This window comes from Sorex fumeus, unplaced genomic scaffold, assembly GCF_029834395.1.
Source record: "Sorex fumeus unplaced genomic scaffold, SorFum_2.1 ptg000013l, whole genome shotgun sequence".
Taxonomy (NCBI): domain Eukaryota; kingdom Metazoa; phylum Chordata; class Mammalia; order Eulipotyphla; family Soricidae; genus Sorex; species Sorex fumeus.
In genome coordinates, this window is record NW_026606070.1 from 32,152,862 (window position 1) to 32,397,160 (window position 244,299).

The following is a 244,299-nucleotide window of genomic DNA, read 5'->3' on the forward strand; positions in this document are numbered from 1 at the left end:
GCAGGCCATTTCCTTTATAGAGGAGGGCAAGATAGAGAAAAAAGTGATTTAAGTTTTCATTAGAGTCTGGACTCTGGTTGGGGAGTTTAAGAGAAGCTCCTGGGAAAACATCACAATGAGGTTTTCTTCTTTGGACACTTCAAAAGCTCGCAGTGATACTAGACCGATGCAGAGAGAGAACCACTTGGAAATATAATGAGTTGAAAAGGCGATTGGGCAGGGCAGTGTCCTGGAGGAACCAGAGCTTCAGATAATGATTGTTCTGCTCAGGGATTTCTGGCCAGACCCAAATGCCACCTTGCACTGCCTGCATAGGTCTGTGGAAAAGTCCAGGAATTCCTCTTGCTCCCACAGATGGATTTGGAAGCCTGGGGGTCTGGGGGACTTCCCTGGTATCCTAAAATCAAGAGGGCTCTCTTCCTGAAAGCAGGGTTATACCGGCTATGTAGAAGACTTCCTGTGATGGTTAGATTCTTGCCCTCTCAGAATCTTGTAAATCTTTCCATGATAAAGAAGAGATCAAAGAAGACCTTGTCTGTGCCCTGAGACAGGCAGTGACAGTATTGAGAAAGGGTGGAGTGGGGCTTTGATCAGGTCTAGCAGAGCCCAGTCAGCCTTTGGCTGTGTGTCCTTGAGCAGGCTGCTTATGCCAGGTAACCTTACCTACTAACTGGAATGACATTTTCTTGGTAGCATTGCTTCAAGATGATTCCACATGTCAACACTTGGAACAGTCACTGCTACACGAGCCTTGGGTGTTTGATTTGAAGATCGGGGTATCAACCTTGAAGCATTACACCACAGAAAATGTTCTCAGAATTTGTATTTAGGTCTCCGGTCGTGCATGGTTCTGGGATGTGTTTCTCTGTACAGTGATGTACAATGGTTTGAGCCTTCATGGCACCCTGAGTGGCTGTACCTTTTCCTGTGTCGCCACCTCTCTTCCCTTGTGAGCTTCCACAGAACTTCTGGTGTGAGTCAGACAGAAGCTTGGAGAAGTGCAGCAATATTCTTTCCATAGTGCCTCCTGGTGGTTTTTAAAGTCCGCCTCACACTTTTTAGAGATGGCAATTTCATTTTGTGTTTCTTTCTGTTTGGGAGTCGTACCCAACAGTGCTTAGAGCTTACTCCTGGCTCTGTGCTCAAGGATCACTCCTGGTGGTGCTCGGGGGACCATATGGGCTGGTGGAGGGTCAAACCTCTGTCATCCATGCACAAGGCAAGCACCTTATTCACTATGTGATCTGTCTTACCCTGGAACATTAGTTGTCGCTGGTCTCTTCAGGTTGCCTGGATGTTTTTTTAAATTGGGACGGTTAGAAATGGTGAGCAAAATGAGTAAAGTTGTGTCTTTGGCATTTAGAAAGGACTTGCATAAAATGCTTAATGGAAATATGTGTCTGTGCCCCTTGTAAAGGGGCTGGAAAGCCTCCTCTCTATCGCACTTGTGCTTGCTTTGCTGCTTGCCAAGTGTGAGAGCTGGTGTTTAGCCAGCATATACTGCTATGGTCATATTGGTGGTTAAAAATGCCAATTATTCACACCAGTTGCTATTTCACTGCTGCTCCATCTCCTCCTCCAAGTTTTCCTCCCCTGCTCCAGTCCTCTTTTGGATCTCCTTCCTCTCCTCCATTCCCCCTGCAAGGTTTCCACCAAGGGCTGAGCTCTCGGCGTACCAGGGCCTCTGGGAGCCACCTACCTTCTCCCTGACACTGGAGTTACTACAGTTGTTCACTTGCCAGGACTTTCTGCTTACCCACTATTGTACTGGTCATCCCTGCTCCTTCTTCCTTGAGAAGCCAAAGGAAGGAGATAGGAGAAAAAACAGTTTAAGCAGAAGTAGGTAAGAAAATATATTATTAATGGCTAGGCAGAACATAATGATAAAAGCAGAGGGATCAAAGAGATAACTTAGAGCATTGAAAAATAAGTCCTGTAGCAGAAGATAACCAAGATAAGATGACTCAAACTATATACAAGTTTAAAATGTGAGTAAGACCAGGAAAGTGACCTGATGGTAGGAGCGTGTGTCTGTCGGCCATGAAGCCCTGGTTTATCCTTGGCACCTTGTGGCTGGGTGGCAAAATGTAACTAGAGTACCAGAAAACTAAAGTGTGCCATAAAGGGAATGGAGCGGTGACACTCAGGCCAAGGTTTAATTCCACCCAAGTACAAGTATTGGCCTTTGAGTTGAGGTAACTAGATAGGTCTAATCCATCAGTCCTGGTGGTGTGCTGGAATTGGAACTCTGCAGCCGGAACAGATGTCTCTGGATGCCTCTCCTTGGGATGGCGTAGTTCTTCACTCCAACCTCAGTTTCTTTTTTTTTTTTTTTTAAATTTATTTCTTTATTGAATCACTGTGGGAAAAGTTACAGAGCTTTCAGGTTTAGGTCTCAGTCATGTAAATATCAAACACATTTCCCTTTACCAATACTTATTTTTAACCGTGAACCCCAATAGAACCCCACCTCCCACCCCTCCCAATTCCTGTGAGGCAGATGAGTTCTAGTTAATACTCTATCTACTTTGACTAGATACATTGTTTCAATAGAAGATGCACAATTATTCTTTAGCGTTTACGACCCTCCCCCCCCCATCAGACATGCTGAAACAGCGTTGTGAAATGATTTGCTTTCTACAACTTGGTTTAAGAATAAAATGATGTTGCGCGGCTGCGATAGCGGTTTTGGATTTCTGCTATTTTACTTATTAACCCTGGAAGAATTTCTATTAAAAGTTAGATAGTTAAGAGATTGGTTTCTGTGCTCTGGAGTCGTGGCCGTGCCGGAGAGGCGCTCGTGGGGGGCAGCTGGCGACCTCGGTCGGGCGTGAAGGATGGCCCATTATGCCCCCCTTCCCATGAGGTCCCTGCCCCCCCCCCCCCCCCCCCCCGCGGCTCAAACCTGCTGTCCACAAGGCTCCCATGCGGCAGCCATCTTTCTTTCCAGAGAGGAGCAGGCGGGTGGGTCAACACTCTTTCCCCTCCGTGCAGGCATGCTGGCGCGGTTTAACACATAGTCCATTTGCTTTTCTGCTCCAAGCGGGTGGCTCTCTGTGCTAAGTCCTTGTGCCTCCGGTGCCGTGGCCGTGCTGGAGAGCCGCTCGTGGGGGGCAGCTGGCGACCTCGGTCGGGCGTGAAGGACGGCCCATTACGCCCCCCTTCCCATGAGCCAACCTCAGTTTCTTACTGTCAGCATTAGGATTCCCATGCATCATTGTTCACTTAGCTGAAGCCCACCAGTTTTTATGAATTCATGAATATGTAGCTGTTGGTTCTCTTGCCACCTCATGGTTCTTCTCAAGACTGAATGGGTCATTTTCGTGTTGATACCCCAGAATTTGGGCCAGGGGAGGCTAGAGGAAGCAGCCAGTGTTTGTTGACTGAGCCCTCTGTCCTATTGGTTGTCCTTGTTCTCTTCATGCCAGAGCAAGTTTCTACTTGTTACTGAAAAACCACCGTCTGTTGCCATGATTTAGCCCACTGACTTTTCCTTCAAACTCATGTAGTTCAGTGGCAGTAGATCTGAAGCGAAATCAGGCAGCTTTTCATTAGCTTCAAAAATTGAAAAACAGCAACAGCAACAACAACAACAAAATGGGGTGGAAGATGTTTGCCGTTGGTGGGGGTACATCAATAGAGCAAAAGATGACTTTGGAGAGAGTTCTCTGACTTTTCTCTCTAAAAGGGCCTGCTCGTAAAATAGACTTGCTTGCTACAAGTCTGCACTTGTCGGCTTTCACTGCATAGAGCATAGGAGCCTAGATAGTGAAGGAATAGATGTGGTTGTGTATGAACAGTACAGCTCATTTTTTTTTAAAGGGCGAAAAAGTTATTTTTATTGACAAACATGATTTCCATTCTGTAATAATTAGAAAACTAAAAAAGCCATTGATTTAATCATTCATTTCTTTGTTATCAGACTGCAGAAGTTTCCTTTTTGGCTGGTTTGCAGGTGTAAAGGTTTGAAAATCACTGTTGTAGATCAGCGGGGAAGGCATGCAGGAAAAGAAGAACCATATTTTCTTGTACCTTAATTATTCAGATTCCGACATCTCTTATGAATCCCATTGTTCAGCAGCATAATTTGCATCAATAGAATGCACAGAGTTTGCTGTCCTTAGGAGATTCTGACCCTGTAAACCTTTTCCAGAAACCTCAACTGGAGAAGAGTTACTTAGTGGTAAAGTGGAAGGTCTGAAGCCGTTTGGTTCATCTGCTGAGTTGTGCACATCATGCTTGAGAGAGGCCTTTAAGTCTGGGTCATTTTGTATTCCAACTCATTTCTGGATAGATGTGATTTTTTTAAAGTAAAGCCATAGGCTGTCTCATCACTGGTGACATAATGAAATAACCAAATGATGTTCTCCTCACATTGTACCCACCACCAAGACAACCAAGAGCTCCATATCTTTGAGCAAAGCACTCTCCTAAAGATAGACATAAATAACTGGCATCTTCATTGTCCATATCTGATGTGCTAAGTGATTTCCTTAATAGACTCTAATTGATTGAAGTTTCCCAGAACTTATCTCTTAGTACAAGTGATGTGTTCTGGGTATCTATATTTTCTACCTGCATAAATTGTTGTTCCAACACCATCCCACCACCAATATCTCCTTCTTTCCATCAATGTCCCCAGGTTCCCCCTACACCCCAAGTCTGCCCCCTTGGCAGACATATAACAAATCTATTTTATATTACTTGGTCCAATAAAACTTAAATGAGTGGCAAATAGAATTATAAGATCAATAAAAGTCATTTTGTGATGAATAACTATTTTTTTATTTTTACTTTTGGGGTCACACCTGGCAACGCACAGGGTTTACTCCTGGCTCGTGCACTCAGGAATTATTCCTGGCAGTGTCTGGGCGACCATATGGGATGCTGGGAATTGAACCTGGGTTGGCCGCATGCAAGGCAAACACCCTACCCACTGTGCTATTGCTCCAGCCCTGCTATATGTTGTTAACCTTTCTTAATCTAGTAGATGACAACCATAGGCCCCATTAGTGAGTGCCAAACTCAATACTCAATGATGGTAAGTTTTTCCTGTCCTTTAAAGGAGCTCTTTTAGCACTTCTTGCAAAACAGGTTTCAAGGCATTGAATTTCCTAAGCTGTTGCCTGTCAATAAAACTCTATAGTTCCTTCAAATCTGAATCCTAACCTAGCTGGCTAGAATATCTTTGGTGAGGTATTCATTTTGTTGAGTTTTTGTACTATATCCTTCTATATTCTTCTGTCATTTGATAGACTTGTATGTCTTACGTGCTTTCCTTTGTATATAAGTTTCTTTATATATATATCTATATATCTATATCTATATCTATATATATATCTCTTCCTGCATTCTATATTTTGTCCCTATCTTTGGATTTTGTCATGTTGAGTATAACATGTCTTGGAGTTTTTCTAATTTGGTCTGTTTCCACTGGAACCCCATTGGGCCCTTTGGATCTTGGTGCCTATAATCCTCAACTCTGGAAAGTTCCTATCATTGGCTTCTGTAATTATTTGTCTTCCTGTTCTTCAGGGACTCCGATGATTCTTACATTGTTCTCCTTGGATTCATCCCATAGTTCTGTGGTATGCTGTTCATTTGTTTTCAGACTATTTCCACCTTTTGTTGTTCCCTAGTAGTTTTCTCCTTTTCATCTTGGAGCTCCTTGATCTTTTGTTCAGCTTCTGTTATTCTGCTGTTCAAAGCTTCTATTGACTTATTTTTTAATATCACCTACCATTTCTTGACTGTAATAGTTTTTTTTTCATTTCAACTTTCATATTCTCTTGTGCTTTGCTGACTACCTGTGCTGTTGTTTCTTTGAATCCACTGAACATCCTCATCGTAGTGTCACTAAAGACATTGTCTGAGGATTTACTGGTGTTTCTTATGTTTTCCAGTGGTACTGTTTTTGCTCATTAAACTTGGTGGGTTGCTACATGTTTTCCCCATTGGTTTCCTACTGTTCTTGCTGTTCTGGGAGTCTGTCTTTGTAGTTAACCCCCCTGGAAGATGCTGAGGGATTAAGCTGGAAATTTCTCTGTCTTCTCTGCCCATCTGGGATGATGGAGCAGCTGGCAGAGGAGGTCAGTCAGGCCAGGCCTGACTTGTGATGTGGGCCCTTAATGTGACACAAGTCAGCTGTGGAGGTTGGTGGGACTTACCCAGTAAGCAGGGGTTCTTCCTCCCATTCCAGAATAAGTGCACTAGTATCAGCCAGTGAGACAAGCCTTACTTGGGATGGCGGAGCCGCAAGCAGAAAATCAGGTAGAAGAGAATATTTTCTGATATCACAGACCTACATGTAGGTAACTTTACCTGGGACTGAGAATGGACACTTTGAAGAAGAGTTCATTTTACATGTTACAGTGTAAATCCATATGACACTTACTTGTAAAGCTCTTGGAGTTGTGTTTAACTTGTAAGTGGCGTGATAAATCTTTGTGAATTTTTTTTTGGGATCCAACTATATAGCTGACTCACTTTGGGCTTCAGTTCTTTAAAATTCAAAGGATTTGTGCCAGAGATAGCTCAGAAGTCAGGACTGCATATTCAGGGACCCGGATTCAAAATCAGACACCACGTGGTCCCCAAATTGCCAGTCCTGGAAGGCCCCCAGCAGATCTGGGCCAGAGCAGGCATTCTCAGGCCCTGGTACTGAAACCAGCCAGCCTGGTTGTATCATTAGGAATGGCCCAAGATCTCCTGAGCATTGTTTGGGATTGCTCCCCTCCCCCTAAAATAAAAAAGTCAAGAGAGTATGTGTGTGGATTATGTTAGCATTATTCATTTTTTAAAAAAACTATGACTTTGTGACCGTTTATGGCCAGCCAGATGGTTTATTTGTTAAAGATAACAATTGTTGGCACATTACATTTCTTGTATGCCCTTGGTTCCTGAGGAGTTCTGAAATGATTGTTCTTATCAGTTTTTTTTTTTTTTTGGTTTGTTTTATGGACCTTTCCACAGTAGACTCCTATGTTCCTTGGGTTAACCGCTGCCTTCCACCCCTCTTTCACCCCATTCTGCCCCATATGTAGCAGAATATGTATTGTCTTTCTGGTGGGGGGGAGTGCAAGGTGGGGGACCACACTTGTCTGTGCTCAGGGCTTACTCCTGGCTCTGTGTTTAGGGATCACTCCTGGTGGACTTGAGGGAACCAAATGGGGTGCTGGGGACCAATGCTGGATTGGCTCTAAGTGGTGCCTTACCTGCTGGACTGTTGCTCCGGCCCCAATATCCTTTGCCTATTTTAACCATAAGTTTGTTAAACATAGTCACTTTTTGTTTAAGAATAAATCAGCTATAAAGGTGACCTTATTTAGGTAGTTCTTCACAGAATGACAGTGATCATCTTTATAGTTCTACATCCTCAAAATGAACATCCCATGATGAATTTAATCACTTAAGCTGTTCAACATAAGCAGTAATACAAATGAGTTTAAGTGTTAGAGAAGTACGTTATAGTCACCTTACCTAAATTCCAGATTTTTTTTTTACTGAGACTTTTAGTAGGTTTTCCTATTTCTCTGTGGTGATGTTTCATTTTTATTTATCAAATCACTGTGAGATACAGACTTACAAAGATGTTCATGATTGGATTTCAGTTATACAATGTTCCGACACCCGTCCCTTCACCAGTGTACATTTCCCACCAGGTGGTGATGTTTTAAATTAGACAAGCTATCTAGTGACTTTGTTCACTCTTCTAGAGAAAAAACAAAAACCCAACCCAACCCCCCCCCCACCAAAAAAAAACTAGAGTAGATTTCTAGTCTGCTTGATGAAAGTACTTTAAGAAACCTTGGAGAAGTTCATTATTGAGAACACAAAATTTATCTTTATAGTTTCATGTTTCTGAATTTTTCTCTTTAAAATAGGTATAGATACCTATCTATATGTGTGAAAATGTCATATACAAACACTTGGTCCCAAAATGTCATAAAAAACACTTGGCCCTTGGGGGCCCTATGGAGTACTCAGGGGAAGAGCCATACTGAAAAAAATAAAAGGAAAAATGAGCTATTAAGTCTTGTTTAAAAGAGGATTCTGATTTAGTAAGGTTTAGAGTGGGACTTTGAAGAATATGAAGATTAAGATGGTACGGGTCTAGAAAGAGAGTGCAGGGTTAGGCCATCTGCTTTGCACATGGCAGACCGGGTTCAATCTCAAGACGCCACATGGTCCCCTGAGCCCATGCGCAGCTGGGTGTGACCCCTAAACAAAAACAAACGAAAAAGGTAGGATCTTTAAATATTCTTTTGACACTGTTATGATAAACTTTCTCTGTGTTTTGAGCTTGCTGCCTCCTTTTTTTGTTTTAGCACCTGGTGGTGGTTGGAGACTACTCCGGTCTTTGTGCTCAGGGGTGCATGGGGATTATAGAGATTTGGGGATCGAACCTGGTTCTCCCACATGCATAGCATGCTTAGCAAGAGCCTAGCCCATTGAGTGCTCTCTCTGGCCCTTGCCTGTCTCCTCAGCTTTTCTCCTTGCCCTACTCTGCTTCTTAAGTATCATTTTTGTCTTTACATTTGGTGGCTTCTGCAGCTTAATGACATTTTCTTTTCTTTCCTCGCTTAGACTTCTCCTTCCAACCCTCTTATTTTAGAGCCTTGCTGACTCATGCCTTTGTTTTGAAGCTGAGTGTTATCAAAGGTGATTCTAATGATAACCTCCAGTTAACTGAAAATGGACTCTGCTACTGACAGAGAAGGTGGCTTCGGAAAGGCAGCTACTGCTGTAGTGTGGCGAGCCTTCCCTGGCTCCCGGGTACTTCCTGGCTGTGTCAGGCCAAAATGGGCATACCCACTTTGGCCTGTTAGTAGGTAGTGCCTACTTCCATGCTCTTTTCTGAGAGATTTATTTGTGAGTGTCTGGATCATGGCCGTTAAAGAGCTTATATGGCACCAGAGGCAGTTCCTGGTTGTGACTTCCAGGCTACTGGAAGCACAGGGAGACTGGGGGAGGTCACCCATTTCAGATTCCCTACGAGCCTTTAGATTTTGGTTGCAAGTCCTGCATATCTGGGTTTTTCAGCAGATTCACTCATGGATGAGGATCATCCAAACCCGTGGAAGTCATCTGTGAGTATGGTGGCAATTGAGTTCTGGCGGTTTTCGACTGCTGGGTTTCTGTTGGGGCAGGTGGGGGGGAACTCACTTGCGGCCCCCACTTCCCGGCTTGCCCCAAATGAGACAGCCTGGCGCAGGGTCCAGAGGCATCTCTGCAGTGAGTTCATGTTACTCTCTTCTGAGAGATTTCTTTCAGAGACTCTTTCTGCCTAAATAATGTTGTGGGTTTTTGTTGTTGTTACTGTTGTTTTGTAGTGCATGTCTGTTGTTAGCAAATACTTTTTTTCAGTCTTATAAAAATTTTCACTTGTATCTTTGCAAGATATTTTTATGTAATGTGGAATTATTGGGCATCGGTTTTACGCTTTATCTTTAATGATACCCTTCTAACTCTCCTTGTCATTTTGGATGAAACATCTGGGTTCATTTTTATCATTTTTCTTTGTATGTAATATATATTTCGACTGTTTTTAAGAAGATCTTTTAGTCATTGATTTTTAGCAGTTTGATTAGGGTGTTCCCTGGAAGGTAGTTTTTGGTATGGATATTCTTGCTTCATGTTTGATGAGATTTTTGGACTTGAGTTCACAGTTTTGTTTTATCAGTTGTAGAAATATTTTGATCATCATTTCTTCTGACAGTATTTCCTTTTCACTCATCTGAGATTCTAGTAAATCTCTTTCCTTGACTTTTGATGCTCCAAAGGTCACTGAAGTTTTGTTGATTTACTTTTTATTGTTTTGTAGCTGATCTTCACTTGGGGGAGCTGCTGTTTTGGTTTCTCTGTATTTACCAGGCTTTTCTTCTGTAGAATCTAATATTGGTCCCACCCGAAGAGTAGATTGATTTCTATATTGGTTTAGGCTCAGAAGTTCTGTTTGAGTTTTTGTTATTATTTATATTATTATTATTGTTGTTATTATTTCAGTTTGGGGGGACCACACTAGTGGTGCTTGGGGCTTACTCCTAGCTCTGTGTTCAGGGGTCACTCCTAGATATACCAGAGATCAAACTCTGTCTTTACCTGCTGTACTGTCTTTCCAGCACAGTAAAATTTTTTTATGCAAAGTAAAATTGTTTTACTGGGGGCCAGGGGGAGGGAAGAGGGAGAGAGAGAGAAACAAGAGAGAAAAAGGGTGAGGGTTCAAGAAAGAATGTGGATTTTTCCGAAGGGGAGAGTATTCAGGGTACCCGTAAAGTAAAAGAAAGAAATCCCATATTTCAGTTTGAGAGTTGAGTGACTCCCAGAATGGGAAGCACCTGTTTGAATCCTTTTAAATATGTACCTTCTATTTTGTCCTCAGTGTGCCATTTTTTCCCTTACATTCTTGAGCCTATTTATAATAGCTCTGTAGTGCCCATATGCTAATTCCATCATCGCTGTCATTTTTAGGTCTCTTCTGTTAATTTGTAGGTCACATTTTCCTATTTCTGCTGCATCCAATAATTTTGATTGCATACTAGATATTATTAAATGTGACATTGTTGAGTGCTGGATTTTGTTACTTTATTTTAAAGAATGTTTTTTGTAGGGAAGTTACTTGCAAGTAACTTAAAACTTTGAGTCTTATTTTGGAAAATTTGAAGCTATATAAAGGAAGGTTTTAGGCATCCTACTAAAACATAAACCTCTGGAGTATCTGTAGAATATTCTTGAGTTTTCAACTATAATTGTTTCTCAGATACAATGTTTGTATTGTTTCCTTGTTATTTATATATATGTATGTGGGTATGCATGCATAGATAGGTTTATATTTGTATATATATGTACGTGTGTGTATATATGTATTTATATATGTATATAGTATTTCATGCTTGGTGCCTGCAATACAGTGTAGGTCTCCCACATGAAAAACATGTGTTTGTCCCTGGCTCTTTCTTATTTTGAAAATGTTGCTTGAAAATGTTGAGGAACGTGTTTAGTATGCTATACTGTTCAGTTTTAATTTAGCTGGCATTTGTTCATGGATGTTCTGAGATAAAGTTTTAGGGAAAGAAAACGGAAGCAGCGTGCCATTTTTATCACATCAAGAATGAGTTTTCGTGGTTTTTCATGAATATAAAAGTCTTGACTTACTCGCTGAGGAAGTGTTTTGTCAAGTTTTTCCACCATAAAATAGCTCTTTTCTCCTTGCCTTATTTGCTAAGTCTTTTGGACCAACACATTGTGTATGTGTACTACACATTTTCACGGGCTGAGGAGTAATGCCCATTCTTGAAGGTGAAGTATCTATACAGATTATTTGGAATTCTTCTGAATGTGTGTCTGGGGTGCCTGCCACCATACCACTTTTAATTATCTTTTAGAAAGAGATAGGATAACAGCGTATAGTTGTACTCATGCTTATGATTTATTACAGAGAAAGGTTGCTAAGCAAAATCAGTGAAAAGATGCAGAGGGTGAAATCCAGAATGTTACCCAGTGACATCCTGGAGGAACCAGATGATTGCCCAACAGTGACCTTTAACTCTATGAATGAAATGCTCTTGACCAGGCTAGCTAATTGTCCACTCTTGGCTCAGGGTTTTGATTGGGGCTAATTAGATAGAGATGCCCTTAGTTCATATCCAAATATTAGACTCCTTGGAGGGAAGGAGACATGGAGCTTCAGGTAGATTGTACCTGAAAAGAGTTACAGTATGCCACTCCTGCCATTTCTGTGAATGGAGAGCCATTTTCAGATCTTAGTTCTTAGGTACTATGTCTTGACTCTGGATCTTTCAAAGGGTAGGGGCCAGGCCTGCTTGGTTAATCTTTTTCTATGCAATGTCAGATTGGCCTCCTCTTCAATTATTCAATTCATTTATGTTACTAAAGACTGAAAACTATTTGGTGTTTATTCTGGGTTGGATTATAAAAATGAAGCTCAGATTGCTGCTATTTTGGCCATTAACAGCTTTTTCAGCTGACTTTCCTGTCCTTTTGCTGTTTGACTTTAAGTGGATTTTCCTGCTTTCGGCGCCAGGCATTTTATCTTGTGTCTTCCATGCTCTAGTGTCAAATTCAGCCATTCCTCCAAGGAGTTAGTGTGGTTGAAACTTTGGGAAATGCCACAAGAAGTAGAAGTACGTACACTAGGGATAAAAAGTGTTAATTACTGATGTAATTACAGATGATTACTATTAATGGTTTATTTTGTTCAATGAGATTTCAAGAACAGTCTGAGGGTTTTTTTTTTGCTTTTGGGTTTTTTTTTTGTTGTTGTTGTTGTTTATTTTGTCAACTCCTTTTAAAAAGAGCCTCAAATCTGTGTGAGCTCTAGAAGTGACAAAGTTAATATTTCTATAGATAATTTTGCCAAATTTGCTTTTAGATTATAATTTCAGTAATTTCTGCACTACATAAAAGTATTAATATGATAAATAAACTGCATATGTAAACTAATTTCCTAAGACTGACTTAACAATGAAATAATTTTATTTACTTTTGGACAGCTAGAACATTAAATCCTAAAAAACTGTGTTGTCTGGAATTTTCAGTTAAGCCTGAACTGAATCTGTATTTCATTAAGTCTAAGCCTGATATATGTTCATTTTATGACAAATAATATTTTATACGCCTCTTCTATCTAGAGATTAACATTTTTATAGATTTGCTTAGAATTTTTGGTATATTGAAATGACATCCATCTACTTCTAACTTTGAAATGGAAAATAAGAAATAAGCTCCTTTAAAACCATAAAATGTCAATGCAAAGGGCGTAGAATTAAATGGAGATTGGTTAGAAGAAAGAGGGAAACCTACTTTCCGACACCTCAGGACAACAGAACTGCCAGGGTCATTTTTGTATCTCATTCTTTAAGTATCTGGCACATGTAAGAAAACTTTACCAAAGTTTGAGCCTGTATCTTATCATTTTAGAAATGGTTTTGCCCCTCACTGTGTTATAATCTAAAATGTGATGATTATCGTTGCAGAAAATTACCTAGAACATAGTTTTCTTCTTTGCCAGGTATATGCCACCAAAAAATTATTTTTTGTGTTTTGTTTTTGTAGTGAGGAGATTTAAAAAAAAACTTATATATGGATGATAAATTTAGAGAATTCTGAATTTATAGAGAGAATGAAATAGAAAACTCTGTCTTTGGCAAGCTTGTAGCAAGTTCTGTCTAGCTCTGTGTTTGCTTTTGTGATTGATGGGTTGCAGATAGAGTACACTTGAAAAATGGTAAGAGTATTATTTGCTTAACTTTAAAATAGGACTAGTAGCTCAGGATTGAGAAAGCATTTAGAATACAGTGGAACTCGGCCCTGATCCTGTCAAAGGATTGTTGGGTACATGTGTATTTCTCCTAGTTTATGCATTAGTGATTTGAGTGGCTAAAGTATGGCAAATGTTGGAAAGGAAATGCTTATTCCATTAACCTTAATTAGATTTGTGATTAAAAGTCGAAATAATGACACTACTTATTTTATTCTTTGTATTCCCGTAAGTTATCATACTTACTCTGGCATTCAGTATGACATTTTCCGTGACAGTTAATTTTGCTTATTATGTATAAATAAGTGCTTAACCATTTAAAGTTAGTGTGTATAATAACTTTGCTTATTTAATTTATACATCTTTACTAGCAACTATGCTTTGTTGAAGAATTATAGCAAATAGCTTTAGATTATTCTATTAGTTTGAGTTTAGCTGTGCCAGTGGTCCTGGGGTCCACCATAATCACGCTAGGCAGTGCTCAGGATGTCACTGAGTGCCAGGGATCAAACCCTGGTTCTGATCTATACCAGGCATGTGCTCCTGCTGGCTGAACTGTCTCTCTTCTCCTCAAGATGTTCTGAGCCTAGCAGGCTTCACCCAGTAGGGGTAGAACAAGTGCCTGATGGCTTCCTGAGTCCTGCCTCCTAACTCTTTGCTTGCTGTCCCAGCTCAGATCTGAGTCCTGACATGACATCTGATGGGTCGGGCTTCTTGGGTCTGGATCAGTATTTTCCTTGGATTCTTTTCACAGATATTTGATGAGAAGAGGTGTCTCATCTGTCGTCAGATCATTTTGGGGAATGCTTTAAAAAGAAAAAATGAACTGGATTGTCTGACACCCAGCCTTTTGTTGCCATCCATTGCTGATGTTAAAAAGTAGGGTGTAGGAGGTAGTGTTTATTTTTGAGTGCGAAATGCTCTTTATTCATGCCACAACTTGAGGGATTTATGCTCCTATGGGCCAGGGAAGACACCTGGGATTGCTCAAGGCTTACTCCTGGCCCTGTGCTCAGGGATCACTCTTGGCAGGGCTCAGAACACTGTATTGGGTGCTGGGGATTGAACCCGGGTTGGCTACATGCAAGGCAAGCACCCTACCTGCTGTATTACCGTTCCCCCTCCATAGCCCAGGGAAAACTGTGTAATGAATTCACTTCACCTTCCTGTGGATGCTGCACACATTTGGTTTCTGTGCTTGCACACTTGGTTGTGACACTGGCCACCAGTTGCACAGAGGGTTGGGATTGTTACACACATGCTCGCAGGGGGCTACACTCTGTTCTGGAGGGCTAAAGGGGCCACAGCCAGCAATGCTCAGGGGTTACTCCTGGCTCTGCACTCAGGTTCTGGTGGTGCTCTGGAAAGCGCATGAGGTAACAGGGATTGAACCTGTGTCAACTGCATGCAAGGCAAACACCTTACCCCCTGTGCTATGTCTCGGTTCCTCCCGAGGGCTGTACTCTTTTGTGCTTGGGAGGATTCCCAGAGCCGAGCCACTGAGATTTCCAGGCTTGTGGGTCAGTGCTGAGGCTCAAACTTGAAGCCCCACTGGCCATAGGCTGGCAAATTAGGCCCTTTTGCCATTGAGCCATCCCTCAGCCGCCCAAAATGCCTCGTAACTATTCCGGCACTCTCTGATTGAAGTATACCGGAATGATGGTATTTGGGAGTTTGTGTGGTTTGCTTTTGCAGTGCTGCTTAAAGTTAGGTCTTGGGACTCTTTAGGATCGGGAATGGCCCAGACTTTTCCCATATTTCTTTGACAACCCTGAAGAAACAAGTTTTAAATAATGTCTCAATTTTTATTGAGTGTGTTTCAATGAATGTGATTATCTTTTTCCCCTAAGTGCAGGATTAATTGTGCATAGAAAAATGTTTAGCTTTAAATATGATGCCTACTGTTGAGCTACAGCAATATTTTTTGTCAGATGCTTTTTGAGGACTGAAGTAATTTATCGTGGTATTTAAAGGGATCAGTAATCCAAAAAAAAATGAAACAAAACAAAAAACAATTAAAAAAAAGCATCTGGAGAGATGGTACGATGGGTGGGATTCTTTCCTTGTATATGGCTGATCCTGGTTCAGTTCCCAGCACCACATGTGTTCCTCCAAGCACTACCAGGAGTGATCCATGAGCACTACTGGGTGTGGCACAAAGACAAATTAAAGGAATCAGTAGTATAGATGGAAATTATGGTTTGCGTTGACTATCAGTTTCTCAGTAGAGGCCTGAGAGATAGTGCAGTTTGTAGGATATTTGCCTTGCTTGATTCACCCGGGTTTGATCTCTGGCACCCCATATTACCCCCTGATCCTGCAGGAGTAATCCTTGAGCACAGAGCCAATTGTTAGTCCTGAGCACTGCCTGTATCTCGCCCGCACGGCAGAGCCTGGCAAGCTCCTCGTGACGTATTCGATATGCCAGACACAGTAACAACAAAGTCTCCAATGGAGACGTTACTGGGCCCGCTCAAGCAAAAGCCAAACTAAAAACCGAAAAAGAACCCCAAAACCAGAAGATAAAATCTCAGCAGATTATGAGTTCAAGACCTGTGTTCTTGTGTTTGATTGTGATCAAAATTTTCAACTGTTTTGAAAAAAAAAAAAAGCAGTTCAGCTTTCAAAAGTGTTACTTTTCCGTTTTAAAATCATTCTGTAGAATCGTCCAGTTTTTATGAAGTTTAAAAGTTGTGCATTTTTATCAGACTAGAGGATTCCTTGCCACTGCCGGGTGTTTAGTCGGATATTTTCAGAGGAAGTAGGTGCCATATTAAGACTGGAAGGCCCTCCACTTTCGAAGGACCGTTCATCCAAGAGAACTCTCTTGAGTAATCGCATGAGCAGAGGAAACTCGGTCCTGAGCTGAGCCCGCTGGAGAGGCTGTTCCTCCCTTCCATCACATTCCTTTAGCCCAGCTTCTCTCGGCTGGGTGACGTAAAAGCGGGGTGACTCTGCATCTTCCCAACCAAGCATGCTGAGAGAAACGCCCGGCGAGGATCTAAATCACCTGGAGGAAACCCATGACGGGAGAGTGGACAAGCCCCCTCCACCTCGGGTCATTTCGTTTTGTGTTGTTAGCCAGAGAGGGAGAGATGTCAGGAGCTAGACGCTAAGCCAGCATTTCTTGCCGAGACCCTTGGCTGCTGAGCCAAGTTGGCAGCCAAGGGCAGAGCCGCCCCTGCCCCGTTTTGCCTCCCGGCGGGCGGGCGGCGGGCGGCGGCCGCACTGCCTGCAGCTGGAGCCTAAAGCCAGCAGCTAATTGCGGCCACGTGGACCGGCTCCCTAAAGAAAGGTGAGGCCGTCCTTCAGGGCACTTAGCCGAAACGTGGCAGCCTGGACTCCGCTGGCTGGCTCATCTGCATTCAGCAGCCTTTCCACTATAGTTGTGCGTCACTGCGAGACTGCATGGTAATGAAGCCAAGGCGCTGTGGGCCAAAACTCTGCTGCCGGCGAAGGGACAGCGGCTGGGAGGGAGCGAGGTCCGCACGCCCGCCGCCGCCGCCGCCGCCGCCGCTCCTGCAGCCGCTTGGGACGCAATGTTGAGCCTCCAGGATTCCGTGTTTTTTGAAATTAGCATCAAGTCCTTGTTAAAGTCCTGGAGCAGCAGCTGTAAGTATGTTCGCCTCCCGGGCGGGAGGAATGTGCAGGTTTTCTCCTGGCCGGTCCTTGCAGACGGAGCTGCCTTTGGAGCTGGGCGAACCGAATCCAGGCGGCCGGGAGTGACCACAGAAGAGTCTTGGCTGGAGCGGGACGATGGGGGGAGAGGGACAGGCACGGAGGCAACAGTGATTCGCATCAGCCCCTTTTTAAATGCGCTTGGGCCAAAAAGGACCAGCCTTGGGTTTTCTTGTTCATCGGTGTCATTCTGGCAAAGTTGCTCTCATTGGGTCCAAAACGGGAGGAAAGGCTAGCAAGTAGACTCGGGTCTCTGCAGGGTTATCGGATTCCAGTACTATTCCATAGTTCTCCTAGCACAGAATGTTTGTTTGAAGCAGCACCAGCTATTCTGAGGCGCCCAGTGTTTCAATCTAGTGATCATAAATTTCCCCTGTTTCTGTCATTGAAGTTGCCATCAGTGATTTTCGTTTGTAGTGAATTTTCTTACACAGAACACCCAGATGATGTGCTTCTGCTTCAGAGTTTGGTTAAGTTAATGAGACAGATGTCATCGAGCTACTATTTTAATTCCCTTTCTAATTTGTGACTTTGGCAGAAATAATAATTTGGCTCAGGATTTCCAGTTATTCCATGGCACTTTCCCCTGAAGAGCTACAAATACTTAATTATATATTGCTATCATTTGTGTTTATTTTGTTTCGTTTTGACAAAAAATTATACTAACAGTAATACTAAACTAATGGAGTTAGCCAGCAAAGTTTCTCTTTTCATGTCTGTTTTGCCCAGAGAGAATTGAAGTATTAAAAAAAAAGAGTATGACTTTTCCAAGGTCGTACAGTGGCAAAAAACTAGGATTAGAACCCAGTTGTTCTTACTTGCAACTGTGCTGTCTATATCAGAGTGAACTAATGAATAAAATATGAATGACTGGATTAATCTTTTCCCCAGTTGCTCCCTATATTTGTATTTATTAATATCATTTTGTTTTGTGAGCTGATCATATAAAAGATGTTGAGACAGGGAAAACATCTTAAGGTAAAGCTTTTTAGAATATAGTTTGAGGAGATTTGTGTTGTCCCAAACATACTGCATTTACAATCTCTATATTTCTTTTATTTCTGATCTGTAAGTAATTCCTCCATATGCAGAGATTGTTGTGCCAGATGGCAGAAAATTATCTCAGTTCTAGGAAAGTTTTGAAGTGAGTATACATAAATAAAATATTGGGAGAATTATAATTAGTGACTTGTTTAAATACTGCTTAAGTGTTACAGAATATTTTTTTTTTCTAAAATGAACTGTGGTTTAAATATATCTGTCATTCTCAGCTCTCCATTCTCCTCCCACGCATCCTTACCAAGGACTTTTTAAACAAAACTGTTAAGACAATTTTATAGTAAGCAGGAAATTATAATGAATGGGTTGTTAGAGAGGGTTCACATACTAGTTTGTCACTGTAGTTTGTCACTGTAAAAACTTACTTTGTTAGTTACTTGTGAATTACATAGTAAGTTTGGTGACCATTTAACCATTTCTATAGTCATTGCCCTAACCCTATTACCAGTGACAGTCAGATCTTCTGTAATCATATTCCCCGAGTCCACAACTGAACCCAAAACAGATGTTGACAGGCCTTTGTTGTTAGATGTCAGGAATTCAGTGGCTGTTTCTGGGCCCCCATTTGCCTTGGCACCCAGATTCTATAGATACTGGAAGGTGTTTTTCTATGTTCAAGAGGGGCCCAAGATTGTGTCTACTCTGAGGCTGCAAAGTAGGATAATATGCATGTTTTTCATCAGCACCTTGTGGGTTTTTTTCAGAAAGATCTTGGTTTAGTCTTATTTATGAGAGAGTGAGCGTTTGCAAAAGTGATAGAGAAAGAGGGAGGGGGAGAAATATATGTATTTTATTTTATTTCATTTTATTTTTGTGGCAACACCTGGATGTACTCAGGGCTTACTTTAGGCTCTGTGCTTAGGGATCATTTCTGGCAGGGCATAAGGGCCAGAGGGGGTGCTGGGGATCAAACCCAGGTCAGCCACGTGCAAAGCATGTGCCTTACCTACTATACTATCTGGCCTCAATACATGTATTTTTAAACCTTAGAAGGATAGCAGTCATCTCTTTGCCTAGGGATATTTACATAATCCTCCACACGTGAGTCACATAACACTTACAGTGCTTATACTGTGCTGTTGCAAACACATGCTAATAAGTTAGAAAGAGTTGAGAAAGACACGGGCAGATTGAACAGAAAGGAAGTCATGTGAGAGTTGTTTTGGGGTGACTTAACCAGATATACCCTTTTATACACAAAAAGAACAGGGGGTATAGAGATGGGAGAATTGGTCTTTAATCACAGGGAAGCAGAGAAGAAAATTGAGTTGTTTATTATAATTTTTATTGCTTTATCATTGATTTACAATTCTATAGCACTTCAGAGGTGTGACTTGATACCTTTCTGTATTCCAGTGCCACATCCTCAACCCATTCCTCACCACCCCTTCTCCCTTCCATAAACATCACAGCTATCACTGTATGCTTGATTTAGCACATTCAGGATGCTAGGATGTTCCCCTCTGGTGGTTGGCAGTTCTGCCCTCCACCGCCACCCCTCCCCCCCACACACACACACATCTAGCTGATTGTGATGGAGACCCAGATGTGAGCCAGCTCACCTCTCACCCACCTTCGCTTTTTGTTACTTCCCAGGACTTACCATTCTGCCCTCTGAGAGTTCCCTCCTCTCCCCTGCCCCTGGATTGCCTTCTTCCAGACCACTTTCTTCGTGATCTCTTGGATTATTGCCACTTTGCTTTTTGTCATGTTTGTATCTTCTCCATGTTCTAAAGCCTCCCTCTGCAGGGCTCTCCCTCCTTCAGGACACTTCCTTCTTGGGCAGGGCAGGGGGCGGTAGCCTTGCATCCTGAGTCTCTGCTCAGTTTGTCAGTGACCTTTCTAGGTGGGACTCACTGGGTTCCTAGTCCGTGCTCTGCCTTTGTGGCTCTTTTTGCCTGGATTGCACTCTTATCTCTGGTCTCTCTCTTAATCTGTTTTTTGTCTGGGTCATTATGCATTCTTTTGCCTCTTAGAAGACTTATACTCCTTGTGTTAGCGGGGTCCATATATATTTACTTGTTCTGTTCTTGGCTTTCAGCACCCATTTATCATCCTCCTCTCCCTCCCCGCTTTTCTCTGCCAAACTTGAGTATAAGCTGCTGGAGGACACAGATGACTTTTTTTTCCGTCCCTCTCTTTGTGCTTAATGTTTAGTTCTGCAAACGTGCAGTTAACTGAGATACAATTTCAGAAGCATTCATTTTTGTCGGAAAGAAAGTTGGAGGATAAATATGGTCCCCGATTCTATGCAATTATTATTATCTCTCAGGGAACATTTCCTGAAGCAGAAATGCATAAAATGATACCTCTGTGATTAATTTTTCTCTAAATTCTATTCAGCAAATTTCTAGGGAAGAATGGAAAAAAGTCTGATATATGAATCACCTTTGTTAAGAAAGGGAAAACAGTGTTTCGATGGAATATTTCAAATGTTGCCCCCTACCTTTCCAAAGGACAAGAGGAAAACAAAACTGTGATCTTTGCCATTGGTAATAATGAAATAGCAGTGTTGATTATAATTGTTATTACAAAGGAAAAGTTATAATGGTGCTTTAGGATTATAAGCCATGGTTCCCATGATCTGTAGTGATGTGAAATGCTCCCTTTTCTATTAATCACTTGAGGCCCTCTAGTTTCAAGGTCTGCTTAGCTGGCAGAATGTGGATGCAATACTGCTGAAGTTTGATTATAGCCGAGCTTATTTTTCAGCAACAACAATAAAGTGACATTCATCTGGCCTAAATTCAGGAGTTTGTTCGTGTGCCAATGATTTTAGGCATTATTTCTTAAAAAAACAGAATCAGGAACATTCTGTTAAACCAGCTGTGTAGTGACGATGTTATCATTGAAAAAGATTGGCTTAGTTTCCTAAAATTGGTAAGACAAGGCATAATTCAATACTGAGTTCCTTCCAGTTATGACTGCAATGTTAATTAAGGTCACGGATGCATTTCTATCCATCTGAAACCTTCTTAGAGACATATTAATTTATAGATATTATTTCGCATGCATTATCATAAGGCAGCTAGTGTTTCAAAAACTCCAGTTCTTGTCATTGACATAGAACAGATAAACTGGCTTATGTTACCCTCAGTTTTATGAATTAAGATGTGAATAAGACACATTATCTTAAGAAATGAAATTTGTTTTGAATTTTGCCTAAAGAAAGTTCATAAATTGTTTTTAGTGCTCAGATGTTTTCCTAGAAATGCTGTTTTCTACAAAATATAATAAGGAGGCTAAGGATATGCCTTAAGTGGGTTCAGTTCTTAGTTCTGCCACGTGGTCTCAATAATAATAATTAAAAAAAACAAATAAATAAATCATCCAGGGCAAGCCCTCCCTCCCCCAAGCTCAGCTCCCATTCTTCTAAATTTCAGGAAAAACATGATAAAAGGTATTAAAAATACATGGGGCTGTTTTGATGGTAAGTACATGTGAGCATGTATATGGCATATACATGTATATACATGTATCAGATGTCAGACAGTTACAATTACAAAAACCCGAGAAAAGCTGTCATTGCTATATTCTGAAACCACCTTATTATAATATAATTCACACACTATAAAAAGTGCAGTCATTTTCATAGGTTCAGAGCTGTATAATCATTACCACACTCTAATTGTAAATTTATACAGCACCCCAAAATGTAACCTCATATTCTGTTAAATTGATTTTTTGTCACAACAAATTCGCCAGTTTTGGTCATTTCATATAAATAGAGTTCTATTTATTACCCATTTTTTGGTGACAGTCTTCTTTCACTTATTATATAGCTAAGGCTCACCCATTTGTAATAGGTATCAGTACTGTTTTGGATGAATATAGATGCCACATTTTGTCTGTTAGTTTTTGTTTTTATAGTAACTTGGAGCTATATAAGTGAAAATGCACCAAGAAAACCTCAGTTCCTTCTGAATATACTCAGACTCTTTATCCTCCCTTTGGTGCCTTACAGGGTGGTACTCAGGAGGTGACTCCCAGCTTATTGCTTTCAGGGGTCATGGACCTCTCAGTGCAAAACATGCACACTAGTTTAGTGTTCTTCAACTTTATTCCACAAGCTGCCTCCTGTCTGCAGGCATAGGAAGGTTGGAAACCACTGCATTGCCACCTAGGTTCTAACTACTCATCCTCAGACTGGTATGCAGATAGGTAGCCCATCGGTATAAAAAGGCTGAAGAACCCTGTACTTGTCCTTGAGCTAGCTCCTTGACCCTGATAGAACCAAACTTCCATCTAACAGATCCTTCATGTTTCAACTTAAAAGCTCCCTGGTTCTCGTGATAATTTCAGTCAAATGTTAAGAAAGAAATAACAAACACTTCGGACATGAGGGCAGATATAACAAGCATATATGCCTGAGGCCATAGATATGTGCTCAGTTTGCTGGAATAGAGAGAATGGGTTGGGCTGGGGCCTTGACAGGAAGGTGCTGCGAGGGCTGGTGTGAAGTTTCTAACCGAACAGGGAACCATTGATAGGCTTTGTAACAGGGGCTGGAACAGTCTCATTAGTTTTCCATTTTGCCCGAGCCGGAAGCAGCACATGAGGAGGAGAAAAAATTAGTGTATGCCTGGGGATGAGTCAGGTTGCTGTGGGGTAGACCAGATGTGAGAGGAAGGTTGAGTCAATGAAGGGATGTTGATGCTTTATTTAGCACTCGTGTAAATAGTACCTGCCCCAATGGGTAGGCACTTTTCTAAATACTTCGGGGTGTGTGTGTGTGTGTGTGTGTGTGTGTGTGTGTGTGTGTGTCTGTTTAATCTGGATATGGGAAATAAAATATAAGAGTGAAAGCAGGACGTCCCAGGTTAGCTATGGAGGTGAACGAGATTGATCCAGGTTTCCATAAAATGAATTTGACAGGATGATTTATGTTCTCATGGGCACTGGCTTCAGGGTGTAGCTTCAGGGCACTATTCAGAGTTAGTGTTGGTCAGAGTTGGAAAGAATTACCTATTGCTTGCTGGCGAAATCACTCTTTCCACCCAGAGAGCTCTGTTGCATCAGGAAGTGGAGCTGAGACCAGGCACTGGCTCACGGAGAGGCACAGTCGTTGGGGTGAACGCTCTGAAGCTGGGGTTCTAGTTCCAGAAAGGATTGACTTCAGATGCCACGCTCCTTCTCTTAGCGGGAAAGTGGATTTTCCTGAGTTGGTGGGTTCTTGAGAATTGTATGAAAGACTTGCTGCATACAAAACTTGGCAGATGAAAAGTTAGAGTTTATTATACAGATTAAGGTGGAAAGGCTTGTGTTCCTCCCTAGATGTCCATGAATGACTTCCCTATCCTGTCCCATATAGTCTGTTTGTCTCCTGTGAATGAAGTCCCTGGTCCTGTCCCATGTTGCCCTGTCCCGTGAATGACTTCCCTGTGTGGACGGTCCCTGCTCCCCTCTCTCTAATCTGTGTGCTTTCTTTGTCTCTGGCCATGATCACGTGCAGGTGGGTGAGACTTCTGTGCTCAGTACCTTGCCACTACTTGGACATTCGAGCCCTGCCTGAGCCTGAGCTTTCCTGGGCATCTGAGCCCTGCCTCTACCTGCTTCTGAGTACCTGGTCTGTCCTGGGCCTCCTGTCTGGGTGTGCGGCCTGAGGAGAGAGGAGAGAGTCCAGAGAGTCTGTGGAGAAAGGGGATGGGGAGAGGGAGGGAGGAGTGAGGGAGGGAGAGGGACTGGGGGCTTCCTTTTATCTGTTGCCAAATCCTAGCCCCACCCATCCCATTGTCAGTTCTGATTGGCTCCCTGTTCCACAGGCAGAGATTTCAAGTGACCTGGCACTCCACACCTCACCTTCTGCCTTCTGTGCTGGTTTCAAAAAGATTCGAACTCTTGAAGCTGGTTTTTATCTCCAAGGAGACGTTTTGGCTTCAAGACCAAGCATCTTGTGTGGCGAAAAATAGTCCCAATGATTTAATTTATTTGGTATTTTATTTCGTGATTTGTTTTAAAACTTTTTCATGGATAAATCCTGAACCTTGAAGTTTGACGACAGGAGCCTGTAGAAATTTGAGCGCGAGACCTTAGAGCTCCCACCTGGGCAGGTTGGTGCCCATGTGTCCAGGCGTCATTCCTGCAGCTGTGTAGTTTGAGGACAGCTGTGCTGGCTGCAGTCACTGGTGCTGCCAGGGAGTTCTGGGTACACTGCAGCTTGTATGTGTGTGTGTGTGTTTGTGTGTGTGTGTGTGTGTTTGTGTGTACACAGAAAGCAATGTGACTCCTGGTTAGGGCCTCAACTGAAGAAGAGGCTGGTGCTACTTTAAAAGTTTGAATCTTGTTTGAAGTAAACACAGAAGGCAACTGAGGTGTGGAGCGCCAGGGCTCTTGAAATCTCTGCCCATGGAACAGGGAGCCATTCAGAATTGACAGTGGGATGGCTGGGAGAGGACGCTTGCAAGCACCATAGAAAGGAGTGAGCTGCTGAGAGAGGCCTGCAGGCAAGTGTGCAAGTACCACTCCCTGATGTCTGACACAACTGTGTGTGTGCAGTCCTCATCATCACAACAGCAGCAGTGAACAGTTGGGAATCAAAAGACCTATTAGAAAGATAAGCCCATTGGCATTCAGGAGAATCTTTTGTGGGTGGTTTCAGTCTTCGTGGGGCTGAGGGTATTCACGGCAGTCTGGCAGGTGGACGCACCGCCTTGATGCCATGCTCTTTCCCTGTTTGTATGTTTTGTTGTAGGCATGTTCTTTCCTCTGGTGAAATGAGGATTTTGGGGGATCCCTGGCTTGCCAGTCCAGGGGACTCAGCATTCGGCCCAACCTCATGACACATTTTGCCTGACTTGGTTCTTTGATTCTTGTGTCTGGTTTCCTATCCATTTTTGCATTGGAGCCTCCACCTCCAACCGTTGACATTTTTTTAACCTTGAGCCTGGCTTGTCACATGCCTTGGCACCCCATTTCCTGCTTTGCCATTCAAGAGAAGGAAGTGCCCATCTCCAAACAAAACTTGAGCAGAATCAAGTTCTGTTGAGACTTTCAAAGTGATTCAACCCAAGCTGTGTGTCCACGTTATTTCCTGTTCTTTGCCTTTACGCTATACATCTGTTTGCAAGCCTAACATCTGTTGTTCTCTTTCAGAGTCCCTGGTGCTTTGGACTGGCCATCATTTTCACTAATAGCATATTCTGCCTTCATTAGTAGGTTTCTCATTACCTCTAATGTGCTGATGTGCAGCCATTAAACAGCCTTATGACTCTACTGGTATTTCCTGCTTGAAGCTGTTCTGAATTGCCCCTCTGATCTGATTGCTACATAGTTTAAATATGAAACCCAACAGGTAGCTGGCCCTAGTGGTTCAGCCCCCAGGTCCTTGAGTCCTGACTTGTTCTCTGCTGGCCTATTCTTGGAGCTGTGGTGACCGCCTCACTGGCATGTTGGAAAGATACAGTTTGATAGCTGTTTGCAGGATGGAAGGAACTGTGTTCTCTTGACTCTCCCCCTTCCTAATCTGTATGCAATGTCACAGGATGTTGTTAAATAGAATTTCTGGCAATTTTGAGCCTATTAGTTGGTAGACTGATTTTGATTTTTTGTTTTAAGGAGGATGGGGAACATCTTTGGGAGCCCGGGGACTGCTTCTGGCTAGTTGTTCAGAGGTCCTCCCTGGTTTTGTGTGGAAGGACCTTGGTGGAGATAAATCGCACACAAAGTTCCGGCCCTCTGAACTATCTCCCTGGCCTACTAGTTGATTCTTATTAAGCATATTTTTCTATTTTGTTTTGTGCCACACCCACTGATGCTTAGTATTTACTCGTGGCTCAGGAATCACCCCTTATGATGCTCAGAGATCTACATGAGATGCCAGGGAGCAAACCTGGTTCAGCTGCATGCAAGGCAAGTGCCTTACCTGCTGTGTCTCTTTGGTCCCTAAGGGTCTTCATTTTATATCTTTGTTAAATGAGTAAACTTTTAAGGTTTATTTTTTAAAAACCAGAATTAAAGAGAAATCCATTTAATGGAGGAAGCTGTAGAAATCATATTTCAAATTATGAAATCTGTTATTTTTTAAGATAATAAACTTTCAACATGGCATTAGTTTATAGTAGAAAATCTTATGAGTTATTGATGCCCCAAAAGGAAAGAGAGAGAAGGAGAATGAGAAAGAGAGAGAAAAAAGATAAGTGCCTGTCACAGAGGCAGGTGGGGTTGGGGGGGTGTGGGAGGAGGGAAACTTGGGGACATTGGTGGTGGGAAATGTACTCTGGTGAAGGAGGGAAGGGTTTTGGAACATTGTGTGATTGAAACCCAATTGAGAATAACTTTGTAATTTTGTATCTCACTGTGCTTCAATAAAATTTTTTAAAAATATTATGAGTTGTTTAGAAGCTATACTTCTAGTAATTTATTGATATACATGATACAAAAGTAGCTAGTAAGTGCATTTAGTAAAAAATGAATAGATTAATAGCCATTATAATGTGACGTCAAGAAAGGGGCTCAGCAGGGTGATACCATTTCACCGAAACTCGTCAGTGCCACCCTGGAGAATGTCATGCGACAACTGGAATGGGAAGGAATGGGAGTGAAGATAGACAGTCAGCAACTACACCACCTCCGCTTCACTGATGACATCGTTCTAATAACACCAAACATCAGCCAAGTGGCACAAATGCTGGCTGACTTCGACCATGAGTGTGGAAAGGTCGGACTACAGCTGAATCTCACGAAGACAATGTTTATGAGAAACAGTCTCGTTCCTGACATTCTATTCGCTCTCAATGGGAGGAACATCTCCTAATGAAACAGTTATGTGTACCTAGGTTGAGAAGTCAACATGACGAATGACCTGGCACCTGAATTGCGCAGGAGGAAGAGAGCAACTTGGAATGCCTTCAAGAGAGTCAAAGAAATAGCTAAGAGAACGAAGAACCTCTGGCTCCGGGCACATCTCTTCGACTCCACTGTTCTTCCTGCACTAACATACGCCTCAGAGACCTGGGCCCTACTAAGACAGGATGAGAAAGCTATTCGGGTCTCCCAAAGAGGAATCGAAAGAACTATGCTTGGAGTATCACGTTTCACACAAATGAAAGAAAGAATCCGGAGTTCCAACCTCCAATGAAGAATCAGAGACACTGTCTCGTTTGCCAAGGTGTTGAAAATCAGATGTGCTGGACATGTAATGAGATTTGGAGACGACCGCTGGACTAGAGCCATTACCGACTGGATTCCACGGGACGTCAAAATTGTGTGGTCGCCCACCTACAAGACGGTCAGACTTCTTCATTAAGACCCTGAACGATTGGTCTGAGGCTGTTGGTGTTCCTAGAACGAGCAGACACCATTGGGCTACACTAGCACATGACAGGGATGAATGGAGACGTTAGTGGCGCCCGCTCCAGCAAATCGATGAGTAATGGGATGTCAGGTGATCAAGTGATAATGTGAGATGTACTAATTAAAATTGAATAATACATATTTATATTTGATGCATTCAGTGGATTTTTTTTGTTTACAATAATTTGTTCACTACATATTTTTAAATTTGTTGGTAGTAGTAGTATTCATCTTCACAAAACTTGTGAGCAACCAAGATGTCCTTTAAGCAGACAAATGAATAAGTAAACTGGTACACCCAGGCAATAAAACATTATTCAATGCTTAAATGAAGTGAACTATGGAGCCATGTAAAGACTTGTTGAAAACTAAAGTGGATTTTACTAAGTGAAAGAAGTTTGTCCAAAAAAGCCCTCAATGTTTTGATTCCAGCTATATGACATTCCAGAAAAGGTGAAACTAAGACAGAGAGTAAAATGATGAGCAATTGCCAAGTATTGGGGTGGAGCAGGAAGCGATTTGGGGGGAGTGAAAATATTCTCTTTGATACTGTAATGATGCATACATGTGTTAAAAACCCAAAAAATATGCAACAGTGAGTCAACACTCAGATACAATGTGAATTTTGGATGATAATGATATGACTGTAGTTTCCATTTGTGATAAAATGTATGGCTCTCTGGTTGACAAATATTGATAATGGAGGCTATGTATATTTTGGGGCAGGTGGCATATGGGATATTTTTGTTCCTTCATTTAAAAGAAATGAATAAAAGGATCAAGTAAAATTTTGCAGCAATATATGAATGAATTGTTCTTATAGGAAGACAAGAAGAATACTAATAAAACAGCCTTAGTAATATTCTTGAAAGTAGGGTTAGCTGGGCAATTTTGTGCAATACATACATTGAATTGCCATGGCTTGATGTATAGAGCTGGTACCATTCAGATAGAAAGTAGTCTCTTTAACTGATGGGTGAAGTTGTTATTTCACATGCTAAGAGGCAGTAGCAATGGAAAGAAGACTTCTCAGTGTTCTACATACAATAGTCTTAGGCTCTAAACTTGAAATTTATGCGAAACAAAAGAAAGGATTACTTTTAGTAAAGATGGGATTTGATGACTAGATACAGACTCCAACACACAAGAATAAGTCAATAATAGTTTTAAAGTTATATCATTGGAATCTCACCTTTTGAAATCATAAAAGTTGTAAAAAAAAAAGTATAGGCTTAATAAGGCATCCCAATACATACATTGAATTGAAGTGAGAACACTTGAGTAAAGTGAAATGATTCAAATCTGGAGGGAAAGTTCAGCTCATTGAGGTTTCTAGTATAATTGGGAACACCCAGCAGTGCTTAGCTTACTCCTGATTCTGTGCTCGGACCACTGCTGGTAGGGCTGTGGGAACCACTGGGGTAGGCTGTCCTGGGAATAAACTGAGATCAGCTGTGTGCAAGGCAAGTACCTTACCTGCTGCACTATATATGGGGTGCTAGTCTCATATATAGTGAATTTTTAAAATTAGGTGTTTGCATTATTTTATTGATCCTTTGATTTGCTTCCCACCCTTGTGTATTTATCTCTCTTTTAATTGCTTTTTGGATACTATTTGTGACATTATATAAGTAGGGTTTTTTTTTGTTTTTTTTTTCTTTTTGGGTCACACCTGGCAATGCACAGGGGTTACTCCTGGCTTTGCACTCAGGAATTACTCCTAGTGGTGCTCAGGGGACCATATGGGATGCTGGGAATTGAACCCAGGTGGGCTGTGTACAAGGCAAATGCCCTACCCGCTGTGCTATCGCTCCAGCCCCTACATAGGTTTTCTAACTTAGGATAGTGTTGTAACAAAGATCAAAATTAGTTTTCAGTAACATTATTATATGGTTGAGTCGCTCTACTTTAGAAGCAGAGTAGAAGGTTTTTCAATACTGGCTATCCATGATAGTCACCATGGAGAGTTTTCAGAACATACAGGTACTTGGGACCCACTCCAGAGATTCTGATTAAGATTTAAGGAATTGCAGGAGATAGCCAGCAAAGATCTGGATGAGGACAGAAAACTTGGCTTTGCCAGAATGCTGAGAGGGGGTGTGGAATCATTTTTTAGAAGTGGAATCGTAATAAACATGCTGAGACAAGTTTTAGTGTTTGCCAACTTACTAATATATAATGAGCATGATGCCAAGTTATCTTTAATGCTAGATCTGGCAGACTAACTTTTGCTCTTAGTGGATGAGATAGGTCATAAAAGGGTAAATTATAACGTTTTTTAAAGAAGAATTACACCTGATGATAAAAGAAAATTTCATCTGTGAATTTCTCTTATAAGACCAGATTGCTCCTTTTTTTTTTTCAGTCTATTGGATTGGACTTGGGTGGACTTTGCAGTTCCACCAGTGATGTGTTTAAGCATTCAGTTTCACTGTGCATCGCCAGCCAATCTGGTGACTATAAAATAAATGTTCATGTCTAGTTTAATCACAATTTCCTGCATTCTCTGAAGTTTGAAAATTTTTCTTGTATTTGTTATCTTCTTAGATTGGTTCTTACATGAAAGCATAATTGCATCTTTTGGCAGATTTTTTCTATAGGTTTTTTTTCCTTGTAACTTATAAAACTTATTTAATTTTTAAAATTTTTTTCTGCCGTATATGTTATATTTTTCAACTTATCCCTTATTGCTATTATTTGTCATAAAAGATTAATTTTTTGATTGAATTAATATTTTTTTGTTTGGCATTTTCTGTCTTCTCTCAAATGTCTCGTCACTCTAGGATTCTACATATATTCACTCACATTTTTCTAAAAAATCAAGAAAATTAACTTCCAACTTTGTGTCCATGTGGACATTGGTAGTTGGATGTTGCATATTTTTTCCAGTTGCATACCCAGATACTCCCATTATTACTAAGCAAGTCATCACTTTCCTCTTGATTTTGCCTATTATAAATTCTTATTTGGGGATTATTGGAGGATTTCCTAACCTTTTGCTGCGCTATGGGGGCAGTATTTGAGTCACACCTGGTTGTCCTCAGGGTTTACTCCTGGCTCTGCACTCAGGGATCATTCCTGGAAGGATTCAGGGGACCATACGTGATGCCAGGCCATGAACCTGGATTAGCGGCATGTAAAGCAAGCACCTTATCACTGTACTGTTCTTTCCCTACCCATTATTCCCTGACTTTTTGTTTGTTTGTTTGTTTTGGGACCACACCTGATAGTAGGCAGGGCTTATTCCTTGTGCTGCATTCACGGATCATTCCTGGTGGGGCTCAGGGGATTATACTGGGTTCCAGGGATTGAACCTAGATCAGCCATAAGCAAGGCAGTGAAAATATCTGCTGTATTTTCGCTTCAGTCCCTGGTTCCCTAGTCTTTAACATTATTAATCTTATTTATCTACACTTTTAGATTGCTGGAGCGATAGCACAGCGGGTAGGGCGTTCGCCTTACAAGCGGCCAACATGGCCGACCCGAGTTCGATTCCTCCGCCCCTCTCGGAGAGCCGGGCAAGCTACCGAGAGTATTCGATATGCCAGACACAGTAACAACAAAGTCTCCAATGGAGACGTTACTGGGCCCGCTCGAGCAAATCGACGATCAACGGGAGGGCCTTTACCTTTACCTTACCTTTAGATTGCTAAATTCATTTCTGTTATATTTTGATGCAGTCACTCTGTTTTGCGATTGTGTTTGATTATAGTTATGTGTTCTGATTATAGTTATTTTCTAATTTAGAAAACATTCTTTGTATTAAAATTTGTTTTAGCTTTTCTTGCACATTTATTCCTCCATTATACTCTGATAGCCATATCTAGTACAACCTAGACAATAATATTAACGCCTTGGTTGGAGCTGTAATGATTAATATATTTGTGAAAATTTACTTTGTAATATTATCTTCCCATATACAAATGTGTCTATTTGTTCAAGATCTTCTTTTATATCATTTAAAAATTTATTTTCTTAAATGTAAATGCTATACTTTCCTTATTGAGTTTATCCCCACCTCTTTGATGTTTGTAAATAGAAGAATTATGCCCATTTTTACTTCCAGGTAATCATCACTAGCTAATATATGTTTCATATCTTTTTCAACATTTGAAACAGTGATTGAATTTACTTATATTTCCCTAGATCTCCACACACTTGAGCTAAATAACAGGTAATAATGAGCATCATAATTCCCAAAGGGAGGGAGAGAAAGAAGGAGAGGAAGGGGAGGGGGGGAGAGAGAGAGAGAGAGAGAGAAGTGTCTGCCATAGACACAGGCTGGGTGGGGGTAGGGGGGTGGCAGGAGGGAAACTGAGGACATTGGTGGTGGTGGGAAAAGTGCACAGGTAGAAGGATGGGTGCTAGGACATTGTATGACTGAAACTCAGTCATGAACATCCTTGTAACTGCATATCTCACAGTGATTCCAATTTAAAAAAAGAAGAGCAAATCCTATCATATGGACCAAAATAACAAACCTATATCAATTCAAAGTAGAAACTTAACAAAGATGCTTTAAAAAAAAATTGAATCACTGTGAGATACTTGGATTTCTTTATTTCGACTCCTGATTACTAGTAAATGTGTGGTTATATATTTTTTGCAATTAAGTGTGGACTGTAGAGCTAAGTGTTTTAAGATGTAAAACTCACTGAGCTCCCAGTTAGGATCCTCAGAGAAGGCCCCTTTTCCCCATCCCATCTCCCATCCTCTTTGCATCAGGTAGAGACGGGACTTTGCCTTGCCCTGAGATTTAGGTTTTTTGTTCAGCTTCCTGGAAGTCAGAGGAAGTGGCCCTGCACCATCTGAAGACTGTCATCTCCCATGGCCGTGACTGCTAGAACATGGCCATTGGATTCTGGACTACAGGAGTGCATTGGCCTCAGTAGCTTTTTCACTGGCAGCACATATTTTTGTGGTTGAAAAATAGGGAGTAAATATGAAAACACGTTTTTTGTTGCTTTTGATAAATACCCATCGACTACAAATACTCTACTAAATCGTTTGGGGGAGGGGGCGGGGGGGCGGTATACAAAAGCTTAGATCATTTGACCAAGATTATAATGATACAAAGTAGCCAGGTTATGTCTACCGACCCTTGTTTTCTGACTCACAGATTTATGCATTTTTAAAAAATACCATATTATTTCTGGAATTTTAGAATAGTTTCTTGCGGAAATTCTGAAGGTTCAAAGGAATACAAGCACAAACCTCAGGGAGACTCTTAAGCTCAGTGAATAATGGGTTATTTAGTTGGTTTGTTATTTTTCTTGCATTTTATAATACGTGATATTTCTGTAATAGACTTCAAGCAAAAAAGATTGAAAATGTGCCAAAGATGTCATAGGACTTCTATGTTTAGAAACTGTTTTCAATGGGAATATTTGAGACTAGGATAAATAAACATTTTTAGGAACAGATGTCCAAAGAACAAGCAAAAGTCTTACTTTTTCTATTCATTGAAAATTCCACCAGAAGTTAAAATAAAAATATTGGGCTGAGTAGTTAGGGGAAATGATTTCACTTATAAAGAGGAGATGCTTAAAAGTACTTAGGAATAGAATCAGTAAGACTTAGAAAGAGCACTTGTAACATACACATTTTTTCCTTTGCCATATTCTCATCAACACACACAAGAAAGTAAGTTAATGAGAATATGGCAAGATACAGACAAGAAATCTTAATTAAGGTGTCAATTTTCTGGTTAGTTCATGGAGCTATGCATAAGCTTGAAAGTATAAGTGAATGACAGTAGCCTCAAAAATTGCTGAAAACATTGAGTCATAATTGATGGGTAATAATTGGTATTTTAATTAAAAAATTAAAGGTATGGTTATCAAATGCAAAAATTATTTTTGAGCAGAATAGTGAATCCAGAAAATGAATTTAGTTTATGGTAAGGGAATTATATAATTGACAAGATTTTATTTTGCTTTATTTTATTTGGTGGAGGGCCACACCTAGTGATGCTCAAGTGTTTAGTAAGGAATTCAGAAGACTAGATTGGAGGAAATCTAAAAGTTCATCTTTATTATCTATTTTCATAGATGAATTTTAGTAGGGTCTCGGCTTAAAAAAAACAAATAAAACTCGGAAAAAAGAGAGAGAAATGGGTAAATAGCTAAAGTGGAGAGAGAAAGCCTTTTATTTTTAATCCTTGTTGTGTAAATTTATTTGAAGATGCAACGAATATTTTTTTTTCTTTTTTTATTAGTGAAACACCATGAGGTACAGTTGTAGATTTACAATTTTTTGTGCTTGGGTTTGAAGCAACGAATATTTTGACCTTGGAAAATAGAAAGTTAATTTCTAGGCCTTCATAGAAGAAAAGGGGCTGCAGGGTTTTTTGGTGTTTTTTTTTTTAGGGTGCTCTGGGAGTAAATACAGCCACAGCTGTGTAGTTTTAAGAAACTTAGTATCTGAATTCACATTCAGCTGCCATATGACCAGTGAGTGACCGTGATTAGGAGTCAGTTTCCTCTTCATACATGAACGGTGACTGGAAGTATAGTTCTTGGCCCAGTTCCTGCCCAAATCTTTTATATATATATATATATATATATATATATATATATATATATATAAAGAGGAGATGCTTAAAAGTATTTAGGAATAGAATCAGTAAGACTTAGAAAGAGCACTTGTAACATACACATTTTATATATATATATACTTTTTTATTGAATCACTGTGAGATAGACCATTACAAAGCCATTCATGATTGGTTTTCAGTTATAAAGTGTTCTAACACCCATCCCTCCACCAGTGTACATTTCCCAGCACCAGTATCCCCAGTTCCCTTCCATCATCACCCCCACACCCCTGCCTGCCTCTTTGGGAGGCGCTTTTCTTCTCTCTCTCCCCCTCCCCCTTCCCTTTTCGCCTGCCCAAAATCTTACCCACAGATGTGTGCTATTGGTGACTTACTTTTGCCCCAACCAGTGCATTGACATGGCGACAGTTGGCAGATGCACTTGATCAGAGCACTTGGACAAAAAGCTGTTTCACCTGTATACTACTTTAACCAAACATGGGTTTGTTGGAGGTTTCTGGTGATCCGTGTGGTAGAACACATGTCTAAAGTGGGTGTGGCCCTGAGTTTGAGCTAGTCCCCGCTGGAGTGATAGCACAGCGGGTAGGGCGTTCGCCTTACAAGCGGCCAACATGGCCGACCCGAGTTCGATTCCTCCGCCCCTCTCGGAGAGCCTGGCAAGCTACCGAGAGTGTTCGATATGCCAGACACAGTAACAACAAAGTCTCCAATGGAGACGTTACTGGGACTGCTCGAGCAAATCGACGAACAACGGGAGGGCCTTTACCTTTTACCTTTACCTTTACCTGCTGCTGTGTGTAGCTAGTCCTGGTAGCCCGAGCCTCCCTGGGCCAGGGCACTGCCTGACCAAGCACACCATCCACCCCAAACCAAACCAAAGCTTTATTGTATAAAATGAAATATGCAAATTACTTAATTAAAGGGGCTGGGGCGATAGCACAGCAGGTAGGGCCATTTGCCTTGCGTGCAGCCAGCCTGGCCCAGCAGAGTTTGATTCCTCTGTCCCTCTCGGAGAGCCCGGCAAAGTACCGAGAGTATCTCGCCCGCTCAGCAAAGCCTGGCAAGCTCCCCGTGAGGTATTCAATATGCCAGACACAGTAACAACAAGTCTCAAAATGGAGACGTTATTGGGCCTGCTTGAGCAAATCGATGAGGAACGGGAGGACAGTGGACAGTGGATTTAATTAAAGATCGCATAGGGTCTCTTCTCTACCTGTAGTGTCTGGTGTGAGTTTCTTTCCTTTGACAAGGGTTTTAAGGCATCTCTCTTGCCTTGTAGCAGACTGCAGGCAAGTGGTGAGGTGATGCTCTGTGTTCCTGCTGTCAGTGTCCAGGGTGTGCCGGGACAGCTCCTCCTCCCCCACCACACAGCGCTTTCGCCCAGGCACTTTTCCTCCTGGGGCCGGCTGGAAGGTGCTCCAGAAGCTGAAATTCGCATCTGCCCCCACTGGTTGAGCCGCTTTGCGTTTGCTTGCAGTCTGTACACTGTATAACCTGATTTCTGTCATTCTGTCGCTAGTGGATATAGAAGCCGTTTCCTGTCTCGGAGTTCCAGTGAGGCACATTATTGTTTTAAACTTTTGCTCGCACAGTTGTTTGTCTGATTCTTGCCAGGCACCTTTGGTTCTGGCTGGCAGGGATGCCTTTTCTTTCTTCCCTTTTTTGTTTTTGTTCTTTTTTTGTGACTGATAGACCTTTATTTTTCAGAGCAAGTTCATTTCAGAGTTTAGGGAAACGGAGGCCAAAGTGCAGTGTTTGTGCATCAGCCCCCCTGCCCCCCACCCTTTTTTCCCATCACCGATGGTTTGCATTAGAGGGTTACCTTTATCACAGCCATGAGCCCAATTCTGATGTGTCAGCCAGTCACCTGGAGACTATAGTTCTGTTCTAGTTCGCCTTTGGTGGTGCACCCTCTGGCATATCATGACATGTGACTGTGAGCTCACAAGGCATATTTTTCTTGGCTCTACAAATGCCCTGTGTGGTCTTGGAGAGTTTGCTCGAGGGGCTGCAGTGTAGGCTTTGCATGCCAGAGGCCTGGGATTGGGCCCTCTATGCTGCCTGGCCCCCTGAGCTCTGTTGGGGAGTAGCTCCTGAAAACTGTTGAGCGTGCTTCCAAATTGAAAAGTTAAAAATCGTTGAGGCCAGAGAGATAGTACGGTGGGTAGGGATTTGCCAGCTGACTTGGGTTCAATCCCCAGCATCCCATAGGGTCCCAGCCACCAACAGTGATCTCTGAGTGCAGATCCAGGACCAACTCCTGAACACCTCTGGGTGTGGCTCCCAAAGCAACAAAATTAAATCCAAAAATAAAAACTCCCCCTTTCTCCTAGTTCACTTTTCCCTCTCCTGTCTGCTGGCAGCCACTTACTTGTCCTATCTCGTTAATTTTTGCCTTTTTCATAAGATTATTTCTTTGGATTCCACATCACATAGCCTTTCCAGACTGACTTTTTGTGCTCAGGAATATGTGTGTAAGTTTCCCTCAAGTCCTTACATGACTTGATTATTCCATTTCTTTTTAGCTCTGAATCACACTTAATAGGATGTGCCACTTCTTTTTTTTTTTTAATCCATTTATCTAGTGGAGGACACCTAGGTTGTTTCCAAGGTTTGGCAATTATGAACAAAGCTGCTATAAATATCTGTGACATAAGTTTTTAGTTCCTTTGGGTAAGTACCACAAATCACAGTTGCTGGATCATATGGTAAGAATGTGCATAATTTCTGGATCATATGGTAAGAATGTATGGAGATTTGTAAGAAATTCCCAAACTGTCCTTCAAAGTCATTGTATCACTCTGCCTTAAGACCAGCAATGGTGAATTCTTATTACTAGCTCTCCTGACCAATGTTTAGTGGTGTCAGTACCCTGAATTTTGGGCATTTTAATAGATATCTGAGTGTGTATATAATGCACACACACACATACACACACTTGCATAACAGCTGCTGTTTCATTGTTATTTAAAACTACTTTCTTGATGAGTTGTGGTGAATAGGAATGTCTTATCCTTACTTGCTATCTGTATATCTTTATTCATGAGGAGTCTGTTCATATGTTTTGCCTATTTTAGGCGTCTTTTTTGGTTTTGGGGCCACACCTGGTGATGCTTAAGGGTTATTACTGGCTCTGTACTCAGTAATTACTCAAGGCAGTGCTTGAGGGACCAGTGGGCTACCAAGAATCGAACCTGGGTCAGCTGTGTAGAAGGAAAGTGCCCTACCCTCCAGTACTCTCTCTCTAGCCCCCATTTTGCTTATTTTTAAACTGAATTAAGCCAACTGTATCTATTGGATAATATATTTCCCCTCCCTAGAAATAGTAACTCTTTAATTTTTCCTTGCCTACAAGAAAAAAACTATAGATTTAGGGATTTGCTCAATTTGCTCGAGCGGGCCCAGTAACATCTCCATTGGAGACTTTGTTGTTACTGTGTTTGGCATATGGAATACATCACGGGTGGCTTGCCAGGCTCTGCCATGTGGGCGAGATACTCTCAGTAGCTTGCTGGGCTCTCCGAGAGGGGCGGAGGAATCAAACTCGGGTCAGCCATGTTGGCTGCGTGCAAGGCAAACGCCCTACCGCTGTGCTATCGCTCCAGCCCAGATTTAGGGATGTACAATAAATATATTTTGGATGAATATTATTAAAAATTGAGTTAATTTTTTTTAGTGCTGAATATTAAAATTCTGTTTTGGCTGGGCCGGGGGGAGGGGGTGGCTGCAGGGGCAGGGTTGGGCCACACCGGCCTGTGCTCAGGACTTAATCTTGCCTCTGCAGTCAGGGACCACTCCTGGCAGGACTCAGGACCAAATGGGATATGGAATGGAACCTGTGTTGGCTGCTTGCAAGGTGTTACTAACTTAAAAATTCTTTATGTGTGTTGGATGCCATTCCTGTCAGGTATGTGCTTTGCACAGATTTTCATCTCATCTGTGTCTTGTCGTTTTCTTCTCCTTCTTCTTCTTTTTTTTGGAGGGGGAGGGGGTTTGGGTCACACCCGGTGACACACAGGGCTTACTCCTGGTTCTGCACTCGGGAATTGCCCCTGGCGGTTCTCAGGGGACCATATGGGATGCTGGGAATCGAACCCGGGTCAGCCGCAAGCAAGGCAAACGCCCTACCCGCTGTGCTATCACTCCAACCCTCGTTTTCTTCTTTTAAGAATCTTTCACAGACTTGAAGTTGTTAATGCCAGCTCATGAGTTGTAGTTTCGGTATTATATCTAAGAAGTCTTTGCCGGATTCAAGAAATCCTCCTGGATTCTCTCCTGTCCTTTACTCATGGAATTTCATACTTTTGCATTTTACTTTCAGTTGTACTGGATCTGTATTTAATCAACTTTTTGTGAAAGATTAAAGTCCTGTGTCTAGATTCTTAATATTTTCCCAGAGGTCCAGTTTTCAGCGCCTGTAATTGAAAGCGGGCATCACCCGAGGCCTCTCCCTCCCACTCCCCTCATTGAATTGTCTTTGCTTCTTTGCCAAAGATCAGGGAACTGTACTTGAGTCTCTTCCGGCCCATTCTTCTCTTCCCTGATCTTTATTCCTTCCTACCCAGTCTCTTGATGTAACTTTCAAGTAACTCTTGAAGTTGGAGTCAGCCGTCTAACTCTGCTCTTCTTCAATATTATATTATCTGTTGTAGGTCATTTGTCTTTTCATATTCAGAATTCATTTCTTTCAAGCTATTTGGGGTAGGCTTCTGTGTGAAACTAATAATTTTGTTTTTACTTTTTGAATTCAGGTATATTTTTAATTTTTTTTCTATCCCAGGGTGTATACCCTCTTTATTTTCCCTCATAAGTAGTTATTAAAAATTTTCTCACATTTTTATTATTCATACTCTGAGTGTTTATATTATATTATAATTATATGACATACTTATATATCAGTCTATGCAATGTATAGTACTTTGTAACTATACACACACAGTGTCTGCATGTGAGCAAATACGACTGTACTAGAGTAACTTTAATACTGTCCTTGGGGATATAGCAACTCTCGTAATCTCTACTGGGATCTGTTTAACCACATCTGTTCCCCTCACCCATCTAAAATACCCTAATTACTGACAATTGCTGTGATTTTGAGGAATTTTACTCTTTAAGGGTATTGCCCTTCAGAACATAGTGGAGAATACCTAATTACCATGATCCCTACATTATAGAACTGAGGTTAGGGGTGTAAGAGGCAGACAGGAAGTAACCCAGGTTCAGGGGTCAGGGGACTTGTATATACTGGGAATATAATATGTGTATGTATCTAACCTACAGAGCCAACAACACCGAAAGCATGAAGTCCGAACTATAACAGCCAAACTTAAAAATGTGCTGTCAAGGAAGTCGGGCTGGGGTTGGGTGGGAGCTGGAGGCTTTGGTGGAGGGAAGCTGAACCTGGTGGTGGTATTGGTGTTGAAACTTTGTATGCCTGAAACTCGGCTATGTATAACTTTGTAAATTACAGTGCCTGGATAAAATTTTTTTTAAAAAGACAAACATGGTGGAATCAGAAAAAGAAAAAAGTCAGGGAATTTGGTGGTATAAACAACTGAAACCAGACTTACGTTAACTTTTGGAGGTTTTGTGTGTCTTTCTGTTCTCTGCTCCTTGACTGAATTTAAGTTTTATAAGGACTTAGAAGCTTTATGATAGTGAAAAAAAAAAACTAATATTGTTTTAAACATGTTTTAAGCAGAATAGGTACATAAAATTCCATATTTATTTTTACATGCACTTCAAAAGAGTAGATGGTCTAGCTGTTAATTTCTCTATTTTAATTGTTCATTTCTTGCTTTTTCTTATTAGCATTTAGATGTCAGTGGAGTTATATTCCTAGGATGTTTACTGTGATACTGGAATTTTGCAGTTTGTAATTCAATGCCTGAATTCTGCTCTCTCTCTCTCTCTCTCTCTCTCTCTCTTTCTTTCTCTCTCTCTCTCTGTTTTTCTTAATATGCCATTATGTTTTCCAGGGATTATTTGCTTTTGCTTAATTTATGTAATGCTATTCTGTTTGTTTTGCTTTGGGAGCTCTACCCAGTGATGCTCAGGGGTTACTCCTGGCCCTGCACTCAGGAATCACTACGGACGGTGTTAGGGGGACCAAATGGGATGCTGGGAATCAAACCTGGGTCAGTCGTGTGCAAGGCATATGCCCAACCCACTGTGCTATTGCTCCATCCTTGCACGTGGCCAACCTGGGTTTGAGTCCCAGCATCCCATATGGTCCCCTGAGCACTGTCAGGAGTAATTCCTGAGTCCAAGCCAGGAGTAACCCCTGTCCATTGCCAGGTGTGACCCAAAAAGAAAAAAAAAGAGTTTTGAAGATTTGCAGATTTTAATTAAAAATATATATTTGTGTGTATTACCTTCAGCCAAAATCTTAAATATGTTCTATCCTTATTTTTATTTCTAAATTATGGACTAAAATTCCAAAAGCCAGTAGCCACTTTACTCTTCTTATGATGCCCTGAAGTTACCTAACATAATAGAGTATTCTTAATGATCCAAACAGTTTTTTTAAATTTTGGATCTCATTTTTTCCACAATGACATTTGTTAGCAGAGTCTCTCTTTATAATACACAGTGTTGGATCACGAAACAGTCAACAAACAGGGCATTGTTTAACATAAATGGTGTGCACTGTGCTCAAAAGACTGTGAATTTTTGTTTTGAATTGTTATATAATTTTAGTTCTAGAATATAATACATTTTGTATTTTAATTTGATGTGAGACCAAGATATTTATTTTAGGTGCAATATTAATAGTTTATACTCATTTGAGTTCTTTCTGTGAATTCGTATAATTTGACAGCGTGTGTGGTTGAATAGGTTTTTGTAAGGAAAAGAACAATTTCTTGTGAGCTTGGAAGTTTGTTTTTAGATACATATACACAGATCCACAGACAAAAGTTAAGTGTTGGCATAGCTGTGTCCTGCTGCCTTGTCAGAAAAGGGTAATTCTGGGATTGCATGTGAGGGTGCTGGGTAAGGCGGGAAGTGCACTCATTCCTCTAAGTTCTTACAGCATTTTGTAGGCTGCGGAGGGATGGGGGCATGGGGAGGTGGGCAGGGGTTGCTGAAGGTAGAAAATGGGAAGAACTCTGTATGATGCGCAACGTGGAAGATCAAGGTAAGTAACTAAACTGCAGGTAGATATGCGGGTAGTCTGCGAGCAGTCCGGAGAACAGAACAGGTGAAGTAGGTTAAAGAACTCAATGCCTCTTTTGCAAACCACAACACCCAAAAGGAGAGAGAACAGAGGGGAATGCCCTGCCACAGAGGCAGGGTGGGATGGGGGGGCTGGGGGGTGGGAGGGATACTGGGACCCGTGGTGGTGGAAAATGGGCACTGGTGGAGGGATGGGTATTTGATCATTGTATAATTGAAATCCAAGCACAAAAATTTGTACGTCTACAACTGTACCTCATGGTGAAAACTAATAAAAATTAAAAAAAAACCAGAATATTATGATTGGAAAAAAAAAGAACGTGAGGTGTGGAGGGTGGCTTGGGGGTGCTGTAGTCTGGTTTGCTATGCTGTGTGCTCTGCCCCCCCCAAGTCTTCATCGGAGCAAATGTGCCACTCACTCTTGGAGCACTTCATAAAAATCCTGAGTCACTATTTGCTCTTTCTATAGGAACATGCAAGAAACCTCACCTCAGCTCCTTTCTCTCCCCTCTTTTCCGTCGCCATCATCTCAGTCTAGGCTGTGAGCATCTCACTTGGATTCCCAAGATAGTCTTGATTCTACCTTTGCTCTCTCTGAAGTCACTCTCTGAAAAAGCTGGGTCAGCTTCAGACAGATCCAAGATCATCCTTTTCTCTGAATTTTAGTTGCATTTAGCATAAAATGTTGATTTACCGCAACCTCCCCCCCTCAAGCTTCTAACACCTGGGTGATTCTGACTCCCACAGTGCCCTCCACCGCTGCTTCCTCCCTGGAGCCCCCTTCACATCACATCGGTCTTCCTTTGTTTCTCAAATATGTTCCCTCAAACTTCATGCTCTCTGTCTCTGGAGCTCAGCCTCTCTGCCTCTTCATCGTCATTTTGATCTGAGTTCTGCTGTGTCTTCTTCTGAGCATTGCTCCCCATTTTTAAATACCCTGACCCATCCCTGTATTTTCTGTTTTATTATTTATTTCATGGCACATGACTTTAATTACAGTTCATTTTTTTCCCATTCTATGTACTTAATTATTGTCAGGTATTTTTCAAGGCTCTTGGAATTTGTTAATGAACAAGAAAGACAATGAATCTCTTTTCTTGTGGAATTCACATTAGTAGGGTAAAGAGAAAAGTAGCATGTAATAAGCTTATCGTGTAAGTAGCATGTAATAAGCTTATCGTGTAACTATATGCCGGGTAGTATAGCAAGTATTCTAGACAAAACTAGAGGATGGTATTGCATATTGAGAGATTTAAATGGAGCTTATGGGCAGGATACTTTTAAATAGAGTGGTTAATGGCAATACCCATTGAGTTATTAGAGTTCTTTTGTTTCTTTTATTTTTAGCTTCAGCACCGGTCAGCACAGTGACTAAGAACTGCTCCTCTTCTAACTTTCATTCCTCTTTGGGAAAAAAGAGTATCATCATGTCAAGCATTACGATTGACCCGGATGTCAAACCTGGTGAATATGTCATCAAGAGCCTCTTTGCAGAATTTGCTGTTCAAGCTGAAAAGAAAATTGAAGTTGTAATGGCTGAACCCTTGGTGAGTAGAACTGACCTATAAATCATGAAATATTTTCCTGGCTTTTGTATTACCCGTTCTCATAAAAAATTTTAAAGGAAATAATATACTTGAGAAAAGCCAATCTGAAAAGACTATTTGTGCTGTATAATTTTGACCATATTGGCATTTTAGAAAAGGCAAAACTATGGAGGCAGTAAGGGGATAGTGGTTGTCTGGGGTTGGTTGGAGGTGAGAAAGAGTTAAGCTAAGAAAAGATCAGAGGATTTTCAGGGCAGTGAAAATATTGTGTATGATATGTAATGGACCATACATGCCATTGTGCCTTTTCCAAGTACTGTATCAAGAGTGACTGCAGTGTGGTCTGTGGATTGGGGATGAGCTTGTTGTGTCAGTGTAATTTCGTTACACTTACATGTGCCACCCTGGTGAAAAATTATTTTTTTCTTTTTTTTTTTTTTTTTTTGCTTTTTTCGGTCACACTCGGTGATGCACAGGGGTTACTCCTGGCTCATGCACTCAGAAATTACTCCTGGTGGTGCTCGGGGGACCGACCATATGGGATGCTGGGAATCAAACCTGGGTCGGCCACGTGCAAGGCAAACTTCGTACCCACTGTGCTATCGCTCCAGCCCCGAAAAATGAGGAACAGGATAATAGTACAAGGATGTAAAAAGCTATAATGACTTTAGAACCTGCTTTTCTAAGTTTACTGCAGGTCACAAATGAATAAAAATGGGTATCAGCAATGGTAATTGTTGGACAGTAAAGCTTAAGAGAAAATGAAGGAAAAGTATATAATATTGTCTAGTTCTGAGGGTGGACGGTGGGAGCAGACCCGGCAGTGCTTGGGGCTTGCTTCTGGCTCTCTGCTCAGGAGTCACTCCTGCTGGGGCTCATGGGGCCACATGAATTGCCGGGGATGGAATTATGGTGGGCCATGTCTAAGGCAAGTGCCTTACCCACTGGTCTATCACTCCAGTCCCTCTGCATTTTGATGATAGAACAGTAGCTGGATTTATAAAAATCAAGAAATGAAAACTTATAGGCCATGAGGCATACTTTTAAGAATGTGAGACCCACTGTCTGAATAGAGGAAGGGGAAGGGGGGGTTCACAAATGTTTGGTTCATATTCTGAAGAATTGTGAAATTTATTTTGATAGATATTGAAGCAATTAGTAAGAGCAAGGAGAAATTAAAGGCGGAAACATTTTAGCTGTTGTATATTGTTTAGACTACAATGAAGAGTCTTGAATTAAAGACATCAATAGAGACAATAGGTACTAACAGAAGTAGAACTTATTAACAAATACAGGTACTAATAGAAGTAGAAATTAAATAAATGGGAGTAGGTTGTGAATGAACATGAAAAGTTAAAGTTCTTTGAAGTTTTAAAATTATGGCAATGTATTTACTTAGAGAGTACAGGAATATTATTGGAATAGGAAATGTGAAAGGGATCATTTTCCCTTTGTGTCTGTTTGTTAAACTTTTCAGACACTAGTTATCTAAAACCACCTAGGTTTAATAGTTGGATTATTTTTTGGACACTCACAAGATGATGACCATCTATAGGAGGGTAATAATTAAATTTTGAAAGAACAGGTGATGATCTCAAGGGAAAGAGCAAAGGATAGTATATCGTTAAGTAGGACAAGAGCAGCCAAGAACAGTGACAATTGAGATAATTGGTTGGATTTAGAAAGGAAATAGCCTGAGACAGTTGTAGTAGGAAGGTATGACTTCAGGAGGAAATTCTCAGTTTGAAAGGGATATGTAACAATAGACCAGGATCAAGTGTAGGTTAGTAACAGGATGGGTGTAAGGAAGATGGAGGTAACCGTTAAAAGATTTTTGTTTTTTACACCACTGCATTAGGCATACGCTTTCATCTGGGACTTGGTGAGTTTGTAGCTTGTTGAAAGTCCTAGCAAAGTGGCAGAATGAAAAGTTAGACATATTTATAGTTTTAAGCCTTTCTGCTCTGTAGAACCTGAACCTCCTCAGAAAGGAGGGATGGAGTGGCTGAAGTGATACCACAGTGGGGAGGGAGTTTGTCTTGCACACGGCTAACCAGGGTTTGATTCCCAGCATCCCCCGAGCACTGCCAGGATTAATTCCTGAGTGCATGAGCCAGGAGCAACCCCTGTGTATCGCCGGGCATGACCCAAAAAGTGCCCGGCCCCCCCAAAAAAGGAGGAATGGCGTCATACTTCCTCAGAAGGAAGGGAGGAATGGAGCAAAGAGGCAGTTAAATGATATCGTAAAAAAGGAGGGCAGTTGAAGGAGGTAAGGAAGGCATTATTATTTGTTCTTAGTGAGGTAGGATCAAATACTGCTAATGACAAATGTATGGAAAATAGGTTCATGCATGCTTGTGAGCATCTCTCTGTTCATGAGTGGAGACTCTTCTGAGGGATGCATTAGTGGTGAAGTGTAGACAGGATTGCTGTTAGCCAGGAAAACAAATCTCTGCATTGTGCAGCTCGCAGTTCAAGACGTTCTATGATTGTTTTCTATATAACAAATTAGTGATTATATTAGGTTTTTATATAAGGGTATATGTATTTTATAGCATGCGTATACTATAAGCTATAGTGTGGACGTAAAATTACAGATTAGGTTTCATGACGATAGGGTTTGATTGTAAGTATGTTTAACATATAGAATGTTAATTTTCTTCATCAGTGGTCTATGACTATATGATAGATGGATGTATTAATCTGCTTAGACAGAGTACAATAAGAAAGGGAGCCTCTTTTGAAAACTCCATTAAAATATGAAATATGTTGACTTTAGTCATCATGATAAATATCATATGTATACTAAGATTTATACTTGAAGTTTGCCAACGGTAGAAATTAAATGTTCTTACAGAAAAAGTTCAAAGGTAAATATGTGTGGCAGTGAATAAGGTGTTGCTTGTTGTTGTTTTTGTTGTTAATTTGGGGGCCATGCCTAGCAGTGCTCAGGCTTATTCTTTGATCTTTACTCAGGCATCATTCCTGGCCGGCTCACAGTCCTCTATTTAGACATTACATTTGTGTGTGTGTGTGTGAATTGTGTCACAACAAAGCTGAAAAGGAAAAAGCATTTCTCTACAATTTCACATTTCTAGAAGCATACAGATAAGACTATAATGAATGTCAGGATCCCTCACCCAGCTGTAAATAAGTTCCTTGTGCACGGCATGGTTCTAAAGTACTTTGTGGATGTTAGGAAACATTTGATGAATGGCACTATGTGATCTGGTCCTGCTAACTTTTACAAGTATTGCATATTTCTAAAATTTTTCATTTTGAACCCTGAAGGGCCCCTTCCCCAGCTATCAGCATTCTACCCACTCAGGGCCTCAAATTTATAGGACAAATACAAAATCCTGGCCTTTTAAACATTTTTTTAAATGTAAAGGTCTTGAAAGTTAAAAAAGAAAAGAAAAAATAAAAGAAAAGTGTGGGTGACATGACTTATTTTGAGTGAGTCTTCATAGTGGCAGTTTTTCTTTCTCCCTTTTCTTCTGATCATCATCACCTTCTCCACCCAGGGCCTGCTGTCACCAGGCCACTACAGCCCAGTCCATTTTCTTCTCTTCTACCAGATTTTCCTTCACTTTCCTGCTGTAAATGTCCTGTCTTCTTCTCACTGTCATGGAATGAACTAAAGTTGTGGGTGAGTCATTCCGGCCTCCTTCCATTCCAGCCTCCTCCCATTAAAGTTGGTGTTAGGCCTCGCAGTTCTTGGGCAGGGTTTGTGCCAGGTTGCAATGTTGCCTCTCTGTGCTCCTGTTCTACTGTTTGTTTTTACGTTTCAATTAGTCTGGCCTGGATTTGAGTTCTGGGTTTTTATTTATTTATTTATTTTAAAATTTTTATTAGTGAAACACCATGAGGTACAGTTGTAGACTTATGAATTTTTGTGCTTGGGTTTCAGTTATACAATGATCCAGTACCCATCCCTCCACCAGTGTCCATTCTCCACCCCCAATGATCCCAGTATCCCTCCCACCCCCCATCCCACCATCCCACCCTGCCTCTGTAGCTGGGCACTCCCTTTTGTTCTCTTTCTCCTTTTGGGTGCTGTGGTTTGCGAAAGAGGCACTGAGTGGTATTCATGTTTGGTCTATAGTCTACTTTCAGCATGCATCTCCCATCCTGGGCAGATCTTCCCAACACCCTTTATTTGATGCTCCCTTCTCTATCTGAGCTGCCTTTACCCCTAAAGTATGTGGCTACCTTTACCCCTAGAGTGTGTGGCTGGCCTCCAAGCCATGGAGTAAACCTCCTGGTATTTGGCTAATGGTATCCTCAAAGATGTCACACCACTGGCCAAGCAATCAAAAACAGAGATAGACAAATGGGACAATCTTAAACTGAGTTCTGGGTTTTTAAAACCTCAGCTCGTTCATCCAGACTTTCCTTCTCTCACAGTGATCTTCCTCCTCTAAACCAAAGCAAAATAAAACAGAACAAAAGCCCCAAAACTTTCCTCCCTCAAACAAACAAAAAAACATTTGTCTGTTGCCACCATTCTCTGTTCTCTCTTAGCTATCCCAGTCAGCTCCTGTATCCATCGCATGAAGGTGTCTAATGTGTGCTTCCTGCATTTTGGGTCTCGGTCTCTCCTGCCTCTCTGTGTACGCTGGTCGTGGCAGCATCTGCATAGTAGACGGTGCTTCGTGCTCAGAGCCTGGCTGGGGCAGTTGCTCTTTGCAACAAAACACAGTATAGGGGCTATAGCGAAATGGCCTCATCGTTCCTTTAGAGGAGCCTATGCTAGAAATGGGCAGTTTTATTCGTTCATTTCAGAGACATCTGCTATGTAATCTGAGATGATAAAAATCATCATAGCAATGGGGCTGGAGCAATAGCACACTGGGTTCAATTCCCAGCATTCCATATGGTCCCCTGAGCTACCGCCAGGACTAATTCCTGAGTGCAGAGCCAGGAGTAACCCCTATGCATTGCTGGGTGTGACCTAAAAAAAAAGAAAAAATATCATCATAGCAAGCAAGGCTTCCTTCAGACAGTAGATATTTCTCTCCATCATCCCAAGAGAACTATGCTTACTCTTCCTGACACACCCATTGAGGGGATTAAAAAATAAATAACCCAGTGCTGTTTCTGCAGCAGCCAAGGATGGATGTCCCTTAGCAAATCTTCGTTGTAGTTTTCTGATTTTGTCCACTATATGCCACTATAGCAACCTAATTTCTTTGTTTCTGGAACAGAGGTCTCTGCCTGCTCTCTTTTCCAGTCTGGGGCAGGGTGTATCCATCTACCCAGTGTCAAAGTTAGGTAAAGAGGGGCTGGGAATGTGGTACAGGGGTTTGGCGCACCCAGCCCATGTTTGATCCCTGCAGCCATCATTTCCCTCCCCCCCCCCCGCCCACACACACACACACACACACACACACACACTCACACACTGCTGCCTCTGCCAGTAACATAGGATGTGTCCCTTGTGGTTCCCAGAAGTGCAGGGCCAAGCTTTGCTGTATCGCTGTGCCCTAACAGTCAGTAGTCAACGGTCCAGCGTGATTGGCAAGAATCACTTGGGTATCACCGTGCCCCCCCAACCCTCCGGAAAAAAATTACATAATGAAAGTTAATGTAAGCTGATACTGGCACAAAGTTCACATTTTAGCTTACAGTGGATTCGTTGTGACTTCATTTTGAAATGTATCCCATACCTTGATCATTTTAAAATAATAATCATCCAAGAGGACTGTCAAGTTCTTGAATGAAACTATTGAAAACAGCTTCCTGGCACGTCAGAAAAAGGACCTGGTCCCGTGGTCAGTCAGACTGTAGGTGACCGAACATGTTAGAAGGACAAATGCCTATGACTTTGGCTGAAATAATTTGATCTGACGTTAAAATGATAGAACTGGGTTCTTTTCTTTTCATTCTAGAAGTCATAATAAAAGAAGGTTAAAGAGGCCACAGGCTCATAAAGATGAGCCGAGCCCGAGTTTTAGCCACCATTTCATTTTCATTTTAGAAGCGAGAAAGTCTAATCAGGAAGGAAGGATCGTCCTTGACTGAAAGTGCAGTTTGCAAGCCTTATAACTCAGTACCTTAGGTTTTCTTTTACAGGAGCTAGATTCATCCAGCGTAATGATCAGGGTGCATCCAGACTTAGTTGTTCATCTTTCATCTTGTCAGTGACTAGAATAGAAGATCAGAACAAAGGTGTTAACTTGCTGGCTTAGGCTCTGTGTGTTTGATCTGGACTCAGCACTTCTACAACACTGCGATTTCTGCCATTCTTTAAATATTTATTTTATATATATTTTATATGCATGCATACACACACTTATAAAGTTGCTTCTTTACCTGAACTCTCACTTCTAAGGACTTTCTTTTTCCTTACACGCTCCTTGTAACAGTCATTGTTTTATAGTTGAGACATTCAGTGGCTGATTGCAGCCCAGTGTCCCAAGCGGGGATTTTTGGACTGTGGTTGTACGTGGGTCACCATCCGAATGAGGTGATGCATCAGATCTTTGCTTAGGATTTGTCAGAGTTACTAGAGAAGGGTTTTCAGTCCCCTCACAGAGCTTGGGCCTGTGTGCATGCACACAGGGGGTCTTGAGGCAGAAGCGTATGGGGTTTTCAGTCTCTGGTATATAAGCCCCCATCTCTGCAGTATTTGTCTTCAGCAGTAGTATTGCACACACCTCTTCAGTTTGGTCCTTGCATAAGGCGACAGTTCATCTGCAGGTGTAACCTTGAGAGCCACCCTAGTAGACCAGTGAGCAAAGGACATTCAGTGGCTGATTGCAGCCCAGTGTCCCAAGCGGGGATTTTTGGACTGTGGTTGTACGTGGGTCACCATCCGAATGAGGTGATGCATCAGATCTTTGCTCAGGATTTGTCAGAGTTCCTAGAGAAGGGTTTTCAGTCCCCTCACAGAGCTTGGGCCTGTGTGCATGCACACAGGGGGTCTTGAGGCAGAAGTGTATGGGGTTTTCAGTCTCTGGTGTATAAGCCCCCATCTCTCCAGTATTTGTCTTCAGCAGTAGTATTGCACACACCTCTTCAGTTTGGTCCTTGCATAAGGCGACAGTTCATCTGCAGGTGTAACCTTGAGAGCCACCCTAGTAGACCCAGTGAGCAAAGGAGAAAATAAGAGGGAGAAGTTAATTTTTCTTCACCCGTCATTCACCGGCCTTCAAAGATCATCTTCACCTTCATCCTGCTTCCAAGTGCTTCAGTTCACCAATTCCCAGGCCTTTGGGGAGTGCCAGGCTGCCAGTTGGGTTTCCCCAGCCTTCTCTCTGCATGGCCAGGTCACTCCCTTCTCTGCTGGACCGCTCAGACAAAATCTCCTCCCTCATGATTCTGAAATCTCCATCCCAGCTCATTCCAGCTTTCTAAACCTGTTCCAGAAAGAAATATCGTTTTCTCTGCTCTGTCATTGGATTTTTAGCTCCATGAGGGTAGAGTTATTGATCAAGTGCTACCTTTTAATCACAAATTATTGAGGGACTATTAACCATGTCAGAGTCATTGTTAGCCTGCCAATCTTTATGGTGCGTTCTCCTCTACTCTCCTGCTTTCCCTGGGAGCTGTATGATATTCAAGCTGCTCCATGTATACACTAAAAAATCAGATGGGGTTATGAAGGATTGTGGACCCTAGAATCATTATTGCGAAATAAAATAAAAAGTAGGAATAGTTCTGAAAGCTGGACAATAAAAAATTAAGACTCTTTCAGATTTAAGATAATCACTGTCCATAGTTGTTAGTCAGCCGTTTTCCATCCCTGTGTATTATTTATTCACCTCTGGTATTTGCCTCCTTCAATCTCTCTGTCTTTCTGTCTCTCTCACACACACAAATGGGAGAGATGTGTGTGTATATTATATCTGTATTGTAATTAATATCATTTTGTTGATGTGGCTACACTTCTAAGATACCTGTGAGTAGAATTTTTTGCTGAGTAGAGATGTGTACCTTTACAGACTTTGACAGATATTGCCAAGTAATGTTCTACAGATGTTGTTGGCTGTTCACTATCCCACTGTTTCAAAGTTCTCATGTGGTACCCTCACTAGCACATGGTACTGTCAGACTTTTTTGAGCTTCACAAGTGTGAAAGGTATAATTTGTGTTTTTAACCTGCATTTCTCTTTGAGTAAGGCTAAGTGCATGAACATATATTTATTAGCTGAAATTGTGTGTGTGTGTGAACTATTGATTCTTTGTTCTTTATTTGCTCATTGACCCCCCCTCAGCCAAGCTGTAGAAGCTCTTTATTATGTAAATGAGACTTTTGTCATAATATCTGTTACAAATTTTTAAACTGTTTATCATTTTATTTTTATTCTAAATGTTGCACTTTTCTAAAACTATGTATATACTTTTATATATGCTTGAGTGTCTTTTTGTTTATCTTGTTATTCATTTTATTATCATATTTAGAAAGATCTGAGCTTGTTTTATTAATTAATTAATTAATTATTGGTTATTGGGCCAAACCTGGCAATGCTTAAGGGTTACTCCTAGATCTGTGCTCAGGAATCACTCCTGGTGGGCTTGAAGTACCATTTAGGGTGCCCGGTATCAAATCTGGTTGGCCACGTGCAAGGCAAACACCCTACCCGCTGAACTATTGCTCCAGCATCAGATCTGAGCTTATTTTCACAAAGTACAAAACTCTTCAAGGAATTCTGTTTTTCCTTGGAATTTTTATGATTTCATTTTCCTATTTAAATAATTGGGCTGGAGTGATAGCACAGCGGGTAGGGCGCTTGCCTTGCACGCAGCCAACCCCGCGGACCCTGGTTCATCTTCTACGCCCTCTCGGAGAGCCTGGCAAGCTACCGGATATCTTACCCACAAGGCAAAGCCTGGCAAGGTACCTGTGATGTATTCAGTATGCCAAACACAGTAACAAGTCTCAAAATGGAGACGTTACTGGGCCTATTCGAGCAAATTGATGAACAATGGGAAGACAGGGACATTGACAGTTATTTAAATAATTAAAACATGAATAGTTTGAGAGAATATTCACCATTGAATTTTTGTCCACAATCTGTTGTCACTATGCTAAATTTTACATCTTTTCCCCAGTATTTGAAGTTCAACCTTTACTATTTTCTCATATATATTTGGACCTATTTCTGTATTTTCATTTGTTATTAAGTCATCTTTTTCTTATTTTGGTTTTTAGGCCACACCCAGAAGTGTTCAGGGGTCTGTGCATTGTTGGGGATTGAACCAAGGGCTTCCACATGCCAAGTCTGCACTCCAGTGCTTTGAATTTCCTGGTCCCTGAGTCCTCTGATTTATGAGAGCTCCAAATTATGAATTTCTTATTTGTAATTTTTTTCTAAACATTGTATTAGTTTGTTGAATTAATTATATAAAACATGTGCCTGGTTTCTGATTTTCAGAAGGAGACCGTTTTTAATTTGTAGGCTTTTAGGGATTATTGATACAATTTATTTCATTTTGCTTTGTTTTGTGCCATCTGGATATATACTAGGCTGCTCCCATTTGTGCTTGGACATTATGCCTCATGGTGCTCAGGAGGAAATGTGGTGAAGAGAGTCAAATTCTGGCCTCTCACATGTAAAACATGTGCTTAGCCCATTGAACTACTTATAGTTACAGTTTATAGACTTTCACTATTAGTTTCTCCTCCCAAACTTCTTTTTGTTCAGAAAATGGTAGGACCATCCCACCATCTTTCCCTCCCAACATCCACACACCCAACCACCCACCCACCCATCTCCCCAGCCCTCCATCCACTCACTCAACCCTTCTTCCTTCCATCCTGCCGTCCACTCACCCTTCCATCCATGCACTGTCATAAAATGGAATCCTAGGAGCCATCCTTGATCTCTGTTCTTCTCCTTCTGTGGGCTACTCCTTGCAGCCCCTCCCTGATGTTTCTCACTGTACTTTCTTGGACTATGTCATGGGGAGAGCGCTGGCTCTCAGCTACACTGCTGCTGCAACTTGATTCCTAATTGTGTGTCCCTGAGCAAAGGGAGACTTAACCTCACATTAACACAGTCTGCTTGCAGACTGGGGAGAGGTTTCAAAGGTCTAGAGTGAATGCATGGGCCCTGACTTTGATTCTTGGCACCAAATGGCAACTGAGCACTGCTGGGGTGACCCTGGTGGCCTCCAAGTACAGCTTACCTTGTCCTGGTGTCTTTCCCATAGGGCTGGTCGCCAGCAGTACTACGCTATTGGGCTGAACTTGGAAGTGTTAGACTGATCAGCCAGGTTGACTGTCACTGGGAATGACCCTTGTGTCCTTGAACATTTCTTGAGTGGTCTCTCAGGGGTGGGAAAATTAAGACAGAAACCTCTCATGACTTAACTACTTATCATAGATGCTTCCAAACATTTTATAAAAGTATTCTTTTTGTTTTCATTACAGGAGAAGCCGTTGTCTAGATCTCTTCAGAGAGGTGAAGATCTTCAGTTTGATCAGGTATGTCAATTTGGGGAGATATTTTTCCCTAAAAAGAAAATGTTTTGGCCTAAGAGTCTGTTCCGGATATTAAGAAATTTCCGTTCAAGGTATTTTTTTATTTGTTTTGATTTTTGGCCACACCCAGCAGTGCACTGGGCTTACTCCTGGTGGGGCTCAAGGGGGGTCATATGGGGTCCCCAAGGATCAAACTTGGGTACCAGGCAAATACCTTGTCCATTGTACTAATTTTCCAGTCCCATTATTACTAATTTTTAGGGTTTTTTGCTTTTTTTTTTTTGGGTGGGGGCACATCCAGCAGTGCTCAGGGATCACTCCTGGTTGGCTCAAGGAGCCTTATGTGATGCTGGTGATTAAACCTGAGTTGACATATGCAAGGCAAGCGCTCTGCCCTCTCTACTATCATTCCAGCCCCCACTACATTTTAAAAACTATATAGAGTGAGTAAGCAACTATGAACTTTATAGCTTCATAAATGAACTATAAACTTTACTTTTGCTCATTTGCAATTTAATCATTTTAGTGTTATTTTTCTTTATTTTTGGGTTTGTGGCTACACTGGACAATGCTCAGGGGTTACTTCTGTCTCTGCACTTAGGAATTACCTCTGGCAGTGCTCGGGAGACCATATGGGTTGCTGGGAATGGAACCCAGGTCAGCTGCATGCAGAGCAAGGCAAGCATCCTACCCACTGTACACTTCAGTCCCTAGCATTTAATTGGAAAAAAACTTTTTTGGTTTCTATTTTGGTCCTTTTCCTGGTTTGGTGGCTACAGAGCCAGTGTTCAAGAGCTACTCTTGCTCGGAATAGTGCTGGGAGGACCATGCTGTGCCACGGAACCAATTCCGCACCTCCTGCATTCAATGCATGCACGCATTAGCTATTTGAGCTACCTTCTAGAATCTCTCTTTCCATTAAAATTTTTTCTTGGAACATTATCTAACTGAAACCCAATCATGAGCAACCTTGTAACTGTGTAGCTCACTGTGATACAATTAAAATATAAAAAGTAAAAAGGCCGGAGTGATAGCACAGCAGGGAGGGCGCTTGCCTTGCACGCGGCCGACCCAGGTTCGATTCTCAGCATCCCATACGGTCCCCCGAGCACCGCCAGGAGTAACTCCTGAGTGTAGAGCCAGGAGTAAGACCAGTAGATTAAGTTCAACAGGATGAATGACTTATTTAAGAAAACTGGCAGCAAACTGAAGCGCATACAATTAAAATATATATAATAAATTTTTTTCTTTCAAAAAAATTTTCACCCTTTCCCTTCCTTCCTTTTCTATTGTTACAGTGACTGGGGTTTGTACACTGGTTATGGTGTCTGCTCTCTTGCTTGCCAGGGTCATGCTTCGGTGGTGGTGGTGGTGGTGGTGCTTGTGCATATTATGGGGGCGACATCACCAGAAGTCGCTGCCCTGCTTACTCCCACCCTCAGAGGGGTCTCCCCACTCCCTGAAGACTCACACTCCCATCAGTGAATGGTCACACCTACACATCTTGTCAGAGCATCAGTGGGTGGCCCCGGCCCTAGACCACAAGTGCAGAGACTCCTCCTACCCTATCAAAACGTAAAAAAAAATTTTAAAAAAAGGATTTGCAGAAGGAATCACAAAACACCATCTGCTGCTATAAATCTATTAAACAGTTTATACCACACGGTAGATTTTTGTTGTGAAAAACAACTCAAGGATGCACCGTGGCCATTTATAGTCCTGTTTTCCATTTACATAAGAAAAAGGAGCCATTGTGGTGCTCTGGGTCTGTGCTTCAGATGCCCAGATGCCCGCCCTGCCCGCACCTGGCTATGCACAGAGCTGGCCCTCTCTGATCCCTGTCCCAGCCTGGGTCAGCAGAGCTGCCTGGATAAGGCCTATGGAGGTGGCAGCAGAGGTCAGACTCAGGGCTCTCTCCCGGACAGCCATTACTGTTGCCACAGTGCCAGTAGCTGCCTTCTACTTACAGTTTCTTTCTTTTTTCTTTTTTTTTATTTTTTATTTTTTTGCTTTTGGGGTCACACCCGGCGATGCACAGGAGTTACTCCTGGTTCATGCACTCAGGAATTACTCCTGGCAGTGCTCCGGGGACCATATGGGATGCTGGGAATCGAACCTAGTTTGGCTGCATGCAAGGCAAATGCCCTACCCGCTGTGCTATTGCTCCAGCCCCTAATTTTTTTTTCAATTGAATCACTGCAAGATCAGTTACAGGCTTTCATGTTTGAGTTTCAATCATGCAATGATCAAACTCCCGTCTCTCCACCAGTGCACAATCCCCACCACCAATGTCCCCAGTATACCCCCCCTTTCCAACCCTCTTTCTGCCTCCATGGCAGACAATTTCCCCTATACTCTGTCTTTAGTTTTAGACATTATGGTTTGCAATACAGACCCTGAGAGGTTATCATGTTTGGTCCTTTATCTACTTTCTGCACACATCTCCCATCCCGACCGGTTCCTGCAATCATCATTTTCTTAGTGATCCCTTCTCAATTCCAGCTGCCTTCTCCCCCAGCCCATGAAACAGGCTTCCAATTATGGAGCAGTTTTCCTGGCCCTTGTGTCTATTGTCTTTGGGTGTCAGTCTCATATTATGTTATTTTAGAATCCACAAATGAGTACAGTCATTCTATGTCTGTGCCTCTCTTTCTGATTCATTTCACTTAGCATGATACTCTTCATGTCCATACACTTATAAGCAAATTTCATAACTTCATCTCTCCTAATAGTTGCATAGTATTCCATTACATCTATACCAAAGTTTGTTTGTTTGTTTGTTTGTTTCTTTCTTTCTCTCTCTCTCTCTCTCTCTCTCTCTCTCTCTCTCTCCATTTGGAAGTCTTTATTCCCTTTAGACAGTCAAGTTTGACAGAATTCTTCCATAACTCATTTTGAGTGCAATAGGTCAGTCATGTTTATCTGGAGTTCTTTGTGGTATGAAACACTAGGAGAACTATGGACTTTTGAAATATGCTCAACATTAAATGCAGTTTTTTTTTAAACATACAAAAATACTGGTCTCATAATAAATATGACTTTAGCATTGGGGAAAAAACTGGATAATCACCCAAATGAAATGAAAGGGATGTAGACTTGGAAATTAAAGAAATAGCTTAATATTAAAAGATTTCCCTCAAACAACATTTGTAGTTACTATAAGTAAGCTTTATTTTTATTATGAAAGTCTCTAAAGTAGTCATTTTAATTAATACAATGGTAATGTTGACAATAAGCTAGACACAATCTCTTTTAAAACTCTCATAACGATAATGAACAGGAGTCATTTATATAAAATTATTTCACTTTCATGGTTTTCAAGCTTCAAAGATTTCTAAAAGATCCCTTAAACCTGTATAAAGAGGTATTAAAAAAAAAAAAACTCTACCAAAGTTTCTTTAACCAGTCATCTGTTCTCGGGCACTTGGGTTGTTTCCAGATTCTGGCTATTGTGAACAGTGCTGCAGTGAACATACAAGTGCAGATAATCATTTCTACTCAGTTTTTTTGCACCCTTGGGATATATTCCCACAAGTGGTATTGTGGGGTCATATGAAAGCTCAATTTCCAATTTCTTTCTTATACCCTGTGAAATTCTCTTAACCCATACCTCATCCTATTCCTCAATCTCACATGATGGTTCCCTTCAGTTTTTCATGCAATAATATTTCTACCATTTTTAATAAAAATGTATTTTTTTCTCAGTGGGGCTCACAGAACCTATATATCAAATAGCAATATCTACGAATGCATGAGGTATCCTTCTAGTGCACGTTTTTCTCCCCAGCTAAGATTGGCTTGTCTGATTGTTATTTATATGTTGAATGCAAAAAAAATCAGTAACTCAGATGAGCTTTTTTTAAATCATAGAGTATTCCTGGCTGCTTTTTGCATATTTGTCCATGTAGGAAATAGAGGCTTGTACTTATAATCATCTCCTTAATTAGGACAAGATGGTTGGTTAGAATTTCCTGGTGCAGGGGCTGGAGTGACAGTAGGACATTTGGCTTGCACACAGTCAACAGATTGATCCCCAGCATCCCATATGGTCCCTCAACCATGCCAGGAGTGATCCCTGAGTGCAGAGTCAGGAGTAACTCCTGAGCACTGCCAGGTGTGGCCCAAGAACAAACAAAACATTTCTTGGTGCAGTGAACTTTGATTTTGTGTTTCTGGATCTCACTGTAGTTCTCTGGAATCAGAATCACTGCTCGTGGCTTTCTGCCACCTGCACTGACCAGGCTTGCCCAGGGAATCTAATGTGCACTGTTAAGGTCATCATTCAGAGGAGCCAGGAATAGGAAGACTGGTCCTCGATTGCAGGATACTGAGATTACCTTCTATAATGCTATTCAAATTTTAATGTCATTGCAACCGTTATCATTGCTAATATTTCATTGTTATTATTAAGTGACTAAATGTTCCTAAAATACTCATTCATGTCATAAATTTGCTTTACTATTTTGAATGAATGAGTATAGAATTAGAGTTTAAAGTCCTGTTAAATAACACTTGGAGAAAACTTTTCATTATTCTTATGTAAATGATGAATAAAACTATAAATGATCATGCCTCATAACTTGGGTTGTTTTTCACAGTGAAAAACTATGTGTGTGAACTGTTTATATATATTTACAGTTGCAGATGGTGTTTTGTTGTTCCTTCTGCGAATTGCTTTCTCTTTTGGTAGTGTGGGAGGGCCTCTTTTCCAGTGCCCTGGGGCCCATAGCCAGGCAATGCTGTTCTGGCCGGGTGTGACAGTTTGATGCTTAAACAAGGAGGTGTTTGGAACCACCAGGGATATACCTGGCAGTGCTAGGGGATGGGAATAGGTAGTTCAGGGGATTAGACTTGGAGTCTTTCACATGCAAGACATGTACTCCAGCCCTTTGAGCAACCTCCCCAACCCCAATTCTTAAATTATAAATTTAAATTAAAAGAATACAGTTACAAAAAGCTAGAATCTTATTTTTACAGTAGTTTCCTATATTTGAAAACAATTATCTTTGAAACTATGATAATTTATAAATGAGATAGTTTTTTTCTTTTTGGGTCACATCAGAGATGCTCAGAGGTTACTCCTGGCTCTGCCCTCAGGAATTATTCTTGGCCGTGCTTGGAGGACCGTATGGGATTGCTGTTGATTGAACCCGGTCAGCTGCTTGCAAGGCAAATGCCCTACCCACTGTATTAATGCTCCAGCCCTGAGAGATAATTTTTTTTTAAAGGAACCTACAACAGTCACTTTGTTTCGATCATTTGTGTTTTCTCCTGGATGAAGACTATTTTGAACTTACATGCAGAATGTAAGATTAAAAATTGCTTCTTAGCAATAAGAACTTGGCAATAAGAGAATAGCTTCTTAGCAATAAGAACTTAGCAATAAGAACAGTAAGAACTTAGCTAAGAAGCAATAAGAACTCATCTTTAATGGTTGGTCCTTCTTATAACTATGGAACTGATTGTTCCTGTCAACTGCTGAATTTTGGTGAAGAAAAAGTTAAGCATTTGGTGAATTAAATATATTAAATATATTAATTTTATATCATATACTAGTAAATTGACTCAGGATTCTTTTATTATTTATTTATTTTTGCTTTTTGGGTCACACCCAATGTTACACAGGGGTTATTCCTGTTTCTGCACTCAGGAATTGCTCCTGGCGGAGCTTGGGGGACCATATGGGTTTCTGGGAATTGAACCCAGGTTGGCCGTGTGCAAGGCAAACACCCTACCTGCTGTGCTATCGCTCCGGCTCTTGACTCAAGGTTCTTAAGATGAAAAGTGTTTACGTTGGGACTAGGGAACTAGTGATGGTAGCTGGGGTATTGGGTTCTCTTCTCATTGCACCTGGTACTCACCTAAAATTCTCATAGTTTCAGGGATACTTCTACTTGAGTGCTAGTTCCTGTTATCACGTTTTTATATTCTAAGCTTTCAAGGCTTGCTTGCAACACCTATCTATTATGTTTATTTCTGGATATGACTGGAATTACATATTTAATTCCTCTTTCCTCTCTGCCTGCCAGTCCAGAGTAAATTGAAGCTTTCACTACAGTGTTTACACACTGTGCTTCCTCCACCTGCTTGAGGGTTGCTTGGTTGTGGTGTGATCACCAGGGGTCCTACCCATTTGTCGCAGTGCCAACTTGATTGGGAGGTGCTCACATTTCAGTTACTTTGCTCACTCACATTTCTCTGGGCACTAGAAATTACACATGCCTTTGTGGCAGGTAGGGAACCAGACTGCAGAGTGCTGTGATTATGGCTTGCAGTGGCACTGGGAATCGAACTCAAAGCCTCATCCTTACAAGGAAAAGATATACATAGCCACTGAATCAATCCCAAGGCCCCATAATGTACTCTTGGTTTCTCCATCTCTTCACCACTTTGAGTGGCAATCTCTGAGAACCTGATATTCAAAGGAGCAGAGAAGGACAAAGTGTGAGTAGTCTGTAGAGGCAAGGACAAAACTGGATGTGACCAAGGAGCTAGACTTTGAAGTACATCCACTGCATTAGAGTTAGGCTGTTTAATTTTTTTTATTCTCAAAATGCCATTGCTTTTGAAATTATTGCTAGCTGAGTTGGGAATACGGCACTTGGCTGTTGTGTTTCACCTTCTGGAATCTTCTTTCTTTCCAGTTGATAAGCTCTATGAGCTCAGTAGCAGAGCACTGCCTCCCTTCCCTCCTCCGCACCTTGTTTGACTGGTACCGACGCCAGAATGGAGCTGAAGATGAATCCTACGAGTACAGGCCTCGATCTAGCACAAAGTCTAAGGGGTGAGTGCTTTTTGGGCCACTTTTCTACCTGGAATCACATCTCTGTGCAGGGAGTGCTAGTGTGCCCCATTGATGGTTTTATTGCTTAGTTTCTAAGCAAAAACATGGGTGACTTATGCAGGTGCCTTAGTAAGAGAAGGGCAAGTCTGTACTTATGAAGGAGAAGAAAAGGAGAGGTGCCCGTTCAGTGAGGTAGCCCCACGTGACTCATCACCAGGGTTAATCATGCAAAACCCACCTTCAGCAATGCCCCTTCAGTAGCGGATTGAGGAGCACAAATTGCCAAAGGATAGGTTCTGACTATGAGATTTGTGAAGGAAGCCAGTTGTGGTTCAGGAAGCCACACAAACAACTCGGTACTTGCCATCTCCTTCCACTCCCTGGGGAGATCTTTGCTTTTTGTCACACACCTGGCAGTGCAGGTGTTGGCACATGGTTTAGACTTGGACTTTAGTAGATGCCACTTGTGATTTTCTTCAGCTTAGATTCCTGAAACAGCGGATAGTGCATACACATCAGAAAAGCTATACTTTTGCTCTAATTCTTAATAAAGCAAAGTAATATTAAACAGGGAGTGAGAGTTTCTAAAGGCAAATCCAAAAGTTTTTCTTTTTACTTCTATTGGCTTTACGTTTTATTAAACTATTCTTTTTTAGAAGCATTATTATTTATGGTGTTTCGACACTGACCCCTTCACTGACCCCTGCATCTACTTCTCTCCACCAGTGTCTTTGTCCCCAGTTTAGGCTTTATTTTTGACAGATACAGTAGTGTGTCTATAAATACCTCATTTACAAAAATAAGAAAGAATGTAGCACTGTCCTCCCATTGGTCGATTTGCTCAAGCGGGCACCAGTAACGTCTCCATTGTGAGACTTGTTGTTACTGTTTTTGGCATATAGAATACACCACGGGGAGCTTGCCAGGCTCTGCTGTGCAGGCAGGATACTCTCGGTAGCTTGCCGGGCTCTCTGAGAGGGACAGAGGAATCGGACCCGTGTTGGCCGCATGCAAGGCGAATGCCCTACCCGCTGTGCTGTTGCTCTCTGTGTGTTTAGTAAGTAAACACACTCAGTTGCGATAACATATTCTGTGTTATTAAGGAACTCAGTGAAGACTGTGAATTGCTAATCAATTGCTGTTTTAAATCATAGAGTCTTGATGCATTTCTAATTTGGCTTTTTTCAGGGATGAACAGCAACGTGAAAGAGATTATCTTCTCGAAAGAAGAGATTTAGCCGTAGATTTCATTTTTTGTTTAGTTTTAGTTGAAGTTCTAAAGCAGGTAAGCTTTCATTACTGTAAAATATCTATTTCTTATTTCGACTTGTTAGATCTTAATGTATCCATTATCATAAGATGTTCTGCCTAAAATTCTGTCCCATATGTACTAAGTCCCCATCATCTAGTTAAATTTCTTTTGGTTGCCTTTTGGGTTTTCCTGTCTTGTATCTCTCTCTCTCTCTCTCTCTCTCTCTCTCTCTCTCTCTCTCTCTCTCCCCCCCCCCCCATTCTTTCTACTTTACTGTGACATTCAAGATAGGAAATCTTGTTAGCAAAATGGAACTGAATATAAATTATGTTAAATGTAGGCTTTTCACTGCAGTCAAACTCAGTCTGTCTGTCATTTATCTACTCAATCCCCTTTTTACTTCCACTTTCAACGAATTTTTTTTTCTTAAGCCCTCAAGCCTATATTCTAACATGTAATGCAGTGGGATTTGACATATGGGGTTGGAATGGAATGATTATTTGACATGAGTAGGACTGACTCACTGAGTGCAGATCATTTTTCAGACAGTTGAAGCCTCCTCGGGGTAATATATAATAGATGTTTTTTCATTCATTCAGTATTAGGTTACCTGACATTGTTCTAGGCTCTGTGCTCAAGAGCTTAACATCTGAATGGTGTGGGCAGTAAAGACTTACATATATAATATATCAGGCGTCATATCTTTTCAGTGTGCAAAATCAGTACGAGTACATAGTATGTACTGACATTGAAGGTGTTTTTTTAGTAGTTTGTAGTCATTAAAAAGTTGCATAACCAAGACTGGAAAGTTAGTGCAGAGGTTAAGGCACTTGCATGCAACGGACCCTGTTTCAATCCCTGGCACTACATATAGTTCCCTGAGCAGTGCTAGAGGTGATTCCTGAGCACTAAGCCAGGAGTAAACCCTGTGCACAGCTGTGTGTGACACCCTTACCCTCTCCCACAAATTGCATATTCTTCAGAGCCACATATTTCTAGCCATGGAACTAGGGATGGGTGTTACTGAGGACCTGCTGTGGACATTGGCCGTGAGTGAACTTTGATGATGGATCATCGTGATGGATCCTCAGGGTCTCTTGTAGATCTTGTGTGCTAAATGGAAGTTCTTTGGGTGGTTTGGTAACCAGCTTTTGCCTGTCTTTGATGAAATGCAACAGGGTTTCTTTTTCCAGCAAGAGAAAGTACAAACTCCCTACCTGGATACTTAGGGCTTTTCCCTACCCAGACTTCACTCCTTTGCTTCCTATGACATTCTCCCGCCAGTGATCAATTTCACTTCTTATTTGAAAATGACTCATAATTCCACTGGCTGCAGAGCTCTAGTGCACTCTAGAATTCTAGTTCATGGCGCTTTTTCATTTCCTTCTAGTCCTATTCTTTCCTCCTCCCGCTGTCTTTGTCTTCATCCCCCCGCCTCATTCTCCTCTTTTCAGAAATAATACAGACAGCCATTCTAGACTGAAAAAAAACACCAGTATCTCTAGACTCAAGCACATTCTTTTGGTCCAGAGGGATAGTCCAGAGGGGTAGGGCTCTTGCCTCGCATGCAGTTCAGATCCCTCCCACCACATAGAAACTCCTGAGCGCTGCCAGGAGTAAGCCCTGAGCGCCACTGATTGTGGCCTTCCTAAACAACAACAAAAAAGAACATTCCTCCAGCAGGCGTATTTTTATGGCGCTCTGTATAAAATACACTCAAACATGGGCTCAAAGTGTGAGGAGGACAAGCATAGTGGTTCAGACTCCAGTAGCTACTCTTGGATTTTTGTTCTGTTGCAATTGTTCCAACCCAGTGTCTGCCCACTGACCCTTTTCTCTCTTTACCATTATCCTCATACTTTCATTCAAATACACCCACTGAAGAATAAAATAAGACCACTGAGCACCTAGATCTCCTTCATTTAATGTCCTCTGTAGGATGTTTCTTTGCTATGAGAAATAAGTCGGGCTGAGGAGAGATGACTCAAGGGTTGGAGTGAAGGCCTGGAATAGGGATTCCTTGAGTTTGATCCCCAGAACCACATGCTTCCCCAAGCACTACTTATAATCAAACCCCAATAAATAAATAAATATGCATATTATATCTAATAATAGCATAATAATGAGGAAGAAACATTAAAATGTCACAGTTTTGTAGCTGCTAATCGAGGGGTCCAGGTACAGATTGTCAATGGTATTAAGTTGACAAGAAAGATTAGAGGTAGCCGATATGTGACCTTGATGGAAGGACCAGATTCTATACCTAGAAGGTAATTTTGCCAGAAGGGGAAGAAAGGGCAAATCTCTTCAGCTTCTTCAAAGCTAATAAAATTATGGAAAAATGAAGTAAAGATCAATAGAACATTACAGACTATCATGACAAACTAACCCAATTTTCTTCCATGTCAAAATGATACAGAGTTTAGTAGATCTGGAGAGTAGTAAATATATCTTGAATGTAATAGGACCTTTACTTTTATTGTCTTTAATACATACATATTAAAATATGTTCCTATTTTATTTTGATAAATCAGCACTAGGATAGTCCTAGGAATATTGGTACATATTAAAGAAGAATAAATATTCTTGGTGGTGTTGGTCCTTGTTCTCACATACTATAAGTGATTTTTTTCTTAATTAATTGGTATGCCTTCAGTGATAATCATGAATGCTTCATAATACGTAAAGATCTCGTTCTTCTTTGTATGTCTGATCACTATAACAGAGTGAGGGAGATAGCTACTGGAAGTTTCGGCATCATGGCTGTTTTATTTACTTTCCTTGAAACCAATTTCAAGCTATTACCCACACATCCTTTCCTCCGCAAAATCTGGAAGATCATATCATTTTGCAAAATGATGAGATTACATAAAATAATGCTTCAGACATATAAAGTGCCTTCAAAATGTTATCTTTTTTAAAAAATTTATTTATTTATTGAATCACTGTGGGAAAGGTTACAAAGCTTTCAGGTTTATGTCTCAGTCATGCAAATATCAAACACATTTCCCTTTACCAATACTTATTTTTTACCATGAAGAACCCCAATAAAACCCCACCCCCACCCCTCCCAGTCCCTGTGAGGCAGATGAATTCTAGTTAACACTCTATCTGCTTTGATTAGATTCATTGTTTCAATAAAAGATTCACCACTATTATTTAGAGTTTACCCCCCCCCCCAAATCAGACATGCTGAAAAAGCATTGTGAAGTGATTTGCTTTCTACAGCTGGGTTCAAGAATTAATTGTTGGTTTTGGATTTCTGCTATTTTACTTATTGACCCTGGAAGTATTTCTACTGAAAGTCAGATAGTTAAGAAATTGGTTTCTGTGCTCTGGAGTCGTGGCCGTGCTGGAGAGCCGCTCGTGAGGGGCAACTGGTGGCCTCGGTAGGGCATGAAGGGCGGACCGAAACGCCCCCTTTCCCATGAGTTTTTAGTCGCCCCCACACCCCCCGGCTCATACCTGCTGTCCACAAGTCTCCCATGCGGCCGCCATCTTTCTTTCCAGAGAGGAGAGGGCAAATGGGGCAATACACTTTCCCCTCCGGACAGACATGATGGCCTGGATTAATGCATAGTCCGTTCACTTTTCTGCTCCAAGCTGCCGGGTTCTGCATTAAGTCCTTGTACTTCTGGGGCCGTGGCTGTGCTGGAGAGCTGCTCGCGGGGGGCAACTGGTGACCTCGGTAGGGCGTGAAGGACGGACTGGAATGCCCCCCTTCCCATGAGGTCAAAATGTTATCTTTAATTTTTATTTTGTGAGTGAAAAATATACTTAATTATAGTGACTTGCTGAAGATTGTAAACTAGTTCACATGGTTTGCCTGCAGGAGGCCAGGTTTGATTTTCAGCACTGTGGTTTCCTAAGCATTGCCAGGTGTGGCAAAAAAAAAAAGTAAAATTAGTTATTTTTTCACACTTAAGCCAGAGAGATGTAAAATAGCTGTGGCACTTGCCTTACATACAGCTGATCCAGGTTTGATCCCCATCACATATGGTTCTCAAGCCATGCCTAAGTGCAGAACCATGAGTAAGACCAAAACCAAAAAACAAAAACCAAAATGAATTGCTGACATATGCAATTAAATACAGACAGTTGTCAAAATAGTAATTATGACTTGGTATGCTAGATCGGTCTAGAAACTTATTTGAAATTAAATTCTTGTCCTCAATGCAATATATATTCTAAGTGAAGATTTTTTTAAAAAAGAAAACTGAACACTTTATTATGAAATATTCAAGAATATAATTCAGATTAATTTAGTACATAACCTGGAAGTGCTTTGTGTGATTTCAAAATTATGGGGTTTTTTTTAAAAAAAACTTTTTTATTGAATCACTGTGAGATGGACCATTACGAAGACGTTCATGATTGGATTTCAGTCATACAGTATTCTAATACCCATCCTTCTACCAGTGTATATTTCCCAGCACCAGTGTCCCCAGCTTCCCTCCCATCACCCTAATCCTCCTCCCCCTGCCTGCCTCTATGGCAGTCACTTTCCCTATCTCTCTTTCTCTCTCTCTCTTTCTCTATCTGTGTCTCTGTCTCTCTCCTTTCTCTTTCTTTCTCTTTCTCTCTCCCCCCCACATTGTGATTTGCAATATTGATACTGAAAGGTTATCAGTAATATCCTTTTACCTACTTTAAACACTCAGTTTTTGTCCATCATGATCATTCCCAGCTATTATTGTCACACCAGTCTCTTCTCTATCTTGTCTCATCCCCACCCCCCTTGTGATTAGATCCAACCATTGACCAGTCCTCCTAACCCCTGTTTTCCCTGGCCATGGATATTAGTCTTTTATTATATATATATATATATATATATATAGAGAGAGAGAGAGAGAGAGAGTAAATGAATGCAGTTATTCCATATCTGTCCCTTTCCTTCTGACTCATTTCACTCCTGGTGGGGCTCAGAAGACCATACAGGGTGCCAGGGACCAAACCAGGTCAGCCGCATGCAGGACAAGCCCCCCACCTGCTGTACTTTCTCACTAGCCTCTCCCTGGCCCCTCCTCTGTCAAGCCCCCGAGAAGCATTCTGACCATCTCTGGGTAATTATAATTCTCTCTTTCACCTGGTCTAGTTTGTGCTTGCTTACATTTATTATCTCCACGGCAATTTGTTCCTACTGAAGAGATGATGTGTATAGGTTATTTATAAAGGGAAAAAAAGTATAATTTCTGTGTGTTTTAATTGGACCCCAGGCCCACAGAGTTGGGCGAATTGTAATGCTGGTTCAAGACACACAGCTCTCACTGGTCTCCGCATGACAGCTTGCATGTTTGTGATGTTCCTTGTGAGCCCTCCATCTGAGGCAGAATCAAATTGTCACCTACCGTTTCAGCTCACCCAATGTGAGTCTGTCTTACTTGATTCCCCAGAAACACTCTTGCCATTCATACTCTTTCGTGTTCATTGTCTTTAAAACTATAAAAATATTTAAGTCCTTTTAAACTTTCTAACAGAATTGCCTGCTATTGTTTATTGTCCCCCAGGGCTTGCCCCCCTCCCCCAATACAGATAATCCCACTTAAGTAAGACAGCTATCTATCTATCTATCTATCTATCTATCATTGTTTTCTTAGTTCTTTAATTGCTAGTACTTTCTTGGGTGCAGTGCCTGGGGCTCTGCAAATCAAATGCACAAAAGGCAGATTAACCACAGAGAAACTTTATTATGTTTGTATGCTTCATATAAGTGCAAGAGCGATAGCACAGTGGGTAGTTCATTTGCCTTGCACACAGCCGACCCAGGTTCGATTCCTCCGCCCCTCTTGGAAAAACCCAGCAAGCTACTGAGAGTATCTCGCCCACACGGCGAAGCCTGGCAAGCTCCCCGTGACGTATTCGATAGGCCAAAAACAGTAACAACAAGTCTCACAGTGGAGACATTGCTGGTGCCCACTCGAGCAAATCGATGAACAATGGGAGGACAGTGCTACAGTGCTTCATATGAAAGAAGTGAAACGCTAAAGAAAGGTTAGACAATGTACTTTTAACAAAGAGCAGGACACATTAGAAGTGACAAGACAAAGGGAAAGAGTTTGAGCTTCTAGGACAAACTGCAGGACAATACAGGGGGAAACTTGTAGAAGAGAAAGGCTACTGAGAAAGGTGTATGTTCGCTTTTTAGTATCAACTATTTTCCATGATGGTGATTGTTACCTTCTTGGTATGGGAAAAAAGTAAAACTGCTTTTAGGCAGGAAGTGGAAGGTATGTTTTCCTGTATCTGCTATTTGTCAGTTGCATTTACCTCACAATAATTCTTATACTGAAAACAAAAAAAGAGAACTGATCTTCAGTAGGAAGCCTACCTAGGATAGAGGGGTGGGGAGATATTGAGTCAGTGCTGGAGGGGAGTGGGCACGTTGTGGGAAGGGGTCGTCCTGGATTGTGTAATAAATGCATGAAACCCTACCTTTACAGTATCGCACACCATTTTGCCTTTTTTTTTCTTTCTGGGTCACACCTGATGATGCACAGGGGTTACTCCTGGCTCTGCACTCAGGAATTATTCCTGGCGGTGCTCAGGGGACCATATGGGATGCTGGGAATCAAATCCGTTCTGCCATGTGCAAGGCAAATGCCCTACCCACTGTGCTATTGCTCCAGACCCGTTTGCCTAAATTTTTAAAAAATTATAAAAAAATTTTGTTTAATTACTCAGCCAAAGAGCAGTGTTTTTCTGGTGGCATATTTTGACAAGCTAAATTTATTTAAATTTCAATCAGCAGTGTCTATGAAACCTCATTTATGCATGTTTATCTCTACTATTTGATATTTTCAGACTCCATTTTCCTCTTACCAAGTATAAAACAGTAGCAGTATAGCACTATCCTCCTGTTGTTCATCGATTTGCTCAAGCGGGCACCAGTAACGTCTCCATTGTGAGACTTGTTACTGTTTTTGGCATATTGAATATGCCACGGGTAACTTGCCAGGCTTTGCCATGCGGGCAGGATACTCTTGGTAGCTTGCCGGGCTCTCCAAGAGAGAGGCAGAGAAATGAAACCTGGGTCGGCTGCATGTAAGGCAAACACCCTACCCACTGTGCCATCACTCCAGCCCAATTAATATAAGAGTACCTTGTATATTTTCATTCTTTGTATTAATCACATTAAATTTTTCTTCATAACAAAGGGGAATTTACAATACCAGGCATCAGAACTTACTGTTAAATTCTAGTAAGATGGAATGATACAGACTTTTACATGCAAAGAATTAAACAACAGACCGTTCAGTGAAGCCAACCATAATACATGTCCACGTTGAACTATACAACCCTCTCCTGATCAGTTCCTCCTTTGTACTTTATCCTGTGGATATATACAATGTATAATGTTGAATGCACATATAAGCATTAAGTTTTGAAAACTATGAATGTGTGTGTGTGTGTGCGTGTACATGAGTGTGTACATATATATGTGTATATGGACAGTGGGGACAGAGAGACCGTAGAGGGGTAGGAACTTGTCTTGCACATAGCCCACACCCACTTGGTTCCGCCACATATAATTTATTGAGCATCACCAGGACTGAGCCCTGAGCACAGAACAGGAGTAAGCCCTGAGCACTGCTAGATGTGTCTTCAAAACAAAAGAAGGAATAAGGTAGAGGACTAGCTCAAGGGACTAAGCACTTGCTTTTGTATGCTGGGGCCTGGGTTTGATCCCTGGCACCACACAGTCCCTGAGCACTGAGCCAGGATTTGCCCCCTGAGATCCATAGACTATGGCACAAAATCAAAGAATACAGAAGCACTGTGATCTTGGACGTGGAAAGAGGCATGATTAAGCCGAGAAAAAAATCAGAGTTGTGTATGTACATACGGAAGAGTCTAGTAGGATGTGAGCCAAGTAAAAGGATTTTACTCTTTGTTTAAATATTTTTATATATTAAAAACTAGTGTATAATTTTTAAAAACACTAAACAAACATATTTAAATGACGTTTTTGATGTTAATAAACCTGCAGGAAGTTTAAAATTCTATGAAGGGTTGGTGTACCTTTGACCCCTGTCCTTTAAAGGCAGTGGGAGTAGGTGGAGGGAAGGTAGCTGACTCAATGGGAAGGTCACTTTCCTGTAGGTGCTGTGAGTGAGCATCCTTTGAACTCGCTGGCCATAGTAATTACAGTCACAGCAGGATGACTAATGATTTGTGATGGTGAAGCTCACATTCTTAAATTTAGAGCTTGCTAAATTAGATGCGTACGCTGGAGCAGAAAAGAACATCCTGAGCAAGGGAAGATTTGCAGATTAGTGATCAATTATACCATGAAAAATAAAATTCAATTCATTGAAATGATGAGAAACTTGTAAATGACTCGTCACTTATTTTGCCCTTACCTGATTGACGCTTTCGTAATTTTAGATTCCTGTTCATCCTGTGCCTGATCCCTTAATCCATGAAGTTCTAAATTTAGCTTTTAAGCACTTTAAACATAAGGAAGGGTAAGTAGAATACTAACTTGTTATTCTTGCTTTTGTCTGCAGTTCAGATGCATATTGTCTAAATCTAATTTGAACTCTCATTGAATTCTCACTTTTAGAGTTTAAAATTAATCTCTTTTTATACCCATGAAAAATTGGCTTATTAGAATATTTATATATCCTTAATTTTTTAAAACCATTATAGAAAACTATTTAAAGACATTTTAAACAAAAAGAAATTACTATATCCATAAAAATTCTTTCTTAAAATTTAGTGGATTTATAAGATTGAATTTTGAAATTATTGGGTTTATTTGAACCAGGAGGCTAATCATGTCGATTAAAGCCTTCTTAGAGAAAAGCTTCATGAGCTCATATCTTTTATATGCCTATTCAGAGAAAAATACACTTTGATAAGGAATTTTTAGATTTTTTTGGTAAAAATGTATGAAATATTTAATGAAAAAATCTTTGTTCTCTTTTCATTTTAGATATTCAGGAACCAACACTGGGAATGTGCATATTATTGCAGATTTATATGCAGAGGTGATAGGGGTTCTTGCCCAATCAAAGTAAGTTTTAAGACACTGATTTTGATTTGCTTTGTATGTTAGAACACTCCCGTGCTGCTGTGAGGATGCACAGGAGAGATTGAGGTCACTTCTCTCCTAAAGTTACCGTAGAATCTGTCCTTTTTATTACTTTGTTGCTCTTTTTCTCTGAAAGAAAATCATAGAGGATTTTGAAGGAATACTCCTAAGTCAGTTTCACAACCTATTTTCGTTTATTGGATGTTTTCCATTAATATCCCAGTGGAGAATGTCAGAAATTGCCTTGGAGAGTCAGGGCATTATTTTCTATTTTTAACAATTCTTAGAGTATTTTTAAAACTCTTTCAAAACCCTTAGCAAAGCTAATAATTACTTTTAATACCTTCCAGCTGAGTGCTTTTATCATTGAGACAGAAATGCAACGTCTTCCTTATGTTCCTCTGCTTGTTTTAATTCTAAACAGAGTTTTGAATGGGTAAAAGTGTGCCAGAAAGGAAAGATAAAATGTGGTATATTAGTACTCCATAAAAATGTTACTCATTTGGAGTTACATTTATTCAGTCATACCGAAACCGTCTTTATAAAAAAAAAAAATCAGAATGAAAGTTTGTAATCGATTGTGGTTGTTCTAAAAATTGTGGGACATTTTGAATTTCCTTTGTTATTACTAGAAAATGTGAAGGAAAGTACCAATTCCAGTTTCCTTGGGTTTAATTAAAGAGTCTTTGATCCTAAAATCCTATAACAAAACTAAATTCTAAGAAGACAGGCACAATTATTTTTAGTGTTTAGGAATTCAGATTTTTGTATTAGATATTTTATTCTGTGAACTTCAGTGTTTCTTGATATTTTTCTGCCCATGACACCCTTCTGAGCTTCTTTCCTTCCTGTGGTCCCCATTTTTTACTACTTGTCCTGAGTTTCATGCCGTGGGTCGTCATTGACATGATTTTTTCCTGTAACCCCATTGGAATATCCTGGGTACCTACAGGGGCCATATGACTTCTGTCTATACTTTTCCTTGTTGCTAATATACTGGGGTCCCTTGTCCTCTAATGCTATGGAATTCAAAACGTAGTTTGATTATTTTAAATGATTTCTAATTAGTCTCTATTTTCTTACATGCTTACTTTTCCTTATTTAAAATTATGAATGTGTATTTAGGTTTTGTTGTTGTTGTTGTTATGGTGCCAGGATCAAATCCAGGCCCTCACCCATGTGAGTCATATACTCTCCCATTGACTTTCATTCTCAGCTCAGAAGATCTTTATAAGATCTTTATACCTGAAGCATAAAATAAGATCTTCATACCTCAAGCACAAAAACAAAGACTCCAGCGATGGGATATTTCTTTTAAAGGCATAATAGTTTTGATATTTATCAAAAATGAATTTCTGTAATATAGATCCTAAATCCACAATAACTACATGAGGTGCTTGCATCCAGGAGAAGACTGCATCCTTGTAAATTGAACTCTAGGATATTAAGATGGTAAATCCCTGTGAATGGGAAATACATGAAATGAAACTCAGGCTAAATTAGCCTAGCAATAGAGAAACACCACTTATGAGTGAGATGTTCTCCACCCGTATATATAATGAATCTGGGCAAAAGCATGACCAGATAGATGTCAGGAGAGGCTGACATTTGAGGGGCAAAAGGTAAGGAGGAGTGGGGATGAGAAGGGACTACGGAGAGAGAAGAAGGGGTATATTCAATTCTTGCATATGCATTTTTGTCACTTCTTTGTCATAAAGATAACTCATCACCTTATGAGAATTTAATAAAAGAGACTAGAATTCTAGTATTATTGCAATGAGAAAATTTTTTATTCACTGGTCAAAGACATTACAAAACAAGAAAGAAATGCTTTCATGGATAATGGCAATATATTCTCCAAGATTCAAATGGAACTAGATAAGTTGCTTTGGCTTTGATGTGCCATCTTTCATTAATGGGCAATTTTCTTTTTTCCCCCACTCTTGTCAGTGACCATTGTAAGGCACACTTCCAAGGGAAGAACGCAAAACTTTTCAGTGTAATTACTAGCCTTGATGGTTGTAGTTGTCTGAATCCAGAATGAGACCCATCCTTAAAGATTCATTCTTTAGCTTATTCATTCTGAGACTAGTGACTTTCCATGATTGAGAATTCCTTCAGTCATATGTCATTGTAATTATTAAAAAATATAGGGGCTGGACCGGTAGCACAGCAGATAGGGCATTTACCTTGCACGTGGCCGACCGGGGTTTGATTCCTCTACTCCTCTCGGAGAGCCCGGCAAGCTACCGGGAGTATCTCGCCTGCACGGTAAAGCCTGGCAAGCTACCTTTGACGTATTCAATATGCCAAACACAGTAACAACAAGTCTGACAATGGAGACGTTACTGGGCCCACTCGAGCAAATCGATGAACAATGGGAGGACAGTGCTGTGATTGATGCTGAATTTGTACTAAATAAATCCCATTATTTCTTCATAAGTAATTGGTAATGCTCAGGTAACTGGGGTCTGGTGAGGGAGCTCAGTGGGCTGAGCGCGTGCTTACATGCAGGAGACCAGGTTCAGTTCCTGACACCTCATGGTCCCCTGGGAAGTGAACTGGGTACAGCTCCCAGCACTGCCAGGTGAATCTCCGGCTTCCAGAAAAATAAAGAATGATAGATACCTTTTGATTTCTTAACTGTGTGGAAAATGAGTTTCTAATTCAGGCCATACTCTGTGTCTCTATGCATTAAAGATTTCAGGCTGTGAGAAAGAAGTTTGTGACAGAACTAAAAGAACTGAGACAAAAGGAACCGAGTCCACATGTGGTGCAAAGTGTCATCAGCTTAATAATGGGAATGAAGTTTTTCCGAGTAAAAATGTATCCTGTAGAAGATTTTGAAGCATCATTTCAGTTCATGCAGGTAGCAGACCATTTTGGTTACAGCCTTTGGAATGACCCTAAGTGCAGGTGGCTTTGCTTATCTGGGTTCTTTTTTAAAAGTAACATATTTAAGCTAATGACATTGTTACTTAAGACCTAATCCCAAGCGCTAAAGTGTCACAAGTATGAATTCATTTTCTTTTTCAACAAGGGCATAAAAAAAATTAAAAATTCCTCTTCTTTTCCCTTGTGGTGGTGGCGATGCACTCACAATGCTCGTACCTGTGGTTGTGTGCCAGATATCACACTCAGCAGTGTGGGGCGGTTTGTGGATCAGATCTGCTCCTTCACACCTTCACATGTGACAAGGCGCATCAGTGCCCTAACACTGAGCCACTAGGTCCTAGGGCCACTAGGAGCAGATTTTGTATCGGGGATAGGGAGAGGGGTGTAAAATTAGACTATTTACTGGAGCCATAGCACAGCGGTAGGGCGTTTGCCTTGCACGCAGCCAACGTGGCCGACCCGAGTTCGATTCCTCCGCCCCTCTCGGAGAGCCCGGCAAGCTACCGAGAGTATCTTGCCCGAACGGCAGAGCCTGGCAAGCTCCCCGTGACGTATTCGATATGCCAAACACAGTAACAACAAAGTCTCCAATGGACACGTTACTGGGCCTGCTTGAGCAAATCGATGATCAACGGGAGGGCCTTTACCTTTACCTTTACCAAATTACTGTGATTAAAAAAAAAATCTGCAGTTTTTGTTAATCTAACGTATTTTTTCCTTCCTCCCCCCCCCCCCCCAAGGAATGTGCTCAATATTTCTTAGAAGTAAAAGACAAAGATATAAAACATGCGCTGGCTGGTTTATTTGTGGAAATCCTTATTCCTGTAGCTGCTGTAAGTACATGATTGTGTTGCGATGGTATTTCAAAAGTTCCCTTCTGTGCAGAAAGTTGCCAGATGAAATATCCTACTTCCCTGTCATCTCACAGACAGTGGAATGAAGCGGAAAATCTGCGTGTGTCTTAATGGGAATGTGTTAATTAGGCAAATAGTAGAAGCACATATGCCAGTCTTTTCATTAAAAGATGATGCCCCCATCCTTGGACCCCTGGGCTGTGAAGAGAGCAGGGCTGTCACCTGGCGCTAACGGCCACCTGGCAGAGCTCGGTTTCCTCTCTGTGGCTTCTGCTCTGTGCTCATGGCTGCCACCTCAGGGAATTTGAAAGGGCTGTGACAAATACGGGAATTTACAGGGTTGTCTCAATTTTAAATTTTCCATTCTGTGGGTTGTTCTAAAGTTCATCACCCATGTCAAAATACACACTCCAAATTATTTAGAAAATATGATATCATAAAGATGATATTATCATAAGTTGCTTGTAGGTAGGTAGATTTATAGCCTCCCCCCCCTTGGTATAAATGCAGTGTGTTATTAAAAGTAATTTTGCAGTTGTTATAACATAGCATCATTTAAATAGCACTAGAGGATTTTAGAATCCTTAGATTCCTGGTAATTTTACTCCACACAGCTTTTCTCAGTGGTGTATGATATGCTACTTGCTTTCAGAATGCTACACATTGACCTCTAAACAATATTGTTTATAATATGTGGTATTTTATGAAAGACTTACGGAAATAAAAGCAGCGAAGTAGTACAATGCGTAGGGCATTTGCCTTCCCCATGGAACTCTGGCTATAAATAGGTCTTGCCTCTCTAATCCTTGCCCCCCCCCCCCCCCATCCTGGCCAGCCTTTCTGATGATTCATCACATGCCCTGAGTGTTTTCTCCCTCTTATGGACCCAAGGACAGCATGGTGGTCAGGGTAGGGAAGACTCCTGGCTTTCCCGAGCTGCTTCTGTGGGAAACGCAAGACGTAGTGTGTGGATAGGTAGTATGTCAGTATATGGTGGCTGGAAGGTACCTGAAAGTGAGTAGAGAAAAAGAAAGGATCCCTGAATGGGTGATGGAGGTTACATTTTAAATAGTGTCTCGGAAAGAACCCCACCTTGTATGAGATCTTGGCGTTTGAGCCAAAGCTAAAGAAAGTAAAGTAAAGTAAAGTAAAGTAAAGGCCCTCCCGTTGATCATCGATTTGCTCGAGCGGGCCCAGTAACGTCTCCATTGGAGACTTTGTTGTTACTGTGTTTGACATATCGAGAAATGAGCGTGAATAGGGGCCGGAGCGATAGCACAGTGGGGAGGGTGTTTGCCTTGCACGTGGCTTACCTGGATTCTATCCCTGGCATTCCATATGAGCCTCCAAGCACCGCCAGGAGTATTTCCTGAGTGCATGACCCAGGAGTAAACTCTGAGCATTGCCGGGTATGACCCAAAAAGCAATAAGAAAGAAAGAAAGAAAGAAAGAAAGAAAGAAAGAAAGAAAGAAAGAAAGAAAGAAAGAAAGAAAGGGAAGAAAGGGAAGGAAGGAAGGAAGGAAGGAAGGAAGGAAGGAAGGAAGGAAGGAATCATGCTGTTTGGGGGTGGGAGGGGGGAGAACCTGCCCCAGCAGAGCGAACAAGGTGCAGACCCCTCCCGAAGCAAGAGCACATTTGCTTCTCAAACAGCCAGAAGGAACACCGAGTCCCGGAAATAAGGCCAGAGAGGCCCACTAGGAAAGCATTGCTCCATGTCAGGTAGAGAAATGCCAGATTCAGCATGGATGTTACTTCTGTGTGAAGCTTTTGCAAGGGTCCCCTTCTGAGGCTCTCAGGAGTGCAGAGGATTTCCTCAAAAGTCCTTTGTTGTCCCACATACCAAGAGTCTCTTGTCGCTGGCTTACCATCTCCACCCTGCGCTCAGGGCAGGGACCCTGTTTCTCCCCCGTTACTTCATCTTTGACCCGTCAGGGTGCTTCTCCATGAGACGGCTGGTCTCAGACCTCCCCGAGAGCATCTGTGGTCGTTGTACAGCTTTAGCTTAATGTCTGTAACCCTTTTCTTTGTGCTTATCTTTTATACCTAGGCTGTTAAAAATGAAGTGAATGTTCCCTGTTTGAAGAATTTTGTGGAGATGCTTTATCAGACTACTTTTGAACTGAGCTCCAGAAAGAAGCACTCATTGGTACCGAGAAATACTTCAAGCCTTTACACATTTAAGTTGCAGTTTTAGTTGTTGTTTTAAAAAGGAATGTGATAGTCTTAAGAGAATTGTAAACATTGAAATGCTATAAAGTGCCCAAATATAACAAAGGACAAATTTTTCATATCTATAGTTTCCTGCTTTAAACAAAAAAAAATGCTGTTCATGCTTCTACTAGCTCTGTATTTGATAAATTATTTATTCTAGGTACATACCTATTTTATAGGTGCTTTAACTTACTGTCATAAGGTGAAAGTTGGATATGTTCTTACATTAATTAAATTATAAGTTCCTATATTTTACATTATAGTAAAATGTATTTGTAAGTACCAGATTACTTAGGAACCAATTACATCTCAACCAATCACATTCAGTTACATCTCTTCAGTCATAGTTGTTTTGGGTGTATTTTTATTTGTGGTACCAGGTCTCATACCCAGAGTGCACTGTCCTTGTGCTATGACCTCCAGCCTTCTAGCCATAGGTTGTAGCCTCCAATTTACAAAAACCCCTTTCTCCCAGAGGGATTTCTGCAAATCTTCTCTAAGTTTGTACGCAGATAGGTGAGTTGGACAATTGACCACTTGAGATAAAAACATAACAACGACAAATTCTGTGCCTTACATTGAGCTAAGCTCTTTGTATTCCTTGTCTGGAAATCTCTCAACCCTCTAGTGTGTGTGTGTGAAATCATTTTCCACTTTTCATGTTTGGAAAGAGAGGCCGAGAGCATTAAATGTCACTCCTTAAGTCGCACACTTGGCAGATGGAAAGCTGAAACCTTTCTGCCTAGCTGGGCTCTGGGGTCCCAACCTGTGTGCTGGGTATAGCCAGTCGGCTGATCTCTTGTGGTCAGAAGATAGTACAGCAGGGAAGGAGCTTGTCTAGCACGTGGCAGAGTATGACCTCTGCACCACAGTGTGGACTCATGAGACCCACCAGGAATGATCCCTGGGTGCAGGCCAGGATTAAGTCCTAAGCATCACCAAGTGTTGCCCCAAATGCCTCCCCCTGCACCAAAAAAAATCTTTAAAGAAAACTTTTACTTCATCACGCTTGGTTGATTATTAAGAGGTTCTGTTTCTTATCACAAATGGAAAACTACAGAAGCTTTTTGTTGGTTTGTTTCTGTGTTTTATGAGACTAAATGAAATTTAACTTATGCCCGTATTTTTATGAGAGAAGTGTTAATTTTCTCTTTTTTCTTGTCTTTTCTAGGCTCTGTACCCCCTAATTACCTGCCTTTTATGTGTCAGTCAGAAACAATTTTTTTTAAATAACTGGCATATTTTCCTACAGAACTGTTTATCCCATCTGAAGGTAAGATGTGATCTCCTTTCTGACCTAAACTAATGGCTGTCTCTCAAATGTTCATTTAAGCAGATACACTGAACAGCAACCATGATCTAATACAGTTTCTTTGCTCTTGGTACATTCCATTAGTACTCTGCTACGTACTTGGTTCCTTGTAATGGAATCACATCTAGACGTATATACATTTCTGATTGAAAATTTAGTTTGTCTTAGTGCAAAATGATACATTTTGTTATGCAAAATGATATATTTTGTTATGCAAAATGATACATTTTAATGATCATTATTTGTATTACGATGATCGTTATTTCTTATTTTTTTTTATTTAGAAACACTTGTCAATTAACCTCTTTCAGAATTGTAGTCTTCATTTCAGACCACTCTCCAGATACTTATTTTGTGTTTGTTTGAGAAAATTCAGTATTGGCTCAAGTTTAAGCACAATGGAAAAAAACCTTGGTAATATGATATCACTAAAAGCAAATTTAATGTAAGTATGCCTAGCCAAATAGGAAAGTGTAGGGCCAGATCTCCATGGCTATCAAAACTCCTAAAATGATTGTGACTCGAATTAAGGAATAATTGTTTCTAATGCTCCTTGGCATATCCAGCATCTTTAATATCGAAAACGGCTGAATGGAAAGGATCATTTTCTTTCAGAGTTGCTCCACCGCTGGATCTTTTTTCTTTGGGGGATCGGGACATAGTGTACTTTTTCACATATTGACAATAAATATGCTTAATTCATTGTTTATGGCTTACAGAAATATGGCAAGCCTGAGATTTTGTTTCTTATTCCTCCTCTAAGATGGAGTTAAGACTAAAAACGATGCACTTTGAAGACATTGAAATTAAGGCAGCAGTAGATGAGAAAGCTGGTTTCTCACGAAGCTGCTCGCTGTAATTCTGTGAGAAGCAGCGTGGGTTCTTCTTTCTCACTTCAGGGATGGCCTGGCTGACACTGTGATGCTTGCCATCGCTTTCAGGATTATAGATCTCATTTTCAAAAATGCCTTGTTTTTCTGTCAGTTGGACAGAAAATATGTCTTTGAAAAGGATTTTTTTCCTGTCTTCCTCTGAGTTAGATTTTGACATAATATTCCTGTTTGGATAAGAATTGAGATGCTCTATTAGCTGTATTTATGAAATTTCCCAGAACCAAATCAAACTGGTCAAGTACTTTGTCATGCAGCCAGAAAATGTTTCATTTAATTAATTGCACTAGACTATCATCTGTCCCTTATTTCAATTATTCATACAGATACTGAAAGAGAATTGATTATTTGGGGGCAGTATGATTTTTCATACACTGAAGAAGATATTAAAACATTGACTTGTTTATGGAAGGTTGCTTTGTTTCACAACAGTTCATACTTTTCTTTTGCTTGTTGGAATTTTTTTATATGTATACGTTTTCACCTAACATATTTGCAGTTCTTTCGCAGTACCTTAACTTTTTTTTAATTTTTTTTTTATTTTTGTCTTGAGGCTTTCATTTAAAATGCTCTATTTTCTTTAAACCCTTACCTCCTGTTAAATATTTCTGGCATATTGTCCATTTTCATTAATGGTTATGTCAATCTGCCAGGCTTATAGGAGATAAGAGCCACTTAGCATGAATATTTGGAATTTAGTTGTCTTGGCCATTAACCCTTACATTAAGGCTCTATTCAGCAGAAATTTTATGAGTTTATCTCTGCTCATTAGGTTTTAGATACTGCAGCTGAGCTACATCGTTGAGTTATAGATTTGAGTAGTCAGGGGGAAAAGTCACGCTTGTTCTCTATTGCACAGATATAATTTACTTGTTTTTAATACAGTAAGAAAATGATTTAAGACCTTAAAGTTGAATTTCTTTTGAGATTCAAGTAGTCTCTAAACACTGCGGCTCAGTTCATGGTTTGGGTAACAGGCTGGAAGATCAGCCTCCCCTAATTAAATGGGAGCCAAACAGTGATCAGGGATGGAATTTCCTTCTGAAACCACCTTGTTTCATAACATTTGTTCTTTCTGGTACAGTTTGCCTTTCACTGTCCTCTAAGAAATGTGGCTCTTCTAAATAATATGGGGACAGTAGAAAGCATTATTCTGGGGCAAAGTGCAGGCTTTGCGGCAGACCGCCGGCCTCCATCCCTCAGCACTGCAGGGAGTGACCTCCAAACACCAAGTCAGGGGGTAGTCGCTGAGCACTCCTGGAGATTGCTACCCACCCACCAAAGCTCTCTGCTTTCAAGTCTTAAGAACAAACACACTTGAGGAAACCAGTTTTGAGAATGGCCCCAGGGGCAGGGTTGGTGGCTCTGGGAGCTGGCGTGCATGCCTGATACACACGGATCAGATGTTTTGTACCCTGGCACCTCATAGCCTCCCAGCACCACCAGGTGGGACTCCCGTAGTCCCCCAAATATTTTGGGGAAATCAACCCCTCTCCCGACCAAAAAAAAATATATTGAACAGTAGTAACCGAAATTGTTTTATTCATCTTTGAAGTTGGTAGCTGTGAAATATGGGTGTTGGGTCTTTGGGCCCATAAAGTAGCAGTCTTATTTTAACTTGAGTTTAGTCTGGTTTAACTGAATGTTAAATCTATTGCTTTTTGCACTTGAGGTCATTATGTGAATAATTATTTCACATTTCCTCAAGAATTCTTGAGGGAGCAAAAGATGACTAGGGACATCATAAAAAGAAAAAAGAAAACACTTTTTGCCTAGTGCACACTTATTTTCCTCTAGCAATTTAAGCTTGTTCAAAATCAAAATGTAGTATTTTGTGAGGAAAACTTAGGTAGTTAAATATTCACCTCTTTTCTCTCTGTTTTGAATATTATAGATGGATCCCATGATACCCAAATTACAGGATTTTTTTTTTCCTCTTAGTGGTTACTGCCACTATCTTGGCAATTTCAAATTTCTTCTAAATAGAGACCTTGGTGAAGAGCTGTCTTGTTTTGTGCTTATTTTCATCTAACATGCATGTGCTGCATCTCATGTTTATGTTTGCTGTCTCACGTTGCTTTATTTAGATGCCATCTAACAACAGTATCAGAAAACAAATAGAAACCCTCCAGGTGAGTCTTGCTGTGTTCCAAAGTAAAATGTTGCTTTATCCCCTTTCAGTGTGGCTTCCCCCTCCCAGCTCACCCCCAGCCATTGTTGCATTGCATGTCCAATTTATTTGTGCCAACCTGCCTCTCCTATTGTAAAAGAAGTACAGCGCCCTGGAGGAACCTTCTGCGGAAGGTGTCATGTTAGTACGACCCCAGGAAGACAATGAAGAGACAGAAGTGATGCTCAGTGTCTATTTCTTAATTGGAAATCTCAGTTTTAAGATACTCTATTAAGTTCACATTAACGATTATGAGAGAAACCTCCAAAAAAAAGTTTTTCCCAAAATGAAAGAAGTGGGTGGCTTAGAATTTTTAGTATGATTTTGGTGCATATTGGTTCAGGTTCTAAACAGATGCTTTGCTTCGCATGTACAAGAAAACACGAGGGAAGACATTAAAGTGATAGCTGCTACGTTTTCTGACATGCCAAAATTTTGTTCATAGTAAGAACATTGGATTTTTATCTATGTAGTTTTTATTATTCAAATCAGACTTGTAAGTGTGGATAATTGTATATTTTTATGACCCAGATTACTTTAGGATGCTTTTATTATTATGTACACATGGGCAGCAGCTTTGAAGTGGCCTAATAAATAATTAATAATGGAATTTTAACACTCATCACCTTGCTTTGACATTGTTCAGTATCTGGAGAGTCTGCTTTGTAAATAGTGTCCATTTTAGAACGTTTGAAGTCAAGGTGTTGCTTTTTTCATGACTGATTCCTTAGCACTTATGGATAATCCAAATATCTCATTAAACTATATGAGAACAATTTTATATATGAAATTGGATATAACTATTTTAATATTCAATTTCTATAATCAAAGTGAAAGTATTTAGTTTTGTCAGAAAGCTAATTGAACTCATCTTGGTATCTGATATCTTGGGCTTTCTATGGTAGAAAGTACTGTGATGATTGTTTTACTAGTGGTATTATATAGGTTACTTTAGTCTCATTAAAGGTAAAGGTAAAGGCCCTCCCGTTGATCGTCGATTTGCTCGAGCGGGCCCAGTAACGTCTCCATTGGAGACTTTGTTGTTACTGTGTCTGGCATATCAAATACTCTCGGTAGCTTGCCGGGCTCTCCGAGAGGGGCGGAGGAATCGAACTCGGGTCGGCCATGTTGGCTGCTTGTAAGGCAAACGCCCTACCGCTGTGTAAAAAGTTAATGAGCAACTACGTGGGGGAAATGTATTTGAATTGGTATCATTGCAGATGAGGCCTTGGAAGGGATTAATGTAGAACAATTGATCATCTATTCTTAATCTTATTTCACATAGATGTGCAAACTATATTTTCTAATGGTCATCTTTAAAAACATCCTTAGTTGTTGGCTTTTTTGTATTGCACATAATCATACATAGGTGAAGTCCATAATTCAGTATCATAAAAGATAAAATACAGTGACTGAACTACCTGCTAATTAAAAGTTCACTTTCGTTCACAACTATATATATAAAAGAATTTCTCAATAGTAAGCACTACTCAAATCAAATTAAATACTTATTCATGGTAAACAAGAACTACTGCGAATTAGAAGTTGTTATAGAAATCATCTTCTGCCAAAGGTACATTAATACATTTTCAAAGGTATGTAAAGATACATTCGGTGTGTTTTCAGATTATACCATTAAATCTCAAATGACTGTTCATTTGAGAACTTTACCTGTAATAGTACTGAATCTGAAGAACAGCTTGCCGATCAGATTGTGTTTCACAATCAAATACTTTTGATTTGAAAATCAAATACTTTTCTGATTTTAAATATAATCTAAATATTGATGCTCTGATTCTAAGTAAAAATCAAAGGTAATGAATGCTTGACTTTCATTGACTTTAACACATGCCAGATAGTTTTCCTAGTGCATTTTCACTTAATAGTGTCTTTATTTGTGAACTAGATACTACCATGTTATCCCAAGTTCAGGGATGAGGAAGTTGTGGCAGCCAATGTAGTGCAGTGCCCCAGCCTGGGAATGAATTTGATGCTGCTCTTCTTCTGTTTTTCCATATCACACTTACACAATTATGAGCACCTCAGTAATATTTTATACTATTTCATAAATATGTATACTGACATTTGAATCCTAAATTTTAACAATATGTGGGCTACAGTGATTGCTGCTAAGATGAGTAATCCTTCCATCATTGTATCAATAATGTGGGCCAAAATGTCATGTTAATTAAAGGTGCATGATTTTGGAGTTCCTATAAATATTAATATAGTTCAGTCTTTCATTACTTTGTCTTGAGGGTATTAGGGGAAAGCTTGGAATTAACTTGTTTATGGTACATTTTGAGCTATAACTTAACAAAAACTAATTAAATACTTAGATGCTTAAACCTGTTTTGAATTAAATACACAAAGGGGGACTAATGGGACTTAGTTACTGAGAAAGGATATGTTTGATCTTAAATGATTGCAAGTACTTTAATAATAATAAGTAACACTATTTTTTCATTCCTAAACAGAATAAAGATCCTAAAATGTCCCGAGTTGCACTGGAATCTTTGTATAGATTATTGTGGGTTTATGTAATCAGAATAAAATGTGAAAGCAACACTGTAACTCAGAGGTAAGTGTGCTTATTTTAAGGTGATTTAAAATTAAACCTTGGTTATTTTTTTAAAAAATCACATTAATGGAACTTTAACATTATAAATACTCTGAGGGGGTATTATAAATTCTCTTAACATAAGAATATTTTGCTAATAGCCTGTTTATTTCCTTCCCTCATTGTGACTCCATTTTTTTCTCCTCTAGTCGTCTTAATAGCATAGTGTCAGCACTTTTTCCCAAAGGTTCTCGGAGTGTGGTTCCTCGTGACACACCTCTCAATATATTTGTGAAAATTATTCAGTTCATTGCTCAGGTAAGTGCTATACTTCATAATCCATATTAGCATATAAGTTACAAAAGCCTTCTGTTATAATAATTTGGAAGTTTAAACTTGTTAATCATTCAAACATTTTATTACTATGAATTATGAAAGTAAAAGTATGCTTATAAAGTAAAAATTTTGAAATGTGAAGGGTTTTTTTATGACAAAAAGAAAAATAAAGCTTTTGTACTCTGGGGAGCGCCTTTGCTTGGCATGCAACTGCCTCAGGTTTGACCCCCAGCATTGCATCCTGTCCCCTTGCCCTGCCAAGAGTGAATCCTGAGTACAGAGCCTGGTGGGCCCCCTCACCTCAACCCCTCCCCACAAAAAAATAAAAGAAGAAAAAGAGAGTTTAGGTTTGGGATTTGTTTTGATACTTTTTGTGGTGGAACCCAGATCCTAACATATTTGAGACACGATCCCCTCAGCACTGAGTTATAATCCTTGCCCTAGGAAATGTCATGTCCTTTGACCCTAAACCAAACCTCACCCAGAGAAGGAAAAGACCCGGTCAGTTGAAGCACTTTTAGGAAGGATCACAGTGGCTCCTATTTATCCGGGGACATAGCTCTGTGGTGGCGCATGCTCCTTAGCTTTTGTAAAGTTCTGGGGTTGATCTCCAGCACCACATAAATAAGTTTCTCATCATTTAATTAAATTACTAGTTAATTACTTCCAGGAAATCTGGAAAGATTTTGTAACATTGTCACTAGGGGCCTGGGGAGATGGTCAGATTAGTAAAACATGTGCTCTGTGTGTGTGTACTTGAGGGCCTATCTATAGCATTCCAGCACCCAAAAACCAAAAGAAAAGAATTATTTTCATAAGTTTTTCCAAACACAGAAAAAAGTCTGTATTTTTCTTGGTTCTTAGGTACAGGTTCTAGGATGCTCTAAAATTAGTTAAACCCAAGAGTCCTTTATTTATTGCAGTGGGAGGCAATGAGGGAAGGGAACCTTTGAAAATCATATTTTATTCCGTGAATTTTTAGATGGTTAACCATGCCAACCAAAATGCCCTCTACAGGACTAGGACAATTCATTGAGTCAGGAAGGTGCTTGGAATCCCTATTGCCCCCATGAGCCATGCCAGTAAAATAGAGACTGCTCCCCCTGCCCTCCTTCTTCTTCCTGTGAACCCCAGTTCCTAAAGACATGCATACTTGTACCACTTGACAAGCATTGTCCTCCCATTGTCATCGATTTGCTTAAGCGGGCCCAGTAACGTCTCCATTGTGAGACTTGTTACTGTGTTTGGCAAATCAAATACGTCACGGGTAGCTTGCCAGGCTTTGCCGTGATCTAAACTATATTCTGAAGCCTGTTTCGAGGCATCCTGGGAAATTCTGGTGTAGACAAGGCAGTTAAGGAAGGTGCATTGGTAGGGGATTGGGGGCATGTAAATGAGGACTGACGGGAGTAATCCTGGCTTCTGGTGACATTTGCTCTTGGGAATCAGCCTTGGGGAAACATGGGTAGGATTACCCCCTCAATTTACGGAGATGTTTTCATTTTAAAGCATTCTTTGGCATTCTCTTTAATGTGATGCCAATTCTGATGATCCATGTGCAATTATTTTTGACAGTGAAGAAATACAAAATACTTAAGATTAATAACTTGCAATTCTTTTGAGTACAAAAGTTATCATCATTAGGTGGGTGTACATGTGCCAGTAAGATGAATAGGGACAAACTGCTTTAAATCCCATGTTTAGAAACCATTTACTAATAGGTTGCATTTCTTCCCTTTTTTTTTCTCTCCCAAATTTGTACCCACTATCTTAGATTTATCACCTCACACCAGCCAGAACTATAAAATACCTTTCAAACATCAGTTACTCTTATTAGTTATGTTCCCCTTTGGGAATTTCCTTTCCCAGCCCTATTCTTCTTGTCCTAATACGAACTCACTGCTCCCTAAGCCTGCTCCCAGCTATTGTCCTTGGACTTCCTTTCATTATCATTCTAGAAATTCCTTCACTTAGATTTTGAATATGATTTTTGGTGAATGGTGTTTAAAACTTTCATCCTTTGGTGGGGAGTTTAAAATCATCTGATACATGTGTTACATGTGTTGTCATGTGTGATACAAGTAATACATGTTCTGTCATATTTTTCAACATAACTGGCCCATTTTTCCTTTGCCCAGCTAGACTTATCATTTATCACATTTGTCACACATATTACATGTGTGATACAGGTGATACATGTGTTGTCATATTTTTTACCATAACTGGCTCATTTTTCCTTTGCCCAGCTAGATTTTTCATTTTAGAAATTGATAAGTTGAGCTGTGTTTTTGCTGATATGTATAATTCATAGCATGATACCTAATGAATGTAGTGGTAGCAAGCTCTAAGGGTTTATTAATGTTTCATTTTTCTAGGAACGTTTGGATTTTGCAATGAAAGAAATAATATTTGATCTTCTCAGTGTTGGAAAATCCACTAAAACTTTCACCATTAATCCAGAGGTAAAAAGATGATTATTTAATATGCTTGCTATTCCAGATCAAGCACACATACATGTTTACATCACTTTTATAAATATTCTTTCGAAGTTATTTCCTGTTAGGGTTTGGTGGCTGCACCCATCAGTACTCAGGGCTTACTCCTGGCTCTCTGCTCAGGGATCATTCCTGATGGTGCTGGGGGACAATCCGTGGTGCTGGGGACTGAACCTAAGTTGGCTGTGTGCAAGCGAATTGCTTTATCCACTGTACTATCTTTTCAGCCCCACAGACATTATTTTAGAAAGCATAATTTCTGAAATCATAATTCTTAGCTCCAAATTTTTTATTTGGAGCTCTACTTTTCGCCTCTGAGAGAGCTCTGAGGGCTGATTGCATGCTTTACACGCGGGAACCCCGCGTTTGATCCGTGCACTTTGTGGTCACCTGAACGCTGCCAAGAGCAACTCATGAGTTCTCCCAGATATGGCCCAAAACCAAAACTACAAACAAAACAGTCAAATGAGCATATAGGAAGGGTTTTTTGGTAAACGACATACTTAATACAGTAATAAGTAAGTGAAAGGTAATAAAAGACATTTCCCTCAATATCCCTTTGCAGATAGAGTCTCTCCATTGAACAATTCTATTATGACAACAAGCTTTTTCCAGACTGAACATTTCATACTAAGAGTAGCCAAAGTGTTGGTTCTGTTATTTTGTTGTTGGTTATTATTTAGATGTAGAATTCTCTTCAGACTGAATTTTTTCAGAGTATATTTTTAAGCTGCTGAGAGCTAGTTTACCTAAAGCCAGATCTAATTACTTAATTAATCCACTTAATAATATGTGTGTGTGAATTGTAGTACATGGAAGGGATGGATAGGTGAAGGCTCCCTGAGTTTCTGCATGTGTTCTGTGAGTGTGATGTCATCTCTTAGTTTAGACTATAGGAAGAGCACAGGATAGGTGATGTATAAAGATGAGAAGAATTTAAGGCTTCAATCTTCTGAAAACAAAATGGGGCCAGAAAGACAGTACAATGGGTAGGGCACTTGCCTTGCACACAGTTGATCTGGATTTAATCCTCCACACTGAATATGGTCCACCAAGCCCCACCAGAAGTCACTCCTGAGTATAGAGCCAGGAGTAAGCCCTGAGCATAGCCAGGTGTGACTCAAAAACAACCCAAAAAAAAAAATTTGAAAACAAAAATTATCTGTTTTCTGGATCATGTGAGGTGATCATTGTGACTTCCAACTTGAGATGTCAGAGGGATGTGAAGATCTGGGTTCAGAGAAGTGAAGTTTAAAATTGCCCCATGGCCTGATGTGGGTGGTCACTAAATCTCTGGGAATATGCTGCCTTGCTTCAGGAGAATGCAACTCAGAGAGGCAGGTTAGGGGCTTCTATGGAAGCGTTGCTTATCCCAGTGAGGAAGAGGCAGGTCTAAAGGTAGAGCAAGGTCTTAGCCGTGGAGGCACAGACCTCCTGATGGAAGCAGGTTCCGGCCACGGAGGATTGACAAAGCATTGACATTGCCGGAAGTCAGGTAAGAGCCAGGGAGGTGCCCCCTGTGTGGACTCTGCACAGTTATGGATGCCTGTTATGAGTGGGCATTTATTTCTGTAAGGATTTGGACATGAGGGCCAGAGCAGTAGCCCAGCGTTTGCCTTGCATGCAGCCAACCTGGATTCAATCCCAAGCATCCTATGGTCCCCTGAGCACCACCAGGAGTAATTGCTGAGTGCAGAGCCAGGAGTAAGCCCTGAACAGGTGTGCGCCCCCCCCCCCAACACAAACAGAACAGCAACAGCAAAAAGATATCCCAAATATTGTTAACTGAGATGAAATTTGCATAGGAGAAAGGGAAAGGTTAAAAATACAAGAAAGGCGCATATGCTGCCTGAGCCCATGTGCTGCTTGCGCCCACGTGGCTGAGCACATGTGGCAGCTGAGCACATGTGTTGCCCGCATCTCCCCTCTTGAGATGCGTACTTTCATGCTTTCGTGTCTAATGCTGGTATGTGTGTAGGGGCTCGCTCCGCCCTTGGAGAAGTCCATGTCCTCTCTTTAGTATGTGACTCTCTCTCACTCTCTTCCCCTCCACACCTTAAAAATCCTCCAAATAAAATCTGTTTATTTCAAAAAATAAAAAAATAAATATAAATAAAAAAATAAAAATACACAAAAGAGAAAAAATCGTGCATCGTATTGCCTTCCCAAAAATGAAGATGGAGTTCTAACACCAGGACCATCTACACCTCCTCACCCTTGAAAAATATGTAGGAGTGGAAGAAGCAGCGCAGCTTGAACCAGCCTTTGGGAGTGAGGGGCAGAGGGGCTTTGATAGGCTCTTTAGTTTCCTGGGAGGTGGGAAACAATACATCGTCATTGGTGAAGAGCCTGGCATGGGAGTTGAAGGGGAAGGAGCGGGGTTTGAGGTCAGCATTGTGGAGGAGTCAGTGGACCCTTGAGCATGGGGACCCGAGAGCATGGGGGAATGTGATAGCAGAGTGAAGGGCACTGCTTAGAAATTGGACTGATGAGAAATGTCACACAGAAATACCAGGGGTCCCTCCTCCACTTCCCCCACCCCACCCCCCGCCCCACCTTTCTTTCTTTTATTGAAAATTTTCTTCCTCTGTAGAGAATGAACATTGGCCTCAGAGTCTTCCTGGTCATCGCGGACAGTTTGCAGCAGAAGGATGGGGAGCCGCCAATGCCGACAACCGGGGTCATTCTTCCCTCAGGAAACACGCTGCGTGTGAAGAAGATCTTTCTCAACAAGACCTTGACAGATGAAGAAGCCAAAGTCATAGGTGAGTGTGGGCGGAGAGGGAGCCCGGGCTCTGTGATGTGGTTGGGTAGTCTTTTGTTAAAGTTGATCCAGAAAAGAAAGTTCAAAGGAAGAGCAGATCTGCAGGGGGCAAAATTTTTTTCCTGTGCTTATTCCCAAAATATAGTGTTATGCAAAGACAAGTGCACTGTTGGCTATTATCTCTTAGCTCTTAATTTAATCCTCTAGTTACATCTTTACTTAGGTGGTACTGGTTTTTTTTCCTCATTTTGGTACATTTTCTACAGTAAAAGGAAGTGTATTGCCAGGGAGAAGAGGAGTATGGAAAGTCTTTTGGTAACAATAAGAAACTATTTAAACTTCATAAGGTTTGTTGTTGTTGAAAGTAACTATCCATTAATTTCTGACTTTTTATAACTGTGAGGTTCCCCCTTCCCCTTCCAGGAATGTCTGTTTACTATCCCCAAGTGAGGAAAGCATTAGATAGTATCCTCAGACATTTGGACAAAGAAGTTGGGAGGCCAATGTGTATGACAAGCATACAGATGTCCAACAAGGAGCCTGAAGACATGATCACGTACGTAATACATATTTTTTTTCCTTGGTTGCTGTTTCAGTTTGAGTAAGAGTCCAGCTGGTTGATCCATGCTTACATGTTGCCTTTTTCTTCCTTCCGGAGTTCTCCTGTATTGCCACCAGCTGCATTTATGAGTTAGTGGGGACCATACTGTTCCAAGGGTCACACTGGGGCTCCCATATGCAAAACCGTTTCTGCTCCAGCTCTTTGAATGGTTTCTCAGCCCCACTCACTCAGTTTCCCTGTTTGCAGTGCTGTCAAACTAGACCCAGTCACAGGGGTCATCTTGAGTGCAGTCTAGTTTATCAGCAGCAAGAAAGGCCCTCTTCTTATATCCTGAGTGACAGAGAGAAGTCGTGGTCCAGCCAGGTATGTGTGGACATGACTGGTTTACTGAGTCAGACAAATATTCGTCTCCAGAAACCTGATAATGAGAAAGGAAACCCCACTATCTCCAGAGAATAAAGGAACGTCTGGTCTGGCTTTCGAAACAATACCTCATTCATTCTCTCGAGCCCTTGTCATCCAAACATCTTTCCTCCTTATTGTTACAGACTTCCTCCTCAGTAATATATTTTGTACCTGTAACTTCTCTTACTTGCTGGATAGTACAGATTCTGTATGAGAGGACACTGTTTCAGATACTGATATCTACTTTATGGTTTTAGACTACCAAATTAAAGATTTGGCCTCTAATTCATATGCAGTTGTTACCTAGTAATATACCCTAACATATTGGGATTACCTAGTTATATACCCTAATGGGCTGGAGTGATAGCAAAGCGGGTAGGGCATTTGCCTTGCATGTGGCCGACATGCCCGACCCAGGTTCAATTCCTCTGCCCCTCTCAGAGAGCCTGGCAAGCTACCGAGAGTATCTCGTCCACAAGGCAAAGCCTGGCAAGCTACCTGTGATGTATTCAATATGCCAAACACAGTAACGATTGTCACAGTGGAGACGTTACTGGGCCCGCTCAAGCAAATTGATAAACAACGGGAGGACAATTACAGTATTTAAAATAAATCACTGAAAAGCTAGGGGGGAGAATGCAGTAGATTTAAATTGTATCATGCTTTTGAACAACCGGAATATTTTTTTAAAGCACATTTTATTACATAAAACATTCAAATATGTGGGCCTGTGTCATAGCTCAAGGGACTGGCACAGATGTTTGACACACTTGCTGAAGCTCTGGTTTTGAACCCTTGCCCTTCTTTTTCCCTTAAGCATTGATGGTATGACCTCTCAGAAAAATTCCAGTATCTGTATTTGCGTGTGAGAGATGTCTGAAACTAAAATATAATACCAGCAGAGGTTTATAAAAATGCCTTTTTTCAAAAACATTTGTAATTTATATTAAAGGAAAACCTATGCTAATGTTTTAGACCCTCCCAATTATATATACATATATGTCTGTCTGTATGTATACATATAGTAATTAAATATTAGTAAGTAAAAACCTTCCTTGCTCACTTATTCTCTTTTTTCCCTGAATTTTCTGTGCTTCCTTTGGTCCTTTTATAACTGTCATAGATTAGCTATCTATGAATACAATTATTTACTGGATGTATCACTATTTTTTATATTAAATACATGGAACCGTCTCAGGTGTGTTTCTGTTTTCTGCATTTTTTAAAGTTTGCTTTCATTGTCAGCGACGTACAACAGACTTGCTAAAATGCTCTTGTATGTTTTTCAGGGGAGAAAGAAAACCCAAAATTGATTTGTTTAGAACCTGTATTGCTGCTATTCCGAGACTGATTCCTGACGGCATGAGCAGGACCGACCTCATTGAGCTGTTAGCAAGGTGAGAATCGCCGTTTGCTTTGTTCTCTGCTTCCTAACCACTAAAAGAGCCAACATAACCCTGGTGCTCTCATTACTGGAAAGGTAATTATTATTCCTTCATTAGGACTTAAAAAAAAAACCCTCTGTGTCATTTCTAAACTCTTTATCTTTCATGTTCTGTAAAACATGCTCTTCCTGCTTACGTTTTTTTAAGCTGAGGTAAAATTGATAGATAAGATGATACTAGCCTCAGGTATACATCAAAATGATTCAAAATGTTCAACAGGTTAAGTCCAGATAACATCTTTTACCTTACATAGTTAAAATTTTTATGTTTTTCTTGTGATGGGAACTTTTAAGAGCCCCCTTCTTGGTAACTTCTAAATATGCCATCAGTATTTTAAACTCTAGTCACTGTGCTATATATTACATCCTCATGAATTAATCCATTCTATAACTAGAAACTCGACCCTTTGACACTCCCACTTTGTCCTTTTCTTCCCATCCCTACCCCAACCCCTGGCCTCTGGCAACCACCAGTCTGTTCTCTTTTGTCAACTCGGTTTTCATTTTATTTTTTTGATGTTGTATTTGCGATACTTGTGTACTTTGTGATATTGTATTTGTCTTTCTCTTACTCCACTTAACATAATGCCCCCAAGGTAATGTTGCATATGGCAAGATTTTATGACTTTATTATGGCTAAATAGTTGTGTGTGTGCATGCATGTATATAGACACGCACACGCATACTACTTATATTTTGTGTGTGTATATATACTAGTTATATATTCACATATGCATATGTAATTTGTGTGTGTGTGTATGTCTGTATATACAGACATACACACATTTTCTTTTTCTTTCATTTTCTTTCCCACTCATCTGTTGATGGGAATCTAGGCTGTCTCTATCTCTTGATTGCTGTGAGTAATGCCACAATGTAAGGGGGTGAAGGTATCCTCTCAATAGTAGCGTTTTTGTTTTTAGATAAATGCCCAGAAACAGAATCATTGATCAGAATCAGTACTGTTTTAAATTTTGGAAGCTCCATATTGTTTTCTATATTGACTGTACTGGCTTACACTTCCTCCAAGAACCACCAAGGTTCTCCTCCCCATGCCATCACCTGGTGCTTGTATGTCTTACCTCTTTGATGATAGGTGTGAGGTGGTGGTATCGATCTTCATTTCATCGTGATTGATGATGCTGAGCATTTTTTCATGAACCCATTGACTCCTTGCTCACTTTTTGACTTTTGTTTTTGTTTGTGTGGTTGGTTTGGGGGCCACATCTGATGGTGCCTAGGACTTCTGTGCTCAGGGATCACTCCTGACGGGCTCAGGAGACTCTATGGCATGCCAACGATTGGCCCTGTATCTGTTGTGTGTAAGGCAAGCACTCTGGCCCCTTTAACTTTTCTTCTGGGTTCCACTATAAATCCCGTTTTCCAATTCTCTACCTTTCCACCAATTAAGAGTTCTTGGGATTTATACGCCACATTATACCTTCACTTACGGACATTTTCAGTAACTGACAAGATAATACTCATTAGGCATCAGTAACTGGGTTCACTTCCCTGTCATTACTTTCACACTGGAAGCAACTCTCGTCTTCATCTTCATGTTCTCGTCTTATCTTCATGTTTTCACATACTGGAGAACGCATGGGGTTTACTCTTTTATCTGTGATCCCTCTAGTAGGTTCTATAAAGCAAGCAAATAACAGTGTAGCCAAATTTAAGCACTTACTTCCCAAACTAATTCAAAATTGCAGTGATTCTCTATTAGAAAATAAATTTGTGCTGATAGATATTTGCTTTCAGTAAGGGGTCAGGAAGAAGCTTTTTTCAGTAAAGTGATGGATGGCATACATTTTCGGACTTGCAGGTCATGTGGTCTGGCTCACAGCTGTTCTTCTCTGCCACCGGCAGGTGTGAGTAAGTGAGCAGGACTGTCTTATAGGATCCTGGCTCCACCTGGCCCTTGAGCCGTAGTCGGCCATCCCACCCAAATACCAACTGTAATACAGTGACTTATCGAGTGAGACTGAACTCCGTTGAAAGATGTGTAGTGGTTGCTGGGCACATCTCATTCAGTCCAAGTCCAAGTTCCAGTGCATAAACAGTGACTAGAAGGCTCCAGCTATGTTTTGCACCTTCTAAAAACCACTGCATTTTACACATCCCTGCACTGCCTTACCCTTGCCTATCTCAAATGGCCATCACAAACAGATAAATAGTATTATTTTTTATTTTGGGAGATAAAGTATTAGTAACTTTGCACTATGAACAAATATTACTTGCAGCTTTGCACTATAAGATACATTGATCCCTTCCCATCCCTCAGTTTTTGTTGTGAATTAAATTCAGAGTTAACGGAGTTCGGGTCATATTCGGATGGGGAAAAGACTCAATTGAATTCTCTTGCTTTCCTTAGGAAAGCAGTGCCCAATCAACTCTCATAAAATTCTGCTCTTACTCCTCCCACTTCAACCCACTCACCTGCTTCCTTATGGATTGTGATCCCAAACCCCTCATCCAGATGGAACTGCATCTATGAGGGATGGAGTGGGACAAGCCTGGTGAAGGCCAGATAGTGAAAAACAATTTGCATTGCAATGTGCCTTGCTTCCATTCCTTGTGATGCTCATTTACTAATTTACTTTACCAGAAGAATGAAAGGTTCTAGAACCTGTTCTATTTTGTTCCCTATTCCTGTATCTGAAATGCATAGTCTAAATCGTGGCTATTTAAAAATGAAATAAGGCTGGAGCTATAGTACAAAAAGGCAAGGCACTAGCTTGCACATAACCAACCCGAATTCTATCCCCTGCACCACATAGAGTCCCCCAAGTCCCCCAAGAACAATTCCGGAGCACAACAACAGGAGTAGGCCCTGAGCACTACTGGGTGTTACCTCACCCCTAAAAAATAAATTAAGTAAGCAAACAAACCAAAGCTCCATTGTAGATTTGTAGGTCCATTGGCTGACTCCAGTAAAGTTCATTTATTCTTCATGTCTAAACTGAGTTAACCAAGCTTTTTATTGCTTCCACACAGTGTGTTAATAGCATGCATATACCCAACAGATGTCCTTTTCATTCCACATTTGTGCATTTTGAAGGAATATGGAAATAAACTAGAAGGTCTGCATTATGGAGCATTATGGAGGCAGTGACTGCTTCCACAGGCTTCCTTTGGTGACACTGTCAGGGACAGACCACTGGGCTGACTTCCTCCTCCCAGCCCTGTGTGACCGGTCTCATGTGCTGCTCTGGTGACTGTGCTTCGCGGCTCCTCTGCCCATATCTCTCGGCTGCCATCTGTTTGTTCCCTCTCCAGCCTCCCTGTCAGTTGAAGGGTGATTTTAGGGACAACCAAGAGTAAGTTGAGCACGGTGAAGACTATCATGCTTCTTTCTCCTAAGCCACACAAATTCATTCCCATTTATTGAGGGTAACTCCAGCTTCCCAGGCATGTAACTGTGGCATCTTTTTAATTACTTACCTCATGCATCTGTTTCTAATGCTGATGCCTTTGTCTTGAGAGTCAGTCATCCAAATAATTCTTTTGTATCTATCATCAGCAACACTTATTCGCACAGTATTCTACAATAGTAGTTTTAATCATGGTCCTCCCATTGTTCATCGATTTGCTTGAGCGGGCCCAGTAACGTCTCCATCATAAGACTTGTTGTTACTGTGTTTGGCATATCGAATACGTCACTGCAGCGATTTTTCATGATTTTTTTTTCATTTATCATTCACTTCTGACATTCTGTTAGACTACTTTAACCATCTCTCCTTCTATTGTCTATAAACTCTTATTTTTTTGTGGGGTTTGGGGAAGGGTGTGTTTTTGGTTTTGTTGTTTTAATCTTTTGAGTCACACCTGACTGTGCTCGGGGCTCACTGCTGGCTCTGCACGTAGAGGTCACTCCTGGCAGTGCTCAGAGAACATAACGCAGTGCCAGTGATCAGAGCCTGGTTGCCGCAGGCTTGCCCAGTGAAGGCTAAGCTCCCTGCTTTATCTGTACTCTTTATCTGGCCTTGTAACCCCATGTTGTCTTGATGACTTGACCAAGTAATTTCATGTGGCTTCTCTGCTCATTTATTTATGCTTTCATTCTCCTTGGGGCCTTAGGTTCAATACTTTCTCATTTTTATTCTAGGCATACCTCATTTATGATGTTACCTCTGAATTTATTCTCATTCTCACCTTCAAGAATTACTTGTATTCTATTGATCCCATGTTGATTTGTAGGGTTCCCTTCACGTTCAGCCAGCTGTCTTACATATGCAGTATGAGAGTGAGCAAGATAAATCACGTCCTTTCCAGTAATGGGGAAGAACTAAAGAAATGTGAGATGGTGCTAAGCTGTTAGAAGATCATCTAGGGGCTGGAGCAATAGCACAGTGGGTAGGGCACTTGCCTTGCACGCAGCCGACCCGGGTTCGATTCCCAGCATCCCATATGGCCCCCTGAGCTCCTCCAGGAGTAATTCCTGAGTGCACAGCCAGGAGTAACCCCTGTGCATCGCCAGGTGTGACCCAAAAAGCAAAGAAAAAAAAAGAAGATTATATCTAATTTTTTATTGATTATAGAATAGCATGATATATTAAGGGTCCAACAATTCTCTAGAAACAATTCTGATTATATCAGGATGTATTTTCTCACATACAGCTTCTGGATTTGATGAAAATTACTCTGGATTATCTTAAGAGAACAATATTAAAGGGTTCATATGTTAGTTTGAGCAAATGAAAATAAAACAGCATATGGGTGAATGTGGCCTAAAAGTGAACTGTAGTTCTAATTCCCCTGCTTGTATAGACTAATACAGAGGACTTGCTTTCCAGAACTTCATCTTTCGCGTCAATGGTAAAGTTATCTGAAAGGGTTTGAGTGTGCTAATGGCCTTTTGGTCTTGGCAGACTCACAGTTCACATGGATGAAGAACTGCGCGCTCTGGCTTTCAATACTCTGCAGGCACTAATGCTGGATTTTCCAGATTGGCGGGAAGATGTTCTTTCAGGATTTGTCTATTTCATTGTTCGTGAAGTCACTGATATCCATCCCACGCTTCTTGATAATGCTGTAAAGATGTTGGTACAATTAATAAATCAGTGGAAACAAGCAATCCAGATGCATAACAAAAATCAGGATTCACAGGTACCAAATTCTTTTGTATTGTCCCTTTCTCTGGTCAGTGTCAAATGACCAATGGCCACATTTCTCTACTTGAACTTAAAAAAAAAGTAATTGTTTTATTAGCCTTATTTGCTTTCAATTTAGCCCATAAGTTCTTAAACTGAACTCTCCTGTAGCTCATATATTAAGTACATACAATTTGTCTGTCTGTTTTATCCTTCCTTTGGAAACAACTTATTTTTTTTTTAATTTTTATTAGCGAAACACCATGAGGTACAGTTGTAGATTTACAATGTTTTGTGCTTGGGTTTTGATTATACAATGATCAAATACCCATCCCTCCACCAGTGCCCATTTTCCACCACCATGGATAATATCCCTCCCACCCCCATCCCCCCCATCCCACCCTGCCTCTGTGGCAGGGCATTCCCTTTTGTTCTCTCTCCTTTTGGGTGTTGTGGTCTGCAAAAGAGGCATTGAGTGGCAAACATGTTCAGTCCATAGTCTACTTTAAACATGCATCTCCCCTCCTGGGAGGATCCTCCAAACACCCTTTATTTGGTGCTCCCTTCTCTATCTGAGCTGCCCTTTCCCCTAGAATGCCCGGCTGGCCTCCAAGCTATGGAGTAATCCTCCTGGTACTGATCTCAGCTATTCTTGGGTATTAATCTCATATTTTGGAAACAACTTATTTTTAATGAATATAGAAAGTGGAGATAATTCTTGATGACATTAAAATTGTGTCCAATAAGTTTAAAGTTCTTAGAGTCGAAAGCTGTGATAGTTTTCCACTGGAGGTATTTGTTTCACCCATGGTACTTTCCTGTTTCACCTGTGTCATCTGTGTGTGTACACTAAAAGGCACTCAGTTGTTTAGGGTACTATACACCACAGAACCTGGAGAGTTAAGAGTTGGGTCATCTAAGCCACTTCAGCTCTTGAATCTTTCAGGAGCATGAAAATTGCCAACGACTTGAGGGTTTCTATTTGTAGCGAGTTCCCTATGTGATGCTATGCTGCTTGTCCTTACTTTGAGTGTCAAAGATATGATCCTATCCCCTCGTTTTCTTTTTCCTTCCTTTTCCATTTTTTAAGGGGCACACCCATCCATGCTCAGAGGGGCTCTCTGATGCTGGGGAGCAAATCTAGGGCCCCACACATGCTCAGCATTTGCTCTACCTTTTGAGCCACATGCCTGGCCTCTCGTCCCTTCATTTCTCACATAATTCAGACCAAGAATAGTAGTTATGTCAGCTTCAGATTGCAAAGCAAGCAGAGAATGAGAGAAGTTAGGGAAGGGTTGCTGTTTAGAATGCCAGTTAAATGTCTCTTTCTCCTTGTGTACACAGTGATGTTTTAGCATGCTAAGTATTGTTGGAGCTGAGGTCAACCCGTTGCCATGATTTTTGTAATTTGCTCTGTGATTTGCTGTAATTATTTTAACTGTTTTTGCTGTAATATCTGCCGGTATTTGCATGTTAATTTTCCTTTCCCTTATGTGTATTTTTCAAGCATGGAGTAGTTAACGGAACCTCTCATCCCCCTCTTCTGGAAAGGAGCCCATATTCCAGTGTGTTTCATGTGGTCGAAGGCTTTGCTCTTGTCATTCTCTGTAGCAGTCGACCAGCCACCAGGAGATTAGCCGTCAGTGTCCTTAGAGAAATACGGGCTTTATTTGCACTTTTGGAAATACCTAAGGTAAGTTGAGGTATTTCACTTCGTCGTTGTGCTTTGGAAGTGCTTAAACACTACACACTGGCCTGTCCTTGCTCCATCTCAGATACTGCCCTGGAAGGAGCAGGAGTAACTTACTAGCAGGGTCTTTTTCACAGGGCTGGAGCAGCCCACCTGCTCTCAATTCCACCTGCAACAAATAGAGCAAAATAAAGTGAATTTCATTGCTTACTTGGGCTTGTCTACTTTGGTTAAATAGTCCTGCATGTTTTTACACCTCAGTGTCCTTTGTTACAGGGTGATGATGAATTAGCCATAGATGTGATGGACAGGCTGAGCCCATCCATTCTGGAGAGCTTTATACATCTCACTGGGGCTGATCAGGTAACTCTCATGACGTCAAGACACTCTGTTTTATTATTTTTAGAGGAAATTATTTTATTTAGTATTTTTTTTAATTTTTATTTTATTTTTTTTGGAGGGGGAGGGGTTTTTTTTAGTTTTTTATTAGTGAATCACCATGAGTTACAGTTACAAACTTATGAACTTTAGTATTTCAGTCATACAGTAATCATTTATCCATCTCTCCATCAGAGCTCGTTTTCCACCAATGTTCCCAGTATCCTTCCAACCCACCCCCACCCCATTTCACCACCCCTCCACCCCCATGGCAGGGCATTCCCTTTTGTTCTCTGTCCTTTTGGGTGTTGTAGTTTGCAATAGAGGTATTGAGTGGCCATCATGTTCGGTCTATAGTCTACTTTTGGCACGCATCTTCCAACTCAAATGGGTCCTTCCAACTTCCTTTACTTGATGTTCCCTTCTCTATCTGAGCTGCCTTTTTCCCCCAGCATGTGATGCCGGTCTCAAAGCCATGGAGCAGACCTCCTGGTCCTTATCTCTACACCCCTGGGAGTTAATATCCCAATCTGTTACTTTATATTCCACAGATGAGTGCAGTCTTTCTATGCTTGTCCCTCTCTTTCTGACTCATTTCACTTAACATGATACTTTCCATGTAGATCCACAAATTTCATGACTTCATCTTTTCTAACAGCTGCATAGTATTCCATTGTGTAGATGTATCAGAGTTTCTTTAACCAGTCATCTGTTCTTGAGCACTCGGGTTTTTTCCAGATTTTAAGCCACTGAGTTTTATTTTGGAGTTTAAGATATAGACACACAAATATATGCATACACACATCCATGAGTTTCCTTTACAACTAGAGGGCATCAGAAGTATTTTTGAAAACTATAATATGCTTTAAAAAATAGAAAAAAAAAATTTAAAAAGCAATACTAATTTATTCCATGGCTAGTACTCTAATTTGTAAAAATTATTTTTAAAAGTTTTTTAAAATTGCAGAATTCATTCTTTCCAGTCAATTTTCTACCATTGATGATAATTTTCTATATTTTATGGCATGTAATATTCTTGACATAAGTGTTTTGAATTAGACATCGTTGGAAACTGGTTCAAATTGAGAAGACAAGGCAAAAAATTGCACTCTGTGCCTTCAATAATTTTTTCTTTGCCATGTAAATATAAGTGCAGTGCAGTGGATGTGTAATACTTTTGGAAGTCTTTTTAAAATGAAATCTGACTCATTGAAATGAAAAAAAAAACTTTTGTCAGCACATACGTGAGTAAGCTTATGCAAACTTTCTCAGTTCCGTTTGGAAAAAAATTACCACGAATCCTGATTTCAAGATTCGTACAAAGAACAGCTCTCAGACTTAGCTACGTAAAATGTTTTTCTTCCTGATTGGAAGTCGCGGACAAGAGGTGTATGTGCCTTCTAGCATGCCTTTCCTTCTAGCATGCCTTTGATGCATACAGCCCATGAGTTCCATGGAAACAAGTGAGATAGAGTAAAATTTTATAAATCTTGAGATGTAGATCAATACAAATTTTTAAAATTCTGTTTTGATTATTAATGGGTCATGCTCGCCAAAACAAGAGAGCAATGAATGACTCTTTGGGGTCTAAAACAGTGCCTGCCTCAGGGAGAGAGGGAGGGTCCCTCATAAATGGCTGGTGAGCCATCAGGGGAATTGAGCCTCCATTCAGTTCAAGGCTCCACTTTTCATTGTTGTTTTATTCTTGTGTGGATGATATACAATCTTCTCTGAAGGTAAATTTATTTATCTCTTCCATGTAAAAGCTCATAATATTGAGCAAATGTTTACGATTATGTACCCCCTACAGTAGAAACCTTTTTCACATCTGAACCTTATCTCTGATGGGACAGGTTCATCAGCATGAAAATTAATGCTTTGTGTTTGTCTTCTCCCACAATTCTCTGTCTGCCCATTGAGGCTTCATATTCACACGTGAGTGACTCATGTGGTGGTTTGTAACTTTTTTGCTTTATAACTTTTCTAGGCCAATGAAAGCTGTGGTCTCTCCTCAGAGAAACATGTGAACACATGCACTTAAAACTTAATAGTAGCTTTTAGTGGTACTACATGGAAAGTATCATGCTAAGTGAAATGAGTCAGAAAGAGAGGGATAGACATAGAAAGATTGCTTTCATCTGGGGAACATGAAGTAACAAAATAGGAGACTAACACCCAAGAGTGGCCGAGATTAGTACCAGGAATTTTACTCCATGGCTTGGAGGCCAGCCACACATGCTAGGGGAAAAGGGAGCTCAGATAGAGAAGGGAGCACCAAATAAAGGGTGTTGGGAGGATCCTCCCAGGATGGGAGAAGCATGCTGAAAGTAGACTATAGACCAAACATGATTGCCATTCAATGCCTCTTTTGCAAACCACAACACCCAAAAGGAGAGAGAGAACAAAAGGGAGTGCCCTGCCACAGAGGCAGGGTGGGAAGCTGGGGGTGGGGGGTGGGAGGGATACTGGGACCCGTGGTGGTGGAAAATGGGCACGGGTGGAGGGATGGGTATTTGATCATTGTATAATTGAAATCCAAGCACAAAAATTTGTAAGTCTACAACTGTACCTCATGGTGTTTCACTAATAAAAAATTAAAAATAAAAAAAAATATATACATTAAAAAAAGAAAGAAAAAAAAACTTAATAGTAACTTTTAAGGATTCACTACTCCCTTGAGTTCAGGTTGGATCCCCAAAGAACCTGTTTAAGAGCCTCTGTTCTAGAAACTCTCTGGGAATCGCTTATAGTTTTAAGTAGCTCATAGGGCAAAATGTTGAAAGCTGTCAGAATGTGTACTAATTGACTGCTTTCTCTCTCTACCTAGACCACTTTGCTGTATTGCCCTAGCTCAATAGACTTACAGACGTTAGCAGAGTGGAATTCGTCCCCTATTAGCCACCAGTTTGATGTGATCAGTCCATCACACATATGGATATTTGCACATGTGACCCAAGGCCAAGACCCATGGATTATAAGTCTCTCTAGTTTTTTAAAGCAAGAAAACCTTCCCAAACACTGCTCTACAGCTGTGAGCTATGCATGGACGTTTGCATACACCAGACTTCAGTCATTGTCCCCCCAAGTTGATATAAAGTAAGTTCTTTTACTTTGTGTAAGATTCAGAATGCCATTTTTTCGTGATGTATGTTTTTGAAAGGTTGTGCAGACTGAAATTCCGTTTAAAAAGTTCCATAATGTTGATGAAGGAAGGAGGGAGATATCAGGTGTAAAGCATTAGGTCTTATAATCCTTCACCCTGATATATGTAATCTTGCTTTAGAAGTTGCACTTGTTAATTTACTTAGTAACACAGTGCTTGGTATAGTACATGCATGTTGAGTGAATTAATAGTGAGTGAAAGTAAGGAGAGGATAGGGTGAGTCTCAATGTTTTTAGATTGGGCTTGTGGGAGGAAAAAGTGAAATACAGAGAAATCAAAGTCTGGCTTTTCCTGAGATTCTCTCAAGAAGACCCTCTGCTGATAGGGTTCAATGATAACGTCACTTAATGGTTGTGGTTTGGGGTAAAATGGGAAAAGATTTGGAAGAAGGACATGAAGGACAGTTGACCAAGATCACAGTTAGCTGGTGTTTTAATTTTTCCTTTTCCCTGAATATAGGAGAGAATTTTTTAACCTGTTCTTGAGTTCCTGATTTCACCTTTTCCAGTATGTCAGTGACCCAAGTATTTGGAACATGTCCTCTCACTATAGTATTCTGACCATACAAATCCACACCTGAAACAGTCTAGCATCTTAAGCTCTTTTGAGGAGCCTCTACACATGACTGTAGCCTCCCCTCTTTTCCTGTTTATTAACGCCATCCTTGTACTTTACGTGGAACCAATACCTCTCAAAGTCTACATGTGGTCTGCCATGTTGATTCTGTGATCTTGGTTCAAATGATCCTAAAATTAGGTCTTTTGTTTGCTCTACCCCTGCAGGTCTATATCTTATACATCTCTTATTCCACCTGATTTTTTTAAGTCCTTGAGTAACGATTCCTTTTTATATATACACATATATATAGTCTTTGTCTTTTCATATGTTCATGATAATTTCACATCTGTGGAGATTCTCAGGTATTGTTTGTTGTATGTTATTTATTATAGATCTGTATTTTTTTAATTCTTGGAGGGCCTCCCCCATAGCAGTTCTTGTCCAGCTCCTGCAGTTCTATGTGAGGGTTCAAGAAAGTGGTGCTCTGGGGGCCCGCCAGTGCTAGGGACCACCAGGTCCACCCCAATGGTGCTCTGGGCTACCAGGGCTGCACCTACGAGGCTGGGGGAGAGGCCATGGGGTGCTGGGGATCAAACCAGGCCAGGTTGGATGCACCAAACCCTGCGCCTTACCCTGTACTGGTACTCTGACCCCTCTGTGTTTTTCTTTATTGAAGAGTGATGCTCACCACCTTGCAAAACATGTATGACCTTAGTCTTATCTAGTTTGCATATTTTGAAAGATAAGCCCCTTTCCTACTGCCATTCCCAGCATCCCTTCGCTGCACTGTTTTTCTTCACCACATGTAGCACCATCTGACCTTGTTTTATTACTTTACCCCCCAGAAATTTGACAGGAGCCTTTTTTTTTCTTTTTTCTTTATTTTCAATTTATCTATGGGCATATGGGACGGGGCCTGCAACTGGTGGCTCCCAGGGGCAGGCTGCTATTCATGGGTATGATGTTGGATCTTACTAAGGTTCCCTCATGCAGAGCATGAGTTGTAACCCTTTGAGAAATCTCCCCTGGCCCTGGGCTTTTTGACATTACATTTCTGTTTCTGGGATGAAAATGAAATTCATTTTCACAGAAAAATGATACTCCTATAATTTAGCACATATTTAAGTCTATAGTGTTATATGTGATAAGTGAAATTTTTTTGGTAGCTAGAATACCCAACACTGAAAGTTGGGCATTTTATTTTATAAATCATAACGTCTGTAACAATATATATTAAAATGTTGTCATGTGCACATTTTTTACATGGAAGATACTGAAAATGTTGCATGGCGAAAGCAATTCAGACAGAAATGATTTCTCAGGCTTTGTTTTTGAAAGAATTAAATTTTTGTATTTATGTAAATGCCTGTAAATTAAGGATGCAGAAGAATATCATGTGGTGGGGGTGCAGGAAGAATTTTGCTTCTGCTCAAGTATGTAGAGTAAGCTGCAAGATGCTGCCTGAGACAGTATTAGCTTTGGTCACAGGCTGTTAAAAATGATCCTGGGTTGTGTTCTGAATTTTTTCACGCCAGCATTTTATTCATTCATCTCTTAAGTCACTCTCCCGGTAATGAAAACGCAGTGCTCACCATCTCCCCCTCAACTGATAGCAATTCACCATTCCATGAAAAGAAAAAAAAATTGTCATTTTTTTGGGAAGTTGACTGCAGTATTTGCCTCTGCCCGTGCCCTCTCCTTCCCGCAGTAGCCCCATCAACGCGAAGAAAGTGAGCACCGCCGCGAGCAGTGACTCGTACGTGGGGCTGTGGAGGAACTACCTGCTGCTGTGCTGCAGCGCGGCTAGTGCGGCCGCGGCCTCGTCCACAGGCTCCGTGCGCTGCTCTCCCCCCGAGACGCTGGCGTCCACCCCCGACAGCGGCTACTGCATCGATCCCAAGGTGAGCCCCACGCGGTCCCGCGGCCACCTGCCCGGGAGACTCGTTCCCCAAGCTCCCTTGCTGGCTTCTGTGGGCAACTCCCGAGCGTCAGGGCCACCCATCATGCTTCATCAGGGCAGTGGGGTCACAGTCATCAGCTCATCACTAGACTCATCACTGTTTGTTTTATATTTTACCCCCCACCCTCCCCGTTTCCCCCCTTGACTGTCTCCTATCATTCTCACACTTCTCGGTATCCCAGAGGAATCTGTTTTTCTCAACCGGTTTCCTTCCTGTGGCTACCCCACTCACCCACCCTACAGTTGCCCCCCCCCCACCGACTCTCGGGTCATGCCCACCTCCCATTTATGCGATTTTCACCTACCCCGCTCCCCTTGGAATATCCTGGGGGCCCACTGGAGGCCTTACGGCCTTTAGATCATTTAAATACGTTTCTCACTTTCCCCTAAATTATGTCATGATAAAGATGATGCTTCATAAGGACAGCTCTACAACCTCATGATGTAACACACAAAGTATTAGGGCTAACTGAAATTGAAACAAAAACAAAAAAGACCTGGCTGGGTATCGAAAGGTAAAACTGATGAGTCTGTGGGAAGTGATTTTGTTTGACTCACTTTTTCGGCTCAAAAGACAGACTCTGATGGATGGAGTCAGTCTGTTATATGGCAGAGCCTTTAAGAATTTAAGAGACCCACAGAGCCCAGTTCCATGAGGGAACTTGCAGGGAACCATTGGACAGAGCATTTTGATATCATGTGCCCCGCAGGTGAGAGTTGGAGCTAACCACTTGTCTTTGGCCAAGTGTTGTTGAGTTGTCAAATTACCGAGTTCATGAACTGTAGCCAGCACTGCTGACAACTGTGTTTCTTTCCAGATTATTGCCGTCCCATCCCCCTCATCCTTGTTTAAGCACATAGTTCCAATGATGCGCTCTGAGAGTATGGAAATCACAGAATCCCTTGTTCTAGGTCTTGGCAGGACCAACCCAGGAGCTTTTAGGTAATTATCTTCCTATGTTTGTGCACCAAAGAAGCGAAATTGGCTACATGGAGAAAGGGGTTAGAAAAGACATAGCGAAATAGGTGGACCTGAGCCCTGACCTTTTAAGACATTCCATTGATCTCAGTCTGTATTTCCTCCTCTTGGTTGAGCAGATGAACTATATTTTTTTCATAGAATTATTATGAAAATTAGAAAGTGTCATACAAATCTTTGATATTTTTATTCCTATGGATTTTTTTCCCCAACAGTTATTCTTGGTCTGTTGGTGAAAGCAGTAGTCTTTCCCCTTACTCAAAGGATTTTTAAAAGAAAAAATGTATGTATATATTCAGATTTCTTTGATATAATAAAGCAGGCCTTCTATTTTGTTTTGTTATTGCCTATTGGGCCCTGCAATTATTCCTTGTTGTCCGGTGACCAGGAGGTGAAATTTGTTGTTTTTGTCTCATATAACATGTATAACAGAACATAGTTTGACATTTTGTATCTATAGATGTGGGATAGATAGTACCCATATAAGTTAAGTTTTGAAAGGGTACTGTTTTTACACGTAAATGCATTCTATGGTAATAGGAAAAATGGGATGCAAAGTGATCTCTATTTCTTAAGAGCAACCAAATTCCCATGAATAGAAATAATCCTGAGGCAAATGTTTTATTTTATAAGAGGGGAAGAGTGTGGACCACACCTGGCAGTGCTCAGGGCTTACGCCCGCCTTTGTGCTCAGGGATCTCTCCTGTGCCAAGGGCATCATATATGGTGTTGGGATTGAACCTGGGTTGAACCATGAGCACTGCAGGTGCAAAACAAAGACAGCCCCTAAACAAAAAATAAAATGTAAATAAATTTTTTAAAATGTTTAAAAACTTTTTACACAAAGCATTTGTGTTACTAATAAAGTAAAAGGCCCTCCCGTTGATCATCGATTTGCTCGAGCAGGCCCAGTAACGTCTCCATTGGAGACTTTGTTGTTACTGTGTCTGGCATATCGAATACTCTCGGTAGCTTGCCGGGTTCTCCGAGAGGGGCGGAGGAATCGAACTCGGGTCGGCCATGTTGGCTGCGTGCAAGGCAGACGCCCTACCCGCTGTGCTATCGCTCCAGCCGGTGTTACTAATAGGTATCTTTAATCATCAGCATGATATTTCTTTATATTTACATGAGTTAGACTATACTTTATTATTTAAACCAAATTTACCAAATGTTTTGTAAAATTCAAAGCATAGAAAATATACATAAATATCACTGGTATTTTATTAATATTAATACTCATTTTAATATCAAACATATCTGCTTCCTTGTGATGACTTGCTTCATATACTGTAAAGGCATATGGAAACAATTGTAATTTTTTTAAATTGTATTTCATTTTATTTAAAACAATTGGAGTAAGGATAACACTTGTCTGTATCATGATGTTGATATATATATATTTGCATGTGTCGGGATGTATGTGGTTGTCAGTAAAAAAATGTTAATTATTTTCCTTGTAGGGAACTAATAGAGGAATTGCACCCCATAATTAAAGAAGCACTCGAAAGAAGGCCAGAGGCAAGTTACATTGTTTTCTTGTGTTAGATATTTGCTGCTTACTTGTCTTCCATATGCCATACATTTAAACCACAATTCGTCAGGTTCCAAGCCACTTCAAGAAACCCATGGTCTGGTAGGGCAGGTAGACCGTGATGATAATGGTATTTCACAAACCCAAAGCCCTGGAAAAGACGCCCTGTGAGTTTCAGAGTTAAAATTCCCTGATTCTGCCTGTGGGGCCTATATATGCAGATCACTGCAGTGAATGTTGAAGCTTGTTCTTCAACAGACAAAAAAAAAAAAAAATAGATAAATTAAGACATTCTAGGCAGTGAAATGACAAATGACAGTGAAATAAACTTGACAAAATAATTTGGATTTGCAAGGATTCCTGTGACTGTTTTATGGGGAGAGATGATAATTGAGTAGGAGAGCAAGATGTAAGCTATATCATGAAAGATTTGGGGTTTGAGCTTTGCCTGTTAGGCCTTTCAGCTTTCCCCCAAGGGACCATGCTCCTGCTCCCCTTATGCCAGTAGCATCAAAAAATAACCCAGCAAGCTTAATAAAAATACAGTTTTGAGAGCTGGAGATGCAGTCCAGTGAATGGACACTTGTCTTGTACCCAGCTGACCCAGATTTTTATTCCCCAGCACTCGCCATGGTCCCCTAGGCCCCACCAGAAATGATTTCTTAGCACAGAGTAAATCCTGAGTACCATCAGGTATGGCCCAAAATCCAAAAAAAGAAAAGAAAGAAACCAAAATAGATTTCTGAGCCTATTGATTGATATTCCCTGGAATGGAGCCCAGAAATCCGGGTTTTTTTTTTTAGCACTTGAAAGAAATATGATATAGAACATTGTATGTGAATCAGCTGCTATTAATGTCGACAATTCACTGAGGAATTTTAGCAAGAAAGGGGGTTGAGTTGAGGAAAGGGTAACAAGAGAAACGATAGCTACTATTTCAGAGACTGTACACCCTTACATACCTAGTAATTCTTTGTTCACTTTTTCTCATTTATTTCTTAAATAGATGGGGTCCCCATTTAGTAGTAATTGATTTGTTTTTTGTTTCTGAACAATCATTTTGGCTTCTAGGCAGGGTGATTTACCAGAGGGAATTAGGACTGGAAAAAATGAAGTATCTGTATTTATATCCATCAGTTTCAGAAGCTAAGGTCCTCCTAGAAGTAATCTGTCATGTACAAGACACTCAGAATGTATAGTGCCATGTGTGAGAGCTTTGGTGCCATCTCCGTGTGCAGAGACAAAGGGAAATCATGTCAACTAAAACTTTATATAAATTCTCAGAGACTGTTACAAATAATCCCATTTAACATGAATGGCTGTGTAGTTTTAAAAGGATGAAAAGAAACAGCGAATTTAATGAATCATTTATTTAGCAAATTGGCCTGTTTCTGCAAAGTAGAAAACTAGATTATTAAAATGAAAGTAAAAAAAAAATAAACATCCATGCTACATGTCAAGAAAATTTCATAGTGAATGTGGTATAATGAATTTTTGAAGAAATTAATATAGATCTGTATGTTACTCCTATAATGTTGCAGTTAAGAAGCAGAATTCACTCAGATAATAGGATTATTAACTGTTGTATATGCAACTAGTCCGTCATATGTAGATCCTAGTAAACATATGTAATTATACCATGTTATACCATGACAGTCTAGGAAATTTCTACTTACTTCTATTGCCAAAATGATTAAAGAGTAAACTTCGGTGAATACAAAACTGTAGGGTGTTTTCACTCCTCCACAAGATGTTAGTACTAAAAAAAAAAAAAGTTTGTAGTGATGGGGCACCTTAAGGATTCTTGACCATTGAGTGAGAACAACTTACTAACTGCTTCAGTTCTTCTAACACTGTTGGGTTGGCAGATCACCTGCTTAACTGCAGAGTATGACTCTGTCTTTACTCGGTGGGGTTTCATGTTGTAAAATGCCATGGGATTTGATTTGGGTCACTGATTTCAAGCTATGCCCACACATCTCTCCCAGATTGTTCCACCTACATTACATTGCAAATGTAAACTAATTTTGATGAGCAGAGAAACTCTTAAGATATTCCCATTATTCTTTCCAAGTTATACCGGCGAATTCCCCATCCACTTCCCCGAAAGATTTTCAGTGACTATCTCCGTGTCTTTGGAACAGAACATGAAACGGCGCAGGCGTCGAGATATTTTACGAGTACAGCTGGTACGAATATTTGAACTGCTGGCAGATGCTGGTGTCATTAGCCACAGGTTGGTGCTGGATTTTTAATTTCAGAATTTTAGGATGGTCAGGGGAGTATGTCTTTTTCTCATGAAGTATATAAACCAGGAAAAAAAAGTGTCTATGCTACTCCAAACCTTTCTTACATCACTGGAAACACTAATCACCACCTAAAGGTACATGTCTGAGGTACATACCGAGCAGCAGGTAAAGAGATATTAGAAAATGTACCTGTATACTAGCTTGCATCAAGCAAGTATTATATTAGTGTTCCTTTAATTATGGTATTTGTTGGAATCCAGAGAAACGGGCAAGTAATGTAGCCTTTTTGTGTGTGACTAATGTGTTAATACTTAGCTTCTAGGTTTTATTTTGTTTGGGGGGGCTGTCACTCAGCATGGTGCTTGAGGGACTGTGTGCAGTGCCGGGGCGCTAACTCGGTTTGGCCCTATGCAAGGCCAGTGCCCTTCCTGGCGTCTCTCAACCACTTCCCTCATGGTAAAGATCTGCTTTTGGTCTTGTGGGGAGAAATCACATATGTCAAGACTAATTGCAGTGTTTGGGTGGGGGCGGGGGTCTTCCAGGCAGTGCTCCAGAGACCCAGGGACCCCCACTGGGGATGCGGTGCTGTGGCTCTGACCCTGGGCTGCTGGGAAACTAGATCCCAGGAATGGAACTGGACCATGCTCCTCCCAGACTCACCCCTGCCGGCTGTGCTGTCTCCTGCCCTGTTAGGGTTGGGTCTTTTTTTTTTTTCTTTTTTAAGTATGAAAAGGGATTTAATGGTTTTGAGGTTTAGTCTAATCTATTCTGGGAGAAACGATGGAATCCACAACCATCATCCATAACTCTTTCCACCCTTCCCAGGTATAAGCGCAAAACTTGGGGTGATGGTTGCAGTAAGAGTGCCTAGCTCAAGACCAGACCTTTGAGGAAAGTTCCACCAGTGCTGTCTTAAGAAACAACCATTTCCTTAGGACAGTAATGCTATTGCCTGACTATTAACAGAGAAAAGGCATTTTTTTTTGCTCTGTTTCCAGGAAGGAAGACCTGAGTGGGGGTGGGGTGCTGATGAGCGAGTGAGTAATAATACTGTAGTAGAAGCCTGATTCTCAGCTTATCACCTTTCATCTTCAGCAGCAAATGCTTTGATGAGTGCTGTGATTATAGCTTTAGTTAGGAAAAGGTAAACCATTGGTGTGGGGCTGGGAGCCGGCTCAGAGGGTTGAAGCACATGCTTTGTGTCCTGGAACCTGAAGTTTAGTCTTCAGCACCACCTGGTCCCCCAGCCACTGTCAACCTGTCAACTCTGACCCCAGTTCCCCCAGCACTGCTAAGTCAAAGCAGCATCGTAGCGCTTTTGAGCCTTGGTTTTTGTAAAGAGAAATGTAAGATATTGGTGTTGCAGACTATTTTCTTGGGTAAGGAAAAAAGATGATTTCTGAAGAGCATCCTGACACGAGTCTTTGCTTCATTCACCTGATTACTCCTATGAGCCTGCTCGCAGGCTCAGTAATAATTTGGTTCATTGAGTGAAAATTTTGGACTAGCCTGCACTGCAGTTTTTGAAATAGGTTTCCCACTTACTAATACGTCACAACCCAGAGTTTAAAAACTCTCATGAATTAAAAAAAAAACAACTCATGAAAGAAAGGGAAAAAATTCATTCAGCAATTTTTATTGCTGTAGACAATTTATTTGTAATATATTCCAATTGTGACTCATTGTGATTTACCTGGTTTTAAGATATTTATGAGAAGCTCTTTACATTTACTTTTTAAAATTTTTTAATTGATTTTATTTTATTTTTATTTTTGGGTCACACCCAGCAGTGTTCAGGGGTTATTCCTGGCTCTGCACTCAGGAATTACTCCTGGCAATGCTCGGGCGGCCATATGGGATGCTGGGGATCAAACCCAGTCAGCCACATGCAAGGCAAACGCCCTACCTGCTGTCCTATCACTCTAGCCCCTACTTTTTTTTAAAAGGTGCTTTTGGCATCATCCATTTTAGGGTCCCAGGAGACAGTGCCAGTGGTAGAACACATACTGAGCATGTGTTCTGAGTTTGGTCTCTGACACTGCATGGCCCCCAAGAACCACTGGATGTGGCCAGGTCACCCCTGACCACAAGGCACTGCACCATCAGGCCTGAGCACCACTGGGGTGGTCCCTCTGAGGAATAAATAAAAATCAGCCCAGGCTGCATAGGTTTGAATTTATGGTAGGTCCAGCTCCCTGGATTTATGGATTAAATTTGGATTTATGGCATAGTGCCATAGGCCAGAGTAAACTGGCTCTTCCCAGTGGGCTGTAGGTTGCATAGTGCAGGGGGCGATAATCAGTTCGGGGAGAAGCTCACGGACTGAGCACCAACCTGGGTTGTTGTGAGGCTCTTGGTCTGGTCCCTGGTGCTGCCTGGCCCCATGGGTGCCACCAGGGCCGGCCCCTCAGCACAGAGCCAGGCTCAGCCTCTGCACGCAGCCTGGGGCGGTCCCCAAACCAAAAATAAAATCACATCTTAGAAAATGCAAACACAATAACGAACAGCTGATCAAACTAAAGAAAATGTAATAGGATAGCCAGTCATTTATGCAGTACTTAGACGTGTATGCAATTTATATTTTTACCAAAATGCACTAAAGTAGATGCTTTTGTTACCTGCTCACTAGTTGCTGGAATGTAAGACTGGATCGAGAGTTCTGATTTAAAAAAAAAGAAACCTTTCTAGCCCTGCTTCCCAGAAACAGACGCCTTGCCTCAGAGAGTCTCATTATAGATTCCGAAGGCAAATCATAAATCTTGACAGAAGATTGGGAAGCCTGCACCTTTGAATTTTCTTAAATTCCTGAATCCTTGATAATACCTTTCTCCAAATTCACTTGCTGTTTGATGGTGCTGAATACAAACTTGCAAAAATGCATGCAACCGTGAGAAGGTACAGAGGTGGTCATATTTCTAGCCTCCTGATTCCATAGTGCCTCATAGTTCCTTATTTTGAAAACTCCTTACTTGCCTATTTTGACAGAGAGGGAATGACATCTGACACTCGAGTTGATTAAAGTTAGAGATGAAATTTCAGTAACACTTACTTGACTAAGCATCTGTTTTTATATTTAAGAAAAATCACTTGTATTTTATTTTAGTGTGTGTGGTTATTTACTCCCAAGACCAGGCAAAGTAAAATATGTATATCAAATGAACAAGTTAATTGCTTGCTCATTTGAAGAATTTTAGCTCACATTTTCTTTATCGGTTCTTGTCTTCGATCTTTTCAGTGCAAGTGGTGGCCTTGATAATGAAACACATTTCCTCAACAACACTCTGTTGGAGTATGTAGATTTAACTAGGCAACTCCTGGAAGCAGAAAATGAAAAAGACTCGGACACACTGAAGGATATACGATGCCATTTCAGTGCCTTAGTGGCGAATATCATTCAGAATGTTCCAGGTAGTATTTCAGCTTCTTCTTCAACTTCATTGGATATCAAAAGCTACACCATAGTTTTGTTATTCTCCTCCCTCCCTGTATGTTTTATGATCTAAATTGTTAACATACTGGAAAAATATGTCCTAGATGGCAAGAGTTTGTTTTTCCTTTGAATTCTTGTCCGCAGTTAGAAATCAAGGAGCAATTCACCAGAGATTCTCCTCCATAATCAAGACACTGACATTGAAAGCTCAAAAGTAATCAAAAGGAACAGCTCTTTAGAGAACCTTGTTCCAGACACAATGAGCAGAGAGGATAATGTTCCAAATACTAATTTGAGAGTAAGGTTTAAAACACCCCTGGATTGTGAGAGAAGGGTGTGTGTGAGAGAACGACAGATAGGGTGTTCTTGGTTCCTTTCACCACTGAGTGTGTGACACTGACCCGAGTTGCTATATGACATCACATTTATTATTAGTAATGTTGCTGTTGTTGTTACTGAGTGTGTGACACTGACCCGAGTTGCTATATACCATCACATTTATTATTAGGATTGTTGTTGTTGTTGTTGTTGTTACTGAGTGTGTGACACTGACCCAAGTTGCTATATGCCATCACGTTTATTATTACTATTGTTGTTGTTGTTGCTGTTGTTGTTATCGAATCACCGTGAGATACACAGTTCCAAAGGTTTTCATGGTTGGGTTTCAGTCATCCAGTGTTGCAACACCCATCTTTTCATACCTTCACCAGTGTACGTTTCACACCACAAGTTTCCTGTTTCCCTACGCCCTCCTCCCCCAGCCTCCTTCTATGGCATGCACTTTTCTTCTTTCTCTCTGTCTGCTTTTGGGCATTATAGTTTGCAATACAGATACTGAGAGGTTATGTTGTTCCTTTACCTACTTTCAGCACACAATTCTTATCCAGAGAGATCATTTCCAACTGTCATTGTCATAGTGATACCCTCTCTAACCCATCCTCTTTCTCCCCAGCACTTCAGACAGGCTTCCAATTGTGGACCAATCCTCCTGACCCTTGTTTCTATTATCCTTTTGTATTTAGTCTCATACTAATACACACACACACACACACATATTTTAAAAAGCATAGTGTCATTTGTGGAGTATAAAACAGCATAACATGAGGCTGACACCTAAGGATAGTAGATACACGGGACAGGAAGATTGCTCCATAGCTGGAAGCCTGCCTCATGAGCAAAGGGGAGAAGGCAGCTGGAATCGAGAAGGGGTCACTAAGAAAATGATGACTTGAGGAACCGGTCAGGATGGGGAGATGTGTGCTGAAAGTAGATAATGGACCAAACATGAAAACCTCTCAGTATCTGCATTGCAAGCCATAATGCTCAAAAGGAGAGAGAGAGTATGGGGAATATTGTCTGCCATGGAGATAGGAGGAGGGTAGGAAAGGGAGGGTATACCAGGGACTTTGGTGGTAGGAAATGTGCACTGGTGGAGGGATGGGTGTTTGATCATTGTGTGATTGTAACCCAAACATGAAAGCTTGTAACTATCACATGGTGATTCAATAAAATTTTTAAAGAAAAGCATAGTACTTCATCACATTTTTAAAAGGTAAAATTCTCTACAAATCTAAGATATAAATATGGCTGTTTCCTTTGATAAACTGTGTAAATATAAATGATTCTTTCTCTTTCTAAAAATAGTTAAAATGTTTTTTATTATCTTGAAAAGCATATGCAAACAGCTGAATTTTAAAATAGGTGGATGTTTGCATTGTATAAAAGGGCTATGAATACTTCTTTCAAGTGCAGGAACCCTGTTTGAATGTTAGGAGCAAGTCCTATTTAGAGGAAAATAACATTTTTCCCCTTCCAAATTTTCAGATCCGAAACTCAATAATGTACAGATTAATTTAGTCCATTGCTAAATATTCGTTTACTTGTCTAAAAGTGTGCACACTGATCATTGTAATCACTGTTAAGTTGTTTCAGTAAGAATAGATGCAGAAAATAGAATTTTAAAATAAAGAACCTTCGGAGGTCATCTAAGCCAGTGGGATTTTTTTTCCAAATTGTATTGTTTCGCAGAGCCTGGAGATTGAATGGTTCCATCGGGAAGGGTTTAGGCCTCCCCGTGTCTCTTTGTCTATATAGATTTCCTGCCCAATCCTTTTATAAAGAATTGCTGAAAACAGCTAGCCAAGTGGAAGTGAGTTTCTGACTCCCACCTGCAGGCGGCTCTGTCCCCAGTGCCCATGAATTTTTTCTGGCTCTCTCGCTCACCTGAACCTCCCTGTGACTCCACCACCACCCCCCTTGCTGCCGTGCTCACATAGAATATAAATGAGATCAATTACTGGGAAGATTTGGGGTGGGCTAACATGAAAACTTTTTTTTAAACTATACTGCATATTCAGTAGCAAGTTACATGCATGTTGAAGTGATAGGCAGAGGAATTAAAATTTTCCCATCTATTTTTTATATACAGTGCATCAGAGAAGAAGTATTTTCCCTCAACAGAGCCTTCGCCACAGTCTGTTTATGCTGTTCAGTCACTGGGCTGGTCCTTTCAGCATCATGTTTACTCCCTTGGACAGATACAGTGATAGAAATATGCAAATCAACAGACACCAGTACTGTGCACTGAAGGTATTGCCTAGGAATCTCTGTCTTCTTTCTCGTGTTAAGAGTAATTTTTTTTTTTCTTTCGGGAACTTGTATTATAAAGATGAGAGGGAACTTTTCATCATACCTAAGACTGCTGGAATATGTATTTTCCTGCCACATTGAAGCACTTACAGTGTAAATTCATTTAAAGTCATAAAAATTGTAGAATTGACTCAGATTAGAATGCTGTTTTCAAGAACTGAGGGTTGGCTCACAGAAGTGCCTAATTTTTTGCCCTCTTTAAGTGCTTTCTTCTATGCGTTCTCCTCTCCCCTCCCTTCCCCTCCCCTCCCCTCCCCTCCCCTCCTCCTCCTGCCACCTCCCCTCCCCTCCCCTTCTCCTCTTCCCACCTCCCCTCGCCTCCCTCTCCCTCTCCTCTCCTCCTGTTCAAACCCCATGACTAATTTAGTATCAAGATATGTATTTACTATCCATGGTATAAATATATTTCTTAGTTTCAAAAATTATTATTACACTTTTATTTGCTAAGAAAGAAAAACAGACAGAGTGACTCTTTAAGCATGAGTAAAGATAGCCCGCCTCTTCTGGTAAAGCAGCCGACATTCGACCTCTGAAATGTTTTAAGTGTAATTCTGATATTATTGTTTGAAGGCTATGTCTGCTGTACTGTGTTGTGGCCCTGTTGCAGATAATGTAGGACTTTCATCAGATGGCTATTTGTACAAATGGTTGGATAACATTTTGGACTCTCTGGACAAAAAGGTAACTATAACAAGCCCCTAACGTTGTCAAGTTGGCCTGGGTGACGGTGAAGCTCAGGGGGCCCTGAGTTTAATTTCCAGCCCTGCATTGCTGCCTCTTCCGTCAAAACCACTGAGTGTGGCCCTGTGGCAGCAAAGCATTTAGGCCCCCACCAGGAACACCACCATCAAAATACTTTGAGTTATCATTGCATCATTTGGAGTTGTTGTATATAATTTGCTGAAAATAGTAATGTTAGATCATTACTAACATTTTTGCATAATCATATGCAAAAAATTTATGTTTAATAGGATATCATCTAAAAAAATTTCAAATCATTATTAGTCACTCATTTGAATAATTTAAAAACTCCTTTTACATTATAGGATTAAGATAGCAAAATATATCTCAAAATAAAGTTTTAAGTCTATGAATTAAATATTAATGTAGAATACATTGAGCTCCCTGGAGAATTATGTTGGTCACCATGTTTAATTTCATTTTAGGGGCCACAGATCAGTTAATCATTCTTTCGTCTCCTTTTTATGCTCGTACAGAAAACCAAGTTAAAATAGGACTGCAATTTTTTTTTCTCTTCACAGTAATTTTTGTCTTGTGGTATTTAAAACATGAACAAAGTTTGAGAAAAATAACTGGAGTGTTTTACAACTCTCGTCTCCTAAATCTCTGAGTCCCTGTTCCCTTGCTCCCCCCACCTGTGGGGCACAGCTGGGGGACAGAGTCTTGTGCAGAGAGTCAGAGTCCAAGGCGAATTGGTCCATGCCTTTGTTATGGGGCAGAATTAATCGAAGAGCTGGACAGAGGGACACTGGGTTCTTGTGGTTAAGTACAGGCGCTGCATGTGACCTCGCCGTGAGGCCCCTGTTCTGTGGCATGTGACGGTCTCTCCTGGGCAATGTCTCAACCTTAGGTTCACCAGCTGGGCTGTGAGGCAGTCACATTATTGCTGGAGCTGAACCCGGATCAGAGCAACCTGATGTACTGGGCTGTGGATCGCTGTTACACGGGCTCCAGGAGGGTGGCTGCCGGCTGCTTTCGCGCCATCGCCAACGTCTTCCAGAACAGGTACTGCATACTCGGCCACGGTGCCATAGATGGAGTTGTTTAAAACCAGCTCCTTTTGAATTCTGGCGTGTGAAGAGATCGGTATTTCACTTTCCTTAAATGGAAATAAAATTTTTAGCGAGAGTAAGAATGAGGAACGCTGTGCATCTGTTGTTGTAACTTTGACCTTTTGAAAAGGAAAGCCTTCTCCCCCACCTCCCATAAGCTTAACAGCTGCGTGCCTGCCGCCCTGCGCCCGTCACATTCATTCACAGGTGTGAAAGCCTCTCAGTATTATTCAGCTCATGTTTAACATTTGTCCCCAGGGATTATCAGTGTGACACAGTGATGCTCCTGAATCTGATCCTGTTTAAAGCAGCTGATGCCTCTCGAAGTATCTATGAAGTTGCTATGCAACTTTTACAGGTTTGTAAACAAAGTCACAATCAAGATATTTTTTAAATTCCAGATTTCATAATCCTCCAACAACCTACTCTTGCTTTGAAAATATACTGCTGTTCAGTTCCCTTTCTGTCTTACTTTTTTTTTAAATATATGGGATGTTGGGAATCGAACCCAGGTTGCCCGTGTCCAAGGCAAAAGCCCTATTGATCCAGCCCCTCCCTTTCTCTTAGTGAGATATGGTATCTGTTTATTGTCACCAGAAGTTAGACAAGTGGGAGAGTTGGAATGGTAGGTAGGGTACTTGCCTTGTACACAGCCAATTCAGTAAGGATGTATTTGTCTCTATTGATGCTCTATTGTGTGTGTGTGGGGTGGGGGGGGGGAAGGGGTCACACCCAGCAGTGCTCAGGGCTTTCTCTTGGCTCTGCACTCAGTATCCTAGTTTAGTAGCCTACTAATTTGATCCACAGCTGCTCATATGGACCCCTAAGCCCTGCAAGAAGTGATCCTGAGGGCAGAGCCAAGAGTAAGCCCTGACTCCACTGGGTGTGGTGCCCCCTGCCCTCACAAAAGAAAAAAGATAGGACACAGATGGCCTGGGTCATCTTGTAAATAACAGACTACTCGGAAGTGGATTGTAGGGTGATTATGTATAATGCCCCAGACACCTGTGTGCATTTGAAAGGACTTCTTCAGACCAAGTGGTTGGGGTGTATGTGTGCATGTTATTAATTCTCTTTATCAGGTAAGGGTATGAGAAAAAAGGGAGAAGTAATTTGCTCTCTGAAGAAACTTTGTATGATTTTTCCTTATTAGATTGAGAAAAAAACCCACAAAATTAACTTACCAAGCACACAAATACATCATTACTGTAAAAAGTTGAGCTAATTGATCATGATGTAGGCTACACCAATAACTAAGGATTAAGGATGTAACTTAAGGGCACCAGAGCCGTAGCACAGTGGGTAGTCTGCTTGCCTTGCACGTGGCCAACCTGGGATTGATCCCAGCATTTCATATGGCCCGTGAACACTGCCAGGAATAATTTCTGCATGCAGGACAGGTAACCCCTGAGCACTTCTGAAAGTGGCCACAAAACAAAACAATGTGATTTAAATGGATGCTGATGTTCCAAAGGGTTCAAAGTGGTAGCACTGGTGTGGACCATATAGGGAATTAATATTTCTTCTTTTATTAAAGAAAGTCCATTAGTATCTGTAATGTCAGAAAAACTTTCAAGTAACTATATTCAGTTGCTGAATTTACTTTCAAAGGAATCTAGGTAGATACAATTAGTATCCTAGTTTAGTAGCCTACTAAATTGTAACAAATCATATCCTAAATTGTAACTAGTACACTAATTATGTCCTACTAATTGTAACAAATTGGCTCTATTTTTTGGGGGGGGTCACACCCAACAATGCTCAGGGCTTACTCCTGGCTCTGCACTCAGAAATTACTCCTGGAGGTGCTGGTGGGGATACCATTTGGGATGCTGGGATCAAACCCAGCAAGGCAAGGCAAATGCCCTACCTGCTGTACCATCATGCCGCCTCCAATCATTGCCTTTAAACACAAAGTGTAAATCCTTTTCAACAGTCTTTGAACCATTGCTTGTCTTCAGAAATTCCCATATAAAAATATTGATGATTTCAGCGTGCAAATGCTGCCTGAGCATGTGCTGCCCGCATCTCCCCTCTTGGATGTGTACTTTCGTGTTTTCATGTCTAATGCTGGGATGTGTGTAGGGCTCTCTCCACCCTTGGAGAAACCTGGGCTCTCTTTTGAGTAGGTTACTCTCTACACTCTCACTTTCTTCCCCTCCTGCCCTTCAAAACCTCCAAATAAAAGCTGTGTAATTTTTTAAAAAATAAAATGAAAATATTGACGATTTCAAAACTGCAATTTCTATTGGGAGTTGTCTTTTTTTGATAATCGTTGATATTTCAAGGAACCATTAAAATATTAAGTTGATGAAATTGCTTCCCTGTAGATCCTGGAACCGAAGATGTTTCGCTATGCTCACAAATTGGAGGTTCCGAGAACAGATGGAGTCCTCAGCCAGCTGTCCCCTCTGCCACATCTGTATTCTGTTTCCTATTATCAGCTGTCTGAGGAGCTAGCACGGGCTTATCCTGAGCTCACTCTTGCCATGTTCTCAGGTAAGATCATGGATCTGGGGAGTTATTCTTTTTTTTTTTTTTTTTTTTTTTGCTTTTTTTGGGTCACACCCGGCGATGCGCAGGGGTTACTCCTGGCTCTACACTCAGGAGTTACTCCTGGTGATGCTCAGGGGACCATATGGGATGCTGGGAATCGAACCCGAGTTGGCCGCATGCAAGGCAAACGCCCTACCTGCTGTGCTATCTTTCCAGCCCCCTGGGGAGGTATTCTTTCACAATCATTTCTAAACTGCTTTCAGGAGAGTTTAAGGAGACACATTCCTACTTTGAATCAAAACCAAATACCCTCATATAAGAAAATTTGGGCTGAGCCACAGTGTGGTGCTCAGGGGAGACTCCTGCCCTGGGCTCTAGTGCTCAGGGTGCTACTGGCTGGGTGCTCAGGAATGATGTGGTGTTGGGGATTGAACCAGGTTCCTGTCTGCAAAGCATGCACTAGAGTCCCTTAAGGTATCTGTCTGACCCTGAGAATAATAATAATAATAATCCTCTCTCTAATAATTAATAATCCTCTCTCATGATAATTCAGGTAATTTTGATAATTAAATTTGATAATTAAAAAATTATAAATAATTTTGATAACTCTTGCTAATTTAATGCATCCCTATGGGGACTTCACATGTACACATCTCTCTCCCTCTCCAACTCACCTTACTCAGGGGACAGAGAAGTGCTTTGTGGGCATTTTAAAGGGATTTCTTCAGTAGACATAGAAGTTGCTGAATCTTTGGATATATGTTTTATTTGGGAGCCTGTCTTTAAAATAATGGCATTGATCAAGGATAATGGTAAAGGTTCACGGCAGAGCCTGGCAAGCCCCCCGTGATGTATTCCATATGCCAGACACAGTAACAACAAAGTCTCCAATGGAGATGTTACTGGGCCCACTCGAGCAAAAAGATGATCAACGGGAGGGCCTTTACCTTTACCTTTTCTTTCTAGAAGTAAAATCTCCGATAATCCAAAAAGATCCTGCAGTCTTAAGTAGATTTATTGCAAGGACCCTTCACTGCTTTTGGGTCCAACTTCTTTTCCTTGAAGCCAACAGGTACTCCTGCTAGAGGCTCAAGAGTCTCTGCATAGCAGATAGGCAAGAGGTCATATCTGCCTGGGGCTTATACAATACATATTTCGGACGGCTTCTTGGATAGATCTAAAGTTCAGTGTTTTCTTAAAGTCGTAGTACTGCACCCTGGGTGGGGTGGGGGCTGGAATTATCCGGAAGTTGGGTGAGTGGTAGAACCCTCAGGTATAATGCAGGGGGTGCTTTCTGTGTTTACGTAAAGAATGGAGATTTCCAAGGGGTTGCTTAATAGTTGTGTTGTTTTGTTTTGTTTTGTTTTACTTTTTTTGGGTCACACCCAGCAATGCACAGGGGTTACTCCTGGCTCTGCACTCAGTAATTACTCCTGGTGGTGCTCAGGGGGACCAACTGGGATGCTGGGAATCGAACTTGGGTCAGCCATGTGCAAGGCAAACACCCTACCCACTATGCTATTGCTCCAGCCCCAGTGGTTGTGTTTTTTTTTTTGAAAAGGGGGAGTAGGCCAGGTGATGTGGGAACCTCCAGTCTTGTGTAGTAACTTTCTGCCCATCGAACACAATAATGGCAGATACCCTCCCATATTCTGTTGTCCTTTATTTGAAAAGGGAATATACTATAAAACTCATTCCACTATTTTTCTGTTTTCACCTGCAAACAGGTCCCTGTTCTAGGATGAGTACCAGACATGCCCCCAGGTGGAGTTCTCGAGTGGGCAGCACCTTGTTGTGCTCTCTCTGTCACGGCCACCTTAGCCTCCTCTGGCATCGTGCCACGTCTTTATTCACCCAGCGGAAGTTGTTTCTCACCCTGGGTTGGCCCAAATAGGAGGAGGCAGCGTCGTTCCTCCCTGCCCACATTCACAGCTGAAAGCAGTTTGCCCGTGTGGTTTGCCCAGGGAGGTGGCAGCCCGCAGGCCCCTGCCATGCCCCCAGCCTCCCACCTCCTGATCAGCCCTTTCAAAGATGGATGATCATGGACACAACACTCCTGCTGGGCTGTTTTCAGGGGCCCCTGTAAACTAACCCAAGGGGTCCAGCCAACTCTAAAAGGCCCTGGGTTGGAGGGGATGGCAGCCGACTCTGCAGCACCCTGCTCCCTCTGACACACTGACCCTCAGTCTCACCTCTCCAGCCACTGACCTCCAAAGTGCCACTGCTCTGTGCTGGAGACATTGGGTATTGGTTACAAGGCACAGAGCTGCTCATGACTTAGTTTAAAGCATGCAGGGTTCCAGCACCAGTCCCTTCCCCAGTGTCCACTTCCTTCCTCTATGGCAGGCACTGTTTTCTCTTCATTTCTTTCCAGAGGAGCCCTTGTTAAAAATAAGTTCTAGCTAGGCATAGCAGTATGCCACACTGAGCACTCCATGGGTATTATATTGACCACGAGGCAAGCTGGTACTCGTGTTACCAGCATTTTACAGATTAGTTAACGGGGCCAGCTCTAGATCAGCACAGTTAGGCTCTAGGTCAGGTCAGTATCGGCTCTAAAGCTCAGATTCATAGCCAGGTGACTGCAATCCCAGAGTGCCTTCACTTCCACTGTCAGTCCATATAAGCACATAAAAGTACATGCCTCATGGCCCCAAAGGACCATCAGAGAGAACAGTGTTTACTTTTGGAAGCTGGAGAGAAACCATGCAGCCATCCAGATGCAATGCTTAGCACCCTGTTTGGTCCCACTGAATCCCACCTGAGCAGAGGTGGTCCCTGAGCAGCCCTGGGTGTGGCCCAAAACCAAAATATTTTTAAAAATCAAAGTTAAACAGCTTATGAAAATTAGACTCCCAGGCCCTGGAATCAACCTTGAGTTTATCTCACTGCAATTTGACCTTTATCTGCCCTTTGGGCAAGTGTGCCAGGACTGTTAAGTGAGGATTAAGGTAAAAGTAACAGTCACATCATAGGAGCTTGCCCTGAACAGAACCAAAACACTGGGTGAGATTATTTACTAAGTTATAGTAGTTTAACTTTCATTGGTCCCCATGTAAGGATGGTCTTTTATAATGTGTTTATTGTGGATAAAAGCACATATGATAAATTCATCCTGTTAATTATTGTAGCTGCTGGAACAATAGAACAGCGGTAGGGCGTTTGCCTTGCACGCAGCCAGCCCGGCCGAGCCGGGTTCAATTCCTCCGCCCCCTCTCAAAGAGCCCAGCAAGCTACCGAGAGTATCTCGCCCATACGGCAAAGCCTGGCAAGCTCCCCATGACGTATTCGATATGCCAAACACAGTAACAACAAGTCTCAAAATGGAGATGTTACTGGGCCCACTTGAGCAAATCGATGAACAACGGTAGGACAGTGACAATTATTGTAGCTGGATGATTCCATCATGTCACATATACAAACATTGTTGAGAAACAAACAGATTTCTCAAGTTTTTCATCCTGAAGAACTGAGACTTTCTGACTGTTAAATTCCACATCTTCCCCTTACCCAAACTTTAGCAACCACCATTCTACTTGATGTTTCTGTGACTTTTGCCATTTGTGATATACTGCATATAAATAGAATCATGTGGTACATGCGTCCTTGTAACTGACTTATTTCACTTGAGACTCACTGTGCTCTCCAGGTGACAGAATTTTTTTTTTTCCTTTTTAAAGGCTGCATGATAGTGCTATAGGGATAGAACTGCCCCCACCCTTTTAATGAGCATTCATCTTTCTTTGCTTTGCTTTAAGAAAAAAAATCATCTTCGGTTGATCAACATTTGAGTTCCTTCCACTTCCTGGCAGTTGTGACTAGCACTGCTAGGAACATGAATATGCAGGTATATCCTTGTGAACCTTTTTCAGACACGTTGAATTAAGAGCTGGAAGTGAGATTGCTGGCTTGGATGGTAAACCAGCTGCCATGTCGTTTTCCCTAAGAGGCACAGTATCTTTACAGCCCCACCAATAGTGCACAGAGGTTTCTCTCCTTCACCACCCACCAACCACCACTCTTAAAAAGTAAACACGTGATTTGTGTTTGCTTTTTTCTTTTTTAAATGAGGGTCAAGTTTACTTAAAACATAAACATTGCTCAAAATTTCTGGAAACGATAAACATCAGCTTAAACAAAGAGATGTCGGAATGAACCACATATCATGGGAAGTCGGAGTCACATCTGTTGTTCCCCCTTCGGGGGCTTATTTTCAATCACAGAAATAAGCCAGAGAATCCCGACGGCGCACCCCGCGGGCAGGCAAGTCATGCTGCACTATCTGCTACCCTGGATGAACAACATTGAGTTGGTCGACTTGAAGCCTCTGCCCACTGCACGGCGGCACGATGAAGACGAAGACGAGTCCTTCCACGACCGAGAGCAGATGGTGACAAGCAGGCGGTGGCTGCGAGGAGAAGGCTGGGGGTCCCCACAAGCCACGGCAATGGTTTTGAACAATCTGATGTACATGACAGCGAAGGTAAAACGGGCCTTGTGGAAGCTGTGTGCCCTCACTGAGCTAGGAAGAGAAAAGCAGGAGTTAGATCAGCCCAGGATAACCAAAGCATGGGCCGGCGCACATGTGAACCTGCCCGGTAAATCCATCCAACTTCCTGGCAGATACAAATATCTCTTGAAGGAGAGTAGGGGAGGGGGGAGGCAGGGAGCTGAAATCACATAAGATCGATGATGTCTATGTTTAGTTTGTTGAAAGGAATTCTTATTTCCCTACTGTGTGGAAAAGTTGTTGATTTATTTTTTGCTCTTTGGTTCACACCTGTCGGTGCTCAAGGGTTACTCCTGGCTCTGCACTCAGGAATTATTTCTGGCAGGTTCAGGGGACTATCTGGAATGCCAGGAATCAAAGTCAGATGGGCTGTGTGAAAGCATGTGCCTTACCCATTGTATTATTGCTCCAGCCCCCAGTATGGAAAAGCTAAAAGCCTATCACGAAAAAAAAAAGTTACCTTTTACTGTGTTTTGGCATAAGGTAGGTCTTGCTGGGCTCTCATGACTGACGTCTGTGTTGTGTTTTCTGCTTCTAGTACGGTGATGAGCTGGCCTGGTCGGAAGTGGAAAATGTGTGGACCACACTTGCGGATGGCTGGCCCAAGAACCTGAAAATAATTTTGCACTTTTTGATCGGCATTTGTGGCGTGAACAGTGAACCAAGCCTTTTGCCTTACGTACGTATGCATTTAGGCTTACTGAACTACTTTGTTGTTTTCCACTTGCTTCCCTGGTGTCTTGTATCAGGGACTTTTTCAGGGCTGCTGGAGGCCAGTGGAGGCAAAGCAGAAGCCAGGATGGGCACAGTCAGGAGGCCGCACACACACGGGCTTATTCACGGCTTCATCTAACAAATATCTAGGGACTGGAGGAATAGTACAGCAGGTAGGGCGTTTGTCTTGCATGCGACCGATCCAAGTTCGATTCCCAGCATTATTTATGGTAACCTGAGCACTGCCAGGAGTGATTCCTGAGTGCAGAGCCAGGAATCAGAGGTGTTAAAGCAGGATAGTGAGGACTGTCTTCCTGCCCCTAGAAGCAGGAGAATGCAGGATGAGAAATTCTCTACAACAAATACGCAGTCTCTGCCTTCTACCCCTGTGCATCGCCGGGTGTGACCCAAAAAGCAAAAAAAATTATCTAATTTTATTGGAGCTGGAGTGATAGTACAGCGGGTAGGGCGTTCGCCTTGCACACAGCTGCTCTGGCCGACCCAGTTTCAATTCTTTCGCCCCTCTCAGAGAGTCCAGCAAGCTACCGAGAGTATTCACCCGCATGGCAAAGCCTGGCAAGCTACCCGTAACGTATTCGATATGCCAGACACAGTAACAACAAGTCTCAAAATGGAGACATTACTGGGCCCACTCGAGTAAATCGATGAACAGCGGGAGGACAGTGCTTCAGTGATACAGCGCTAACTTTATTACAGATCAGGGACTCTTTGAGGTCCTCTTTGAGAATATTACAGTCTGATGCATAATAAGGTAGATTTTTATTCTTTGAACTTACAGCACACTGACTCATTGAGTAAGGCAGTAAGTTAACAATGCACAGTCGTGCTCAGGACAAAAGAAAATTGCACCATTCTGAGAGTAAACCAGGAACCTCAGCTGCTTGGAGGACCCAGAGTGATACTGGAGAGAAAGGACTAGAAAGCAAGGCCCCAGAATTAAGGATGTTGAGCATTTCTTCACAGCAGGAGCTGGCCTGGGGGTGTTAAAGCAGGATAGTGAGGACTGTCTTCCTGCCCCTAGAAGCAGGAGAATGCAGGATGAGAAATTCTCTACAACAAATACGCAGTCTCTGCCTTCTTGAAAGCAAAGCAGCACTGAGGTCCCTTCATGTGGGGAGAAGAGTATGAAGCTCCCAAACACGCAACATGCACAGATCTCCCAAGCATGTGCATCCGTGTGCCTAGCTGTCGTCACATCAGGGCTGAAAGTGTTTGCTATCAAGGACAACCTCGACCAGTTGCACACTGAAAGTGCTCAGGTATCCTGCTTTAAACAAACCCCATGATAGCTTTGCTATCTCCAGCCTCTTCCAAGTCACCTTCATTTCTGTGGGCACGTGCCAGGGTTGTTGGGACTTAGGAAGCATGTAGGAGTAGGCAGATGGAGAGCCGTGGGTCATGCCTCGTGGTGCTTCTCCCACCACACTTTGATTTATCTCTTTCCCAGATTGTCCTAGTGCTCACTGTCATCAGATATAGTATTTTACCTATTGACCACCTTCAGCTAGTGTGCTGTGAATTGCCTAAGATCAGAGTTGTTTGGGTTTTGTTTTGTTTTGTTTTGTTTTGTTTTTGGTTTGTTTTCCTATTTGGTGCATTGCTGATACAACCTAGAAGTTGTCACAAAAGGTGCCCATTCATTACTAAACAAGTTGGGGCTGGAATTACCAATAGGCATGAAGTTTTAATTCTCAAGTGAATTAAATTTTAATTCTCAAGGTGAAGTTCAGGGAGCAGCCATTAGCCTGGAATTTAAAAGGAGCCATGCTTGATAAATGACACTTTACATGTATCAAGCCACATTTATGAAGCATGGCTGTTGACCAGGCTTAGGCCAAGCACTTTGTCTCCATCTGTTCTCAGAGTGCTCAAGAGAAATCTGTGGTTTGGGGGAGGCGGCTGCTACTATGCAGATAAAGAAGAGAGGAATGGAGAAGAGTCGGATACATCAAGTCACATGGCCCTGGTGCTCAGCTGATTAGTAGGACCGGCCCTGCCACCTGGTGATGCTAGAACATTAGTTAGCGCCTTGGGGAGTCAGAGAGTGCGCTGGCCCTGGGGCTGAAGACTTGACCAGATCTGGGTTGTGAGTGCTCAAGGGATCTTCTGAGTTGGGCAGAGCAGAAAGGAGTTGCCAGGTCTCAGCTGGAGATCTGGTTCTTGTTCTGGTCCAGGCCTGAGAGTGGATTTCCAGCAAACTTAGTGTGATCATACCCTGATTCAGTAATACATAGTATTCCTAAAATAGACATTAAACTCCAATGATTGAGGTGGGAGAGGAAGCTTTTACCTTTCTCATTTTGAACTCATGCTGTGTAGGTATTGTTTGAGTGCTTCATGACTCTTACCTCACTCTGACAGTTAGATGATAAGGTGATTTAATACCGTGTGGACAGGTTTTGCTGTTCGAAAGTGCAAGGTGAGGGAAGGGAAAGAAGTAGATGGCATTATGGAAAACGTTAAACTATTTTTCCCCTCCTATGAGGATACAGGGATGAGGGGTAGGGCCTGATCTATCATTCAGAGGACTGGGGGAGGCCCAGGTTCAAACCAGAGCATACTACGTGGAACAGCCCCTGCTATCCCTGAGCACTGCCTGACGTGCCTCAAAAGATAATTCTGGAAAAAAGAACCCTCCCCCCTCAAACTGAAGGGGCTATAGACAGGACAGGCGTTAAGGCTCATGCCTTGCATGCAGCTGACCTTGATTGAAGCCCCCTGACATCACAACCCAGGGAGACCCCAGCACCAACAAGGTGGCTTCAGTGACACACACACACAGTACTCAAGGGCCAGGGCAGTGCTGCCTTCAGACCCTTGCATTGCTCCCCTTCCCAAAAATGAAGCTTTGCAGGGAACAAGCAGTGTTCATAAAGCTGCTTGAATGGCGTCACTGCTCCTCGGAGTGTCTCAGATTTATTCCCTTCCTTCCTTTATTTTGCAGTGCCAGAGATGTGCCCAGGGCCTCCATCATGCACCGCCTGTGTGTACCAGAAGGCTTTTCCCGGACCCAGCACTCAGATCTAATCCCTGCTCATTTTTCTTGCAGTCAAAGTTGAATTTTAATTTTGATTAAAATTTCTCAATACAAATTCATGAAATAAAAACTGTGCTTTTTTTCTTCCTGAACCACAGGTGAAGAAAGTGATTGTATATTTGGGTAGAGACAAAACAATGCAGTTGCTCGAAGAGCTGGTGGGTGAGCTTCAGCTAACAGAGCCCGTGAGCTCTGGCGTCACCCACATGGACAACCCCCCGTATTACCGCATCACTTCCAGCTATAAAGTACCCTCCGTCACCTCAGGTGAGAGTCACTTCAAACAGGTAATGTGTTGTTCTGAAGGAGCTTCCCAGGATTCTTTCTCCTAGCGAGGGTTTATTTATTTTTGAGAATCCCATCCAGAAATCAGAGGCAAGCATTAGTCAACCTGGCCAGACTTTGTGACTGGGTTAAAGAAATTGACAACATAAGGATTATTATAGTATTATAATATCCATAGATTATAGAAACATATATGTGTTCTTCAGAACCAGGATACAGGCCCCTGTACAACAAACAAATTGTAGTGACTCTAGTAGGGTGTTAAAATAAAAATGTTTCCATGAGGCCAGAGCAATAATATAGCACTTGCCATGCATGTAGCCGACCCGGGTTTGATCCCTGACTTCCATTTGGTCCCTCAAGCACTGCCAGGAGTGATTCTTGAGTGCAGAGCCAGGAGTATCCCTGAGCATCGCTGTAAGAGCCACCCCCCAAAAAAATTGCTTCCTTATTAAAATCGCTTTATGATTTCCTACCATCATGGGATGTCAACCACACATAGAATCCAGTCATGTGGGCACATGTACTTTTACACTTACGCCATAGTTACATTTGTGCTCCTCTTTTTCTTCCTTTTTTTTTTAATTGAATCACCATGAGATACAGTTACAAAGCTTTCATGTTTGATTATCAGTCATACAATGATTGAACACCCATCCCTCCAACAGTGCACATTTCCACCACCAATGTCCCCAATATTCCCACGCCCCCCCCCCCAATCCAAGACTTCCCCCTGCCTTTATAGAAGACAATTTCCTCCATACTCTCTCTCTACTTTTGGGCATTATGGTTTGCTCGAATTTTCCCACCACCATTCAAGCCTGCCTGCCAGGGGCAGATACTAGATAATTTATTTTCTATTGCTTATTATGAATATCATGAGTGGTCACACGGCTGCTTTTGCGACTGCGTGCTTCTGGAATTCTAAAATTGTAAATGTTTGGGGTCCAGAGATATCTCCATAGGGAGCTAATCATTTTGAGATTCATTTGGGAGTCTGGATGGATTAAGTCTATTGATGTGCTGAGATGGCTCCTGTAGTCAGATCATGGGCTTGACCCCAAGGGGGCAAGAGAGATCAGCAGGAGCGGCCTGTCTCCACTGCCACCACGAGGCCTGGAATCTTAGTCCTGCAAACTGCATACCTGGGTTTTGTTTCTGGAAGCTCATGCCGCCGGGGTTTCATCTGGGGCGGGCAGAGAGGGCACACCTGCTCCATCTGAGGTGCCTGGGTGGATTGGCTTGGTACAGGGCCCAAGTGGTCATCTTTTTCTATTGTGTTTTCTACTATGTTTTTATAATTTTCATGACTTAGGGACTTTGTTGTTGTTGTTGCCTTCCCTTTGTGTTGCTCTGTCTCAGGAGAGCTCACACTTACGGTAACTCCTGGGGTGAAGCGGGTGGTGCTGGGGATCAAACTCTCAGCCTCATTAGCGCAAAGCGGGAGCTCTAAGAGCCACTCAGCCACATCCCAGGGCCTCATTGAAACTATCTGAGTTGAAGAAACTGTCCCCAGTGGCTGGCTTCCATCGGAAATCAGTATCATATTTGAGCTATGGTAGATTTGGTTTCTGTGAAACTCATTGTCAGTCAGTTTACGTTAAATGTTTTTGGCGTGTTAATAATATTATTGGTATAATTAGTAGTCATTTAAATAGGCAGATCTTCATCTGTGAAATAAGTTTTGTTACTTTTACGTCAGTCTTTTATTTTTTCTGAAATTTTTGATAATTTTCGCTATTGAATTTTTTCATATCTGTTAGAATGTTTTTAACTCCAGATTTTTTAAAAAATTATAAATGTTTTTGGACCATCCTATTCAATGATCTGTGGTATATTTTCTTCCTCTCTTTTCTCTACAATTAGAACATTCTATTTTCTCTAATTGTTGTTTGCTCTGATTTATCTTGGTAAAAGTTTTCCTCAAAAATTGACCAATTTTAGAATATTTTTTCCCGTGAAGACTGGAGTATTTGGGGGGCCAGAGAACTAGTACAGTGTATAGACCACTTGCCTCGCACATGGCCAACCTGGGTTCAATTCCATATTCCCCGAGCTCACCAGGAGTGATGCTTGAATGGAAAGCCAAGAATAAACTTCGAACATCACCAGGTGTGACCCACTCCCCCCTCCAAAAAAAAAAAAAGTGTTTTTTTTTAGTAACTATTGACTTTTTTTTTTTAACTTCGGGATCAGGTGTATTACCTAAGAGAAAATTCTGCTATGCATCTGCCTAGAGTAGCAGATACTAAAAGTGCTGTGTGTGTGACCCAATAGATATCACCTGTAGAATGACACACAGTCTGGCAGTCTGGGGGTAAGACTGATCTAGGGAAATACGGCCTCAGGTTTTAGTGGCTATGTCGTCACTTAATCCCCATTTTCTGAGTAAAACATCTGCCTCCATTCATTGTACATGGTATGTCTTAGTCCAGAAGTGTTAGGATTTCCCCACATCAGAGAAGACTTGTGGAAATGGAGAGAGATAGTCCTCCTGTTACAAGAGGCAGGGGTGTTAGGTCTTCCTGACCAGCCACTTCTGAGATAGATTTTCAAGCCCTCCCACCGTTTCCTGGAGTGATAGCACACCGGGTAGGGCGTTCGCCTTACAAGCGGCCAACATGGCCAACCCGAGTTCGATTCCTCCGCCCCTCTCGGAGAGCCCGGCAAGCTACCGAGAGTATTCGATATGCCAGACACAGTAACAACAAAGTCTCCAATGGAGACGTTACTGGGCCCGCTCGAGCAAATCGACGATCAATGGGAGGGCCTTTTCCTTTACCTTTACCCACCGTTTCCCACCTTCCACTTCACTCCCTACTTCCAGGGCTGCTTCGAATCCTTTGAGGGATAGGCAGCATAGATTGAATGGAGATTTGATTCTCTCACAGCCAGCCGAGGCTCTGCCTTCTTAGCCTTAGTTGCTTCTTGTCCCCTGCTTCCACACAGGTTTCGTGGCTACTGTCTTCTTCCCCTATAATCACTTTGCTCTCCTGCTAGTGGGGTTTTAACACTGAAATTTTCATTGTTTTTGTCTTCTTTCTGTTCGGTAGTGCCAGGGACCAACCCAGAGGCTGGGCCACTCTCCCAAACTGTGCATCCCTTGCCCTGCAATCTTTTCTTAGTGGGTTATCCCAAACTCTTGAGTTAACAGATAGTTTTTATTTCTTTTTTCATTGGTTTTTCTATTTTATTTCGACTACAGGAACTACTTCCAGTAGCAATACAATGGTAGCACCCACTGACAGCGATCCTGATAATAAGCCATTGAAAGAGAATCTTGAAGAGGGGTGAGTCCATATCAGCCTTTCGGTTTGATGGAGACTGATTGTCATTAGAATAAACAATAATGTCTGCACTGAGATGTATTTCTCACTTAAAGGAACAGTGACTAAATATATTTCATGTTGGAAATAGTCTACTTTTGGGGTTGGGCGGTGTCATTGGCTCTTGTGGTGGATGGATGGGGTGGGGGGGAGGCGTGTAGCCTGACACTTTCTGTGTTGCTATACATTTTTTAACTCTTCTAAATGAATATTTCCTATGCCTGTTTTAATATAAAATAGTTTTCACAAGAACATTATTTTAAATTTTTATTTTTTTAATTGAATCACAGTGAGATACACAGTTAGAAAGTTGTTGTTCACCGTTGGATTTAAGTCATATCATGTTCCAACACCTGTCCCTCCACCAGCGAACATTTCCCACCACCAAATTCCCAGTCTCCCTCACACCCCTCTCCCCTGCCTCTGTGGCAGGCAGTTACTCTCTCTTTCTCTCTTTCTCTCTCTTTCCTCTCTCCCTCTCCCTCTCTCCCTTTCCCTCCCTCTCTCCCCCCTCCCTACCTTCCTCTTTCCCTTTTTTTCCCCTCCTTCTCTTCTTCTCTCCCTCTGTCCCTCTCCCTTTCTCCCTTTTTATCCCTCTCTTTCTCTTCCTCTCTCTTACCCCACCCTTTTTGGGGCATTATGGTTTGTAGTACAGATACCAAAAGGGTATCATGTATATCCCTTTACCTACACTCAGTTCTTGTCCAGAATGATTATTTCCAACTGTTATTCTCATTCTGGTCCCTTCTCTATCCTAATTGCCCTCTGCCCCCCCCCCATGCACTTGTGGTAGCTTCCACCATTGGCCGGTCCTCCTTGCCCCTGTTTTCCTTGGCCTTGGACATTAGTTTCATACTATTATTTTAAAATCCTACAAACGAATGCATTCATTCTATATCTGTCCTCTCCTTCTGACTCATTTCATTCAGCATAGTGTCCATTCATTTATCAGCAGATTTCATGACTTCATTTTTCCTAATAGCTGCGTGGCACTCCATTGTATAGATGTACCATTGTTTTCTTTATCCATTCATCTGTTCTTGGGCACTCAGGTTGTTTCCAGAATCTGGCTCTTGTGAATAGTCACAAGAATATTTTATGGGGGCTGAGCGATAGCACAGTGGTAGGGCATTTGCCTTGCACTTGGCCAACCCGGGTTTGATTCCCAACATTCCATATGGTCACCCGAGCACCACCAGGAGTAATTACTAAGTGCAGAGCCAGGAGTAACCCCTGTGCATTGCTAGGTGTGACCCAAAAAGCAAAAAAAAAAAAAAAATCATGGCAACAATTTAAGAAAGGTCTTCAGGTGTAAGTTAAATGACTTAAACACATAATCTTTGATTTGCAAGATGAAAGAGATGGATATAAGAGTAACATTCTGTTCATGTTTGTTTGGTTTTGGTTTTGGGGCAGTACCCAGCAGCCCTCAGGGATCTCTCCTGACATGGTTTAGGGATGCTAGGGATTGGTTGAACCCAGATCAACCATGTGCAAGGCCAATGCCCTATTCACTGTCCTATTGCTATGACCCCACGTTCATATTTTAAGTACTACGTTCTTTGGGAAACACATGGGGTTAAGTGTGACTGCCAGCCCAGCTTTGCTAACCCCTGTGATCATTCCCGTAGCTACGTGCACCTCGACATCTACGGTGGACTCAACAGCCATTTAAATCGCCAGCACCACAGGCTAGAATCCCGATATAGTAGCAGCTCTGGAGGATCTTATGAAGAAGAGAAAAGTAATACATTCCAAATGTTTTTCCCCCCAATAATTATCATGTCAAAGTGTATCATTATATTAATGTTAACAAGTATACTTTTTCCAATACATTTTTTTTTATGAAGTGTACTTAATTGCTACTAGAGGTATTCAGACATTATCGGAAATGCCCTGGTTTATCAGAATTGACAACACCAGTCGGGGCAATGTATAGCAAAAACCCCATTTTGCTGCTGGTAAGTCAGAAAGCACCTGAGAGTTGGTACTTAGGAAGCATCACCAAGCAGGCACCGACAGGGGCTGTTCCCAGCCATGCCCTTTCTCCGCTGGTTCACATTTGATGATGAGCTCTCAGGTGCACTTGTCACACGAACCATTTCCTTGGGTCTCCCTGGACTGCTCAGGTAAGGTAGAAAGGGAAGCAGGAGGCATCAGACTGGAAGGTGCCCCGAGGATAATCTGGTCTGCTCTCATTTTGCACATAGTGAAACTGAGGTCCAGAGAGGTTAAGTGACTTAGCCACTTCAGGCAGAATTCTCATCCTGGATGTCATATTTTCCCCCTACATTCTGCAGGCCCTTTTCAGATGGGTTCCTGCTGGCCCCATCTCTGAGAAACTCAGAACAGAGTAACTACCCAGCAGGCAGTGCTCCTGGGATGGGGTCTCCTGGCTTTGACCTCAATATATGGAGTCATAGCGAAGTCTCTGGTGTAGTTTTGCTTTGATCTAAAGGACAGAGTCTCTTTCTCTCTATGACTTACTTCAATTGCCACGTCCTTATATACCCAGGCCTTCCTAGAAAACTGTGAAATAGTGGGGAAATCATTCTGATCTCTTTCCAATGCTATGAGTAGTTGGTGTCTTACTAGAGTTTGCTTAACTTGGCAGAAAATAGATGGTGTAGAAAATGAGATCATTTTATTTTGATAGGTGATTCAATGCCACTTTATTCTAATTGGCGGCTGAAAGTGATGGAGCATAATCAAGGAGCACCACTGCCCTTCCCGCCAGCCGGAGGCTGCTGGTCACCGCTGGTGGATTACTTGCCTGAAACATCATCACCTGGATTACCTCTTCACAGGTGGACTACAGTGTCATTCCTATTTCCCATAAGCTAGACTGCTGCCCACCACTCTGAGCTTGCTCTCTGCCGTCTGCAACACCGACCAGAAGCAGGCTTCTCTCCTGCCTCCCGTGATAGCTCTTAGTGCGAAAACTAGTGATCTCCAAAATGCAGAGTTCTTCCTGGGTGCAATGAATCTGTATTAACCCACTACTGATGCTGCTTTTCTGGGTGTCTGCCATAGTTACTTGACCTTTCTGAGACCCAGTCGCCGCCTTAGAAAGCCCCTTTGTGGTAGGTAGATGACATATTTTCCCCACCCACAAAAAAAAAAAAAACCTGAGTTAAAAAATGGAATTCGACATGGCAAAGTCACCAAGGACAGTGCTTTCCAAAGATCTCGCTGTACCAGACATGGAACGAACACCTGGCCTCAGTGGGTGAGGTATTAGGTTGAAGATGAAGAATATAAGGCCCTTGATTTCAAGGAAGGAGGCCTTCATAACTGTTTTGTTTATAATTTTTACTATCACATAACCATTTCTTCAGCTGTATTTCTTTTTCTCCTCTTTTTCCCCCCTTGATGAGCTGCACTTTTCTGTAAGATACAATATGACATATTCCAAGTAATTTGTACATGCTTTCCCTGCCCCCACCTGGGTCACTCGGAAATGCTGAAAGTATCTCTAATGCTCTTATTCTTCGTAGGTGTAACATAGCCGTGATCCTTTTGACCGACCTGATTATTGATCACAAAGTGAAGGTGGACTGGGGGAGCTACCTCCATCTTCTTCTTCATGCCATTTTTATAGGTAATCTTGGTTTTTTTCTATTCTCGCAATGGTTTGAAGTCGGTCTGGTTTTAAGAACATCTCTACTTGTTTTGGTACATACTTGGGGAGTGTCATTTCCATGACATTGCTTACAGTGACTCTCATGGTCTAATGGGGGATCTGGTCTCTCTCTTAACCACCAGCAAATCTATTAGCCACATTTTTATTCCAGTGGAACACACACACACACACACACACACACACACACACACACACATACACACACACATCATCATCATCATCATCATCATCATCATCATCATCATCATTACTTAGCAAGAAAAAAAGCTGTAACAAGAAAAAAAGTAGTTCACCTCTCAAAAATGGAAGATTTCAGAATGAATGGACAAAATAGGTCCTGTGTGTTTCCCAGACTGGTGGGACAGTCTGATGAAAGGAGTTGACTCATGGACAGTCTGATTAAAGCCGTGTCCCTCAAAAGACTTGTGAGAACTGTCAGCTCATCAGTCTCTTGGATGCTTTAAAGATAGCTCTCAAAGCTGGTCAAAATAGCCACCCCCATATTTTTCCTAGTTGTATATTAATTAAGTTTCTACTACTTCTCTCCTTTATCTAGCATTAATCTACTGATAAATACAGGATGGCACCAAAAAATCATCATTTAAAGATTGGTTTATATCTGCTGTTGTGTAATGATCATATCTAAGGGCTCCCTAAATTGTATACCTGAAACCCAGTCTCGATTCTCCTGGAACTGTATGACCAGGACAACTTTAGCTATTTTTTATTTATGACCCGTTTTCATTTCAAAAAATGAATCTGGAGGAGCATTGCCAGGAGAGATTTGTTTCTCTGTTGATTTTGAATCAGATTTGGTCATCATGCATTCAGAAAATATTTACTGCTGCCAAATATTTTGTGACCCCAACATTCATTTGTGTGACCCTTATGGAGTCCTGGTCCACAATTTGAAGAAGCATTCTCCTAGGGCAGTCGGCGTTTGTCAAGGTGTGTAAGACCTCTAGGCCAATGACACTATGTCACACATCATCTCTGACCAAATAGTTCCTAGATTTTCAACTTCTCTCTTTATGTGGGGAGACGGGAGCAGGAGTCACACCCGGCAATGCTCAGGGGTTACTCCTGGCTCTGCACTCAGGAATCACTCCTGGCGAGGCAGGGGGGACCTTATGGGATCTGGGGATAAAACCCAGGTTGGCTCCATGCAAAGCAAGTGCTCTCCTGCAGTACTGTCACTCCAGCTTTATAGAGTTTTAGCTCCTCTTTAAAATACAAGTTTCAAAAAAATAAAATAAAATAAAAATAAGAAAAATAAAATACAAGTTTCACTGGCAAGAATCTTCATTTTTTTTAAATTTTTATTTTAAAAAGTAGTTCACAATATTTGATTACATTTAATATTCCAACACTAATCCCACCACCATTACACCTTCCCACTACCATATTTCAGGTGTTTCCATCCCAAACCCTAATCCCTGCCCCAAAGCAGAACCAAAATAATACAGTATTTCCCTCAAAGGTTGGTTACCTCCTACTTTGAATCCCATCAAATGTGGTGCGGTACCCTTGGAGTATGGGTAGGGTGTGTCCTATGAAACATTTGAGGCCATGGGGTCCAGGAAAAGTTTCACTCATGGGTGAGGCTCAGCCTGAGCGCGTGGAGAGCAGCCGTGACCTGGTGGCAGTCGTGTCCTGGAGGTTTTCAGCTGCTGAGGCTGGGTCCCTTGGGGAGCGGAGGGGTCTTGTTACTCCCTTTCCCTTCTGGGGGAGTAGGATGTGTCAAGAATCTTTCTCTTTATGGATGACGGTTCTTCCACGGTTCCCTGTAGGGTTCGACCACTGCCACCCTGAGGTGTATGAGCACTGCAAGCGGCTGCTCCTTCACCTACTCATAGTGATGGGACCCAGCAGCAACATCCGCACAGTTGCCTCTGTCCTTCTCAGGAACAAGGAGTTCAGTGAGCCCAGGGCGCTCACGGTCAAGCCGGCGGCACACTCTGATTACACTTTCACAGGTATTTCCTGCACACTCTGGCCCGAACCGGGGTCAGGCTCCTTTGTTCATTTGGGCTCTTAGAGGAGAGGAAGCAAGCGAAATAAAAGTGGGACTACTGGGACCTGAGAAAAGATACAGAGGGTAAGGCATGTCGCTTGCACACAGTGGACCCTGTTTAATCCCCACCACCGTATAGGGCTCCCCAAACACCAGCTCCCCAAAAACAAGAAAGTCGAGTTACCCATAGTACATTTCTCTTAATCTGTGGTGTTTTTGTTTTTGTTTTATGGTAAGTACCACTCCCATTAACCAGCAAGAGAAGGAAGTCATCTTAGAGCTTGCTTTGGTTTTAAGGATGTCACCGAAATTTCATTTCATTTCCTCAATGAAAGTGAAAGATGCAATGAACAAGCAAGCACTTGTTCATGGTGATGAGCGAGCTGTCGAGCCGGCACTGGAGTCCTTCTGCTCTAGACATCTGAAGACCTGGCAAAGAAAGACAGTCCGAACTTTCGTTTGCCTCCATTATATTCAACTGTATCTTGAAATCTAGCCAATTCCCAGTTGTACCCTTTAGCAGGTTGCTGCCACTTGTACCGTGGCCCAGCAGATGGCAGCAGAGAATGGCACGGTGACTCCCAGGCTGCCAGTCCTGATTCATTCAGGACGTTATCATGTTGCTGAGGCAGGACACAAGATGTTCTTAGGCCTGGACCTGATTTCATCGCGTGTTATTTCATAGAGTTGCAGTTTCCAAGAACGCTGAATTGGGAACCTCCTTAACTGAGGGCCAAGTTATGGTCTAATGATAGACGTACAAACAGTGGTAGGACACACATGGCCTGGTGCAGTTCATTGCCAACACAAGACATGCCAGTGGGCCTGGGCCAGCACGACCAGTTCCCCTCTGGTGCCCGCCAGACCGAGAGGGAGCAGGAGTGCCCTTGTTCGGGGGGAGGGGGGAGGGAGATGACAGTTCTCATGCTCATGGTGCTGATTCTCTCTCAGCAGGTGTGAATGATTTTATACCCGATTACCAGCCCTCCCCCATGACTGACTCAGGGCTTAGCTCCAGTTCTACCTCTTCTAGTATCAGCTTAGGAAACAACAGCACCGCCATCTCGCACCTGCACCCCACGATCCTCAATGAGGTTGACCTCTCAGTCGAGCAGGATGGAAAAGTCAAAACCCTCATGGAATTCATTACCTCAAGGTAGTGTGGGTGCCCCCCACCCCTGGCCCCCTAACCCCCACCCTCATAACCCCCATCGCCATAACCGCCCAGAACCCCCAGTCCCTAACCCCTACCCTCATGACCCCCCACCCCCATACCACCCACCTCTAGAACCCCTAACTCCATAACCCTCCACCCCAACCCCCGTCCTCATAACTTCCCACCCACATAACCCTCCCCTAGACTGTTTGTCAGCTGCTGGGAGCCACATCACTCTTTCAGGCGCTTTGGACTAAAACCTGTGACACCCGCTGACTAAGGCGCTGCAATTTGTGTTTCTTCCCCATGGGTAGTAGTGGCTTCAGCATGTTGGGAGGCACCTGATTATAGTGGACTGTGAAATTTGAGCAGCTCTAACCGTTTCTGTCAGCACAGTCTGTCCAATGTGACATCTAAGTGGGACCCATTGGTAGCACTTGCCAGCTTCAGAGTGATGACCAAGGTGGTGGCCTGGAGAGTACAAAAACATTTTACATTCTTTTTTCCCTAGGTTTGTTTATTTTGTTTGTTTGGGGCCGGACCTGGACATGCTCAGGAGATCCTACAGTGTAGAGGGTGAAACCTGCATCTCCCACTTGCTTTCCACACACTGGGCCCTTTGAGCTATGGCTCCAGGCCACAAATGCAAAGATGTTTTTAAAATGCAGTGGCCAGCTCTTTCCACTCTGGAGAAGTCCATGTTCTCTCTTGAACACATCTCTCTGTGTCTCTCTCCTCTCAGAATTTCCTTAGTAAATTTCTTTCAGTGGGCTGGAGCAATAGCACAGCGGGTAGGGCATTTGCCTTACACACAGCCCACCAGACCGACCCTAGTTCGATTCCTCCACCCCTCTCGGAGAGCCCGGCAAGCTACTGAGAGTATCTCGCCCTCATAGCAAAGCAAGTTACCCATGATGTATTTGATATGCCAAACACAATAACAACAAGTCTTACAATGGAGATGTTACTGGGCCCACTTGAGCACATCGATGAACAATGGGAGGACAGTGACAGTGAAATTTCTTTCAGTAAAAACTATTTTGCATAACTAAAAAAAATGAATTGACCAGACATCATTCTGTTGTAAACTCTCTTCATATTTGGAGGACATTCTCTGTTTGTTCCCTTAAGATGGTAGATTTCTAGGAGGTATTGAGTCGGGAGGAAAAAAATTTTTTTAAAGGTGGCAGTTGGTCAGATAAGTTTGGGAATCTCTACACTGGATGTATCTAAATACGTACAAGAGAGGTCATCTGTGCAAGCAGCTATTCAGTTGCTTGCTGTTCTTCATTTACAGGGAGCACTTTGGAGGGAAGGGACTGTTAATACAGGTCTGAAGAGCCAGAGTAACCCCTCTGTTCTGTTTCCAGAAAAAGAGGGCCTCTTTGGAACCATGAGGATGTTTCTGCCAAGAACCCCAGCATCAAGAGTGCTGAGCAGCTAACTACATTTTTGAAGCACGTGATCTCTGTTTTTAAGCAGTCAAGTTCAGGTATCTTGGAAGGCACCTTTTGGAACCTATTTGCATCCACTGGCATAATTTAATGTGAGGTAGACACTTCAAGTGTTCAGCCAAATGGGAACAATTGATCTTTTCTGAATTTCAAACTGTCAGACAAGTCTTGCATTTTTTCCCCCATTTGTCAGTGGTCAAATGATTGGACTGTGAAGAAAAGTTGAGTCATTCTTTTATTTATTTTTAAAAATTTATTTATTGAATCACTGTGAGAAAATTTACAAAGCTTTCAGGTTTAAGTCTCGGTCACCCCTCCTAGTGCCTGTGAGGCAGATGATTTCTTCTTAACTCTCTCTCTACTTTGATTACATTCAATATTTTGACAAAAGATGCACCACTATTATTTAAAATTTCTTCCCAATAATCAGATCTGCTGAAAAGATATTGTGAAATAATTTGTTTTCTATTGCTGGTTATGCAGACCTTAAGATGGCCTCAGTAGCTGGGCCATGCAATTTTGGATTTCTGATATTTTACTAATTAATTCTGGAGGGATTTCTGCCAAAAGCTGGATAATTAAGAGATTGGTTTGTGTGCCTCTGGGACCATGGCCGTGCCAGAGAGCCTTGGTAGGGCGTGAAGGATGTGCAGGTTCTGCCCCCCCCCCCCCCCATCCCATGAGGCTGAACTTGCCCCATCACTGCTGGCTCATACCTGGCTGTCTAATAAGCTCTGAGGTGGCAGCCACATGCTGTTGGGGAGGGGAGGGGGTGGCGGAAGAGACAGACACCCTTTCCCTCCCTGGGGGGGCGGGACACAGCACCATAGTTTAACACATAGTCCATTCACATTTCTTCCGTAAGCTGCTGAGTTCTGAATTAGATCCGTGTGCCTCTGGGGCCATGGCCATGCCAGAGAGTCGCTCGTGGGGGGCAACTCGTGGCCTCGTTATGGCGTGAAGGACATGCTGGTTCTGCCCCCCCATCCCATAGAGTCATTCTTTTAATCTAAGGAAGTTTAACCCTTTGGGTACTTTAGTTTTGTGTGGATACTGGCATGATAGAAATAATCATGCAACTGTGAATCACTAGAAATTCTATTAAAGGAACATAAAGTAGCCATGACAAGCCTCAAAAATATTTCTGAAGTCCTGGCTCCTAATGACCTGACTTGTTCTGAAGATTAATAGCCTCTATGTCAAAGCAGCGGCTCTCCACTAAAAAAGCAGGGCCAGCCCTTGGCACCGGCTGGAGATGCATCAGTGCCTCTGTGGGTATCCAGTGATTGGAGGCCAGCCGGCCTCAAGTGCTAGCGCCTGGAAGCCATGCTCTGAGCGGTGACTTCCCCAGAAATGAGAAATGGTCCTGTGGCCTCCTCCAACCTCCCCGCAGGCGATCGTAGCTTGCTGAAAAGAGAAGGTCTCAACTTAGACCATCTAAAATCTGTTGGCCCGTGAAAGGCCGGCTGGGCAATGTAGTCAGGAACGCCTGGAATTCACTGAGTGACTGGTTTTAAATTTGTGTTTGGTCTTTGCACATGCAGAAAACTTTAAACTGCCAAATCTTTTGCACACACAACCCCCTCACCACTCCTAGTTGAGTCACATAACCCTGTGTGTGTGGGAGGGGGGGTGTACACACACACACACACACACACACACACACACACACACACACACCCTTTATAAAGCTGGGACTTGGACAATTCAGTTCCTTCCCCAGGTTCCGGGTTTACACTGGGAGCCTTTGGTCCTAGGGGCAGGGAAGCTCTGCCCCACGCGTGACCCTCCCCGCCACGGGCCTGCCTGTCTTCCAGAAGGGGTCCATTTGGAGCATCACCTCAGCGAGGTGGCACTGCACACGGCGCTCTCATGCACGTCCCGGCACTATGCAGGGAGATCCTTCCAGATCTTCAGGGCCCTGAGGCAGCCCCTCTCTGCAGCTACGCTGTCTGACGTTCTCTCCCGGCTCGTGGAAACGGTTGGCGACCCAGGAGAAGATGCACAGGTACCCCCCACCCCACTCCCACCAGCTGCCGGTCAAGCGACAGCCAGGGTGGATGGTCAAATGGGGCAGCTTTCCCACAGCAGGCCAAGAATAAGGAAGCAAATTTTCATAGTATTTTTAGGGAGGCAGGTGTTCCCTCCCAAGCGACACTCAGGAGGCCTGGAGACCTTGTCGGGGATTCTCAGCCAGCCAGGCTGGTGTTCCAGGGCAAAGGCCCGGGAATGCGGTGCTGCCAGATCTTGTACTTGGATTACTTGGGTCACCCCAGTGGGCTGCACCTGGTTATGCTTGGGGTAGGGGCCGTGTGGTGGCGGGGCTCGAACCAGGGTCAGCTGCATGTAAGGTAAGTGTCTTAGCCCCTGTCCATTCTCTCTGGCTCCCTACAGTAACATTGGCTGCAGGCCAGGAGCGAGCATCTTGTGGTAGCCATGACTGTGCTCAAGGCTCCGAGTTTAATCTCAGCACCACAGGCACCCTCAGTCCAGCACTGACCCCCAGCACCAACCCACCAGCTGCCCTGCAGGGCTCAGCCAGTGTGGCCCTTTGAAAAGAATGATGATAGCACTGACTAGTGTGCTGACTGGATCAAATAGTCTAGTGCCTCTCAGTCTTTAAAATACTTCCCATAGTAATTACAAAACAATTAACAGGAATAGTTATGTGGCTCATAGATGAAAGCCACGTTTTTAAAATAATGTTTTCAAGACTTTCTAATGGATTTCAATTTTTTTTTATTTTGGAATACCAAAATAGAACAGGTTTTATTTGTTTGGAGTCATACTCATTTCGTTTGGGGTCACGCCCTTTGGTGCTCTGGGTTTACTCCTAGTACTGAGCTCACATGTCATTCTTGGTGGTACTTGGGGGAACATGTTGTCCTGGGGATGGAATCCAGGTCAATCATGTACAAGGCAAGTACTTCACTATTCTGCGAGGCCCCCAGTACTACGAATCCCCAGATTCCATCTTTATGTGAGACACAGATCACTCCTTGATCTTTCTGGCCTGAGCAATTTTTGGGTGAGTGGAGGTGCCATTAGAATTGATTCAGTGTGGCCAGAGCGGGTAGGACATTTGCCTTGCATGTGGCTAACCAGGGTTCAAACTCCAGCATCCCATATGGGCCCCCAAGCACTGCCACGAGTAATTCCTGTGTGCAGAGCCAGTAGTAACCCCAGAGAAATGCCAAATGTAACCCAAAAAGCCAAAAAAAACAAAACAAAAAGAATTGCTTTAGTTTTCGTCAGTAAGATCATGCTGCTCAAGAGGTTAATCATTTCACAATGTTAAGTGTGAGGTTTTAAATTTTATCAGGAAGTCCATTGCAATTTATTTTTTCCAGAGCATAATTCATTAAAAATCTGCTTTTTCCAGGGATTTGTGATTGAGCTGCTCCTCACGTTGGAATCTGCAATCGATACCTTGGCTGAAACGATGAAGCATTACGATCTTCTTTCTGCCCTTTCTCAGTAAGGATTTAACCAGGCCACCTGTAGCTTTGCATATGAAATGCTGTAGCTAACTGTTAACCATAGCATTTGTCATTCCAACATTGGATGGTAAGAATAAAGCCAGAATGCTCAGATGGGTTCCCTGCAGGAAAGTGAGCAAGGCTGTGTGACATCACAGAGCTCATCAGTGGTGACGCTGATCTCCCAGCACCCTTGTCAGAGACCTTATAGTTGAGCTGCCCAGACTTTGCCCACAAGCTCTGTTCCTGCCGTGTCCAGCATCCCAGTGCCCCCGCCACAGCACTCACGGTGTCCACACATACTGTTCTTTCTCCACGAGTGACTTCTTCATCCACTTTCTCTGTCTTAACCAACCCAAATTGACTTATCCTTCAAGTTGTCTCTCAGATATCACCTCTCAGCTGCATACCTCTCCTACTTCCAGGTCCTGTTAATTATTCCACCATTTAGGTTTTCACCGTGCTTTCTGTCTTCTTGATATCAGTTAATAGACTGTATACCTTTGGATATCTCACTCTTCCTCAATAGACTTGATCTGACAGTCCTAGTATTTTCCTTATTCCTGACATGCTCAGAGAGCATTCTTCTAGTAATTTTTCTTTGCAGTCAGTGATAACAGAATTAACTTCTGAGCTTGGTTCTTTCAGGAGGAGTGTGTTATCTGTAGAAGTAGGGACAATGGTACCATCAAGTCTGGAGATAAGACTTGATTAAATTTCAGAATTGAGAGTTATCAGTGGTCACTAGAGCAAAATCTTTTGCTTCAGGTCAAACCTTTTCTAACTCAAAAGAAGAGTTGGCCACAGTAGAAAAGATCTGGTTTTAGATTTTGTTTTAATATGGAGAAAAGAACTTAAGTATGATTAAAGTCAACTATGCGTAATGATTTTTCTTGGTAGTTTATCGAGGAAGGGAGGGTGGTTTCTCTGCCCCACCCCCTGCCCCCGATAAAATCAATCAGCAAAGAAGTAATTATTCAGGCACTCACATCATCTTTTCTCTTCATAGAACCTCGTACCATGACCCTATAATGGGAAACAAGTATGCAGCTAACAGGAAAAGCACTGGACAGCTCAACCTAAGCACAAGTCCCATCTATAGTAGCAGTTATTTGGGATACACCAGTAACTCGAGAAGTAACTCTTTGAGATTAAGTTTTATTGGTGACCGCAGAGGTGACCGGCGGCGAAGTAACACACTGGATATAATGGATGGACGGATAAATCATAGCGGTAGTTTAGCGAGGACTCGAAGCCTTTCCTCCCTGCGAGAGAAAGGGATGTACGATGTGCAGCCCCCTACTGAGCCTGCCAACCTGATGGCCACCATCTTCTGGATAGCAGCGTCTTTACTAGAATCCGACTACGAGTACGAATACCTCCTGGCTCTCAGGCTTCTCAACAAACTGCTGATCCACTTGCCTCTGGATAAGTCTGAGAGTCGAGAGAAGATTGAAAATGTACAAAGCAAACTGAAGTGGACTAATTTCCCTGGCCTTCAGCAGCTCTTCCTGAAGGGTTTTACCTCAGTCTCCACTCAAGAGATGACCGTGCACCTCCTCAGCAAGCTCACCGCCGTCTCCAAGCACACACTGGTGGACCCTGCCCAGCTGTCAGGTGATGTCCATAGACTCCCTCCCACCCTTGGCTGCTTCGTGGAGGAAAATGGAAGCTGGCCGTTTGTGTTGAAGCCTGCTAATCTCTGCTTTTCCACAGATAGAATTTGGGTGGGTGGGTGGGTCGGTTGGTTGATTGTTTTTAATACATGAGGCAGCTTAAATTCTTTGATGAAACAAAGGATCAGAGACCTCAGGAAATAAAAAGTAAATGGTTTTTGTGAACCATTTTTTGTTTAAAAAAAAAAACTCTAACTTTCAAAACAGTAATTTACAATAAAATTGGTTATTGCTTTTTTTTTCTTTTTGATAGGCTTTCCTCTTAACATCCTTTGCTTATTGCCTCACTTAATCCAGCATTTTGACAGCCCAACTCAGTTTTGCAAAGAAACAGCTAGTCGAATAGCAAAGGTAAGCCACACAGTGCTAAAAGGTAACAGCTATTGGGAATTTATCTGGAGTGTCCTTGAAGAGGGCAGAGGGGAGGGGTGGTGGGAGTGGAGGTGGGGCACAGATTCCTCACACACCTCGTATTACCTCCACTTTCTGCATCTGATTTTCCTTTCTCACGATGCAGCCAGAGGAGTTTTAAGTCTTGCTGTGAGTACGACTGCCCCAATGACAGAGAATAAAACGAGAGTAATGCTTCTCTGAGTCTGAGTCTTTTTCTTCTTGTTTTCCCTCCTCTCTTCTCCGCCTCTCTCTCCATTCCTGATTCATCCCTTTGCTCGTTTCCAAGCATACACTGTACGGTCCTTGGGGGCAGACACAGAGTGGACAGGACATTCTCACCCTGGACCTGATAGTGAAGGTGACAGTTGAGTCACGGGAGGACCATGGGAGGGAACATTCTGTGGGGGCATGTGAAGCCCAGGCCTCCTCCCAAAGGAGGAGCTGATTAGGAAAATAAAAAGGAGTATTGCTGGCCAAGGAATAGTGCCCAAGGCCACGGATGGACAATTTCTTGGTGCAAGTTTCAAAGTCCCTAAGGAAGAAAAGGGTATAATGTATTCTAGGAGTCAGGAAGTTCCGTCTCCTCCTTTCCCATAATGACTGGCTCTTTTCCGTTTAATACTCCGTGCACCTCTCCCTGTACCCGACCCCCTTATCACTCTGTTTTCTTTCTCAGTGTGGCTTTTTCCTCCTCCTGTTCCTCTGTTTTTACATTATCCGTTAACATTCATGTAAAAGCATGTCAGGTCTTGATTTAGAAGGAATTGGATTTTCGCATTTTATATTTTTGACAATTTTCTCTTAAGCCATTTTATTTTTAAAGAAAACAGTTGCGCCTCTGATTAAACATAAAATCTTGGAGGAAATGCTTTTCATGCTGCAAATATAAAGTTATAAGAAGTTAAATAACTTTATAAGGAACAGCCATAACACCAGGAAATCAGTTGAGCGGTGGGCGAATTTAACCTAACCCTAACGCACTGGCAGAAATCTAGAAGGGAGCCAGCAGGCAAAGTTCCCTAGAAGAACTTTATTATAACCAGTATTTTGAAAGCGAAAATTTGGCTGACAAATACCACAGCAAAAACTGGAGGGAGCAGACACATAAAGCTGAATTAAACACCCACCACTGTGTCCCCCAGATTTCTAAGGTACCAGTGTATCTCTGGGTGCTCACTCAAAGAGCAGTTGGTACCCCGCCAGTTAACCAGGTGGCCGGAATAAGAATAAGAACCTTTCCTGGTCATCATAGACAGGACTTAATGGATTAAATAGAAACACATGACCCCTATTTAAAAAAAAAAAAGTTTTTCTCGGTTCATGAGAGTATTATTTGAAAACAATGGTTTGCCAAACCCAGGAAGATGTATTTGCATTAGTTAGGTCTGAAAGTGGTACAAAATAATTAATCCTATAAAATGACTACCATTTTAACAGTCTAATGCTGTATCATTAGACTCGTAAAGAAAATTATCTTGCATGAAGAGTCAAAAAATAGAAGAGGTGGGGGAATATTTTGACTTTTTTGGGAATTTCAAGAAAGTAAGAAACATGCTTCCCTGATGGAGGATGGGAGGAGGGAGGAGGGAGGTGGGGTGGGGTGGGGCAGTAGAGGAAGGAATGTTAGTTGGGGCCGCGGAGCAGGCTAGAAGTGAAGGTACCAGCTGACCTGAAGGATGTGGAGACCCCATGCGTGTCCAGTCACTGCTTCAGGACCAACAAAAGCACAGGCCCATACCAACCCTGGTCTGATTTTTAGAAAACAAGATCAAACACAGCTTCCTGCAAGTCAGAAGTTGTTTTCGAGTCTGTTTTCTCCCTGTTGCGCAGCACACAAAAATTCCCTCCACTTTCAGCAACCTGCAGGATGTGAATTAAATTGATTCGTAATTATTCCGCCACTTAAAAGAGAGAGTAATTTTCTGCCATTAGGTACTTCCTCGTTATGCAAATGTCCTGGTTCTTCTTTTTGATCCCTGGGAGAGTGCAGGCTTTCAGAGTGAGCAGTGTTTCAGATGAGGACAACAAATATTGTCCTTGTTAGCCGTGTTAGCACGTTATTATGGCAGAGACAATAGACTAAAGAAGTGTGCCCTAAAGCATACTTGTTCTAGTTATTTCAACCTGGTGATTCAAACTGCCAACATTAAAACATAAGCATTGGCTTTATTTAGAATGTGGACAGCAAATATATTACTTGGAATCATCTTTTTTTCTGAAAACGAACAGATTTCAGAAATCACTCTGGAAAAAAAAAACAATACTCTTCTCATTAAGACTTTTACAGTGTGATCATTTTTTAAAAGTATACTATTCTTTTAAGAATATAAGATACAGGGCTAGGGAGATATCTCAGAAGGTTAGAGTGCACGCTTTGCATGCCATAACTCTGGGTTTGACCCCCAACATCACATGGTCCCATGAGAATCATCAGGAATGACCCTACACACACACATACACATACACACAAGTACCACAAGGTATGCCCTCCCCCCCAAAGAAAACAAGGAAAAAATATTTTTTAAGAATGTATAATGCACACATCATTTAACATCTGGTTCTACAAAATGCATTTAATATCTGGTGCTACAAAAAACTAATAATAAATTAAACATTGGGTCAGGAGCTGAGCACAAAGGGCTGGAGTACAAGCAGACCGCATATGCTTGTGGCCAGGCGCATCCCATAACGGTCCCCTGAGCACTGCCGCAAATGGCACTCTGCCCTCCCTTGTCCCCAGCACCACTGAGTGTGACCTGGATGTATCTTAGTTCTGCTGGGCCTGGGAATATTCTTTCTCAAGTGGCTCATGGTGAAGCAGTTGGTTAAGTTCGGCAAAATATCCCCAGGAATGTCTCCACCTCAAGAATTGCTTCGGAGATACCCCCTAACCCCCAGTAAAAAAAGAATGTAAGAATTCTATAAGAATAGCTTTTGCAAGAAAAATATTGCATTTAAATTTTGTTTGGTTGGTTTTAGGCCATTCTAGCATCCCAGCAGTGCTCAGGGCTTACTCCTGACTCTGTGATCAGGGATCACCCTGGCAGGGTTGGGCTACCTACCATATAGCTGGGGTTCAAGCCTGGGTCAGCCACATGCAAGACCCATCTTTCTGGCCCAAATTAGAAGGTATTTTTGGGGAGTCTTTTTGGTGGAGGTATGGGGGAGGTTGAGGAAGAAGGAATTGGGCCACACTCAGCAATGCTCAGGGGTTGCTCCTGACCCTGTACTAAGGAATTACTCTTAGCTGTGATTGGGATACCATATGGATGCCAGGGATCAAACCCAGTTGGCCATGTGCCAGGCATATGACCTACCTGCTAAACTGTCGCTCTTCTCCTCACTTAAATTTTGTAATTAAAATTCTTAATTTAGAGGTTTTAAAACGTAAAAATGGGGGCCAGAAGGACCGATAAGATAGTATAGTAGTATAGCTGATAGGGAGCTTGCCCTGTACTTGGCCAACCCAGGTTCACTCCCTGATACCCCGTGTGGTCCCCTGGACCCCACCAGAAGTTATTCCTAAGTGCAGAGCCAGGAGTAAGACCTGAGCACTGTCGAGTGTGGTATAAAAACAACACAAAAAAGAAGAAATTAGGGCCAGAGAGATAGTAAAGCGGGTATGACACTACTCTTGCATGTGGCCAGCCCAGTTTCTTTCCCCCAGCATCCCATAATGGTCCCCTGAGCACTGCCAGGAGTAAGCCCTGAGCACTGCTGCAAATGGCCCAAAAACAAAGTATTCCCCAAAAAAAGAAGTTACTGTGAAATTTTATGGTTGTGATTTTTTTTAGTTGTATGCATTTTAAAGGCAAAAACAAGTATCAACCAGAACTTCCTTTTTTCTTTCTGGTGTCTGTTTTATGGGTTAAAAAGTTAACAATGCGTAAAATTGGCTGTCTGTAATTTTATAACTAACTTCACAGGGATTGTGTTAATAGACTGCACAGTTTCACATACAGTTTTATTGTCTCGGGCCTAGTTGGTGATAATGCCCACTCAATGCGTGGAACTCAGCAGTGTTCACTAGACCTATTCTAGTGAGCATCTCAGAACGTACACAGCACTCTGCACTAAAACCAGTGTGTTATATGTCAATGATGCCTCACTTAGAAAGCGTTAAAATTTACACATATTTTCAAAATACGTCCACATTTATAGAAGCATTTTTTTTTTAAAAAATGGAAGAATGAGGGAAATGAAAATAGGGAAGCTAAAGAAAATGCAGTTGAGGCTGGCTTTGAAGGCTCAGCACGCGTGAGTGAGGAACCCGGCTCTCTGCAGTCCTGCGTTGTTCGCTTGTCCTCCAGAAAAGACAAGCGACCCTCTGTGCCAATCATGCAGGGCACCAACGAGAAGTCCAGTGGGCCAGTGAGGTCCTCCCAGACACCTGCGGCTCCAGACTCCATAGCGCCGCGCCATGACACATGCTAGAAAGTGACTTGTTTTGAAGATGGTACTCAGTGATTGACAGAGGACCCCCACTTAGAGCCTCCCTGACTGGGAGGCTTGGATTCCCCCCACTTGGATTCCCCCGGTGAGCCCATTCTGACGTGTGTGCTCTGAACCACGTGTGCATTTCACAAAACCAAAACTCTTTACGGAACCACCGCTTTTTGAGCTGAAGAGTTTATAAAATCATATATGGGTTTGGCTTTTTTTGGGGGGGGAGGGGTGCATACCAGCGGTGCTCAGGGTTTATTCCTGGCTCTGTGCACAAGGATCGAACCTGGGTCCACTTGCAAGGCAAATACTGCTATAATATCCCAAGTACCCGCTGTACTATCACTCCAGCCCTTTGGTTTTGTTTTCACTTGGCAGTTTTTCGGAGCATCAGACTAAAAGGGAAAATCTGAAGATGAAAAGTTGCACTAACATCATGGAAGTGTTTGCCATTATTAATCACCTTTCCATACTATGAAGTTGCTCTCATTAATACCTTGTATTTTTTTCTCTCTCTCTTTGTATAACTCTTCTGCTGAATTGAAATGGAATACATAGTAGCTTCAACCTAACACATCTAAAGGATTGCATTTAATAATGACATTTTGTATAAAATCAAGTTTAACCTGTGTGTGTCTTTCTTTTTGTCAGTGAGGAAACTCATTTGGGTGTTGTTGGTTTTTTTTTTCCTTCAGGTTTGTGCAGAAGAAAAATGCCCGACCCTTGTCAACCTGGCTCACATGATGAGTCTGTACAGCACACACACGTACTCCAGAGACTGTGCCAACTGGATCAACGTCGTCTGCAGATACCTGCACGACTCCTTCTCAGATACCACCTTCAGCCTTGTGACTTACCTTGCAGAGGTACCTTTACAACCTCAAGGTGGGAGTGGGCTAGGAAGGTCATACAGGGAGCAAGGCACTTGCCTTGCCCACAGCACGCCCAGGTTCAGCCCCTGATCATAGAACCAAGAGTTACCCCCAACTATAGACTAAACCCTGATTGCCTGTGGGTGTGGCCAGACAGAGAAGGCAGTGAGGAGGAAGAGGTGTGAGTTTTCACTGCTCTGTGGTAAAATTGTCAAGTAGAGACAATACCAAGCACTAATCCTCATTGTACCTGAGAGTGACCACAGAGGGTGTCCTCTTTTTAAAAGGAAAATATAGATCTGTCCTTTTATGTGTAAAGGAAGTTTTCGTAAAGTTTTTAATTCCAGCCCATTGTTGGTATTTATTCCATTCACTGTTTTTAAGTGATATAAACTTAACTAATGGAAGCCTTAAATGTTTAAAAATGAAAAATAGGCTGGAGAGATAGTACAGCTGGTAGAGCACTTGCCTTGCATGGGGCCTACCTGGGTTCAATCCCGTGCACCCCATAATGTCCCCTGAGCACTGCGAGATGTGGCCCCCCAAAATAAAACAAAAATGGGAAATGGACTTTTGAGAGCATAGCTTTATTCACTATCCTTTCGTGACAGAGCTCAAAGTAACATCAATCTTGCTGTTATTTGAAAAACAAGGCCAGAGATACAGCACAGGAGGTCAGGCTGTCGCATCAAATCCGACAGCATACATGGTCCCCTGAGCACAGAGCCAGGCATAGCCTCTAAGCACCGCCGGGTGTGGCCTCAAAACAAAAACAAAGCACAAACATTTGATGTGGTATCTAAGTCTAAAGAATGTTTATAATTTCATGGCTATTGTCCTTAGTAGAATAATAAACAGTACAGCATATGGAAGTATTTATGCTAGTTAAGGTGTTCTCTTTTTTTGTAATATATTTGTTTACTTATCTAAAAATATAACTTGGTGGATAAAAATGAAATTATAAAAATGCTATCCCTAGAGAGAATAAAAAGTCAGTATTTGTTGAAGTGGCTTCATGGCCTGGCAAACTAAATTACTGAGTAGACAGCCACAAAGAGAAATTCCAAAGAATTAACTCATCATAAAAATGTTTGACAGAGTCAGAGATATTGTACAGGGATTTAGGCACTTACCTTGCATGCAGATGACGCCGGTTCATTCCTTGGCACAGCTAGGAGTGACCCATGAGCACAGAGCCAGGAGTGGATAGTAACTACTAAGCACCACTGGGTGTTCCCAGTACCCCCCCCCCCATAAAAAGTGCATCAGCTTATAGTAGTAACGTGATAGCTTCATTAGGGGAAAAAAAGATGACTTGTAGAAATTTGAGCTAGCTTATACAAAGTTAAAAGAATAATTCAATAAATCTTTAAAATATCACTGGTAACCCTCTCTTTGAACTTAAATGCACTAATCACAAAATGCTTCAAGACTGGTTTGAGTTTTTAAAGTGCTAATTCTGATAGTGTTGAGCACATCAATTTATTACGTGGGTGTGAGCTGTTCTCCATGATCACTTCCTAACCCGATTCAGTGCATGCTTTTAGGTTGATGTTGTGTCTTGTAGCTTGAGGATGAGACCCAACATAAAGCCAGGACTTGTGGGCTGGAGATAGGATACAATGCATAGGGCACTTACCTTGCACGTGGCCAACCCAGTTTTGATCCCTTGAGCACCACCCGGTATGTGGCCCAAACACCAAAATAAAAAAAACTAATCCTGTGCCTCCACATTCCCTGAAGATGGACACAGGGCCTTCCTCAGCTCTATATTGCAGGCTGTATTTTCCACTCTGTAGAGAGAACGCTTTGCCCCAATGTGAATCTTATGAGTATGTTATTCCTTCTTACTATTAATAGTAATTCTCAAATTACTGCTAAAAACAGTTCTTAAACGTTTTTACATGTATTTAAAATTACATACACCCAGAAAGCACATCTGTTGTCATTATTGGATTGTTCCAGAAGCTGCCCAGAGATGAAGCCAAGTTTCAGAGCAAATTAGTAATTAGCTCATGACAATGAACCGGGTATTCCTGGTCCTTGGGTTGTTGGCTGTGCTAAGTGAATTTTGTAGGTTCTCATTCTAAGGAAAGTTCACAGGACAGGGCACGTCAAACTCCTGAAATTTGGGTCAAAGACAGGAGAGATAGTACAGGAGCTAAGGTAATGCACGAGTCTGACCTCACATACAGTGCCCTGACCCTAAACAACAGATCTGGATCTTGGTTCTATTAATTCCTGGCTGGTCAACCTTAAGCTCATTCAGTGTTACTCTGAGACCCAGTTCTCCATGTGTTCACTGAGCACAGCATTGTCTGTCTCACACTTAGAAGCACTGCCTGTTTGTTCCACAAGCTGGGGTCTTCCCAACTGTAGGGAACACAGAAGCTCCCAAAATGCCTGTGTCCTTTTGTTTCCAAAGGTTCAGTGCAGATGGTCCGTTGACAACCAGAGCTCAGCCAGTGCCCTCTGCCCACTAACTGCTGCCCTCTGTGTTCTTTTACCCACCAAGTCCTCATGCCCAGAGAAGCCAGCTCTCTCCTCTACCCAGCATTCCCCACTCAGCCTTATGTGTCCACAGGAGGCCATTGCTCAGGTTCTGATCACGGCGTTTCTCTTAGTACAGACTGGTGGTAGGGCCACGAAACTCAGAGAGGCCCAGTTCATGGCAATGAGGGTTTTTTCCATCTTCTCAAAAAAAATGAAAAAGAAAAGAAAGAAAATGTCTCGCATGTAATTTTATATCCTGCAAACCCTCTGAGGAAAGAACGAAGGCTTTCTTTCTTTTTCAAATGTTCATAAGAGACATCTCCAAGTCCACATCACTAAAAGTGTCTAGTGTCTAGGGTGAATGAGTGGTTTGTGGGTAGTTAACTCTTGTCTGGTGGTGGAGATTTTCTGAAAAATTAGTTAAGGAATCAAAACACCAAGGTTTAGAAGGAAAATAATTGCCTGATTTTCCTTTCTGAGCCCGAGGATAAGTAATGAGAACGGACATTATCTTTTGCCTTTATTAGTCTCTGTGTTTCTGATACCTAATTGTGAATTCAGAGCTAGAGTTCAATATTGTTCATGGTAACATTGCACCTTCAGTTGCCAGATTAAAGCACACGTTTTAATATTTTCCTTTCAGCTCTTAGAGAAGGGTCTGTCGAGCATGCAGCAGTCCCTCCTGCAGATCATGCACAGTCTCCTGAGTCATGTTGACCTCTCTGCTGCTCCTGTCAAGCAATTTAATCTGGAGATCATAAAGATCATCAGCAAATATGTGCAGGTGAGTGACCCGGAAACGGAAGCAGAGATGCTTTCTCACAGTACTGTGGATGTTTATAGAAAAACTTAAGTACCCAAGGGTGGGGGAATGGTGCATCCATAAAAGATGTTTTCAGGATTGTTCATAACATGGGAAAAAGTTCTCAGTGCAAGTGACAGGAAGCATGAGTCTGGGTAGTGAGTTGGAGGGATTCTGACTTTGCACTTTTAACCGTTACATACTCGAATACCAGGATTGGGACTCTTTGTAGCTATACCAGAGTCAACATTCTGGCCAGATAAAGAAAAAAGCACAGTATTTCCCTTGTTTGTTTGTTTGTTTGTTTTTAAATGTTGTTAACATTGTGCCAACTTCTGTGGTTTTGGTGTATCCTCACTACTGTCCTTTGGTGGTTTTAATAGCATCTCCTGCCACTCAGAATTAAGTTATAAAGCAATTATAATATTGGGTGGAGATACAATATATTCATCTGCCAAATATTATCCATGATACAGTATTAAAAGCAATTAGATGGCATAACTTAGAAGAAGAATTTAGGGGCCAGTGGGATAATATAGTGAATAGGGCATTTGTTTGCCTTGCATGTGACTGACTGGGTTCAACCCCTGACACCCCCGAGCCTGCCAGGAGTGGTCCCTGAGCATCACCAGATGTGCCTCAAAAACAAAGTAAAAAAATCTTTATTATAAGTATTCTTTTCAGTAAGATGGTAAGTGAAAATATTATAAACTCATCTGTATATTTATTATATAAACAATGCCTCATTTACAATTGGGAGAAATGGGCCAGAGAGATAGTATAGCAGATAGGCACTCCTTTACATGAGGCCAACCTGAGTTAGATTCCCCAGCATCCCATATTGTTCCCTGAGCACTAGCAGGAGTGATTCCTGAATGCAGAGCCAGGAGTCACCCCTCAGCATCATCCGGTGTGATCCCCCAAACAAATAAAAAAATGCAATTGATAGAAACATACACAAGTAACAAAAGCCAGAGATGTGGTGCAGGAGGTAAGGCACTGCTTTGCCTGCAACTGCACCGGCTGCAGCTGAGCGCCACGAAGGTGTGGCCCCAAAGCCAAAACAGGAGAAACAGAACCTGAAAACACATAACCAGCATCTGTGCAAGAAAAAACAAATGAACATTCTACAGCTCACCCGGAGAGCATCTGTTTTGCAGTTTACACTTGTTTGTGCTGGATGCTCGGGTCACTAACATTCTAAATATTTTAAATTTATAGGTTTTAAAAAAGTCAGCATTACAGGTTTTTATCATAAGACTTAAAATATTTGTAGTTCATAACACCCAAAAGGAGAGAGAGAACAAAAGGGAATGCCCTGCCACAGAGGCAGGGGGGGATGGGGGGGATGGGGGGTGGGAGGGATACTGGGACCCGTGGTGGTGGAAAATGGGCACTGGTGAAGGGATGGGTACTTCATCATTGTATAACTGAGACCCAAGCACAAAAATTTGTAAGTCTACAACTGTACCTCATGGTGTTTCACTAATAAATAAAAATAAATAAATAAATAAAAATAAAATATTTGTAGTTCAGTCTCAAAGCCATTAACTCTGCTATGTAGAAAGCCATATATGTACAGCCCCTTGTTTCTTGCGACTGCCAGATTCCTCTACTAGACTTCCAATATTCATAATATTTATAGCACACTTATTCTGATTTATTCTTTATTTTTATTCCAATTTGGTAGTGTTATTATTTATGTGGTGTCCTGTAAACAGTACAGTTAACAGTTTGTTTTCTTTCCATGTTTGTCCCAGACTGTCCGTTAAAAATTTCAAAGTAAAAATGAATAATTTACAAGAGTTTTGTCACAACAGGATTTTCATTGTTTACAGGATTTTTGTTGTTTACAGCAGTAAACTGTGGGTTTGCAAGCATTCTAAGTATATTCTTTCTTAACCAGAGTCCTTATTGGAAGGAGGCCCTCAACATCTTGAAGCTGGTGGTGTCGCGCTCTGCAAGCCTTGTAGTGCCCAGCGACATCCCCAAGACATATGCGGGAGACCTGGGCTCACCCGAAATATCCTTCACAAAGATTTTTAATAATGTCTCTAAAGAGTTGCCTGGGAAGACCTTAGATTTTCACTTCGATATATCGGAGGTAAGAAGCTTAGGAATTGATGTACAGGTGCTGTATTAGAAATTTCTGCTTGTTTTTATGCTTGTCATTCCACAAGCAGTGATTGAGCACAAACTGGGATAGATTAGGTGAAAATAGGGCAGCTGGGGAGAACCGTGCTCTGGGAAGAATGTAAGTCTTGGAGAAATGTGCAGGTAAATTACAGTAAGTGCTGTAGCAAATATGTGGATCCTCACATAAGATACACTGAATTTCATTTTTTTTAATTAAAGACTCACAGGAACTTGGGTCAGAGAGATAGTACAGGGGGTAGGGCACTTGCCTGTGGCCAACCCAAGTTTGATTACCCAGCATCTCATATGGTCCCCTGTGCTCACCTGGAGTAATTCCTGAGCACAGAGCCAAGAGTAGCCCCTGAGCACTGCCAAATGTGGTCCAAAAAAAAAAAATCCATAAGCTCACTGTATGCTTGGGAAACAGAAGCAAATTCTAGTTTGTTGGACTGTCAAGTTCAAGAGGTTGAGATGGAAGTTGAATTTAAGAGGATAAAGGAGCTTGTGTGATATGCAGACGACTTGGATATTACTGCAAATTTGAAGTTCTACACTGAGGCAAATAAATAGAAGTGGTTTTTGGATCATTAAAGAATTTTTAGGAAATCATTGACACTCAATTTGTGTGGAAATGACTTAAGTATCTTCTTTGGCATTTTTAGTTATCTTAAATATTTGCAAAATCAAATTATTGGAGCACAGTTAACAATATATATTGGGGCAGGAGTCGTACCAAAATTTTATCATACATTAGACCTGTGTGATGAGATTATTAGGTGATTTTTTTCTTTGGTGGGGGGAGCTTTGGGCCCAGACCCAGTGATGCTCAGGGATTGCTCCTGGCTCTGCACATCACTTCTGGTGGTGCTCGGGGGACTGTATGGGATGCTGGAGCTGAAACTCTGGTCAGCCTCATGTAAGGCAAGAGCCCTTCCGCTTTCCTGTCCCTCTAGCCTCTAAAGATGGTTTGTAAAGTAAATTTTGTATTTTCTGAACTTTGAAAGGGCATACATTATAGAATTGTGGGGGGTGGAATAGAGGCAATGATTTTTAAAGAGCAAATCTAGGGACCAGGAATGTGGCTCAGTGTCGAGCCCTTGTGTGAAGCTGTGGGTTCAAGCCCTCATACCTCATGATCCCCCAGCACCACCTGGAACCTAGGGAGTTACTCCAGAGCCCAACAAGCCTACAAGCCCCACAACCCCACCCCCCAGCAAAATAATAAAAGGAGAAGAAAGCAGGTCTGTATTTAAAATATTAAGTTCTCTGAATCATATCAGAGACTTGGTCCTGTTAGGTAGCCAGAGATCTCGGTAGCACTGTAGCACTGTCTTCCCCATTGTTCATCGATTTGCTCGAGCAGGCACCAGTTACATCTCCATTGTGAGACTTGTTAACTGTTTTTGGCATATTGAATACGCCCCAGGGACCTTGCCAGGCTCTGCCGTGTGGGCAGGATACTCTCAGTAGCTTGCCGGGCTCTCCAAGAGGGACAGAGGAATCGAACCTGGGTTGGCTGTGTGCAAGGCAGACGCCCTACCCACTGTGCTATCGCTCCAATCCACCACTCCAGAGATCTCAGTGGGGCCTCCAAATGTTAGGGCAGCCCTAACTGGACCTCCTGACAACAGCAGAGAGGAAGCGGGGGAGGGAAAGGGGGAGGAAGAATACAGAAGTGAAATAGTACGTTACCATAACTTGTTATTTGAATGATCCTTATTATCTGTGGTCAGTTGTCTTGGGTGTTTGTGTCCATGCCCTTTGGGGTCTGGCATGTTTTTCCTACCAGGTTGTAAATTCATGACCCTGAGGCACAAAAACGGAGTTGCTGTGGTCCTTTCAGCTTCCTTCCTATTCTCTCACAGTTCCAGTAAAATGAAATCTTGTGATTTTAAAGAAGCAATCATTAGCATTGATGTTTAAAACATACATCGTGCTAAGTGATCTTTCTTCTTAAGCTGTGTTTCTGTTGTTTTGAAATGTCATTATAGATACACTAGTAGTCCTTTGGTGTTCAAATACTGAGTCAAATACTGGCATTTTGTTTCTGTGTAGACGCCTATCATTGGAAATAAGTATGGTGATCAGCATAGCGCAGCTGGGAGAAACGGGAAACCAAAAGTTATTGCCGTTACTAGAAGCACTTCTTCGACATCTTCCGGTTCCAACTCAAATGCCTTGGTGCCTGTTAGCTGGAAAAGGCCGCAGCTGTCACAGGTACCCAAAAGGGCATCAAGACTGACCAGTCTGTTGTAATCCTGAACACTTGAAAATTTGTCCTCCTTGTGACCCTCACTTTGGAATTTCTTTTCTTTAGAGAAGGACAAGAGAAAAGCTTATGAATGTGCTCTCTCTGTGTGGTCCAGAATCTGGTCTTCCAAAGAATCCATCAGTAAGTAACCATGACAGCATTTGCAAAAGAATGCTTTCAATCATGTTTCATCATGAAGAAACGAAAAATTCTTATCTCCTTGTATGTCTTTACTTACTCCCTTCTTGAGGGAGTTAGTAAGTTTTACTAAGACTGAAGGGGGTGAGGAGGAATCCCCTTTCTTTGTAGCACTTTCTTTGTGCCACTGGACAGCTGTGCTGATTGAAGTCTTCCACCAGATTAAACATGACATATAGACCAAGGTCAAGCTCTCAATTCATGGAGATGAGACCACAGTGGCCCTTGGCATTGATGCCTCATGTGATGACAAAACTGACCCTTTTCTGTTTTTGTTTAATTTTTCTGTTGTTGAATCAGGTGATATTTTCTTCTAATGAAGATTTGGAAGTTGGAGACCCACAGACAAGCCTGATATCTGCCACAGAGGACATCATTCAGGAGGAGGAAGTCGCTGTAGAGGACAATAGCAGTGAACAGCAATTTGGCGTTTTTAAGGATTTTGACTTCTTAGATGTGGAGTTGGAAGATGCTGAGGTGAGAGTTTGGATGCACTGTTGTGTGACTATAGAGCACTTACAAGTGCATGAGAATTAAATATTTGAGTCAAGGAGTTTTCCTTATTAAGGTCAGTGTAAAGTCAGAAAGGCAAGATTCTTCTGTGAGGAAATAAGATGCATTTATTACAACTAGTCAATAGAAATTACATAGTCAATAGCAACACTTAAAGAGGGACATGTAATATTTTACCTTAAAGTAAAAAAAATGGGTTTCTTCAGAAGAACTTTTTTTTTGACTCAAATGTTTTGCTTCAACTGAGCTAGTTAACATGACTCAAAATAGCAAAAAACTAATGTTAAAAGTGGCCCAGTTTTAAAGAGGGTGTCCCTTAGACTGTATTAACTATTAAAAAGGCTCAGATTCACTAAAGCTCATTTATTCTTGGGGTTTTTTGGTTGTTTTTTGGGCCACACCTGGATTACTCTTGACTCTGCACTCAGGGATCATTTTTGGTGCTCAGGGGACCATATGTGATGCTGGGAATTGAACCAGGGTCTGCTGCACACAAAGCAAGAGCCCTCCTGTTGTACTATCTTTAAGCCCTACAGCTCTGTTTTTAATGGCAGGTGTTTGCGATTATTGCTGTGACTTTCCTCATATCCTCGCAGTGTTCTCACAAAAGCCTCCCTTAATTTACTACCGAATGGGCTTTCTCCTTTGAAACAGGGACTGTAGGATTATTGTGGTTGCCTTAGACTCCTGGAGCCTGCTCCCAGATCAAAGATTAGCCTCCTAAGCTGTAGTCTTAGTATTCAGTATTCAGAATGCATTGTCTGTATGTCTTTTTCCCAAAAATTTCCAGTCACTCATAATTGTATGCTATTTCCTTCTGCTTTAAAAGGTGAGATGAGGAAAGATGTGCAGTGGCTAGTGTCATGTCACTGCATGTTGTGAGTCAGAGGTCACTTAAGTGAGTCTTCTTGTCCACTTCAGCCTCCCCTGCAGGATGAGGACAGAGCCATGGTGATCAGGGTTGACCAGATGTCTTTGCACCTGCTTAGGAGTTGGGCAAGCTCCTGTATTGAAATATTCCTTGAAAATTGGATGTACCAGGTTCTCAGGGACATGTATTCAGCACCTTGGAAGGAAGTGGCTTTTAAACTTTATTTTTATTATTGTTATCTATAATTACAACATTGTTAGCATCTAAGTATCTACATATAAATACCTATTTAAAAATAAGAGGTTCAGAGGCGGGAGAGATAGCACAGCGGGTAGGGCATTTGCCTTGCACACGGCCAACCCGGGTTCGATTCCCAGCATCCCATATAGTCCCCTGAGCACTGCCAGGAGTAACTCCTGAGTGCAGAGCCAGGACTAACCCCTGTACATCGCCAGGTGTGACCCAAAAAGCAAAAAATAAAAATAAGAGGTTCAAAGGAGCCAGGGCATAGCTCAGTGGTAGAGCAACCTGTCTTCATATGTGAAGCCCTGGGTTCCATCCCTGACATCACAAAAAAAGGGGGGGGGGAGGCTAATATTAAAATAGCACTGTAGCACTATCCTCACATTGTTCATTGACTTGCTCGAGCAGATCCAGTAACGTCTCCGTTGTGAGACTTGTTATTCTGTTTCGCATATCGAATACATCATGGAGAGCTTGCCAGGCTTTGCCTTGTGAGTGAGATACTCTCGGTAGCTTGCCGGGCTCCCCAAGAGGGGTGGAGGAATCAAACTCGGGTGTGCGGGGTCGACCGCATGCAAGGCAAACGCCCAACCACTGTGCTATTGCTCCAGCCCAATATTAAAATAAGAATTTAAAATTACTTCCCTCTATGCTATGCATTTTACTCTATATTCTCTCCTCCATCATCACCCACCTCCCATTTTTTTCCTTCCCAAAGAAGGGCAGGTCATCACCCTCTAAAACTGATTTCACATCTGCAGTTGAGCAAACGTTATAATAACTAGGACAGATTTGGACAATCATGCAGGAAGGTGGAATGGGGAAGAGGCTTGCTGCTGCCCTCCTTGGGCACGAGCAGCTCTCAGTCCTTTTGTAGTTCTTGGCCCTTTTTTTTCCATTCAGAAATGAGGATTTCTGAAAGCAGGCTTTGATATTTTCATCATGGTAAGGTTATTTCTGTTTGCCTTCCCTTTGAAAGAGCACTGTAAGTGCTTTCAAGTGCACCCTGTGCTCTGAAGTGTCAGGAGGCATGAATAAGGCTTCGAAGAGAGCCACCATCAGAGTGGATTCAAGCTGCGTGTTGCAGTGCCGTCTTTCAATTCAACGTGCAGGCGTCTGGAGGGAGTAGGCTCCATTAGGCATCATAATTAGACCAAATCAAATGATAGAGATTTTCTCAAGCCTGGATCACCGTCTTGCTTACACCGTGGTAACAGGAAATGGTTGGCTATGAAACAAACTGCTGGAGAAGCTCCTGAAATAGCCCCCAGGCAGAACTCCTGCTGTGCATGCTGGTATGTTCACCGGCTACTTCCAGCAGACTCTGGCCATTAAGATGCCTTGTGCCACATCCTGAGACCGGGACTCTGTTCTGCGAAGGTGGCTTTTGAGACTGTGATCTGTAACACCTGGATTCAGAAAAGCAGAGCAAGCGCCAAGGTGTCCTGAACCGAGGCCTGGCCCCCTTTTCAGTCAAGGCAGCTCTCTCTTGCATAAGTGGCTTTCTGTTTTAAAGATACTTATTTTTTATCTGCCCTAGAGAAATAGTACAGCGGGTAAAGTACTTACCTTGCATACAGTTGACCATGTTTGGTCCCTCGCATCCATATAGATCCCCCAGGTACTGCCAGGAGTGATCCCTGAGTGCAGAACCAGTAGTATTACTAGAATTATTGCAACACCCCTGAGCATTGCCAGGTGTGGCCCTCGAACCAAAAAAACCTAAAAAGTTTTTTAAAAACCTTAAGAAGGGCCAGAGAGTCCAAAGGTTAAATAACACCCTCTGCCTAGCCTGTAGCTGCAGTTCCATTTTTGGTTCAAATCCCGGCACCACTAATGCTCCCAACCACCCTCAGCCCTGAGCACCCTCAGGTGTGCTGCTCCCCACACACCAAAAAATAAAAAGATTTGAAAAACTCTTTTCCAGAAAGTCCCTCCTGAATAAAGGAACCTGAATAAATCATACAGTTATGCTGACCAGGTAGTTGTAATTGATCATTTCAGAGTTCTGAATAGAGCAAAAAAGAATGAATTACAGACTTACAAACAGCCACAGTCAGCTTAGAGGACCAGAAATATCAGTTACATAAATAATGTAAGTGGGGTGAAAAATGGAATTCGTCCTGTTCCCTCTGTACCTTGTGATATCAGCAGGGTTATGTTTTGATAGCTATTGATTTCCCAAACTACTTCATAGTAAAAAATGCCCATTGAGTCTAACCAGAGCCAGCGACAGAGGAAAATGATTGTGACCCTGTGTGTTGTGCACTGAATGTGGGTATTTGAAGTCAGTTTTGCATTGTATCCAGCATTCGATCTTTAAATCTCCAAAGTTTTCTTACAGTTTATGTTGCCAAAGTGTATCATAGAAATGTTGTTTTCAGTGTCTGTCTCTGACTTTTTTTACAACATATTTTGCATAAAGAATAATTTGAACTGCACCGTTGTCTTCCTTCACAAAGCTGAATCCAGAGCTTGAATCAGTCTTTGAGGTTGGAAAAAAAAAAATCACAGTTTTCCCAAAAAGTGTAGCGTTGATTTAAATGTTTGTCTTCGTTGTTTCTAATTCTGTGTGTTTTCCTTTTTGCTAACCAGGAGCTGCAGGTAAGTTGCAGCCTGGTGTGGCTTGTGTGTGTGTGTGTGTGTCATCTGTGAGGTATTTGTTGTCTGTCTTTGTGTCTGTGTATTAGAATAGAAATGACCTAGAGCATAGCTTTGGTTGGTCCCCATAATTCTACCTGCAAGATAGAGAGTCAAGAAATGTCTTCAATCAGATCTTTTCATCTTTTTAAATATCTTCAATGGTGTCTTAAAATCTTGAGAAATCGGAAGGGCTGATTGAAACTCTGCCACTTTGCATATTTTTCATTTCTATCTCTATTTTCTTTTTATATCAGACTGACTCAATGTCTGGAAGCACGTCCTTGAGGGCTGAGGAATTGTGTTTTGTTTTGCCAGGGTGAAAGCATGGACAACTTCAACTGGGGGGTCCGCCGGCGCTCGCTGGACAGCATGGACAAGGGGGACACGCCATCCCTGCAGGAGTACCAGTGCTCCAGCAGCACGCCCAGCCTGAACCTCACCAACCAGGAGGACACCGACGAGTCCTCTGAGGAGGAGGCCGCGCTCACCGCCAGCCAGATCCTGTCACGCACGCAGATGGTAGGGTTCCCTGCCTGCGCACTGGGGGCTTGCTGTCACTCGCATCCATTCCCGAGCTCTGGCTCGGATGTCTTTGGTAAATGTCACACACTGGACGGAGAATACCGAGTTGCCTCGGTGAGCCGGAGGCATCCCAGACACAAAAACATAGCCCCCCCTTTCGTGGCTAAGACAGCGACACCTTCCTCCCCTGTTCTGTTGGTCAGGGCCCTGTGGGGGGCGCCTGCATCCCAAGGATCACTCTTGCTCGCCCCGTTTGAACTCCAGGACGCTTGAGTTTACCAGCCGTGTGCTTTTCCTGAGTATCCAGGATGGAGCGCACGGCAGCGTGGGTCTCTTTTGAGATCAAGTCAGTTAAAAACATGGAGGGTTCTGCCTTGTATACCAACAGCACAAAGATCTAAAGAGTGGGGGGAGAAAAAAAAAAGGAAAACACTTGCCTTGAATGTGGGAAGAGGCCTTGGGTACAGTCCCCAGCACTGAAAATACAAAAATGAAAAATGGGAACAGGATTAGCCTTGTTGGTCCAGCATCGTGGGTGGAAGGAAGGTGGGGGTTTCTACTAGGGACCCCTCATCCCCCGGAGTGCAGCTCGGCCTCTTCCTGAGCACATTTGCTCCCCGCTCCATCCGGTGGGGAAGCCCAGTGCAGGGGTTCTGCTCACCCAAGACCAGACTTAAAGTTTTCCTCCTGCAGAAGCTGTCAGTCTGAGGCTGCTTCTTCTCCTTTCCTCACCTTCGCCCGAGGGTGCCCGGGGGTATCTTTCAACTCAGTCCCCTACCACCACCGCCAGTTAAGTATTAAACCACAGAAAGGGGTAGGAGCCTAAGAGAGAGAGCACAGAGGTTAAGGCAACAGCCCTGCTGCCTTGCGTGCAGCTGGCCCGGGTTGATTCCCTGCACTGGCAGAGATCAGCTTCTGAGCATGGAGCCAGGAATAGCCCCTGATCATGAATGGGTATGGCCCAATGCAACCCCGCCTCCTGCGCCTTCCCAGTGAATAAATGGCAGAGCAGTAAGCCGACAGCAGCCATGGTACCGTGCACGGAGTATGTGACGCGCACCAGGGCTGGGCTGGAAGCTGCGCTTCACATGCAAAAGCCTCGGGCTTAATTTCTGGCCCACGTGGTCCCCTGAGCCCAGAGCCAAGCAGCACTAGGCATGACTCAGAAATCCCCTTCCCCAGAAAGATGCTCAGGCCCTGTTCTGGGTGTCCCGTGTTTCTCACGGTACAGCCCTCACGGCTCGGTACACTTGGCCCTGGACTCACAACTGAGACAGTAAGTGTGAGCTTCTGGATGTGTCCCAAATCGAGCCCCCCTCGGGTTGTCCCCCAAAGGCCGCGCTTCTTTTTCTTCTTTTTGTGGAGAGGGAGGAGAAGCAAGGGGGAGATATACCCCTTATTTCTGGCTCTACATTTCATGATCACTCCAGGAAGGGACCATAAGTGCTTCCGGGGGATCGATTCCAAGTCAGAACATGCTTCCCACTGTTTTATTTCTCTGGCCCCCATAAGACTTTTCATTTAAGGGAGTGATCACTGGGGCTGGGGCTCTGTGGTGAAGTGAATGTTCTCTGTTCGTGAGACCTGGATTTGATCCCAGAACTGCAAAAAAATAATAATAAAAAAACTGTGACATCAGCTCTTACATCTTTAACTTTCAGACTACTGATTCAGATTTTAGAACAGATTCTGATTGGCATAGCAGAGTCTTCTTTCTGTTGTATTGGGACATCACTCCGAGCAGCACTGCGGTGCCCATCACTGAGAGGCACCCCAAGGCCTCCTCTAGCAATGTGCCAGGCTGCCAGGGATGCAGAGCCTGTATGGGGTGGAGCCCAGATCATCTACGTGCCAACCACGGCTGGCACTCTCCCTACCATCTTCCTGGCCCACCCAACTTGGAGAATTGTTATACTAACTACTGGCCATGAAAGATACGTAACCCTGGGGCTAGAGTGGTAGTCCAGCGGGTAGGGCGTTTGCCTTGCACACAGCTGACCCGGGTTCAATTCCCAGTATCCCAGATGGTCCCCTGAGAACTGCCAGGAGTAACTCCTGAGTGCATGAGCCCGGAGTAACCCCTTTGTATCGTCTGGTGTGACCCAAAAAGCCCCAAAAAAAAAAGATACATAACCCTGAGGCTGAAGTGATAGTACAGCAGATAGGGTGGTTGCCTTGCACACAACCAACTCGGGTGCAGTCCCCAGCATCCCATATGGTCCGCTGAGCACTGCCCACAGTAATTTCTGAGTGCAGAGCCCAGAGTAACCCTTGAGCATTACTGGGTGTGTAATGCTCACCCTTTCTCCCCCCCAAAGTTGGGGGGAACCTATAGTATTTTTTCCTAATCATTACTCTGCTGTTTTTTAAAGACTATAAACCCAGTCATAGTGTACTGAGTCATTTCAATGATTTTTGAGCCAGCCACAGGGGGAGGTGCAGGAACCCTGTCTCCCAGATCCCCAGAATAGCTACAAACACGGCTCATGAATGTGGAGACGGGAGTCATGTGCTGACTTAACGTGGCCACCCAGGGCTGCTCCCCAGTGGCCCCTTCTTGCTCAGCATTGCCTCATTGGACATGGATGGGGGTGTCCAGCTCTGCCCCTGACCTCTTGCACCTAGTTCCAGTGCTGGTACCGAAGGTCATTTGAGGAAGCCAGAGAATTTCTTGATCACCAAAATGTTTTTCGTGGCCCCTGTGAACCCCCCCCCCCCACACACACACACACACCACCTCCAGGATGCAGCGCTCACTATGCCCTCTTCTCTCCCACCAGTTGAACAACGGCGCTGCTGCGGACGACCCTATGCCGGACCGTCCTGACTCGCTTCTCCGATCTCAGGATTCCACCGGCAGTGCCTCAGCCGAGGAAGCCCTTCAGATCAGAGATGAGACCCCAAGTTTGGAGGCTTCTCTAGACAGTGCTAACACCCAGCTGCCTGAGGTGGGGCGAGGGGGAGGCTGGTGTATGGCCAATCTGGGCTCCTTCTAGCTCGCTGTCGTGTCCCTCGCTTTTTCTCTCCAGAGTTTTTCCAGCCGATAACACTTAATTTTTATTCGATTTGTTTCCAGTATTTCTAACCTGTTGGGGCTATTTCCCTTGCAGTGCTCTCAAGCCTGATGTTTTTTTTTCTTTGTTTTAAGAAAAATTAGAAAGGGGGAAAAAAATAATGTTGATGGCTCTGAGGAAATGACCTGCAGGTTAAAAATACAAGGTTGAGTGTAATGAGCATCTGTGCCGCCAGTGTGATGAGGTCCGGCTCGGGCGCTTCGGGGCTGGGAGCCTGGCGGTGGTGTCTCGGCAGAAGGCCCGCTTGCCCGCTGCCTGCGCTTTGTGCTTTGTATTTGGGATTATGATTGGTGCTGTATTGGGATTCAGACCTCAGGCTAGCTGTGTTAGCAGTTGGTTAAACGAGACCCTTTACAAAGACTTTGGAACTACTAGTATTAATTAAGCTTTTTGGAGAGGCCTGTGAACAGTAAGCCAGATTCCAAGCTAATTGACTGACCCCAAAATAAGTAAGTATTAGTTCTCTCAGCCCCTTTTCCCCCCACCTTAAGATTACTATACTTTATAGATATATATATATATACATATGAACTATCATTATTATAGCTTTATCATAAGTGTTTATGCCTTGGTAAGTATTAGGAAAATACTATTATTTTTCCATTGTTAACCAAATTGATAAACCTAGTAGATCTAGACTCATTATTATAGTAAGTCGAATTCACATGTGCTTTTTATCTGCATAGCACTAAGGATTAAAAAAAAAAAAGCTGACAAAAGTTTCCCTCCGCCCCTCTTAGTGGTAAGCAGATAAATACTGAGATGAAAACATGTGGACCTCTTTATTTTTTATGTTCAAACTAGAACAGCCTAAGTTTGGATGATCCCATTCAACAAATACTCTTGGAGACTTTACTAGATTCCAGGCAATCCATAAGATGTTAGAAAAATGAATTTTAAAAAGATAACTGAGGCACCCCCCATTCTATGATTCCCCTGACCCGTGGGGCCCCTGAACATCACTGGGCACCACCCTCGGGTGCCCGAACACCAGAATAAGCAGGGTGGCATCTCTGCAAACCACCCTTGGATCCAAGCCCAGACACCAGAGTAAGCAGGGTGGCATCTCCGCAACACCACACCCCCATACCCTCCCCTGGAACTGCCAGGAGGGGCCATGGGACCCCCTGACCACTAGTTGGAATGAAGCTCCACCCCACCAAAAAATGAAAAGGAAAGACAAATGCGATATGTTGTCAGAGAACACTGTTTATTAAGGGAGAGAGGGGTGGTTTGAAAAGGAGGAAAGAGCTGCTTGTCAGTGTGAAAAACTCAGCCATAAGTATGTTTAAGGCTCTGTCAGATGCAGAAGAGAGGGGCAAGAGAGAAGGGACCATGGTTAAAGCATTTGCCTTATACATGGGCAACCCTGGTCCAATCCCCAATACCACATAGGGTTCCCTGAACTCTGTCAGAAGTCACTCCCAAGAACAAAACCAGAGCCAGGACTAATCGCTCTGCATTATGGGTTAGACCATGTAGAGGGCCGCCTTTATGACAATCAGGATATTGTAGGCCAAGGGATGCCATGTAGAAAGAGGTGGGAGAGGGAAATTACAGGATTCTCTGAGAGAACAGCAGGGCCACACCCAGTGCTCAGGGATCACTCCTGGCAGGACTTGGGGAACAAGTGGTACCAGGGACACAACCCAGGTCTGGAAAACCTGCACTCTAGTCCTTGGGGTCATCTCCTCCACCTCGAAATTCAGTGTTTTTAAAGAATAAAGTAGGAGGAGAAAGAAGAGGAGCAAAAGATCATAAAGCTGAAGATATGAAAAGTTCTGTTTGGCTAAACAGCCTTTATCTGGAGATAACAGGAAGTTGCATAGACCTCATTCTCTCATCAGATGCTTGTCACCTGAATGGCATCATGCCAGGTACCAGAAGGGCCTACAGGCCCATGAGCATCCTGTCCTCACCAGTGGTCACTGACCCCCGCACAGCGGGCACCATCTAGGCACTGACCATGGAACACTGAAACCAAGGCTCCTGGTTCTCCAGAGATGAAGTCTCACAATAGAGACATCATAGTCAGGTGAAACAAAGTACTGGATAATCTTAAGTACTTATAGGAACATGGACCGAGTGAGGGAGGAAGGTCAATGGGGAAGGCATGTTTCTGGTGAAGCTGGGAAGCTGGGAGGTGCCCGATGTTGAGGATGCCCAGGGAGCGAGTGGCAGAGGGTCTGGCATGTGTGAGGTGGCCAGCCACCCCGGGGCTGGCAGGCAGGATGCTGGGGAGGCCGAGGGCGAGAGCATGGCCCAGGTCTCATACTGGCAGCCGTGTAGGCCACACAATACAGTCAAAGAGTGGAAGTTGAAGGGGGAAAAGTCAGCAGGAAGTGGCCACGAAAATTTTTGGCTCCTGAAGGAATGTTGAGAGCAGCCGAAGTTCTGTTCCTCTCCATTACTGGTGGCGTGATCAGTAAGCGGTAACTACCACCATCATCATCTCAGAGTGGAGAGGGCTCACTGACTGAACCCCAACTCAACCTACTTAACACCTGAGTTTCGAGTAGGGACCACCATGGTCTGTACCCACCAGCTGACAGACTCGGCAGGCAGCCCACAGCCACAGTAATAATCTCATTGGCTACCTACTCTTTGAGTCATAGCATGTTGCTCAGCAGACTCTGCCATCAGAAGCAATGGAAGGCTGCAGGGTGACTCTGGAAATAACTTTTCAGTAAAACTAGTGTGGTTAATGGCGGTGTGTACTTTGTTTAGTAGATTCGGGTTGGGGGGTGTTCTTAAAATATCTATAAACATTGTGGAAAAGCTACCTGCTAGGTATAATTCAATTTATTAGAAAGCCATAGTTATTTTCATATGTATGGGAAATGGTGTTATTTCAGGAGGACATGCATTCATCAGTGAATGGGTCTAGAATCCCTTCCATTAGCCCAGAGTACTCTCCTCTTCAAATCTGTCATTACAATATATTATATAACTATATAGTTATATATAAAACACCCATTTTTAGTTACTACTCAAGAGCAGATTGAAACCAGACACGTGTAGAGCAATGAAAAGTGTAGATATTCATCTAAGAAGTTTGGTGGGTTATTTCAACCTGGTGTGTTCGAATTGTTATAAAAGGGAAAACTGACATCAAAAGAAACAAGTCTCTCACACAGTCACCTAAACTCTTTCCAAATAACAAATGTGGGGAAATCCCCCAAAGAGAAAATTATAGATGTTGAAGTGAGGGTACTGAAAATGTATTGCTGGCACGATTAAGGGAATACACTAGTCTGCAGAGACGAGTCTGTTTTCTGAGTTCTGGTCTGTAAAGAGTTTGCTGCTTTCCTGCTTGATTAACCCCATACCAGCGTTCTTTTAATGGTCATACATTTTATGTTTTTCTCCTGTCTTCTGTGTCTTTAATGTCCTTGCATTGCTGTGCCCTAAAATACTTGGGTTTCTGTAGCAAAATCACTGGCATATTAACCAGGGCAGTGGATTTCTCACACTTCTGGGGCCTGAAGTCCACGACCCAGGTGTGAGCCGCGCCCTTGAGGGCCCCTCCTAGTAGCAGGGGGCCTGTTCCACGTTGGGCTGTTCTGAGTAGTGCTGCTGTAAAGATGAAGTGCCAAGAGCTTTTCAGATTTTGATTTTTCATGTCCAAAGGCCATTAGTTCTGAGTAATACCTGAATCCTATTAAGAGTGGAGGAAAAAAAATAAAACAATGTAAGAATAAGTGATGATTTTTAATTTCAAAAGTTCTTAAATTTAAGACTTTGAAAATAAAACAGCTGGTGCACTAAGTACATGCAAAGTATGTGGAGATTTTATTCATAATTTCAACTTTTTATTTAAAAATAATCTAAATTGGGGCTGGAGCAATAGCACAGCGGGTAGGGTATTGGCCTTGCACGTGGCCAGCCCGGGTTTGAGTCCCAGCATCCCATATGGTCCCCCGAGCACTGCCAGAAGTAATTCCTGAGTGTATGAGCCAGGACTAACCCCTGGAATTAAATCGCCGGGTGTGACCCAAAAAGAAAAAAAAAATTATTAAAATTTTAATAGTTGATGTTATTGTTTTTAGTAGGGGCCGGAGCGATAGCACAGCGGGTAGGGCGTTCGCCTTACAAGCGGCCAACATGGCCGACCCGAGTTCGATTCCTCCGCCCCTCTCGGAGAGCCCGGCAAGCTACCGAGAGTATTCGATATGCCAGACACAGTAACAACAAAGTCTCCAATGGAGACGTTACTGGGCCCGCTCGAGCAAATCGACGATCAACGGGAGGGCCTTTAATTTAATTAATTTAATTAAAATATGATTTAAAATCATTAAAAATTCTAATAGGCCACTTTGGGTGCTGAAAGCTTGGGTTCAATCCCTGATACATCATGATCCTCCAAGTCCAAATGAGAGTTACTCCTGAGCATAGAGCCAGGAGTCATAGGCCCCCACCCCCCACCACCAAAGATAACAAATAATTCTATATCTTATCAGAATTATCAAGACCAAAAAAATTAAAGTGTTTTGTAATGCAGATGTGGATCAATGGCTATGTATTTTTTTCTGTTGATAAAATCCCCTTTTAATGTTTCAAATCTAATTGGTCCATCAATGTTGGCTATTTTACAGGACCCAGGTTCAGTATTAAAGGATGACCAGCTTCTTGCTACCTTTGAAGAGGAAGTGTCATATCTCATTCAAGAGCAGGATTCTCTAGTGTGCCGGGGGATGCTTGATTTAGAGGAAACGGAAATGCCAGAGCCTCTCGCTCCTGGAAGCTACCCTGAGTCCATCTGCGAAGAGGATGTCACGTTAGCTTTAAAGGAACTTGATGAAAGGTGTGAAGAAGAAGAAGCTGATTTCTCTGGACTGTCCAGGTGAGGACGCAGTAACCTTCCCCTGCACGCAATAATGGAATGATCCTGTCTTGGCCTTCTCCTTGATTCAACTTCCTTTCATGTCTGTAGGTTTTAGCCTGTAATCAGCTGTCTTCACGTTTACTTTATTTATTATTGAGGCTCAGTGATTTGTGAAGTTGCTCATAGTTGAGTTTCAGGCATACAAGTTTCCAGCACCAGTCCCACTGCTGGTGTCGCCTTTCCCCCACCCTGAGCCTGCCTTTCTGAAAGCCACACTTTCAAGTTTGGTTCTTGCGTTTTTGGTCTCCTGTCTGTGGATGTGTATATTGATCATATCTCTCCCCCATCAACGTGCCCAAGGCCGCTGACCGCTGCCCTGTTACCTTCCATTTGCCTCTTTGTACCACCACCCTCAGATATCTTTCTTTCCCTGTCCTCATTTCTGTAATCTAGAGTCAATCTTTTCAAGAACGAGTGTGCATGCATGTGTGCATGCTTGTGCATGCATGGGTACGTGTGTGTCTGTGTATGTGTATGCGTGCGTGTGTATGCGTGTGTGTGTGTGTGTGTGTGTGTGTGTGTTTGAGCTACACCCAAATGGTGCTCAGGGCTTACTTCTGGCTCTGTATTCCAGGATCACTCTTGGAGGTGCTCGGGGGCAATGTGGGGTATGAGGGATAGAACCTAGGTAGGCCACGTGCAGGACAAGCATCCTACCCACACTCTTCTCTGGCCCTTAGCATTGATGATTTTTAAAGGAGTAAGCCCTGAGCACCACCCGATAGGAGAACAACAAATAAAAATTAAAATATTACTAACTGTGAGGAGGTTCTTTTCTGCAACTGACATTCACATTTTAAAAGCAGGCAGGCCAGTTAAATATTCTGGATTTTCTGGAACACACAGCTGCATTTGCAGCCATACAACATGTCTTATGTTTGGAAGCATCTCCCAACCCACCCTACCCCCCAAAAAATATTAAAACATGGAATCTTCCTCATTTATGCTTTCTGATAGTTTAGGTGGTTGTACATTTTCTTTCTTTTTTGCATCACACATGGCAATGCAAGGAGTTACTCCTGGCTCGTGCACTCAGGAATTACTCCTGGCGGTTCTCAGGGGACCATATGGGATGCTGGGAATTGAACCCGGGTTGGCTGAGTGCAAGGCAAACGCCCTACCCATTGTGCTAGCGCTCCAGCCCCGGTTGTACATTTTCTAATTCACTGTGCATACAGGAGTAAAAATGACCCACACCACATGACTGACAAGCCCATCAAATGCTCTTGAGTCTCGTCTTCCTCCGAGGAGAGCCGTGTGCTGATGCTGTGGGGGGTTTGTGTTAACAGTCAGGATGAAGATGAGCAAGACGGTTTCCCGGAAGTGCAGACCTCCCCGCTGCCCTCGCCCTTCCTTTCTGCCATCATAGCAGCCTTTCAGCCAGTGGCCTATGAGGATGAAGAGGAAGCTTGGCGCTGCCACGTCAGCCAGATGCTCTCGGACACCGACGGTTCCTGCGCCATGTTCACTTTCCAGGTGTTCTCCAGGCTGTTTCAGGTGAGCGCAGCTCCTAGCTCGGGGACTCACGGTAGGGGTCACCAGGGAGCTGGGTCAACCGGTCAGCCGCCACTGTCGCTTCCCTCCCCCGGACAGGGTTGTAATGCTGGTTGACGCTGGGTACCTGCAGCCCCACACTTGGTCCTGGTGCTCATGGGGCTCCTCGGGGTGGTCCACACCTGTTGCTGCCCTGGGAGGCTTGGGGAAAAGGCGGAAATCAAACTTACGGTCTCACGGTCTCACATATGCAAATCAGTCACATACTCTGCCCCTGAGCCATGTCCCTGGACCTCTGTCTTAATTTTTTTATACAAATAAATATTGGGGAGGGTTTGGTGTTTCTGTATTTTTGCTTGTTTGGGGGAAAACATGGGGACCACACCAGACAGTGCAGGGACCTTTTGGTGCTGGGGATCAAACCTGGGTCGACCACGTCAGACCCCTGTACTGTCTCTCTGGCCCGTGAGTGAATATGCTTCCTTGTTGAGAGGATCTTCCCTTTTGTACCTATTTTACATAGATTATTGTCAAATGACCACCTGGAGCCAAAAACAAGCAAGCCACATTGTCGAAAGGTTCTCTTTCAGGTCACATTTAATTCTAGTAGAGCTAATTCTTCCATTCCACCAGGGCTCTTTCCAAGGCTGGGGAATCGATCTTTCTTTTATTTGTCTTCCTGGAAAAAGGTCAGGAATGGAGAGAGGAGACGCGTGTATCACACAGCAGCTCTTTCTCCAACACTGTTTTGCAAATCTTTGATCCATTTTAGAAACAAAGTTGTTTAAAGTACCCAGGAACATGGATTTGCAGATCAGTGACTGTCACTAAATTATACATCAGTGCTGTATGTATTACATCGTCTTATGAGATGCTGGACATGTTTGCACTTTTTCTTTTTTTTTCCACAGAAAATTCAGAGGCGGTTTGGAGATATCACTCACACAGCCGTCCACTTTCTCGGTGAAAGTCTGCAGCGCATTGGCACCAAATTTACAAGTTCCCTGGAAGTGATGATGGCATGTTCAGAGTGCCCCACTGTCTTTGTGGACGCCGAGACAGTAAGTGTTCACAACTATCTTCAATGGGTCTTTGTTCTTTGGAATTCTGAACCACATGGGTTCACATTTCAATGGGACTGTTCAGACCCAACAAACTACAGTTCTGGCATCTTACCTGCAGAGACCTGTGACTTTCTGTGACCCTGGGCCCTCCCTGCCCTTCCCTCCATAGAGTCCTGCTTTAAAGTGGAAAGCTTATCCTTTGCTGTCCAAGTAGAGCGGACAGGAAATGGCTCGACCTCCCGCAGCGAGGACCCCAGGGCTCTTGCTCTTGCTCTTCCTCTCACCTGTTCATACCTGAAGATCAGTACAAAGACTCTGAAAGAAGTCAGAGTTGGAACCAGATAGTACAGGGGATACAGCTTACATACAGTTTGCATACAGCTGACCTGGGTTTAGTCCCCAACAGCCCATATGCTACCCTGAGTACTGCTGGGAGTGAGCCCTGGGCATCACTGGGTGTCTACTACTCTGCTGTCTCACTGCTTACCTGGACCAGTTTTGGTTTTGTTTTTGAGGGAAGGTGTTGGAGGCAAGGCAGCCATCCTCAGTAGTGCTAGGGGTCCCCCAGGGCTACACCCAGTGGGCTTGAAAGGCCCCACGGTGCTGGAGATCAATCTCTGTACACACGTGCTCCAGCCCTTTGATGCATCGACCCAGCCCCTGAGCCCATGGATTCTTTCAGAAGCACTGGGAGGTGCACCTTTATCCTGGCTGATGTTCTTGAAATCCCCCCACACTCTCCCAGGTCACTGGGAAGTCAGAGTGCGAGAGGCGGACTGGCACCAAGCAGGACCAGAACCCAGCTGGCAGAAAGGCCATGTCCCTCAGGTAGCCAGGGTCCTGCTGGCACTCGGCTGTGGTAACCTGGTCTATTGTTTCCAACCTGGCAGCTGATGTCATGTGGCTTGCTGGAAACACTCAAGTTCAGTGTTTTGGAGTTGCAAGAACACCTGGATACGTATAACGCCAAGAGAGAAGCCGCTGAGCAGGTCAGTGGGGAAAAGTAGGTTACTTTTGACACTCACGGTGTTCTGTGGCTGAGGAGACAGGCTCGCAGAGGCGGACCCTCCAGGCCATCTGTCTGGTACTGTCTGGGATGCATGGCTTTGGTGTTTTGCACATGGAAGGCTGGTGGAAGGCGACGGCTTTATTGTAAAGCCAGTGTGAGGCACTGTGGTTGCTCTCGGCACCATGCGTGGGGAGGTCAGATTTGTCTCAGAGTGCCTGATGAGGCATGGTTTGAAGCCTCTGCACAGCACTGAGATCTTGTGTGTGTGGTGGGGTGAGCACAGGGAGAAACAAGCACATCTGCAAGTATTATCATGGAGAAATGTTTCTTCAGTCCCAGTCTGGCACTGCCAAAAGCACAGACATGAACCCAGAATTTTTCAAGGGACAGAAAACCTTAAAGTAAAAGCTCCTTTCCACACGCTGTGTACAGCGGGCATCTATATTTCTGCAGTTGAATGTGGGTCTCTCATTAGTGTCTGCACATACCAGGGCCTCCCTGAGTGCTCCAGGTGGGAACAGAAAGCACACACACTCTCTGTGAATAATTAGTGGCAAAAGTCAAGTGTAACTTAAATTGTGGCTTAAAAAGATAATGAAAAAAAGAATTCTGTATTTTACCAGGCCTAAGAGAGAATTGCTTGCAGTAGGTCCAGCACTATCATTTCCAAAGAGATCACTTTGGGCTAATGGGAAGTAGAATCTGGCTTTCACGGATGGTTATTTTATTGGGGGATTATTTCAGAGAAGGAACATAGTAAGAGGAAATACTTGTGTTTTGAGGCCTTCCCTCCTGAGCACTGCTAGATATGGCCCCAAACTCCAGCGCCACCCCTCCCTCCAAGAAAAAAAAGTTTCAAAAGGACCAGATGGTACAGGCAGGGGCTAAGGCTCTTACCTTACACTGACCCTGGTTCAAATCTCAGGTGCCATATGCCCTCCGAGTACTACCAGGAGTGACTCCTGAGCACAGAGCCAGGAACAGCCCCTGAGTACTAACAACAACAACAACAACCCAAAAAAAATTCCATGATAAACAGAACTCAGGGAGATCACCAAAAGGGCTGGAACACATGCTTTGCATCTGGAGGCCATGAGTTTAGTCTCCAGCACCACATGGTCCCCGGGAACCATAGGCCCAACTAACACAGCATCCCAGGCCTGAGTATCAGACCTCAGGTCAGGGATCTCCAGGTATCGCCCCTGGGTCCCCCTGAGCACTGCGGGGAGTTCCTTCCCCTCAAACAATAAATAGACCAAAGGAATATGCAAATTCAGTAACAGGCTCTCTCAATGAAGTCCGAAGCACATGCTCCTTCGGTATACTGGGGAAGAGCATTTTATTCTTTGGTTGGTATTATCTGACTATTCTCCTGCTGTACTGCCTTTCGGTCTCCGTTAAATCTTCAGTCCTTCCAAAGGCAAACATGCAGGCCTATAGCATTTGTCAGGACCCGGCCCTGCATAATAGAACGAGAGTGACTGGGGAACAGAGATCTCTCTTCCCACCGGCCTCTCCTGCTCACCGCACCTGAGACTCGGTGGGAAATGCAACCAGTGCCCTTGGTGCCCTGTTCTCAGGAGCCTGCCCTAAGGATCTTCTTGTTTTTTTCCCCAGCCCACTGAAACACTGCTGCTTTCTCCTCAGCCACAAAGCCTCAGGCCGTGACTCAGGAACTGGCCCCTGTAGAGACTGGGGTGAATGAAGGCTCCTTTGCTGCCCTTCTCTGACCACCCCACCACCACCACCAGGTCCTGGTCGGTGGTATTCCAATGCTAGAATAGTCCCGGAGGGCCTTTCTCAGGCTGCTCCAGACCCTCCCTCACCTCATCTGAGCTGGCGCCAAGCATCAGACAGGAAAAGGGATGGAGCTGTGCACTGGAGGGTACCAGGCACATCCTGCATCCCACAGCACTGGCTGGGAAGGAGTAGGCTTCCTCCTGGGCCACAAGCAGCTGCAAGACAGTACGATGGGGATTTGTCTGTTTGCAGGGTAAAATCAGCATGGCTCTTGGCTAGTGCCCGCCACCAATCACTAGGTACATACTATTTTTTAAAAACTAGGGGCCGAATACCCAAAGACAATAGAAATAAAGAAATGAAAAGTGGCCTTCAGCAGGAAACATGCCTTGAGGGGCCAGGGCAGTAGGAGATGGGGGGTGGGGGCAGTGTCTGTGGTGGAGGGATGCATTCAGCTGGGAGGAGGAAGTGGTGCTGAACATGCTCTGTATGAAGTGCTATCAGCAAAAGGACTGAAAACCACAATACAGAAACACACATTTTTTAAAAAATAAAAAGGCCTCTTATAGAAGCCAACTGGTGGGGGGAACAAATGGGGTTGGGGGCGTCTAGGAGGCACTGGTGGAAGGAAGTAGACACCTGGTGGAGGGATTGGTATGTTTGAAAATCATGAATAAACTTTGTAATAAAAATTTTTTTTTAGATTTAGAGGCCAGAGCAATCGTCTAGCAGAAAGGGCCTCTGCCTTGCATGCAGCTGATCCAGGTTTGCTCCCTGGCACCATATAGTCCTCCAAGCACTGCCAGGAGAGAGCCCAGAGCACAGCGGGGTATGCCCCGACCCCCCCCAAAAAAATACAAAAAAAGAAGAACCAACTATTAACCAACCATTAGTGGTAGAAATCTCATTTACTAATGTATTTTTTTTAAGTAGACAGATTGAACTGGACCCTGATTAGTGAATACACATTTTGCTATTTTAATGAGTAAAGTCAAATGTACAAATCCCACAGTGTTGGCCAAATTTTGCTGACACACAGACTGTTGCTTTGGACAGCAGCTGCCCAGCAGCTGAAGTGCTTTGACACATCATACCATGGTTTGTTTCATGCTTGCTGTCATGCAAAAGCTAGAGGGTCTGTGTGGTCAAAGGGAAGGGATGAGGATAAAGGGACTTCAGGCCAAAGAGATTATTTTAAATAACTGAGACGCATCATTGGAACTCTTTGCATGTTGCTCATTAAGCTACAGATGAGAATTGGCAGTGTCTTGAGTCAATTGGGTGCGCGGGGGGAGGGGACAGGCCACACTCAGCATTGCTCAGGGGTTATTCTTGGCTCTGCACTCAGAAATTATTCCTGACAATGCTCAGGGACCATATGGGATGCCAGGGGTTAAACCCAGGTCAGCCTCATGCAAGTACCCTATGAAAAAATTCCTAATGATTCCATATGTGTGTATAATATATTTGTGTGTATATATATAGACACATAAATACATATGTTAACTTTTCTATAATCTTATCACAACCAAGAAATGGAACTAAAAAGTCAGAATTAATATTATTATTAAAGCCCGAATCTCAGAGATTTACATGATGAAGGCTCTTTCACTTTACCTTGAAATTCCGTGGCTTCATTGTTTTCGCCACTAGCCCACAATGCTGTTATTTTATTTTTGTTTGAGCAAAGGAAAGCTACCTTCAATAAATACACAACTTGGGGATAGCCTCTGTCAGAATAAGGAAAAACTATGTTTGGTGTCTGATGCAACTGTTCTTTAGTGAAAGCATGTTAGTCATTCATCACTGTCCTGAAAAGGAAAGGAAATTCAAACAAGATTTAAGATGGATTCTGGTTTGTGTTTCACTAATTAAAACTGGCACCAGTCTTCTGAGGATGACACTTCTGATAAGCAAACAGGCCTGGTTAATTCTAAGTTGCCTTTATTAAATTGACCAGAGGGGATGCACAGCTTTCATTTCCCCGTGTTCCATTAGACAAAGGTCAGGTATAGTTTGTGGAGATTTCCAATAAAATCTGCAGGCTGAAGAATATTCCTGTTGAAATGGAGCATCCCAGCTCCACAACATGGAAGAGTCTCTGTTTTATGTCTCTATTCTGTTAGTAAACTGTCAGGGGACATGCATCTGATTTGTCATTTAATTATTATAGTTTAAGTAACCTGGTTACAATGGTGTTGGTGTTTTATGGTTATTCACGGGAGGTGATTTAATTGACAGCATTGCCTGCTTTAATCTCCTACATACAAACAAAGCCTGGAGGAAGTCAAAAATTTTCCTAACCTTGAAACTTAAGTTAAATTTTAAAGTTCGTTGTTTTCGATGCATAGGCTGCTCAACATTAGCAGTTTCACTGTATAGCATATGTTTACTATATTAATTACTGTTGCTTGTTTCTTCAGTGGTTAGACAATTGTAAGAGGACATTTGGTGCCAAAGAAGACATGTATAGGATAAACACAGACGCACAAGTGAGTTTCGTATTCTTAGTATTTCTATGCTTCTATGTCCAATAAAGCAATGCGAACATTTAAATGTACATACAGCCTGGGTATTTCTAGAAAGGATATTTTAACACTGTTCATTTTTGTTATCAGAACAATCTTTGTAAATGTTAGATTTAATGAAATAGTGGCTTAGTAATGAAAGATTCACTTTAATAAAATTGAACAACCAGCTTGTGACTGAAGCTTAATAACATTCAGTAGATAAGCTTGATGGATATCTGAACAGTCCAAGTCAGCTTTTAGTTGCATCAGCCTTGTTAAAATGTTTTGTTCTGTGTTTGTATTCTGCAGAGAAATGGTCTGGTCAGGAAAGTGAACCTAACACTAATATGTGCCTTCATATTAGTCTTTCTAAGGTATACCTCTGACCAGGTGAATTGTGTCTCTGGCTAATGGGAAATTTAGTGAGAATATTTTTTGTAGATAACATGCACATATGTAAGAAATATGTGACATAAGAATAGACCTACAAATTATTCTAAAAGCAGTAATGGTCCATACGCAGAAGTAGCATTCATTAAAATGAACCACCTCTGCATCTGACATCAAGATTTTACCCTCCTCAGTGGCACTGTCAGAGGTGAGGAGTCACCGTAAAACTCAGTATAGTAAAGAACAGAAGTTAATGTTGAGGAAGTAATATTATTACCATCAGTAACTATTAACTAGTTTTCAGGCACTGTACTAATAAGCATTTCACATTTATTATCTCTTTCCTTACAACTCTGTCTAGTTGATGCTATAATTACCCACATTTTGCAGATGAGAAAACGAGGCTCAGAGAAGCCAGTTTATCTAAAACCAGCAAGTAGTTAGAAAAAAAAAAGATTCAAATCTTGTACTGTGTTACAAAGAAATTGTCAGAACATCTGTGTAAAGAGAAAAATTAGGCAAGGTGAAAAAAATTTCCCTTGAATTAGATTTTTTGGGGTCTGATTCTGTCTTTGCCATGGCTTAACTGCATGGCTTGAGCAAGTATTATAAAACCCCTTTTCTTCGATGTATGTTAAGTGGTTAGACTAATTTCCTATGTCCCTTCTATCCCGAAGAAAATGAGTGCTGTCTCTAGGCATCTCAGCCAGTTAAAACTGCTCAAGTTTTTCTCAGAAAGCTGTACATTGAGAGCTGTATATCTTTTCTAGCTTTTCTCTCCTTTCATATTTAGCTCTAATGAGCTGTGAACCCATTTGAAAATACATTTGCTACTGTGTTCCTTGCACCAGTGTAGTCTTTTTTCATAATAAGCTGTGTCTTTTTTTTTTAATTACTATGATTTGAAAAGTAAATGGAGAAAATACAAGCTAATTTCAGTAAACATAAAAGGTGGTCACATCACATGTGCAAAGTGATCAGTAGTGAAACACTTGCTTCACAAATTATATAATATGAGCCCTGGGTTCAGTGCCCGGCACCAAAGTCCTAAAACATATTCGGGGACTAGAGCAATTGTACAGCAGGTCGGGCGCTTGCCTTTTGATCCCCAGCACTATACCTGGTTCCCTAATCCCCACCAGCAGTGATCCCTGAGCACAGAGCCAAGAGTAAGCCTTGAGCCCACCAGATGTGGTTCAAAAACAAAACAAAACCACACCCAATATGCCGTGTTGCATAGTTTGAGGAATTGCTGGTAATTCAGGGCTCTAGAATGTTTTTTGTTACTTCCTACAATTTTGATTACCATAAACTTTAACAGCAGTTTCTTATTACATCCCCAAGCAGAGATTATGGATATACACGTCTCCAGCCCTTTTAAATTTTTTTTATGCTAAGAAAAGCTATTTATAACTCAGATAGTTTATTTTCATAGAAAACTGTCTAACACCTTAAAAATTTAGATATGCTAATTGATTTGACATTGGATTGTGTCCCACTAATATTCACTGAATAACTATCCATATAATTTATGGTAAGCAGTAGGAAGCTAAAGTTCACATTTGCTTAGCAAATCCCTTCTAAATTGGTAGGAGTAAATGTTATACAGTCCTAGTTCTTTGGAGGAAACTAGAAAAACAAGCTTCAAAAAGACCTTCTAGGAGGATATTTACATTATGCCAGTTTCAATTTTAAAGTCATTCTCTATTAATAAGGATAGGTGCAAGTTATTATAGCTAATCAAATATAAATAGATAGCCCATAAGCTTAATGTTCATGTTTTTTATGCATAGTACCTCATTTCAGTCAAACTTGGGTTGAATTTTTTTAATCTAGTAAGTACATTTGGAATCCAGTTTAAAACATTCACCCACTTTCAATATTTTATCTTCTGTCTCAGCATCAATTACGGGCATGTAGGTCCTAATTAGACAGTAGTGGATATGATCCTAGAGTGCTCCTCACCAGAGTAATCTTCTCATAGGCAAATCTGATATAAGATTGGAAGCCAGGTATTTCCTGAGAAAAATTCACTTTTTTTTAATTAGAATTTTCTGCTTTATTAATGGAAATTTTATTACTTTGGGTTTAGTTCTAAAGTAAAGGCCCTCCTGTTGATCATCGATTTGCTCGAGCAGGCCCAGTAATGTCTCCATTGGAGACTTTGTTGTTACTGTGTCTGGCATATCGAATACGTCACGGGGAGCTTGCCAGGCTCTGCCGTGCGGGCAAGATACTCTCGGTAGCTTGCCGGGCTCTCCAAGAGGGGCGGAGGGATCGAACTCGGGTCGGGTTTAGTTCTTCTTAGTTTGTTTTTTGTTTTTGTTTTTTTGGAAAGGCTATAAAAACTAGGTAAAAGATCATCTGTTGTAGTCAAATTCCCTAGCTTATATAGTTCGATTTTATTATAACTTTATTTGCACAAGTAATACACTGTAGCCTAAATGTCACTTACTTATTTAGCAAAGAATTTTTTTTAAAGCAACACCCTGAATTGTTACAGAAAATGTGTCCAAAATTTTATTCTGGAAATAGCAATAAAAAATTTTCACTCGGGTATAAGTATATGTTCTTCAGTTTGCCTGAGACATCTGTGACCCTAGTTAAAATTATTTCTTACACTAATTCTTGGTCTTTTTTCTTCCTTTGTATTTTGTTGTGTGTGTGTGTGACCTGATCACCTTCTTGCTTAGCAAATGGAAATTCTAGCAGTAAGTGACCTGTCTTAATTTATAGACTACTTATCCATGTCAGACAAACTGGTTTTTATTTACATGTGTGATCGTAGCAATGTTTTTTCGTGGACTACATTAAGACTAGTATGCGTTTAAATATCGCATAGCCCTATGTCAATGTTTGTCTCATAAAAATGAGCTTGTATCATTAATATGTAAACCAGTAGTCTGTTTTTTGTACCTCCATAACTAACATGTCTCTTTAATTTTAAGACTTAGAGTATATGTTAATTCCATTGTCTCATTTTAATGAGATCACGAGGTCCCTGTTTTTTCTTTTTTTAGAAAAATGGATTTTGGTGTTATTTTTAGGAAAGAAATCCCATTTCACTTTGTTTTTATCAAGCACTTATTGATAAAATGCAAGAGCTGTATACATCAGTGTGGCAAAAGTACGTGCATATTTGCAGATTCCTTTCATCATGACTTCAAAGGACTCAGAGTCCTTTTAAATCATCTTCTCAACTGCCCACTGAAAAATTCGCCTTATCTGTCAGTGTGCTTAAAATGAATTTTGTAACCAGTGATCTTAAACCTCTGTGTTTTAATCCCAGTCTGCAAAGCATCTTCCATCTCCCTTCCATCTGCTTCATACCACATTAACCTGCTCACTGTAGAAAAGAAACGTCAGGGCATTTTTAACAGAACCACTTACAAATCTTTATTGGAAATAATGCTGGCTAGTCAGATACCATGGAAAACAGCACCTAACTTGAACATAATGTTATTTGTTTCTAGGAACTAGAGCTCTGCCGGAGGCTATACAAATTGCATTTTCAGTTGCTACTTCTATTCCAAGCCTACTGTAAGCTTATCAATCAAGTAAACACAATAAAAAATGAAGCAGAGGTAAGTATTCACTTGTACCAAGGCATCGATAATTAGTTCTAGAAAATTGAAATATTTGTAAGCAAGTTTATCTCGAGTCATCTTTTGGTTTGTTTCTGTTTGGAATTTTAGACTTTTGAAATGATACGCTATTTCAAGGCCTCTGTTAGCAGAGAGCCATTCTTAAAAGGTTCAGGCCCACAAAGGGTACAGTAGCGGCAAATTACCTATAATCAGAAGTAAAACACTTTAGACAGGATTCTGCTGGGTGGCACAAAGCAACAGTACAGCAGATAATTCACTTGCCTTGCATGAAGCTGACCCAGGTTCGATCCCCAGCATTACATAAATGTGGTCGACTGAACACCCCCGGGTGTGGCCCAGATCTCTTCTCTCCCTCAAAACAAAATTTTTTATAGACCTCCCCAACATCTTGCCCATAGTTTTTGTGTTTATGGCACCTGAGAAGATCCAAGTCAGAAATACTTTGAATGTTGAAAATCACTTAATGAACAGATTCACAGGTGGGGAGTTCTAACAAGTAATGAGCTCGGGGAAGAGGACTGAGCCTGGTGTGGGAGGCCAGGGTTGGATCCCTGAGCCATGACAGAAAAAGCGGAGATCTCAGGAGAAGTGGCTATTTTAAATAGTTAAGGTTTATATAAAATACCCTTGTTAACACCTTTTGTTATTGAAGACTTTTCTTTAGCCAAAAAATTTTTCATGATCCTACCATTTTTAACTATATTTTATTTACTATATTTAGTTGATATATTTTTACTATTCAAGATGATGTAGCTTTATATTATTATAAACAGCATGCACTATTATATATAGTACTATAAACTAATGATTAATCAATAAAATGTCTTTTTAAAAGAGATAGTGCAGCAGGTAAGGTATTTGCCTTGCATGTGGCAGACACAGGTTCACTCCCCAGCATCGCATATGGTCCCCCAAGCACTGCCATGAGCAATTCCTAAGCACAGAGTCTGGAGTAACTCCTGAGCATTGCCAGGTGTGACTCAAAAAAAAAATAAATAAAGATAGGAAAAGAGGAGCTAGAGCAGTAATATATCAGATAATACACTTGTCTTGCACACGACCCAAACTGGGTTTATCCCAGGCATCCCACATGGTCTTTGAGCCCCACTGAGAGTAATTCCTAAGCACAGAGCCAGGGGTAGCCTCTGAGCATTGCCAGGTGTGCTCTCTCACCCCCTCCCCGGCAGAAAATGAAAAGGATAGGAAAGAGGGCCAGAGAGAAAGTACAGGAGTTCAGGCATTTGTCTTACACACAAATAACCCTGGTTTGGTCCTCAGCACGCCATATGGTCTCCCAAGTAGCGCCTGAAATGTCTTGAGAGTCGGGTGTGATCCTTAAGTGCTGCCAGGTGTGGCCCAAGAATAAAAAAATCAAAAAAGAAATATCAGAATGGGAGCATGATCGAATCCTGTGTCTAGAAGGCTTTGTATGCCAGACGTGGTAAAGCATATGTTGATGTCAGAACCAATATAAATGTTATTTTATCTTAAAACCTGTTTCATTTATTTGGTTTGGAGGGTCACATACTGTGGTGTTCAGGACTCACTTCTGGCTGTGCTCAGGGAACCATATGTGGTGCCTGGGGTCCAACCCAGGTGGGTTGCATGGAAGGCAGGAGCCTGTTTGTTGTATTTTCTTTCCAGCTTTAACCTGTTTTATTTATTACAACTTGCGGTTTTATCAAGTTGTTATTGACCTTGTAGCAACTAAAATTAGCTATCCCTAAATTCAGAGCTTGATGTATTAACCACACTTAACATTTGAAATCCTCAAAACAATGGAAATTTATTTATGAGACTCTGCATCATGGCCATTAATGAACTTATATGAAGCCAGAGTCAGTTTGTGGGCGTGACTGCCAGGCTACTGAAGAACTGGGAGATGCAAGGAGGTCGCCCAATCCTGAGTCGATGAGAGCCTGGAGATTTCAGTCACAAATCCTGTGTATCTGTGTGTTTCAGCAGATTGATTCTCATGCTCAGTGAGGCTCGTCCCAAGCCAAACAGATATTTTAAGGTGTGTTTGTTTTAGGTCACCAACATGTCAGAGGAACTTGCCCAGCTAGAAAGGATCCTCAAAGAAGCTGAGTCTGCTTCAGACAATGAAAAGATTGACATTCCCAAAGCTGCACAGTTTACTATAGAGACTGCCATTCATTCGCTCATCGAAACTTTGAAAACTAAGGAGTTTATATCCGCTGTAACACAAGTCAAAGCTTTCAGGTAAGAGGTGAGGGGATTTGAAGGCAGTAGAAGCCTATATCGGCAAAGTAGTTTCCAATGACTGGCTTTGGTTTATCTTTTTCTTTATCTAATTTTTGGGTCTTTTCGCCACACCCATCATGTTTTTATTATGTTTATATTTGGGGGCCATCCCTGGAGTTGCTGAAGTCTTACTCCTGGCTCTGTGTTAAGCGGCTCACTCGTGGCAGTGCCCAAATCGAACAGGAGTGAGCACCTCTATTCTTGTTCTTGGCCATCCTGGCTCTGTGCTCTGGAGCAACCCCTGATGGTATTAGGGGGAACTCTTTGTGGTGCCAGCGATTCAAACTGGGATCACTTGCATGCATAGTGAGTGTCGAAATCTCCTGTACTCTCTCTCTCCGGCCCTGGCTTCAGTTTCCAGCTTGCTCTTTCAAAGTCCTGCCCCTGAAACAGGAAAACATGACCCTGGTTTCTGCAGCCCTCACTAGCAGGACAGCCTGTGTTGGCTATGTTCATGCATTTTCAGTCAGATATTTGCTCAGTACCCAAATCCTCAGTCCGCACAAGGGAACTTGGTCCTTACAGGGTTAAATCAGATTGCAGTTTGTCTCAGCTCCTGCCCACTTGGGTCTCAGGACTTGGATGTTGTGTGTTTGTAGGTCCCTCTGGCCCAATGACATCTTTGGCGGTTGTGAAGATGACCTCGTGGAGACTCTGTTGCACATCTATTTCCACCACCAGACACTGGGCCAGACAGGAAGCTTCGCGGTGATCGGCTCCGACCTGGACATGTCAGAAGCCAACTACAAGCTGATGGAGCTCAACCTCGAGATCAGAGAGAGCCTGCGTGTGGTGCAACCCTACCAGCGCCTAGCGCAAGCCAAGCCCATTGGGAATTTGGTGAGCACCGGATTCTGAGGAGTTGGGACCGAAGAGGACAAGTACTAATAAGCACCTTCTAGGCACCCTTGCAAGTCACCCGGGAACCCTTTGTGGCGGCACCCACAACCCTCATGTAACCGATGCCTAACCTGATCAAGAGAAAGGAAGGCTGGAAGAGCAAAGGTCTGAAGGGGGAAAGGGAATCATTTAGCAGCTGCCAACACCTCCCATGACAACTGTATAGAAGAGGAGTTGGGTTATTGTTTTTCTTCTCTTTAATTAACCTATGTGAAAAGACAAGGGCTACAAGTGATGCAAATAAAAACATTACTTTCTGGAGAAAGCAAAGAATTCTAAGACTGTTTGCAATAATGGCCTCTAATACTGAGACAATGGAAAGCAGGTGAGATGAGGCTGAAATTGAGGCTGGTTCATTTTAGCTGAAGACCTGCCCAGCTACTTGGATTTCTAGCAGACATAAGCAGCTTAGTCATCTATATGAAGAACCTCCCGTCGGATAGATACATAGAAAGACTGATTTGCAAAAAAAAAAAAAAAAAAAAGATTTTTTTTTTCCTTGATTTGTGGGATAAGGGTATGGGTGGGTGTTTTTGTTTTTGGTCTGATGGTTTTTTATTTGTATTTTTTGGTCTGTATAAGGAATTATGTGTGTGTGAGCTGAGATGTGTGAATATGTGATAGTCCTATTTTTCAAGGTATGGATGTTCGGTGATGTCTCAGCATGCCTCTAAGAGCACTGCAAGATTATTTTTGAAGAAATTTTATTTTATTAGCGCTAACTCTTCATAGTGTGTAAATGTTAGAACATTTTAATAATATTTTGAAGCTGGGCTCTCCCAGTATTTCGCAAAGAAATAATATATCTGTTAACGTATTGGGCTGCTGCTCAGTTCTCTGATCAGTGCTTAAGACACGATTGTTGATAACTAACCAAAGTAGATGCCTGCAGAGACTTTAAAATGTAAAATAAAGACATATGCTGCCCGTCAGCTATTCTCATTAGAAAAGTTAACTTATTTTACTCCATAATTATAGAAACTGTATAGATTAAAACCAGTATTTTCTTGTACATTTGTGCACGGCACTGTTATACAGGAATGGGTGTACAAAGCTAAAGCAAAACTTGTGGTCGTTGATGATGATCGACTGTATGACTTGCAGGCCCCGAAAGTCTGCAGAATTCCAGAAAAGAGATGCAAATACATTTTTTTATATGTTTGTTCAGGACTCACACGTTTCACCCTGAAAGGAGCCTGGGGCTCAAGGCGGGGGGGGGGGGGGGGGGGGGGGGGAGGGCCAGAATGCAAGGAAGCCTGAAGACCGCCTACCAAAACATGCAATACATGGACTCACTGTCCAAGTCTGGAACATATCACGAACTGGAGTCTCTGTCCTTTTTTAACTAGCATTTTATATAAGAAATGAATGTAGTCCCACGATTCCTCTGATTTGAAAGGAACACCTTGTATTTTTTATATGCATCTCTAATCCACTGTGACTTTCCTTGGAAGCTGGGCTCTGGGGTGACAGAGCTGAGAATGTGGACATGAAATGCAGAGTGGAGGCCTCTCCCTGGGCACATGGACGCTGCCGGAAGCACAGTGACAAGCGCTTGTTGGAGACCCCCCGCACCCACCGCTGAGCTGCTGGCAAGAGCGAGGTTCCTTGTAAAGTTCTGTAACTGGTCACAGCACATTCATAATCACTGTATTTTTTTGACCCTGATAAAATTATTTTGATGGTGTTCTGGTACTGTAAACGGGAGTCCTTTAAATTATTTAATAGCCTTTGGGTGTGGGACAGGGAGAGAGAAGGGACGGTGGCCGAAGTCGCACCCCACCTTACAGCCTATCTTACCGTCCCCATTTTTCTCACCCTCCTTATATCCTTTTTGTTAAAATAAAAAGCATTGTAGCTGTTGGTTTGCTTTGTATTTTAAGAAAGGGTGGTAGGGACTGGAGCAATAGCTCAGCGGGTAGGGCGTATGCCTTGCACACGGCTGAGCCGGGTTCGATTCCCAGCATCCCATATGGTCCCCTGAGCACCGCCAAGAATAATGTGAGTGCATGAGCCAGGAATAACCCCTGAGCATCGCCGGGTGTGACCCAAAAAGCAAAAAAAAAAAAAGTGGTAACTGAAGTGCATCTGTTAGACACTTCAGGTCTTGGCCTATACTAGTTTCAAATTCTCCTTAAAGAGTTAAGAAAATCTGGGGTGCAAGTGATAGTACAGCAGTAGGGCATTTGTCTTGCACACGAACCCAGGTTTCATCCCCAACATCCCACCATATGGTACCCGAGCATCGCCAGGAGTAATTCCTAAGCATTGCTGTGTATGAGCCCAAAAGTTAAAAAAAAAAAAAGTAAGAAAACTGGTGCTGGGACATGTGACTCAGCTGTGCAGCACATATTCTGCTCAGCTGAAACATACTTTTCATGTCACTAAGTTTGGTTTTTTTTTTTAATGTCACTAAGTGTAATAAAAATACCAAGAGAGGGGCTGGAGTGATAGCACAGTGGGTAGAGCGTTTGCCTTGCACGCAGCCAACATGGCCAACACAGGTTCGATTCCCAGCATCCCATATGGTTCCCGGGGCACCGCCAGGAGCAATTCCTGAGTGCATGAGCCAGGAGTAACCCCTGAGCATCGCTGGGTGTGACCCAAAAAGCAAAACAAAAAAAATACCAAGAGCATTTTTGACATCCTGCAGGAAGTAAGATGCAACATGTCATTCGGCTTGCCCAACTCTTTAACAAGGTTTTCCTTGACATCTTTGATTAGTTCAGCTCCCATGAACTTCAGCTCAGCTGAAGTGTCATTTACAGGCCACCCTGCCCACCATCCCATGGGACTCATTTGACAGTCTGTACATCTGGAGTTGTCTGACAATGCCTCTGCCTCCTCCACTTGGAAGCTGCCAGACGCAGCAACTCTGTGTTTTCTGCAGCCAGTGAAAAGTGATTTCTACACAGTTCCCAAAAACTCATTCCAGAGGGGGCCAGAGTGATAAGGTGTTTGCCTTTGCACAAGGCCACCCAGATTCTGAACCAGCACCCTACATGGCCCCCAAAACCTGCCAGGAGTGATCCCTGAGCACAGAGGCAGAGTTATATAGCAGGTAAAGCATGTGAATGTGTGATCCCTAGAACCACATAGGGTCATCCCGAGCACTGTCAGGAATGATGCCTGGGCACAGAGCCAAGAGTAAGTCCTGGGCACAGCCAGGTATGACCCCAAAACAAATTAAAGGCAAAATAAAGACAAAAACCACTTCATTCCAGAGTGATCTAGCTGGTAGGGCACTTGCCTTGTTTGTGGCTGATTCCAGTTAGATTTCTTGAACTACATAGGGCTCCCACTCCTGAACACTACCATGAGTGATTCCTGGGCAAAGAGCCAGAGTTGGATGTGAACCCCCACCCCCCGAAAATTAAACAAAAAACTTATTTTGGAAAGATAGGGAGAATCTCAATGGACCGAGACACACTTTGCATGTGGGAAACCCAAGTTCTGTTTCCAGCATAGCGCCAGAAGCCAAAGTGAACCTTAAGCACAGAGGTGGAAGTAGCCCCCAGCTACCGAGTGTGGCCCCCAGACAACAAACAACTCATTCTCCTTTCCTCAGTGCCTCATACTTATCTGTTAAATTCACTTGTTAAACTGACTCTTCTGAAGATGGAGCAATAGTACAGCAGATAGGGCATTTACTGCACACGTGGCCAATCTAGATTTGGTACCCAGCACCTCATATGGTCCCCCAAGCCTGCCAGGAGTGGTGCCTGAGTGTAGAGCCAGGAATAAGCCCAGAGCACTGCCGGGTATTGCCCCAAAACAACAAAACCTGAACCTTCCAGGGAGTCAGGAATCATTGAAATTGTCTTAAACGAAGTTTCCTTTAGCTCTTTCACAGGCCCCAGCAGAGCCCAAGAGCATCCCCTAAGACTCAGAGCCCTTCCCTGTTTTCTTGGGAAGCAAATAGGACATTTCTGGCTCAGGAGAAGAATCCCCGAGGGCCCCAAGAGTACTCAAAGGCCTGCATGGGGCCCTGGGTTTCAGCCTCAGCATAGCAAGACTGACCCGGAGCAGCCAGCCACAGTGACCTACTCCCAGGAGGTCCTTTACCAGGGGGGAAAAAAAAATCCCTGGGGCTGGAGCAATAGCACAGCAGGTAGGGTGTTTGCCTTGCACATGGCTGACCTGGGTTCAATTCCCAGCATCCCATATGTTCCCCAAGCACCGCCAGGAGTAATTCCTGAGTGCCCGAGCCAGGAGTAACCTCCAAGCATCACTGTGTGTGACCCAAAAATAAAAATAAAAAAATCCCCAAGTTGGACTGCCTTGAACATGGATCCCAGTTACAGAGCTGCATGTCAGTAAAGGCAGGGCTCCAGACAGTCACATGAAATCAATAGTTTCCAAGGCCACAGCAAACCAGTGGTCACTGCATGACCCCTTGGGAGAAGTGAAAAATCTCAAGATGCCCTTAGCCATCTTGTTCCAAGCCCTACCAGGCCTGCACTGAGTCCCCTTCACAGGGCACCAAACACTCAGGCCTCGACTTCGGTGTCACAACTGTCAACTCATACACACGGGCCCAGCCTCTGCTGCCCAGGATCTGGATATTTAAGGTGACATTTGTTTCTTTTGGATTTTTTTCCATTAAATCTTGCTTGGGGGGCTGGAGCTATAGTACAGTGGGTAGAGTGTTTGTCTTGCACCCAGATCCCCACCATCCTATATGGTCCCCTGAGCACTGCTAGGAGTGATTCCTGAGTACAAAGCCAGGAGTAACCCCTGAGCATCACCGGGTGTGACCCAAAAAGCAAATAAATAAAACAATTTTAAAAAGTCTTGCTCCCAGGGGCAATGAGAATGGTGGTTCAAGGTAAAGTGGCTGGCTCAAGTGTTAGCATGGGAAAGATTCCTAGACCTCTGCTTTACAGGACGAGATTTTATGCAGGTAATTTTGCCTCGATTGTTTTTGCAATACCTTTATTCAAAGGCTGTCAAAACTCCAGGCTTCCCCGGGAACTGGGCCACAGGAAGGAGAGGGGACCCAGCTTGCTGGTCAGCTCCCAGGTACCTGCCCCCTGCCCGAGGTGCTCTTTCCCTTAAACGATATATTTGAAGCTGAACGTGCTGTCGCAAGACAGGCGTTTGCCTTTGCATCTGCCACACAGATCTTGGCGATGAGACCTTTTGGGGTCAGTGTGGCGGACCCTGATGGAGCAGGAACAGATCATCTTTTTACAGCTCTGAAAAAGATCAAAGCGAGAGGTCCATGTGTAAGGTTAAGCCCTCGGGGGGGTCAAAGGGCCTCATCCTCTTTCTCGCCCAAAGACTTCCTGAAAGAATTCCTGGCAAAGCCCTGGGTTCATCCTGCTCATCCGGGAAATGTTAGGGATCAAGGATGTGAACCAAAAAGGTCAGGTGATGCAAAGGATTTGATTCTGAAATGGTTTGGGTTGTTTAGTTGGTTTGGGTTTGGACACCATCAGGAACCTTATGTGGTGCTGGGGATAGAGTCAGAGTTGGCTGTGTGCAAGGCAAGTGCCCCACCTGATCTGCTATTCCTTGGACCCAAAACTGGTTTCTTGTGAAAGCATTTTCTTAAAGGATCTTGGCCAGCAGTGGAAGGGCAAAGAGCAGGGGCCCCGGGAGGCAACGGCAGGAGGTGGACACTGAGCTCTGCAGATGACTGTGGCCCTCCCCAACATCTTCAGCTGTGGGTCCTAACCTCACAGGGGTCATTTTCCAAGAAGTTCATGAATTACTGTCAGTAAATGTCTGCTTTTTATACCAATTTTATATATCTGGGGACATGTAGAAATTTCTCAGGTGAGGAGTGACTCCCTGAACACTTGACAGGCCCCCGACTGAAAATAATAAAAATGAAAAAACTTACTGGGCCAGAGATATTGTACAGAGGTCAGAGGTGCAGGTGCTTGGACACAGATGACCCCAGTTGGATCCCAGACACCATATATGGCCCCCCAAGCACTGTCTGGAGTGACCCTGGAGCACAACTGGATTTGGCTGTGCTCAAAGAAAATAAAAATCCACTGTGTCAGAGAGATAGTTCAATGGGTAGGGCACTTGCCTTGCACATGGCTTACCAGGACTTGAACCCCACCACCCCAGAGAGTCCCTCAAACCTTCTAGGAGTGATCCCTGAGTTGCAGAGCGAAGGGTAAGCCCTGACCACAGCCAGGTGTGGCCCAACCAGCCCCCCTCCAAACCCCCCCATACACAAAAATATCCTCAGGTTAAAAGGGGTGACTGGAGTGGACAAAGTTTAACACAGTGTCAGTTGTGTTAAGAAGCCTCTGGGGCGACTAGCTGTGTTCCAGACTTTGCATCTCTCTGCCTATCCCTGGGTTATGACTTCCAGTGGCCAATTTAAGTCCAGGGCATTAATTGGGCTCTCAGCTGACCAATCAGGCTCCACCCTCACTGTGTGACAAGGTACTGGGCTAGTTAATTCTCTCACCATGATATCCATTAATCCCATCACACTAGGCCAAAAATAAAAATAACAACAACAACAAAAAAAATCGTGTTTTAGTTTATAGTTCTGCCAGAAACGCAACTCAGGGCTTTATACGTGCAAGATAAGACAAATGTCTTCCCTTTGCAAGCTCTCAGGCAAGACAACTAAACTTTGGAAGATGGGCACACTGGTGAGGAATCTGGTGTTGGAATTATGTGTGTAGGAAACCATCATGAAAGTGTTGTAAATTACAGGACTTCGGTCAATAAAGTTTTTAAAATAAAAAGTCATGCTTAGGGACCAGGAAATAATACAGGGGTTAAGGCCCTTGCCTTACTTCCAGCTGACCCCTGTTTGATCTCCACAACCACAACCCCCAGCACACCTAAAGCCATCTCTGAGTGTAAGACTAGGTATGGCCCAAAACCAAGGAGTGGGGAAATGCTTACTCCTGCCTCTGCAGATAGGGGTCACTTCTGGAAATGCTCAGGAATTGAGCCATATGTATTCCAAGAATTAAACCCAGGTTGGCTACATGTAAGGTAAGGGGACCTGCTGTACTGTACGTTCAGCCCCAGTCAAATACTTTAATCAGAGAGAGATAAAGAGAAAGAGAGAGAGCGAGAGAGAGAGAGAGCGTGCCATAGAAACAGGCTGGGACAGTGGGGTGATGGAAGGGAAACTGGGGGCGTTGGTGGTAGGAATGTGCACTGGTGGAGGGATTGGTGTTGAAATATTGTATGACTGAACTGCCCGACCATGAACAACTTTGTAACTCTATCACGGTGATTCCATTGAAAACAACAACAACAACAAAAAAACAGCCTTTTGGCAAACATATTCAACCTTCAGCACTTTGCATTTGCAGTTAAGACACTGCCTTATTCCTTTTGCTTTCTCACATTAGGCTGAGGCAGGTAAGTGAATCACCCTTCCCAATGACAAAGCCTCAAAGACATGAATGTGACCAAAACTTGCAAGAGTAGAAGAAAATTGATGCCCAAGCCTTATTTCTGGGTGAGAACTATTTCTGCAGCTTCCCAAATCCAGTCAAAACCTCAGGCCACCCAATCAGGAAGATGACTCAGCAGTAAAGCTCTCACACCTTGAATATATGAGGGGCCCCAATTCTGAATCCTGGCACCAAGTGCCTTTCCCCATCCCACCCCACGCCCCAAATAAATCACTGGGAGGTTTGTCTCCTAGGAAACATGCTCTAGTAAGTACTAAACCCCTCTCAAACTCTCCCCATCTCAGACAAGATGCAAAGTTTACTTGACAGGTGATATCCTCCACCCGGTAAGGATTGTAAGACTTCTGACAATTTCTGCAAAGCTGCTTGAAGTAAACCTGTGACAGAGAGAAGGAAGACTTCAAGCCGAGCCCTCTTGGTACCTGGGTCAAAGCAGTGCCCGTTGCACGGGCTCTTACCTTATTCGTGCCCTGCACACACCACACATAGGCGCTTTCCCACCGGATGTTACAGTCCTTGCAGTGGTAGAAGCCATATTTCTGCTCTAAGAACTGAACAAAAGGACACCAGCTGTTCAACCAACATCATGCCCGACTGAGGCTTCGTTCCAGAAGCCACAGCTCTGCAGTAGGTGAGTTTGCTATGGGGCCTCATCCAGTGTTGCCCTAGAATTGCTCCTGGTGGTGTTGGGGATCAGCCCCGGGCCTTCTACATGCAATCCCGGACATGAACTAACTCCCTACCCTGGTATCTGTCATCTTCCTTCTAGTTTTTTTTTTTTCTGTTTGGGTCACACCTAGCAATGCTCAGGGGTTACTCCTGCCGGTGCTCTGGGACCATATGAGGTGCAAGGGATTGAACTCAGGTCAGTCGCATTCAAGGTAAAAGCCCTACCTGCTGTACTGTCATTCCAGTCCCTCCTTTCTAGGTCTTGAAGGACAGTATGGTCAGGTTGGAACAAAACTATAATTAGATGAGCTGAAGGATGTTAAGCCCAAAGTTTATATGCAGGATAACTTGGTTCATAAAGCACATTGATGACAAGAATCAGATTTAAAGACCTCATACATGCAAAGCATGTACTCTACATCCAGTCTAGCTTGCTGTCTTTTTTTCCTTCAGTAAGATGCAGCCTCAGAGCATTCCCTTAAGGACATGGCAAAGGGTTAAGACTGCATTCTGAAACTATCTTGCTGTTGACACAAGATAGTTTCCTGTTTACTTCTATCAGACAGCAGTGCCAAGAATTTAAATTGAGGGTGAGCTAATTCAAGCAACACATCCCAATTCAGGATGTATTTTTTATTTCATGGAGTTCCCTCTTCTCTCACAGGCACTCTAAGTAAAACTTAATTGTAGTTTTTTTTTTTTAAGAAACAAATTCATTCAACTTTAATTAAGAGCCAGAGTTAGTATTGCTTTTTTTTTCCTTTTTGAGTCACACCAAGCGATGCTCAAGGGTCACTCCTGGCAGTGCTCAGGGGGGCATATGGGATGCTGGGAATCCAACCCGGGTTGGCTGCGTGCAAGGCAGACGCCCTACCCGCTGTGCTATCTATCCCTCCAGTCCCAGTATTGCTTCCTTCTTAAGTTTCTCCTCATCCTCCCCTTGGAAAGCAAGTTTAAAACAGGTGTTTGGAGTTAGGGCTATTCGATGGGAATGACTCCCGAGAACCGCAGGGCACCTCACAGCTGAGCCCCCTGAGATCCAGGAGAGGAAGATAGCTTACAGAACCGTGTGACTGCCCCCCTCCTCTTGGCTTCATTGTGTTCATTCCTGCGGCCCCTCCCCAAACAGTCCGGAGTTGGAGGGAGTGAAGTCCCAGACCAGACCATTCCTCCTGGGTCCTTGCCCCTTTGAGAATCAGGAGCATAAACTAGCCACCGCCTCCCAAAAAGGGAGGCACTCCGACAAGGCACTCAACACCCGGTCTCTAGTTAGTATTACTTTTTCTGAATGGGGGCGAAGCTGTGGGGGACAGGGGGACGTCTGGGGTGGGGGGGGGGGTCTTTTCGTAGCTCCACCTTCTGCTAGGAACTTGCAGGAAGGCATGCACCGATGAGGAAGAGGTGTGCGGGCTTCTGCGTTGGGCAGTGGGAGCTCGGGCCTTGCAACCGGCGATCCCGCCAGCGCTCACCTCGCCGCGCGCAGACCCGCTTAGCATGCGCGCCCCCTCCACTGCCAGTTGCTGCTGCATGAATGAGCGTCTCCGCTACCACGGTCCGGTCCGTGACACCCAGGGTTCTACAGTCCTCAAGCACCAGCCCCTGGTTTACGTACGATGGAGAGGAGCCCGGCAGCGGCGCACGCCCCAGGCTGCCACAGCTGGTCCTACCAGCCGGCGCTGGCGGCGGGTCAGACGCACGGAGCCGGAGCCGCATCCCTGATCAGGGTCGGACCCTTCCCCCCCATCCCCAGGACCTCACCTGGAAGCGCAGACGTGGGCTCGCCTCGAGGTTCCGGTGCTCAGTCTCCTCGCCCGAGGCTTCTTCGTCCTTCCCCTGTGCCGGGGGCGGCTCCGGACTCGTGGGCGCGTCCTGCGGGGGAGCCACGTCCCCTTCGGCCTCCTGCGGCTGCGGCTGCGGCTGCGGCTGCGGCTGCGGCTGCGGCCCCGGCGAGTCCACCGGCCGTTCGCAGCTGGCGGGCACCGCGACGGGGGACCCGCGCTCCCGGGACTGCAGCCTCTTCCTCGCCGCCGAGCCGCCTCTCCGTCCCGCGTCGGGGTTGCGAGGCGGGGAGGGCTGGCCGTCGGGGGTCTCGGGCCGCCAGGCGCCGTCCGCGGCCGCCGTCCTTTTCAGCGGGGCGGGGACGCGATGCGAGGTGAAGGGCGAGTAGAGGGCAACGGAGCGCGGGAAGCGCACGGAGCGCCGGGTGCCGTTCGGCGGGCTGCCCTTCCCGGGGCCGTTGCAGGCTGGCTGCTGGGAGGCCAAGCCGCCGTCTGGGCCGCCCGGGGGGGGCGGGGTCGCGGGTCTTGGGCGGCAGCGTGCGGCGCCCCAGCGAGCACTGCACCGAGGCGTCGCAGCGCGGATTTACCTGCACCGCCACGTCGCGGCTGCCGGCCCGGCGGGGCAGCGGCGACAGGCCCGCGATGCCCTGCGACAGCAGCGCCATCAGCTGCGCCCGCTGGTAGCTGTCGAAGTACGCAGCGGCCTTGAGCTGCCCGGGCCCGGGCAAGAGCGCTGGGGGCTCCGCCGCGCAGGACCCGGGGACACAGCCCTGCTCTCGGGGCCGTCGGCCGCCCCCGCCCGCCACGCCCTTGCCCTTAGCGGCGGGCAAATGGGGATAGGGGCACGGAAAGGGAGCGCAGGCCGGGTACATGCAGCCGTCCAGCACTTCGCCTCTCGGAGCCACCGTGAGCGCAGCCCCAGCGGCTCTCCGCGCTCGGAGCCCTAAATAGGCGCCCGACGGAAGCGCGCCGCGGGGCACCCGGCCTGCCCGCCCCCGCCCGGCCGCCCCTTCCCGGCGGGAAACGACCCGCGGCTGCCTTCGCTCGGGGAAGGGGCTTCCTTGTGTCAGGGTGCACTGAGTCCCCGGGGGATCTTGCCGTGGGGGCAGGGAGTCTCCCCGGGATCCACCCGGGCCCAGACGATTCCAGCGAATCAATCGCCCAGGGTAGGAACCAGGGGCGAGGCGGAGTGAGCAGAGGGCCTTGGTTTGGAGGATTAACGGACTCAGGCCGGTGGCCTCCCATTATCCTGTTTCATCTCAGAGCCAGTGGAAGGGACCCCCCCCCCCCACCATCTAGGCTCATGGTTTGCTTCCTCCGAACCCCGGCCCACCCGCGTGCTAAGACTCCCTACCCACTTCTAAGGGGGAATACTCTTCTCTGAGATTCTGCCAATCTGCATAACCCGATCATCCCTCGAATTGGCATCGATTTGTGGGTGTGTTTACATCCACATAGATCAATTCAGTTCTCAGCGGGAAAGCTCTTGTCCACTGGGAAAATGTGAAAACCCAACCAGAACAAAAAACAGTTGGTTGCTCATTTCCCATAACAGTCCCACTCAGCAAAGACCCTAGTGCAGTTTTCTCTGATCAGGTACATTTCATTGTTTAATTAACCTATTTGGGGATTTTTTTTAAACAATTACATGAAACTCAGTTAGGCTTTATAAATATAGCTTATTTTTACTCTTAGGTGATAGTGCACCAAAATTCTACATTTCCAAGACCCTGTTTTCTAAGAGTTTACATATTTGAAAAAAATCATAGAAATTGGCAAATGGGGGGGGAAACAAAACCACATTTAACTTGTTCAGGCCACACACAAACAGTCCCAGGTGCAAGTGATATTATGGCACTGATGTGTAATTTGTAAAAACACTTGGGGAATACATCACCGCAGGCTGACAATGAAAAGATTGGGAGTGTTCCATGCGGATCTTGAGCCCCCTGCTATCCTGTAGGTAAACCAGGTACACTACCACAGGTACAGACCATAAATACGGAGTGATAGCTCAGCAAGATGGGAGCTCCCCTGATTCTCTCCTGATGTTCAGAGAGAAGTCTGAGCGGTTTCCACCATCACTAAATTCTCTGCATTCACTGTGCCGTAGGAAGTGTCTGCCATTTCCTCTTCTTTGAGTTTCTTGTACGAAATATCTGTGTCTTCATCTTCATCAAGGGACTCACGCTTGTGCAGTATTTCAGTTCCGTACATTTTATATATTAAGACGAACACCCCTGCTTCAGCCGACTGGAAGAGGGCATAGAGCAGGGGAAACATGTACATACTCCCTATAAAGCGCGGGGGGAAGGCCAGCTTGAGGATGGCGGTGCAGAGCTGCACGTTCTGACTCCCCGTCTCCAAGCACACAGTCCTCTTGCAGTTGGGGGGCAGATGGAAGAGGGTAGCCAAGCCGTAGCCCGAGGCATAGCCTGCCAGGGGCATGAAAATGGCCACCACGTAAACAGTCGCAGGAATGGTGGCCAGGAGTTCAGGCCCTAACATGGTGCCGGTCAATATGAACAGGACCACCAGCGTCACTAGCAGAGACCACAGGGAAACCTAGTGGTAAAGAAAAAGAGATCCAAGCCATCACAAATCAGAGCATTGCAGTGGAATTCAGGTAAGAAAGCCTGGGCCCTTGGAAGAAGAGACCCATCTCATGTGACTTTATGCATAAAATAGAGGTATTCGCCATGAATATTCTTTTTTTGTCTGTTTGGGGGCCACGGCTCAGAGTGCTCAGAGGCTGTTCCTTGCACTGTGTTCAGGAGAATCCCCGGAGGTACCCAAAGGACCATATGTGATGCTAAAGATTTGAACTCAGATCAGTGGCGGGCTAAGCAAATGCCCTAAGCTGTGGGTTATATCACCAGCCCCTAGTATTTTCTAAAATAGAGGGGCCAGAGAGATAGTACAGGGGTGTTAAGGTATTTGTCCTTTTTTTTTTTTTTTGCTTTTTTTTTTTTATCATACCCAGCAATGCCCAGGAGTTACTCCTGGCTCTGCACTCAGGAATTACTCCTGGCAGTGCTTGGGAGACCATCTGAGATGCCGGGGATTGAACCTAGGCCGGCCACGTGCAAGGCAAACGCTCTACCCGATGAACCATCGCTTCAGTCCCTAAGGTGCTTGTCTTGCATTTGGGAGACCCCAGTTGAATCACCAGCATGAGTGTAAGTCACTAAGCACTGCCAGATATGTAACCTGAGCCAAGAGTCAAAAGTAAGACATAGCCCTGAACACCACTGGGTGTGGCCAAAAGTAAAGATGGGGAGCACCTGTCTTTAGGAATCTCAGCAGCTCTGATTGTTTGAAGTCCTCTTCCTCTATGGCAATTTACTTTCTTTAACATTGTCTTGAAATAGGCTCTTGGGAGCAGCACAGAGCAGCCGAGTGCGGCCAGAGAGCTCAGAAGCAAACATTTCAACATCCGGGCTGGGGAGCAAGACTGTTCTCCATACAGATTCTTCTAGACTGGCCGTGGAGCCCTGCTCGGAGCATGTGCTTTATTTGTGGATGGTCTTTTACACCAAGGAGCACTGAGTCTGAAGCCCGAAGTTTAGGTTGATAAAGAGAGAGGGCAAAGGAACCTTTTTTTTTTCCTGCTTTTTGGGTCACACCCAGCAATCCTCAAGGATTACTCCTGGCTCTGCACTCAGGAATTACGCCTAGCAGTGCTCAGGGGACCACATGGGATGCTGGGACTCAAACTCGGTCAGCTGTGTGCAAGGGAAACACCCTACCCACTGTGCTATTGCTCCAACCCCGCAAATGAACCTTTTTAAGTCCCTCACAGGACCCAGGTTTTCTGCAAGGAATCAGTTCCACTTTTATGGGAGATGGGTGGCTACTGAGATGGAGGGCACTGGTTGTGAGATACTGGTGTCCTGCAGGCACTTTGTACCTCGAGAAACTGCTAAGAGTTTCACGAGAAACAATCAACAATCCCAGATTAGGTAAGGGGGAAGCACATGGGAATATCAGGAGCAAGACATTCCTTGCAATTCTACAATTCCCTCTCTTTTTCTTCTATCACAAGAAACCTGCCACTGCTGTATTTCTACTGATACTAAGGATTTCTATACCATGGGAGAATCTGAGACACAGCGCAGCTGTAAAAAAACAGTGTCTGCATCTGACTGGTACATTTTACTCATTCTGATAAGGCAGGCTGAATAAGCGGCGAGGTGGAAACCTAAAAACTCAGTTCTCCAGATTGGCAGTTAGCATAGTCTGGTGGTTTTTACCAACCATGCCTTGCGATACTCAGTGTTTACTTCTGGCTCTGTGCTCAAGGATCACCCCCAGCCGTGCTTGAGAGCCATATGTTGGTACCAGGGATTAAATACAGGTTGGTCACATTCAAGGCAAGTTCCATAACTCCTGTACTATCTCTTTAGCTTTGTTTTTCTTACAGGAAGGAGGAGTGTGTTTTCGAGGGGTGAGAGATCCTGGCAAGCACTCTAAGTGTTGCTCCTGATTCCCTGGCCATTGGGAGAAAAAGCCCTGTACTTCTCCCAGTACATGGAATTGGGAGATACTTTACACAAAAAATTATTGAAGATTCATCTGGGCTGGTCAAAGGTCTACCTTAGGGGGCTGGAGCGATAGCACAGCAGGAGGGCGTTTGCTGTGACCGACGGGGGGTTCGACACCCAGCATCCCATATGGTCCCCCAAGCACCGCCAGGAGTAATTCCTGAGTGCATGAGCCAGGAATAACCCCTGTGCATTGCCGGGTGTGACCTAAAAAGCAAAAAAAAAAAAAAAAAAAAAAAGCCTACCTTAGAGGATGCCAACCTACTTTATAGAAGGTAGTCACATTACAATCGACAGCTATCGAAACTTTTAATAAATTTCTCGGGGTGTCTATATCAAAGACTTGGACAAGGCAACTCTACATTGTGCAAACACTGGTTCCAAGGCATCTTTTACCTGTTTGTGAATAATAGATTAACATTGATATTGATATACATTCATATTTATAATATGTAATATCACTGTAAAATGTACTCTGTTATATTTTATATTGTATCAGTTATATATGCAATATATATAATTGTAAAATGTAATATATGTTATATTTATATAATATATGTAAATAATATATTTGTATTTACCAAAAAAAAAAAAAACATCTTTCACTCTTTCATTCCACACTCAGCAGTTTCTGAGGAACTGTGAGAACTGTGCAATACCAGCAAACCAACCCAGGGCTCCTCCATATGCCTTTGTCCTAGCTGCCCTGCCTGCCAAAGCCTCTTTTAAACTATTATCAGTCATTTGGGGAAGCATCAATATTGAATGTCAATGTCAATTTATTGGGTTTTGTTTTGTTTTTTATTTTGGTTTTGGGGCCACACCCAGCATGGGTATTTATGGCTCCTGTTCAGTGCTCAAGGAACCATATGAGAGGCTGGAGAGACAGTACAGTGTGGGAAGGGTACTTGCCTTAACTCAGCAGATCTGGGTTGGACCCCTGGTTTCACATATGGTCCCCTGTGTACTGCCAAGAGTGATTCCTGAGTGCAGAGCTAAGAGAAAGCCTGAGCATCACTGGATATGGCTCAGACATGAAAATATTAAAAAAGAGACCACATGAGGTTTCAGGAAATTTGAACCTGAGTCATCCCAGAAGCAAGGTAAGCACCTTAACTCTTGTACTGTTGGTTTGACTCAATATCAATTTATTATTATTTTGGTTTTGGTGCACACCTGGTGGTACTCTGGAACCATATGCAATGCTAATGACTGAACCAGGTTCAGCTGCGTTGCAAGGCAAAGGCCTTAAAACCTGTGCTCTCTCAGGCCCTTAAATATATTTTCTAAATATACATATATTTATATATAACAAATATTGTTTACATATATAATGTATTTCCTTTTTAGGTCACACCCAGCAATGTTCAGGGGTTACTCCTGAGTTTGCGCTCAGGAATTACTCGTGAGATGGAATAATGGGATGCCATTGATCAAACCTGGGTCAACCTTGTGCAAGACAAACACCCTCCCCACTGTACGATCGCTCCCAGACCCATGTTTATATGTAGCACTATAGCACTGTCCTCCCGTTGTTCATCAATTTGCTCGAGCGAGGACCAGTAACGTCTCCACTGTGAGACTTGTTGTAACTGTGTTTGGCATATCGAATACGTCACCGGGAGCTTGCCAGGATCTGCCGTGTGGGTGGGATACTCAGTAGCTTGCCGGGCTCTCCGAGAGGAATGGAGAAATTGAACCCGGGTCAGCCACATGCAAGGTAAAGCCCTACCTGCTATGCTATCGCTCCAGTCCATGTTTATATTTATGTATTTACAATATATATATCCCTCCCTCACAGCAAAGCCTGGCAAGCTCCCCATGACCTATTCCATATGCCAAAAACAGTAACAAGTCTCACAATGGAGACATTACTGGTGCCCGCTCGAGCAAATTGATGAACAACGGGAGGACAGTGCTACGGTACTATATATAAATATATTTTAGTATGAAAATAGCTTATTTGACTTTCTCTTACTATTTATAAGATTGCATAGTAAATGTGTTTAAATTAACAATGTTAGCTTAATGATTAAGTCTAGATGCTTTTACCGACGCACAAGATTTACTCTGGGTATGTCTTATAATCCATAAATACATGTATGAATATGTACGTTATATTTATTACATTCAAGATATGTTGGTTAGAGACACACTTTCTTTCACTCAAGGTTGAATATATGTACATAAAGGAACCGTCTATTTTCATATGAATAAAAGTTAACCCCTTTACACTGATTCCTTTAGACAACAAATTAGTGTTAGTAGAACACAAAAGACTGTCTTTTCAAATTTACACAATTGAAACACTGGAGTAGCTCTTTTTTTGTCTAAAGGAATTTGCCTGCACATCTGATAGAAATGTTATGTCTTTCATCCTGCTGACTTCCTAAAATGAGAATCCTGTTCCTGGTTTGCTCTTATTGACCATCGTTTCTAAGTTTGTGAAGAAATCTTAATTTCTGGTGCTGAAGTGATAGTACAGCACGTAAGGTGCTTGCTTTGCATGCAGCCAACCCGGGTTAAATCCCAGCTAACCCATTAGGTCTCCTGAGTACTGCCAGTAATGGTCCCTGAGAACAGAGCCAGGACTAAGCCCTGGGCACCACTGAGTATACCCCTCCTCAAAAAATAAACCAAAATGATTTATTTTCAAATACTCAAATATTTCAAAGTTTTTTTTGTTTGTTTAGTTGGGTTTTTGTTTGGTTTGGGGGCCATAACTGATGGTGGTCAGGACTTGCTCCTGGTTCTGAGGAGTCACTCCTGCTGGTGCTTAGAGGACCATATTGGGTGCCAGAGATTGAATGGCTGAGTTGGCTGTGAACAAGGCAGGCACCTTACCTGCTGTACTATCTCTCCAGCCCTTAAAAAGTATTTTCTTAACTATTACAAAATCTTCTATTTCATTTTTAGAATAATAAAATATTTCTACAAAAATTCGAGGAATTCTATTTCACTTTTAAAAAACATTAGCCAGGTATTTCTAAAATACTGCATGAGCTTTAAAAAATAGTTTTATCTCAGCTGTTTCAAATCTTAGCATCTAAAAACAAATCTTGAATCGAGATGTTTCCAACTGTGAAGATGAACTGTCTTACTTCCCATCTTTCCTTCTCCTTCCTTCCTTTCCTCCTTCCCTCTCTAGGGATCAAATCCAGTGCCTCATTCACTCTACCACTGAATTACAGCTCCAGCTCCATGATTTAATTAAAGCTGTAAGTTTTGAAATTTCAAACCCTAGAAGTAATTTTTGTGACTGAAACATTATTTTTAGCTTCTCCACACTCAAGTGCTTCCTTCTCTCTCTCCCTCATTTCTCAGCCTTGCAGCTGCGGGCCAAAGACCCCGCCCTGCCGAAGAGGACGCATATAGGTGCCCGGACCACCTTACCTTCACTATGTAGTCGGCCACGCGGTTGTATTTGTAGCGAATGAAGACGCCCAAGCCGATGGGGATGAGGGTGCTGCAGAGAGTGAGGGTGACAGCCCCGAGCGGGAGAAGCTGCACCAGCGGGGTGTTTATCCACGCACGACTGTAGATCCACAGGCACACGGGCATCAAGACCAGGGCCAGCAGCGTGGAGGAAATGGTCATGATGATGCTACGAACAGGACACACTAGTCAAAAAGGCTTCGAGCCACGGAGCCTCTCCCGCATTTTGGGTGGTGGAGAAAGAGGAAACTGCAAATGCGCCCCCCACCCAACCGCGCCCCCAACCGACATCTGAACCCAGAGAGGGAACACAAGCAAATATCTGGGGGCTGCTGCCTCCGGAGCTTTACCATCCATGCAAATAGACATGGATGCATTGATTAGGGGGCGGGGGCGGGGGTGGGGGAGGCGGGGGGGGGGGAGGCGAGGGGGGGGTCTAAGGAATGAGGTTGCAGGGCTCCAATGATGCGGGCTGAGCGCTGGCTTGCCCGAGGCTGACCCAGGTTCAATCCTCAGCATTTTAACTGTGGTCCCCCGAGTCCTGCCCGGAGCTCAGTAGATCTTACTTCCCCAAGATCCCCGGCAGTAAGCCCTGAGCATCGCGGTGAGCGACCCCAGAAGAAGAAAAAGGGAAACAAAAAAAAATAACAAGAAAGCAAGAAAAACAACGTTGCGTTTGAATCCCCCCAAGCACCGAGTTAGACGCTGCAGCGTTGCAGCGTCTAACCTGTTGGAAGCATCTCGACTGTTACTTTTTTTCCTAGAGCTGGGCGGATGCCGGGCTTTGCTCTCCGATGTCCGGCTCCTCGGGGCTGCAGACTTGCCAGCGCGGACGAGGCGAGGGAACTGAGGGGCCAGCACTGTCGATGGAGCCCCCGACCCTCCCTTCCAGGCGCCCCTCGTACACCTCCCGGTCTGGGAGCGCATCCTTGCCCTCTCCCGGAGCGCCTCGATGTCTAACCCCGGGCGTCCGCATCTTTTCCAGCCTCTTCTCCCCCTCTTCCTCCGACCTCCTCCCCACTGCCCGTCCTTCCTCTCTCCTAGGCTCCCGCGACCCCGCGGCAGAGGGTGTCTCGGGTACCTGAGGTTCATGTCGCCGTCCACCAGCAGGGACATCAGGTTGGAGAGGTTCCCGCCGGGACAGCAGCCGCACAGCAGCACGGCCACGGCGGCCACCTCGTCCAGCGAGAAGATGAGGGCCAGCAGAAAGGCCAGCAGCGGCAGGAAGCCGAACTGGCAGAGCGCGGCCAGCAGCGCGCCCACCGGCCGGCGGACGTGCGCCCCGAAGTGGTTCACGTCCACCGTGCAGCCGAGGCCCAGCATGGTGATGCACAGGGCGGCACCCACCAGGACGTTCAGCCCGTGGTTCAGCGGCGTGTCCCAGAACGGGGCTTCGTGGGTCTCCCAGGAGCGGGGGAACGAGGAAGGGGCCAGGCTGGCGGCCGCCAGGCTGCTGCTGGCACCGACCGCGGGCGCGGGGCTGGGCGTGGGGCCGGCGCTGAAGGGCACCAGGGACCCCGGGCTGGGCGGCGCGCTGCCCGCGGGCGCCAGCGGGAAGTCGGAGCCCGGGCTCAGGCTGCTGGCGTTGGGCGACAGCGTGTAGTTGCCGGGCGGCGGGGAGGTGGGCACGAAGAACTGGGTGGCGTTGTCCGAGCCGTCCATGGCTGCGGGGCCGCCGGGTGCGCTCCCTCCCGCCGTCGGTCCGCCGAGCCCCGCTCCGCTCCGCTCCGCACCCAACGCCTGACGTCTCCGGGCGGCGTCGGGGGGCGGCGGGTGCGTCCCCGGCCGCGGCTGGCTGGGGGTGGAGTGTCGGGGCAGGGGGGTGTGGACTGGGCTGGCCCCCGAGGTTCTTGGAACCCAATCGCCGCGCCCCCCTCTCCGCCCCGGCGCCCCGCAGGCCCCGCCCCGCCCCGCCGCCGAGTCCCCCTCCTTTTAATCAGCGGTAAGTGCATCTGCGACTGTGTAGCCAGCGGCAGAACAAAGACCTGACAAAGGACCAGAAGCAGAAAAACACCGCGCCTGGCAGCGCATCAAGTTCACGGATGGGCGCTGCCTCTTGGAGAGTGCGGTCCGGAGACTCGGAGTCGTGGGGAGAAGGAAAAATGGGCAGACAAAGCTGTCTCTGCACGCACGTCAACGGCGTCTACTCTGTGCACCCCTTATCGTGGACAGGGATGCCTCAATAATAGGTGCGGGGTTCTGATAGCATGACCCAATACCTGGTTTTGGTTCGCAGTTTGTTTTGTTTGGGGTCACACTCAGCTGTGCTCGGGGGTGCTCATGAATCTGTGCTCAGGGATCAGTCCCGCATCTGTGCTCAGTGGACCTTCTGTGGTGCCGGGATAAAAGCAGATCGCCGTGTGCAAAGCAAGTGCCTTACCCGCAGTATGATATCTCTGGCCCTTGCAAACACTTTTTAAATAAGAACTTTTGTGTTTGGGGGCCGGAGCGATCGTACAGCGGGTAGGGCGTTTGCCTTGCAAAGCAGCCGACCTGGGTTCGATCCCTGGCATCTCATATGGTCCCCCCGAGCACCGCCAGGAGTGATTCCTGAGTGCAGAGCCAGGAGTAACCCTGAGCATCGCCGGGTGTGACCCAAAAAGTAAAAAAAAAAAAAAGGAAAGAAAAAAAAAAAGAACGTGGTGTTCAAAGCCTTGTTTCCCTTGGATTCTGATTGCAGAACCGAGGTTTGGCAGCAAGGGAGAGGGGAGCAGGGTTCAAAGAGGAGGAGGCCACTGGATGGTGGAAACATCTTAATAGTGTATTTTGACAGACAGCTCTGAAATTGTACCCATTGAAAATGTTGTCAGCCTCAACTAAAATATTTATTTACTGGGTTTTGGGTCAAACCTGGTGGTGTTCTAGATACTCCTGGCTCTGCACTCAGGCAGGAATCACTCCTGGCAGTGCAGAGGGACCATACTGGGGCATCGGGGATCAACCCCAGGTTGGCCGTGGTGTGCAAGGCAAGCGCCTTATCCTCAATACTATCTCTCTGGCCCCTCAATTAAGAATTCAAATAAACTGTACTTAGAAGCAAAATGCTGGCAACACAGACTTATGGATTTAAAGTGGAAAAATGAGTTTTATGTTTAAAGTAGAAAGTAAGAATAGGGGCTGGAGTGATAGCACAGCAGGTAGGGCATTTGCCTTGTACGCGGCTGACCTGGGTTCGATTTCCAGCATCCCATATGGTCCCCTGAGCACCGCTAGGGGTAATTCCTGAGTGCAAACTAGTAGTAACCCCTGAGCATCGCTGGGTGTGACCCAAAAAGCAAAAAAAAAAAATCACTAAGAATAATACTGGGCTGGAGCGATAGCACAGCGGTAGGGCATTTGCCTTGCATGCAGCCAACATGGCCGACCCGAGTTCGACCCTTTTGGAGAGCTCAGCAAGCTACCAAGAGTATCTCGCCTGCATAGCAAAGCCTGGCAAGCTCCCCGTGACGTATTCATTATGCCAAACACAGTAACAACAAGTCTCACCATGGAGACTGGGCCTGCTCGAGCAAATCGATGAACAATGGGAGGACCGTGACCGTGAAGAATAATACTGATGGGGTTTGGGGTGGAAGAGTTAGTGCAGGGGATAAGGTGCTTGCCCTTTCTGTGGAGACCTCAGTTCGATTCCTGTGTCCATAATTGTTCCCTGTACCCGTCTGAGCACAGAGCCAGGAGTTCGTCCTGAGCACTGCCAGGTGTGACTCAAAAACAAACCCCAGAGTGGAGGAGGTTGAGCTCGGTCTTCCAGAGGCCTGTGTGCCCTGGTTGTTCCCAGCGGCAGCCACTGGGGAGGAATAAAACCAATGCATACCTGGGAAACTGAAAGGCAGGTGGGACCAGGAGGTTTTTGAGGACCATAGATTGATGAAGTTCTGGGAAGACAGCCCTGGCATTAAGAGGAAAGATCTGAAAAGAAATGAAGTGGTGAGATTCCCTTCTCCAGACAGGTTTATCCCCAAACAAATCAAAGTCAGGGTTCTTGCAAAGGCCGACTCTATGCTTTAAATCAGTCACTAGACGCCTCTGTACAAAGGAATAGCACTCCCTCAGTCGGGGCAGCTGAGCTGTGAGACAAGGCTGTAGGCTGCGTGGCTGACCCGAATGCCACCAACTGAGTGGGGATGCCAAGAAAGGTACTGAATATGAAATGAAGGAGCTCTTCTGCATGCAGTGAATTCTTTTTTGCTGGGGACCTACCCTGTCCCTGTTTCCCCATCGATCTGGGGAGCTGCCAGTACCCAGCATGGACTGAGCCCATGAGCTTCTATTTCCTCCCCAAATCTTCTGGAAAAATGATGTAAACGATGAGTCTAAATTCAAAGCATGTTTTATTCTTGGTAACAAATCATGTATTTCTTTTCTGTTACATTCCATTGAGGCAGAGTTTCTGGAATGTGCATTTAAGAAAATGGCATATTCTCAAGCTTTTCCCCAAACACAAACCCTACCTCCTCCAACATACCACGACAGTGCAGTAACATACAGAGAGCTTCCAAGGACATGGGATGTGACCCAGATAATCTGCTTTCATTTAAGTTTGTACAGCAGAAGAAGACTAGTCAGATACGCCATGAAAGCTGGGACCCACACATCCTCAGTAACTGAGCATCCAGGGATACACACATGGTAAAGGAGGAGCTGGGATAAGATGAGCCACTACTGGCAGAGTGAGCTGATGCCCAGTTCCGTGGGTGTCATTCCCATTTGCTTTCTCCTGGTACTAGGAGAAATCTCCAACCAAATTAAAGCAGCAGTAATTTAAGGCAGAATAACTTCTTCTAGCTTCTCAGTTTGGAGAGGCGAGGGAGGCGAATGGGCTTAAAAAGCACAACAGGCAAAGAGCAGAAAGGGATAACCTTGGTTTGTACAATCATAGAATCACCCTAAAATTGCAGCCTAGGGGTCTGCAGACCTGGTGTCTCTCCTGCTCAGGTGATTAAAGAGGATATTTGTGTCCCATCCCACCCCCCTACACACACACACACAGGTACACATATCTCCTTCACTACTTAGAGGAACTTGATTATGAAATATCCTTCCATGATGCAGTGATGTTGATGGACAGGGTGGAGACCCTCACATAAAACTGCAGAGCAGATGGATCAATAATCTCCCAAGCGTCACTTAATAGACCCTGCCACAGACCAAAGAAAAAAGGGGGAGCCAGAGAGCAATAGTACAGCGGGTAGGGCATTTGCCTTACATCTGGCTCGAACACTACCAGGAGAAATTCCTGGGTGCAGAGCGAGGAGTAACCCCCAAGACTCATCAGGTATGACCCAAGAAGTCAAAAGGAGAAAAAAAGTAGAACAGAACAAAGTGTTCCAACCCCTTGAACTATCTCCCGAGCACCACCAGGAGTGATTCCTGAGTGCATGAGCCAGGAGTAGCCCTTGTGCATTGCTGGGTGTGACCCAAAAGGCAAAAAAAAAAAGAAAGAAAAAAAGAAAAAGAAAGAAAGAAAGAAAGAAAGAAAGAAAGAAAGAAAAACTGTCAAGGTAGGACACTTACTTGCCATGCATGCAACCAACTCGGGTTCAATCCCTGGCACTCCATAAGGTCCCCCTAGCCCTGCCAGGAATGACCCCTGAGAACAGAGCCAGGAGTGAGCCGTGAGCCTTGCTGAGTATGGCCCCCAAACCAAACTAAAACCAAAACCCAAACCTAACAACAACAACAAAAAATGCCAAGTTAAACCTGGAGGCTCTAGAACACGACTGGTGGGTGTGGCCCTGTGATCCCCAGATGGTGGGCTGCAGAAGAAGCTCTACCTCCCAGCATGGCTCCTCCCCTCCCACACTCCTTAGGCAAACAAGACAGCAGTGGAAGAAGACCCTGAAGAGTAAAATCCTGTCACTTCCTGGAAACACATTGGCATTCATCAGTCATTTTCCTGGGCTGTTTAGAAGTCAAAAACAATTGTTTTATTTCTTTCAGTATGAATCACTTTCTAAGATTGCATCCCGAATTCTTGCCACTAGGATGAGAATGGCAACATTTAATTTTGTGTGTGTGTGTGTGTGTATGTGTGTATGTATGTATGTATTTATGTGCAGGTGTGCTCTTTATTTGTTTTGTTTTGCTTTTAGGGAGGGTTGTGGGGAAGACTCTGCAAGGCATATGGTAATAGTCTTTCTGCACTTGGATTCAAATAGAGAAAGAAGGGGCTGGAGGAAGAATACAGGCGTAAGCAAGTGCTTTGTACTCAGGAATCACTCCTGACAATACTCAGGGGACCCTATGGGATGCTGGGGCCAAACCTAGGTTGACTGTGCGCAGGGCAAGCTCTCTATCTGCTGTGCTAAATCTCTGTCCCTTCGACTTTTTTTGTTTGTTTGTGGATCACACCCAGCTGTCTCAGAGCTTTTTTCTGAATCTGTGCTCAGGGATCACTCCTGGCTGGGCTGGGCTGGGAGCATATGCAGTGCCAGGGATTGAGCCTGGATGAAACACATGCAAGATAAATACCATTCTCATTGTACTAGCTTTCTTGCCCTATTTTTTGTGTTTATGTGTTAATTTGGCGGAGCGTAGTCACATCTGGCAGTCACTCCTGGTGACATCTAGGGACCCATATGAGGTCCTAGGAATCAAACTGGGGTTAGCTGCATGCAAGACAAATGCCTCACCCCTTATACTCTCAAATCTATTTGTTCCGTACAATCAGTAGTTTTTCATAGCATTTTCCATATAGAGAAGTATTCTTGCTGCTATGAATACAGATAAGTGATTTGTGATTCACCGAAGCTCCTAGGTTGTAATGATCTTGGTACCGCAAAGGCAGTTTGTGTGTAGTTGTTGCTTCAAAGCTGTGTGTGGCATGATCTGAGCCTATAATGCCTTGAGTCTTCACAAGACTTTCCTTGGCCTATCCTGCAAGTCGGATCTCACAGAGATGTTGCTTGTAAAACAATAACAACAGCAACAGTAGTAGTAGTAGTAGTAGTAGTAGTAGTAGTAGTAGTAGTAGTAATAGTAATTCTTTATTGGCTGGGATGATGGGTCGAAGGACCAGAGCACATGCTTTGCATGCCAGAGTTGCATGGCAGAGTTCCATCCCTGTCACCACATGGTCTCCAGATCCAACAGGTGTAGCTCTAGTGGCCTCCACCAGTGTCAGCTCACTGCCAAGTCCAACTGCACGGTCAGGCTGTGAGCATGCCAATGAGTGACCCCTGCATCCTCCAGCACAACTGGGAGCCGCACCTCCCCCCCCAACAAATACAGCATCCCTGTTATCAGCTCTCAAATCATGTGGTTCACTACCAAAGTTCCAACTGAAAAACATCCGAGGCCCTTTAGTGAAAGGGTCTCCTTCTTGAGTTGTCAGTCTACCAGGAGAACTGCACCCTCACCCTCCGTTTCCTTCACACCTCACCTTTTTGCTGTACATGAGAAGGCTATACTTTCTCTTCTCCTTTTGGGGGGGGGGGGGGGTGGGAGGTTTGGAGACATACCCAGCAGTGACCAGGGCTAACTCCTGGCTCTGTGCTCAGGGATCACTCCGGCAGAGCTCAGGAGACTATAAGTGGCGCAGTGTATTGAATTGGGGTCAACCACATGCAAGGCGAATGCTTTATTTTCTATCCCAATGCTCTGAACCCCTTTCTCTTTATTCACCCAATCTTCTCTTCTTTAACCAGTCCCATCCGTATTCCCAACTACTCTTTTTCTCTTATCACCAACAACTCATCAAAGAAGCAAAAGGTCTCTGACTTTCTGGAAGCTCTAACATTTCAACATGATTCTAATGTACCGACAGATTTCCCTAGGGGCTGAGTGATCTTTGGTATGGTATAAAGGCCTGCATCAGGAGGCATTTGTCATCTGATAAAAACCAAAAGGAATAAAACAGTATCTGCAAAGCTCTAGCAGGATATTAAACCGAGAATTTATTTGAGCCAAACATGGAAAAAAAAAACCTCCAGTGATATTTTTTGAGGCTCCCAACTTAAAAAAAAATAATCCATGTAACTAGACAACACAGAAATAGCAAAGGCAAGGTACTTTTTAAAATGTTTTATTAAAATTAGATTCCAAGGTCCTGGGATGTGGCTTGATGGAAAAGGAAGTGTTCTGCAGGTTTTTGACTCAGTTCGGCGCCCAGCACTGCAAAAAAAGAAGAAAAAAGGGGGGCGGGGGAAAGAAATTCAATGCCACTAACTGGTTGGCTTTTAAAATATTTTAATTATTTTGGCTTGTGGCTTTGGGTCCATAACTGATGGTGCTCTGGGGACCATGGAGGGCCAGGGACTGGCCCTGAGATCCCACATGAAAGCCTGTGCTCAATCCCTTCAATCCATCTTCCCTGACTGGCCTTGGATTCGAATTTTCTTTCAGTGATTTTAATTTTATTTTCTTCTAGGCTTTGGGCCACACTCAGCAGTACTCAGAAGCTACTCCTGGCTCTGTGTTTGGGGAACCAAGTGATGCCAGAGATCAAACCCAGAATTTCTGCAGGCAAAAAATGAACTCAAGTCTTTTGAATCATTTCATTAGGCTTTGGTTCAGAGTCTTTTGTTTTGTTTTTTAGGGGAGGTGGACTATACCCCATCATACTCAGGGCTTACACCTGGCTCTGTGCTCAGAGATCATTCCAGGAAGGGCTCAGGGAACCATATAATGTGCCAAGGACTGAACCCAGGTTGGTTGCATGCAAGATAAATGCCTGTTGTACTAATTGTTGTACTGCTTCCTGAACCTGGTTTAGATTTTTTTTTAAGTTTTCTTTTTTTGTTTTTACATAACTTTTTTTCTTTTTTAATTTTTCTTTTAATTGAATCACCATGAGATAGTTACAAAGCTTTCATGTTTAAGTTTCCGTTATACAATGATCAAACACCCATCCCTCCACCAGTGCACATTTTCCACCACCAAAATCCCCAGTATGCCCCCCTCCAAACCCTTACCCTGACTGTGTGACAGACAATTTCCACAGTACTCTCTCTTTACTTTGATTACATTCAATATTTCGACACCAGTCCCACCATTATTTATTTAGAATTTTCCTGACACCACTCAAACCTACCAAAAAGGCAGTGCTAGACAACTTATTTTGTGTTGCTTGTTATGAATAGCATAAGATGTCACGGCCGCATGCTCCTGGAATTCCAAAATTTTAGATAATTAGGGTCTGGCGAGATCTCTGTAGCGAGCTGCTGGGTTCCAAGATTCTTTTGTGTCAAAAGTTTTCTATCACTACACACACACATAGACACACAGACACAGACACAGACACACACACACACACACACACACACACATTTCTCACACACTGTGTTTTGTTCTGGTTTTTGACTTTTTGGCACCCAGCAACCAAGGGCTATTTCTGTGTCTGTGCTCAGGAGTGACCTCTGGTGGTGTTCATGGGACAGTAAGTGGCGCCGGGGATCCAGGGCTTGCAGCGACAACTGCAAACTCCTTAACCCTGTATATCCTTCTGTCCCCACAACTGAAAATTTTTTTTTTTTTTGCTTTTTGGGTCACACGTGGTGATGCACATGGGTTGCTCCTGGATTTGCACTCAGGAATTACTCCTGGCGGTGCTCAGGGAACCATATGGGATGCTGGGAATCTAACCTGGATCGACGTGTGTTAGGCGAATGCCCTACTTGCTGTGCTATTGCTCCAGCCCCTGAAAAAAAATTTTTGACCCCACCTGGTGATGCTCAAGGCCTACATTTGGCTCTGCACTTAGGGATCACTCCTGGAAGTGCTTAGGGAACCATATGGAGTGCCAGGGACCAAACCTGGGTAAGTTGTGTGCAAGACACACACCCTACCCACTGTACTATCTCTCTGGCCCCAGGTCTGAGAATTATTGTCCATAGCTCTTGCCTGCCACTATCTCCTGTCCTTCATGCATAAGGGTAGCTGTGGGGATCATAGATGAGGCCACTGCTTTCCCCGGCCATCACTGCAAAATTATGCTGAGAAAGCACAGTGGGAGTAAGATATGGTGGGGAAACTAAAAGCTGGGTACCAGAATTTTACAAAATAGTTTGGTAAAAATTCTAGTAAAATAGACAATTTCTTCCCCCCAAAATCTGATGCCCAACGTGTAATATAGATATGTTTATATGTGTGCAATATGAATCTATGGTGTATATACCCACACACACGCTTTATCACTTTCAGTGTGGTCTTCAACTAGCAGATTCCTAAAACATCAGCATTTTTGTGATATTGTAAGAGCTTGAGAGCTGTGGATTGATTCCCGCTCCCAGTTTTGCTCAACGGTAAACTGTGATTGTGATGACATGTTGGTGAATTTGAGGTGAATATAACAAGCTCCCTCATTTTCTTGAGGATGTTGGACTCACAAGTTATATTGTGGTTGGCTTTATGCACTAGGGTTCAAATCAAGAAAAGAGGGGCTGGAGAGAGATGACTCCAAGTAAAACCAGGCTATAAGGAGTATAAGGGGTAAGGAGCTTGCCTTGCATGTGGCCAACTCCAGCATCACCAATGGTCCCCCTGATAAAGATGAGAGGATGAATTTTGGCTTTGGAGTCTCAGTCTTCTCAACCAATGAGTACTAGACCTTCATTATGAAAAGGAAAGCCAAGAACCGTTCTTTCAGAGAAGAGTTTGGACAATGTCTCAGGACTACATGACTTCCATCATGTCCAGACAGGGTATCACAGCTGGCATGGTCAGGAAAAAAATGTGCAAGGGGGAGGCCAGAGAGATAGTACAGTGGATCAGGCTCTTGCCTTGCACACAGCTGACCTGGATTTGATACCCAGCATCCTCGATTGTCCCCTGTGCACAGCCAGGAGTAATACCTGAGTGAAGAGCCAGGAAAAAGCCCTGAGGATCGCCAGGTGTAGACCTCAAACAAACATACAAAAAATTGTGTGAGGGGAGTGGAGGTAAATTAAGCAGGACCTTTATCAGCATGTAAACAGCTTGGACTTTCGGGGGCTGGAGCCATAGAACAGCGGGTAGGGTGTTTACCCAGATTCGATTCCCAGCATCCCTTATGGTCCCCTGAGCACTGCCAGGGGTAATTCCTGAGTGACCCCTGTGCATCGCTGGGTGTGACCCAAAAAGGAAAAAAAAAAAAAAGCTTGGACTTTTCCAGAGCACTGCACTAGGTATGTTTTCACTGCAGGCAGTGACATGTGAAGAGTCAAGACTCAGAATGACAGTTTCAGAATGTCTGGATTGGGAAAGGCATCAAGAACAGTGGAGAAATTAAGCCTGGGGGTTGTTTAGATAATTCCCATGGAAGAAAATCACAGTCTCTTCTACCAGAGATGAAGCATGGAAATGGAAAGGACAAGATGCATTTGTGGAGGAGAGAGATGACTCAAGGTAAAATCAGGCTATAATTTGGAAGATGGGGTGGAAGTAATGACATTAACTGAAATACAAAACACTGGCAGAGTTCCGAGTTTGCAACTCAGGGATTTGGAGAATGGGGGATAGGATGTTTGGACTGTCCAGCCAGAGCCAAACAGACAGAAGAACTTCAGTTTGAAGCCTCAGGATGAGATGCAGATACAGTTATAAACATGGAGGCAGACCTACAGGGGTTGCTAATCTCCATTCTGGTATTATGAATAATCAGATGAATAGACGACTCTTGCATGGAAAGTGCCCAGATGTGCTGCCTGAATATGAGTTAACAAGAATCCTTTTACAGGTGGTAGAGTCCATGGGAAACCTCCGCATGTACCGGATGGGCACTCAGGAAGGAAAGAACATGGAAGAAACAATAGTTTAAAGTCGACTATTTGCTGGGGATGTGGCTCAGTATAGAGTGTAAGCCTGGCATGTGGGAGGCTCTAGGTTTGATCCCTGGCATCCCAAAATAAATAATAATTAAGAGGGGTCAAGATGACTCAGCAGTAAAAGTGTTTGCCTGCCTGCAAGTGAGGGTCATGAGTTTGATCCCCTGTACTGCCACCTGTAACAAGGATGGTCCCTGTATCTCTGATATTTGGGGTGGATCCCCGGGAAGCCATATGTGGTGCCAGGGGATTGGAATCCGGGCCTGCTGCATACAAATTAAGTACCCAAGCCCCTGTAGTGTGTGTCCCGGCCTTGTAAATACTTTGTTAAAGTCTTCCTCCTCCAGGAACACAGGCCTCTTGGGAGTGGGATGGGGCTGGTGCTGTTCTGTGTCCTAAGCATCACTGGGGTGCAGTTCCTCTGCTGACCTGGGCCGAATGGGAACACGTTTCAGGATGGAGCTGAGACTGAATGAATGAAGGACCTTCTCACACCCACGCCGAGGGCCACTCAAGCTGGGCTGGAGCGTGGAGTGGATCAGAGAAATGACCTGATCCAAGCACCCGGCTGCTGTTGGCGGGTCTGGAGTTCACAGTCAGGGATGTCAATCATTGTCACAAAGCGGTCCCCAGTGACCCCGTGGGAGGCTGTCTGGGCTGTGGTTTGGAATATGAAATGACATTGTGTTTCGGTCGCTGCTAAGCTGACTGACTCACGGCCGCAGTGAAGCAAAACCAAACCAAGACGTTTTAACGAAATTAAAATCTCTGTGGAGGAGGGGCGAGCAGCTCATGGCAAGGGGTTGCCTGATTGCTCCAGATACAACCAGGGAAGCAGAGAGGAAGTCGCTTGCATTGTGATTTAAAATAGTCTGAAATTTGCTCGAGGTTGAATTTTCTGGAAAATAGAAGACATCAAAAGGGTCTGTGGGGGACAGAGACATAAAAGCTCTCTCCTCAGAGAGGAGGTTGAAATAGATCAATTACCTCTTGTCATGTTCTATTTCCCGACTAATGAATTACCTTTTTAAAAGCTTGGCTCTGTGCGGGCTGGATTTGGCATCAAGAGGGAAATTCCTAATGCTCCTCTCACGCCCAGGGGAAATAATGGGCATGATAATGAACTGCAGCATCTAGGGGTGGAGGGGGGAATTCACACAAATAATTTTTGTCATGTGGATAAACTAAAACTAGACAAAATATTTATGGCAAATTAGAGCTGAGGTGCTGCTTGCATTTGATTTTACTCAGCGGAGGCTTTCCTAGTGTCACTTAAGCAATAGAAAAAGCCTCCAAGGTCTGGAGCGACAGCACAGTGGGTAGGGCGTTTGCCTTACAAGCGGCCAACATGGCCGACCCGAGTTCGATTCCTCCGCCCCTCTTGGAGAGCCCGGCAAGCTACCGAGAGTATCTCGCCCGCCGGGCAGAGCCTGGCAAGCTACCCGTGACGTATTCAATATGCCAAACACAGTAACAACAAGTCTCATGATGGAGACGTTACTGGGTCTGCTCGAGCAAATCGATGAACAACGGGAGGACCGTGAAAACCTGAGCATCACTGGGTGTGACCCAAAACCAAAAAAAAAAAAAAAAAGCCTCCTAAAACCCTCCAATAGAAGGTGTTTATATGGAGAAATAAATGTGCTTGCTTTTGCAGTGGCCCGGAGATGGCTAAGTGGGCTGGCATCCCATGGTTGGCACGCAGGAGGCCCAGTTTTGATCGCTGGTGTTAGATGGCTCCCTAAGCACTGTGAGAAATCACCCCTGAGCACCAAGCGAGGAGTAACCCCTGAGTGCTGCTGGGTGTGGTCACCGCCCTCCCCCCTGGATATAAAGCAAAAAAAGAAGCAAAAAGATTGCAAGAGAAAATCCAGCAGCAGTCAAATCTGGGCCTTTCTAAACCACTCTCACTTCACCTTGCTGGACTGTCTCCAGTTGGGGGATGCAATTTGAGATTCAACCTTTGGGATCATATTATCAAAGGTGTTGAATTTGGGATGTAGATAAAAAGTCACTGTTGGTCCATGGTTGGAAGCCTGTCTCAAGGGCTAAGGGAGAGGGCAGCTGGAACAGAGACAGGACCATTATGACAATGATGGTTAGAGGGATCGCTCTGGATGGGAGATGTGTGCTGGAAGTGGGCACAGGAACAAACATGATGGCCTCTCAGTACATGAATTGCAAACTGTAATGCCCAAATGTAAAGAGAGAAAGAGTGAGAGAGAGAGAGAAGGAGAGAGGAGTGTATGTGTGAGAGAGAGAGTGTGTGTGTGTGTGAGAGAGAGAGAGAGAGAAGGAGAGAGGAGTGTGTGTGAGAGAGAGAGTGTGTGTGTGTGTGAGAGAGAGAGAGAGAGAAGGAGAGAGGAGTGTGTGTGAGAGAGAGAAAGAAAGAAAGAAAGAGAGAGAGAGAGAGAGAGATGCCTGCCATAGAGGTAGATTGGTGGGGAGCAGGGAGGAGGTGGCAGGAGGGATATGGGGGATATTGATGGTGGGAAATGTACACTAGTGGAGGGATGGGTACTGGAACATTGTGTGACTGAAATTCGGCCATGAAAGCTCTGTAACTGTATCTCACAGTGATTCAATTAAAAAAAAAATAAAAGAGTCACTGTTCAGAGCAGGAGCATTGGTTAAGGCGCTCACCTTGCACACACCCAATCCTAGCTGGATCCCGGCACCCCGTAGAGCTAGGCTGCCATCTGCTGCCATCTGACCTTCTACTTGGTTTCTGGGAATTTCCACAAACAGTCACAGGTTGGGGGAAGGGTCTGAGGGAAATGGAGAATCTCTTTTGAATCAACTCGGCACCGAGAGGGTACACCTCCCCTCACCCACCCCCACGTGATGGCCAGTTTGAATCGGTGATTCAGTGGTTCCAGGAAAGAAGCAAGAGCCCGGTCACTCAGTTCTGTCATTTGTCTCATCCTGTCCTCAGCCGGGTGACAGGGTTGGGCGGGTCACTCGCTGCAGACATTTTACCCACTTCTTGTTTGAGAGACTGATCTGGTAGGAGAGGTTCTGCCAGGAAATCCTATGCATCCTCAAATGTGTGGACAGGACCCCCGACACCATTTATTAGCCAGAGGCTGCAGGGTGGGAACTTCGCCAAGAAAATGAAGCCCTGGAGGCATCTGTCTCACATCTAGATGCTTAGGCATTAAAGGGACCGGGGCTGACTAGAATCATGGTTTTATAATAGATAGGGCTATGGCGGGGGGGTGCTCCCAGGCAGTGCCCTGGGGGTGCCAGCCCAAGAATGTGGTACTGCTCTGCCTGTTTTGCAGGGAACGTGTCCCCGGACCATTCCCAGTGACCTGCATGAAGCCATTTGGAGCCGGGGATCAAACCAAGGTCTGGCATATTCAAGGCGTGGATGTATCTAATTCCTCTACTTCCCCCTCTCCCCATACAAGGCTGTTTCTGTTGTGCTTTCTGTTTCTGGACTTGGCAATGCTTGGGAGATGCTCCTGGTGTCGGCACCAGCTGTGACAGGAGCCAACCTGGGGCACACCAGCAAAACATGAGCTCCAGTTTCTTCAGCAACAGCTCTGGTCTCCAGGCTACTGGAGGTGGAGGTGGAGGGACACACCCTGCAATGCTCAGGGGCTGTGCTGGGGGACCATAAGTGGTCATAGGGGGTTGGGGATTCTCACCTGCTGCACTCTCTTGGGTCCTGTCTGCCCCTATTTTGAAGGACTTAAAACTAATTGGGTTATTCCCCCTTCACCCTCCACCCCCAATTTGAATCGACAAAAAATGTCTTTTACTGGGGCTGGAGTGATAGCATAGCAGATAGGGCATTTACCTTGCATACGGCCGACCCAGGTTCAATTCCCAGCATCCCATATGGTCCCCTGAGCACCAGCAGGAGTAATTCCTGAGTGCAGAGCCAGGAGTAACCCCTGTGGATGGTTGGGTGTGACCCAAAAAGAAAAAAAAAGTCTCTTACTGACATTTTTCTTTAAAATTTTTCATGAGAAAAAAATGAAATAAAATCTTTCATAAAAATTATGAAACATTCACTTTATCATTAAATCAGTGTTTGGTTTTGTTATTAAACCAAGACTATTTCCCAAAGCAGGAAATTGGGAGGGACCCCCAGTTCCCATAGGCAGGAGTGGGGTACCCCCAACCACCAAAGAAGACTCTGGCACTATGTGTGTGTCCCATGGGTCACTCAATTATTACACTGTCCTCCTGAGTCAGCATCAGCATCCACAGGTGAAATGTGGGGTCCCCTGAGTGTAGGATAACGTCTGTTTGCCCTTCCTCCCTGGCTGCTGGGAGCTTGTGTTTGTTGATTGCCCCGTAACCTGTCAATTACCTTTGTCTCCTGATCAGACTTTGACTTGTAAATATTGTCTTTCTCTTCTCCTTAATGTCCTTTGCAGGGTTAGTTATTTCAGAGCAGTTGCTTTTTGTATGGATACACGATGACAGTTAAAAAGACAAGCCTGTGGCTTGGGAGTTGATTGATTCCAGATAATATACTTCCTGGACATCTGCTCTCTCGACTTAAGCCTCAGCTGCCCTTACTTCCTAGATCCCCCAAAACAGGGTCCTGATGAGAGACCAGATGGACCCAGGGCAAGCAGTGAGCTATGAGTTACCCTGGCATCGAAATGGCCAAAGTGCCCTAATTCTTAACTATAAGTTAAGAGCTTGGTCATGGACAAATTCTGTCATGATCCAAAAATAATAACTATATTTGGACCTTGCTGAGATTAGGAATGCTTGATTTGTCCTGAACACTGCAGTTTGAGTCTGTGGTGAGATGTTCCCGGGAGAGTCACCCTACAGGCCTAAAAGTGTCTATTACTGTGTCCATACAGAATGGTAAATATTAGGAAGTAGAAATAAAGATGCTAATTAAGTTGTAGGTCTAAGGAGAGGAGAAACACACCTTAAGGGCTTTTTTGCCCTCATGGGCTGCAGGTGGCCGGGAAGTTTGGAAAAACTTTTTTTTTTATGTAGGAGTACTGCTATTTATTCAGCCACTGATTAGGCTGATTGAATTGGGCATGAACTCCACCTTACTTTTTTTTTTCATTTTTTATAATTTTTTTATTGAATCACTGTGAGAGCAGTTACAAAGCATCTTGGGAGGTTTAAGTTTCGGTCATACAATAAAACACCCGTATCTTCACCAGTGCCCATTCTCCACCACCAAAACAGCAGTATACTCCCATCCCACACCCTTTCACTACCTGTGGGGCAGATGATTTCCACATTACTCTCTCTCTACTTTGATTACGTTCAATATTTTGACACCAGACCCACCATTATTATTTGGGATTTTACCCCAACACTCAGATCTGCCAAGAAGGCAACAGTAGACAATTTGTTTTATATTGCTGGTCAGTCATATGATGTTGCGCGGCTGCAGTAGTGGCTGTGCGATTTTGAAATTCCGAAATTTTAACACTTAATTCTGGAAGGATTTCTGCCAAAACCTGCTGGGTTCCAAGATTTGTTCCTGAGTCTCTGGGATCATGGCCATTAAGCAGTTTGATGAGGAGCCAGAGAGCCCATTTGTGGGCAGCGACTCAGGGTCTTATTGGGATGGGCAGGAAAGGGCCGGCTACACCCCCATTCCGTGAGGTCCCATGTGTCTTGTCACTGAGGGCCCAAACCTGACTGTCCAAAGGCTTTCGGAGGATGGCAGCCACCGAACTGCCAAGGGGGAGCAGGCGGAGGGACAGCACCCTTTCCCCCCTGGGATGGCCCGGCGACAGTAATCTACTGCAGGGTCCGGACGCATTTCTGCCAAAAGCCACTGGGTTTCGAGATTTATTTCTGAGTCTCTGGGATCATGGCCATTAAGCAGCTTGATCAGGAGTCAGAGAGGCCGTTCGTGGGCGATGACTTGGGGTGTGGAGGACAGGACCGGCTTCACCCGCATCCCATGAGGCCCTATGTGTCTCGTCACTGGGGGCCCAAACCAAACTGTCTAGTGGCCTCTGAAGGATGGCGGTCACTGAGCCGCCGGGGGTAACTGGACAAGGCACGAAACCTATTCCCACCTGGGGTGGCCCAGCACCAGTAACCTACTGCAGGGACTGGACGCATTTCTGCCAAAAGCCATTGGGTTTCAAGATAAATTTCTGCGTCTGGGATCATGGCCGTTAAGCAGTCCGATCAGGAAACAGAGAGGCCATGCCTCCAATTATATAGCTGAGCCGGAAGTGGTTTGTGGGTGTCTCCCACATACCTAACTTTTGACCGTTTACTTTCTTGGTGGGCTGGAGTGATAGCACAGCGGTAGGGCATTTGCCTTGCACGAAGCCAACATGGCCAACCCGAGTTTGATTCCTCCACCCCTCTTGGAGAGCCCGGCAAGCTACTGAGAGTATCTTGCCCGCACGGCAGAGCCTGGCAAGCTACCCGTGACGTATTCGAGATGCCAAACACAGTAACAATAAGTCTCACGATGGAGATGTTACTGGGCCTGCTCAAGCAAATCGATGAACAATGGGAGGACCATGATACCGTGACTTTCTTAGTAAACTTTGCCCCAAGTTTTTGGGATTTGGCCAAAGGCACAGCAGAAATTTTGGGATATCTGGAAGTCTGAAGGTGCCATGAGGCTGCTGATGCACTCGCCTCACAGGTACATCATTAATCATTAGGGAGATGCAGATCAAAACCACAATGAGATACCATTTCACACCTCACAGACTGGCCCACATTCAAAAGAACAAAAGCAACCGATGCTGGCGCGGATGTGGAGAGAAAGGGACACTCTTTCACTGTTGGTGGGAATGTCGACTGGTTCAGCCCTTCTGGAAAACAGTATGGATGATTCTCAAAAAATTAGAAATTGAGCTCCCATTTGACCCAGCAATACCACTCCTGGGAATATATCCCAGAGAGGCAAAAATGTATAGTCGAAGTGACATCTGCACTAACAAGTGCAGCACTCTTTACAATAGCCAGAAACTGGAAGAAACCTGAATGCCCAAGAACAGATGACTGGTTAAAGAAACTTTGGTACATCTACACAATGGAGTACTATGTAGCTCTTAGAAAAGATGAAGTCATGAAATTTACATACAAGTGGTACAACATGGAAAGTACCATGCTAAGCGAAATGAGTCAGAAAGAGAGGGATAGACATAGAAAGATTGCATTTATCTGGGGGATATAAAGTAACAAAATATGAGATTAATACCCAAGAATAGCTGAGATCAGCACCAGGAGGATTACTCCATAGCTTAGAGGTCAGCCGGGCATTCTAGGGGAAAGGGCAGCTCAGATAGAGAAGGGAGCACCAAATAAAGGGTGTTTGGAGGATCCTCCTAGGAGGGGAGATGCATGTCGAAAGTAGACTATGGACTGAACATGTTTGCCACTCAATGCCTCTTTTGCAGACCACAACACCCAAAAGGAGAGAGAGAACAAAAGGGAGTGCCCTGCTACAGAGGCAGGGGGGATGGGGGGATGGGGGTGGGAGGGATACTGGGATCCATGGTGGTGGAAAATGGGCACTGGTGGAGGGATGGGTATCTGATCATTGTATAATCGAAACCGAAGCACAAAAAATTGTAAATCTACAACTGTACCTCATGGTGTTTCACTAATAAAAAAAAAAAGAAAGAAAAAGAGTGACTGCTGGGAGAGAAGGGGGGATTGAAGAAGGAGAGAAGAGAGGGAGAGGCAGCAAAGAGAGATAGAGGATACAGATATAGCTGGAAGAATTGCGTGAAGGAGGAGAGAGAGAGATAGAGAGAGGGTTGGAGAGAGCCGGCAGAAACGAGAGATTGAATAAATGGACACTAATCAACAACCAACTTGGCTCCCGTTTGTCCTTCGTCCGTCCAAGGCAACAGCCATCCTGGGTGAAGAAGAGGCTCAAGAGCACTGAACACAGGCGGTGAGAGAGAGCTGCTTGGAGAGCCCGCGAACATCCTTTCACGTGTAATCCCTGTGCTCGTGAGGGGTTTTCACAGCATGAGAGTAGGGATTATACACCTGAGGAGCCCCCCATCTTCCCCGGGGCCATTTGCACCTCCAGGAGCAGAGATGGGTACAGCTGCTCTTCCAGTAGACACTGCTGAGATGTGCGGACTCGAGAAACATTGTCCACGAGTCGCTGGCTTGGTGTGAATCCACACAGAGAAACACAGAACAAGGCTCAGGGCACTGGGTCTCCAAATCCTCCCTCTCTAGGGAGGAGAAAAAAGAGCAGCTAGGGACACCCTGCTCCAGGGCACATGGCACCCCACCTTACAGCTAGGGACCCCCCCAATCTCCCTGCATTCTGTTGATCCAGTCACTGCGATTTGCTGAACCTCCAACTCTTTGCCCCTCTGGAAATGGGTGGGGAATGACTTCCAGCACTCCTTTCAGGGTCTCTCCTTCCGGCAACCATCCCCCCACCTTTGGGTGAGCCCAAAGTTACCTCATTTCCACAACCAAATAAACGCTTATGCTCTCATCACTAGAGAAATACCAAAGATTTTAGGAGCTTGCACCAGGTGAGGGACAACTATAGCTATTTCTTATTATAAATCACAATATTACAGTAGCTTTTTGGGTCCTGATGATGTAGAAAATGTTTCTCTTCTGGGGCAAGCTATGGGTACCCAGGAGAGAACCTGCTTTTTCACTTCTTGGGGAACCCCAGGTGAAGGTTCCAGAAGTAATGCCCTGGGCACACAGTGGATTCGTTGCATAGAGACTCTTGGTTTCTAAGTTCAGGCTTATGCCCTAAAATTTGCCATAGCAGCCCCACATTATATTTTGGAGCGATAGCACAGCGGGTGGGGCGTTTGCCTTGCATGCAGCCAACATGGCCAACACAGGTTCGATTCCCAGCATCCCATATGGTCCCCCGAGCACCACCAGGAGCAATTCCTGAGTGCATGAGCCAGGAGTAGCCCCTGAGCATCGCTGGGTGTGATCCAAAAAGCAATATATATATATATATATATATATATATATATATATATAAATTCTTAAGGGCTGGAGCTATAGCACAGCAGGTAGGGCGTTTGCCTTGCATGCGGCCAACCCAGGTTCGATTCCTCCGCCCCTCTCAGAGAGCCTGGCAAGTTACTGACAGTATCTCGCCTGCATGGCAAAGCCTGGCAAGCTACCCTTGACGTATTCAATATGCCAAAAACAGTAATGACCAGTCTCACAATGGAGATGTTACTGGTGGCCACTCAAGCAAATCAATGAACAACAGGAGGACACTGCTATAGTGCATATACAAATTATATATCTTTTATATATTTATATTACATTTTATTTTGTTGTCGTTGCTTTTGGAGCACACCAGGGCTTACTCGTGGCTCCTTGTGCAGGGATCACTCCTGGCAGTGCTAGGGGAACCGTGTGGGGTGCTGGGGATTGAACCCAGGCTGGTCTCATACAAGGTAAGTACCCTACCTGCTGCTGTACACATTTTCTAAAATTGGCTCCCAGGTTTTCAAATACCAACCAAATAAACAAATCCAACTGTGAATGATTCTGCAAGGACATTTTGGAACATACTAGACAGGGTAAGAGTATTCCTAAAAACCTTATTTTTGGGTTCAGACAAATAGTTTATCAGGGAGGGCGCTTGCTTTGCATGTGGCCAATCTGGGTTTGATCCCTGCACTACATATGGTCCCTTGAGCAGTGCCAGGAGTTATCCTGAGTATAGAGAGACAAGTCATGCATATTGTCATGTGACCCCAAAACTGAAAACCAAACAAATGCAAAACAAAAAACAAAAACTCATTCTTGGGTGAAGTGTTATGGTGTGTGTTTGCCTTGCATGCATTTGACCTCAGTTTATCCCTGACACCCTATGTAGTCCCCGAGCACCAACTAGAGTGATCCCTGAGCATAGAACCAGGAGCAAACCCTGAGCACCACCAAGTGTGGTCTGCCCCCACCAAAAAGTCTCTCCTCCAAGAAACCCAAACCTTATTCTGAGATGGGGTTTCCTTGCAATGAAATGCAAAGGTTGAGCCTGAGAGCCCCCACCCCCAACCCCCACCATTTACATGATTTGTCACCCACTGGAATAACCTGGGAACCCTAGGGCTCAAAGGATGGAAGTACATGTTATGCATGCAAAAGCCCTAGGTTAGAGCCTCAACTCCACATGGTCCCCCAAGCACCGAGCTAGAAGTAGTTCCAGACCCGGCCCTCTCCCCCACCCCAATACAAGGAAGTTCAAGCAGAGATGCTCCTGGGCTGGGATCAATCACAGGGGATTCCATTAGCACATGCTTTTTCAACTGAACCCCCTCCCCCATACCGTGTGTGTGTGTGTGTGAGAGAGAGAGAGAGAGACAGACAGACAGACAGACAGACAGACAGAGACAGAGACAGACAGAGAGGCTTGCATCTCGACCATCCAAACCTCAGCTCAATCTCTTCCTCCTATGTCCTTCTCTTGCGTTCATTTATGCATTCAAGTTGGCTTCTGTGGATTGTAGGACAGTAGGCACCACGAATGAATCACGAGCCAGCTCAACAGTCTCTGCACTCACACAGCATCTAGCCCAATGAAGTATATTCATAAATAAAGAAGGACATTTCCTGGAACTGAAGAACATGAATTTTCAAGCTGAAAAGGCCTACAGAGAGCCCAGAACAATCATTTTAAAAACCATAATCAAGAAAATAAAGCATGACGTAGCAAAACACTTAGGACAAAAAAATATTTTAATTTTCTGGGTCGGATCAAGAAGTCAACATTCAAAGTAACAGGAATAGAAGGACAATAACTTTTAGCACCAAGCCTAAATTTTTGAAAATCATAGATAATGTTTTCAACAGTCAATGGAACTGTTGGTTTCAAGGAGAATACCCTATTAGTTAGGGTATTATATATAACCAAACACAGTAACAAGTCTCACAGTTACTGGGCTCGCTCGAGCAAATCGATGAATGAGAGGACAGTGACAGTGACAGTCATTATATATAATCTACATCAGTGTTTCTTAACCTTTCCCTTCCCCACCACCCCCGTTTTTGGACCACATCTAGCAATGCTCAGGATTTACTCCTGGCTCTGAGCTCAGGGCTCACTCTTGGCAGACTTGGGGTGCCAGAAGAACCCAGGTAGTCCACATGCAAGGTAGGTGCCCTCCCCACTGTCCTATCGCCCTGCCCCACCTCCCATATTTCTCAACCTTTTTTCTGACCGTGGTTTCCTTCCAAACTTGTTTCCTTCCCATTTCCCCCCATCCTACCTTTTCCTCCCAGTCTTGTGCTCTGACCCCACCCCTACCCCCCCACCATTTACATGCTTCCTGAGGGAACTCATGGATGCTGGCAAGGTTAGACTCTGCAGGGTGGGCCGGTGGGAAGGGTTCATGTCACCTTGCAAATTGGAAGGTGGAAGTTCTTCCTGCTCAGAGAAGTCTTCTAGTTAGACTTTTTTTTGTTTGTTTGTTTTTTGGGTCACACCCAGTGATGCTCAGGGGTCATTCCTGGCTCTGCACTCAGGAATCACTCCTGGCGGTGCTTGGGGGACCATATGGGATGCCGGAGATCGAACCCAGGTCGGCTGCGTGCAAGGCATACGCCCTACCCGCTGTGCTATCGCTCCGGCCCCACTAGTTAGACTTTTTATAGATGGGCGCACCCCGTTGTGGAGGATTATCTGCTTCACTCCGAGTCTTCCTCTGCGCAGAGTTGAGCATCAGTGAGCTGCATCTCAGGTGAGCCGAGTTCTAACTACAAGACAGAGCCACAGATATGCATGAGCTAAGAAGCAAGGCCAAGATCACCGTGGAGATCCCTATTCAACAGAGCCTGGGTCCCCGAAATAACCATCCACTTTGGGAGATCCCACTTTTCTTAGCTCATGTCCCAATTCCTGCATTGAAAGTGTGAACCTCCCGAGCACAAGGCACACATCTTTTTTCCCCCCTTTTTTGATTTTTTCTCTTTTTTTTGGGTTACACCTGGCGATGCACAGGGGTTACTCCTGGCTCATGTTCTCAGGAATTACTCCTGGCGGTGCTCGGGAGACCATATGGGATACTGGGAATCGAACTCTGGTCCGCCGCATGCAAGGGAAACGCCCTACCTGCTGTGCTATCTCTCCAACCCTCTCCATTTTATTTAAAATTTTTTTTCTTTTATAAAGTAGTTCACAATATTTCATTATATGTAATATTCAAACACCAGTCCCACCACCATTACACCTTCTCAGCACCATATTTTGGATGTTTCCAGCTCGAACCCCAATCCCTGTCCCAAAGCAGCACCAAAATAATATATTTTGTATTGTTTTTTATGAAAAACCGCTGAAAATGCTACAAAATAAGATCGCAAACATGTTGTTAAAGGTTGAGAGGCACCCACCTGTTAACCCGCCATGAGGACAGCAGCCCCAGGTCTGTGCTCTTTTTTATCTACCCATGAGCCCCTGTTTGGCCCCAGGTAAAATGGACCCTTCTAGAATCTGTGGGACTGAAAATTCTTCTGATGTGTTGAGCACAGGTACTGCTTGCAAACCACAGTCCAAGGGTGGGAGAGGGAGCTGGTATAGCGTTAAGGCACTGGCCTGGCATGTGACTAGGCCTGGGTTCCATCCCTCACACTGCGTAGGGTCCCCCAAACTCTGCAGGAGTGAATCCTCCGGGAAAGCCCTGAGCCATGCCAGGTGTGGCTAACAAACAAACAAGAACCACAAGAACCTCCCATCCTGGGAGGGTCCTCCCCAACACCCTTTATTTGGTGCTCCCTTCTCTATCTGAGCTGCCTTTTCACCTAGCATGTGGTTGGCCTCCAAGCCATGGAGTAAACCTCCTGGTACTTATCTCGGCTATTTTTGGGTGTTAGTGTCCTATTTTGATGCATGCTGAAAGTAGACTATAGACCGAACCTGATTGCCACTCAATGCCTGTTTTGCAAACCACAGCACCCAAAAGGAGAGAGAGAACAAAAGGGAATGCCCTGCCACAGAGGCAGGGTGGGATGGGGGGATGGGGGGTGGGAGGGATACTGGGATCAGTGGTTGTGGAGAATGGGCACTGATGGAGGGATGGGTACTCGATCATTGTATAACTGAAACCCAAGCACAAAAATTTGTAAGTCTACAACTGTACCTCATGGTGTTTCACTAATAAAAATTAAAAAAAAAAAAAAGAACCACAAGAACCAGTTTAGATGCAGCCCGCAGACTAGGGAATATCCTAGTGGGGGAAAGGGGCAGTGGGCCACACACAGCAGAGGCCTGGACTGTCTAATCCTCCATCCAATAGGCATCAGGCGTCTCTCCGAACAGACCTTCCAGCTCTGTCAGTGTTCATCTCCCCGAAACACAGTCTCCCATGGTTCCCATTGGCCCAGATGCTGGAGCCAGGTTTTCTGTGTTGCACTGCAGGCTTTTCTACTTTGGAGCTTGAGTGTCTTCACGTGTGGAAGGAGGAAAATGGCATTTGTTTTCGAGGGATGGTGAACATGAGCTCAACACCCCTTAGTGGTGTAAAACTTCAAAGCTAATTTTCATTCTGGTGTCTCTGCTGCCTGGAATTGGAACGCTTTCTGGAGAAAGGAGAGGAAAAGTGGCAGTTTGGTTCGGGTTCTTACAGGCTTCTCTCCAGAAACAATCCACGTCATTTCTCCTGTGTGGCACGGGTAAGAGAGTAAGAGAAGAGACAGGGACATGTAACTGGGAGAAGCAGAAGGTTCCAGAAAAGTCCTGAGGGAAAATGAGGTGAGTCCCCAGGGAGGAAAGAAGTGGTGGTGGGGGAGGCTTTGGGAGAGATGTCTGAAGGGATTTGCAGGACCTCCTATGAGGTGCCTGCCACTGGGCCCCACGACCTACCAGAGAGAGCCAAAGGACCCCACAGGACCCCAGGGATAGATTCAGAGCAAAGCTCCTGCCTTGTGCAGGTAAGGCCCGGAGCAGATAGAGAGCAGCCCCTGGCACTGTGGTAATGCACGTCCTAATCAAGTGTGTGAGCTCCACAGCCAACTCCTGCAACCCTCAATCATCCCGACCACCAACCCAAGGGGGGAAGAAGGAGGGAGAGGAGGAGGATGCAAAGAAACCTGCCAAGAAGGAAGGCGCCGCATGCAGGAGGCCTGGATGCCTTTCCTGGTACTGCTCAGGCCCTGAGCACCAGGCTGGGAGTAGCCCTCGGGTGCTACTCCAAAACCAAAATAAATCTTTTTCATTTTTTTAAAGACAGAAAAATTTGAATGGATTTTTGTTATTTCTTTGAGTGTGTCCTTAAGCCGAGACAGGCCGCAAGGGATTTCTTGCACGAAAACCCAACCAGGGGCCAGGAGATAGTAAAGCTGTTAGGGAAGTTACTCCTAGTACTACATGGTCGCCTACACATGTGGCCCTGGAGGACCCCCAGTACTGCCAGGGTGGCCTGGATACCCCCCACAGAGACCTCAGAGCCTGAGCAGCAATGCATCTTTGGGCCCTTGCATTGAATAGCCAGACTGGTTGACTGAGAATTGCTAGTAGGCCCCCCTGGGGTTGACCACATTCAAGGCCTTCACTCAACAGCTTTAACTTTTTTTAAAAAATTGTATTTTAATTATAACACTGTGATTTACCAAGTTGTGTTCATAATACAGTTCTTTTAGGCCTCAAATGTTCCAACACCAATCCCTCCAGCAGTGTTGTCAGTTTCCAAACCACCACCCGAGTCTACCCCCTTACAGGCACAAATTTACTTCATATTGTTTGTTACAAAGCAAATGGAATTATCAAGCTTAGAGCAATAGTATTCAATTTGCAATCATTCTTTAATTTTATTTTTATAAGATTGTTCACAGTATTTGATTACATTTAATATTCGACATCAATCCCACCACCATCATACCTTCACACCACCCTATTTTCATCCAGAACCCCAAACCCTACCTCCAAAGCAGAACTGAAATAATTTATTTTGTATTGCTTGTTATGAATAATCTGCTAAAAATGAGACAGAAAAGCTTTCTTAGAGGAAAGTGTGTGAAGATTGTTCTATTTCACCCAGGACCCATTAAGCCCTTCTATAAGAGATTAATAACATACTGTTAAAGGTTGAACCTTGTATGCTTATATAAATGTATATATGTATAAATATATTTCTCCCTAAAATTGGTTTCCTTCTACTTTAAATGCGGTACGCTACTCTTGGCATATTGGTGGTGTAAAGTATGAGATGTCCAGGGATAGGTTTACTCATGGGTGAAGCCCATCCAAGCATGTGGAAAGCAGTTGTGAGCATGGTGGTGGTTGAGTTCTGGAGGTTCCCCGGCTGCCGGTACTGGGTCCCTTGGGGCAGGGCAGAGTCTTCCCCTCCCCCTCCGAATTTCCCCCGTGAAGCAGCCTGGCGCAGGGTCTGGCGGCATGGCTATGGTGTACTGTCTGTGATAATTCTTACATCTCATAATGATGTTATTGAAGTCGTTGCCTGAGCATTTACCGTGCTGGTTGGTGCTAGCTGAGCCTTCTGTGTTGTTTCGGTTTGTTGAACTTGGTGGGCTTCTCTGCAACTTTCCCATCAGATCTGCTGGGATCCTACTGGGCTGACGGTACTGTGAAATTTGGACATGTTTAGGAGATATAGAGCTGGAACAATTTGGTGGCCTTGCAGTTCAATTGTGGCGCTTTGCTGGAGGGTGTCAGGTGTGACTGCCTGCTGCTGTGTCTTCAGATAGAAAGCGGAATCTGTTTGACCCTCTTCCCAGAAGGCTCCAGAGTTCTCCCCCCCGAACTACCTGGGAAGATTTGGCAGTCTCATGTTCTGTGATGGACCAGTTTTCTGCTGGCAAGATGGGGAGTATGGGCCAGGGCCTCTGAGTCTTCTGGTGACAGGATTAGGGGGTTGGGGAGGTAGGGGTGATTCGGCCCACCCCCAGTTTGAGAATATCCCATAGACTGGTTCGACCATGGAAATTCAGCTGCTGTCATTCTGTTTGAGATTAGGTGTGTTGTCAACAGCCTTGATTCAATAGCCCTGACTCCTGTCCTAGCTCTCTTGCCCTTGGTCTATTGTTATTATTATAGTCCATACTTAGTTCAGATTTCCTTGAATTTTTTTTGCCAACTGTCCCTTTTCTATTCCCAGTTTGTGTCCAAGCTACCACCTACCATTTATTAACCATTTCTCTTTTTTTTTATTTGATAAATATAAAGATTTAGCACTCAATCTCCGGTATAGAAAATACTCAGAAACTTAGAGCTAGGTAAGGGGAACCTTAGAATTTTGAAAGCTCTGAAGGAAATGAAGATCTCCCCCTAGTGTTTAAAACAGAAAATAGTATCTTGATTATTTTTTTTCCCCAACATAGTGCTAATTTTGGAGAACAAATCTTTATAAAAAGTATATTTTGTTCGATCTATAATCTACTTTTGAACACGATGGCCACTCAATACCTCTACTGCAAAGCACAACACCCAAAAGCAGAGGGAATAAAAGGGAATGCCCTGCCGCAGAGGTGGGGTGGAGTGGTGGGGGATAGGGTGGGGGTGGTGGGAGGGATGCTGGGAACATTGGTGGGGGAGGGAGAATGGGCACTGGTGGAGGGATGGGTAAACGATCATTGTATCACTGTAATACAAACACGAAAGTTTGTAAGTTTGTAACTGTACCCCACAGTGCTTCACTAATAAAAAAATAGTATATTTTGGAAATGATAATAAACAGCATCATTTAGATAGCATCCCTATAAAGAATAAACACTTTCCATTACTAACAAACATGACAAACAACCTCAGCAACACAATGTGCTTGAAGAGGCTCAGACCTGGCGGGTGTTGATGTAAAAAAGCCTGCAGAGCCGGTGAGTGGGAACCCCACAGGGTCTGAGAGCACCCCGACCCCACCACGGAACAGCTAATCAGGGACTGAGAGCCATTTCCTGCACACTTACATCCTTTCATATTATTTAATCAGGAGGGTTGCATTTGAAAGTTAAAGCTTTTACGATCCGGACACCAATGATTTCCACACCAACACTCCCTCCTCCATAACCAGTAGGGGTCTGACAAATGGACTTGTCAAGCCCCACGGGCTCAAGGGTCTGTCCTATAGGACTGCCACTCGCTCAGCTGCCAAATGGTAGCCACCCCCTTCTCTAGTCCTCCGGGCTACAGGGGCACACAGACCTCAAAGAAATGTTTCATTTATGATATTACCTGTTTCTTGTAAAAGGATACATGGATTATCTGTTAATTGTAAAAGGATGTATATACACACATTACCTGTTTATTGTAAAAGAATATATGTATATCTTTTTATTGTGAAATGGGACAAACACAAACACATATCAGAAGCCGGGGAAATAGCTCACTAGGCTGGAGCATGTGCTTTGCATGTAGAAGGCCTTGGTTCAAATCCCAGCATCTCATGCTTCCTCATGGTTTTATCTGTGGAGAAGCCTCTGAGTATGCCATGTGGCCCCCAAACCAAATGCCATATCATATGTATTGTATGTATATAAAACTCAACAGCCAAGTGAAAGAGAGGCATGGGGCAAGATTTGGAAATGAGAGCATTTATTTATGCTCTGACCGAACCCACCACTCCTAAAACACCACCCATGTGCCAACCTGAAAGCTCTCTGGATTGCACCCCATCTTTTTGGGTGGTTTTTTTTTTTTTTTTGTTTTGGGGGTCATACCCGGCGTACACAGGGTTTCTCCTGGCTTTGCACTCAGGAATTACTCCTGGCGGTGCTCAGGGGACCATATAGAATGCTGGAGATTGAACCCGAGTTGGCCATGTGCAAGGTAAACGCCCTCCCCACTGTACTATCCCTCCAGCCCCTACACCCATCGATTCTCGGAGGTTACTCCTGGCCCTGCATTCAGAAATCACTCCTGGTGATTTCAGGGCACCATATGGGATGCCAGAGATTGAGCCACTGTATGAAAGGCAAAAGTCCTACCCACTATACTATCTCTCTGGCCCCAAAGAGCGAAACTTTTAAAATGTTTCTAGACCTTAGCTCAATTTCTGCTATTTAAAAAATGCAGGGCAGAAAGATAGAACAAGTGATAAGGTGCTTGCCTTGCATGTGGGTGACGCAGGTTCAAATCTCCAGCACTACATGTGGTCCTACAAGCACCAATAGGAATCACTCCAGAGCACAGAGCACTAAGCCCCGAGCACTGCTGGGTGTGTCCCCATATCAAGTGCCTTAACCACTCAACACCTCTTGGTCTTGGCATTTATTATTATTATTATTATTGTTATTATTGAATTGCCCTAGCCAATCAGGGCATTCAAGCCCAATACATCAAGATCCTCCGTGAGCTGTATTGTGGATTCACTACCAGGATCTCACCATTCTACGAAGAAGTGATCGTTGATGTCAAGAGAGGGGTGCGGCAGGGTGATACCATTTCACCGAAACTCTTCAGTGCCACCCTCAAGAACATCAAGCGATGACTGAAATGGGAAGGAATGGGAGTGAAGATAGATGGTCGGCAACTATACCACCTCCGCTTTGCTGATGACATTGTTTTAATAACACCAAACATCAGCCAAGCGGCACAAATGCTGGCCGACTTTGACCGTGAGTGTGGAAAGGTAGGACTACAGCTGAATCTTACGAAGACAATGTTTATGAGAAACAGCCTCGTTCCTGACGCCCCATTCGCTCTCAACGGAATGACCATCTCCGAATGCAACAGCTATGTGTACCTAGGTCGAGAAGTCAACATGACAAATGACCTGGCACCCGAGCTGCGCAGGAGGAAGAGAGCGGCTTGGAACGCCTTCAAGAACGTTGAAGAAATAGCTAAGAGGACGAAGAACCTCTGGCTCCGGGCACATCTCTTTGATTCCACTGTTCTTCCTGCATTAACATATGCCTCAGAGACCTGGGCCCTACACAAACAGGATGAGAACGCTATTCAGGTCTCCCAAAGAAGAATGGAAAGAGCTATGCTTGGAATATCATGTTTCACTCAAATGAGAGAAAGAATCCAGAGTTCCGACATCTGTCGACGATCAAGAATCAGGGACGCTGTCTCATTTGCCAAGGTGTCAAAAATCAGATGGGCTGGTTACGTAATGAGATTTAAAGATGACCGCTGGACTAGAGCTGTTACTGACTGGATTCCACGGGATGTCAAAAGACCACGTGGCTGCCCACCTACCAGATGGTCAGACTTCTTCGTCAAGATCATGAACGATGGGTTTGAGGCTCTTCATGTTCCCAGAGTGAACAGATGCCATTGGGCTACACTAGCACGCGACAGGGACAAATGGAGATGTTACTGGCGCCCGCTCGAGCAAATCAACGACTAACGGGAAGTTAAGTGATTAAGTGAAGTGATTGTTATTATTATTTTGTTTTTGGTCACACTGTTCTCTCTTTTGCCTTGCCCAATTTCTTTTCTTATTTTTTTCTTTTTGGGTCACCCAGTGATGCACAGGGGTTACTCCTGGCTCATGCACTCAGGAATTACTCCTGGTGGTGTTTGGGGTACCATATGGGATGCTGGGAATTGAACCTGGGTCAAACACGTGTAAGGCAAATACCCTACCCGCTGTGCTATTGCTCCAGCCACAACTTTTAAAATTATATTTTCATACTAATTTCTCAAAAGAGTTATTGAGTACCTCTCTTCTCAATGCTATGTTCAGAGACATATGATTGACAGCTTGAAAAAGGATGTTTTTCCCAGGTGGCATTTTGGTCACTGAGAAACATATCTGCCTTATGACAGATAAGACTTTTCTTCTTAAAAGATCCTGTTTACTACTGAATTCCAATGATTTGAATACTGGATCTTTTTCCACTGCTGCTCACGTCCCTGCCATGTCTCTTCGTGTTTTGACCTGCTGCCTCTTTTCTGTTGAATGCATTGATGTGCTCTCAGCACCCAGACTGAACACATTCTCTGGGTCTCTTTGCCATCACGGCTCACCTGTCATCTTATTCAATCCATCTGTCATGCTGAAAAATTTTCAGGTACCTTTTCAGTTCTAAAATTTCCATAACAAAACAACTCAAGTTCCTTTAACATCTATGGTTTCGCTTGGATATTTTCCGGATCTCAATTTTTAACAACTGCCTCAAAGTCACTCATGGTTCTCACATCTGTTGGCATTTGTTGTCTTTTTGGGATCCAAATTTTCCTGATTCTTAATGTGTTGAGTAATTTTTAAAAAAATTATATGCTGAATATTCCAAATAGTAGAGCTTGGACTCTAGCCATGTTAAAATATTCTAGACGGTGCTGATTTTTGCTTAAGAATCAATCAATGCTCAGGGGTATGGTGCTGCCAGCAGGTGTATCTATACCTGCGGGGTGAGTGCATCAACAGCCTGATGGTGTCCTTAGACTTCCTGATATGCCAAAATTGCCACGGTGCCTTTGGCTGGACCCCAACAACTTGGGGCCAAGTTTACCAAAAAAATAGAATAGCCAAAAGTTAGGTATGTGGGAACCACGCCCACAAACCACCTTTGGCTCAGCTATACAAGCTCATTTATTGGCCTTATTTCAGAGACCCATAAACCTCAAAAGAGAGCAAAAGCTGCCTTTATTCTTGGATCTGCACATGGCTGAACAGACCCGGGTAAATCGGGGGTGGGTGGGTGGGTGGGTGGTTTGGGCTGGTGCTCACCCAAGGAGAGTCCCCAGCAGCCTCTTGCTTCCACAATCCAAAATCTGCTGCCATACCCCTGGATGGACTCCACTGGTTCAGAACAGACCTCACCAAGGTGTAATCTGCTGAAAATTTAAGTATGTGGGTTTTGTGATTAAAATCTCCAGGCTTTCTTGGGATCAGGATGGGCTACCTCCCCTCACTTCCCTGTACTTATGGAAGCCTTGGCAGTCACACCCACACCTCAAAGCGGACACCCAATCGAAAAGCTACTTCGGCCTTACCATCTCGATAAAAATACTGAATTCCCTGAACAAACACCATGACCTCTTGACACCTGTATTGCAAACCATATTGCACAAAAGGAAACGGAGAGAGAGAGCAAGGAAGAAAGTGCCTCCCATAGAGGGAGGCTGGAGTGGGGTTGGGGTGTTGGAAGATGGTGGTAGGGAAACAGGGGACATTGGTGGTGGGAAATGTACACTGGTGGAAAGATGGGTGCTGGATCATTGTATGACTAGAACCCAATTATGAACAATTTTGTAATGGTCTATCTCACAGATATTAAAATAGCACAGTGGGTAGGGCATTTGACTTGCACGCGGACTACCTGGCCGACCCGAGTTTGATTCCTCGGCCCCTCTCGCCCGCACAGCAAAGCCTGGCAAACTCCCTGTGACGTATTCAATATGCCAAACACAGTAACAACAAGTCTCGCAATGGAGACATTACTGGGCCCGCTTGAGCAAATTGATGAACAATGGGAGGACAGTGCTACAGTGCTTAAAAAATTAAAAAACAAAGTAATGTAGAGTTTATGCCTAATTCAATCAGCATAATCAATGGCTGAATAGAAAACAATACTCCTATATTTAAAAAAATCAATCAATGTTGATGAAGTTTCCAATGACAGGTGTATAAAGGTCTTGTTAAGCTAGGCTCTCACACATGCACTGCTCAGGAACTGGTCTTAGCATCTGAAATTGTAGTTCCAGGGTCAGAGCCATAGTACAGTGGACAGGGCTCTTGCTTTGCACACTGCCAACCCAGGTTAAATCTCCGGCATCCCATATGACCCCCCCAAGAACTTCCAGGAATAACTTCTGAGTATAGAGCCAGGATTAACCTGAGCATTGTTGCGTGCGCGCGCGCGCGCGCGCGCGCACACACACACACACACACACACACACACACAAGAAACTAGTTCAGTCCTCAAAGCTTTGGCTGTGCGGCTTGGGTCTGCCCTCAGTATGCACAGTGTGGAGGTAAGCACCAGGGAGTGCACACCACTAAGAGGAGTGCCGCCCTATGTCCTATTGGGTGCTTCTCTTAGAATTTGTCTCCATAGGGCGCATCCTCCAGACTGCAAGCACTCTCCTCAATAGAGGATGACTCATTTCACTGTGGACACTGCTTGCTACTGGCTCACCTGAGAGAAAAATGAGAAAATGAAAATATCCTACTCTATTCCAGAAACTCAGTTTGCTGCTTTTCCGAGTTTCCTCTGGTTTCCCCATTAACATCATTCTGCCATGTGACTGCTCCTGGCTCAGGGTCTAGAGAAAACCGAGGAAAACTGGGGGAAACCACCCTTGTTTGCCCTTTTCTCCAGACTTGATTCTCCTATGAATCCAGTTTTTTTTTTTGAAGGTGTACTCTCTCTTGACTATGACTAGAATCCAAAGCTGCATTGTTTTTGAGACCCAAATGTTCTTCAGCATTAGAAAGGACAAGAAGTTACTATTTATACAATACTATAAATTGGGTAATAAAACATAATCATAGAATAATCAGCACTGAGAGGATCACACATTACTTTGTTTTAGTACCTGAGTCTGAAATGCAATTTTTCATTTATCCTTTTATCAAAATAAGATAGGCAGAAAAAAAATTTTCAAAGTGTAACTGTCCCACTTACGAAGTTCAAAAATTGATGAATCCAAATGTTAGTGTGAGAAGTCAGATAGCCATCATTTTCGTAGAGGAGGAAGCAGTGGTGGGCAGGTGACCTTCCAGAGAGCTTTTAGGTGCCACCACGTATGTGGTTACACTTTGAAATAATTCCTGAACTAAACAGAAATGACTTAATGCACTGGTTTAATAATTATTTTCTTGACTTTTCTATCTAATACTTTATGGATCAAGTGGGGGGGGGAGAAGGGCTCCCAAGCAGTGCTCAGGGGGTCCAGGGACCCCATCCAGTGATTCTGTTTTTTTAAAATAATGTAGGAGTACTGCTATTTATTCAGCCATTGATTAAGTTGAATGAATTGGGCATGAACTCCACATTACTTTTTTTAAAAATTTACTTATTTTTAATTCTATTCTGAATGTTAATTTTATTATCCCCCCTCCCCTTTTTTTGATTCACCATGAGATAGAGTTACAAAGCTTTCATGCTTGAGCTTTGGTCATACAATCATCAAACACCCATCCCTTCACCAGTGCGCATTTTCTACCGCCAAAATCCTCAGTACTCCCCCATCTCCACCCCTGTTCCAACCCTTCCCCTGCCTGTGTGGCAGACAATTTCCCTCATACTCTCTCTCTACTTTGGTTACATTGTTACGGATAAAATATAATGTCCAGGAAATTCTGTGTCATTCTCTTCTGGGAGCTTTAGTTTATAGTCTCTGTGTCTTGGCCATTGATGAAATTACATGGCACCAGGGGCAGTTTGTGGGTGTGACTGCTAAGCTTCTGGAAAACTGGGGATCTGGGGGGAGGAGGTTCAGTCCCAATCCACGCGGATGTGGAGGTCTCAGTCATGGGTTCCCACGTACCTGGGTTTTCCTGCTAGTCCGCACTCTGGTGAGGTTCATCGCTTCTTGAGTGAGGCTCATCTGAGCATGTGAAGAGTTGCCTTACACATGGTGGCAGTTGGGTTCTGGAGGTTTTCGGCTGCTGGAGTCCTGCTTGGGGCGGAGAGGGCGACTCAACCCGCCCCTCTCCATGGTGCCCTGGTGAGGACAGCCTGGTGTGGGGTCAGGACATTCTGCGTTTTCTTCTGGAAGCTTTAGTTTATTATAGACCCTGGATCTTGGCTGTTGATGAGATTACATGGCACCAGAGGCAATTTGTGGGTGTGACTGCCAAACTACTGGAAAACTGGGGTCCTGGGGGGAGGAGGTCATCCAGTGATTCTTGGCCCATTGGGCCTGTGATTCAATAGGAGAGCTCATGGATGCAATACAGAGTGCCGAGTTGGTACAGGGGCTACCTAGGCCACCCCAGCGTGCGTGGAGCCTCCAGAGCTGTACCCAGTGATGCTTTAGGAGGGCAGGTGGTTACTGAGGATTGTGGTACGGCTGTATGCAGGAGGTGTAGGTGACATATGTGAAGTGGGGAGAAGGGCGACATGGCAGCCCCAGGAGGGGAGCCTGCCGTTTTCCGCTACCCATCTCGGTCACCTGGAAGTGCTTGGGGAAATCGAGGACTGATGAGTCTTCAATGAGCTCCTGCATGGTCCAGACCTCATGTCTCTCCAGCCCCAGGAAACCATCAGGTGCTCCTGAACTCCACTTGCTTTGCACAGTGTGGGAAATGATCCCTGCCACCCAGATTCTCAGGAAACCATGGACTCAGGCTGGAGCAAGGAACTGCTCTTTGCAGAGATGAAAAGTCTTAAATTTTTCCAGGCTTTTTGGGTCCATCTTCTTTCCCTCACAGAAAAGAATTACAGGAGACAAATAGTGAGGAAAGGCAGCTTTATTGGGAGATTATGAAGAGAGAGAGAGAAGAGAAACACACACATTCAAGAGAGAACAAGGGCTTCTCCAGACGTGGAGAGAACTGAGAGTCCGCATCTCAGGTGGAGAGGGGGCACCCCCACAATGGAGGCACACTGCTTCCTTTTCAAGTTGGTTTCTGAGATTTTCTCCCAAGCTTCCTCACTGGAGTTTTCTACCTAGATTGAGTCCATTGCGGTATTGTCAAGGATGTTTGAAACTTTTGGTGATCCATCTTCATCTCCAATCACAGCTCTGTTCCTGCTGGAGCTTCTCTCTGGAGGGGGTGGGGGTGGAGGGACTGACCTTTTCAGGGCCTGTGCTGGGTCAGTTAGAGCCTCATCAGACTCAGTTTGTGTGTCCACAAAGTGGGTTTGTGGACAATGATGCTTTTAGCTACTTTGGGGCTAGCGACAGGGTAACTTCTTCAAATCTCATTTTGGTTTTATGAAGCCCCAAGAACTCATTTCCAAGCTCCCCTACCCCCAATTACCTACCTGCTTCACTGATATTTGCCTTTACTTCTTTTAATAACTTTCAAATCATATGAAAAACTACCTTCTGGGTGCAAATAAATCTTGGCTAAGATCAACCTATGTAACATGAGGAATTTATAAGGATATTGAGATGCCTGATGGAATTCAAGGACAAGATTGATATTGGGACTAATTAGCTGTCACTGTCCTCCCATTGTTCATCGATTTGCTCGAGCGGGCACCAGTAACGTCTCCATTGTGAGACTTGTTGTTACTATTTTTGGCATATCGAATATGTCACGGCTTTGCCATGCGGGCAGAATACTCTTGGTAGCTTGCCAGGCTCTCCGAGAGGGGCAGAGGAATCGAACCCGGGTTGGCTGTGTGCAAGGCAAATGCCCTACCTGCTAGGCTATCGCTCCTCACTACAAATTCTGCCCAGGCAAACTGGCCCCTTTTCTATGCCATGCAGGAAAACATTTGTGATTGCCAGTCTCTTTCATTTTAGGACCATAGTGAGGGGTGCTAGGGAGGTGGAGGGAGGCTTCCTTTGCAGTCTGGGGCTCCCACTCAAGTTTGCACTGTCTTGAGCTTTCTCCAACCCCGCTTATTATTTTTTTTCACCCAGACCTGGGTGGTCTGTATGCAAGGCAAGCACCTTACCCGCTGTACCATGGCTCCAGTCCCTACATCCTAACTCTTAAGACTATAGGTTGCAAGTCCCTTTGGGTTGTGCAGCTGAATGTGGTTTTCTTTTTTTTTTTTAATAAACATAAAATTTATTATTAGCAAGTGTTTGGTTGCTACACCCATTTTTATAAACCTATTGACCTGGGATGGCATAAAAACTCTAGGGAAATGGCATTGCAAGTGGGAAAAGTTTAAGGATCCCTGCTCAAGTCAGCACCAGTTGCTGGCTCTGATATTTCTAAAAGCATCATCTGATTACATGTGAGACTCTGCCACTGTCTCAGCATATTTTGGGATCACGTCTAGAAAGCCAGAGGAAGCCAGGGAAAATATCTTTCAGGCAAACAAATAGTTGTCACAGGTGTTCTTAGGAATTGGAAAACTTTTCCTCTACTAGCACGTCTCAGCTGGTGGGGCCCCTGGATTTCCAAGGAGGACGCTGGTGAATATCATAAATGAGTTGGGGGGGGGGGGGGCAGAGTATGACTGTCTGGAGCCAACCGGCACTGGTAGGATAGGATAGGGGTGGAGTACCGGAAGGAAACAGGGCAGGAAAATGTCGACAAATGCTGGTCTAGAACAGTGTTCAACCTTTCTATGACCGTGCACTGGGGACATTGGGAGAAACTGCCGGTTGGCTGATCCCTAAGGCAAAAAACCTCAGAATGTAGCTACTACTTTATTTATTTCAACTAGAAAGATCACCATGGTGTCTTTATAACTGTCTCTTCTTTTCCACTGGAAATGCCTGCTCCTGTGTATCTTCCTAGGCTCCTGCTACATAATCTTCCATGGGCTCTCAGTAAAGTTGGCCGAATTTAATTGAAGGTGATTAGTGCAAGAACTTGTGATATAAAATGGTCCAACAGAGCTCAGTGGGCAGGAGAACATGCTATGCATGTGAGAGGCCTGGGATCAATTCCGGTACCATGAGCACTGTTAACAGTGGCCCAAAACAAAAAGCCAGAAGAGTTTTTGAATGATCTGGTTTTCCTTTATATTATATATCTAGCACTTAACCTGAAACTTTATTTATTAAATCTAATCCACCCAAGTTCGATTCCTCCGCCTCTCATGGAGTGCCCAGCAAGCTACCAAGAGTATCTCGCCCGCACGGCAAAGCCAGGCAAGCTACCCGTGACGTATTCGATGTGCCAAACACAGTAACAATTGTCACAATGGAGATGTTACTGGGCCCGCTCAAGCAAATCGATGAACAAAGGGAGAACAGTAACAGTGACGGTTAAATACAGTGCAGCGCCAAATCAGGTATTGACAAAGTGACTGGGGGAAAACATATGGTGGACTGCCAGAAAACTTCTGTGGATTGTTGGTGGTCCTGTGGACCATAGGTTGAAGGACAGGGATCTAGATGGTCCTGATTTTTATTTAAATTTGGTTGTGCCCACAGCTCCTTTAAAAATATTTACTTCAGGTTTGATCCTCGGCATTCCATACGGTACCCTGAGCACCACCAAGAATAATTCCTGAATGCAGAGGCAGAAGTAACCCCTAAGCACTGAGGAGTATAATTCTGCCCCCAGCAAGAAAAAAAAAAGCCATTTTTTTTTTAAATTAAAAACTGGCTTTGTATTCAACCAGTGCTATCAATTCACAGCTTGGTAGACTCTGTGGGATGTGGCTCAGTGGAACAGCAATGCCCTAAAGTATGAGGTTCTGGTTTTCATCCCTGGCACAGAATCCACCTTTCTGAATGAGTATCGTCAACGAGACCCCTGAATGTCATGGGGGCATGGCCCCATAACAATTTAAAGAGGCACAACTGAGGGTGAAGGACTGCATCATGATTAGGGTTTCTGGAATTACTCCTGGTGTTCAGGGAACCATATGGGATGCTGGGGATTGAACCTGGGTTGGCCACATGCAGGGTAAATGTGCTACCTGCTGTACGATCTCTCCAGTACCCACACTTTCTATCTTAAACAGAACTTTCTATCCTTCCTCTTACTTGTCCTTTCTATCCTTCCACTTAATGTTTTATTCAATTAATGTATTTAGGTTCTGGGGGGTATTCTTGGCTCTGTACTCGAGAGATCATACACAGTGCTCAGGGTCAAACTGGGGCTGGCTGCATACAAGGCAAACTACCACCTGCACAATCTTTCCTTACCAACCCCCTTCATATTTTATAACCAAATTAGCTCAACACTTATTTATTTTCGAACGGTGGGATTGCTGTTAGTATGACTGTTGTCAATCACAATTCTCACTATATTTAATATTTTTAGGTTTCAGGTGTTTCTTTTGAGAGAGGGTCTCAGGGGTTACTTTTAGCTCAGTTTTCAGTTCTCATGGCCACACTCAGGGGACCATGTGTGAGGGGATAAAAATCAAGTCTCCTACATGCAAAGCATGGGCACCAATTCATAAGCGATAGCTCTGCACAATTTTCAGGTTTTTTTTTTTTTTATTAAAAGCAATGCTTCTATTACTTTGAAAATTGGGAGGGGGCTGGAGCGGTAGTACAGCGGGTAGGGCATTTGCCTTGCACGTGGCCGACCTGGGTTCAATTCCCAGCATCCCATAAGGTCCCTGAGCATCGCCAGGATTAATTCCTGAGTGCAGAGCCAGGAGTAACCCCTGAGCATCGCTGGGTATGATGCAAAAAGAAAAAAATAATCGGGAGAAAAATACTTTACTTTTAAAAGTGAAAAGTTATCTAAAGAACTGTTTTGAAACGGACAGCAGTTATTGGTGTTACCAGACCACATTGTTATGAATGTGATCTGTTCCATTTTGGTGGAAATGGTGACAGGATATTCACGTGGGCCTGATACCAGTGTTAGTAACTCCCAGTGTATTTTGAATTTTCCTAAGTTGAAGTGGGTTCGTTCAGTGAAAAAAGTGGTTTTCAACCCTTTTATCAGACCCAGAATTGAAAATCATTTAGCCCAGTGGTTTTCAGTTCTGGGTGTGCCCACCAGTTCCTGTCTGCTGGTAGTCTGAAAAAGCTATAAACTACTGGCATATTTTGTTATTAACTGCTGAATTTATCAGTCCACAGGTGAAAAAGGGTTCCTGTTACCACCTCCCTCCAAGCTAATTCCTCTACCATTTATTCTGCTTCGTAACTTGAAGCCCAAACTTCAATAAATACCTCATAAGAATCTCCATAAGAGTTTTCTTATCGAGATGGGAATATAACAAGTTTAGTGACTTTATTTTAACTGTAGGAATCAGACTTTAGGTTGGCTTGGGAGAAAAGTTCAAACATGAAGATGCAATATTTGTCTATGCTTTGTTAATGAGATTAGTGTTAATATGGAAAGCCATCAGTTTAAAGCAATGTAGCAAATAAATGTACAATTCTTGATTAAAAATAAAAAGGACTGAGCATGTGGAGTTGGTCAGGCCCTGTAGAACCAGCAACCTCTAGGTCCAACCAGGTGGGCTCATGGGGGTCCCTGGGGCCTCAAGCACAGTGCAGTGGGGGCCATGTGGTGCCAGGGTTCAAAGTCTTGGCACAAGTAAAGCCTTTCTACCTAGTCTCTAAATTCATGATTTCCATTTACTATGAGATTTACGTGGTCAACCAAATATTCAGATTTGGTTTGAAACATATTACTTTTCCTTCCAGAAACTTTTTTATCCCCACACTCAGGACCAGGGATCAAACCCATGTGCAAGGCCTCACACATCTATGAGAACTATGCTCTACTGCTCAGTTGGTCCTGGCTCTGCCAATTCAGATACTGA

At 43.5% G+C, this 244,299-nt stretch overlaps 3 protein-coding genes across 6 annotated transcripts; 1 reads left to right on the top strand and 2 right to left on the bottom strand.

Moving 5' to 3' along the window:
- Positions 1-16,789: 16,789 nt before the first annotated feature.
- Positions 16,790-186,800, top strand: FRYL (FRY like transcription coactivator). 4 transcript variants are annotated; one of them, XM_056111529.1, is made up of 63 exons: positions 16,790-16,891; positions 42,387-42,586; positions 52,965-53,018; positions 59,660-59,799; positions 60,988-61,084; positions 69,437-69,516; positions 69,987-70,067; positions 72,786-72,954; positions 73,721-73,813; positions 75,883-75,981; positions 77,218-77,319; positions 80,336-80,380; positions 82,896-82,999; positions 83,188-83,296; positions 85,690-85,776; positions 88,403-88,574; positions 88,997-89,129; positions 90,830-90,937; positions 95,853-96,090; positions 97,582-97,767; positions 98,041-98,127; positions 100,970-101,238; positions 103,572-103,764; positions 104,642-104,766; positions 106,263-106,320; positions 108,478-108,569; positions 111,818-111,990; positions 114,441-114,601; positions 115,232-115,342; positions 116,253-116,407; positions 116,713-116,812; positions 118,785-118,953; positions 123,174-123,433; positions 123,999-124,139; positions 127,331-127,499; positions 130,723-130,807; positions 132,475-132,587; positions 133,500-133,650; positions 134,341-134,444; positions 136,277-136,462; positions 137,455-137,656; positions 139,027-139,148; positions 140,928-141,118; positions 142,493-142,587; positions 143,599-144,206; positions 144,519-144,616; positions 149,797-149,967; positions 153,110-153,250; positions 155,175-155,372; positions 157,460-157,621; positions 157,722-157,796; positions 158,154-158,330; positions 162,439-162,642; positions 165,426-165,593; positions 170,315-170,562; positions 171,894-172,101; positions 173,010-173,159; positions 174,053-174,151; positions 178,335-178,403; positions 181,505-181,522; positions 182,285-182,395; positions 184,452-184,642; positions 185,284-186,800. In XM_056111529.1, exons 1-63 carry the CDS (start codon positions 16,819-16,821, stop codon positions 185,540-185,542), a joined length of 9,237 nt encoding a protein of 3,078 aa, XP_055967504.1. In that variant the 5' UTR covers positions 16,790-16,818; the 3' UTR covers positions 185,543-186,800. The 4 variants fall into 4 exon arrangements, with proteins under 4 accessions (XP_055967504.1, XP_055967505.1, XP_055967507.1 ...); XM_056111530.1 differs by lacking the exon at positions 80,336-80,380 and having other exon boundaries at positions 137,452-137,656; XM_056111532.1 differs by lacking the exon at positions 80,336-80,380 and having other exon boundaries at positions 140,931-141,118.
- A 3,838-nt stretch (positions 186,801-190,638) lies between these two features.
- On the bottom strand, positions 190,639-196,850 carry ZAR1 (zygote arrest 1). Its single transcript, XM_056111192.1, is given in 6 exon segments — positions 190,639-190,782; positions 193,293-193,367; positions 193,449-193,541; positions 195,418-195,946; positions 195,948-196,639; positions 196,812-196,850. Coding segments are annotated over 6 exon segments (1,572 nt in total).
- A 246-nt stretch (positions 196,851-197,096) lies between these two features.
- On the bottom strand, positions 197,097-205,205 carry SLC10A4 (solute carrier family 10 member 4). The gene is made up of 3 exons (XM_056111390.1): positions 204,498-205,205; positions 203,375-203,585; positions 197,097-198,002 (listed from the first exon to the last, which is right to left on the bottom strand). The coding sequence occupies exons 1-3, from the start codon at positions 205,076-205,078 to the stop codon at positions 197,490-197,492; spliced, it is 1,305 nt and encodes a 434-aa protein (XP_055967365.1). The 5' UTR covers positions 205,079-205,205; the 3' UTR covers positions 197,097-197,489.
- Between the last annotated feature and the right edge of the window lie 39,094 nt (positions 205,206-244,299).

Coding starts and splice junctions, on each gene's coding strand:
- FRYL (XM_056111529.1), top strand. CDS start 16,819: ATGTTGAGCCTCCAGGATTCCGTGTTTTTTGAAATTAGCATCAAGTCC. Junction 59,800..60,987: donor TCTAGCACAAAGTCTAAGGG/GTGAGTGCTTTT, acceptor GGCTTTTTTCAG/GGATGAACAGCAACGTGAAA. Junction 157,622..157,721: donor AAAGGCCGCAGCTGTCACAG/GTACCCAAAAGG, acceptor TCTTTTCTTTAG/AGAAGGACAAGAGAAAAGCT.
- SLC10A4 (XM_056111390.1), bottom strand. CDS start 205,078: ATGGACGGCTCGGACAACGCCACCCAGTTCTTCGTGCCCACCTCCCCG. Junction 203,586..204,497: donor GACGGCGACATGAACCTCAG/GTACCCGAGACA, acceptor TCCTGTTCGTAG/CATCATCATGACCATTTCCT. Junction 198,003..203,374: donor TGGCCGACTACATAGTGAAG/GTAAGGTGGTCC, acceptor CTTTACCACTAG/GTTTCCCTGTGGTCTCTGCT.